Here is a 288358-nt window from a genome sequence, read left to right as displayed (position 1 = left end):
AACCAAGTCAGCACATCAATTCCAAAAGCCAGCAGCAATCCAGAAAACAACTCCAGTGAGAGTGAAGAAGAGCTAGAAGACAAAAGAACAATTAAAGATATGATAACACAATTGGCCAAAGAAATAAAAGGGAAGTTCTAAAAGCAATTTCAAGCACAAAGAAGCAATCTCAAGGGAATTTCAGGACTTCAAAAAAGAAATACAGACAAAAATAAACATGGCATATACCTCATACAGGATAAAATCAACACTTGGAAAATCGATATAGTTACCATAAGCAGTTCAATTTCAACAGTGCAAACCACAATAGAAGCCATAGGTAACAGAATAAGTGAGATGGAAAATAGAACATCAGGAGTTGAAGATAAAACAGAGGAGCTGGAGAAGAAAGTAATAGAAATGGAAAAATCACTCCAAATTTACCAAAGGGAAGTCCAAGAAATGACAGACAAAGCCAAGAAATCTAATTTTCATGTAATAGGTATGGAGGAGGGGGAGGAATTCCAGAGCAGAGGAATACAACACTTATTCAATGAAATTATTACAGAAAACTCCCCCAATCTTAAAAGAGGAAATCTTACCCACATAACAGAAGCATACAGAATACCTAGTAGACAGGATTCTAGAAGAGACACCTCTAGACACATCATAGTAAAAACATTAGACTTGAGTAGCAAAGAGCTGATAAAATGTCCCATTATTTTTAGATGACTCTATATTCCCTATATATTGTGTATAGGGTATACACAAGCACATTGGAGGGAAGCTGGGAGGAGGGCACAGAATGAGTGGAAAGTGGGTGGAAGATATATATATCAGAGAGGTCCATCAGCTGTGATGGGAAGAAGGGAATGAGAGAGAAAGAGGGAACAATACTAAACTTATAAAAGGAAAGAAATGTACATATCACCCAAATTGGGAGATATTGTTCTATTGTTAAAGTTCATAGAGTTTGTAAGCTTTGTAGAGTAGAATGATGATTTTCATCATTGCGAAGGTTAAAATGTCTACTGTGAAACATATGTAGTAACTTAAACTTTAAAAAGCTGATTGGTAAACTGAATATAAACAAAACCATTTTCTTCTCTATCAAGACATTGGAAAGAAAATTTCTGGGAAACAATATTAACGTGTGTGTGTGTGTGTGTGTGTGTGTGTGTGTGTTTAAAAAGACCAAGAGGTATGCAGAGCACATATATAACATTTAAATACTCATGATGCAAAGTAATCCATTTAAAGTGCACAAAAATTTTTAAAAATCCAGAATGTATACAAATGATTGGTAAACACATAAAATTTGGCCAACATCATCGGTCATTAGGAAAATGTGGGTTGGGGAGAAGGGAAGAATTCATTGTATATATCACAAAATTAGAATTGTAAGGGGTGGACCAAAGGAGGGTGAGAATGTTGAAAGGGGTGACACTGACCAAGATGTATTCATAAATTGTTTTCTTATATGGCACCTCCTTTGTACAACTACTTAAAGATTATATTTTTTAAATGCTAAAGAAAATGTAACCGGGTACTGGTGACTCAATCTGTAATCCTAGATACTCAGGTTGAGATTAGGAGGATTGAGGTTCAAAGGCATCCCAGGCAGGATGAGTCTGTGAGACTCTTATCTCCAGTTAACCACTAGAATAACCACAAGTGGTACTGTGGCTCAAAGTGGTAGAGCACCAGCCTTGAGCAAAAGGAGCTCAGGGATAGCGACCAGACCCTGCGTTCAAGCCTCACGACCGAAAAAAAGAAAAGCAAAGAAAAGAAAATGTGAGTTAAACAAGTACACAGATAGCATTTACAGGTCTACAAAAATTCAGAGTTCTGATATTTCCTTTTTTTTTTCAAATTTTTATTATCATACTGATGTACAGAGAGGTTACAGTTCCATACGTTAGGCATTGTATACATTTCTTATACTGTTTGTTACCTTGTCCCTCATACCCCCCTCCCTCTTCCCCCTTTCCCTTTCCCCCCCTGAGGTGTTCAGTTCACTTACACCAAACAGTTTTGCAAGTATTGCTTTTCTAGTTGTTTGTCTTTTTTTACCCTGTGTCTCCTTTTAAAATTAAAGATTATAGAACTTACATTTACTTCTTTGATTATTTTATAGCATTTTCTCAAACATTTCATCTCAAAAATGGCACTAAATAAACCTGTTTGTAAATGATTTTATCTCCAGGATTTCATTATAGCAATTATTCCATTAGCTCTCTAGGTTTAGTGAAAGAGTAGTTTCATTTATTTTTGGCATTTTTCATTTTAGTTTGGAATAATTGATACTTCAAGAACTAATTTAGTTGTAAGCCTGTTTCTCTTTTTATAAATCATTACACACTCCTAGATTGAAACAGTGTAATATTGTTGTTTAAATGAGCCTTGTATCTCAAATGCTTGACTCTTTTGTGTGTATGTCAATACTGTTGCTTGAACTCTGAGCCTGGGCACTGTCCCTGAGCAGACAAGTTAGACTTTTATCCCTAATTAAAATGTTGAATGTATTTTTTGAAAGTTGAATATATTAATTTTTCCAATACAGTTGAATATATTATTTTTAAGTTGAATTTTTTTTAGAAATACACAGTTTATTCCATTAGCTCTCTAGGTTTAGTGGAAGAGGAAACTATTATCAAGACTACAAAAGGAAAAAGCACTTGAAGATTATTAGTTGGAAAAGTGTAAACCAACCAATTAAATGCCCTACATGAAATAGACAAATTTTTTTAAAATCTGAAATGTATAAAATTTACTCATCAAATAATAGAATATCTACATATCCATTGGACAAGCGAATACATTGAATTGGCAATTAAAATGTACTAACAAAGAAAACCTTTGGAAATGATAACTTCATTTGGTGAACTTTACTAAATATTTAAAGAAGTATTGGCAATCCTGAAATTCTTCCAGAAATACAAAGTAGGGAACACCTAAATTCTGTTGAACCAACATTACTCTAATACCAAAGGCAAACTAAAACACTATACCAAAACACAACAATGGGTTGATATGCCTTACCAATACTGATGTAAAATTTCTCAACAATTACTACTAATGAAACAGAATTGAGCAACATGACCTTGAAAAAGGTTATGCAGCATGACCAAGTAGGATTTATACCAAGAATGTAAGGTTAGTTATGTCTAAAAGACATTTGTTGTTAACAATTTTTTTAAGTAATGTGATTTTTATTAAGGTTAAAAAAATTTCACAAAAATCTCAAACGTTTAACAAGTTAGGAAGAGAAAAGAATCTTTTCAATATAATAAAGGGCATATATATATATATATAAGCTCTGCTAATATCATAGAAAATGAAAAATGAATGAAAGGTTATCCTCTAAAACTAGGAACACAAATGCATGTTTTCATTATACTACTCACTAATTTACTTTAAGTTTTAGACATTAGAGAAAGAAAGAAAAAGAAAGGATCAGCATCCTAACTGGAAGGGAGCAAGTAAAATTCCTTTTTTTCCTAAGTGGCATGTGCTATGTAAGGACTATCATTTTAAAAAAAAGTCTTCAAGACCAAATTCTATATACACTAGTAATGAACCATCAGAAAAGGAAGAAAAGCCATTTTACCTGTATTAGCATAAAAAAGAATAAAATGGATAAAGCCACTCAAGAAGATAGAAAGTGAAAGCATAGGTCCCAGCCATCCCAGAGGACCATGCGGAGATAATCACAGGCAGAAGAAGGTTCATAAGGAGGTTTATTAGTGGGGCCACAGTTCCCACGGGAGAGGGAGCTACATGGCATCTGCACCTTATCCAGGTGGTAGCTTCTCTCTCTGGGGGTAAAGGGGAAGTAGGTAGTAGTGAGTAGGAGTGGCTTATTAGGTATGGGTGGATCTGGGGGCTAGTGGCAGGAGCTGAGGACCTGAGGCTAGGGAAATGCTAACATCCCCCCATTTGTTGTATATTAATAACAGAGGAGGGGTACCAGGCTGGGAGTATGGGCAGAGGTTGTTTCTTCTGGAGCTACTTCCTGCTGTAAAAGGGCGAAGTAGTCAGGGGTCCCTGATTTGTCATTTGGCCTGGTACCGTCCAGTTTGGTTAGTAAAAGTCCTCATCATTTCCACAAGAATGGTTATCAGGGCCAATGGGTGTCATGGTCTCCTCTGGCTACCTCCTGCAACTTGGGCACATCAAGGAGTCCCTGGGGCTGGGGTCTTCAGGGTCTAGATCTGTGCTGGGCAGAGAAGTGTAGTAAGAGGATGGCCTGAACTGCAAGTTCCCAGGTGGCAACCTCGGTGAGGGATGTTATCCTGTTAAAAGAGACTTTCGAAAAGGTCAGGCAAAAGGCTGACAAGTTCACAGGACCAGTTAACATGAACAACATGGGAGAACACACCCTGGGCACAAGCCAGAAAAGTTCCATTTGGAACATAAACCCAATTGTGGCCCATTACAAGGAAGGAGGAATAACTGGACTGGGGGCAGGAAGGAAGTGTTTAGGGATAGTGGACTGGTTGGGAGTAACCAGTCAGACACATAGCAAGTAACAAAGGCAAGAATGCAAGTTTCTGTCCAGATGGAAAATGGACAGGTATGGACATTAGGTGGGTAAACAACTATTCCTCTTTTTTTTTTTGGCCAGTCCTGGGGCTTGGACTCAGGGCCTGAGCCAGTCCCTGGCTTCTTTTTGCTCAAGGCTAGCACTCTGCCACTTGAGCCACAGCGCCACTTCTGGCCGTTTTCTGTATATGTGGTGCTGAGGAATCGAACCCAGGGCCTCATGTATATGAGGCAGGCACTCTTGCCACTAGGCCATATCCCCAGCTCCACAACTATTCCTCTTGATCTCCCGGCTCTGATTAATTTTGAAAGGGCAAGTTTAAATTGATTCCATTTAAGATGAGACTTCATCTCCTCTTACTCCTCTCCACAGTTCCTCGTTGTTAGGATAGACCTCGTCCTGAAGGTCTAGGTGCTCATTGCTTGGATAGCTTGTCCCAGTTGGCATTCACGGGGTTTGAACTCAAGGCCTGGGCGCTGTCCCTGAGCACTTCTGCTCAAGGCTAGTGCTCTACCACTTGAGCCACGGTGCCGCTTTCAGCATTTGGTTCATTCTCTTGAGCCAAACTTCCAGTCTGGCTCTTTGCTGGTTAGTTGGGAGATGGAATTTTAGAGGGATTTTTTTTCTGCCCGGGATGGCTTCAAACTGCAATCCAAGGAGTCTTAGCCATAAAAGCCCTTTTTATTTCCAATTAAAGCAACAGGAGAACAATAGGAGTAGAGCTTACCTGTAAATTGTTGAGAATTGACCAACAAATACTTGCCAGAGTTCTGCTGTAACACTTAGAGAACAGCAGACTGAAAGAGATCCATGTGCCATCAAATCAAATCATATCATTTAACCTTACTGGCAGGTAGAAGAGAGCACAAGTGAATAACAATAAAGGGTCAGGACAATGTAAACGTCTCAGCTTCAGCGGACCTGATGTGGCTGTGTCTTCCATCCTGAATCAGCAGGCTTTGTTAGTTATGTGTGATGGAGGCAGGCAGAAGAGATGGGTTGGATCTGGGCAAGGCTGTAGTGGCATCTCTCAGAGTCCCCTGGATAGATTGTCACACCTCCTTCTGGGTTGCCTGCAAATTTCTACACAGACTGGTTAAAGACATTTGAAATCTCCCAGTATTCCCTGGTTGCTTACTCTAAGTACTCTGGATTTTGTAGGCTGGTGCCCTACTGGTTTAAGCAGGGTGACAACTTTAATGGCAGCGGAGCTGGTCAGAGCCTTAGCAGGTTCACAGCAAGACATCTTCACCTCAGAGCATTTGAATTGTAAGGCCACAGTTACAGAGTTTAGGGTGGGGGTCAGGGTTACCAGGAGCTTGAGTCTCCACATCCCTGCCCAGCCTCGAGGAATTTGGCATGCCCATCACCTGGGGGATGGGTGGAACTCCACCTCCAAGAGTTTTTGGAACCTTGATGGAACCAAGATGGCGCGTGCTAAAACCAATTCTATTGTCCACCTTGTGGTCAATGCTAGAGAAAACAGGATTTAGCCAACAACAAGCAGAACTTAACCGAATCTCCAAGCTTAACAAACATCAATAACAAGACCAGAAAACCTCTCTTTGTGAAACAAATAGAGGCAGAGAGAGAGAGAGAGAAAGAGAGAGACAGAGAGAGACAGAAAGAGACAGAGAGAGAGAAAGGGAATTCCATCTGCCAGAGCACTCATAGAAGTTTTGTGAGTCCTGTAAAAGATTCCAAATTTGCAAGATTGGGCTCAAACTTGAGCAGCTTTAGACTGTTCCCCACTTGATGAGTGACCAGCGGAGCTGATCTAGAGAAAATCCAAGCTCCCAGCTAATGGTCACTCACCCTGGTTGGAGTTTCAAATCTGTTGTGGTGGATGATTGTGCCCCTCCCATGGTAAGTGATTAGCGGAGCTGAGGAGTTAATACCAAGCATCCTCAGTATTACTCTGGTCAGCTGAAATGTGAGAGACAATCAGCGATGGAATCGTCACCCCAATCACTGTGTCTCGGACCAAGCACGGAGTGTGGCCCTATGGCCGCGGCCCTGTGGCCCTACAGTAAATCGGAAAATCGGATCTGAGCCCTCGTTTAGATGATCACTTACCTTGGATGTGAAGGCGAATTTGTAGATTGTCGTGGTGGATGGAGAGCGCTTGGTCAGGAGAAGTTACCTCGGTGGTCCTCTGGTGGGCTTAGGACAGCAGAATAGGTCCCAGGGGCAGCTTGGACCCCCCCCCCCCAGAAATGGGGGAGCAAATCCACTGGGGAACCTATCCCGGGTTCAGCACCAATAAAAGCATAGGTATTGGCCATCCCAGAGGACCATGTGGAGATAATCACAGGCAGGAGAAGAAGGATCATAAGGAGGTTTATTAGTGGGGCCATAGTTCCCACTGAAGAGGGAGCTACATGGCCTCTGCACCTTATCCAGGTGGCAGCTTCTCTCTTTCGGGGTAGAGGGGAAGTAGTTAGTGAGTAGGAGTGGCTTATTAGATATGGGTGGATATGGGGGCTAGTGGGAGGAGCTGAGGACCTGAGGCTAGGGAAATGCTAACAGTAAGACTTGAACACTGGAAACTACAAATATTGCTCAAAGAACCCTTTAAATGGAAAGACATCTCATGATGATGTGTTGGAAATTATAACATTAAGATGAAAACCATCCTGAAAGCAATCTACAAATTCAATACAATCTCTCTTCAACTAAAAACAACATTTTGACAAAAGCACTGATGATCAATGTCCTACCAGGCACTGAAAGGAACAAGAAAATAAAAATCAATCAAGGAAAAGTAGGAAGGATTGGAGAACTTAGGGTTCTCATTTCAAAACTTACTGCAAAGATTCAGAGTCTGAACAAGCAAGATACTCACAGAAAGTAAGGACCAAAAAGTAGATTGGAACAGTTGGATATCTACTTGATTAGATAGATGATAGATAGACAGATAGCTAGCCAGATGATAGGTAGATATCAATAAATTGTATTGTTTAAGCATCATACATATTTGATTTGAAGTGTATCATACTAGTAAGCATAAAGTATAAAATTGCTATTAAAACTCACACAAGATTCTAGAATTAACCCCAAATATTTAGTGTCAGTTGCTTTAGGATAAGGGCACCAACACTATTCAACATGAAAAGACTAATCTTTTTAATAAGTGGTGCTGAAAAAACTGGACATCTACATAAAAAAGGATGGACTAGGAATTTCACTCCATACCACATGAAAAAAAATGAACTGAAAATGGATTAGAATTAAAGGTAGTAGCAAAGCTGTAACACTCTAAAGCCAAAATAAAAGAGCTAAGTTATAATGACTGTGGGCTTGTCAATGATTTCTCTAAATATAGCAACCAAGGTATAGAAAACAAAAAGGTACACCAGACAATAAAATTTTAAATATTTTATTAGTCTAAAGCATGGAAAGTGAAACTATAATATGCACAATGGCAGAAAATATTTGCACAGTGAATATTGTGAATCTACCATCTGGAGCATAGATAGATCAACAACAAAAAGAGAAACTCAAAAATTGGAAAAAAAAAAGTTTCTTGAATAGCCACTTTTCAAAAATGACAAAGTATGGGCTGGGGATATAGCCTAGTGGCAAGAGTGCCTGCCTCGGATACACGAGGCCCTAGGTTCGATTCCCCAGCACCACATATACAGAAAACGGCCAGAAGCGGCGCTGTGGCTCAAGTGGCAGAGTGCTAGCCTTGAGCGGGAAGAAGCCAGGGACAGTGCTCAGGCCCTGAGTCCAAGGCCCAGGACTGGCCAAAAAAAAAAAAAAAAAAAAAAAGACAAAGTATACAAAATGGCATTCATCATCATTAGCCACTGGGGAGATATAAATGAGAATCACAGTAAGACACCATTTCACACCAATAGATCTTCCACTCCCCTAAAACACATAACATCCAGCTGTGAGGAAAATGGAACTCTTGCACATTGCTGTGGAAATGTAACATGGTGCAGTCACTGTGGAATAGATTGATAAAAATGAGAAAGAATTTCTCAATGTATCAGTTTGACACAAAAGAACTAACAAAATCTTATAGCAGCCATTGCTACTGAAACAAAAGTGAAAAGATATAAAAACATGGAGACTGGTAGCAGAGCTCAAATGGTAGATGCTTGCCTGCAAGCACAAGCCTCAATACTGACTACTTCATCCCTAATAGTTTGTGTTTGTGTGGGGGTGGGGTAGGGGGAGTTATACAAAGAAAAAAATGCAAAAAAAAAAAATTGCCAGCATTCCAGGCATCAACTATGGACTCCTATTAGTTTGTCAAAAATAAGGGTCTGCATCACTTATTTTGCCAAGATATATTACATAGAGAATATTATTGGGCTAGGCAAAAATAATTTTATTGTGAGAACATTTTCCTTCTCTGTGTGCAATTCAAGTGCATATTTTGAGCGCTTAGGAATAAGTTTCTAAAGCTTTGTGAAGAATGTAGCAATAAAAATCTAATAAGAATTAAAAAAATAAGAGTCTGAAGTTAGACAAAGCACTGTTTTGGGGAAAAACATGCTTAAAACTTGGCAGTGGTAGTTGTTTGGAGATGGCATATCCATCTCAAAGGCTCGTGTGTTAAAGAATTTGTGAAGGTGACTGGATCATGAAGGTTCTAACATATTCAATGAGGTTAACCTACTAATGGATTCATAATTGAGTGGACCAGGGGGAGGTGATGGAAACTGTAAAAGGCAGGGGGTAATTGGAGTATGGAAGTCACTGGGAGCTTGCCTTTAAAATGGACAAATAACAAAAATCTAGTACATAGTTGGAAATATAACACTCTTAATGCAATGGAAACATGATGCAGAGTATCTAGAAAAGTTTATAGAGCTCACACTTTAAATATGTAAAGGCTCACTTACTAGTGAATCTACGAGTTCCTGTTTAATCTTCAAGAGAGATAAGAGAAATATGAGAAGAGTTTGGGCAATGCTCAGTGGTAGAGAAGTTGACTGTCAACAATGAGGCCTTAGGTTTACCTAAGATACAAAAAGAAGAGGAGGAAAGTGATAGAAGGGGAGGGGAGGGAAAACTCAGGGCAACACCATTCTGTTTCACAAAATCTTTGGTAATTTTCCTTCCTATGAAGACTTCCCAGCTTAATGTAGCCAGTATTGGTAAGTTTTTGACAATTTTTCTGCCAGTCCTGGAGCTTGAACTCAGGGGCTGAGCACTGTCCCTGGCTTCTTTTTGCACAAGGCTACACTCTACCACTTGAGTCATAGCACCACTTCTGGCTTTTTCTGTTTGTGTGGTGCCGAGGAATTGAACCTAGGGCTTCATGTATGTGAGGTAAGTACTGTAGCACTAGGCCACATTTCCAGTCCGAGTTTTTGACATTTCCATAACTGACTGCTTGGTCAGAATCAAAATCAGAATTTTACAAAAGAGTGTCAATAGGTAATACTTGGTGCTCTCCATTTAGACACCAAGGAGCACATGACAATTTAGGCAGGCTTTCTCTTTCCCACAATTCTCTCAGAAACTCCATTCATTTCTAGCATCCTGGGAAGCAATGAAGTGCCTCTCTTGTTAGCCCAAGTTTGCAAAGGGTGCCTTGGATAGAGCTCAGCTGAGATAGCTTAAAGAGTGTTTCTCAGCACATATGAGTAAACTGGAGTAAAAGAGAGGTGTTTCCTTCCCCTAATCCAGAGACAAAGGCAAGAGAAGGAGGGTGGCTAGAGGCTCTTCAAAATCCTAGATGGTTCAATGCTCCTGAAAGGGGACTTGGAGAGCCAGTGCCCAGAGAATCTGAGAGATTGTACTTGGCCAAAGCTACAGAGCAAGTTAGTAACAGAGGCTGTGACAAAACTCTGGTCTTCACTTGCCCTCACTCCATGTTTTGAGAACAGACTTAGATTAGGTCTGGCTGTGAAAGGCCACCTTCTGTGACCAGTACATAGAAGAAGAAAGAGTAAGCTTCCTTCTGAGTCCTTTTGCTGCTCTCTCTGAGCTAAAAGTAGTAGAGAACATTTCCTAGACTGAGGGGCTGGTAAGAATCCTAGATGCTGAGCATGCACACCTTCCTTTCCAAGCACTAAGACGTATCACTTATGTTCAGGGAAAGTACATATCACAAGTTGAAACCAGCCATCTTTCCTGCTTCACCACCAGTTGCAAAGCATCACTAGTGTGTGACAGAGTCCAGGGGGGATGTCCCCTTTACTTTCACTCACATTGCCAGGATTTAGCTGTGGGTGTGTGGACTGGCATGTGAAGCCTGAGAGTGAAGGGGTCCTAGCATGAGATCTAAGAGAAAAATGTAGTTGTGGGATGATTTCATTTGATTTTCTTGGTGTTCCTTCTGTAATTGAACACATTCTGTTTAGTTATTGAGATAGAACTAGATGGTGTTCCTTGTGTAAATGAACACATTTTGTATACTTATTGAGATAGAACTAGAGTGCTGAGCTTATTTAGGTCTCTCTTTCTATTCCATTTTGTGGTGAGTTTAATTTCCGATCAATGGTGAAAATGATTGATAGTTTCCTGCAACCAGAAAGGAGCCTTCAACCCCAATTCCACCACACCCAGCTTAGGGCATTACTAATCCCGTGATTTAATTCCACAGGATCACTTGCACTACCCAAGAACTTCCTCCAAATAGAATCATGTGTAAGGACTCCATTTGTCCTACAACAAGGTTTCTTTTTCATGCTGTCCAGTATTACATTCCATCAATAGCCTCAACCTTGGTTCCATTTCTATAAATAATATTTGTCCCCTAAACTTTCCTGAAAGGAAGAGCATCCACATGTCCATTGTTGTTCAAGGTTTGTCTTCCAACTCAAACTTTATTGAACTATAAAATAAACAATCACTTTCTCTTGTGGCTTTTTGAAAAGAATACCTCTCGCATGAAGTTTCACTGAACTCATATAAGTGCCCCTTCACTTGGTGACTTCCCTCAAGCCCTAAGATTTTCAGATTGAATCTATACCCCTTTCCAAATAGCTCCCTTGACTATTTTTCCCCCCAGGTCCTCCCCTGCACTCTACATCACTGAGGAGCCCAGCATTGTTATGTCATAAACTAACCCCAACCCCTTACACCTCAGGAGCTGCTGAAAGCCTTCAGCCTCAGTCTGCACTGCTCCTGGCCAGCCTGATGGGACTCTTAATGTCCTAGGGATAGTCTAGCCTGCCTGACATCTGACTGCACTTGCTTTGGCCCAGAACTCCCCTCCTCATGAGGTCATCCTGGGCCCAGGGCCTTCTGCCTGGAGCTCTCTGTCTGCCTGTTCTCTGGACTCTCCTGTCCCCTGCCTGCTGCTCCAATGACCCACCCAGGTGGCGCTTCACTTCCTCTGAGGTTGTCATCCTCAGGAAAGTGCCCAATAGCAAGGGTAGAAGCAAGACACCAGACCAGCTCTCCTACAGCATGTGCTTCCGGAGTCAAAGACATGTGCTGCATATGAACTGCAGTTATGTCAGTTACACATTTTACATAGATCATGGATTTGGAGATATTAGAGGAGACTACATATGTATTAAGAAATTCAACTAGATTTTGAGCTCAGGAAAGAACTGTATAAGACACAAGAAAAATATCACCTTGAGCATGGATAACTGCCACCTAGTAAATGAGCAGAGGTATAACCTCCAAGCTCTGGAAAATGGCAGGAAAGAAGATCAGGATTTTCATGTCTATTCAAGGAACTGAAGGTTCTGATACACGCTCTTCTTGGTCCAAAGCACAGCAAGCTTGGGAATTTGTCTAAATTTTCCCATGGGAGGGGTACACATTTTTTTTCTACCTATCATCTGTTGATGGGCTCCTAGTCTGGTTGTATAATTTGGCTATTTTGAATAGTGTCATGACAGTAATGACCTAGGAATGAATAAATGCATGGAGGCACAGTGAAGGGCGACAAAAGTTTTTATTTGTCTGCAACTGCCTCATGCTGGGCTACGTTAGAACTAGGAGCAGCTGCAACCTCCAAGGGCATGAGGATTTTCTTTTCCTCCTTCCTCCTTCCCTCTCCACAGGCCTCTCCACAGGCTGAACCCTCTGCAGGTGGACCCCATCATGGACACCTAAGTTCCTTCACCAGCCTCTAGGCCTCTCTACCGACCTGTGGCCCTGTTGCCTGGCTTCTAGTCCTCTCAGGAGGCATTTAATCCTCTCCACAGGCCTCTCTGTAGAGCTCTAGGCCTCACTGAAGAACTCTAGGCCTCTCCACAGGCCCCTCTGCAGAACTCTAGCCCTCTCCACAGGCCTCTCTGCAGAACTCTAGGCCTCTACACAGGCCTCTCCCCAGGTTCAGGCTCTGCTCTCCAACAGAGGGAGCCTCTTTTGGCCTCTTCTGGCATGGGTTTCTTTCTAACGCATTCTCCAGATCAAGCAGTGTCAATATATCTGGGTCCCTGTCCCCCCAGCCACTCATTCAACCGCCCTTTAACAACCCGCCTCCAAGGGGTCGTGGGTGACATCACTACAGGGCAGACTTCTGGCCACTCTTATTCTCACAATGACTGAGCTATATGCATGGGCTTTTGGGTAACACTACTACCAGTGATTCTTTGGGGATATATGACACTAGTGTCATCACAGGGAAGTCCCATTGTAATTCTGGAGGAAACTCCATGCTCATAGTGGATGGTCTACTTTACACTATTATCAGTAGTTAATAAAGGGTCCAGTTTTTGTTCGATAATTGCTTGGCATTTGTTATACTGTTCTTTTTGATAGGCATTCAGATAGAGGTGATATGGAGTCTCATTGCAGTTTTGATTTACACTTCCCTGAGAGGTAAGTATAATGAATATGTTTTTAGAAAAATTAATAAATATTTTCTTGAGCCAGAAAGTACTGGCCCACCAGGACTGCAGGTCAGGATCTCAAGATGCAGCTTAATGAATATTTTGAATTGTTGGTATTAGTACTTTGATAAGGAAGAATGTCTGTTCAGTACAATTACCCTTTTATTGATTGTGATATTGGCTTTCCATTGATAAATTTCTGAGTTTTAAACAATACATCTTAATATTAATTTCTAGTCAGATGTGTATCTCCCAAACATGTTCACCCATCCTATAGGATCTCTCCGTTGATAACATTGTTGGTTAATACATATTTTGTATTACATACATTCACTATACACACATATATGTATGTGTATATGTATGTACATGCATGTCTATGTATGTTAAGTTTCCAGCATAGAAAGTGAACTCTCTATGTTCAGTTCAAATGAACAATACACATTACCAATAACCCAGAGAATGAGTGATCACCTTAACTACAACTTTTAAAGTTACCACTGGCTTCCAGGTGAATCCCTTTTGATACATATGGAATTCATCTGGCTGCCACTTTGTGTATTCAGCCTTATATTGTAGCGCTCCTCAGAGACAATGCCCCAGCCAAAATGATATTTGCTTTTCTTCTCTCCTAGTCCACGGTCACAAGATAGTAAATGTTCCAATGGTAACAGGAGTTTTCAATTTCAGAGCAGTCGTTGTGTACTTTACTTTTTTGTAAATGGATACCCACAATCCTGAGAACAATCTCTTATAAGGACAGGAAGCAGAAAAACCAGGGGAAGGGGAGCCACACGACTTTCCCTCATTGTTTGTTGTTGCCATATATTCTTCCTATTGGATACTGAACAGAATCTATATAAACATGCTCACTGCATCCTGAAGGATGGCATACATATCTTTGAAAGTGTTGTTTCTAGATTGGTGCTGGTGGCTCAAGACTAATCCTACCTACTCAGGAGGGTGAGATATCATGATTGGAGTTCAAAGTCAGCCTGAGCAAAAAGTCCTTAAGACTCTTATCTCTAGGCAGCCACCAGAAAACCAGAGGTGGTATGGTGGCTTAAAGTGGTAGAACACTTGCTTTAAACCAAAAGAGGTCAGGAACAGCACCCAGACCCAGAGTTCAAGAACCCCCAACCCAAAATAGAACAAAACGGAACATATTGTTCCTCTGCTGGCATTCTGACACTGACGTATCAAGCATGTCAGACCCTATGATTTGAGAGGAAAATCGGCACCTAACATACACTAGACATTTTAGGATACTTGCTCCTTGGAATCATTTTACTCAAGGCATTTGTTCAAAAATGCATGTCATCTATTTACTTCAGAGTACCACAAGTCTGTACTAAAATTCAATGTTGCTTGTTTTCCTACTTTCAATACATCCATAGAAAGAAAGATAAAGATCAAAACTTTATGGGACAAATGATGGTTTATCTTAGCACCACAGCTTGGTCCCATAGCAAGGTTACTTACTTCTTTGGTCTCAACTCAGTGCAGACCATCTTCGTTATCAATCAACATATAGGTAGCATATTCTTTTATGATTATGGTATGTTTGCTTTAAGAGCTCATAGAGGTGAATAGAAAATATTGCCTCCATCTCTTGGGCAACACTTCCTATATACCTCTGTGGGCTCCAAATATCCCACAATGTCTGTGATCACTGAATGCCTAAAAATGCCAATAAAATGGCCTGTCTCTGAGTCATTTTCACCTCTGAATACATGTCATTTCATGATTTTCTCCATGAACTACCAAGTCACACTACTCCTGCCTCATCAGCATGGAAAACTATTAATAGAATCACTGTGACTTCAGTCTGTGGCTTTCTTTAGGGGACATCATATCATTTCTTTAGGGGACATCATATCATTTCTTTAGGGGACATCATACCAAAGACAGGTGAGTTATTCTAATGCTGGATGAAAACCTTTGAAGAAGAACGTGCCTGCTCCAGGAAATGGAAACAAGATTTGTTCCTTCTTTGCTGTTTTTCTTTCTTTTTCTTTTTGTCTAGATTGTTCATTTTTCTGTCTCTGGGAGGGCAATGGAGGCACCAAAATGGAGGGGCAAAGGGGGAATAAGTGCCACAGTGGTACTCACTAGATGCTATCCTTTAGGTTTAAACTTACCTGTACAACTTGGGCATGGGGATGGAAAAGAAAAACTGGGAGAGAACAAGGGAAGTGTTGACAGTGTCCAAAAAAGAAATCAACTCTTTACCTGACTTATACAACTAAGGACTCTGCACATCATCTTTTAATGACAATTTTTAAGCTGGACGTGGAGCTGTGGCTCAAGTAGTAGAGACCTAGCCTTAAGCAAAATAGTCAGGGGCAGTACCTAGTCACAGATTTCAAGCTCCAGGACCATTGGAAATAAATAGATAAATAAACAAGTAAAATGTGTGTCTGAAAAATGTGTGTGTCTCAGACTGATATAATAAAACTTGGGGCAGAAATCTATAACAAGATACCACAAAAAGTATGCAAGTGATCAATGAAAATGGCTCTGCAAAAAACTGCTAATTTCTAACCTAATTTAATTCCAAGAAAGGCAAGACCCAATTCAAACCAACAAAATTAGAGATGAAAAAGTAAATATAATTACCAATGAAAGCCAAAAGATCCTGAGCAAATATTTAAAGGAATTATTTTCAAATAAGCTAGAAAATCCTGAGAAATGAATCAATTCCTACATGCACATGAGTCGCCAAACTGACTAAGGTGATATAAAGCAATTCAACAGAGCTATAACCAGCAATGAGATAGAAGCAGTCTCTCAACCAAGAAAAGCCCAGGAAAGATGGATCCACAATCAAATTCTTTAGATGATCAAAGAGCAACTATTACCAATAATCCTGAAACGATTCCATGAAATAAAAAAGGCACACGATTGAATGCATCCTGTTTAGTAACTGAGAAACAACTAGAGTGGTGAGCCTATTTAGGTCTCTGTTTCTATTACACTTTATGATGAGTTTGCTGTTGAAATCACCATGTCAGTGAAAATGGTTGATTGTTTCCTGCATACAGAAGGGACCCTTCATGCCCTATTCCACCAAACCCACCTTAGGGCCCTACCAATCTTACAATTATTAATTCCATAGAATTGTTTGAAGTACCCTAGAACTTCCTCCAAATAAAATCATGCATAAATACTCACTTCATTTGGCCCGTGTACTTTCTCTACAAATAATATCTGTGAGAATCAGCCCTGCACTTTCCTTTATTAGGATGTTTTCATGTTAAAAGGGAAGAACATCTCAAGGACCTTGGCTATGTTTTCATGTTAAAAGAGAGGTACGATATCAGGGGTAAAACCATGGGGAAGAAAGACAAAATAAAAGACATAATTTCACATGGTAGGTTAAACATAACAACAGTGATTCACCACTTATTTCCATAACCTTGATCTGCTAGGTCTATCCTAGACATGTACTACTTACCACCAATGTGGGTCTGGCTCACTTCAGTTAGTATGATACTTTCCAAGTGTTTCCATTTCATTAGGAATGGGCAATGTCTTTCTGATAGAGACATGGTTTTACCTCTGATGTTACAATAACTCATTTTGGTAACATGGGCATTGTATATACATTTATGGGAAGTAGGGAAGGGAAGGAGAACATTAATATGGAGTGACAAGGGATCAAAGATGATCCATTGCAACAGCAACCCTTACAAAACTATTTGTGTAAACCAAGTGTACAACTGGGGGCGGGGGAATTGGGGAGGGGGCAGAGGGGAGGAAAATGAAGGAGGAGGTAACAAGTTTGATAAGAAATGTATTCACTGGCTTACATGTGAAACTGTAACCCCTCTGTACATCACTTTGACAATAAATTAATCAATGAGAGAGAGACAGAGAGAGACAGAGACAGAGAGAGAGAGAGGGAGGAACATCTCAGGGACCTTGGATGAATCAGTGTGTCTATCACCTGTTAAATGCTAGGTTCATAGGATGCAGTTGATACACATAGGAATAAAGGCAGGATTAAGCTCTTCTGCACATTTGCAGATGAGTGTGTGGGTATAAGTTCCTAGGACTGAAAATGAATGTCATGGGATAGGTCAGGCTGAACATGAAAATCAACTCTTGTTCTCCAGCAAGGTTTCTTTTTCGTGCTCTTTAGTATTCTATTCATCCAATAGTCTCAAACTTGGTTCAATTTCTGTGAATACCATTTGTCCCCTATACATTCCTGAAAGGAGGAACAGCCACATTGCTATTGTTTAGAGTTTCTGTCTTCAGTACTCAATCCTTAGTAAAGTATAAAATAATCTTTTTGTCATATGGCTTTTGGAAAAGAATTTCTGTCTGACATAAAGTTGAACTGAACCCACGTAAGTGTCCCCTAACTTGGTGACTTCCCTCAAGCCCTAGGATTTTCAGATTCAATCTATACCCCCTTTCCAAATAGCTGTTTTCTTCCCTAGGCTCTCCCCACCCCTCTACATCACTGTGGAGCCCAGCATTGTTATGTCATAGACTAACCCTCCCTTTATACCTCAGGAGCTGCTGAAAGCCTTCAGCCTCAGTCTGCACTGCTCCTGGCAAGCCTGATGGGGACTCTTGATGTCCTAGGGATAGTCTAGCCTGCCTGACATCTGACTGCACTTGCTTTGGCCCAGAACTCCCTTCCTCATGAGGTCATCCTGGGCCCAGGGCCTTCTGCCTGGAGCTCTCTGTCTGCCTGTTCTCTGGACTCTCCTGTCCCCTGCCTGCTGCTCCAATGACTCACCCAGCTGGCGCTTCACTTCCTCTGAGGTTGTCATCCCCAGGAAGGTGCCCCATAGCAAGGGTGGAAGCAAGACACCAGACCAGCTCTCCTACAGCATGCGCTTCCGGGGTCAAAGACATGTGCTGCATATGAAACGCAAGAAGAACTTGCTGCCCCAGACATTTACCTGTCATTACGGACAACACCCAAGGAGGCATGCAGGAGGACTATCCTTTTATCCCTGGAGACTGTTACTACTACAGCTACCTAGAAGGGGTTCCTGGATCGCTGGCCACACTGGACACCTGCCATGGAGGTCTGCGTGGAAGGATACAGGTGGATGACTTCACCTATGAAATCAAACCGTTGGAGACCTCTTCGAAATTTGAGCATGTGATTTCTATGCTCGTGGCAGAAGAGAGAGGAGAGGCCAGCCAAAGGTGTGTCGTTGGAGAGGAAGAAATAAAACCAGTAGTTGAAGATCTCGAACTGTCTGAAAGTCCTAGAGCAGGCACCTATTACTTGTGGCGGAGACATCCCAAAGACACGCGAATTGTGTACGTTGTAGCTTATTCCTACTTCAAGCACTTCCTAAATCAGACCCTTATACTGCAGCAAGTATTGATTATAAACAGCATTATTGACTCCATCTACAAACCAGCTAGTTTTAATATGAATGTGCGTTTAGTGGTGTTCTGGGAAAACGAGGATATTGTCTCTACCAATGTACCCAGAGCGTATGACTTCCTAAGGAACTTTTCGGGTTGGGTTGTTCGTACGTGGTTTGACAAAGTTACTCACAGCGCTGCAATGTTGTTAGTAGGAGAAAGGGTTAAAGGAACTCATTATTTAAGTTACCACGGAGGATTTTGCACCAGGTATAATACGGCATTTTACGTGGTTGCAAGAAATTTTCATGTATTTTTGGTTTCGACCCTGGCAGCACATGCATTAGGTCATTTATTTGGTTCACTTCATGACTCACCTCGTTGTGTGTGTTTTCGAAGACGCCAATGTGTCATGACGCCTTTAATCTACTTTCAAGATACATTTAGCAATTGTACCTTCCAGAAGTTACACGAATGGGGTCGTAAACAGAAAAAATGCACGTGGGAGCTGAATGTGCCCTATGAAAGTTACCATTATATAGCTCCTCGTTGTGGAGACAGGATCATAAGTCAAATGGAGGACTGTGACTGTGGTTCCCTCAAAGACTGTGCCAGTGATAAGTGTTGTGGGACGGACTGCTTCTTCACGAAGGGCACCCAGTGTGATTCGGGAGACTGCTGCCAGGACTGTAAATTCATTCCTGCTGGAACTGTTTGCAGAGACATAGTGGGTATTTGTGATCTGAGAGAATACTGTCCTGGAAATTCAGAGAAGTGCCCAAACGACACTTATATCCAGGATGGAACCCCATGTTCCCCAAAAGCTGTTTGTGTGGGAGGAAACTGCACTGACCGTGAGTTGCAGTGCCAAGCCCTTTTTGGACGCAACATAAAAGAGGCTTCAGCAGAATGCTATGAACAATTGAATACGATTGGGGACCGATTTGGAAACTGTGGGTTGATTCGTAGACTTGGGGGACCTGTGCCTTTGCCATGTTCGAAGAACAACGTCCTGTGTGGCATGCTGCACTGCAGTGGTGTTTCTGCTCTACCAGGAGGAGGGGAGCACACTACTTTTCATGATCTAACCGTGCGATATGAGAAAGAAGAGCACCATTGCTTCGGATATGATGTACACTTTGGCACAGAGCAGCCAGAAATGGGTTTGGTAGTGGATGGTGCAATGTGTGGTGCCGGAAAATACTGTTTGAAGAGAAATTGTACTTCTTTTGCAGATTTGGGTTTTGACTGTGATGTGAAAAGATGCAATTACAAAGGGGTGTGCAACAACAACCACAAATGTCACTGTATGCCTGGCTGGAGACCACCGACATGTGAAGAGAAAGGACAGGGAGGTAGTGAAGATAGTGGCATACCAGCTGGCAAACAACACCGTCTTCAAACCTACATACATGTGGGTATGCGCAGAATTGTCATTGTTGTATTAAGTCGCTTAGTTCTGTTTCTGCTTTCCATTATTGGTGGTGGAATCACAGCTGTAGTAGCAGGTAGCACACCCAGAAAATAAACGTGTGAATATTCTCAGAACCCATTCTGTGGATTTATGTACCCGTACTGTAACTTTCTGGACAGAATAGCCCCTGATTCCTGTGACAATTGCATCATCTTTATTCAATCTGAGGTGTCATCTTGAAATAAAATCACTGTGGGATTAAAAATGGAGCTTGTTTACATTCACTTCACCCTCCCTGCCTTTCTACCCCCCTCTGTCCTCACCTTACACTTTGACTATATTTTGGAGCTTTGATGTCCACTACATCTTGCCCAAGAGGATGATGAAGTCACAAAGTGAGTCTTGGGCTCTTTTCAAAGAGCAGGGTTTGCATTTGCATCTGACACTAACATAATCAAAAGCAGTCAGGAATACCATTTCCTGAACAACATTGTTTTCTGGCGAAAAGCCATTATTGAAACTACAAAGTTGCATTTCAGAAATGCCATCATTGTCGAACCTTGATGGCTCATGCTTGTAATCCTAGCTACTCAGGAGGCTGAGATGTGAGGATGCAGGTTAAAAGGACACCCAGGCAGGAAAGTCCATGAGACTTTTATCTCCAATTAACTACCAGATAACCAGAATTGGTGCTGTGGTTAAATTTGTGGAGTGGTAACCTTGAGCTGAAGAGCTCAGGGACACCTCACAGGACCAGGGTTCAAGACCCATGATGGACAAAAACAAAAAAGGAATAAGAAAAAAAGAGAAAGAGGGGCTGGGAATATGGCCTAGTGGCAAGAGTGCTTGCCTCATATACATGAAGCCCTAGGTTCGATTCCCCAGCACCACATATGTAGAAAATGGCCAGAAGTGGCGCTGTGGCTCAAGTGGCAGAGTGCTAGCCTTGAGCAAAAAGAATCCAGGGACAGTGTTCAGGCCCTGAGTCCAAGGCCCATGACTGGACAGAGAGAGAGAGAGAGAGAGAGAGAGAGAGAGAGAGAGAGAGAGAGAGAGAGAGAGAGAGAGAGAGAGAGAGAAGTGAGAGAAACAGAGTCATTTTGTGTCAAGTTTCACCAGCTTGATAACCAAAGCTTGGTATCTGGGGGCTCTGAAGATTCCCCTCTGTTTCATCCACTTTTTTTTTTCTTTTTTTTTTGGCCAGTCCTGGGCCTTGGACTCAGGGCCTGAGCACTGTCCCTGGCTTCTTCCCGCTCAAGGCTAGCACTCTGCCACTTGAGCCACAGCGCCGCTTCTGGCCGTTTTCTGTATATGTGGTGCTGGGGAATCGAACCTAGGGCCTCGTGTATCCGAGGCAGGCACTCTTGCCACTAGGCTATATCCCCAGCCCTGTTTCATCCACTTTTAAAGTATCACACATCAATTTTAAGGACGTATTCATTTATTTTAAATTTTGGACAAGTGTTTCCCTTGTACTCTTTATCTGAAGTATCAGTTTTGGTATGGGTTACTTGGTTCATTATGTTCTCTTCTCTTAAGTAGTACTGCTTGTAATTTGAGGCAAGGTAAGATTTCCATGCCTTTCTGGTGTATCTGACTAGCATGTATTTGTGGTTTCAAGTCAGGCTTCATAATCCTATCAGGCAATAAGGTCAATATCAAGGCATCAATTACCTGAATACTCTATAGAGCAGTGTCTAGTAGGTGCCCAAAGATTGAGGCACGATGTATCCTTTTTTAAAAATCATAATTTAAATGCCTCAGAAAGCACCACAAGGACAGGAGTGACGTTTAAAAAGATTTTCTTCTTGTTTTTAGCATTTTGTCATATCCATTGGAAGCTGATCCTGAAACTCAAGTGGTTACAGGCAGCAGGAGATGTGCAGGAGACAGAACAAGGAAACTGAAAAGAAGATAATGGTCTTGAAAGCAGGAAGATGGGAAAAGAAATAAGAGGCAGAAGGAAAGGAGAAAGTCATTGGATGGGGCCTTGAACTTAGGGCCTTGACCATCCTGAGCTTTCTTGCTCAAGGCTGCTCTTGAGCCACACATCAAGCCATGCCTTTTCCTTGATCATTGTAGGTACAGTTGCATGAGCATTTTGTCCCCCGGCTGGCTTGAAAATACAATCCTCAGATCTCAGTCTCCAAAGCAGCTAGGATTACAGTTCTGTGGTTGTTTTTTTCATCCCTATGGCAATAAGCTATCCATGTCTGAAAACTATCCTACTAGCCTTTCCTTCTAAGGACTTACCAAAATGCACAAGTTTGACCTTCAAGAAATCTAGAAATCCATTCTAGTTGCCTACTGTGAATTCTGACATCCTATCAGGAAGAGAGAAAGTGAACACGGGCTGGGAATATGGCCTAGTGGCAAGAGTGCTTGACTTGTACACATGAAGACCTGGGTTCGATTCCCCAGCACCACATATATAGAAAACGGACAGAAGTGGAGCTGTGGCTCAAGTGGCAGAGTGCTAGCCTTGAGCAAAAAGAAGCCAGGGACAGTGCTCAGGCCCTGAGTCCAAGGCTCAGGACTGTCAAAGAAAAAAAAGAAAGAAAGAAAGAAAGAGAAAAAGAAAGGAAGAAAGAAAGAAAGAGAAAAAGAAAGAAAGAAAGAAAGAAAGGAATGTACCCAAGGCCTAACATATGAAACTGTAACCTCTCTGTACATCACTTTGACAATAAATAAGAGAAAAATAAAATTAAATTTTAAAAAAAGAGAGAAAGTGAACACAAAGACAAATTTTGCCACACAACATTATCTAGGACAAATTTGGCCAGGTGATTATGTCAGTTACGCATTTTACATAGATCATGGATTTGGAGATATTAGAGGAGACTACATATGTATTAAGAAATTCAACTAGATTTTGAGCTCAGGAAAGAACTGTATAAGACACAAGAAAAATATCACCTTGAGCATGGATAACTGCCACCTAGTAAATGAGCAGAGGTATAACCTCCAAGCTCTGGAAAATGGCAGGAAAGAAGATCAGGATTTTCATGTCTATTCAAGGAACTGAAGGTTCTGATACACGCTCTTCTTGGTCCAAAGCACAGCAAGCTTGGGAATTTGTCTAAATTTTCCCATGGGAGGGGTACACATTTTTTTTCTACCTATCATCTGTTGATGGGCTCCTAGTCTGGTTGCATAATTTGGCTATTTTGAATAGTGTCATGACAGTAATGACCTAGGAATGAATAAATGCATGGAGGCACGGTGAAGGGCGACAAAAGTTTTTATTTGTCTGCAACTGCCTCATGCTGGGCTACGTTAGAACTAGGAGCAGCTGCAACCTCCAAGGGCATGAGGATTTTCTTTTCCTCCTTCCTCCTTCCCTCTCCACAGGCCTCTCCACAGGCTGAACCCTCCACAGGTGGACCCCATCATGGACACCTAAGTTCCTTCACCAGCCTCTAGGCCTCTCTACTGACCTGTGGCCCTGTTGCCTGGCTTCTAGTCCTCTCAGGAGGCATTTAATCCTCTCCACAGGCCTCTCTGTAGAGCTCTAGGCCTCACTGAAGAACTCTAGGCCTCTACACAAGCCTCTCCCCAGGTTCAGGCTCTGCTCTCCAACAGAGGGAGCCTCTTTTGGCCTCTTCTGGCATGGGTTTCTTTCTAACGCATTCTCCAGATCAAGCAGTGTCAATATATCTGGGTCCCTGTCCCCCCAGCCACTCATTCAACCGCCCTTTAACAACCGGCCTCCAAGGGGTAGTGGGTGACAACACTACAGGGCAGACTTCTGGCCACTCTTATTCTCACAATGACTGAGCTATATGCATGGGCTTTTGGGTAACACTACTACCAGTGATTCTTTGGGGATATATGACACTAGTGTCATCACAGGGAAGTCCCATTGTAATTCTGGAGGAAACTCCATGCTCATAGTGGATGGTCTACTTTACACTATTATCAGTAGTTAATAAAGGGTCCAGTTTTTGTTCGATAATTGCTTGGCATTTGTTATACTGTTCTTTTTGATAGGCATTCAGATAGAGGTGATAAGGAGTCTCATTGCAGTTTTGATTTACACTTCCCTGAGAGGTAAGTATAATGAATATGTTTTTAGAAAAATTAATAAATATTTTCTTGAGCCAGAAAGTACTGGCCCACCAGGACTGCAGGTCAGGATCTCAAGATGCAGCTTAATGAATATTTTGAATTGTTGGTATTTGTACTTTGATAAGGAAGAATGTCTGTTCAGTACAATTACCCTTTTATTGATTGTGATATTGGCTTTCCGTTGATAAATTTCTGAGTTTTAAACAATATATCCTAATATTAATTTCTAGTCAGATGTGTATCTCCCAAACATGTTCACCCATCCTATAGGATCTCTCCGTTGATAACATTGTTGGTTAATACATATTTTGTATTACATACATTCACTATACACACATATGTGTGTGTATATGTATGTACATACATGTCTATGTATGTTGAGTTTCCAGCATAGAAAGTGAACTCTCTATGTTCAGTTCAAATGAGCAATACACACTACCAATGACCCAGAGAATCAGTTATCACCTTAACTACAACTTTTAAAGTTACCACTGGCTTCCAGGTGAATCCCTTTTGATACATATGGAATTCATCTGGCTGCCACTTTGTGTATTCAGCCTTATATTGTAGCGCTCCTCAGAGACAATGCCCCAGCCAAAATGATATTTGCTTTTCTTCTCTCCTAGTCCACGGTCACAAGATGGTAAATGTTCCAATGGTAACAGTAGTTTTCAATTTCAGAGCAGTAGTTGTGTACTTTACTTTTTTGTAAATGGATACCCACAATCCTGAGAACAATCTTTTATAAGGACAGGAAGCAGAAAAACCAGGGGAAGGGAGCCACACGACTTTCCCTCATTGTTTGTTGTTGCCATATATTCTTCCTATTGGATACTCAACAGAATCTATATAAACATGCTCACTGCATCCTGAAGGATGGCATACATATCTTTGAAAGTGTTGTTTCTAGATTGGTGCTGGTGGCTCAAGACTAATCCTCCCTATTCAGGACGGTGAGGGGCTGGGAATATGGCCTAGTGGGAAGAGTGCTCACCTCCTATACATGAAGCTCACGGTTCGATTCCCCAGCACCACATATATGGACAACGGCCAGAAGGGGCCCTATGGCTCAGGTGGCAGAGTGCTAGCCTTGAGCGGGAAGAAGCCAGGGTCGGACAGTGCTCAGGCCCTGAGTCCAAGCCCCAGGACTGGCCAAAAAAAAAAAAAAAAAAAAGAAAAAAAGGAGGGTGAGATCTCATGATTGGGGTTCAAAGTCAGCTGAGCAAAAAGTCCTTGAGACTCTTAACTCTAGGCAGCCACCAGAAGGCAGGCATTTTTTTTTTTTTTTTGCCAGACCAGGGGCTTGGACTCGGGGCCTGAGCACTGTCCCTGGCTTCCTTTTGCTGAAGGCTAGCACTCTGCCACTTGAGCCACAGCGCCACTTCTAGCTATTTTCTGTATATGTGGTGCTGGCGAATTGAACCCAGGGCCTCATGTATACGAGGCAGGCACTCTTGCCACTAGGCCATATCCCCAGCCACGGCAGCCACCAGAAAACCAGAGGTAGTATGGTGGCTCAAAGTGATAGAACACTTGCCTTGAACCAAAAGAGGTCAGGAACAGCACCCAGACCCCAGAGTTCAAGAACCCCCAACCAAGGAGGAAAAGATGGCGCCAACACAGTAGGGAGGCACCCCGACTCGCTCCAACCGAATAGTGAGCTGGGAACTCCGACACCCAACACCCCATCAAGAACCCAGCAAGGGCTGGGGATATAGCCTAGTGGCAAGAGTGCCTGCCTCGGATACACGAGGCCCTAGGTTCGATTCCCCAGCACCACATATACAGAAAACGGCCAGAAGCGGCGCTGTGGCTCAAATGGCAGAGTGCTAGCCTTGAGCGGGAAGAAGCCAGGGACAGTGCTCAGGCCCTGAGTCCAAGGCCCAGGACTGGCCAAAAAAAAAAAAAAAAAAAAAAAAAGAACCCAGCAAAACCAGCAGCCAGAAGCAGTGGAGATACGTAGGAAAACACAAAGGAGTAAAAAAGAAGAGCTGAAAACCTACACGGAGCTGGAGAATCTCCGGTGCACCCTCTCCCAACCAGCCAACCCTGGCCCGAACAGGGCCAGGCTGGGAAAGGGGAACCCGGCAGACAGGCTGTGGGGAGCGCAGAATCCAGACAGCGGTTCCCCACAGTCACTAGGGAGGGTGCAGACCAAGACATACAATGGCGGCGACGAGAAGTTTGGGTCCACACTGGGTTCGTACAGACGGCGGTTGGGGAACCCAGAGCAGCAGAAGGGGGGAGCCGGGGATGCCACCACGACACTTCACCACCCCCTGAAGGACCAACGGCTGTGCGGGACACACACGGAATCCAGGATCAGTGAGCCCCCCATTACCCACCCTCCCACAACGGGAGACCAGCTATCAGAGACCCAAGCCCTACAAAGAAGCTAGGTCTACGTCCCTCCCCCTCCCCACCCCGAGGGAACAAAGAACCCACAAATCAGGCGGGAAGCTCCCATCAGGGGCAGGGATGTCAGTTTAGCAGGGGAAGGGCGGAGCAGCCCCAAGGCCATACAGGATCCTGAACTGGCGGAATCGCCCCTGCCCCCTTCCCAACAGGGGCCAGGGGATGGCCAGCAGTGCAAGCCCCACCCGAGGCGCCTGGACCTCGCGGACTTTTACAACTAAAACCACAGGCGCTGGTGGGCAATACCAGTACAGCAGGGACACCTGGGCCTGATCACGCCCCCTCCTCGCAGCGGAGGCGAGGTCTGAGGGCGCTAACCCAAACCCGGTCAGTCGATCCCACTGGGCCCCACACATACCGACCCCCCAACAGACTCACAGGAGGGCGCAAACACAACCCAACAACCAGGGGCTCGTTCTGGGAGGCGTACCCCGCTAAAGTGGACAGTGCCACAGTGCCAGCGCCTGTTGTAGCAGGTGCGCAGCGCACAGGTGGGCGGGGTCCCGGGTAACAGCGCCCGCTCTGGTACCCACACCCCGCACAGGTGGGCGGGGCCACAGCGACTGTACAGGAGGGAGGGCAGAGCTATAAACCAAACCTGAGAAGCTATCCACAGATCTCCAGATGCACAAATCGCAAAGAAACATAACACAGTTCATCAAAGAGCAAGCCAACTTGCCAGCTCCAAAAAGCAGCATGACTGAAGAGGAGATGGAGAATAAAAAAGCAAATGAGGCCATGTTAACGGGAATGATGGAAAGTGTCAGAAATGAAATCAGAAAACAATTCCAGGAGTTTAGAGTGGAAATGTTAAAGGACACCCAGGAAGCCAAGAAAGAAATGGAGGCAAAAATGGATACAATGCAAGCCTCCTTTAAAGAAATGGAAGCAAAAATGGATACAAGGCAAGCTTCCTTTAAAGAAGACCTTAACATCCTGAGAATTGAAATGCATGAAAAAATAGATTTAAAATACAACTCTTTAAAGGAAGAAATTTCCACGATCAGAGCTGATCTGACAACCATAAATAGCTCTCTGACAGCCATAAACTCCGCAATTGAATCCACAACACAAACAGTTGACCATATGGAATCCAGAATCTCTCGCCTGGAAGATGAAGCAGCCAACAACAACCAGAAAATGACCACACTCCAAGAAACGGTGAAGCTTCAGGGCAGACTAATCCAGGAACTAATGGACAAAGACAGGAGATATAATCTGCGCATAATTGGAATAGAAGAAGGAGCTGAATACCAGAGCAGAGGGCTTAAACATGTTCTCAATAAAGTTATTGCAGAAAACTTCCCCAATATCACAAGGGACCCCATCCAGGTAACCGAAGCCTATAGGACACCTGGCAGGCCAGACCCCAGAAAAGCCATCAAAAGGCACATAATATTCAAGACTTCAGATCTCAAGATTAAAGAGCAAATTCTGAATTGAGCCAAAGCGAAGAAAGACATTTTCTACAATGGGAAGAGGATTCGAATAACAGCTGACCCATCCACACAAACTTACCAAGCACGAAGTGAGTGGAAGAACACCATCCAAGTACTTCAGGCTAACAATATGCAACCTCGGATCAAATATCCAGTGAAATTGGAGTTCATTCAAAGGGAAAACACCGATCTTTCCACACCAAAGAGGAGCTAAAGGAGTATGTGAATAAAAAAACAGCCCTACAGCGAATTCTAAGAGGGGAGCCCCACCCAACAGAGATCGTACAAGACACACAGATAGAAACAGAAAGAAACTACAATAGCTGAAGTCCAACAGAAAGAACAGCTCACTAAAGACAAGAAAAAAAAAAAAAAAGAGGAAAAAACAGCCCAACAAGAAAACGGAAGGAGAAAAAACACCCTTATCCTGGATCTCTTTAAATATAAATGGTTTAAACTCTCCAATAAAGAGGAGCAGACTGGCAGGATGGATCCGCAAGCAAAAAGTTGACATCTGCTGCCTACAAGAGACCCACCTTACAGCAAGAGACAAAAACAGGCCCCAAATGAAAGGATGGAGCAAGATCTACCAAGCAAATGCACATACCAAAACGGCAGGTGTAGCCAACCTGATCTCAGACAAGCTGGACTTTTCATTAAAATCAACTCAAAAAGACAAAGAAGGACACTACATATTAATACAAGGAAAAAATCCAGAATCAAGACATCACGGTGATAAATGTATACTCACCGAACAAAAGAGGCCCTACATATGTCAAGCAAATTCTCACAGAATTACAGAACAAGACAGACGCAAACACAATCATAGTGGGTGACCTTAATACCCCACTCTCTCCAGGAGACAGATCCAACACCCAGAGGATTAGCAAGGGAGCTGAGGACCTAAGTAACACCATATCCCAAATGGATCTGACAGACCTATACAGAATCTTCCACCATACAGAGACCCAATACACCTTCTTCTCAGCAGCCCATGGATCATATTCCAAAATAGACCACCTCATAGCCCACACAAAGAACCTCAGCAAATACAAAAGTATTGACGTCATCCCATGTATTATATCTGACCACAGTGGATTAAAGGTAACCCTCAACAACAAAGGATACCGCAGAGGCTATACAGACTCTTGGAGGCTAAACACCACACTGCTATCCAACACTTGGGCCACAGACCAAATTAAAGATGAAATCAACGAATTCATAAGCCACAATGACAATGAAAGCACATCACAAAGAAACCTATGGGACACCGCTAAGGCAGTACTGAGGGGCAAGATCATTGCCCGCAACACTCACATTAAAAGAATGGAAGCAGAGCAGGTGAATAACCTCACGATGAAACTAAAACAACTGGAGAAACAAGAAATGACAGAATCTAAAACGACTAGGAGGGGAGAGATCACAAAGATTAAAGAAGAGATAAATCTGATTGAAAATAGAAAGACCATTCAACAAATAAATAAGATTAAAAGCTGGTTCTTTGAGAAAACACACAAAATTGACAGACCCCTCGCAAGACTTACAAAAAAAAGAAAAGACTCATATACGTAAAATCAAGGACTCCACCGGAAAAATTACAACAAGTACACACGATATTCAAACAATCATAAGGAGCTATTTCTAAAACCTCTACTCAACAAAAAACAATAATTTTACAGAAATGCATCAATTCTTAGAGAAGTACAAACTGCCCAAACTGAACCAAGAAGAAATAAATCAACTAAATAAACCAAAAACTTACAGTGAGATACAGGGGCTAATAAAGAACCTCCCAACAAAGAAAATCCCAGGCCCAGATGGATTCACCAACGAATTCTACAAAACCTTTAGTGATGAGCTAATACCAATACTCCTCAAACTCTTCTGCGAAATAGAAACAGAGGGAGAAATCCCAAACTCATTCTACAAAGCTAATATCATACTCATTCCCAAACCAGGCAAAGACCCAACAAAAAAAGAGAACTACAGACCAATATCACTAATGAACACAGACGCAAAGCTCATTAATAAAATATTAGCTAACAGGATCCAAAAACTGATCAAGAATATCATACATCATGACCAAGTAGGCTTCATCCCACAGTCACAAGGATGGTTCAACATCTGTAAATCAATCAACGTAATTCACCACATAAACAAATCTAAAATTAAGAATTACATTGTTATCTCAGTCGATGCCCAAAAAGCCTTTGACAAAATACAACATCCATACCTATTAAAAGCTTTGGAGAGAACAGGAATAGATGGAACATTCCTCAAAACAATAAAAGCCATATACAACAGACTAACTGCTAATATATTAAATGGAGAGAAACTTAAATCATTCCCCCTAAACTCAGGAACAAGACAAGGATGCCCACTCTCCCCACATCTTTTCAACATAGTGCTGAAATCCCTAGCCATAGCAATAAGGCAAGAGGAGGACATCAAAGGGATCCACATCGGAAAGGAAGAAATCAAGTTATCCCTATTCGCAGACGACATGATCTTATATCTGAAGGACCCAAAAAACTCAGTCCCCAAACTCCTACACCTAATAAACCAATTTGACAAAGTAGCAGGATACAAAATCAATCCAGAAAAGTCAGCAGCTTTTCTGTACACCAGCAATAGACAAACAGAAAAGGAAATTATGGAAACAATTCCATTTACAGTAGCCAAAAAAAGAATAAAGTACCTAGGGATCAACTTAACCAAGGATGTGACTGATCTATTTAATGAAAATTATAAAAATCTAATAAGGGAAATCAAAGAAGACACAAGGAGATGGAAAGACCTCCCATGCTCATGGGTAGGCAGAATCAATATAGTGAAAATGGCCATATTACCCAAATTGTTCTACAAATTCAATGCAATCCCTATCAAAATCCCAGCCACATTCTTCACTGAAACAGAGAAAACAATCCATAAATTCATATGGAACAGCAAAAGACCTAGAATAGCCAAAGCAATTCCAGGCAAAAAAAAAAAAAAAAAAAAAAAAAAAAAAAAAAAAAGCAGTGCAGGAGGTATCACAATACCAGACTTCAAGCTCTACTACAAGGCCATCATAACCAAAACAGCATGGTATTGGTATAAAAACAGATCGGAAGACCAATGGATTAGAATTGAAGATCCACAAATAAAACCGCACTCTTACAGCCAGCTGATATTCGACAAAGGAGCTAAAGACATACAATGGAATAAACATAGCTTCTTCAACTACTGGTGCTGGGAGAACTGGGCAGCCATATGCAGAAAACTCAAAGTAGACCCAAGCCTATCACCATGCACCAAGATGAACTCAAAATGGATCAAGGACCTCAGTATCAGACCTGAATCCGTGAAACTACTGAAGGACAGAGTAGGAAAGATAGTAGAACTTATAGGCACAGGAAGGAAATTCCTGAATGTAGTCCCAGGGGCACAACAAATAGGGGAAAGACTAGACAAATGGGACTACTATAAATTAAAAAGTTTCTGCACAGCTAAGGACATAGCCACCAAAATAGAAAGACAGCCAACGATATGGGAAAGGATATTTACCAGCACAGCAACAGACAAAGGCCTGATATCTGTCATCTACAGAGAATTCAAAAAACTAAGCCCCTCCAAGCCCAATAAACCTATTAGGAAATGGGCAAAGGAGCTAAAGATAGACTTCACAAGAGAAGATATAAAAATGGCAAAGAAACACATGAGGAAATGCTCAACATCCCTGGTAGTAAAGGAAATGCAAATAAAAACAACCCTGAGATACCACCTCACTCCAGTTAGAATGGCCTATACTCTGAACTCAGGCAACATCAAATGCTGGACAACAAATGTTGGTGGGAGTGCAAATTAGTACAACCACTTTGGAAAACAGTATGGAGGTTTCTCAAAAAGCTCAATATAGACCTACCCTATGACCCAGCCATACCACTCCTAGGCATCTATCCTAAACAGCAAACCCCAAGATATCAAAAAGACATTTGTACTTCCATGTTTATCACAGCACAATTCACAATAGCCAAAATATGGAAACAACCCAGATACCCCTCCACAGACGAATGGATCAAAAAAATATGGTACTTATACACAATGGAATACTACATAGCGATTAGGAATGGTGAAATATTGTTATTCCCAGGGAAATGGTAAGAACTTGAACAAATAATGTTGAGCGAGACAAGCCTAGAACATAGAAAACAAAGGGGCATGATCTCCCTGATATATGACTGTTAACAAAGGGAGACGGGGAGACAGTAGAGACCAAGTCTGTGAAACCAAAAACTGCTTGTCAAATAGGATTGGGGCAGCGACCCAACAGTATGTAACTAAAACCAAACAACTACTCAACATATAAAGGTCAAAAATTGACCTCTAAGGAGAATACAATAGCTCAAAAGCTATGTATGTACGTTCATATAAGACTACTGTCGACATATGGTCTAATATCGACATTACATTTAAAGCCCTAGGCGAACTTTCTTGGGCGTGGCCACGTGGCTACTGTATATGTTCTTTTTTTTTTTTTTGGCCAGTCCTGGGCCTTGGACTCAGGGCCTGAGCATGGTCCCTGGCTTCTTCCCGCTCAAGGCTAGCACTCTGCCACTTGAGCCGAGCCCCGCTTCTGGCCGTTTTCTGTATATGTGGTGCTGGGGAATCGAACCTAGGGCCCTCGGATACACGAGGCAGGCACTCTTGCCACTAGGCTATATCCCCAGCCCCTATATGTTCTTGATACATTGTATATTGTATATATCTCTACCTGACCTAGAGAAGGGATAGAAAAACAGGGCGTAAGATATCACAAGAAATGTACACACTGCCCTACTATGTAACTGTACCCTTTTTGCACAACACCTTGTCAAAAAATTTGTGTTCAATTAATAAATAAAATAAAAAAATAAAAAAAGAACCCCAACCCAAAAATAGAACAAAACCGAACATATTGTTCCTCTGCTGGCATTCTGACACTCTGACATATCAAGCATGTCAGATCCTATGATTTGAGAGGAAAATCGGCACCTAACATACACTAGACATTTTAGGATACTTGCTCCTTGGAATCATTTTACTCAAGGCATTTGTTCAAAAATGCATGTCATCTATTTACTTCAGAGTACCACAAGTCTGTACTAAAATTCAATGTTGCTTGTTTTCCTACTTTCAATACATCCATAGAAAGAAAGATAAAGATCAAAACTTTATGGGACAAATGATGGTTTATCTTAGCACCACAGCTTGATCCCATAGCAAGGTTACTTAATTATTTGGTCTCAACTCAGTGCAGACCATCTTCGTTATCAATCAACATATAGGTAGCATATTCTTTTATGATTATGGTATGTTTGCTTTAAGAGCTCATAGAGGTGAATAGAAAATATTGCCTCCATCTCTTGGGCAACACTTCCTATATACCTCTGTGGGCTCCAAATATCCCACAATGTCTGTGATCACTGAATGCCTAAAAATGCCAATAAAATGGCCTGTCTCTGAGTCATTTTCACCTCTGAATACATGTCATTTCATGATTTTCTCCATGAACTACCAAGTCACACTACTCCTGCCTCATCAGCATGGAAAACTATTAATAGAACCACTGTGACTTCAGTCTGTGGATTTCTTTAGGGGACATCATATCATTTCTTTAGGGGACATCATATCATTTCTTTAGGGGACATCATACCAAAGACAGGTGAGTTATTCTAATGCTGGATGAAAACCTTTGAAGAAGAATGTGCCTGCTCCAGGAAATGGAAACAAGATTTGTTCCTTCTTTGCTGTTTTTCTTTCTTTTTCTTTTTGTCTAGTTTGTTCATTTTTCTGTCTCTGGGAGGGCAATGGAGGCACCAAAATGGAGGGGCAAAGGGGGAATAAGTGCCACAGTGGTACTCACTAGATACTATCCTTTAGGTTTAAACTTACCTGTACAACTTGGGCATGGGGATGGAAAAGAAAAACTGGAAGAGAACAAGGGAAGTGTTGACAGTGTCCAAAAAAGAAATCAACTCTTTACCTGACTTATACAACTAAGGACTCTGCACATCACCTTTTAATGACATTTTTTTTTTTGGACAGTCCTGGGGCTTTGACTCAGGGCCTGAGCACTGTCCCTGGCTTCTTTTTTTTGCTCAAGGCTAGCACTCTGCCACTGCCACAGCGCAACTTCTGGCCGTTTTCTGTATATGTGGTGCTGGGGATTTGAACCCAGGGCCTCATGTATACAAGGCAAGCACTCTTGCCACTAGGCCATGTCCCCAGCCCCTTAATGACAATTTTTAAGCTGGACGTGGAGCTGTGGCTCAAGTAGTAGAGACCTAGCCTTAAGCAAAATAGTCAGGGGCAGTACCTAGTCACAGATTTCAAGCTCCAGGACCATTGGAAATAAATAGATAAATAAACAAATAAGTAAAATGTGTGTCTGAAAAATGTGTGTGTCTCAGACTGACATAATAAAACTTGGGGCAGAATCTATAACAAGATACCACAAAAAGTATACAAGTGATCAATGAAAATGGCTCTGCAAAAAACTGCTAATTTCTAACCTAATTTAATTCCAAGAAAGGCAAGACCCAATTCAAACCAACAAAATTAGAGATGAAAAAGTAAATATAATTACCAATGAAAGCCAAAAGATCCTGAGCAAATATTTAAAGGAATTATTTTCAAATAAGCTAGAAAATCCTGAGAAATGAATCAATTCCTACATGCACATGAGTTGCCAAACTGACTAAGGTGATATAAAGCAATTCAACAGAGCTATAACCAGCAATGAGATAGAAGCAGTCTCTCAACCAAGAAAAGCCCAGGAAAGATGGATCCACAATCAAATTCTTTAGATGATCAAAGAGCAACTATTACCAATAATCCTGAAACGATTCCATGAAATAAAAAAGGCACACGATTGAATGCATCCTGTTTAGTAACTGAGAAACAACTAGAGTGGTGAGCCTATTTAGGTCTCTGTTTCTATTACACTTTGTGATGAGTTTGCTGTTGAAATCACCATGTCAGTGAAAATGGTTGATTGTTTCCTGCATACAGAAGGGACCCTTCATGCCCTATTCCACCAAACCCACCTTAGGGCACTACCAATCTTACAATTATTAATTCCATAGAATTGTTTGAAGTACCCTAGAACTTCCTCCAAATAAAATCATGCATAAATACTCACTTCATTTGGCCCGTGTACTTTCTCTACAAATAATATCTGTGAGAATCAGCCCTGCACTTTCCTTTATTAGGAAGTTTTCATGTTAAAAGGGACGAACATCTCAAGGACCTTGGCTACGTTTTCATGTTAAAAGAGAGGTACGATATCAGGGGTAAAACCATGGGGAAGAAAGACAAAATAAAAGACATAATTTCACATGGTAGGTTAAACATAACAACAGTGATTCACCACTTATTTCCATAACCTTGATCTGCTAGGTCTATCCTAGACATGTACTACTTACCACCAATGTGGGTCTGGCTCACTTCAGTTAGTATGATACTTTCCAAGTGTTTCCATTTCATTAGGAATGGGCAATGTCTTTCTGATAGAGACATGGTTTTACCTCTGATGTTACAATAACTCATTTTGGTAACATGGGCATTGTATATACATTTATGGGAAGTAGGGAAGGGAAGAAGAACATTAATATGGAGTGACAAGGGATCAAAGATGAACCATTGCAACAGCAACCCTTACAAAACTATTTGTGTAAACCAAGTGTACAACTGGGGGCGGGGGAATTGGGGAGGGGGCAGAGGGGAGGAAAATGAAGGAGGAGGTAACAAGTTTGATAAGAAATGTATTCACTGGCTTACACGTGAAACTGTAACCCCTCTGTATATCACTTTGACAATAAATTAATCAATGAGAGAGAGACAGAGAGAGACAGAGACAGAGAGAGAGGGAGGGAGGAACATCTCAGGGACCTTGGATGAATCAGTGTGTCTATCACCTGTTAAATGCTAGGTTCATAGGATGCAGTTGATACACATAGGAATAAAGGCAGGATTAAGCTCTTCTGAACATTTGTAGATGAGTGTGTGGGTATAAGTTCCTAGGACTGAAAATGAATGTCATGGGATAGGTCAGGCTGAACATGAAAATCAACTCTTGTTCTCCAGCAAGGTTTCTTTTTCGTGCTCTTTAGTATTCTATTCATCCAATAGTCTCAAACTTGGTTCAATTTCTGTGAATACCATTTGTCCCCTATACATTCCTGAAAGGAGGAACAGCCACATTGCTATTGTTTAGAGTTTCTGTCTTCAGTACTCAATCCTTAGTAAAGTATAAAATAATCTTTTTGTCATATGGCTTTTGGAAAAGAATTTCTGTCTGACATAAAGTTGAACTGTCCCCTAACTTGGTGACTTCCCTCAAGCCCTAGGATTTTCAGATTCAATCTATACCCTTTTCCAAATAGCTGTTTTCTTCCCTAGGCTCTCCCCACCCCTCTACATCACTGTGGAGCCCAGCATTTTAATGTCATAGACTAACCCTCCCTTTATACCTCAGGAGCTGCTGAAAGCCTTCAGCCTCAGTCTGCGCTGCTCCTGGCCAGCCTGATGGGACTCTTGATGTCCTAGGGATAGTCTAGCCTGCCTGACATCTGACTGCACTTGCTTTGGCCCAGAACTCCCTTCCTCATGAGGTCATCCTGGGCCCAGGGCCTTCTGCCTGGAGCTCTCTGTCTGCCTGTTCTCTGGATTCACCTGTCCCCTGCTTCTGCTCCAATGACCCACCGGGTGGCGCCTCACTTCCTCTGAGGTTGTCATCCCCAGGAAGGTGCCCCATAGCAAAGGGTGGAAGCAAGACACCAGACCAGCTCTCCTACAGCATGCGCTTCCGGGGTCAAAGACATGTGCTGCATATGAAACGCAAGAAGAACTTGCTCCCCAGACATTTACCTGTCATTACTGACAACACCCAAGGAGGCATGCAGGAGGACTATCCCTTTATCCCTGGAGACTGTTACTACTACAGCTACCTAGAAGGGGTCCCTGGGGAGCTGGAGATATGGCCTAGTGGCGAGAGAGCTTGCCTCGTATACATGAGGCCCTGGGTTCGATTCCCCAACACCACATATACAGAAATGGCCAGAAGTGGCGCTGTGGCTCAAGTGGCAGAGTGCTAGCATTGAGCAAAAAGGAAGCCAGGGACAGTGCTCAGGCCCTGAGTCCAAGGCCCAGGACTGGCCAAAAAAAGAAAAAAAAAAAAGAAATAGAAGGGGTTCCTGGATCGCTGGCTACACTGGACACCTGCCATGGAGGTCTGCGTGGAAGGATACAGGTGGATGACTTCACCTATGAAATCAAACCGTTGGAGACCTCTTCGAAATTTGAGCATGTGATTTCTATGCTCGTGGCAGAAGAGAGAGGAGAGGCCAGCCAACGGTGTGACATTGGAGAGGAAGAAATAAAACCATAGTTGAAGATATCGAACTGTCTGAATGTCCTAGAGCAGGCACCTTTTATTTGTGGAGGATCCAAAATATACGAGAATACAGTACATCATTTCTTATTCCTACCTCAACTACTTCAAAAATCACACCCTTGTGCTGGAGCATGTACTGATTATAAATAGCATTATAAATACCATTTACAAACCAACTGCTTTTAATATTCGTGTACATCTGGTGTTACTATGGGATATTGTGGAACGTGTCAGTTTGGAAATGGCAATGCACTTAGCTTAAGAACCTTTGGGAGATGGGTGTATGATATATGGCAAAATAGAATTAATCATAGTAGTGCAGCGCTTTTAGCAGGACAACTGATCGCAGGAAAGAGTCATTATTCTCTTCAGGGAGCGATGTGCAATGGGAGGTAGTCGGTATTGTATGTGTCTGCAAGAAAATTTCATCTTTTTTGGCTGCTACTATGATAGCACACACATTAGGACATCGATTTAATATGCACCATGACTCACCTCATCATATGTGTTTTCGAAGAACCCATTGTGTCATGACACCTTTTCCAGATCTTCAAGATACATTTAGCAATTGTTCTTTCCTGGCAGTACAGGCATGGGTTCTTTTTTTAAATTTTATTTTAAGAATCAGGAGCAACCGGGGTGTTGAAAGTCCCAGACCTTACGGAGACCTTAATCACAAGTCATGCGAGCTCCAATCATCATATTCTATCTGCCCTCCCGAAGGAGTAACAGGTAAGGATTATCCTACCTGATGATCCAGGCATGGGTTCTTTTTTTTTTTTTGGCCAGTCCTGGGGCCTGGACTCAGGGCCTGAGCACTGTCCCTGGCTTCTTTTTTGCTCAAGGTTAGCACTCTGCCACTTGAGCCACAGCGCCACTTCTGGCCATTTTCTGTATATGTGGTGCTGGGGAATCGAACCCAGGACCTCATGTATATGAGGCAGGCACTCTTGCCACTAGGCCATATCCCCAGCCCCTGGGCATGGGTTCTTAAATGGGACATTTGTATGTGGGAGCTGAAAGTTTTCGTTATGTAGCTCCTTGTTGTGGAGACAAGATCTTAGGTCAAATGGAGGACTGTGACTGCGGTTCCTTCAAAGAATGCGCCAGTGATAAGTGTTGTGGGACGGACTGCTTCTTCACGAAGGGCACCCAGTGTGATTCGGGAGACTGCTGCCAGGACTGTAAATTCATTCCTGCTGGAACTGTTTGCAGAGACATAGTGGGTATTTGGGATCTGAAAGAATACTGTCCTGGAAATTCAGAGAAGTGCCCAAACGACACTTATATCTAGGATGGACCCCTGTGTTCCCCAAAAGCTGTTTGTGTGGGAGGAAACTGCACTGACCGTGAGTTGCAGTGCCAAGCCCTTTTTGGACGCAACATAAAAGAGGCTTCAGCAGAATGCTATAAACAATTGAATAAGATTGGGGACTGATTTGGAAACTGTGGGTTGATTTCTCAACGAGGGGGCCCTCTGCTTTTGCAATGTTCGGAGGAAAACTTCATGTGTGGCATGCTGCACTGCAGTGGTGTTTCTGCTCTTCCAGAAGGTGGGGAGCACACTACTTTCCACCATCTAACCATCCATTATCAGCAAATAGAGCACCATTGCTTTGGATATGATGTACACTTTGGCACAGAGCAGCCAGAAATGGGTATGGTAGTGGGTGGTTTGACCTGAGGTCCAGGTAGATTCTGTTTTAAGAATTGCACTTCTCTGGGCTGGGGATATAGCCTAGTGGCAAGAGTGCCTGCCTCGGATACACGAGGCCCTAGGTTCGATTCCCCAGCACCACATATACAGAAAACGGCCAGAAGCGGCGCTGTGGCTCAAGTGGCAGAGTGCTACTAGCCTTGAGCGGGAAGAAGCCAGGGACAGTGCTCAGGCCCTGAGTCCAAGGCCCAGGACTGGCCAAAAAAAAAAGAATTGCACTTCTCATCTTGATATGAAGTTTGACTGTGATGTGAGAAGATGCAATTACAAATGAGTGTGCAACAACAACCACAAATATCACTGTATGCCTGGCTGGAAACCACCCACCTGTAAAGAGAAAGGAGAGGGAGGTAGCGAAGATAGTGGTCTACCTGCTGGCAGGCAACAATATCTTCGAGCCAGCATATACTTGCATATGTCCAGAACAGTCCTTCTGATTTTAATTCGTCTCCTGCTTTTGCTGCTTTCCATCATAATTGGTGGACTCCAACTGGTAATAACATTTGTCGCAACACATATAGTTAAAATTGAAAATGAAGAAAATACCCCCCAGCCATTTCCGTAAATATTCTTAAAACTGTACTATGGACTCACACTGTCACTAGCTGGAAGGAATAATACATCCCACTATGACAACTACAGTGTTCTTATTCATTCTGAGGTCTCCTCTTGAAATAAAATCATGGGAGGTTAAAAATGGGGCTTTGGGTCTAAATTCACTCCACAGTTCCATTTTGGTTTCTTTAGCCTCACCTCACTTCTCTTTTCTCTCCTCTCAGCTTTGCTTTTCCTTCCCTTCCTTCTTTCCTTTCTTTTCTTTATCTTCACTTTTCTTCCCCCTCCATTTTTTTCCTTCCCCTCCCTCACCTCTAATGTCCCCCCGTTATTTTTTATCTTGTTCTTGACAGGCAACTGCTCTACCACTGAGCATTCCCCAAACTATCCTCATATTCCTTTCATCTCTCCTGTAGATGAAATAGGAACTGATAGATTGACTTGCAAATAGGCTTGTGCATATTTAAAGGGTTAGTTCTAAACTTTTCTAGATACCCTGTGCCATGTTTACATTGCATTCCATATTAATGTTAACAGGTTTATGACATGTTTTGAACTCGTGTGATGTATTTTTATTGCTCATTTGCTTGCTGGCGTAAAAGAAGCATAAAGAGTGGCATTTGCCAAAGATATGCATGGGAAACTTTCAGTAACTTTTGTGTTACAGCCATCTGGAGCTTCAGTAATGGTTCCGACACCTACTTACTATGTAGTTATAGAAAAGTCTTAATCTTCTAGAATTTCAAGGACTCTTTAATATTTGGAAATGATTAGACCTCACTGGACGTAATTAAAATTGATCACAGGACCCAAGGAAAGTGGGTCCTTTGGGTGTGTGCTCACTGCTGCTTTATAATTTGTGATATTTTTGGTTATCATAAATTTGGAATAGTGCCTCTATAATATCATTGACACTATATCTCTATTACACCATCACATAATGAACCTATTATATAACACTTCTTAATGCTTTGAATGTTTGAAATCATACAATTTAAGTGAAAGAAATAGGCAGTATAACTTTAGTAATAGTTCACTGTGGGGCAGAGAGAGATCGCAATAAGGATTGTATTCTTTTTGCTGAGTGTTGTGGTTTATGCCTTTAATCTCATCTGTGCAAAAGAAGTTTCTAGAAGGATCACAGTCTAAATTGGCCTAAGATAATAATAGGTGACACTACTTGAAAAACTACTGAAGGGAAAAGGACTGGGCCTGATTCAAGTGTCAGGTAACTGTCTTAGCAATTGTAAGGGCAAATTCATTTCCAGATCCTAAGTATGAAATGCTTTCTTTTCATTTTCATTTTTATTTGTTGCTGTGTTTGTTATTAAGTTGTTGTACAAAGGGTTTACAATTCCATAAGTCAGGTTATGAGTACAGTGCTTCTTGGTCAATGTCATCCCTCCCTTCATTCTCCCCCATTGAGAACTTTTCTCTTTAAATAACGAAGAGTTCCTATCAAATCTCTTTCTCCAAATAAGGCCTCTTGCTGGGGTTAGCCATCAAATCAGAGGATGAATACAAAAGCTGGGCAATGGGTGATTGCTACCTACATTACATTTTGTCTATATTTTTGACACCTGTTTCCTACCATTTCTTGCCCATGACCAAGAGGTATATGTAGGTTTTACTATTGGAAGCTGACAGTGATTCTTTGTGAATGAAGAAAGAAACTAAAGAAAACATCAAAAGATGAAAGGACATTCCATGCTCATGCACTGTCAGAGTCAATATCCGGAAAATGTCCATATTGCCAAAAGCAATTTTTAGAATCAATATCCTTTAAAAATTCCAATAACATTTTTCATGGAATTAACTAAGTCAATCCAAACTTCATATGGTTGCACTATAGACACTGGATAAGAAAAGTTGTAAATAAAAAGAATATATCTGAAAGTACCACAATAGCAGCCTTCAAAATGTATTATAGAGTGTTCGTAACAAAAACACTTTGGTAGTAGCACAAAAACAATCCCAAAGATCAGTGGAACAGTGTAGAAGTTCTGGAATAAAACCATACAGCTGCAGTCAGCTAATATTTGACTAAGGAAGCTGAAACACAATTCTTTGAAATACAAATATCAAGGAAGGATAGTGTCCCTTACCTCCTGTCATCAGTGGAGGTATCCTTAATACCTTCTTCCAAGATGTAAGAACATCCTTGTCAGAAACACATAAGTTTTGTTTTCCTTTTGTGTAAATGCAGTTAATCCAGATGGCCATCTCAAGTATCAAAGAACAGCACTACCCTCCCTGAGACTACCCCCCACCCCCATTCCCATCTGCTTTTGGTGGTAAGCTGGAAATGTTCCTGGCTCCCTCCAGTGGCTGTAGGTAAGAGAGGCCAGCAGCGCCAGTTGCGAACTACCACTCCCAGCATCCCTAGCGCGCCCGCGACTTCCTTTTCCGGTCCGCTGGCTGTGGAAACCGAAAGGGCTGAGCTCGGGACGGGTCTCGGCGCGGAGCTTGATTCACCTTCACCCCTGCGGCGCGTCCGCCGAGCCTCAGGCGAATCCCGGGGAGCAGTAAACCATGAACGGGAGAGTGGATTATTTGGTCACTGAGGAAGAAATTAATCTTACTAGAGGACCCTTAGGTAGGTGAGGGAATCGAGAGAGAGAGCGCAGGGCCGGATTGGGGAATTGCGGAGCGGACGTTTGCTCCGTCTCGGCTCGGGAGCGGGCAAGGCCCGGCACCGTCTCTGGCGGGCGAGGCCTCGGCCCAGCGCTTTACCGGATCGCTTTCCGCCACGTAGAAACCGCGTTTGGGGCATCCGTGGTTCGCCAGAAAGGTCGTCTTGAAGACGGTTTCATCTTCCTGTAGCAATACCACACACGCCTCTAGCCGTCAGGAAAGGTTTCTGCCATCGGGGCCTTTTGTTTTGTTTTGTTTTTTGGGTTTTTTTGGCCAGTCCTGGAGCTTGGACTCAGGGCCTGAGTCCCTGGCTTCTTTTTGCTCAGGGCTAGCACTCTGCCACTTGAGCCACAGCGCCACTTCTGGCCATTTTCTGTATATGTGGTGCTGGGGAATCGAACCCATGGCCTCATGTATATGAGACAGGCACTCTTGCCACTAGGCCATATCGCCAGCCTTTTTTTTTTTTTTAATAGCCAGAGTCTACTGGACATCACACCGTCCTTCCGTTGGCTGCTGTAGCCCTCTTCCTGTGAGGGATCGATTTGTGAAAACCGGAGCAAAAAACGGAACTCTGAAATGCCCAGCACAGCAAGTTGTCTGCCGCACTCTGTTCAGTTCTGGGAAATTCAGCAGTGTGTGTGTGTGTGTAGTAGAACAGACTATGCTTTACAAGTTTCCAAACCTGATACCATTCCAGAATTACTCAGGGTGGTGGTTTTGGTCTTTTTTTTGGGGGGGGGGAGGGGGAATTATAGGAAATAAACGCTAATTCCTAAGTCCCACCGTGAGGGATTCAGATTCAATAGGGATTTCTTTTTTCTTTTTCTAAACACCTCACGTGATTTTGACACACCGGTCCTCACCTCTGCTGCGGAGCTTCAAGGATTAGCCTCTTCACTTGACAGAGCTCTTAACATTACTGTATGTGCCTTCCTTGGGCTTTGTTGTTTCACTTTGCAGCTGGTTATAAAGAGTTTTTAGTTGGGGGGAGGGGGCTACACTATCTAAGGCCACATCTAACTTCTTATTAATTTTTTTCAAATATATCTACTGGCTGAGTAATTTAACTGATGCAAGTCTTAGTTTCTCACTGTAAAATTGAGATGGCTATGGAATACATTTCATAATGTTGTAAGAATGAAGTGAATTTATATCTGTACAATAGTTAGAATGGCTGGGCGCAGGTGGCTCACACCTGTAATCCTTGCTACTGAGGAGGCTGAGATCTAAGGATTACAGTTTGAAAACTATTCAGAAAAAGCAGGAAGTGGCACTGTGGCCCAAGTGGTAGGGCACTGTCTTTGAGCACAAAGAGGCTCAGGGACAGATCCCAGATCCCGAGTTCAAGCCCCAAGACTGGCAAAAAAGAAAACAATTTAGAATGTATTGTAAACAGTGTATATTCTCTGTTGCTTTTGTTCTCAAAATTTATTTTCAGTTATCTTTAGTTGTATAAAAGAGTTTCCAGGGGCTGGGAATATGGCCTAGTGGTAGAGTGCTCACCTTATGTACGTGAAGCCCTGAGTTCGATTCCTCAGCACCACATATGTAGAAAAGGCTGGAAGTGGTGCTGTGGCTTAAGTGGTAGAGTGCTACTAGCCTTGAGCAGAAAGAAGCCAGGGACAGTGCTTAGGCCCTGAGTTCAAGCCCCAGGATTGCAAAAAAAAAAAAAAACCCAAAACAAAAGAGAGTTTCCGTTCAGTTTATCAGTTTATAAGTACAGTGCATCACTCTTCTCCTCCCATCTATCCCAACCCCATCCATCCCTTCAAGTTACCTGGTTCCATTTTCCCACCATTGTTACTAATACATGCATGGCTAGAATGACACTGTAGGTTCTGTTAAATACTGTATTCAAAGAGTCTCGAATTATCAACTACTATGAGCTCTTTATCTCTGAAATATTTCTGAAATCTTGTCAGTCTTTTGTGTTCTCTTTGACACCACCTAGAACAGCCATCAGCTTTTCTCATCTGGAATTTGGCAGTAACTAATCACCACTGAGACATTCTGTTTTTCTTTCCTCTCTTTTTTTTTTTTGGTGGGGGGCCGCAGTACTAGATTCATGGCTGTGCTTGCTAGGCAGGTTTTCTACCACTTAATTTATTTTATTTTTTATTTATTTATTTATTTATTTATTTATTTTTTTTTTTTTGGCCAGTCCTGGGCCTTGGACTCAGGGCCTGAGCACTGTCCCTGGCTTCTTCCCGCTCAAGGCTAGCACTCTGCCACTTGAGCCACAGCACCGCTTCTGGCCGTTTTCTGTATATGTGGTGCTGGGGAATCGAACCTAGGGCCTCGTGTATATGAGGCAGGCACTCTTGCCACTAGGCTATATCCCCAGCCCGTTTTCTACCACTTAAATTGTATCTCCTGCCATTTTTTTTTTTTTTGCTTTATTTTTTGGATAGGGTCTTGAATTTTTGCCTCTTGCCAGGCTCAGACTGAGGTACTCCTACCTATACCTGCTTGTAGCTGGGGTCACAGCATGTACCACCACATCCAGCTTATTTGCTGCTATGTAGTCTCACTGATTTTTTGCCTGGGCTGCCCTCAAAATGCAAGCCTTCCAAGTAGCTGGGCTTGCAGGCTTGAATGTGCCACAGATTATTCTTTATAAAATATGGCTTTCAAAGTGGTGCTGTGGTCCAAGTGGTAGAGCACTAACCTTGAGCTGAAGAGTTCAGGGACAGTGCTTAGGCCCAGAGTTCAAGCCCCACAACAGACCAAAAAGAAAAAAAAGAAGAAAGAAAAAGAAAACAAAATGTGGCTTTTAGAGTTACACACTCTGCGTTTGTTCCTTCCTGTTGTAAAAAATAATTGGAAGTTGATCTTTATGGGAGTAAAATTCATTGCTAATCTTTGTGATTTAGTGTCATATTCTGTATGAGCTCCTAAACTTTTGTTCAAGGGTGAGACTTCGATCAAAGGTATATTTAGTATGTCTAATTTTCTTGCATTCATTTTTATTTTTGAAATTATTATAAAGGTCATTTATACAGGACTTAACAGTTATACAAGTCAGGTAAAATGTTCATTTCTTTTTGGACAATGTCACTCATTTTTCCTAATTTTAAATACATACCTATCTTAACATTGATTTTTTTTTTTGAGTAACATAGTAAAAACATTTTCACATCAAAATCTGTTGTTATTTGTCATACTTTGGTAGTTCTTAGGACTAGTTAAAGCAGTGCTTGGGCTGGGGAGTTAGCTCAGTGTAAGAGCGCCTGCCTGGAGAGCGCAAGGCCCTGAGTTCAGTCCTCAGCTCTGGAAAAAAAAAAAAAAAAAAGCAATGCTTGTACCTTTCTGGCTGTTCTGAAAGGCATCTAGTTGTTTTGGGGGTGGTGGGGGTGGAATTCTGCAGGGCTTAAACATCAAGGCTTGGGCACAGCCCCTAGTTTGTTTCTTTATGCTCAAGGCTAGCATTCTCTTAGGCCACAGCTCCACTCCTGGCTTTTTACCGATTTATTGGAGATAAAAATCACTGACTTTCCTATCTGGGGCTGCCTTTGAACCATGATCCTCAGATCTTAGCTTCCTGAAGTAGCTAGGATTATAGGTGTGCCACTGGTACCTGGCTAGCCCTTTTTTTTTCTTTAACCTAAAATGTACTATTATCCCATTGCCTCTAGTGCTTTTATTGGAGGATTGCTTTTTGCTTCATATTTAAGAAATTAATGTACTTTGACATAGTCTGAATTATTCACAGATCCTTTGGCATCTGGGATCTTCTGACTATGGCAGAGCAGAACCCTAATACTACCTTTCTTGTTCTAGGCACTAAATACTTTTAAAATTCAGCCTAATATTGCTTCACTTCTTTGGCATTGCATAGTCATTGTCTAGTGTTCAGTTCATCCTTTACTAAAGTTTCTGGGCCTGTTAATCTTGCAGGCCTAAAGTTCCTGGTGTGCACATTTCTCCAAAGTAATGGAGTTATATATAGCCAGCCTCAGCAGATAACTGAAAGTAGTTATATCTAGCTAATGCATTTTACTCAAGGTGGCTTAATTTCTGTGTTGTAGGTGTATTTGTACAAAACAAACGGATTTATTTACTGAGTAGCTTCTTAAATTTTCCTTCGCAATTTCATGTCTGTCTGAACTTTCTAAGAGATTATAGAGTCACAAGTTTAGGATTGAATTTGTATAAAACTAGTCATTTGAAGTTTTCTTGGTTCATTTAACAAGAAAAGATTTCAGGTTGCTGTTTATTATTCCCAGAGCTGGTTTCCACATGTGTTACCCTCCCAGCTTACGTGCAAAAGCTTGTTGTCCCATAAGAAATACCAAGTCTCTGATTCTAGTTAAGCATTTCTCTTCCGTATAACTTCTTACTCAGAGAATGCTGGTTTAATCATGTAACTGCAAGAATGTGTGCATGCTAGTATTCTTTCAGGGACAAGAATCTGTTTGCAATTCAAATGAACCTAGTCTGTCTAATAATGCCTGCTGAAAGGGAAAAACAAGATTATGTCAATGAAATAAATGTTTAAGGAGATCTCGCCTGTGCCTATTTCTCAACTGTGTAATGAGAGACCTGCTTTGGATCCCTTCAGAGGTCTCTTCTACTTCAATAGTTCGGTGTTCTTTGACCCATGCATGTGTTATTTTAAAGGATTCCTGCCATTTTGGACTAACTGGGGATCTGAAAAATTGTCAGAGGCAGCAGTTACAACTTCAAAAAGCTTCAAGGATTGAGCATTTATTTACCTTTTACCCTTTGGGAAACATTCTTTCTATGGGAGTCACTTGATTATAGTCTAACTTTCTCTTTATCAAATTTTAGTGTTTCTTTTTTTTCTTTTGCTGGCCACCAGCACCCAGCTTTGTATTTTGAATTTACACTTTGTGTTTGTCTAGGCTGAACCGGTGAGTGAGTGTATGTTTATGTCATTATATATACACCTATATAATTTACATATTTATGTTTTATAAATATATACATATACATTTGTTTGCATGTATATGCACCTGTGTATGCCATTGTATATACATATGTGTGTATATCCACATATGCACACATATATAACACATGTATATACACATAAACATACACACATACACACTTGTTTAATCTTTACAGCAACCCTGAGAGGTAAGTGTTTAATGCACACTATTAGGTATAGAAATCATCTGAGAGAGACTAAGAGCTTGCCCCAAATCTAAGACCAGTAAGTTTCAAAGGATTTTACGCTGGGTCTGTTGATTGTACTTCTTTAAGGAGTTGACTGCTAACCTTTCCCCTAACTTTATTTTGTTATATCATGTCTTATTCCTGGAGGGATTTGGGGTATCTTAAATGCTTCATATGAGCCACAAGGGAAAGCTTTTAGAATTTACTGTTGATAGAACTAAGGGCATATGAAGGTGAGAACCCCAAAATCAGAAAGCTTATTGAATCCAAGTATTTAAGTCTTTAGAGTCATGTGCCTTGGGTTTAGTCCTGAGACTGTTGACAGTTTTCCAATTAGTTGATTTCTCCCTTATCTTTTAAGTAGATCAGAGACTAAAGTGCTCTATCTTTGCCCTATTTTCTCTGGATATATAAAATCTAGCCCTTAGTGGAATTTACAGTATGAAAAAGACGTGATGCTCACATGCAAAAAAGTTAAATCTCAGTGTATAGGTCCAGATGGTTAAGGGCTATGTGGAATATCTATGTAGTGAGAGGGCTAAAGAAGTAGAAAAGGTGCTTTTGATCATATAGAATATTTGAAAGAATAGAGCTAAGGACCATGGTGGCTAATTTAAAAAAAAAGGTTAGACTTAAAGAATTGACAGTTTTTATAGCCTTTTGTCCAGAGTCAAGTCTTAGCAGTAATAGAAGAAAACACTGAGTGTTGTGGTTTACTCATGAAATCCCAGCTACTCAGGGAGTATAGGCAGGAAGATTGAGCATTAGAGGCCAGCACAGGCATGATTAGCAAGACCTTGTTTCAAAAACAAAGTATAGTGCAAAGTCCTGGAAGTGTGTCTAAAGGAGTAGCTGCCTATGGGCTGGGAATATGGCCTAGTGGCAAGAGTGCTTGCCTCGTATACATGAGGCCCTGGGTTCGATTCCCCAGCACCACATATACAGAAAATGGCCAGAAGTGGCACTGTGGCTCAAGTGGCAGAGTGCTAGCCTTGAGCAAAAAAGAAGCCAGGGACAGTGCTCAGGCCCTGAGTTCATGACCTAGGACTGGCAAAAAAAAAAAAAAAAGGAGTAGCTGCCTAGCATGCACAAGATCCTATGTACAATCTCCTTTACTGCAAGAAGAAAAGAAAAGAAGAAAACAAGCAAACATTCTAAAACAACAAATAAATCAGTCTGATGGAAAGAAGTTTCATTTAGGAGATTCAAGAAAGGAAAGGTTGCTAAGGGACTAGAGATTGAATTATATAGTCTTCAGTGTTATTATGGAAACAACCTTTCTCCATTCTTTCTATTCTATCACGACTTAATTTGGAAGTAATTTCCTCTAGGGAGCTTTCTTTACTCAGGTTAGAGGTTCTCTTATTTTTATTAATTTCATCCACACTTTATAGATTGCTTCTTACACATTGCCAAGCTTTTCCCTATTTTACAAATAAGTAAACCTTGATTTACATAGTTTTGCTTGTTCTTTTCCCCATTCTTGTGCTTGAACTCAGGTCCTGGGTGCCATCCCTGAGCTTACTTTTTTCAAGGCTAGTGCTCTACCACTTGAGCCACATCTCCACTTTGGGCTTTTTTGGTGGTTAATTGGAGCTAAGAGTCTCACAAACTTCCCTGCCTAGGTTGGATTTGAACCAAGATCCTCTGATCTCAGCCTCCTTGGCAGCTAGGATCACAGCCCCTTATTTCGTTATTTTTATTTTATTTTTAAAGGAGAGTGAGATTGCCATAAAGTATTGCCATCGGCAGGAAACACGTTATAAAATGAGCAAGGAAGGAATGTTGGGAAACCCCATGAGAGGAGTGTATTTGCTTTGTTTATTTGGTTTCTAGAGATTGTGTCAAGAGTTAAGTTTTGTTCAAAGTTTCCTTAAGAGTAACTGATGTAAAGCATCTAGGCATTATTTTGAGCAACTGGAAAAGCAAACTGAAACGTACTAATTAAGAAACATTTTGTTAAGCCAGGTGAGAGGGAGAAAAATGACCAATGATTATATTTGAGAGCAAAAATATTTACTGGTGAAGAGAAACAAAAATATTACATATTAAAATTACATGTTAAATATTACATTTAAAATATTAAAGTAATCTTACATATTATTTCTAGATCAGCAAGTTATATATAATTATTCTTTGTATTTCCCATAAGAATTAAGTATTTACTGAGGGAAAGATGTTCAACTTAGATGACAGAGTTGTTGGCTTCAGAAGACTCAAAATTAGAGTGCTTGAAACTGCTTGAAATTCCTTTAGTATTTATTACATGTCTCCATTGTGACTAGGAATTAAAGTTGTTGTTTTTTTTTTTTTCTCCAGTCCTGGGGCATGAATTTAGGGCCCGAACACTGTGCCTGGCTTCTTTTTGCTCAAGGCTAGCACTCAACCACTTAAGCCAAGGACCACTTCTGGCCTTTTCTATATATGTGGTGCTGAGGAATCGAACCTTGGGCTTCATGTATACGAGGCAAGCACTCTACCACTAGGCCATATTCCCAGCCCGGGATTATGGATTTTTAATCATAGGTTGGAGAACTGATTTCTGTTTTTAGTAATTTTACAGTACAATAGGAAGATGTGTTGATCAGTGTCAGTCACTGTCATGAAATATCTGTGATAAATTGTAAGGAGGAAAGGCATACATTGCCATGGTTTCAGAGGTTCATTCCATGATCTTTTGCTTCTGGTCTTATGAGGGAGTGCTTCCTGGTCTGGTGAGGGGAGTACTTCCTGGAAGGAGTGCATGGCAAAGAAAACTGTTGATCTCATGGTAGCTGGAGCTGGAAACAAAGAAGAGGGACAAGAGTACCAAAAGCTCCTGAAAAGTTATGCCCCTCTAGTGATCTAATTTGGGTCTACCTCTCAAAAAGGTTCTATAGTTTCTTAATAATGCCACAGGTTGGCAACCAAACCTTTAACATATGGGTCTTTGGGGGATATTTATCCAGACCATAGCAGAGGGTAATTAATGTAGCTATGGGCCAAATACCTTAAAGAAATAGCATAATCAAAGAGTTAATGGATCTTCATAAAATGTCTTCTATACTTTGTAGATTCAGATTCCAAGTGCCATTACAGATTAAAAGACCAAGAAACTGTTAAATGCTTTTAACAAGTGTTTTGGAAATAAATTAGTTATTCTCCCTTGTACAAAACTATAGTATATTAATGCTTCATATATACATATGTTTACATATTTACCATATGTTGGACAAGATGCACCAGAATAAGAAGTTGAAAAAGTAGCAATGAAAAGGATTCAGATTGTAATATGAGGCAAAATTGAAGAGATTGTATCAATTCATTGTGGACAGTAAGCGAGCCATTGGAGGCAGAATCTAGCAGAGAATAGCCATACAGCCATATACACACATATATATGTATATGTGTGTATGACACATTAAATCTGTAAATATGTATTTAACATGTATTATATATTCAGTGTCTGAACAATATCTTATTGAATATAACTTATAGAACAGTAGAGTAGATGTATATTGCTTCAGTGTTTGAAATCTTTCTAAAGTATTTTTATTATCTTTAAATATCTGTACAAAAGAGTTGCCTTTCAGCAAAGTAGTTTAAGTATACAAGGCATCTTGATCTGTGTCATCCCTTCAACATCATCTTCACTCCTGCATCTAGCCCTTCCCTCATTTAAAAAAAATTGTGGTACATACAATGAATTTTTGACTGCATTCTCTCCCCTTCTACCCTTCATTCATCTGACCCTCTTTCCTTGGTCCCTGCCTCCCTCCCGCGGCACCACCCCACCCCCACCCCCTGCCTTGCAAGTACCCATTTCCTGGTACTTATTTGGTTGGGCTCTGACTTGGTCTTTCTAAAGAATTATACTATTTGAACTCTCCATAGAGTCTATTATACTTCAGTGAATTCATTTGTATATCACCCACTGCATTTACTTATACTTTGAAAGGCCATATACTGCTTTATTCCCATCCAAACGATTATAGGGATGAAGAGAGAATCCTGTTTTGTTATTGTTGTTATGTCATATTTCCAGAAGTTCCATGGAGATTTATTGTCCCTTTTTCTTGTCTTATCAGCTTGTGTTTGTTACTGCCTTTCAGGATAGATAACAAGAGAGTTTTTGTTTTGTTTGTTTTGGTGCGGTCTTGGAGCTTGAACTCAGGGCCTAGGTGCTGTTCTTGAGCTTTTGTGCTCAAGGCTTGTACTCTACCACTTGAGCCATAGCTCCACTTCCAGTTTTTTTTTTGGTAGTTTTTGGAGATCAGCGTCTCACAGAATTGACTGCTTGGGCTGGCTTTGAATATTGGTCAGCGATTCTCAGACCTCAGCCTCCTAAGCCTCTAGATTACAGGCATGAGCCACCAGTGCTGTAACAAGGTATTTTATCTAGCAACTTTCTCCATAGAATGTAATTGTTTTGAATGAAAAAAGTGCTTACATTTAACTTCCTGAGTTGTTCATTTGAATCATTTATTATTTTGAAGTTCCATATGTTTATTGAGTACTATGCAGATAAGCTTCTGTGCTACTAGGCACAGAGATTTGGGTTTCCTTAAAAACATTGCAGTAAGCAATATAGCATGGTTTTTAAGATCTAGGAAACCTAAGTGCAAATCCTAACTATCATGTAATAGCTAATGTGGCTTTGTGCAAGTCATTTCATTTCAATATACCTTAGTTTTCTTACCTGTAAAAAGGAAATATTAGAACCTACTCTATAAAGTTGTGTAGGTTAAATACTTTGACATTACTGATTCTTTACTACACAGTTTGAAGCCCTTTATCAAAAGATACACTCATTTAGTTCATGTAAAGTGTTTTAAGTGGTGACTGTCATCATCGTCAGTAGGAGGAGGAGTAGAAGTATTGTGTCAGTCCTGGGACTTGAACTCGGGCCCTGGGTACTATCCCTGAGTTTCTTTTTGCTCAAGGCTAAGGCTAACACTCTACTATTTGAGCCACAGTTCTATTCTGGCTTTTTGCTAAGTGTCGATAAGAATCTTAAAGACTTTCCTGCCTGGGCTGGCTTCAAACCATGATCCTGAGATCGAAGCTTCCTGAGTAGTTAGGATTACATGCTTGAGCCACTGGTGCTTGGTATTGATTGCCATTATTGTTATTGTGGGGCTGAGGATATGGCCTAGTGGCAAGAGTGCCTGCTTCATATTGTTATTGTGTTGGGAATAGACTTCAGTGAGAATAGAGGTGAGGCATCCAGGAAAGGAAGGATGACTGTGCTACAGGTATTCTAGGGTTATTGACCTCCCTCATTTTTCTCTGTTTCTTTTGTGCCTTGTTAGGTTATAAAAAAGCATGTTAGAGGCTTAACAGGGACTTTTTTTTTTTTTTCTTTTTGGCCAGTCCTGGGGCTTGGACTCTTGGCCTGAGCACTGTCCCTGGCTTCTTTTTGCTCAAGGCTAGCACTCTGCCACTTGAGCCACAGCACCACTTCTGGCCATTTTCTGTATATGTGGTGCTGGGGAACCGAACCCAGGGCCTCATGTATATGAGGCAGGCACTCTTTGCCACTAGGCCATATCCCCAGCCCTTAACAGGGACATTTTTAACCTTGTTAACTTTCCCCAGAACTAGAAATGCTAAGAATCACTATCGTATGCGTTATTTCCAATGCTATGAAGAACAGTTGACACAGTTCAACCCTGTATATATGCTAGGTTGTTTATTGGCAGAGGACATAAGAAAAGAAATGCAAACATTATTTATTATTGCTATTATTATTACTAGTGTGCAAGTCCCAGTGCAACTCAGGACCTGGGTGCTGTCCCTGAGCTTCTTTTGCTGGGCTGGCTTCAAAATGGAAACCTCAGGGGCTGGGGATATAGCCTAGTGGCAAGAGTGCCTGCCTCGGATACACGAGGCCCTAGGTTCAATTCCCCAGCACCACATATACAGAAAACGGCCAGAAGCGGCGCTGTGGCTCAAGTGGCAGAGTGCTAGCCTTGAGCGGGAAGAAGCCAGGGACAGAGTGCTCAGGCCCTGAGTCCAAGGCCCAGGACTGGCCAAAAAAACAAAAAACAAAAAACAAAATGGAAACCTCAGATTTCAGTCTCCTGAGTAGCTAGGATTATATGTATGAGTCACTGGAGCCTGGCCATGCCAATTATTTTGTCTTCCAGGAACTGTATTGCAGTATGGTTCAATGATAAGTAATTGTAGTGAAATATGTTTCCAGATGAAGGGAAAGAGCGATCCAGCATCCTGGAGATAACAGCATAGTGCTCAGGAATCGAACCCAGGGCTTCATGTATACGAGGCGAGCACTTTACCACTAGGCCATATTCCCAGCCCCATGTTTAGAATTTTTTAAAAACAACATTTTATCCTATTTACATAGAGAGAAGTAGATAAGGTTCTCCTTAAGGAGAAGGCTATAACTGAATTAGTCAGTCTTGGTTGCTGTGAGAAATACTTGAGAGGAAATTTAAAGGAGGAAATATATTTAGACTCCATGGTCAGATGGTTTTGTTGTTTCTGGGCCTGTGTGTGGCACAGATCATGGCAGAAGGGTGTAGTAGTGCTTTCCTCCTGTCAGCCCGGAAGCAGAAAGACAGGAAGGGACTAGAGACAATAGAGATCTTTCAAATGCATGCTTCTAGTGACTTCCATACTCCAATTAACCCCTGCCCTTTATAGTTTCTATCACCTCCCACTAGTCGACTCAATTATGAATCCCATAATCTCATTGATTATGTTATTAGAGCTTTCATGAGCCAATCACCCTTACCATGTCTTTAACACATGAGCCTTTGAGGTAGACATGTCATCTCCAACTTACCATTACCAGAGTTTTGGGGATAGGGAAGGGTGGTGTAGGCTAGCCCTGGAGCTTGAACTCAGGGCCTGAGGTGCTGTCACTGAACTTTTTTTGCTCAAGGCTAGCACTCTGCCACTTGAGCCATAGTTCTACTTGTGGCTTTCTGGCTTAATTGAAGATCTAAGTCTCACAGTCTTTCCTGCCAGGGCTGGCTTTGGGCCGCAATCTTCAGATCTCAGCCTCCTGAATAAACCACTAGGTGTGCCTGGCAGGGTTTTTGTGTGTTTGGTTTTGAACACCAATTCATTAGAAAACTGGTTTGATAGCACACACCCAAATCCCTTGCACAGGCAGGAGAATTGTACATTTTAGTTCAGTCTAGGCAAAGGTAGCAGCAAGACCCTGTCTAAAATATAAGGAGTGAGAGCAAAGCACTTGATTAGTGCATTCAAGGTACTGGATTCAATCCTTAGCACTACAAAAAGAAAATCAATTCTTTTTTTTTTTTTTTTTTTGGCCAGTCCTGGGCCTTGGACTCAGGGCCTGAGCACTGTCCCTGGCTTCTTTTTTTTTTTGCTCAAGGCTAGCACTCTGCCACTTGAGCCACAGCGCCCCTTCTGGTCGTTTTCTATATATGTGGTGCTGGGGAATTGAACCCAGGGCCTCATGTATACGAGGCAAGCACTCTTTGCCACTAGGCCATATCCCCAGCCCTCAATTCTTCATAATAATATAAAAATTGTAAAGAGCGGCTAGGAATATGGCCTAGTGGTAGAGTGCTTGCCTTGTATACATGAAGCCCTGTGTTCGATTCCTCAGCACCACATATATAGAAAAAGCCAGAAGTGGCGCTGTGGCTCAAGTGGTAGAGTGCTATCCTTGAGCAGAAAGAAGCCAGGGACAGTGCTCAGGCCTGGAGTTCAGTCCCAGGACTGGCAAAAAAATAAAATAAAATAAATAAAAGTTGTAAACATAAATGCACCAAAAAAATAAGGACCCAAAATGCATTAAATAAATGTTGAAGAATTGAGAGGAAAAACAAATGACTTTACAATAATAGATTTTCAGTAATAGATAAGACAGACAACTGAAGATGCATAAATAGAAAACTTGAAGAACATTATAAACAAATTATACTTAACAGATTGATGTAGAACATTCTTTCAAATTACAGACTACTACTTGTTTATATGTAGTACTGGGATAACTAGGTATCCATTGGCAACAAAATGAAGTTTGAATCCTTATATACAAAAATCAACTAGACATTCATGAAGTATTTATATGTAAGAGCTAAAGCTATAAAACTTTTAGAAGACAGGAAAAGGTCTTCATGACATTGGACTTGGTTCTTATTTTGGCTATAACACCAAATACATAGAAAACAAAAGAAAAATAAATGAGATTTCATAAAAATTATATACTTTGTGCACCAAAGAACTCTATAGGAGTTTTGAAGGTAGTCCATGGAATGAGACAAGTATGTGCAAATTATCCTGTAGTGAATTGGCAGGAAAATAAAGAACTCTTTCAATTCCTCAACAAAACAAATTTTAAAAAATATCCTTAGGACTGAAGAGATCATTTTCCATAGGAAATAAACAAATGACTGATAAGCATATGAAAAAATTCAACATTACTAGTCATTTGGGAAATGCAGATTGAAGCCATATAAGACATATTTTACACCCATTGGAATGGGAATTATAAAATAAGTGTTAGGAAAGAGATGGCAAATGGGAGCCCTATGCATGACTGGTGGGAATGTAAAAAACTGTGAAAAAAGAATTTGGCAGTTCTTCACAGAGTTAAAACAATTTCAGTGTGATCCATCAGTTCCATCCCTATAAATATATACTCAAAGGAAACTACAGATTCAAACATATCCTAGCATACCAGTTGTCATAGAAATGTTATTCACAGTAGCCAGTACATGGACTTAACCCCCTAATGTTCAGTGACAGAATAATGGATAACAGAATGCCATGTATGTAAGCATTGGAATATTCAGCCTTAAAAGGATCTGATATGTGGGTTTGATATGTGCTACAACACAGATAAACTTTGAAGATACTATCCTAGGTGAAATAAAGCCAAAAACCTTATTGTATGATAATGTTTGTAAGGTATCTAGACAAAAAGTATATAAAAGTTCTGAAGGCAGGGGAAGGGAAGAAAGAGGAGTTGTTGTCTGATGGATATAGAAGTTTTTTTTGAAGGACAGAAGTGAAAAGTGCTGGATATGGATAGTGGTGATAAATGCACAACATTATGAATCTACTTACAGTGCCACTAGGTTATTCATTTAAATATTGTTTCATGGCTCAGTTTATGTTAAGTATGTTTTATCAAAGTAAATATAAATCTTTTCAACAGAGTTCATTTGATGTCTGGGGAAAATTAGTGGAATTGATCCTGTGATTGAAAAGTCTCTATGTAGAGAGGAAAATAGTGTTGATCTAGCACTCACAACTCATGATTTTTATAATCTGATGTTCACAGATTATTTTGGTTCATTTTACTTAATTTATTAGATTTAGTTCCGTAATAATGGCTTTAGCATTGCTCTTTTGCTTTATAATTTTTAGATTTTATACATAAGAATCTGAATAACATGAAGGGCTTTTCCATCTCTGGCCTGAAGGTAAGCAATAGGCTTGGGCCCTAGTGACACAACTCCAGAAAGTAAAAAATTCTTTCTCTGAAATATATTACTTATGGAGACTGTCCTACAACTATTATTCAATCTTGCTTATTCAGAGCTAGCCCCAAAATCAGCTGGCTTCCAGGATAGCCAGAGTGCTTAGATTTTTTTTCCCCCATGTATTAGAAGATAGTTGAAAATTAGAATCCAGCAGTCTAATTTAAGACTCTTGTCATCACCAGAGTTGGGCTGCCTTTGGTATTCTCCTTATGCCTTACTTAAAATTGTTTTGTTAAAATATTTTTGTTGTTAAAAAAAGAGTAGATTCCAGGCACTGGTGGCTCATGCCTGTGACCTAGCGGCTCAGAAGGCTGAGATCTAAGGATCAGGGTTCAAAGCCAGCCCAGGCAGGAAAATCTGTGAGACTCGTCTCTGGTTAACTACTCAAAAGCTGGAAATGATGCTATGGCTCAAAGTGGTAGAGTACTAGCCTTGAGCACAACAGCTCAAAGATAGTGCCTGAGTTCCCTGAGTTCAAGCCCCAGGAATGGGTGCGCACACATGCACGCACACAGAATAACAATTTGTTGAGAAGATTATGTAATATATGTAAAGTATATGTAATGTACACTTGGTGTGCATTAAGTACTCAGTGAATATTGACTGTTACCAGAGTCAATAAACAGGCTGGAATCAAGAAGAATCCAGAAAAAAGCAGTTCTCATTGAGCTTTCCAGGGCACTTCTATTAGACATCTTTTCTTTTTTCTTGTTGGTTGTGAAGCTTGAACTTAGGGCACTGTTCTTGAGGTCTTTTGCTCAAGACTATTGCTCTACTACTTTGAGCCACAATTCTACTTCTGGTTTTTAAGTAGTTAATTGGAGATAAGAGTCTCACTGGGACTTTCCTGCCTGGTTTGGCTTCTAACTGCAATCCTCAGATCTCAGCCTCCTGAGTAGCTAGGATTATAGGCATAAACCACCTGTGCCTGGCTTAGACATCTTTTCTTTCAATGCAGTGGTGTCATTCTTGTGCAACCCTGTCTCTTTTGCTTTTTATTTTGGACTGCTTGTTTACATTAGAGACCAAGCAACCCATTTTAATTTTGCCATGTTTTAAAGTTATTAGCACATTATAATGAGTTCACAAAGCAATATTTTGTTCACTGACCCTTTAAGAACATCTGTTGAGTCTCAATCTTTTATTCTTCTCTCTTTGTTCATAATTTGGACCTTAGTATCTGAGAGCACACTGTTGTATGTCCTTCTGTGGATACTTATATGGTACTGAATGTAGCTTTTACATGTCCTTAAATATTCATGCATTTTTATTAGTGCATGTTTTTATGTAGGAAAGTATTGTGCTATTAATACCAATTACTTTTCAAGACTGTTCATGTCACTGTAGTTATGAATATGAAATGTTTAGCTTTTTGGAGGTTAATTGGCGATAAGAGCCTTATGAATTTTCCTGCCTAAGCTGGCTTTGAATTGTGATTCTCAGATCTCAGCCTCCTGAATAGCTAGGATTACAGGCAAGAGCCATTGGTGGTTGGTACGTTTATATCTTAATTTATATTTTAATTTATTTCCCAAAAGATGGACACCATCAATTCCACACTATTACAACAAAATGTGCTGCCAAGAACATATTCTTACATTTTTTATGAGATACAGCTGATAATACTATTTTTTTTGTCATTTGTGAGGCTTGAATTCAAGGCCTGGGCACTGTCCCTGAGCTCTTTTACTCAAGGCTAGTGCTCTACCACTTTGAGCCACAGCTCTACTTTCAGTTTTTTGGTGGTTAGTTGGAGTTGAGACTCACAGGGACTTTTCTGCCCAGGCTGGCTTCTAACCTCAATCCTCAGATCTCAGCCTCCTGAGTAGCTAGGATTACAGATGTGAGCCACCCGCACCTGGCTCATGGAGCCAGTAATATTTTTTTCCACAGCTGATAATTAATAGGTATGGACTGGATAGCTTTTTTTCCTCTGATGGCTTTCAGCAAGCATCCATTCTTCTTGGTTGCTACTTGTGCTGGATGCTTGTTGGAGATTTTTTTATTATTTATTAATTAAACAATTTTTTGACAAGGTATTGAGCAAAAAGGGTACAGTTACATAGTAGGGCAATGTGTACATTTCTTGTGATATCTTACACCCTGTTTTTCTTTCCCTTCCCTAGGTTAGGTAGACATATATACAATACACAATGTACCAAGAACATATAGAGTAGCCACGTGGCCTACGCCCAAGAAAATTCGCCTAGGGCTTTAAATGTAATGTCGACATTAGACAATATGTCGACAGTAGTCTTATATGAACATACATACATAGCTTTTGAACTATTGTATTCCACTGAGAGGTCAATTTTTGACCTTTATATGTTGAGTAGTTGTTTGGTTTTAGTTACATAATGTTGGGTCGCTGACCCAATCCTATGGGAAATACCATTTGACAAGCAGTTTTTGGTTTCACAGACCTGGTCTCTACTGTTTCTCCATCACTCCATCGTAACAGTCATATATCAGGGAGATCATGCCCCTTTGTTTTCTGTGTTCTAGGCTTGTCTCGCTCAACATTATTTGTTCAAGTTCTGACCATTTCCCTGCGAATCTTGTTGGAGATTTTAATCATCACCTTGGCCAGAAACTACTCCTCAAGAGGATTTCTATGTCATAAGTTACAGACTCAATTTGACTAATTTTTCCATAGTCTTTTCCTATTTATAGATTGGTGAACATTTTAATGTTTTCCTATCTTCAGGAGTTTTCATATTTATTATGTATATTTATCCTTTCCCCATTAAATTCTCTAATTTAGGTATGGAGCAGTCACTAGTTGGTTGACAACTACTCTGAGTGTCTTGCCTTCAATATAGTAATTGCTATGTATTTTATAAAGAATTTTCTTCAGATCCAGGTGCTTAGTTGTTAATTCTTGTGATCCTGGCTACTCAAGAGGCTGAGATACACAGATGATTACCTGGGCAGAAAAGTCCAAGAAATTTCATCTCCAAAATAACCAGCAAAACAATGGTTCTGGGGGCTGGGGATATGGCCTAGTGGCAAGAGTGCTTGCCTCATATACATGAGGCCCTGGGTTCAAATCCCCAGCACCACATACACAAAACGGCCAGAAGTGGCGCTGTGGCTCAAGTGGCAGAGTGCTACCCTTGAGCAAAAAGAAGCCAGGGACAGTGCTCAGGCCCTGAGTCCAAGGCAAAAAAAAAAAAAAAAAAAAAATGGTTCTGGAGGCATAGCTGAAGTGGTAGAATGCCAACCAAACAAGTAGGAACCTGAGTTCAAACCCCAGTCCAGAAAGAGGGAGAGGGGTGTCTAAGACCTACATTTTATTGTACTTTATATCTTCTGTTCTCTTTATCTCGTTATTTTATTTTGCCACTGAACTACATCCCCAATTTTAGGTTTGAATCGTGATATTGCTACTCAGTGCTGTGGTGAATAATGATTTTGGTGGCTTTTGTGGCTGTGGTGACTCATGTAGGTGTGGAGTTATAAAAGAGCTCCATTCTGTAAATGTAGCTGTGGAAGGGCTTTCAGTAATCTAGGAGTATTTAAAGTGATTTGGTTTATTTGCAACAGAAGTAACAATGGCCCATTCTTGTACCTACATAATAATTTTTATAAGTAATAGACTGCAATTTGTTTGTAAGAAATCTCAGGGTTATTTCTCCTTTCTCTCTTTTTTAAAAAATTACTGTCCTGTAGCTTGAAATAACCTTAGCTAAGTTCTCTTTTCCTTTGCTAACTATTGTACTGCATCTGTATTTGTCTGCTTAACACTAACAATCTGTTCCCAAGACCCCTAGAGGCAGCGACCATGAGAGACTTCAACCCAACCATAGTAAGGATGTTAGAAAAATTTGTTTAAATACTTGTTCCAGAATTACTAGAGTGCCTCAGTCCCTTCCTCAAAAAACTACCACACTTTTTAAGTCATTATAAAATATTCCATAATCTAGATCCCTCTGCCATTTTGCCTTGTCTCAAATTCCCAGCTCTTCCTCAATATCTTCAATATTCTATGATACAAAGGGTATTCTAAGAAAATGGTCTAAGAACATATAGAATTTCTCTGGCTACAGAGATTATGCCTTCAAGATATGCTATTTATTTTTATTTTTTTAAGGTATGCTATTTAAATGGTAGGTTTTCTGCTGATTCTTTATGGTTTTCATTACATGGCAGCTTGACTTGCTAGTGCCGTGTTTAGTAGTCTGAACTTTAGGTGTAAACTTCATCCAATCAATGGGAAGAACTTTTTAGGAAGTCCACATATGTCTCTTTGGGTATTAATTTTTTTGTTGAGACCAGTAGTAGACTGGTCCTAGTATGTCGGGACCCCTTTCACCCTCACGCGTGTTCCACCCTGTCCTGCCGGGCGGAAAGCTGGAGTGTGGCCCAATGTGCAAACCTTGGCGGTGTGTAGACACAAGAATGCCCCTCTTCCCCCCTGAAATGAAGGACAGAAATACGAAGGCTTCTCGGGGTAAGCTTCTGGAACTCCCACCTTACTCAGGGGAGGGGTTTTTATGAAAGTAATGGCAGGAGGAAGGGGAGGAACTAGCTGGATACTAGCAATAGGCTGATGAGCTGTCCATCACAGTGATGTCATGGAACTTCCCCCAGAGGCGGAGATCACAGCCCACAGGACCACCCCCTTGGGCTCCGCTGGTTGCCATTATGAGACATTCCAACCCGGAAGTGGGTAGGAGTGGCTAATATCCACGCAGCCCCAGGGCTGGAGAAAGGGGCGGTCTCTCAGGACCTGCCAAGCCGATGCCCCAACACTATACTGATAAATTTTTGTCTTTTAGTTGGTCCCTAATTTTCTTCCTTTCCTTTGCAATGTGGTCCTGAATTATAGCAGTAACTAACAAAAGAAGGCCCTACAAATGTTCCCCTCTTCTTCTTTTTTTTTTTTAATGTATAGGTAACCAAACCTTCATGACAGCAGTTTCTGTTAAGTGAAATCCTTTTCTTTTCACAACTTAGTAGTTGAATCATGGAAATAACACTTTGGTAAGTTAGCTAACTAGCTTTTGGCTTTCTGTACTTGTTTTATTGCATTTTATTGTGATAAGAACACTTGGATCTATTAACAGATTTTAAAGTAAGCAATATAGTATTTTATCTCTAGGCATAGTGTGGTGCAGCAGATGTCTAGAACTAACTTATATTCCATAACTCAAAATTTACATGCATCTAAAATAGACTCATAGAAACAAAGTACAGGATGGTGGATACCAGAGACTGGGGATGGAAAGGGGATGTCAAGTTGTAGTGAGTAGTTATTTTCTTCTAGAGTGAGAAAAACTTGGCCATCATATGTGGTTAGTTATACTTGAGGTTGAAAATGAAGAGTAAAATTGGTGATTCAGTGCTACCCTGAAGCAGGAGTTTCTTCCAGTACTAGTGCCCAAGACCACTTCTTCCAATTTGTCTACACTCTACCATACACAAACTCTCCAGAATCTTTGAAGAAGAAAAGTATGGAGGTGAAGGTATTTGCATTAGGAAACCTTCTCCACTGAATTAGAAAACAGTTCAATTGATCGTTGGTTAAAAGCACAGCTACAACTGGGCTAAGTGGCTCACACATATAATCCTAGCTATTCAGGAGGTTGAGGTTTGAGGATTATGGTTCAAAGCTAGCCTGGGCAGGAAAATCCGTGAGACCCTTACCTCTAATTAATCACCAAAAAAGCCGAAGTGGAGCTGTGGCACAAGTGGTAGAGCACTAGCCTTGAGGAAAAAAATCCCAGGGACAGTGCCCAGGCCTTGAGTTCAAGCCCTAGCACTGGCCTGCATGCAAACATATGCCACACACACTAAAAATAAATCAATAAATGCACAGCTTCTTCTGAGCACAGCAGACTCTGTTATATTAGCACCAGAAATAGCCATAATTGAGTTCTCTGAATGCTATCAACAGCATTAAAATCAAATGTGATCAGAAGTTCTTTCATCTTACAAGAAACCACTACTATTCTTTAAGTTGTGTATAGATCTTTATAAGTTGAACATGTCATTTTCATCACTGTGTTATATGTTTAGTCCTACCTGATTTAAGTGGACATGGCCTTTATTGGTATTACTACTTATTGACCTTGCTTATAAGTGTTCACTAGCTACCTCAGTCCAGCTTGCCAGCCTCTCCCCCATTCCCCAAGTAGGCTTTTTGTCTTTCTTCCTTCTCTTCTTCTCTAATGCTTTTCTTTCTTCTTCACCCCATCTCCTTCACTTTTCCATGATTTTCTCAGGGCTGGGCTTCAACATCGTCGGTGGGACAGATCAACAGTATGTCTCCAATGACAGTGGCATCTACGTGAGCAGAATCAAAGAGAATGGGGCTGCAGCCCAGGATGGGCGGCTCCAGGAGGGTGATAAGATCCTCTCGGTGAGAACTGGCTTCGGCCTCCTTTGTTGTCCTTTCCTAGACCTTCCCCTGAGAAGATTCCTGCTTGCCAGTTTGGAACTAGAAATACAAGATTGTATTTTGAATGGACAGAAGGACCCTTGATCAGTCTTCCAGCCTTACCATCGGGCTTAGAGGAGAATACACTCATTTAATAGATAAGGGAAATCAAATGCAGAATGTGAAGTTACTTGCCCAAGGTAAACACAATGACAAAAACAAAATGGAGAAGTGAGGGATTGGTTTGGGGAAAAAGATCTATTTTAAACCCACAATTTCTATCTTCCTTCATTACTTCTCTTTTGTTGATTAAAACACTACTTTGTGTCTTTTTCTTGGGGAATAACACCCCTTACAAAAAGGTTTTAACTTCAAAGGAGAGTACAAATGAAATGTCCTCTTCAGATGTAGAGCCTTTTTTACTCATTAATTAAGATGAAAAAATGGAATGCAGTTTGACTTGGATATCCGTCAACTGTGCTCTCATTTTATCTTGCTAATGTCTCACTATTGAGTAATGATTAATTTTAATATTTTCTTGAATTTACCCAGGGGCAGAGAGAAAATCTTCTAGACCCTAGTACAGGACCCAATACAGGTTTCACAAATGAACAAAAGTTTGCAAATTCAAACAAATCTGGAAAGGTTTACTAATAAATATGGGTATACAGATCCCTAAAATAAACTAAAATAAATTTAGAATAAGCTTAAAATAAATTAGAATTCAAGCAAAATAAGAATTTTTAAAGTATTAAAATGTGTCCTATATCTCTGACCCTGCCTTTCATTTCTGTTTCTATGATTGACTTTAGTATCGCTATAGTACTATCAGTTATGGGGATTTCAGGAGGTTAGATCATTCTATAGATGAAAAAAAATCTTTAAAGATGGCTAAGTTATTACTTGTATGAAGACAGTACAGATAATTGGTACAAAAAAATGAAGAAGTTCTAAGGGATGAGTATTACCTAAGATATTCCTGAGAGTTAGAGCTGGCCTTAAGGGCTAGACTTTATTAAAGTCAATCTAGAATAGGAACTTTCATGGCAGAAGCTCCTACTTTCTCTCCAAATGGTCTTAAAATGAATTGAACAGGACAATAGGGATAAATTGGGGAATGACTGAAGGAATTCAATGGGTAAAATACAAACTGAAAGTCTTGATTAAGAGTCTCAGATTTGATTTTCTCTCTCTCCATAGGATAAATCTCTCTTTAAGGATTTTATTAGCATTTTGTTTAGAAGTTTCCCTATTAAATTGTATTTCTTGCAATTTAGTTGACTTATAGTGAAAGGTCAATGCATGTGTATACAGAATCTCCCTGTTATCTAAGTGTTAGCTAAGATGGACACATCTGTGCCACCCAGCCCATTTTATAGCAGTATGTGAAGACAGAGATAAGAAGGATAAAAAGAAAGACTTTGTTTCCTTTGTTTGAAACTTAAGAATCCTGTGTCCAAATTGATCCAGAACATACATACATACATATTGGGTAGTATTATTTCAGTCCATCTCACTGTCTTTGTTATGTTTCAGCTTCTCTATTAATCTGTGAGATGATAACAATGGTAAACTACTTTCATCTCAAAAAGATATTGAAGGGTTTAGAAACACATTATGTTTGCCTGTACTTCCCAGGCAAAAGTCTTTGTTAAAATATGAACCAAACTTGTCAATAAGTAGTACTTATAAGGAAACAGTGAGAATGGGTTAGAATAAACACAGGGCATGTAGTTAGTGTTATATACACAAATCACAATCTCTCTAAACCCTGGATGCTGCTAACTGCAACATGAGGCAGCACAATGAGATACCTGGACCAAAGAAAATTAGAAAATGAAGAGAGGTATAGATAAAATCAGCAGGGCACCAAGTCTTCCAAGGGGCTCTTGGGCCCCGAGTTCCCACAAGCAAGCATATTTGAGTTCACACAAGGAAGGTTATCATGGATACATGCAAAAAGCAAAGCATCTATATTAATATTACAATTAGAACCCAAACTGAGTTTGTGGGAGACATTGGTCCTCTTATTCTTTTGAGACAGAAGGCTGCAAGCCAGGGAAAGTTCAGACATGAAGTCCACCCTGTCTAGGCCCAAGGCTAAGCTGTCAAGGTCTCCAAGGCTCAAAGCTAGTTGCCAACCTTTCCAACACTAAGGAAGGGAGGCAGCATTCCAGACTCTTTTTTTTTTTTTTTTTTTTGGCCAGTCCTGGGCTTCAGACTCAGGGCCTGAGCACTGTCCCTGGCTTGTTTTTGCTCAAGGCTAGCATTCTGCCACTTGAGCCACAGCGCCACTTCTGGCCATTTTCTGTATATGTGGTGCTGAGGAATTGAACCTAGGACCTCCTGTATACGAGGCGAACACTCTTGCCACTAGGCCATATCCCCAGCCCCGCATTCCAGACTCTTGACCTTCTCCAGAGCTGTCAGTTTTAACCCCTTCCGTGGCCAGCTGTCAGCATTCTGAGTACTGTCGAGACAGCATTCCAGCCTCAAACCTTTCCAGGTCTCACAGCTCAGCTTCAGAGTTCTCTACACCTAGGGGAGAAAAATTTGGCCAGCATAGGCTTAAGACATTTTGCAAAGAATGAGATGTTTCTGTTCAAGCCACCTAAGTAAAAGACTTGGAAAAGAAGAGAAGGGGAAATGCCAGGGAAGGAAAAAGCAGAAATAGAAGCTAAATATGGGGGGCTAAAGAAGAACAAGATGAAACATATACAGGAAGAAAGGATAGTATAACCTCCCCGTTGTGTCGAGGCCTGCATCACTTTGACACTAATTTCTCTTTTTAAGGATTTGCTTTGGAATTATTCTTTCTGAATCCCTTTCCTTAACAAATGTTATGAAACAGTTTCTGTTGTCTCACTCATGATATCCTCTTCATTCTCTAAAGTAAAACCATCATTCTGTAATCATTAAATATTACCATCTAATTAACTTGCATCATCCTTTTAAATGTACTAAAGGATTTATTATTGGCTCTTATGTCTCTAAAATAATGTCAAAATATTAGCTTATTGCCATTTAGTTCTTAGTGAATTTTCCTATTACATATTGATCATTTTTCTATGTTGTAAATACACTCCATTTTTTTCAACTTTTGTCAGATAATCAAAATGTTTCCCCTCCTTAGCACACACACATCAATTTAGATTCATAGAAATGTTGTGGGGCTAGAGGCTTAGCTCAAGTAGTAGAGCATCTGTCTAGCAAGTGCAAGTCCCACTGTTCAAATCCCAGTACTACTACAAAGAACCCCCCCCCACCAACAATCTCAAGAAATGTTGTTAGTGATCTGTAAATTCCTTATGAATTATTAGACTTAATTTAATATTTCTATTGGGTGAGAAACCTTTTTCCTACCAAGGGTCATTTGGATATTTTTAACATAATTTATGGACCATATACAGTTATCAGTATAGGTAGACAGCTGAGGGTAACTATGGAGAAGCATACAAGAAGCAAATCCCTGACTTCAAGGGCCTTACACAACCCACACGCTGGAGGTTCTCTACCCCTGTGTCTATATAGTGTTTACATACCTTGAATTCAAGTTCTAAAGTGAAAATATTTCCCACCAAAAGTAAAATTTAATTTTTGTCATCTTAGTTTATGATGTACACTAAGAAAGAAAGAAAAATGAATTAATATAACATGCTTAAGATCTTGTTGTATCTGAGATATAAGTAGATATTAATAATGAAAATATGGGCCTGAGGTTAAGGTGTAAATTCCTCCCACATTGTTCATTTTGTGTGCATATATTGGTGGAGGATACTAGAATAGGTTGATACTAGCATTGATTGGTTTACCTTGGAAGGTGGAGGCTTGCTTTTTTGTCAAAAAGAAAATGTAAAACAGGTTTCTCATATTTCTTGTATGTCTAGCTAAAGAAAAGAATGTAGATGATCAGGAGTGGTCCTCACAAGTTATTTTTATGCAAGTCAGAGTGATACAACTTGTTATTCTACTCTTCAGGTGAATGTTTCATTTTAACTGACCCGTTATAAAACAAAGTGGCTTTAATTGGCCATTTCCTTAGAAGATTTAATTTTGTTATTGGCTTATATTATACAAGGGAGGGACTTCACTGTTACATCTCCATCCACACATGTTCATACTTCATTCCAATCAATTTCACCCCTCTATTATCTCTCCTTCCCCTAAAAAATAGCATCTCCAACAGAAAGTACAATTCCTAACTGGGTGAATGAGAGATTTAGTCATCCACACTAATCAGCTGTTGTAGTTGATGATCTTCTATAGCACTCCAGATGCTATGCAATGTTACAAGAAATCAGGGAAAAGTTCACCAGAAACTCCTATCTAGTCAACTGCATGATACTTGAAATATCCAGTGGGGTACTTTAATGTCTTGTTACATCTGAATCTCCAGCACCATAGCCTGTAACTAGCACAGGGTAAACATCTAATTTAGTTGTTCAGTGAATGACTCATCCTTTTCTCACACATTGACTTTTTTGGTTGGACTTGATGAAGTAGATTTAAATAGTTTATATATATATACATATATATGTATATGTGTGTATGTATGTGTGTGTGTATATATATATATATATATATATCCTTTGACTTTGGTGAAAAAGGAGACAAAAAGTATGGCTTAAAGATTTTGGTTTAAAAAAATATATATCCAGAGTATACTCTGAGACCAGTGCTCCTGAAATTGGACCCATGATTTCTCTATGACTCTGTATCTACATTTATATTCTTCAATACTCATATTTTTTGTTCCAAATTATCTTGAGGTTATTACATTTTTTAAGCATCAGAGAAAAGTAATTTAACTCGGCTTATTTTTTAAGGCAGGAATAGGAAACATGGCTAACAACCAGAGTTAAAAGTAAAAAGATTTGTTTCCCTATTAGTTAACTAGGGCACACTATCCTGATTCTTGAACACTGAGAGTCAGCAAACATTTCTCCACATTGTAAACCTGCCATATCTCAGGATAAATAAAATTTGCTAAACTAATGAAGCTGAAGTAGTAAGTTAACATTTCTAAGATGACTTAGCTCAGAGTAGCTTTTGCTACTAAAATGAGGTCCAAATACAGCAGTCTTGTCATAACCTGGGAACTCGTTAGACACTCCTCAGATCTACCAAATAATCATTGATTTCTAATTGCACGATCACTTCCCTGGTGAGCCAATATACAATCAAGTTTCAGAACTACTCTTTGTAAATATTTTTCAGACTTTTAAAATTTTGACCTACAATAGGAACCTTATGTTTCCTTTGCCCAAGGTAAACATTAAATAGGAATACATGTATTTATTAAATAGGAATTATGTATGTATACATTTCATACATGCATATTTCATATATACATATACATATGAAATTAAAAATTTAGCAAAACAGCTTTTCTGTATTTGGTGTATTCTAGTATTTTGTGGGTTTCCCCCCAATTTCACTTAAAATAAATAGATAATCTTGACTTACTAGATTGACTTCCCAGTCCTCTACAATGGGTCAGCAGACTCACATTTGAAAAGCCACTACTTCAGTAAATGAAAAATTACTAATGAAATCTGTAAATAGCAAGAATATGTATTGTAAATCTGTAAATAGCAAGAATATGTATTGAATAGGGTAAGTAGTCTGGGAGTGCAAGCCAATTGGAACATTGAAGCAGTTTGGAGCTCTTTTTTTTTTTTTTTTCCTTTTGGTCAGAGCCTAGGTACTGTCCCTGAGCTTCTTTTGCTCAAGGCTAGCACTCTACCACTTGAGCCATGGCACCACTTCTGGCCTTTTCTGTTTATGTGGTACTGAGGAATCAAACCCAGGGATTCATGTATGCTAGGCAAGCATTCTACCACTAAGCCACATTCCTAGCCCTAGAACTAACTCAATTTGAAAATCACCTGGAGGTTGAGAACTACTATCTAGATTAGTATGGATGGTGATAAAGAGTAGATTCCACAGATCTAAAGGATAAAATTAATTGAACTTGTTAGTTGGTCTCTAGACATCTGAAACCTGTAACATGCTTAGAGGAGACAAATTTATTAGAAAGCAAATTCAACTTTGAAGTAGAACTGACATTAAGGAAGAAAATCAGAAAGGTACAATCATGATTTGTTTTATGGGGCTGACTTACCTCGGGCAAAGGAGGAGAAACGTTCCTTTTGCAGTTCTGTATATTGCTTTTTTTATTTTTTTTTGAACAGTAGTAATTAGAAAAATCCTCTTATGTTAGAATTGATTTTGGCTTATCTGGAGGTGGAGGGGGTGAAAGGTCTAAAAGACCAATGCCCTTCGTAGAACCTTCTCTTACTCAATAACACCAGTGTCTTTCTTCTTGGTTGACAGGAGGCTCAAATGAAATCCAGATTGCACAGTCATTGGCCATAGAGCTCCTGCTCTGTCCAGTCAGCAGCTTATAGCTTATAGGCAGTACTGTAGAGCACTTCAGCTCTATAATACTAAGACTTTGTTAGTCAGGCTTTCTATAGTTACAACTTTTGCACTTCTGAGTTTGTAGCCACATTTCAGAGAAGCATGTGACACTTCTTATGCTCAAATGTTATGTATTCTTCAGGTAAGGGTTATAGTGAAGTAATGAGATATGTCTTCAACTTTATTATACTAGACTATAAAATGATATAAAGCAGAGTTCAGTTTGAGTTTTAAGAGCATTACATAGTATGGAAATTCAGAGAAGCAAAGCTATCACATTTAGTGAAGTTATCTAGAAAGGACTTGATTGAAGTGGCATTTATTTAAATTGCATTTTTGTTTTAATGCTAATTCAATATATACAAATGAATAAAAACAAATTTATAAACCTCTTGTGATTTTTATCAGTTCCTAAATTTTTAAATGGGTAATGTTAAAGGCCAGGTGTGTTGATTCACTTCTATAATCCCAGTTACTCAGAAGGCAGAGATCAAGAAGACCATGGTCTGTAGCAAGTCCAAGCAAAAAGTTCTGAAATCCCCATGTTATCCAGTAAACTAGGTGTGGTGGCACATGTCTATGTTTCCAGCTATACAGGAGGAGGCTAGTGAAAAATAAAGCTAGAAAGGGCTGGGGTGTGGCTCAAGTAGGAGGGTCCCTCTCTAGCAAGTTTGAAGCTGAGTTCAATCCTCATGAATGCAAAACAAACAAATACAACACTAAGTACAAACCAAATTGCAAAACCACAAAATTTAGTTTACAACATGAATATGATAGAAATATGTTGCTGAAGTTGAATCGTTGCTTACAGTGTACGTTTGTATAGATTAATCCTTTATAAAGAGCCAGGCTGCTTAGGTTTTAATCCTGGTTTTGTTCCTCCCATTCATTGTGGACAAATTACATAGTTTCTGTTGTTGTTACTTAGAAAATGTGAGGTCCTATCTTACAGCACTGTTGTGAAGACTAAATGAATTAGTATATACAGAATGAATGGACACCTCCAGAAAAAAAAAGTTAAATAATTGCTGGAATCATTACTAACTAATGTAGCAAAGATTAATTTAAGGTTATTAGTCTTACCACAAATGACATAGAATATCCCACTTAACATTCATATTACCGGGGCTGGGAATGTGGCCTAGTGGTAGAGTGCTCGCCTTGTATACATGAGGCCCTGGGTTCAATTCCCCAGCACCACATATATAGAAAACGGCCAGAAGTGGCGCCATGGCTCAAGTGGTAGAGTGCTAGCCTTGAGCAAAAAGAAGCCAGGGACAGTGCTCAGATCCTGAGTTCAAGGCCCAGGACTGACAAAAAAAAAAAATTCATATTACCATAAAACTTTGGTGGCTATGAATTGGTAGAGAGCTGTCACATTATTTGGCATTTGCTGACATGACTTCATCTTGATTTATTTGAATATCTCTCATGGAAAAGAATCTATTTCTTTGCAACAAGAAATATAATTAACACATGGGCTGGAATATGTAAGTGAGCATTCTTAATGTAATTCCACTAGGAGTCACTGAGAATTCATTGTGAAGTTCCTCCCTATCGCATATCTACCAAGAAAACCAAAGCATAAACAGAAGTGAAAAACTGCATGTGATATAAAAGTCTATCAGTTGAAAAAAACTGCATTTATTTCTGTACCATAGTAGGTAGTTGCATTTATCCTTTTAAAGATTAATATTGGAAGATAAGATAGCAATCTGAAAAAATGATATGGCTTTTAGGTGGAAGAGATAACTTGAGCCACGGGTATGAAGGTAATAATATGTTTTAGGTTATCAGTGTCATTGAGCTCTGTGACTGAGCTACAGCATGGGATATATGAAAGGGAATAAATTGAGGAGGTAAGTTAGGACTTTTCAGAAGAGACCAAGCATGTGAGATCATATTTCCTTGGTCCCCTGTATCACTTTTGTGTCTTGAGCAGTAAAATGGTGCTAATAGAATTGTACTGCAGGAAGATGGATCTGGAGGGTTGTTACAAGTGGAGACTTATAGGAAAGTGAGCCGGAGAGATGGCAATCTAATTCAATGAAGAGTATCCACAGTCTAGCATAGAGGCACAGGAAAGTAGCCTATGAAAAGTGTCATGTTAGATTTGACAAATATTATGTGTAAAGGTTAACCATACAGAGAGAGTGTTTAGAAATGTTACCAAGATTTTTGTCAGAAGGAATGGTAGTGGCAATAAGAAGGAAATCAGGATATTCTGGTTTTGTGGGAAGTTGTGAAGATGTTTTGGATATATTGAATTGGGGTCTAACAATATCCGAGTATGATCACCCAGCAGGAAATTGGTATATCTCTTTTTTTTTTTTTTTGGCCAGTCCTGGGCCTTGGACTCAGGGCCTGAGCACTGTCCCTGGCTTCTTCCCGCTCAAGGCTAGCACTCTGCCACTTGAGCCACAGCGCCGCTTCTGGCCGTTTTCTGTATATGTGGTGCTGGGGAATCGAACCTAGGGCCTCGTGTATCCGAGGCAGGCACTCTTGCCACTAGGCTATCTCCCCAGCCCCGGTATATCTCTTAAGTATTAGAATTAGGAGCTGTCTTACAGATTATTAAAGTTAAATTGCTGTGAGAGAGAAAGGAAGAAGATAGAGGCTGACAGTTAAGTATACTTATTTATCTTAGGAGGAAAGAGGAGAGGAATCTTCATTTCAGAAGTAAGAGTAAGAAGAGAAATGTTTATAATCCAAAACAGAAAATTGCAAAAGGGAGGAGCTAGTCTGAAGGCTAAGAAAGGGCTATGAGAGTTGGCAGTTAGAAGACACTAACCCCTAGGAGAGCTTGCTCTTCCCTCACACTTTATATACTATGAGGTTACCAGGGATTGAAGAGTGAATGGATGCTGCAGTAGTGGAGGCAGTGACCATCTTTTCAACAGTTTTGGGTGAAGGAAAGATGGAATGTGTATGGGTATTCCAGGAAATATTTGTGTTTTCTTTCTTTTTTATGCCAGTCTTGGGGCTTGAACTCAGGGTTTCAGCTCTCTTCCTGACCTTTTTCCTTAAGGCTAGCACTCTACCACTTGAGCCATGACTACATTTTTGGTAGTTTAATGGAGATAAGAATTTCACACTTTTGCCCAGGCCCAGGCCGGCTTCTTATCTCCATCCTCCGACCTCAGCCTCCTAAGTAGTTAGGATTACAGGTGTGAGTAACTGATGCTTGGCTCATGTTGTAGTGTTTTTTGTTTGTTTTGTTTTGTTTTAAATAAAAGAAAAATCCTCATGATTTTAGTTGAGGAACGGCAAAAAAATAAATAAATAACAAAGAATTAAGAGGAGTAAATGCCATGTGTGTTCTGTAAGGAGGCTAGAAGGATTACAACCAGGAACATAAGTACATTTAGCCATTATAAAGGAAACAGAGTAGTGAGAGACCAATAAACTTGGAGGGGAAAATGAAAAAAGGGAGAAAATGTTAGATAGTCTCAATACTTTTATAAACTAGACAAAAAATCTGGTGAGATAGAGGATTGGGATAGGGTTTGATGAAGCAGAGAGCATCAGCTATTTATTGGTGAGCTTGTTTGATGAGTAAGAGGGTTTTAAGGATAAGCTGGAGTCAGCTAACCTGGATCTATGGTGGAGAGTGTGACTGTGTCTTTCTCCAGGAATATCCAACTCATTGATGGCAAGAAAGGTAGATGCATTATATTGCCCAAGACTGGAAAAAGGACAGAAGATCACGGGGACAGGGGATTCTAATGATTTACCAAGTGCTTTGTTGAAATTACAACTGGAACTTCTAGATGGGTAAGGATGCCAGTAAAGTGAAAAAAGATGAAGGACTTTGATGAGGCTAAAGAGGAAATCCGTTAGAGGAATAGGAATAATGAGGAATAGGAGTAATAAGAGTATGAAAAGAATGGAAATATAGTCAGGCTTTTGAGATTTTGGAGCTAAAGCATGTCTAATGTTGAACTCTGAGTTTATGTCTGTCATTTGGTAACCTAAAGTGGAATGGAGCTGGAAACTTAACTTGGAAATAATGTGTAAGTCAAATCACTGACAGATCACTCACTAAGGACATTTGCAGGAGATAGAGTAGCAGGAACATTCTGAACCTCTTGGAGAAAGAAGATGACACAGGAAGACAAGAGGATTAGAAAAGTGAATGGCTTGAGCAGAGGAAAGATAATTGATGAGTTGAGGTGAAGGAGTAATATTGTAGAAGGAACAGTAAAAGGCAAGAGCTACTTCCATTGTATGAAAACTCTAACCCTAGCTTCTGTACTCACTAGTCTTACTAAACTTCAATTATTTTCATCAAGGGGCACATAAGGAATACTGTGTACCTCATAGGGTTATTGTGAAAATTAAATTGGATATTGTATGTAAAATAAAGTACCTATCAAGAGTAAATATAGCTGGGTGTCAGTGGCTCATGCCTGTAATCCTAGCAACTCATGAGGCTGAGATTTGAGGATGGTGGTGGTTGAAAGCCAGCCCAAGCAGGAAAAGCCATGAGACTCTTATCTTCAATTATCCACCAGAAAACCATATGTGGCACTGTGGCTCAAAGTGGTAGAGAGATAGGCTTTAGCAAAATTGCTCAGGGACAGATTCCAGGCCTTGAGTTCAAGCCCCATGACTGGCAAAAACCAAAAAAGTAAATAAATATATGAAATATTCTTGCTATTGATGATGACAGGAACATGTGTAAAAGATACGTAGTCTTGCACAAAGTGGGCTGTGTCGTGTGTCTGAGTGCAGCATAGGATAGATACCACCTGTGGCCATAGTCAGTGAGGAAGAATCCCAGTGTTCCTTCCCATCTGTCACCTTTAAGTGGAAGAAATAACTTTACAATGAAATGGTTTAGTTTATTTCATCACAGTATATGGGTTTTAGTCATTTGAAATGGATTGGAGTATCCATAGAATCAAGGGTAATGGTTTATAATCAAATAAGCCCAGTAAAATGCACTAATGGAATATAGATTTATACTCTTATCAAGATAAATTGGAGGAGAGTTTCATAGAATTGTTTCCAGGGTTGACCTTGGAAACTCCAAGGTTGGGAATATGAAAGATAGTATGATAATCTGGAAGATCATATTAGAAAACAGGACAAACCAAAACACTGTCTTTCAACCTAAATTCTCTTCAAATGGCCCATGGAACCTCAGTTGTAGAAAAGAAGCTGAAAATGAAAAGGTTACACTTAAGTTCTAGGAGACTGCCCAAACTTCTAGTCCTTGGAATTTTCCCTGAAAGATTTTTTCTTTTTAAGGCTTGGCCACATGACGGTAAATTATTGACTTATGGGAGGTGGCCTTTTGCCTCCCTTACTATTTTTTCTTGCTATTTTTGACAGGTAAATGGCCAAGATCTAAAGAACCTGCTGCACCAGGATGCCGTGAACCTCTTCCGTAATGCAGGCTATGCTGTGTCCCTGAGAGTGCAGCACCGGGTAAGAGCCGCTTGCATCCGATACCTGGCTCAAGGCGTTTGCACTGTTATGTGGATAATTGTGCTTATCATCAATACTTGAAGAAGCTAGTCTTGCACAGCAGGGATCCTTTGCTACTTTTGCTTATCACGAAAAAAATTCAAAACACTATGTATGTTATTCAGGTTCTGTCTTCAAGGTTATATTCTTTAAAGCTTCATAATCAAATTAAAGTAGATGAAGAAAAGTTAGAATCACCTTCACTTTTTGTGAGGGAAAGAACTGTACACCTGCCCTGGAAACTCACATATTAAATATATTTATAAGGGATGTCTATCTATCTAATCTGTATATTATAAGGATTTTTCCTATCACTGCTATGAACTCTTATCAACTTGATGATCTATTTGACCGAAAAGGAAATGGAATGGAGGAGAATTGAGCCACAACCACATTTATGCTTGCTTCTTGATTTTTAATTTCCTAGTGTTTTATAATTTGGATAATAGAAAGGAGGCCTGAGTAGTTAAGATTTATCTCATAACACTGAGGTTCAGTGTGCCTTTACAGTTGTTTCTTCTTACATCAGTATATTCTATCTTATTTGAGTATATTCTATCTTCTTTGATGGTTAGGTGAGGATTCAGAAGCTGAAGAGATTAAGAAGTCCTAGAAAAAAAACTATAAAAGGCCCAGGCTGGAATCCCATCTACTTGGGAGGTAGAGAAGAGGAAGATCATGTTTTGAAATCAGCCTGGGGCCAAAGAGTTCACATGATCCCTTCTGAGCCAATGAAAACTGGATGTGGTGGCAAGCAGCTGTCATACTCACTATGCCAGAAGCATATATAGGTAGAAAACAGTCTAGGTTAGTCAGGCATATATTTAAGAACCCACTCAGAAAAGTTATGGAAGCAAAAAGGGGAAGAAAATTATTTTGATGGTTGAAGCCTTTAACCTGGGGAAATGTAACTCTAGTGGTAGAGTACCTATCTAGGAAGCACAAGGTTCAAAACCTAGTATCACCAAGAGCCCTGGTTTTTCTCTGTGTCTAAAACATAGGAGGATGGGGCTGGGGATATAGCCTAGTGGCAAGAGCGCTTGCCTCATATGCATGAAGCCCTGGGTTCGATTCCCCAGCACCACATATACAGAAAATGGCCAGAAGTGGCACTGTGACTCAAGTGGCAGAGTGCTAGCCTTGAGCAAAAAGAAGCCAGGGACAGTGCTCAGGCCCTGAATCCAAGGCCCAGGACTGGCAAAAAAAAAAAAAAAACAAAAAACATAGGAGGATATATTTTGTAGATAAAGCAAGTAAATTATATATGATATGAATTCTGTTTTTCTTTTTTAGTATTGTTCCTGGGGCTTGAACTTAGGGCCTGGGCATTGTCCTGAGCTTCTGTGCTCAAGGCTAGTGCTCTACTACTTGAGCCACAGCTCCAATTTTGGCTTTTTTTTTTTTTTTTTTTTTTTGGTAGTTTAGTGGAGATGAGTCTCACAGACTTTCCTGATGGGCAGGCTTTGAACCACAATCCAATCCTCAGATCTTAGCCTATAGAGTAGCGAGGCTTACAGTTACAAGCCACCAGCACCTGGCTGATATTGGTTCTTTTTGAAGGTCTATGAGAAGTGACTTGTAACATTTACCTAGGAGAATGTGGATTTTAATAAAACAGATGTGATTGGTCATGAACATGCCATCTCATCAAGAAATTAAAATGAAGAGGTAGACTAGATGTTATAAAAGATAGTTTATGTAGTCTGACCTTTCAGATGGAACAGACAGGGTTTTATGGCTTATGATCAGGAGGTTAAATCTTACTGAAACCAGATGGCACCATAATAACTGCAAAATAGCCATTAGATATTGATATTAAGAAGAACATTATTTAAAAAGAAACCCTTACTACTGGTGGGAATGTAAATTAGTTCAGCTACTATGGAAATCAGTATGAAGATTTTTCAGGAAATTAAAAATGGAACTTCCAAATGAGCTAGCTGTACCCCTTCTAATTATATACCAAAAAGGATCTAAGTCAAATTACTACAAAGATACCTATATACTCATGTGTATTGCAGCATTATTTACAGTAGCCAAACTATGAAATTGCCCTAACAGCCCATCAACAGATGAGTGTATAAGTAAAATATGGTCTACTACACAGTGGCGTTTTCTTAGCCATTTAAGAAGAATAAAATTATGTTGTGTACTAGAAAATAGATGGAATTGGTCCTGAAAGACAAATACGAGTTTTCTCTTGTGGAAGCTAGAGAAAAAACGAAACAAAACAAAACCGAAACCCCTAAGGTCATGACTACTGAGAGAAACAGGAAGTGAAGTGAAATGGGGGGAGAAGAGAAGGGACAATAAGGAAGAGCAATGGGGGAGGGGTGGATATAATCGAAGTACAATATGTATGCATGTATGGAAATACCATGAGCTAAAGAGAGACTTCACAAGAGAAGATATAAAAATGGCAAAGAAACATATGAGGAAATGCTCAACATCCCTGCTAGTAAAGGAAATGCAAATAAAAACAACCCTGAGATACCACCTCACCCCAGTTAGAATGGCCTATACTCCGAACTCAGGAAACAACAAATGCTGGAGGGGCTGTGGGGAAAGAGGAACCCTTCTCCATTGTTGGTGGGAGTGCAAATTAGTACAACCACTTTGGAGAACAGTATGGAGGTTTCTCAAAAAGCTCAATATAGACCTACCCTATGACCCAGCCATACCACTCCTAGGCATCTATCCTAAACAGCAAAATCCAAGATATCAAAAAGGCATTTGTACTACCATGTTTATCGCGGCACAATTCACAATAGCTAAAATATGGAAACAACCCAGATGCCCCTCCACAGACGAATGGATCCAAAAAATATGGTACTTATACACAATGGAATACTACATAGCGATTAGGAATGGTGAAATATTGTTATTTGCAGGGAAATGGTCGGAACTCGAACAAATAATGTTGAGTGAGACAAGCCTAGAACACAGAAAACAAAGGGGCATGATCTCCCTGATATATGACTGTTAACAAAGGGAGACGGAGAGACAGTAGAGACCAAGTCTGTGAATACTGTATATGTTCTTGATACATTGTATATTGCATATATGTCAACCTGACCTAGACAAGGGATAGAAAAACAGGTTGTAAGATATCATAAGAAATGTACACACTGCCTTACTATGTAACTGCACCCTCTTTGCACAACACCTTGTAAAAAAATTTATGTCCAATTAATAAAAAAAAAAAACCTACCACAATTTTCTGTAAAAATAAAGCACTTACAATTATTGAATAAATGCCAATCAATTCATGAAAAAAAAAAAGGAAATACCATGATAAAGCTCTTTATACAATTTAATTCATGGTAATAAAATACAAAAAAGGAGCCAGTTTGAAAAAAAATGAGTAACATGAAGAAAGTCAATCTAACTTCAAAAGGAAGTACTTATGAGTAGAATTATAGAGTGTAGTTTATTTTTACTTATTTACTTCTGAGTCATCTACCTCTGTTCCATGTAGGTTCCACCTTTATTTTTCTCTAGTATTACGAATTAAAACATGGACAAGAACTTGTCTTAAGAAGGAGAGGTACCTTCATTGGTACCTTCACCTTTCATGATTGAAAGTGACCGATTCCTATCTAGAACCTTGCTGTTCAATATTCCCAAAGGTTTATATTCTGTGGGAGAGTAAAGATATTCTTTGAGGGAAAGCTGGAACTAAGCTGATACCTGCTTAGAAGAAATGAGGCATTACCTATTTTACTAGGACTGCCAAGCAGTGACAGAGCACCTGTTTTGACATTGCCTGGATCTGCTTACTGCATTGTAATGACTGACTGATCGCCTTTGCAAGTAAACATTCTAGAAAGATTTCCTGCTGTCCCTTTCCTTGATCCAGGTTTCTCACAGTTTCATATTTTCATTTTCTTGATAGGAAACACTTCTAGTGAGATGGAGGCAGTATAGAAATTGAAATAATCTCATGCACCTTCCAGGATACCATTAGGTCAGTAGCACAGCAAAGTTAAACGACCTCCTCATTAGACTTACTTTCTTCCCAAGAATCTGTGATAAGGATGTATCAGCTGAGAACAGAGAACTCCTGCTAGGAAATGCTTGGGGTTTAAACACAGCTCAGGTGGTCTCCAGCTTACTGCCCCAGGTGATATGTCAACATCCCACCGTCATTAGGGTTAACATTTGTCCTTCCTCATTTGTCCTTCCTTTCCAGTTACAGGTGCAGAATGGACCTATAGGACATCGAGGTGAAGGGGAGCCAAATAGTATTCCTGTAGCTGTGATGCTGTTGCCAGTGTTTGCTCTCACCATGGTAGCAGCCTGGGCCTTCATGAAGTACCGACAACAGCTTTGAAAAGCTTTCTGCCAGTGCTCCCAGTGAACTTATGTTTCTCTCACCCTCCATCCCTGCTATTTTTTTGTATCTTCCCCCCTCTGAATAACCAACACATGAGTGAAAGTGACTGATTCCGACCTAGCACCTTGCTCTTCAAAACCTCCAAATGTTTATATTCTAATGGGAGAGTAAAGATATTATTTGAAGGAAAGCTTGGCATAAGCTAAGACTTACTTAGAACAAATGGGGAATTACATATTTTACTAGGACTGCCAATAAAAATTCAGCTAGGACCCAAAGAGGGAAAGATCCAGTCTTCCTGCCACCATGAGTTACACCTTTTTTCTTAACTGGCATGGAAGGCCAGATGTATGACATGAGAGGAAGCAAGGATTTTCTTACTTAATGATCTTCCTTGGGAAGTGTTTGTGGCCTTTTACATACATTCTTGAGTGCCTGTAATGGACACAAGAGAATAAGAAGAGCTTTTTACTTTTTTTAAAAAGCAAATAACAAAAAAAAACACACACACACGCATCCTTATGTGACAGTATAATATTGATGCCTTATGGAGAATTAAAGAGGTGAAGAAACCACTTTGGTTTCTGATCTAAGAGATGATCCTAATTGAAGAACTTGGGAATATCTGCTTTGTAGAGCATACATAGTGGGAATGAGGAAGCTTTTAAAGAGGGTGCTCGGAGTCAGAAAAGTAATAGGTGAAGCAACTAATTGAAAATTGTGGAAGAACAACCTTTTCATAACGCCTATGGTGATATTGAGGTAAATTATAAAATAATTCAAGTTGATTATTCAAAAAAAAACCAAAACACCCTTGAGATATTCAGCTAAATTTTATCAAGCTCCGGGCTGCCTAATGGCTTTTGTGGAGCCTCATCGCACCAGGACGGCAGAGTGCGTGGATGTGGCCAGGGCTGGAGTCACCGGGCCAAACCAAACCAGCAAGACAACGGAAAAGATCGAGCCCCAGGTGGCCTCTGAACCCCTCTAGGCTGCTGACCATTCTCTGATTTCTAGCAGGACAGAGAAGAAATCAGCTCTGCTTCTGATTTAGTTAAGTTGAAAAGATCTGGATTACTATTTTTTTTCAAAGACACTAAATACTTGTTATGGTTTTTATTATAAGTGAATAAACTTGTTTTTTTTTTTTTTTTTTTTTTTGTTTTTCAGAGGAAGGAAGGAAATGAGTTTTGTTTTAGGGAGGAGGGGGATTTGTTGGGTGTTTTCCGGGGAAGTCTGGGAAGGAGAGTGCAAGTGAATGGACCTTAGGAGATAGGGGGGTGCTGGCAAGGTAGGAACACCATCCTGTTCTGTGGTACATAAGTTGGGTTTGAAGCACTGAGAATAGCTGAACCAAGTTCAATTTTCTGGGCTTAAGAAAAACTATTTCTATCCTCTGGATAACTTGGCCAGATTGTATGGCTTACGTATTTCAACCTAAGATTATCTAGACTCTGCCTGAGGCAATCAGATACCAATTTTAGCATAGACAATCTAGCTGTTATCTAATAAATACTGATTGGACATGGGATTTGTCAAGAAACTTTTGCAAACCTTCATCCTAAAAGGATGTTTTTATTCCTGTTGGGAGAACACTTAACATTGAATTGGCCAATAAGTAAGTAGGTAATTTGCTGTCAAGTTTATGTTACAGACAGCAAAAGGGAAATTATTGAAAATTGGGGCTCTTCTGTGGAGGGAGTGGATAGTGAAAAACACAGAGGAGGTTATAGTAAAGAGAATTCATAAAGTCGGTGAGAAGTTAAAAGCATATCATCAGGTTAATAGTAGGATAAATGGTACCGTGCAGAATACAATGCAGCGACAAGAAGATAAGTAGACCATCACCACAGTTGTTTTTTAATTTAGAAAAGAAAAACTATCACATATCAGTATTGTTATAAGAGAAAAAAGGTGACCTCTGAGTCAACTATTAGATAGGGAGAAACTTGTTTTAAGCAGCAGTGACACATTGCCTTATACGTTTCAACCTGAACTAGACAGTGCTATTTTTTGCGACTTGTTTAGATAACTCATTGTAAGACACACCAACAGTATTCAGTTCTCGTGTGAGCCAGCCCCATTGGAGCCTCAATCTTTGGTACGCTTGTATCTGATGGCATTTGCAGCAGCTTCTACCTTAAACCTACTTACCTTCCAGGGTTTGGATATTAAATTTTAAAAGATCTTGAGATATACAACGTGAAGCAAATGACAAGCAGTAGGGAAAGTGATTTCCTCTTTTGTTTATTAATATATGTAAGTTTGAAAATACCTGTCTCATCATTGGTAGAAGCTTAGCTTTGGTTGATAATCGGGATTCAGATGCACTTAAATAATTTGTTTTCTTGGAAATTAAACAGCATTTAAAGACCAATATGTTGTTTTAGGCAAGTGTACTATTTATGTACATTATTCTGATTCTGTGGAAAACTAAAATTATAAATGAGGTATCTGAATCCATTACAGGTTGTAAAAAAATTCCTGTTCTTTATAGTTCAAATCTAATATTTGTACTACTTTATAAATTATATATAATGTTCCTACCACCTAAATTATAATGTTGAGTTTTGAAAATTGAATGTAGGTATTTTAAGATCCTATACTTAATACATTTCTTATATTTATCATTATGTATTATATATAATTCTAATAAAATATTGTTTGCCTAAGTCATGTACCTTATTTTATTGCCAAGTCTTACTATTCAGTGAATGATTTAATATGATTACTTGGACTGTTTAGCCACTCATAATTGGAATAGCGAGTCAATATTTATTGTATTCTGTGCAAGACACTGTACCAAACTTGGATTGATGCACTAGTATGTGTTCATGTTGCACAGCTGTAAACATTGCTATAAGTCTAAGTATTGCTGTAGAAAAAGACTAAAGATGAGAGGATATTAGTGATCCATCACTTCCTTTCTTAGGAAAAAGCAATTCTCCAAATAGGTGTCTATTAAATTCCACGCCGTATATTAAATTAAGAAAGGAAGGTGACTAGGGCTTGCAAGTCAACAGTGATCTGAAGACCACAGCACACACTGAAGGATGCAAAAGCAAGTTTGTCGGGAGCTTATTGCCACTGTCCCATGAAGGGAGACATAACAGACAGGAGAGGCACTTCTGAGAACACAGTTGGGAAGGTCTCTGGTGAAACCTAGGCAGGAGAGAGCCAGTACAGGCTGAGAGACAGGAGTAGCAGGCCAGATGTACTGGCCTCAGGTGCCACCAACAGTTACAAGATATGCTTGCCACCAGAGCCACAACTATTAGTAGGGGCAGGCTTACCATCATAGATCCCACTGAGAGCCTTGGGCCACCTGATGGCCTCAGATCCCAATGCCTTCTTCCTGGAGCCACAGAAGTGAAACCCAACTAGGAAAGGTATTCTGTAAGCAATCCATGACCTCTGGTCACAAATGTCAGAACACAAACACTGCGCTACTCCCAGCATGTGATACCTTGAAACCACAAAATAGCAACCATTCCAGAATATTTTGTTTCTACCTGACAATTTTACGAAATAATTTAAACATGGTTGAAGAAAGGTAGAAAACTCCGTTAGCCCCAGCTGCAAGGACCGCTGCCCATCTGGCCGTCCGGTGAGGTGGCCCGAGCACACGAATCCCTCTGGCTTTTTCGTGCCCACCACCCACGGACGATCACACCCGTCAGCCACAGCACGCAGGACATGGATTCTAGCCCACGACGACGCGCCCACCTGACTGGGACCGGGGTCAACGGTAGCAGCCCCGGCCCCACCCCCATGGCGGCCACTATGGCTCGGGCCACGCTCCGGACCAGCCAGCCGTTGGGCAGGTCCCTCCCAGGGCTGAAGGTAGCGGTCCGGAGCGTGGCCCTGAGGACGCCCGGGCCACGGAACAGCAGGCAGGGGCACCCGGGTCTATTTGGTTTCAGTTAAAGCACAAGGTGTGCGCTGCTGTCCAGGTGTCTGCAAGGAGGGGAAAGGTTGCAGTGGTCGGTGTCGGGTGTGCAGGTTCGACCATCTGGGCAGATCCTGAAGGAGTCCCCTCTGCTCCACACGCGGGGATTGAACAGCCAGCTGCTGCGGGAGTAGGGAGGGACAGGTGCAGCCCAAAGTGTTGCTGTAGCACGTTGTTGCAGATGGATATGTTGCACTAGAACCACTTTGATGAGTGGCAGCCGTTGTCCTTCCAGCCATCCTTGCACGCAGGAAAAGCCGCGATTGTGGTCACGGGGCAGGGGGTGGGGGATAAGGCTGCCGACCCTGCAGTGACTGTGGTAGGGATTGTGGTAGGACAGCAAGAACACTGGTCAGGTCACCCGCAGAAACTCAGGAGCATCCACTTGGTCCTGGCCCACTCTTCAGCCACTGTGCACAGTTCTCCTGCTCAGCCCACTTGCATGCTGGCGGAGGGTGCAGCTAGGAGATGGTGGGGAGTGGGGGTGGAGCAGGTCTTCAAGGAGACCACAAATTCCTCGGGGAAGACTTGGGCTGCTTCCAAGGACAAGCCCTGTACCCTATACCTGACCAAACTGGAGTGAGCAATAGAGGCAATGCAAGAGAATCTTAAAACAATATCAAAAAGACAGTCTTCCTATTGTCGACATATTGTCTAATGTCGACATTACATTTAAAGCCCTAGGCAAATTTTCTTGGTTGTAGGCCACGTGGCTACTCTATATGTTCTTGGTACATTGTGTATTGTATAAATGTCTACCTGACCTAGGGAAGGGAAAGAAAAACAGGGTGTAAGATATCACAAGAAATGTACACACTGCCCTACTATGTCACTGTACCCTTTTTGCACAACACCTTGTCAAAAATTTTTTGTTTAATTAATAAATTACCAAAAAAAAAGATGTCCCTGAAAAGCTGAAAGAAGAAGAAAAAAGACAGTCTTCTGGCAGTAGAAGTCAATCTTCTGGAAAATTGACTTTGGAATCTTTATTGTTTTTGCATTTGCTTTAAATTTAAATTTACAGTTGTACAGACACGAGTGTCATTGGAACAGTTGCTAGATCTAGAGTTTTTTCCACTGGACACTATTTAGTAGCTTTTTTTTTTTTTTTCCTGCCAGTCCTGGGGCTTGAACTCAGGGCCTGGGCATTGCCCCTGAGCTTCTTTTGCTCAAAGCGAAGTGGTTTGTTTTAACAAGTGGAAAGATAATAACTAGAAACCTTTTAGGGGTACTGGAGAGGCAGGGCAGGTGGAAAAATTTAGGGATAGCATGGAAGATGTCACTGTCTGACACCCGCACACTACAAAAAGCTTTCTCTACCTCCTTCCAGCAAATGACATTTGAGAAGGCCTGTATCTCCAAACTATACAGTACTGCACACATGTTTTCTTGCGTTTTGACCAGTCTGTCAGTTTTGACCCTGCCAGGCAGGGTGTCATCTTTTTATCTCTGTGCTCTAGGCATTGCAGAAAGGTAGCCTGTGTGGTTGTTTATAAATGACAAGATTTCAAGATACTTCACAATAACGCACTGGTATTCGTGGTTCAGTGATAACTAGTAAGACACCACTGATTAAATTCAAACTACTTTCTAACGATTTACTTTTTAAAAGTTTTATTAAACGTACTCTAATTTCCCAATCCCCAAATGAGATAGGTAGAGAACTAGCCTCAAAATGCCATTTCTTCCCTTAGCGGAGTTTATCCAGTGGCTCTATGTCCGTGAGTGTTCTAAAGCAGACGTTAGTCAAGACTCAGAGCATGTGGAGTATTGGTTTCCAATGAACTGGGGATTTGAACCGGATTTTCCAAACCCTAAACCCCAATGTCACGCTCGACAGCCCGGAACTAACGCACAGACTCCTAATTTCCGGGGGGAACGCTGTAGTATGTTACGACGGATCGATTGCTTTTGTCTGGCGGAGGACATCAGGGAGGGACTCGGCCCCAATCCCATACGGAAAGGAGGTGAGCCAACAACTCTTGTATTTGAAGGGGAGCTTGGGCCGCGAAGGGCCGAGGCCGAGCCGGGGGACAGAAGGGGTCAGTCATGGTTGCAGCTTCGGTGATGCGTACTTTGCGCAAGAACAGGACCCTGCGCTACGGAGTCCCCATGCTGGTGAGTGGCGTGAGGCGACCGCCCGGCGGGGAGGAGAGGAGGCTCCTGCAGGCCCGGCCGCCACTGACTCCACCTGGCCCTAACTGCCCGGCCCCGACTCCCGGCGCCCTGCTGTGGCCTGGTCTTGACTGCCGGGTCTCTGGAGAAGACGTTGCTGACCTGCATCCTGGCCAGAAAGGGGCTGGGCTACCGAATGAGAGCTTTTAGGTAATCTATGTAACGCGGCCCACGCCAGGACCTTGAGTCACTTTACTCCACTTTCCTTTCCTTGACCTGTGCGGTTACCAGTAGTTTCACAACTAAGGAAACGCCATCCACAGAGAGCACTATCAACAAGAGTTTGACCCAGTCTGGCTTCCAGAATTTTATGATGAACTAAAACAAGACTTTATGAATGAGCCTACAGTTCTGCAAACCCAAACATGGCAGGGCTGGGAATGTGGCTCGGTGGTGGAATGCTTGCCCTAGCGTGCATGAAGTCCCTGGGTTCAATTCCTCAGTACTACCTAAACAGAAAAAGTCGGAGGTGGCGTTGTGGCTCAAGTGGTAGAGTGCTAGCCAGCGTTGAGCAAGAGACGCTCAGGACAGTGCTCGGGCCCTGAGTTCAAGCCCTAGGACTGGCAAAAACAAAACAGAGAAACATGGCCGAGTTTCTTGGTAGCCAGAACAAAAAGGAAACTAAACACTTCTGACTTATTGTTGGTTAACTGGAGATAAGACCCTCTCAGATTTGTCTGAGTGTCTGGGCTTGAACTACAATCCTCAGATCCCAGCCTCTACAGTAGGATTACAGCCACTGGTGTCCAGCCTAAGTTACCAGCTTTTGTATTTACACAGTACTAAAAATGACTTTAGAAAAGTAATAAGTTTTTAATTCTTCGATGAATCTGGAATTTTTCATCTTTAGAAAACTCTAAAATGTATTTTGTGAGTAACTCTTTGTCTTTATAAAATGTAGTACATATAAAATAAAATGCTGTAGCAATGTAGAAACTGTCTCCTGCAGATCCCTGTGCTGTTCAGAAACATTGTGATTTTAGTCACATACTTGTAATCACCAGTCCCTCTTTCTGAAAGCTAGTCTGGTTTTCTCACCTTTCAAAATGATCGAATCACTGTACATTGAAGTGCCTCATATAGTTTCCTTTATTTTGGTTTTTGAACTGGAAAGTACCCGAGGAACCTTGTTCCCTAGGATGTTACTTTACACTGCTACATATGTGTGTATTTTACCTAGTGGATTGTGTTTCTGTTTATTTTGCTGGTCCCAGGGCTTGAACTCAAGGCCTGGGAGCCGAACCTGAGCTTCTTTTTGCTCAAGGCCAGCACTCTACTTGAGCCACAGTGCCACTTCCCTCTTTTTCTGAATAGTTTGTTCTCAAATAAACTAAGAGTCTCACAGCCTTTCCTGGCCAGGCTGGCTTTGAACCACAGTACTCAGGTCTCAGTCCCCTGAATAGTAGTAGGATTACAGGTGTGAGCCACTGGCACCCACCTTGTTTCTGCGTTTTGACTGGAAGCATGTAATAAACCTGCAGAGGAAAGTGCTGTGTTCAGTACTCTAAAATCTAATACTGGAACAAAGTAAACAATTCTTTTAATAATGTCAGATGTCTGATAGGTTGTAATTACTGTACTTCATTAATGTTCAAGTTGATATTTTCTCTCACCTTTCCATTGAAATGTAGCCCCACAAACTCCTCTGCCCAGGCTGGCCTGGAACTGCAGGCCAGTCCTCCTAATCTCACTTTCTCACACATCTGGGATGAGAGGTGTATACCATCTCACCTACCTTTTGTTGATAATCTCGTATGTACTCCTGGACTGGCTTTGAGCCTTGATCCCCTAACTCAGCATAGAATAAAGCCTTAGATGGTAGGGGACTCAAAAACATCTTGTGACATCCCATGATGGGCTACTTTGATTTTGACACAGACTGGTTTAAGTTGAAAACTTTAATTATAGTGTTCCTCCATTTAAGTTTCCATTCTCCATCACTCTGCTATCAGGTGGAAGGTACAATGTCTTTAAAAGTAATCACCACTGTGTCTATCCTGAAAAGATAAATGATGACTCACTAGGAAAAATAACATACAGGATTTTTTAATTTCTATTTTTTATTGCCAAGACGATGTACAGAGGGGTTGCAGTTACATACTTAAGGTAGTGAGTGCATTTCTTGTCATACTTGTTACCCCCTTCCTTCCCTCCCCAACATACAGAATTTCTTTATAGGCTGTTTTGCTTGTTGGAGATAAGTTCTGACAGGCTGAATTCTACATATCTGTTTTCTTTGTTTCAGTTGCTGGTTATTGGTGGTTCCTTTGGTCTTCGTGAGTTTTCACAAATCCGCTATGATGCTGTGAAGATAAAAGTAAGAACTACAACTGGGAATTTGACTGTGTCTTTGTATTGTGTCTGTAGTTTGGTTTTGAAGTATATAGTCTCTGTTCTTAGCAATCTTCATTTGACCGTGGACAGTCTTTGTATTCTCTTAATCTTTAATATCATGAATGAGCATACTGTTGTCTATTTTTCCCCCTTTTCTATTTCTCCTTTATCTTGCTATGTTAAAATGAATCTTTGTTGAAGCTTCTACCTGTGATACTCTCCATACTGTGAGATCCATTGAAATGATTTCCAAATGTTGATCTCAAGGTCCTGTGATTGTGGGTCGAAACGGGAAAGCTGAGAGAAGCTCATGTCCCATCACCTGGAGACAGTTTCAGTTAACATCCGAATTTCTTTAGCATGCAATTTATGATAATATGATAACTAGAAGTGTATATATTCGAAAAATGTATACACTTTAAAAGTAATCCCCACTGTGTCTATCCTGAAAAGATAAATGATGACTCACCAGGAAAAATAACATACAGGATTTTTTATATAAAATCAGTGTATATATTTGAAAAATAACTGCATATTTGTCATGTTAATCATTTGTTAGCTCCTTCAGATAAAGTGTTAAGAAACTGGTCCTGTAAATTTTAAATTATAAGCAAGTAGAAGATACATTATATACATAAATGTACCCAGACATATACAGTAACAAAAACACCCAGGAAATGCTGTAGTAGAATTTTAAATAAAACATTGCAAGAATTTTAAGATGAGGCAAAAAGATGTCAACTGTTGAATCTGACTGTAAGACTAAATAGGAGTTAACTGTAGAAGCAACTTATGTTGTATGAGTTTGAGAGCATATAGTCAGATTTTCATTTTCATTTCCTCTTCAGTATACTATAGAATGGATGGGGATTGGAGGAGCAAGATAGAAGGGAAGAATCTGTTTAGACTGAGTAAGAAAAGAGCTATTAGAACTCTCTGCTTAGTCAGCTTTTTATTTCTGAAATAAACAAGAGGAAAGGTTTATCTTAACTCATAGTTTCAGAGATTTCAGGCCATGATCAGCGGGATCTTTTGCCTTTAGGTCTGTGGGAAGACAGAGTGGAGCTCATGATGGCCAGGATAGAGAGAGAGAGACTGAGAGAGGAGGAGCTGAAGGGTGGGGAAAATCCCCTTCAAGTCTACACCCCTCAGGACCTACTTTCTCCAACTAAGTCCCTCCTCATAAAGGTTCTATTGCCTCCCAATAGCCCATTACATGGATTATAAACACTCCATTGATCAGATCATAGCCTTTATCATCCAGTCACTTTCCAAAGGGTCCCACCTGAACACTGTTGCATTGGTGACCACCGGAGTACCTGAGTTCTAACGCTGCATTAGTGGAATAGCTGCACAATAATGGGCCCTGAAGGGAAGCATGTGTAATGGCAATGAAGAGAAATCCATGTGCTCCAGAAAACGATTTCAGTAGCAAATTGTCAGCCTTTGATGATCATTGTGCTGTATGTCATAGAAAATATGAGTAATCCTAGATTGCTTCAGTTTGGATTTTGAGAACTGGAACTCTTGTGGTGCTAATAATACCAGGTTAGGGAGGAGAGTGGAAAGGCTGAGCTACGGGGAGGGCTTCAATGGACAGAAAAGTTAAGTCAGGTCAAGAGAACAGGTTGATTTGAGTTGAGAAGACAAGGTCAGTTTGTTATGCCAAGTCTCGAGAAGACCACCAAGAAGGCCACCGAGACTCAGACATTCCGAAATGCAAAAGCAAGGCAAGGCTTTATTCAAACAGGGCCGCAGCTCGGGTCTCGTCCTACACTCTGACACAGCAGAGGTTAGGAGGAAGCCCCGAGCTGCGATTTCACAGAGCTTATAAAGGCAAAAAACAAAGTTACAGCAATCAGGTGTTCAAGCAAGATTAGGACACGGGTACAAATCTGATTGGCTCAGGGCTCGAGGCATTCTGGGGGTGGTTAAAGTTCATGACCAGCTGGGCCCTAATAAGCTTGCCCTGGGTTTGCTCATAGTTTAAACAGACAACAAAACGGGGGCTGCCTGAAAATGGGGTTTACTTTAACTCTTCATTCCCCCCTTCAAGTTGACTTCAAGGGAATAAGCATAAAAATGAGCTCAGATGTGTCTGTTGGAGGAGGGTGAAATGAGATGAGATTAAAAGAACTACTGAGATTCAGAGGGTGAGCTTGGTTGAGGTTGAGAAGTCAAACTGATGAAGTGAAGATTGAGATCCCATGGGTTGTTGAGGATGAGGGAGGGAGGAACTGAGGGTGAGCTTGGTCTTTAGGACTGTAGCATTAGTTGACGTTGTACCACTATTCAGCTCTTCCACTCAATTTAGCTTTCCCTCCTCTGTGGTACATCACAGTAGTGGTGGCACCACTGTTCAACCCCGATTTTTTTCATTGCTATCCCTTTATTGTTTATTTAGGATTTTGTTGTTCTTTGAATTTTAAATATTAGCATTTTCAAAAAATAGTATTTCTATGAAACCCAATTTGTCTTGGTGGTGAATGGTATGGCCTCTGGAGGTAGAGACCTACCATTAAAGGCCAAGGTACATCTCTGACAATGTATTCAGACTCCTGTGCCTTATTTTTCTTATATGTAGTAGTAGGGATAAAAAGAATGCTTAGAGACTTTGCTTTGTCCCAATGCCTGGCCAACTAGTTGTTGGTTGCTGTGGTGGATGTTATATAGTAGCTGCTGCTCTGTGATTGGTGAGGATGAGGGGATTAAATTGCCCATACCAATCTAGCAAGCCTATTTAGAAACTTAAAAAACTGATACTTGAAAGTAACAGAGGTAAATAACTTCTGGCTCCTCTTTCTTTTCTACAGATCGATCCTGAACTGGAAAAAAAACTGAAAATGAATAAAGTATCTTTAGAGTCAGAGTATGAGGTATAGTATGTTAAGAGTCTGTGTTATATAACAGTACTAGTCATGATGGGTCTGTCAGCCTTAAGATAAGTGAAAAAAAGTGCTTGTTTTAAATACATGCTATTTACAAAACTACATATTCAGTATTTTTTTTTTTTTGTCTAAAACCCTGGGAGCCATAAGCACTTTAGATTTTGGAGTTTTTAGATAAACATTACCGATAATGCATCTGAACAAAATGCTCAAAATGCTCTAGAATATACGGATATTTGTGTGTTTCTTTGTTGATGGTATTTTGCTTTTTTGTTTGCTTTTGTATGCTGGGGGTTGAACCCATGGTCTCATGGATGCTAGGCAAGGATTTGACCTCAGAACTATACACCCAGTTGAAGTTTAAAAAAAATTAGTATTTTATTAATGCTTCTGGTTTTTGAGCATTTCAGATTTCAGATTATGGATTTAAGGATACTGAGCCTGTATATAACCCTTTCAGGACAAAATAAAGATGGGCCTTTGGATCATAGACTACAGATAAATAGACATGTATCAAGAATTGAAAAGTAGGGCTGGGAATATGGCTTAGTGGTGGAGTGCTTGCCTTGCATGCATGAAGCCCTGGGTTCGATTCCTCAGCACCACATAAACAGAAAAAGCCAGAAGTGGCGCTGTGGCTCAAGTGGTAGAGTGCTAGCTTTGAGCAAAAAGGAAGCCAGGGACAGTGCTCAAGCCCTGAGTCCAAGCCCCACGACTGGCAAAAAAAAAAAAAAAAAAAAAAAAGAATTGAAAAGTAACAGTTGAACCTCAATTGTTCACCTGTAATCCTAGCTATTCAAGAGGCTGAGGATCATGGTTCAGAGCAAAACTAGGCAGGAAATTCCATGGAACTCTTTCTCTAATTAACCAGCAAGAAGCTGTAAGTGGAGGTGTGACTCAAGTGGTAGATCATAGCCTTAAGCAAAGAAGTTCAGGGACAGTACCCAGACCCTGATTTTAAGCCCCACAGTGGGGATGTGTGCTTGCACACATGCACTCACACACACACACACACATTTTTTAAAACTCAAAAATTCTAAAAGTACTAGGAGCAGAAAAAAATGCAGATTTTTTTTGTGTTTATGGCTTTGAGTAAGTTGGATAGAGAACCTAAAAACTATAAAAATGAAGATAGATTAGTTTATAAATAAAAATTCAAAAGTTCAGTCTCAAAGTTGTTTATAAAGTCACAAGTTACAGGAGAAATCTTTAAAATACTATTTTATGACTAATTTACTTAAGAATGAAACAACTTATGAGTGAAGGCCAAGTATGTAAAAAGTTCAAGGAGATGAAATAAGTATTCTTAAACATATGACCAAATTATAATAGAAATGTGAAAGTTATGTCATTTTCTACCTGTCTGATTAGTAAAAAATCAAAAGTTGAACAGCACAGATGGTATCTGACTTTGCTTTCCCTCAGCATTTCTTGGGTGTGTTTTTTCACAATACTATGGCAGTTGGCTGTTAAGTGGTAAGGTTTGAGTAGTCCTGCCTAGAAAATGTACAGTTAGTATTTGGCCACAGCATGTCTTGCAGAATTTCTACAGGGAATCTTTCCCTAAAAAGAGCTCCTAAGGGCTATACTTGTGTGTGTGTGTGTGTGTGTGTGTGTGTGTGTGTGTGTGTGTGTGTGTGTGCCAGTCCTGAGGTTTGAACTCAGGGCCTGAGTGTTGTTGAACTTTTGTGCTCAAGGCTAATGCTCTAGCACTTGAGACACAGCTGTACTTCTGGCTTTTTCTGGTGCTTAATTGGAGATGAAAGTCTCATTGACATTCCTGCTTGGGCTGGCTTTGAACCACAATTCTCAGAACTCAGCCTCCTGAGTACTAGGTTTACAGGTGTGAGCTCCCAGCAGCTGCCAAGTCTGGACATTTACATGAACTTTTCCTGCCACTTTTGCCTCTCTTCTAAAAATGACTAAATTGTCTTAAGCAGCTTATTTAATGTGCGTAGCAGTTGTTACTTTACTCAAATGTTTTCATACTTTTTGATTATTCCATACCATTATATCCCCTTCTTGCACTGAGTTAAAATTTTGTTCCTTCATCAGACTTACTACAGACTCAAAATTTTTTTTTCCCCAAGAGTGTTTTCAATTAGGTGCAGTGGCTTACAACTGTAATCCTAACTATTTGGGAGATTGCTATTGGGATGATATCACAATATTGAAGCCGGGCCAGGTAAAAAGTTCATGAACTACCATTTCAGCCAAAATAAAAACAAAAAGCTGGATGTGGTGTGGTATGTGCTTGACATCTCAGCTTCGTGAGAAGCCTGAATAGGAAATCACAGTTCATGCTGGCCTGGGCTGAAATGTAGAACTCCATTGGAAACATTACACAAGCAAGAAGGGGTAGGGATGTGGGCCAAGTGGTAGAGCACCTACCTAGCAAGAATAAGACTCTAGATTCAAACTTCATTACCTAATGCTTTTGTCATGCTCAACCACCCTTCACACTTAGACTTGTTTTTCTAGCTTCTCCCCCCTTTTTGTGCCCTCAAAAGCAAGGTTCATACACTTTTTCCTATATTAATAGTTTATTTACTATGGGGGAAAAGATTGGCCATTAACATAAATGGCAAGCAGGAAACATTCTAAATCCTGAGAAAGATTACATTATTTCCAGTTTATTTAGTTTGCAGTTGATTTATTTGCTAAAATTGTAATTGAGGGTCTATTAGATTTTTTCTTTTTCACTTGTCATTCATTCACTGCGGTTCCAATCAAAGCCACAGGGCACTAATATGTATACTTTAACATTTTATAGAAAATAAAGCACTCCACTTTCGAAGACTGGGAGAATATTCGAGGCCCTAGGCCTTGGGAAGATCCTGATCTCCTCCAAGGACGGAATCCGGAAGTTCTTAAGACCAAGACAAACTGACTATGATAATTAAAAACAACAACAACAACTTTGTCCACTGGACAGACTTCTAGTCCACTGGAAAAATATCACAGGTCTGCAACTGCACTTGGACATGAGTAATTTGATGGCAGATAATTATGATTAAAAAGTCAACAAGTCTTTTTACTTCCCAGCTGGTCCATTTGCAAACAAAGGCAGCACTGTTGACCACGAGAAGGTCACCGTCCACGGGAAGGCCATGAGCACTGCTACCAGAGTGTCTCCAGTTAGCCACTCAGCCCTCTTCCCCAGCCACTGTGCCATTTCATTCAAAGAGAATAGTAACCCTGTCTAAAACCTTACGGTAAAATTGAGCAATATATATTTATATTGAACCTATATAAGAAAATAACGGTGATCACAATTTTGGCTTTATTTATGATACCTGATATACTGTACAAAACCTGGTGATTGTCTTGATATTACCAAATGTGGAAAAGAAATTATATGATTCCAGTTTAGTCAGAAGTAATAAAGGATTTATTTGTAATTACATGATTATAAGAAGATAGGGAAAACTTGTTCATGTAAACCAGACATGACTGATTTGGGAAGTACTGTTTTAAGCTTTATGCTTTAGCATAATTTACATGTAAATTGATGATAGCTTTTCACTTATTCTTTTATCTTAGTAATTTTAGGTTTGGTATAATCTGATCAGTAAGCAAAAGCCTGGGAGAGTTAATTTTCCAAGTCTTTTACTTCCTTTTATTCCTGCCTTTTTCTTGGCCTTATGGTGTTTTCATGTTGAATTTTGAGTACACCCACTGTAATTGCCCCCCCCCAAATCATAGATTTATTCCACTTTTTCTTCAATCAAAATTTGTATTTGCCAGATTGGTTTTAGTATAGTGCAGGGTAGGCTTATAATCTGTCAGTGGCAATTTGTGATAATTTGTGTAATCCAAAAGTAGACTGTGGATTTAAATGTAAAGCATAAAACTAAAACCTTTAGGAAAAATCAGAAAGAAAGCCACTCATTTTAGTGAGTAGTTTGTGATGAATAGTTCTCACCTAAATAAAAAGAAAAAAACCCAAGCTGGACATGGTGGCTCACACTTGTAATCCATGTTACTTTAAAGACAAAAGACAGGGCTGGGAATATGGCCTAGTGGCAAGAGTGCTTGCCTCATATACATGAAGCCCTGGGTTCGATTCCTCAGTACCACATATATAGAAAAGGCCAGAAGTGGTGCTGTGGCTCAAGTGGCAAAGTGCTAGCCTTGAGCAAAAAGAATCCAGGGACAGTGCTCAGGCTCTGAGTCCAAGCCCCAGGACTGGCAAAAAAATAAAAATAAAATAAACAGTTGAAAAAAAATATTGTAGTTTAAGGATAGCATAGTGCCCCACTTCCCCAACCCCCCTCCCCCCCAAAAAAAGAAAAGACAAAAGGTAGCAAAACCACATCTCAAAGAACAAGCTGAATATGCTGGCGCAAAGCAGTAGTCCCACCTGTGCTGAAGGCTGAAAGTAGAAGGATCTTGGTCCAAGGTTGGCTTGAGAAAAAGCAAGAAACCTTATCTGAAAAATTAAAGCCAAAAATGGCTGGAAGCATGGCTCTGGTGGAACAGTGTTTACCTAGCAAGCATGAGGCCCTCAGTTCAAAACCACAGTACTGACAGAAAGGAGAAAAACCTTTACAAATTAACCTGATCAAAAATCATGAACTTTTTCTCCCTAAACACTGTTGGAAAGAAGAAGGAACCTTCAAACGGGTATGAACAAATGACAAAATCTAACAAAAGACTCATATCTAGTATATGTAAAGAACTCAGAAAGCACAGGTAAAAAAATTAGAAAACATAAAAAATCCTATTATTTCACTGAAAAGAATATAAGCACATGAAAATATGAAAAAATGACATCAAATTGAAGTATCACTACATCTGCGTTAGAACATCTAAAAACAAAATTAGTGACAATACCATCTGCTGGCAAGAAGGTACAGAAACTAGGTCTCACAGAGAAGTGATAGCTCCCCTCCTCACAAAGAAAAGCTGAAGATAAGATCAATTCTTTGTTCCATCAGAGAGTTGAAGTCACAGGACAAATCAGCCTTTACACTGGAGACATGCTGTCAAAGTCTATCCGGTACCATCAGGGATCCCATTAGGCAGAAATACTGTTATAGTTGACTAGTTGTTGGAAATCAAGCATAGACTACAAAGAGCCCCCACACCCCCCAAAGTCAGTATGCTTCCAGCAGGGCTATGAGGAATAAGTAACCATTTTGAAATCCACTTCTGCTGGATTTCCTCAGAGCTTAACCAGCCTGACAAACACTGATCACACTGGCCTTCCTGCTTCACATAAGAAAAGATGAGAGATGGGAGAAAGTCAGTCCAAGAGCTTAGTTTCACAAAAGACCTGCTATGGAATGTTCTTTACCTTCATTGCCACTGCATCATTGAAAGCCTAGTAACTGGATTTCCTTTTGCCTAGTATATCTTGTCAAACATGCAACAAACAAGAAAGACAAAAACAATAGCAATGAAAAGAAAAAAAACACACATGAGAACTAGATTGAGATACAGCAAGGATGTCAGAATGATCAGCCTGAGTCTTTAGCTATGATTACTATGCTAAAAGCTCTTAATAGTGAAGGCACTTAATGAAGAGTAGGCATGACTGAGGAAAGACAAAGGAGTAGGAGGGAGAGAGATGGAAATAGATAGACCATTCTAATATTAAAACAAAGTTGGAATGGCTTTTTAAATTCAGACAAAGCAGAGCAAGAAAAATGGTTACAGATGAAGAGGGGTATTGCATAATGATAAAGGAGTCTACTCCAAAAAGACATACATAATCCTTAAGATGGATATGCAATAATAATGAAGGGAAAAATTGAAAGAACTACAAAAAGAAGGAATAAGCTGTTATATTTGGAAACTTAAATGATCCTCCAATGGTAATTGACAAATCTAGCAGGCAGAGTCATTAAGGATTGAAGTGTACAAACCATCCATCAACTGGATCTAATGTGTGGAATACTTCATCCCCAACACAGAAGAATACACTCTCTCTTCAAACCCTCACTGAGCAATCTATCAAGATAGGCAGCCTCCTCCCCCTGGAAAAACGCCCTAACATTTAAAAGAAGCATTACCTCAAATTACTTTGAAACTACTTTAGAAACTAGTGTCAGAGAAAATCCGAGTACACTTTCATATTAAATAACATTTCTAAATAACGGGGGCCAAAGAAGCCTAAAGAAATACTTTGCACAAAAGGTGATTAAGAATACGATTTACCAAAGTCTAATGCAGTAAAAGAAATTCTTTAAGGGAAGCTTATAGAACTCAACATATATTAGATTTAAAAAATCTAAAATTATTAATCTAATTAGGTCTTCTACCTTAGGGAATTGGAAAAAGCAAGCTAAACCCCAAGGGCGGGGAGGTGGTGGATTAAGGGGCTGGGAATATGGCTTAGTGGTAGAGTGCTTGTCTAGCATGCATGAAGCCCTGGGTTTGATTCCTCAGTACCACATAAACAGCAAAAGCTAGAAGTGATACTGTGGCTCAAGCAGTGGGGAACTAGCTAGCCTTGAGCAAAAGCTCAGGGACAGTGCCCACGCCTTGAGTTCAAGCTCCAGGACTGGCCAAAAAAAAAAAAAAGCATCAGAGCAAGTGAAAACAGGAAATCAGTAGAGAAATTCAAGTAAACCAAAACAATTTGAAGATATTAAATAAAGCTGATAAGGCTTTAAGCCAGCCTAAGAAAAAGAACAATTACTAATATCACATAAAATGAACACTACTGATCCCACAGATATAAAAAAGGATAATAGATAAAGAACTATTTACATAAGTTTGATGACCTACACAAAGTGGAACATTTCTAAAAAGACAATATCAAAACGTATGCAAGGGCTGGGATATAGCTCAGTGGCAAAGAGCTTGCCTAGTGAGTGCAACATCCTGGGTTTGGTCCCCAGTACCAAAATAAAAAGAAAGAAAAACAAAACCCAACAAAAACGTATCCAAGAGGGCCAGTGGCCAGTGGCTCATACATGTAATCCTAGCTACTCAGGAGGCTGAGATCACTGTTCCAAGCCAGGCTGGGCAGGAAAGTCTTTGAGACTCTTACCTCCAATTAACTACCCAAGAACCAGAAGAGCTGTGGCTCACAGTGGTGGTAGAATACTATCCTTGAGTGAAAAGGCTCAGGGACAGTGCCCAGTTCCCTGAGTTCAAGCCCCATACACAGACCAAAAACAAAAATGGCCAACCAAAATTGTACACAAGAGGAACTAAATCATAGATATTGCCCTAGTTTATATTCCCACCAACAATATGGGGGAAGGTTCCTTTTACTCAGCATTCTTACCTATGTTTGTTTGTTTCTTTTTTTTCTTTCTGTTTATGTGGTACTGAGGAATCGAACCCAGAGCTTCATGCATGCTAGGCAAGCACTCTACCAGTAAGTCACATTCCCTGCCCTTGTTTATTTTCTTGTTTATATTCTGACTGGGGTGACATGAAATGTCAGTCTTCTTGCTCTTTCTTTATTTGACATGTACTTCTGAGTACTAAAAAAGAAAAAAACAAGAAACAATGTATACAAAAGGGACAGTGGCTGGTGGCTCATAAATATAATCCTAACTACTCAGGAGGCTAAGATCTGAGAATCACCATTCCAAGCCAGCCTGGGCAAGAAAGTCTTTGAGACTCTTATTAATATCTACCAATTTATATGCCCATATTAATTGGATTTTTATGTGCATATATATGTATTTATGTGTGTATATATATACACAAGTTTTATATATATATATATACAAGTTTTTACTTGAGCAGCTGGCAAATTTTTTCTCCCATTCTCTGAGTGTTAGCTTGATTCTTGATTCTGTTTCCTTCTGAATTGGCATCGAATTCCCTAGGAAATAGAAGCAAGTGCTTAGAAATGGGATTGTATCAAATTATCTTGGTGTGTAACCAAGATAAATTTGTTGGGGATTTTTTCCTGCTGCTTCCTTTGTCTTGCCTCTTCTTCAGCAATGTTATGATTCCAGTTCCAATGACTCATGAGTTAGTTCCTGGATCACATCTAGGCATTCCTAGAAATGTCATCCCAACCCACACGCAGTTTAAGCTGTGTGCCAACTCAACCACAGCCTTATTGATTTTTGCAACCATTTCATCTTTGGAAAATCCATTGCATTCTTCCAGGTACCTTTGGTTAACTCCTTGTTGATACACATCAAGCCCAAACAAGGTTCTCAATGTGGTCATAAGCGTAATCCTTCTAGAATGTATTAGCCTCTTCCTCCTCAGTTGCAGCTTTTGTCTGGGCAAGGTATTACTCAAGTAGTAAGCATTAAAACCTCTAACTCCATTGGTTGTACCAAATAAGTGCTTGGAGGGAGAAACAACATTTTGATTTTGGGATGAATATTACCACATAATGTTATACCAAGTTGTGAAACGACCACCAAGAAGACCACCGAGACTCAGACATTCCGAAATGCACAAACAAGGCAAGGCTTTATTCAAGTGGGCCGCAGCTCCGGCCTCGTCCTACCCACCGACACAGCGGAGGTTAGGAGGAAGCCCCGAGCTGTGATTACACAGGGCTTATAAAGGCAAAAAACAAAGTTACAGCAATCAGGTGTTCAAGCAAGACAAAAAACAAAGTTACAGCAATCAGGTGTTAAAGCAAGCAAGATTAGGACATGGGTACAAATCTGATTGGCTCAGGGCTCAAGACATTCTGGGGACGGTTAGAGTTAAGCATTCCCTGGTGGTTACAGTTCTTGACCGGCTGGGCCCTAATAAGCTTGCCCTGGGTTTGCTCATAATTTAAACAGACAACAAAGCGGGGGCTGCCTGAAAATGGGGTTTACTTTAACTCTTCATTTCCCCCTTCAATAAAAGGTACATGATCACTCGCAGCAATAAGCAATATCATGAAACTATTCTCCAGTTAGTACCTTTCCTTTTTAGTGGAACTCATCTTGGATGAGGTGTTGGTTTATCTCTGACTCCTTATTTGCCCTGTAATATATTGGCTGTGTATGCTTGATAGTTTTGAATACCCAGCTTGGCCAGACCACAAAGTGTTTCCATTTGTAACATGAAACATTCCCAAGAAAGACTGTCATCCTGAAACCTGACATTGATTTAGCTTCCTTGTGGATGACAGTCTTTTTGGCTATCTGTTTTTAGAATTGTGAGCCTTTTCCATATTGAAGATTTGCTCTGTGTTTGTCAGCTTTCCATTGTTGTGACAAAAGACTTGAGAAAAACGGTTTAAATGGAGGGAAGATTTATTTTAGCTCAAGGTTTCAAAGGTTTCAGTCCATAGGGGAGGTATGGCTCAAGGGGCAGGTAGCCTTGAGTGAAAAAGCCAAGTGAGAGCTTGAGGCCCTGAGTCCAAGCCTCACTACTCTCACAAAGACTTCAGTCCATGAGGATGGACCCATCACTTTAGGCCTTTGACAAAGCAAATTGTTACCACGGGTAGCAACCGATAGTGCAAAGCTGCTCACCCCATGGCAGCTGGGAAACAAAGAGAGGGTAGAAGAGTTCCTGTCCTCAGTATTCCCACCAGGGACACGCCTCCGGGGACGTAGCCTCCTTCCCCACCTAAAGGTTGCAGCAGCTCCCAGTAGAAACACAGGTTGTTAACTAAGCCTTTAGTACATGGCCTTTGCAGAACAGCTCAGCATCAAACTGTAGTTCTATGGCAAGTGATTTTTCTTCACACTCAACTTATGTAGTCTCCAAAAATCCTTCCATTGCCTGTACACTCAGCCCCCACTCTATATTCTGTGATGAACAATGATGCTTGAGCCATTTAAATAACCCGGAGCTGGCAGTATGATCAACATTGTGGTTGGGACCATCCTTTTCTCAGAACATTGTTGACAATCTTTGTTGCTTTGCTTGTGATTTTTATGGTGCAGGAGTTTTTAATGGTACATGGCCAGCCAACAAACAGTAGCCATCACTGATTTTCCTCCTTTATGACTTTGAGTTTTGTGTCTTCTTGCCAGCAACATTATGGCCATAATGAATACAACATTACATTAAAATCAAGAGATATGGTGAACACAGAGGTGTGAGATTTGTGAGGCTGCTGCCCGCAGAATGTTCTTTTACAGTGAAGTTTTTATAGTAAGCAGGAAACTTTCTAATGTAATGGTAGAAAGTATGGCATGGTGAACACAAACCACTAGCATACTTGTTATTGAGTATGATGTATTTAATGTGCTGTGCTTTTGACTAAGAGGATAGGAAGTTTATACCAGCATCACCATAAGCATAAATAAAGCAATCACAAGGATATTACAGTAGCTGTGCTGCTCCTGGGCAGAATGTTTCTGCTCCATTATAATATGTGACCCCTGTCATTTCTGCAGTTCACCATTAACCAAAATGTTCTCTTGTGGTACAAGACTGTATGTTCTATTGTCGTTATTTTCAAAAGATTTAAATTCAGTTAACATGTATACATGCACAGTTTTAAAAGAATTTGATTATATATTGATATCTTTATTTTTTTTGTTGTTGTTGTTTTGGTTCTGAGACCAGGACTTGAAGTTGGTACTTGGCGCTTTTGCTCATTGGTTACTGCTTTACCAACTGAGCCATGTTTCCAACTCCCTTAGCTTGCAATTTTTACTTTGCAAGAGACTTTCAATGATATCTTGGCTACAGGATAGCTCTGATCCCTACCTGAAAGTATCTGCAGAGTGCTTGATGTGTTTCTCGGCTGACGAATAGGTTTGTTTTTGCCTTCAAAGACTTCTATGAGTCAGTGGAGACTGGAATCTGCTCTGCAAATGGGGACATTTGGCCAGAGGGGGATCTGACTTCAGTCCTCAACTGTCAGGCGGAATCTTGGCCAGATCGTCAAGTGTGGATATGCACTGGGAATGTCTTTTTCTTTTTAATCTTCAGTGGACTGCCCCAGTCACTCCACAGCAGAGATAGAAGGAGAGATTGTGCTCCAACCTGACACACCCATCCATAGGAGGCACCAGACTAGGATTTAGTGTTTCATGGGGTGTGAAAAATAGGGCTGGGTGTGAGAACATCACTTGATAAAATAAGACCTAAAGAGCAGGGCACTTGGGGACTTGGGAGGTTACCTGGACATACCCAGTGTATTACCACCTCCTGTATATCTGTACCTGCACAAGGTGGGGCCATAGAAGCTTATACAGTGCATTAGGATCTGGTAGGGCTAAGCACCAAGGGCAAGAAATATTTCTTTGAGGTATCGCACCCCATTTCTTCCCCCATCCCTGCTCTATCTCTTTCTACCACGCCAGACACTGGTTCCTGAGCTACCTGGATGAAGAAGATATTTTCTCTTGTTTTCCTAAGATGCTGGTTAGGAATTAATTGATCAATTCAGAACATCAATACCTTTTGCCTTTGGGACTCCGTGGGAGCATTTCAATTTGCCGTGCAGTCAGTCTACTGGTTATGTTCTGCCATTGTCTTTTGAGCTTCCAGCCCTAAAAGGTCGTATTAATGCAAAGCATTAACAGTGAGTGTGATATTTTCCAAGGACTGCATAGGAAAGAAATGTAAACACAAGCCAACTTGAGAAACTATCTTCCCTACCAATTAATTAGATGCTATTCCACTGATGAGCAAACGCTTCCTCTTCTCTCTTGACTATTTCCCTGTGTAGGTCTCTTGCTGGATCCTGTCCTTTGTGTTTTTGTTAATAAGCAGTGCACTCACAATTCATCCCTTCCCCCAGCTCCTCCCCCAACCTCCTAACTCACCTATAGAGAAATACACCTTTCCCTCAGCTTCTGTAAACTACTATTCTTATTCCAGGAGTCTCTGAATACATGCTTGTTTCTATTGCCCTATGCTATAATGAAAAAAGTCATGTTTTATAAATTAAATCCAAGTGGAAATAATTCCCCTGGGAATTATTTAACTATTTTGGTGCCCCAGCTTCCTCAAGTGGAAATAAGAATGAAAATAACTGTATAAACTATAAGTTAATTACATAAAGCTCTTATAACTGTGACTGACAGAGGAGCCATTGGACAGTTGTTCACTATTAATACAAAACAGGGAGACATTATTTGTAACAACCAAAGTTCTTATCTAAAATGTCACTTTTAAAAATAGTATTTTAATATTTTGATTGAAATACCAATTAAAATAGTATTTTAATAGTTTAGTAAGTATTCAGCAAGCAAGTCAATTAGCAGTAAATAAGTCGCCGTAGAAAGATGTGTCTAAATGATCTTATGTTTTTCTTTTATACAAACAAAACTTCAGTGAAAAGCCAAGCAAACTGGGTAGACCTGAACTGGATTCCAGGCCCTGTCACTTACAAACTGCAATCTTGTGCAAATTGCCTAACCCTTGTGTTCACTTTGTGTGTATATGTATATGTGCACATGTGCATGTGTGTGCCAGTACTGGAGGGAGCCTGAACTCAGGCCTGGGTGCTGTCTCTTGTCTTCTTAAATCAAGGCTAGTGTTCTACCTATTGAGTCAGGCTTTACTTCCTCTGTAACCTTTATGAATCTTAAATTCTGTATCTGTAAGTTGGACTTTTGTGGTTGCATCAGTGAACCTCGGGGTGACGGTGTACATGAAATTCAGTGAAAAGGCAGGAAAGACAGAATAGGTGATAAAGTCATTATTGTTACTGATTGGTACAAAAATGATAGTCTGCTTACAGATATTGTATAGGCATCGTTTCAGGTAATCCAGTGTTTTTAAATTTAATTTGTGTCTGCCTTTTGAAATTTAAATAATGTTTAGACTGTTAAGAAGCAAGTAGAGTAATAGAAGGAGCGTGTATAGAAGGTTTCTGAAATCATTTGCATGACGTTTGTGTTATCCTTGGAAAGAGTGAGGGTCAGGTTGTGAGGCCTGACTTTGGCCAGTAATGCTTCCAATAGAAATTGTGTTCTTTCAAGCTTTGCAGAGGCACCATTCACACCACCAGAGGGCGTACTAAGACCATAGGTCGCCGTACCAAGGATGAATTCTTAGCCCACCCCAGTCTCAAAATCAAGAAAGATCAGATAGATGTGTGTGAACTGCCCTGGTTACTCAGCCACTGCATCCTCTATGGGCACGACTCATTTTCCATGCATTAGTACTTGCAACCCAGCAGCGCCCACACCGACCCTGGGCTGAAAAAAGAAACCTCAGAAGCCATGGATAAGAAAGTCTTCCTTATATGGTGCTTTGAGGAGCTACTAACCGTGTCTGAGCTGGAGTCTAGTCTTTCAGCTCTCTCCTTTTTCCTTCATGCTCCTGCCCAGCACTCTGCTGTTCCTTCTCAGCTCCCTTGTCCTTGCTCAGATGCACTGATCACAAGAAACAAAGGCTCTTTTGCATCAGTTACCTCTAGGCAGAGATACTCAGTCCTGCTAGTCCCTTGGCCATTTGCTCCAAAAATGCGCGCACACACACACACACACACACACACCAGCAGCCAGTCCCTCCATAACAGGCAGTGTGTGGGAAAGGGCCCTCTGGGACATCAGCCCTTGGCTCGGAGGCCTGACTCATCAGTCTTTTTTTTTTTTTTTTTTTGCCAGTCCTGGGCCTTAGACTCAGGGCCTGAGCACTGTCCCTGTCTTCTTTTTTCTCATGGCTAGCACTCTGCCACTTGAGCCACAGCGCCACTTCTGGCCATTCTCTGTATATGCGGTGTTGAGGAATCGAACCCAGGGCTTCATGTATAGGAGTCAAGCACTCTTGCCACTAGGCCATATTCTCAACCCACTGACTCACCAGTCTTATCAATTCTTCTTCTTCTTCTTCTTCTTCTTCTTCTTCTTCTTCTTCTTCTTCTTCTTCTTCTTCTTCTTCTTCTTCTTCTCCTTCTCCTTCTCCTTCTCCTTCTCCTTCTCCTTCTCCTTCTCCTTCTCCTTCTCCTTCTCCTTCTCCTTCTCCTTCTCCTTCTCCTTCTCCTTCTCCTTCTCCTCCTTCTCCTTCTCCTTCTCCTTCTCCTTCTTCTCCTTCTTTTGCAAGTCTTGGGGCTTAAACTCTGGGCCTGGGCACTGTCCCTGGGCTTCTTTTTGCTCAAGGCAGCACTCTCTACCTCTTGAGCTACAGCGCCACTTCTGGCTTTTTCCATATATGTGGTGCTGAGGAATTGAACCCAGGGCTTCATGTATACAAGGCGAGCACTCTACCACTAGGTCATGTTCCCAGCGCCCCCCTCCCCCCGGGCTTCTTTTACTCAGGGCTAGTGCTCTACCACTTGAGCCTCAGTGCTACCTCTGGGGGTTTCTTTGGTGAGAAATTGGAGATAAGAGTCTCACAGACTTTTCCTGACTGGGCTGGCTTCAAACCACAATTCTCAGATCTCAACCTCTTGAGTAGCTAGGATTGCAGGTATGAGTCACTGACACCCGTTCAGTCTTATCAATTCTTACAGGGGCCTATTTACTTCCTCACACTGAAGTTACCTCGTGTTCAAGTAGTATTTCCTTTTATATGGGGTGTCTTTCATGAAAATCAAATCCTCAGGGGTTGGGAGAACAGAGTAAGAAACTCCCGGGCCTGTTCTGGTCACTGTGTATGAGAAAGTCCCCAGTGTTCAGGAATTCCAGAGTTGTTCTGGCAAATGTTAAGCTCATGTGACAGTTTTTTAAGGGCCCTGAGCAAGATTAGTTAGATTGTAGCATTATCCTATTTAGACACAGAAAAAATCTTAATGAAACTTTCAAAGTGTGCATATCTCACTACTTCATCAGACTACAACACTCAGGGCCAAACTGTCCAATGGGCAGCCCTCTCTTGCCACTTGAAAGCTGCTCCTTTCCTTCCTTCCTTCCTTTCTCCCTCCCTCCCCTCATTCCACGCCTCCCTCCCTCTCTTTCATCTCTTTCCCTTGCTTCCTGTTGTGCTGTTAATTGACCTTGCTATGAAGTTTTGGTGTGTGAAGATCCAAGAGGAATGTGCAGATAGCCAAATTCTAGACAATTCCATGAGCTCCAGACTCAGTTTCTGATGCAGCCTAGAAAATACTGTTTCCTACAATTCACCAGAAAAAATCCCATTTTTCATTATCACATTCTCTCAACTAATGACCCTTGCTTCTCTTTCAACTGACATATCAGTCCTACATTTATTACGAGAAAGAAGCTTAGACTAAGGCTCTTATTTTATAGAGGGGAAGATGAAGCCAGAGAGGAGAGATGCCTTGACTAAGGCCTTACAAACCTGGTTAGTAGATTCTGGACTGAAATCCAGTTACTGTAACTACTGAGTGAAGACAATCCTATTCACCCTCAGTTCAAGGGATAATGTAAGAGCCAGTTAATGTCTTCCAAAGGTGCTAAAGTCTTTGTATCTCTATTGGTGAATGTGGATGAGAAAACATGAGAGCAACAATGTCCTTGACCTTATTACTACTTAGCAAGTATATACTAAACATGTTTATTTTTTTATTATCTTTAACTAGTTGTACAAAGTAGTTTCACTTCAACATATCAGTATATGAATACAATGGATACTAAACATTTTAACTCCACTTTCAAAACCCAGGTCTCATTTCTCTCTTCTGTTTATGAGGAATTCTTTGGGGTGAGAACTTGGGAGACAGATAAGACTCAGATTTGGACTGCTTGTAGCTAATGAAGGAATCTTGGTATAGAACCATTGGGCTATCCAACTTCTCAGCTCCTAGTTGGCCATGGATTTCATTTCATATACCAGTCCATATCCAGTTAAATCTAAATGCCATAATCATTGATTCTCTTCTAATTTGTTGTGGAAAATGTCTCCTCCAAAAAAGGAGCTGTTTCTTAAAGTACATTTCATACTGCCTTCCCCCAAACCATTACTTGTGAAAACATCTGCCTCAGAGTGTCAGTTTGGTGGCATCAGGTAGATATTGAAGCACTAGGGAAATAGAAGAGGAAAATCAGGGTAGAAGGGATCTTCTCATTGGGGTATTAGGTTCCTTGTACTTGAAAAATCTCCTGAGTTTTGCTGGTCAGATTCTGATGCTTGCCCTTAACATCTGGGAGCAAGCTGATCCCTGGGAAATTCAACTGTATCCATGTTGGTAGAGAGTATCTTTAGTGTCACATTACAAAAGGCCTCATGTAACTCAAGTGAACATGTTAGGCAAAAGCAGGAAAATCCCACCATTTTTATTTCAATTTTCAGCAGTCTTAAAAAAAAACTTGAAAATTACAATGGTGTTTTATTCTTCAGTGCATTTGCCCTATCATCATGCGTGTCAAGACCTGGATTTTCTCCTCTGGACACCCATGGGGGCTACTTAAATAGGTGGAAAGACAAAGGGTTAAAAAGGGAACCTCTCAGTGGCAATGGAGTCAGGGACAGACGAAGGATTTCAGGAATAAATCATGAGGTATGCTCTTCCATGTCATCTGCACTCTGTGTGACTAATCTCAGCCAGAAAATACATGCAGTGGCCATTTCCTAACCTAACCCTGTTATCCATGTGCTGATTAGATGCCAGCTTCGGACAGAGGTCACATTTTATGTCATTGGAAGGCTCTATGAATAAGGTGACTAAATAAACGTACGCATTTCTAAATGCAGGGAGTAAGCTATCCGTGTGTTTGTTCAAGGATCGCAAAGTGGTACACTGATTAACATTAGCCTAATCTTTCATACCATTAATTTTTAAAAAAAACTGATAAATTTCCTATCTCACAAGTAGACGGGCTAGAGTACTTGTTTCATATTTATTTATGAACTTAATTTAGTTGCTGTGTACTAGAGTGCTCTAAGAAAACTTAGATAAGCCTCAGAACGCGGGAGGTACTGCTTTCCACGTCAATTTGTTGGTGACTGGGAACCAGATTCAAATCTCTGAATCGCTACTCCAGGGGTCCTGTCCCGGAACCAATGTGCTGCTCCACGCGAGCTGCAGGAGGACGCGTGAATGTGTTACCACGAGTCGATTGCTTTGGCCTGGTGGAGGTTTGCTCTCCGGAGAGGACGGAAAGCCGATTGGCTGGGGAAGGGCAGGAGGTCTCCCCGGTTATCCTGGTCCGGAGCCAGCCAGGCCAAAGAAGCTCTACTAGTCCCGCGCGCTGGCTGATTGACAGAAGCGGGAGGCGGGAGGTTTAGTCACGTGTCTGCTACCGCCATAGTGTACGCAGGCGCACAGTGCGGGCCGGACAGAGCCTGCGAATCCCCGGAGCGCACGAGTTGCTCCGCAGTGGATGGACTGGGCCTGGGCCTGCGCGCTTTCAGTTAGGTTCACTCCTCGCTATCTTATCCGTATATACTGCACCACGTGTGATGTTTCTAAGTTACGCTTTGCAAGCAAAATTCGCGGCGGTTTTGATGGTGTCAGTGAAAGAACCTGACTTGACTATCGTGGCCTGGATCCCAGACAAGGCTGACTGAATCAGTCTCTCATCAGTTCCAGTACTTCACCAGTTACTTCGATTTTTCTGTCATCTCTTCTCCAGTCCTTGTGGTGTTTTTTTTTTTTTTTTTTTTTTTTTTTTTACCTTTTCTGAACTGGTAGAGCCTTCAGTACAAGGTTGCACAGAAACGTCTTGGTGCTGAGGGTGAAAGTGAAGACTTGACCATCAAGAGTGTGGGACCTTGCTTCACCCACCTGCGCTTAAGGAGGAAAGCCCTGGCCCAGCCGCAGTGAGGACCAGATGCTCTTCTTCCCACAGCCTGCTTGGACCCCTTCCCCAAGACCAGCAGTAACAGTGAAAACGGGAAGCGTTTTTCACAATAGTCAAAAAATGAAGACAATCCAAACATCCACCCACCGGCACACAGATAAACAACAGATGACTTATATGGAATATTATTGACATAAAAAGGGTGAAATATTGATATATGCTTCAGAATGGATGAACTTTAAAGCCATCATATTCAGTGAAAAAAACTGCAAAAACACTATTATTCAAGTTATACCAAGTATAAATTCAATTCACATTAAATATAGAGGCAGGAAGTAGATCAGTGGTTCTTTAGGCCTGGGAATGGAGATAGAGGATGACTGTAAATGAGAAAAGTGTTTCTTTGGGGGATGATAAAAAAAATATTCTAAAACTGGGTTGTAGAGAAGGTAAAATTAAGTTGCATATAATAGATTATTGTACAACTGGGAAAATAAACTACACTCAAAGGCATGCACTTTAAAATAGGTAAGCTTATAGAATAGAAATGAAGAGATAAATTAATGGAAATTAAATAAATCAATAGTTATTAACCAATCTATTTTAAAAAGCATGTCAATAAGAAACAGTCTATGTGCATATTTACCTGTTTAGCATCTAACCCTAGACTTGCCCATGTTTAGATCCTAACATTTGCTGGATGCAAGGCTGCTGCATAGAAAGGAGAACAGTGAAGGGACAAGAAGCCATTGCCAATCACTGAAAATCTGGCATTAACCCATTGCTTGCTTGCTTCCTAGGTGATAACTTTCCCACACTCAAAAAACAACCTCGGAGGCAAGGTTACAGAACACATGTCTCCCCTTAGAGCAGAGCCATACTCTCCACAGTTCTTGGGTTCCTGCTCACCTCTGCACTGGAGGATCAAAAAAAAAAATTAGCAAATTTGGGACTTGCTTTGCTGAATGTTTAAAATCTTCCTCATAAGTAATATAAAATCTGATCCATATGCCTGTGTCACCAGTTATGGTAAACACTGCAATATGGTTTCATCCACTTCTCATCCTAGCTTGCCAAGCGTTGTTGTTGTGATGCATGTTGAATAGTTAAATATTTTCCCATCTGTTGAAATGAGTATTCTGTTTTTCTTCTTTAAAAATGTCACATAAGCCAGGAGTTGGTGGCTCATGCCTGGAATCCTAGCTACACAGGAAGCTGAGATCTGAGGATTATGGTTCAAAGCCAGCCCAGGCAAGAAAGTCTGTAACTTTTTTGTTTGTTTGTTTGCTTGTTTTGCCAGTCCTGGGGCTTGGACTTAGGGCCTGAGCACTGTCCCTGGCTTCTTTTTGCTCAAGGCTAGCGCTCTACCTCTTTAGCCACAGCACCACTTCCAGATTTTTCTGTTTATGTGGTGTTGAGGAATCAAACCCAGGGTTTCATGCATGCTAGGCAAGTACTCTACTGCTAAGCCACATGCCCAGCTCAAGTCTGTGACTCTTATCTCCACTAAACAAAGAAGCCCAAAGTGGAGCTATGGCTTAAGTGATAGTACACTAGCCTTGAGCACCACAGCTCACAGACAATGCGAAAGCCCGGAGTTCAAGCTCCAGGACCAGAAAAAATAAAAGAAGACACATGGATTATGTAATAACTAAGTACATAAATTATGTAAATTATTGTTTAACATTAGTCCAATCTCCTATTCCCCAGAAAACCCCAGCTCGATCCACGTACAGGCACTGTTTGTGCCTTTTCCAGATGGCCTTGGATTCTTTCCACCACTCCCCAAATCCTGTGCTAGACAGTGCATTAGAAGTTAACATTTCAATCAGTCCTGTACTGAGCTATGGCAGAGGGGCCGTGGTAGGTGTCTGGTGAGCACCAACAAGAGAGTTACAGTGCAGATATCAACCAGTCAGTCTCTGCCACCACAGTCCTGATGTAATGAGATCATGAACAGAGTAGGCATGTGGCAGAGGGAAGCCAGTGCCTGGGTGTAAATGCAGATCTAGCGCCTGCTGCCACTCTACCTGTCAAGCACAGACCCATGCTGAACACTGACCACGTGTGAACCTTGAAGTGGGACCACCAGCTCCCTGGTGACACTGCTTACATAAGACTCCTTTTCAACCTGCAAAGGGCAGAAATGCATTCTGAACCAACGTTGGTATTTTTGAAGTGTGGTTCTACCTTTTCTACCTGCTCTGGCTCAGCATTGGATTCACTGACATACGAGCTCCCGTGTGCTATCACTTTAGATTAAGGGATCTTCTTTTTGCCAAGAGGTTCAGCAATGTGCACAAGCCTATACACCACTAATTTTATCTCGTGATGACCCATGTTGGAAGCTGATAGCCTAGTAATACAATAGGAAACAGCTGAGGGCACCAGGTTGGATATTCTACCTACAAAGCTGAAGTACTATCCTTCAATGCATTATATAAGTTTAAGCAGAGTGGTGATGTGTTCACAGGCCACATGATTCACTGCTGTTTCCAAGAATAGATGTTTTATTGTAACACTCATCATTTACAGAATGACCATGGCTCCTTTCATGCTAAATTTGCAGAGCTGAGCAACATGATAGAGACTGTATAGTCTGCCAAGCATAAAACATTGACCGTCTCACCCTTCATGCAAAAGGTTTTCTATTCCAGCATTGGTCATTGGGTGGTTATTAAAATATATGAGTCTCTGGGAGATAAGATTGCTGTAGTCCAGCAACCCACATGGGAAACTTTTGTTTCAGTTTTAAAACTTAAGCTGGGGGTGGGGGGCTTGAACTCTGGGCCTGGGCACTGTCTTTGAGCTCTTCAGCTCAAGGCTAGTGCCCTACCACTTTGAACCACAGCACCATTATGGGTTTCTGGTGGTTAATTGGAAATAAGAGTCTCATGGACTTTCCTGTCTGGGTGGCTTTGAACCACGATCCTCAGATTTCAGCCTCCTGAGTAGCTAGGATTGTAGGGGTGAGCTACCGGTGCCTGGGTAATTTTTTTTTTTTTAATTTTAAAGAACTAGAGGCGGGTAGTGGATGTGGTTCTGCTGAGAGCTGAAGATGACAGTGAACATTCAACATCAGTAACCAGTGATAACCTAAGTCAACATGACATGCTGGCCTGGGTCAATGAGTATCTACAGTTGAATCTGACAAAGATTGAACAGTTGTGCTCAGGTGCTGCTGCCTATTGTCAGCTTATGGACATGCTATTCCCTGGCTCTATTTCCTTTAAGAAAGTGGAATTCCAAGCTAAGCTAGAACATAAATATATCCATAACTTCAAAATACTACAAGCAGAGAGAGAATGGGTGTTGAGGGGCTGGGGATATGGCCTAGTGGCAAGAGTGCCTGCTTCATATACATGAGGCCCTGGGTTCGATTCCCCAGCACCACATATACAGAAAATGGCCAGAAATGGCGCTGTGGCTCAAGTGGAAGAGTGCTAGCTTTGAGCAAAAAGAAGCCAGGGACAGTGCTCAGGCCCTGAGTCCAAGCCCCAGGACTGGCCAAAAAAAAAAAAAAAAAAAAGAGAATGGGTGTTGACAAAATAACTCCTGTGGATAAATTAGTAAAAAGGAAGCTTTGAATTTGTTCAGTGGTTCAAGAAATGTTTTCATGCGAACTATGATGGAAAAGATGATGACCCTGTAGCTTCCAGACAAGGGCAAGGAACCTCAGTGGCTCCTACCTTTGTTGCTCCAGCTCCGAATAAACCCAGGAAACCTACTGGCTCTGTTGGTGCTGCTCCACCGAGGCCCATTTCAACATAGAACTACTGCCACTCCTAAGGCTGGCCCAGGGGTGGTGCGAAAAAATCCTGGTGTGGGCAAAGGGGATGAGGAGGCAGCTGAATGGATGCAGCAGCTCCAAGTATTGAAACTAACTGTGGAAGATTTGGAGAAAGAGAGAGATTTCTACTCCAGGAAGTTAAGGAACATTGAATTGATTTGCCAGGAGAATGAGGGGGAAAATGACCCTGTGTTGCAGAGGATTGTAGACATTCTCTAAGCCACAGATGGAGACTTTGTGATACCTGATGAAGGGGGCCCACAGGAAGAGCAAGAAGAGTACTAACAGCCTGGACCAGCACATCAACATTGAATTCTTCACTCCCAAATCATGTGCTTAACTGAAAAACACTCCCTTTTATTATTCCTAGAGGATTCACTGGTATCTTTTCATGAGCAAAAAGTACCACTTCGTAAAAGTGCACTTTGCAGAAGTTTCACTCCTTTTCCAATAAGTTTGAGTTAGGAACTGACAGCAGAAGCAGTATTAACATCTAGTTGGTTCACCTGGGAACAGAAAGGCTGACCATGGGACTCAGCGTGTAGATTCTGGTCACACTGATTGCTGCAGAAGGTGTTTGATGTAACACTGAGGTGGCAGCCTCAGTAAAGACATGTAAAGACTGAATTGAATTTTAAGCTAATGTGAAATTCTGGCAAAGAACGTTTTAATAAATAAATGCCTGAAGAGTATTTAAAATATGCTTCCATATTTCAAAATAGAAAATGAACATGTCAGGAGTTATCATGTGTCTGACTTTGTGTCTGGGATGGAGGGGCCAGACTTGGGGACCTTTGCAGCTTGCTGTCTCAGGCCTTACAGGGCTGCTTGAATCCTCACAGGCCACTTCTTTGGCTCCAAAGTGAAGTCTAAAAATTGTTCTGTAAGGCCATTTGGTGTCATCGGCCAGAGGCATCCCTGCTATAAGCAAGTGGCATGGTTGCCTGGGTGAAGAGTGTGTTTCAGCCCTGAGATGGTTTGAGGTGAAGACCTAGATTTTCATTGATCAGTCCTTTGATTTTTCCAGTTATCCTTGAAATTGCTTTGTATTATGTTTTTTGGGAAATGAGATATGCCCAGGATTTTTTTTTGTTTTGTTGTTGTTTTCCAGTCCTGGGGCTTGAACTCAGGGCCTGAGCACTCTCCCTGGCTTCTTTTTGCTCAAGGTTAGCACTCTACCTCTTGAGCCACAGCGCCACTTCTGGCCTTTTCTGTTTATGTGGCACTGAGGAATTGAACTCAGGGCTTCATGTATAGGAGGCAAGCACTCTACCACTAAGCCACATTCCCAGCCCCAGTTTGTTTGTTTGTTTTTAATCTAACAGCTACTTTTGGGAACTTGCCCACATCTCTGGGATTCAAATGGGAGTTGTGTCCCAGTTTACTGTTTTTTAAAGTGTACATTGAACATGTTTCTCTTCTTTGCTCCCTCTGTCCACTGGGGGCTGCTCTTTGGCTCCTTCAGCTTGCTGCTTAGTGTTGGAAGTACAGCAGGCAGGTGATAACGCTGCAGGTTCTGGCGGGACCTCTGGCACAGGGCGTGACCATTGACAGCCATCGTTACCTTGGGCTCTACAAGGCTGGGGTGTTTTCCACACCTGCTGTTCACAGCTCTCCACTGTTATCTGGATACTTTGCCAGGGCGCTAATCTCTTTGGAGATAAAATTCACTAGTGTGTTACTAAATGTCAGTTTTTTTTTTTTTGCAGAAAATACAGTACTATGTCTGAATTAGTTAGCAATATTGAAAAGATTTCATTCCTTCTCCCTCATTTGCTTTGCCCCTGGCCTAGTCAGTCCCTTTGTTTGGAAGAATTCTGCAAAATGTATTTCACCCACTACTGAGATTGTTCAGTCCCTGAAGTGTTTGTTTTGATTTGTTTCTGGTGGTAGCTTGTCCTAAAATATGAGTAGAAAGCAAGGTATTTTATGATAAAATTGTTGTGTAGTGCATGCTTCGTGTGGAATTCAGAGGAAAACCCAGAACCATTGATCAACAATACCCCAAATGCAAGTAACCAGCCATTGTTGAAAGGACAGTGGTGCTATTTCTCTTTTGTGGCCTTTTAGACTTTTGTTGTCAGAAAATTCCATTTTATTGGGAACCCATTTTCCATCTGGTCTTTCCTGACAGGGTTTTTGTTTCTACTTTTAACAGTTTCTAAATAAAATTCTGTATTTTTTAAAAAAAAGAACTAGAGGCATTGTTCCTAGAAAGGGACATTTCCTCCAAGGGAGATATTAATGGCCCCACCGGCCTTAGTGAAACTGTGGCTGCTCCTAATTATTCTAAGCACATTGTGCCAGTAGACCAGAAAGAATCACAGCAAGTCCTACACTCAAAGGAGTAATTAGTATGATATTATTGAGGACTCAAGCTAATTTTTGCTCCTACATAATGATGATGGGGAAGAATATATTTAGCACCCATGTGCTAATCTCTTTATAAACCCAACCCTAGTTTTGGCTGTAAACTGGCAAGTCAAACAACTGTGGCCAGGTAAGCATATAGAGACCTAAGCCTTATAGCCCTCAAAGTGATTCCACCAGGCAAGCGACCACCCCTAGATCACCAGAGTGCTGGCCAAGACTGAGGGAGATGAGAATGGGTATGAAGGAAGGAGTCACTATCAGGAATCAGTATCAGTCCTCATCGCAGAGCTAACTGCAACACTGGGAGCAATTATTTCATATTGTTAAGCTCCTCTATGTTTTTTTGATCATAGCCATGGACATATATCTCTCTATAAATGTATACACTATATATCTACGTTTTGTGCATTGTTTATACATGTGTCTACTTCACATTCTATTTTTTAAAACTAGCTTTAAAATATTTTGTTATTAATATTGAAATCAGTATGCTGAATCTAAATGGCACCATCTTGGCCACATGGTGGATGATAGGGTATTGGGTTTAACTGGCACCATCTTGTCTTCATGGGAGAGGCAGGGAAATCGCACCTCCCAGGTGATGGGATGCCTGACTTCCTAGAGGCAGGGATGGGGACTTGTACAGTAGGTGACTGGACCTGCCAGTCTTAGGTCATGAACTCTCAAGCTCCCTATGACCATGTCCCCTGACCTGACCCTATTTAGGTCCGGGCCAGCTCAGGCACCATTATGCCATGCCTGTGTCCTGTCTCTTCTCTGGTCAACATGGCATCTGACTTCAGCTCTCCATTGGGATTAATCTGGGTTATTGGTATCTTTTTTCTGTTCTTTCTTTCCTCTCCAGCTCTCATGGCTCAGTTTTCTGACAGTGTTAAGTGTATTTGCAGGGCTGCAGGTCTTTATGACAAGAGTCTGCCTGCACTTGCCAACTTTCTAATAAAGACTCCCAGTTTGACCTCTCAAAATGTGGCTCCTTTGTTGTCTCTGCATACAACAATATCTTCAGTAGTTTTTGCAGTGCTGACAATGGAACAAAGGAACTTGAGCATGCTAGGCAGGTTCTATAGCACGGAGCTACATCCCCAGTTCTATCTGATAATGTGAGGAACAGAATTCATTGTAGTTCTCATTTTGCACCAGTCTTGACTCTTGGCAAGGGGACTTTGTTTCTTTGTGTATTTTGTGATACTGATAACTCAAGTCTGGTGAGTTACATATGTAGGAATGTCATGAGCCATAGGTTGAAAAACATTTTTTCCTAGAGAGGGTTTGTACTCTTTACTACTATGTTTTAAAAATACCACTACTTAGTTCCCTTCAAACTAAGTTACATGTTGTTCAAGGTTTTTAGCGTTCCATAAGTAGTGTGAATTTATTGTTCAGACTGCACAAGAGTCAGCTGTGTATTGGAACACTTAGGAATTTGTGTCATCTTCTCCTCTCCCCTCACTCAAAGGGAAAAGGCAATTTGTCTCGTTCGCCCTTCTGTAGGGTGTGCTTTCTTTTTATTATCCTTGTTTGTATCTGTGTCAGTCGTAATAGCATCGCTTCCTTGGGAAAGCCCAGGTCTTGGCTCCTGTCCCTAACATTCCATCAGCCAGCACAATATCAGCTCAAGTTCACCAGGGGCAGGCAGTTAACCTCAGGAGCAAGCACCAACTTCAGTGTCATATTCTTCCTGGACTCCTGCTTTTATACTCTATATATTATAATATAATATATTATATACATTTTATATTATAGATCATATATATTATATAACAATTGTAATTATTATATATTATATACAGGAATATATAATATGTTGTATATGTTAGGCTTTGGTATTTCTTTTAATTCTTATAACATTTTATATATTGACACATGTAAAAGAAAATGAAACTTAAATGAGTGATTCTTTACAGGTCTACTGTAAATGTACACATCTATCTTATTCATGTCAGTGAAAAAAAATCCCCAACTATGATGAAAACTGGAGAAGTTATATCACAAAAGAGTCACAAAACAGAAACAAATTTCATAAAAAGTATGCCTGAGGGCTGGGAATATGGCCTAGTGGCAAGAGAGCTTGCCTCGTATACATGAGGCCCTGGGTTCAATTCCCCAGCACCACATATACAGAAAACAGCCAGAAGTGCACTGTGGCTCAAGTGGCAGAGTGTTAGCCTTGAGCAAAAGGAAGCCAGGGACAGTGCTCAGGCCCTGAGTCCAAGGCCCAGGACTGACCAAAAAAAAAAAAAGTATGCCTGAATATGAAATGAACTGCTTCCTGGGTGCTTTCACATTCTTCTCTTCTGGGTCGGATGCACAAGACATTGTTTCCGCAGATAAATGTATCCCTGTGCTTATTTTTCAGCTGTCTACTTACACATTCCTCTGCTCTAAGGCTGTGTTCATGCAGCCTTCCAGGCAAGCCAGGAGCCCTCAATAATCTGCTCCAGAATTTAATTTTACCCCAACTGGCCATCCGATGATTTGCATTAAGACTCACTCTAATAATCTTGGAAAGCAGGAAACCTGAGTTCAAATCCTAGCTCGGCTACTTATCTAGCTGTGTGTCTTGGGTAACTCATTTCCTCTTTCATGGCCCCAAGTTCATCTCACTGCCCATCCAAATCCTCGTCTCAGGTACCTGGGGTCTGAAGCTCCAAAAGCTGAAACCTTCTAGTCTATATTTGATTGTTGAGAATGCCCTTCACTTTCTTGCTGGCATATGGAAAAATTGAGAAAGGGATAAAACACCTGCCTCACCCAGAGTTTTACATTATTTTGTTCTGTAAACCTGCAGCTGCAATTGTAGTCTAGCATGGTGTCCCACAGGGAAATTTCCTTTTTCCTCCCTTTGAGCCTGTAAAATAGCTCTACTTTATGGTTTAGGCAGTCCCATCCTAGGTAGCTATTCCTGTAAACCTAGTGTAGTTTCTACCGTCCCCGGGCCCTGGGGGCACAGTTCTGTTCCTTAGAATCTCCCATTCATCCACTCACTACCAGGTATTGGAAGGCCCAATGGTGAGTGAAAAGGAGGCTAGCAGCTGAAGGTTAGGCCAAGCAGGCCTTGATGCAGTTTACTATTCTAACCACAAGGGGGCAGTAGGAAGCAAGAGAGAGAGCTAAACAGGCCGCTTTCAGTGTCCCAGAACCTGATAAAACTGTTAGCATTTTTTTTTCTAGAGAATGAGGAATGCAAGAAGGAAAAGTGAGAGAAAACAATGAAAGTCTTCTTCTTCTTCTTTTTTTTAAACTTTAAAATACATCTCTGATGTTGTTTTTCTAAGCACGGTGTCCTGAAAAAGCCTGTCCCACTCAAAAAAATAGAATTCAGAAAAATGATTCCATCATTTCTACCTGGAATGACTTTTCTGGCAGAGTTAATACATAGTATTTTCCCCCTAAGAGTGAGTTTTCCAGAACTTTAAATATTTCGTAGCATTTTATTTACTCACTTGTTGTTACTGATTTATCTATAGCAGTGCTGGGGATTGAACCTAGGTTCTCACAGATGTTAGGCAAATACTCTACCACAAAGCCATATCCCCATCCCAGTAATCATTTCTTAAGCATTGTAATTATTTCTAATCAGAACACTGTATCTAGACAGTTGAGATATTTCCAGATTCTTCGTTATAAATCATGCTGTAATTAACTTACATTTGTTTAACCCCAAACCATGATTATTTCTTCTAAGTGATCCACTTAGAAGTTCTGGGTCATCACAAATATAGAATTTTAAGAATAAACACTACTAAATTCTCTAAGAAGCATGTACCAATCTGTACTTCACAAAACAACATATTAATTGCTTATTTTTTTATCCTTACCATGCCCATTCTTTAAATGGTAATAAGGCTGAATGTTGTCTGCACATATTTCTTTCATGTTTTGATTACAACACTTTGCCTTTTGTGTTAGTAGCCTTGTTTCAGAAACACTTGAGTTTTTCTGAGTTTTTTTAAACTCTAGTTTTACTATACAGCACCCTTTCAACCTAGCATGAGAAAGCATTGGCCAAAGAATTAGTATCATTTCTTTTTGAAAAAGTGCTTTCATTTCTTATATATATATATATATATATATATATATATATATATATATATTTTTTTTTTTTTTTGGCCAGTCCTGGGGCTTGGACTCAGGGCCTGAGCACTGTCCCTGGCTTCTTTTTGCTCAAGGCTAGCACTCTGCCACTTGAGCCACAGCGCCACTTCTGGCCATTTTCTGTATATGTGGTGCTGGGGAATCGAACCCAGGGCCTCATGTATATGAGGCAGGCACTCTTGCCACTAGGCCATATCCCCAGCCCTCTTATATGTTTTATTTAATCCCCCCCCCCCAATGATTCCCCCTGACTCTCTTGCCATTTTCCTTTCCACTTTTCTGTCCCTGTGAAGAGTTGGTGGAAACATCTAGATCAGACACACCGAGTCCTCATAACAGGAAATAGCCCAGTCCTCTGCTGCCTCCTGACAAAGCATCCTTTCCTGACTTTTACCCTTTTACCCTTACCCTGGGTTTTCACGCATAGCCTTCAGTTCACTCGTAGTGTAGCGCATTCATCAGAATCACTTTTTACCATCATTGTATCCTATTAAAATAGCACTTAGCGACTGAGCAATGCAGAGGGAGTGAACCAGAAAAGTGAGCAGAAAGAAAAGAGGAGCAGGAGGCAGGAGCCCTGAAGCTCAGGGGGGAAATTAACTGGCCTGCCTCCAAGTAGACTCCATTATTTTGGAACCTTGTGTGTTAGTTAACGTGAGCAGATTATATTCGAACACATCCTCTCCTGTATGACAATGTTACTTTTAGAGATAATCATAAAGTAAAACAGATAATAATGAAAACCAGGAAAAATTCAGACAATGAACATTTTTTTTTCATCGAACCTCACAATATCAGTCAGTAAAAATGAACACATGAAAACAAATGTTCCATTTCAGAACTGGAAGAGAATGAAAGTTTTCTTTCATTGAATTTTTTCTAATCAGACCACTGGAAAAAATTAAAAATAAAAACTAAAGTAAGTCGTGTGCTGGTGGCTCATGTCTATAACTCTAGCTACTCAAGAGGATGAGATCTGAGGATCAAAGTTTGAAGCTATCCAGGGCAGACAAATCCAAGAGGTTCTTATCTACATTTAATCATCAAAAAATCCAAAAGTAGAGCTATGGCTCAAGTGGTAGGGTTCTGTCCTTGAGTAGAATAGTTCAAGGGCAATGTCCACAGCTGGTGGGTGCGTGTGCACGCGTGCGCACACACACACACACAAATAAATAAATAAGATGACATAGAAGAATAGAGTAATAAAGCAAATTACCACCTATTAAATATATTTAAATGAGTAGCAACATTATGGTCTCTATTTTTTGAGCCTTAATTTCCACAGATTTATCCATGGCTTGGGCAAAATATGCATAAACCCCATAGCAGAGCACCTAAAATCTATAAGGATAATTAATCCTAACAGAACCAAACAGAAAAATAGATAGCAATACAATAATCATAGGAGACAGTAATACTACAGTGGATAAATTTTCCAGACAGAAAATACTATGGAAAGAGAATACTTGAACACTATAGTCCAAATGAGCCTAAGAGACTGTATAAAATATTACATCCAACAGCAGCAGAATATACCTTTTTACCAAGTTCACACAAAATATTCTCCAGAAGAAATATTATGTTAAGCAAAGCCTTACAGAATTTAAGAAAATTGAGATCATATCAAATATATTTTCTGACTCCATGGCATGAAACTAAAAATCAGAAACAAAGCTAATAAAATACAGTGAAAGCAGTCCTAAGAAGGAAACTAAGAAAAGAGTTCTAATAAACAATCTATAGGGGGAAAAACTATGTTAAGTAAGCCAACTAAGCCCAGAGATGAGCAAACCAATCGCAAAGTTTGCAGAGGGAATGAAACACAGATTAGATGAGAAATAAATGTAGATACCAGAAAAACAATAGAAGAGATTGATGAAGCTCAGAGGTGGTTTTTGTATGAACAAGTATTAGCAATTTACCAAGACTAAGAAGACTTATATAAAATTGCAAATGAAAGAAGAGACATGACAACTGACCACAGAAATATAGATGATCATAAAAGACTTCACTGTGTTTTTAACAAAAAAACATATGATTATATGCTAACTATTGGGTAACCTAAATAAAATGAAAACATTTCTAGAAATATATAACTGAGCAACACTGAAACATGGAGAAATACAAAATCTGAATGGATCAGTAATGAGTAAGGAGTCTGGATAATAACAAAACATGAAAGAAAAGCCCTGGAACCAATAGCCTCACAGCTGAATTCTGCTGGCCATTTAAAGAACTACGACAAAATGTTCTCAAATTATTCCAAGAAGTTGAAGAGGAGGGAACAATTCTAAACTTATTTTACAAAGTCGCCTCTACCTTGATGATCAAGCAAGGACATGGAAAGATATAAACAAAAAAGTACAGGCAAACAACATTCCTTCTGAACACGGATGCAAAAAAATCCTCAATGAAATATTAAATTCAAGATCACATTAAAAGGATCAAATGAAATATCTTCCCAGGATGCCAGGGTAATTTAACATGTGCAAATCAGTAAATATGATACACCACTTAAACAAAATGAAGGATGAAAGCCACATAATCATTTTAATAGATGCAGAAGAAGCATTTGAAAAAAAAACCCTCATCATCTTTTATGAATCAGGCACAGGAAAACTTGCTGAATGTAAGTTAGAAAATTGAGAGAATAGTGAAGTAGAATAGAGGCTAGGAAGAAAGGAGAAATGGGAATAAAGAAAAAATAGTTGACAGGTAAAGGTATGTAGTCAGATATTTTATATAGCACACAAGAGTAACTGGTCAACAACAATCAATTGTATATATATATGTGTATATATGTATATATATACTTTAAACTTTATTGTAAAGGTGAAGTACAGAGGGGTTACAGTTACATGGGTAAGGTAATGAGTACATTTCTTTTTTAACAGTGTTACCCCCTCCCTCTTTTCTTTTACCTCTCTCTCCCTTCCAGCTCCTCCCCCCCCCAAGTTGTAATGTTCATTTTCAACATGATGTGTAGTGAGGATCACTGTTGAGCTGGTTCATCCTTTGTCCCACTGTTTCTGTTTCTCCTTCCCTTCCCCAAATCAAATAAACATGTACAAGACAAAGGGTTACAGAAATAAAAAATGTGTAAAGAAGACTTGGCTCCCATCATAAAGAAACAATGAGTGCTTGAAAGGATAAATATGCAAATTATCCTCACCCGATTATTGTTCATCATATGCCTGTATTTCCATTCATTGAAATGTATCTCATAAACATGTACAGTTATTTTGATTTTTTTTTGTTTCTATTTTGCCAGTTCTGGGGCTTGAACTCAGGGCCTGGGCACTGTCCCTGTGCTACTTTTGCTCCAGGCTAGCACTCTACCACCTGAAGCCACAGCGCCACTTCTGGCTTTTTCTATATATGTAGTGCTGAGGAATTGAACCCAGGGCTTCATGCACTCTAGGCAAGCACTCTACCACCAAGCCACATTCCCAGCCCTCACGTATAGTTATTCCCTAGCAGTGAAAATGGTTAGCCAATTAGGTACACAAAGAATGTAGTTCAACATTTCTAAAGGCCATATGTGACAAGCCAACAGCTAATGTCACAATCAGTGATGGAAAACTGGAAGTGTTTCTTCTGACATGAGGAAAAAGACAGAAATGTCTTACAAATGTCACTCTCCTTTAGCCAGAGAAATCAAACAGAAAAGCCACCCAGGCTGGAATGGGTGTGAGTATGTGTACTTACGCTTTCCGTATGTTGTGTATATGTCCCTTAGCCCATATTACGCAACCAAACTAGTCTGCCAAGTACATACCAAGTACAATAATTTGCTCTCAAAACTGATCCCAGGTGTCTGACTTCCCTCAGACGAAGCCTTATGAAATGGGCAGAGAGGGGCAAGAAACTGCCACCATGGTCATACGACAGTGTATACCCCAGAAAACAGCCACAGGGGACATAATGTCAGCCTTTGTCAACCCCAGTCTCTTCCTGCAACATTTCCCTTGGTGCCAGTGGAGTGCAGAGGGGCAGAGGGCGGCTTGTGGGATTAAAAGGTAGTGTGTATGGGGGAGTGATTACTAGGAGGATTAGTCAGCTAATCCATGCCCTCTAATGGAATGCCTGCCAGGGCCTTCTCATGAAGAGATCGGGGTTGACTTAACTCACTCACAGTTCTGTGGGGAGAAATCCAAAGGGTAGAGTACAGGCTTGGCAAAGTGGTGGGACCACATGTGGGAGAAAACAAGTGTTTACATGTTGGACCAGGTGAGAGAGAGGCGGGGAGGGGGAGGCGCGCTCTTGTCATAACAACCCAACCCCCGCAGGTCCCAGTGACCTGAGGCCCTCTCTCTAGGTCCCACTTCTTAACACTTCCACAGCACCTCCCAACCCCAAGGAACAAAGCCTCCAACACATGAACTGTACAGAGGCACCATTCGATCCTAACCAAACAGCAGCACTATATTAATGCTACTTAAAATGGTTGCTACCAGATGAGACCAAGTATACCAAATACATATGTGTAATTAAGTAAAATTAGAAACCTTGATAACAGTTATCTCCAGGTGGTGCTCTTTGGATGGTTTTTCCTTAAAATTTCCTACATCTCTGATTTCCCAGCAACAGACACACACTGCTTTCATAATTAGGTAAAAAAAAAAAATCATTAGTGACTTCTTTAAAAAAAAATCAGTGTCACAGAAGCAGATGCTGTTAACAACAGCTGGCCTGTACCCCATCTTGGGAAGGAGTAAACCTTTCCAGCGGCTGTTTTCTTTTCATCAAGTAGAACATTTCTCACTGGCAAAAGGGAGAAGAATCAATAGATCAACACCAGGAGTTTTGTGATGATTTCCTAGGGGAGACACTGCCTGAGAGCCCAAAGTCTGTTTGGTCTGGCCTGATGCTGTTTCCGGAGCTCTGGGGATTTTAGCACATTAATCACTGTGCTCCTCAGCCCTGTGTCCTCCAGACTCCTGGACAATGATTAGATGTCAATCAAATCTAAACTAAAATTCAAAAATCACCATGCTCCTTGAGAGACATTGCTGTAGTAGTTCTGTTGACTTCTAAACTGTAGGCAAACATGCAATAGATGGATTTCACGTGTTGACAACCATGATGGGAAGGAGGCTTGCATTGGAGAGAAGATTTGATGTTTTAGGTACAAAAGAGAGAGAAGACCGAATCAAGCTCATCACTCAAAGCTTTCGGTGTGCCTGTCATCATCCTCTCCTCCCATTCTCTCCATCATTCCCACAGCTCCAGCCAAGATGGCTTCTTATCCCTGGGACAGTGTCACTGCCCCTCTGTTCCAAACCCTCAGGGGACTTACTGCTTTATTTCATTCAAGTCACTGTCCAACTGTAACCTGCGCAGAGAGACCTTCTGTCTTAATCAGTAAAGAGTGCTGTAACACAAGGACCACTGCCTGGGGGCACCACCATAATACGGAATAATAATAAGGCTGTCTATGACAAGTCTACAGCTCAAAAGCAATCAACAGAGTCAGGGCAAGCCCTTCTAAAAATCCCAATGACATTCTTCACGGAAATAACCCTAAAATTCATGTGGAAGTACAAAAGACACAGAATAGCCAAAACAATCCTCAGCAAAAAGATCACAATTTTTGACTTCAAGTTACACTACAGAGCTGAAGTAACAAAAACAGCATGGTGCTTCTTGGCACACACACACACACACACACACACACACACACAATTGCTAGAGAAGATAGAGGAACAAGGAACTTTTACAGCTGATGGGAATGCAAATTAGTGCAGCCACTATGGAAATTGGTATGGAGGTTCCTCAAGAAACTAAATCGCAACTACTATATAATCCTGCTATGCCATTTCTGGGCAAATACGCAAATGAATGAAAGCCAGCATACAATAGAGATGAACACTCATGTTTATTACCACATTATTCACATTAACAAATTTTTAGAATCCGTCTAGGTGCTCATCCACAGATAAAGAAAATGTATCCAGGCGCTGATTGCTTACACCTGTAATCCTATCACTCAGGAGGCTGAGATTTAAGGATCCAGGTTCAAAGCCAGCTCAAGCATTTGAAAGTCTATGAGATCTTATTTCCAGTTAAACTACCAGAAAACTTGGGAGTGGAGCTGTGGCTTAAAGTGGTACAGTGCTAGCCTTGGGCAAAAACGCTCAGGGAGAACATATAGGCCCTCAGTTCAAACTCTATGACTGACAAGAAAAGAAAAAATGTGGTATTTTTACACAATAGATTATTATTGTATTGTTAGTAATATTATTTAGCCATAAAGAAAAATGAAATTATGTTATCTGATGGAACATGGTTGGAACTGGGGTCATCATGTTAAGTGAAGTAGGCCAGACTCAGAAAGACAATACCCATGTGGTTTCTCTTATTTGTGGAATCTAGATTTGTGTGTGTCTGTGTGTCTGTGTGTCTGTGCACGCGCACGCGCACGCGCACCAGATCTGGGACCTGAACTCAGGGCCTAGGAGATGTCCCTGAGCTTTTTTTGCTCAAGGATAGGGCTCTACCACTTGAGCCACGGCTCCATTTCTGGCTTTTTGTTGGAGATAAATACGTGTCTCACAGATTTTCCTGCCAGTGCTGGCTTCAAACTACAATCCTCAGATCTCAGCCTCCTGAGTAGCTAGGATCACAGGCATGAGCCACTGTGGCTAGCTTCTGTTAGGCTTTTGTTTCTCTACAATATAGATTTTTTTTCACATATAATACTATTTCTTAAATTAGATGATGGGACACAGTATTTATGTTCCTTTTTATATCTAAAGTAGATCACAATAGAAAGAAACAAAAAGAAAGAATTGGTTTTGTTTTTGAGACAGAATCTTACACTGTAATTCAGGCTGGCATCAAATTTCCCTTCTTCCTCTGTCTCTTGAGTGCTAGGATTCCAAGTGTATGCTTAGTGATATATGTATATATAAAAATATAATTAGCATACATTAGTTTTACAAGGGATTGAGGATTTCATAGGAACATTTCCTCACAAGCTACAACATAGCTTAACATTTGCTAAGATGTACAAATTGATAAAAATCCAGAGCCATAATCAAGACTAGGGCTCAAGCTATAGTAATACCAATGATCTCACCAAATTTAAACCCTATACCCCTATAATCTTGAGATATAATTTCTAACTAAATAAAAATTAGAGAAAAATATGTAGACCTCACTTTAGCTAGAGTCTTGCCTAAAATTTTCCATGATCAGAGTCCCACTATTGTAAAAGATTCTACACTATGCATAAGTGCTGTGACCTAATAATACCTTAAAATGAAATAATTCCTTTAGCACCTACAGTCTGGCTCGATAAACTGGGACCCCCATGAACTTTAGTTAAAATAGTTAAGATGGCCTAATAAAATAGGGTCTTTAAGGATGAAAAGTTATTATACAAAACCCAATTAATAAAAAGGCAATTACTCCTACTACTTCACTATTTCCAGCCCCATTTTTCCTATTCTCAATTCTAGGGAAAAGAGAAGGTGCTTCCTCATAGATGACTACAACCCTCATGCTGTGTTCCCATCCATCAAGGCTCCGCTGCTCAGTAACCTGTTACCCAGGTGACTGATTGCATCCAACCAATTGGCAATCTTTTGCTCTTACAGATTCAATTAACATGTTCTCTGCATGACTACATCAGCAGCCTCAGTTGCAGTTTGCTCACTTCTGATGGGCCACAATACCCCGTCAATCAGCGACTTCAAAAAAAAATTAAAATCCCTCTTTCCTAATGAAGGCATTGGAAATCTTTCCCCCATGCCTCCTGAAGTCTCTGGATGTCTTATGATGGCCATTAGTAGACCCAGAGCTTTGATGCAAGAAATTGACCCTTTTTGCCTCTTGCTGTAGACCATGAAAACAACAAATGTCTGGCTGCTTTCTGCATTCTCTTGGAAAGTGAGGTTCTTACAGTCCCTGAGCCTATCCTAGCTGCCATTACATGTTGGATCATGTGCTTGGACTTGACGTTGCTCCAACACAAGGTGTCCTTCTACTCCTTGTACTGAAACCTTCACTTAGTGAGGACCACAAGCTAGTGAAGCATCCCGGAGGCAGGATAAAGCCAACCTGGTCCTGCCTGCAGGAGGAGGCAACTTCCCCTGTCCTCAGTATCTTATCAGGTGTCAAGGAACAAATGAGTGAGCAAAAGAGAGAGTGAGAGTGCACTTGACTGCTGGGATTAACTAAGTGCATAGTACTAGGAGTTCATGGGGCAGTGAAATGGCACTGGTAACCATCATAAGACAAGGAGATTAATGGAATGTGGTTGTTTTCAATCCTTTAGCCAGAATGTCCCTAACAAAGGACAAGTGCAAAAAACAACCTATGTCACCAAACTTCAAATAATCATTTTGGCTCGTGGGTGCCTTGGTGTACAAGTGGTCCCATCTTCAAGCTTATTATAAATGATTGTCTAAAGCTTGTCCCCTTTAAGGCAAAAGTACCAGGGCTCATGTGTCGTAGGCATACCAAATGGAAATCAAAACCATATATAGGGGCTGCGGATATGGCCTAGTGGCAAGAGTGCTTGCCTTGTATACATGAGGCCCTAGGCTCGATTCCCCAGTACCACATATACAGAAAACGGCCAGAAGTGGCGCTGTGGCTCAAGTGGCAGAGTGCTAGCCTTGAGCAAAAAGAAGCCAGGGATAGTGCTCAGGCCCTGAGTTCAAGGCCCAGGACTGGCCAAAAAAAAAAAAAAAACCACCAAAAAAACCCCCAACCACATATATAGCTCTTACATGTATAAAGGTTACAATGCAAGACCATGCTAGGATACCCCTTACTCCTTTCAGAGTTTTAGGTATTACTAACAAGGACACACATTTTACATCCTGAGGGGCTGGGAAGATGGCCTAGTGGCAAGAGTGCTTGCCTCATATACATGAAGCCCTGGGTTCCATTCCCCAGCACCACATATATAGAAAATGACCAGAAGTGGTGCTGTGGCTCAAGTGGCAGAGTGCTAGCCTTGAGCAAAAAGAAGCCAAGGTCAGTGCTCAGGCCCTGAGTCCAAGGCCCAGGACAGGCAAAAAAACAAAACAAAACAAAAACAAAAAAACACACCATTTTACATCCTGAAATACACAATGCTGGATCTTTAAAAACAAACAAACAAAAGCATTCAATGTGACTTCCATGTCTCTTAGAGGTCCCAGCGGATTGGTTTAATTAAAAGACATAATGGTCTCCTCCAAGAACTCCTTTTCTAATTCCAGTCCAACCAAATAAACCCCTAAGTAAGTTTCTCTTTCAACCCAAGTGTTAACCTATTTTTATGCATTTTCAATCTTGTTTCTATTCCACAGGGCTGGATGCCAGATGGAAGGCCACCTACTCTTCTGAGACTCATTACACCATTGATGTTCCCCATAGGCCATGCAGCTGCTCAGCTGATAGAGGACTCACTTAAGAACAAGAGTTCTACCAGGAAAACAAACCAAACCCTGGCAGGTGAGGCTGCACACCATCCTGTTGGCTGCTGGCATGTGCACAGCAAATGCTCACAGGCCACAAGCTCACATGAAGTCCATGAAGTCAAGTGGATGCCCACTCAGAAAGGATATCTGAATGCCACATGCCAGACAACAGCCACTGGACATAAAACCTGACCGCTGGAGAGCATATTGCCTTGGGATATCTTCCCAATTCATATCTGGCTATGGGAGAGGATGGCACCTCCTATTCTGGAGAGAACTTTGCTGTTCCCAGGAAAACCTCTGTCCAGGGCCACACATGGGCTGCCTCTCCCAAGGCACAAATGGAAACGGGACACTCTGTGCTTTTCTTCCTGGGCTTGCTGTCTGCTTGGTCCCTGCTCCTCATGTGCTCTCCCTTTCTGCTCGACGCCTCTATTCTATACTTAAAGGTTAACTATAGTACACATGACTTAAATTAATGGGGATCACTGCTTTCCCCAGGAGATACCTCTTTTACATCTACCCATGGGGTGTGTGTGTGTGTGTGTGTGTGTGTGTGTGTGTGTGTGTGTGTGTGTTAGACAACAGTTTATTTTATTTTTTATTTTTTGCCAGTCCTGGGCCTTGGACTCAGGGCCTGAGCACTGTCCCTGGCTTCTCTTTGCTCAAGGCTAGCACTCTACCACTTGAGCCACAGCGTCACTTCTGGCCATTTTCTATATATGTGATACTGAGGGATCGAACCCAGGGCTTCATGTATACAAGGCAAGCACTCTTGCCACTAGGCCATATTCCCAGCAGTTTATTTTATACTTCTTCTTCGTGTCATTAAGCTTTGTTCATGCAGTACGTGTCCTCAGGCACAACCAGACACTCCTTGCTTGTGGCTAGTTCTTGGAAAGGTTTGTGGTTGACAAAAAACTTGGTTCTGAACTTTTCCTTCTCATTTCTGGAGTCTGGGAAGCCACCCCACAAGAAAACTTGATAATTGAGGACTATCCTAAATCCTGCCATTCACATCCATCAACCTTTTGGCCCTCTGGGAAGATAGTCACTCCCTCCCTGATGCTTTCTCCTACTACCTCTCCTGTGATTTCCTGCTTTACACCTCTGAACAAGACCACCTTAACCATACAAACCACGCACTTTGGTCCTAACTATAATGTCAAGGCACCAGCAACTGAATTGTGGTCAATTCTTATCATTGGACATTTTCATTCCAGAAGCAAGATTCACTCACTCTTGACACACAGTTTTTGTATCTATACCCAGGCAATATATATACATACATACATATGTGTATACATAACTATATATAATTGTATATAACTGTAATTATATATGTGTATATATATATATATATATATATATATATATATATATATACCTGTACCCAGTTCCTTGGCATTGTTGATATATTCATATCCCTTCAACAAGTGTCTCTTGGTGGCCTCCCTGTAGGACAGCTAAACAAAACCTAGATTTGTCCCATTAGAGCTCCACACAGTCATGAACTGTGCAGAGAGGCAGGGGAATCACCACTCAGTCATAGACCGACATCATGGAACTCAGGCCTGTTGGGTACCAGAGAGGACCTCTACTTGCACTGGACCCAATAAAAGCCTTGGTCCATAGGTTCACCTCCAGCTCTCTCTCTCTCTCTCTCTCTCTCTCTCTCTCTCTCTCTCTCTCATTCTCACACACATACAAACACACACACATGCACACACACATACAGAGCTCACAACCTGCTGGTTGAGCTATTACAGCTGTTATTTCCTGTTTGTCCTAGTAGGCACCTCCTTCTCTATGAGTAATAAATGCTTTCTGGTATTTCATATGTGTGATGTGCTGTCTCTTTAATATTTTATCTGTCTCTCACACCTGAACCAAACTCCTGCCATCCACATCTCACTGACATACCTGAATGGCACCTGATCTAGTTCCTACCATCTACATGGGACTGGAACACCTGAACCCAACTCTCACCATGTAGACTCGTCTAGAGAGTGACTAGCTGGCAGGTGACCACTCTCAAGAGAGAAGGACCTCAAGATCAATTTGAAAAATCCTAAGTAGAGGTGATAAAGGACCAGGAGATGGGAGATTATCTTGGATGATCTGGGAAGGTTCATTCTAAGCACATGGTTTCCTAAAAGTGGAAAGCCTCATCCACTCTGCAGTCATTGGAGATGGGGCTCCAGAAGAACTGGTAGAGAAACACAACTGCTGGCTTTGAAGATAAAGAAGGGTCTGTGAGCTAAATAGGCAGCCATTGGAAGATGGAAGGCAAAGAAAAAGATTCTTCCCTGTAATCTTTATGGTGTCTTGCTTTTAGTCCTCATGAAACTCGCTTTGGACTTCCAGTCTACTGAATAAAAAAATTTTTTTGAGACAGAGCCTCACTATGCATCCCAGGTTGGCTTGAAGTTCATGATCCTTCTGCCTCAACCTCCTAAATGCTGGGATTACAGCATCACCAGGTTCAGTGAATTTGCACTATTGTAAGCCATGAAAAGAGTGGTAATAATTTGTTATACCAGTTAGAATAGTAATAATCTCTAATTTAAAAAATCTTACCACACAAAGAAACTCCAGCTGTGTTACTCTAACAGAAAATAGAGAAGAGCAGACATGGCTCAGTTTGCTGTATGATGTCAGAAAATCCTGATGAAAAAAGTTTGACAAGGGGGCTGGGAATATGGCCTAGTGGCAAGAGTGCTTGTGTTGTATACATGAAGCCCTGGGTTTGATTCCCCATTACCACATATATAGAAAATGGCCAGAAGTGGTGCTGTGGCTCAAGTGGTAGAGTGCTAGCCTTGAGCGAAAAGAAGCCAGGGACAGTGCTCAGGCCCTGACTCCAAGCCCAGGACTGGCAAAAAAAAAAAAAAAAAAAAGTTTGACAAGGGCATTGTAAGTATAGAAATGCATGGGCCAATCTGTGTCATGAATGTAGACACAGAAATCCTTAACAAATTCTAAGGAAGCAAAATTCATTGATGCACATAAAAGAACAATAGGACACAAACATTATGACTTTATGCCAGGAATATAGAAAATTTTAACCTTATAAAACAAGACCTTGTAGTTTCCTTTATTAATACATGAAGGAGAAATTTCATAAGGTCATCTCAGTAGATGCAAAAAAGCATATGATAACCTTCATCTCATGTTTATGGTTTAAAAGAAAAAAATTTAAAAACTCTGAGAAGAGATAGGAACCACTTTAAAGAATTCTATAAGGAATGTATAGCTAGCATCATAATTAATGGGAAAATATGGAGGTCATTTCCACAGAGATCAAGAAAGAAAGAGATTTCGACTTGAACTCTGTAAAAATTAAGGACTTAAAAGGAAGAAATTTGTAAGCACAGTTACACCTGAGAGAAAAAAATACCATAAAACAAACAACTAGAATAAAGTCTTCTAGAGTGAAACTGAAATTAACAAGGTCACCATACACAAAAGCAGTATAAGAAGGTCAAGTTTATTTTTTACCATAAAATACAATATGAAATTTTGTTTAACCAGAACAAAAAAGAATTATTATTTTATATGGCACCACAAAACTAGGAATAAATCTAAGGAAATATGTGCAATCTGCATATTTAGATTTTTAAGACACCACTGGGGGGAATTGAAAGATATAAACAAACAGATATTCTATGTTCATAGATCAGAAGACTTACTGTTGTAAAGATGTCAATTCTCTCCAAATTGAACTATAAATCCAATGCAATCTTAATTAAATTCCCAGCAGGCAGCTTTCTGAAGTCTGACTAAATTCTAAAATCTATGTGTAATTGCAAAAGGCTAAAAATAACCAAGATTCTCATGAGAAGAAACAAGGAAAGATATACTATTAGATATGAAGATTTAAAAAATATGTTTTAATAATGAACCCATTATGATATGGATACAAAAGTAGAGAAATGAACCAATAAATCAGAGTAGAGAAACATCCACACACACAAAAAATACACATACATTGTATCTATCAAAGGCAACATTACAGGTGATACTTCTTTTCAATATATTTGATAATTTTTCAATTATTTGAATATTCATATGAAAAACAAGACAAAATTCTAATTCCATTTCACTTTAAACATAAAAAGTCACTGCAGGAGAATTTTAGATAAAAATTGTAGCCATTCTCAAAGCTAATAAGAAAAAATATCTTCATGACCTTGGATAGACAAAGGAATAGGAACTACAAAGTACTTAAGGTAAAAAATTATAATAAATGGACAATATTAAAAGAAAGAAAATTTGTTCATCAAAAGACACAATGTGGATGAAAAAGCAAGCTGAAGACTATGAGAAGTGGATTGAACAGGGAGAAGATATTAGCAATGCATCTCATGGCAGAAGACTCATGCAGAGGGCTGGAGATGTAGCTCAGTTGTAGAGTGCTTGCCTAGTGTGCACAAGGGCCTGAATTTGGTCCCCAGCATGGCAATCAAAACAAAAGAAGAAAGCTCATCCAGAATACATAAAGAACCCACACACACCAATAAGAGAAAGACAGATAACAATCACAGGAAATTAAGCCACAGATTTGAACAGACACTTAACAAAAGAGAATATTTAAAAGCCAATATATGTATGGAAAGCTTTCCACTTCAATAATCATTAAGAAAATACAAATTCAAACCACAAATTCAAGTTAAATACACACACACTAGGATGGCTACAAATTAAGTAGACAGATAATGACCAGAATGTGGTTAAAAAAAAAAAAAGAGAGAGATTGGAAAGAGGGAGTGTAGTACATAGGTACAAACAACTGAAAACTGTCATCATCAATTAATGATACATGCTCATATACACTGTAAGCCAGCAGTTCTATTTCTAGGTGTAACCCAAGGGAACTTGGTACATAAGTGCACTAAATGACGTGTACAAATGTGCACAGTGGTATGGTGGGAAATGATGTTTAAAAATGGAAACAATTTAGATATCAAGGAAGGGCAGAATGGAAAGTTACACAGTTTCAGTTAGATAGAAAGGTTATATTCTGGGTTTTATTGTACAATGTGGAGAGTATAGTAAATAATAATAACATATGGTGCTTATTAGCCTCTTATCTCCTCTAGAGAGCCTTTCTAGAACTTACTAGAAGTTTCAAGCTGATTTCTCTTGCCTCTCTTTAACTTCTGTCACACAGTCCAACTGCTGTGGAACACTGATTTTCAGGCTGCCTCTGAGGAGAGACAATGATAGTTGGAGCAAACAAGTTTTCTCCTTGGGCAGTGCCCAAGGCCCTACTTTTGGAGAAGCAGTAGGCTGGGGGCTCTGGGGGGTGATGATTAGCAATGGGACAATGGGATACTGTCAAAGAGCCCTGTGGCTCTTTCCTATTATTCATGCAATGTGTTGCATGGCAGGCTGATCAGCATCCAGAGAAGGGCATTCTACAAGGAAGTCTCACAAAATCAGCCAGAGGACTTGGATTCTGTGTTAGTCTGCTACAATGGCCTATGTCTTAAGGGCTTGGTGCTTGTGGCTACTGGGAGATGGTAGAACTGTTAAGAGATGGGGCCTAGTGGAAGGAAGTAAAGGGGCAGCGCCTAGTGGAGAAAGGTAGGTCACTGGAAGCATGTCCATGAAGGGGGATTTGGGCCCCAGCCCCTTGGACTCTCTCTCTCTCTCTTCCTCCCTCCCCCCTCTCCCTCTCTCTCTCCCTCCCTCCCTCTCTTTCCCTCTCCCTCTCCCTCCCTGTCCCTCTCCCTGACCCCCTCTCTCTCCCTCTCCCTCCCTCTCCCTCTCCCTCTCTCCCCCTCTCCCTCTCCTTCTCCCTCTCTCCCCCTCTCCCTCTTCCTCTCTGCTTCTCCCTCTCTTCTCCTCTTTTCATCTCCCTCTCTCCCTCTTTTTTCTGGCCACCATGAGGTAAACAGCTACCATATGCTTTTACTATGATTGTGTTACTGCAAGCCCAAAGCAACAGCGCCAACCAACCTTTCATTGAAGCCTCTGAAACTATTATAAAATAAAATTTTCTCTTTACTGAGTTGTCCCTGTTTTTTTTTTTGTTGTTGTTGTTAAAGCTGTCTAACACAGAGTGCTCTAACAAAATACCACCAAGTGGTCTTCACTTGTTTATTTTCTCACAGTCCTGGAGACTGGCAGTTCAGGATCAAGATGTCAGTATAGGTGTGGTGGTGCATACCTGTAATCCCAGGCATGTGGTAGGAGGATTGTGAATTTGAGGCCAGCTTAGGCTATGTAGAGACACTGTTGAGAAACAAACAACCAAAAAATGTTTTATAAAGAAAGTAAGGAAGTTAGGTCTCTGGTTTCTCTTTAGCTTGTAGATGGCCTGCCTTCTTGTGTGCATACAAAATCATTCCTTTATCTAAATCCCAACTCTTTTTATAGGCACCAGTCACACGGGTCTAGGTCTGCTTAACCACTCCATTTTATCTTGATATTACCCTATTTCCAAATTGAGTCAGATTCTAAGGTACTGGGGGTTATGGCTTCAACATGTGAATTTTGGAAACACAGTTCAGCCCCATAGCATATTCCCATCTTTCTTTTCTCTGCTAAGCTCTGTTACTAGGTTGCATCTCCTAGTTTCTCTAGCCCTCAGTTTCTTCTTAACTTGAACAGGAGGTTTGTGGCTCTTGCTCTCAATGCTGATGATAAAAAGCTGGCTTGCTTTCCTGTAAAAACCCCCTGGGTTCTATCTAGCACAGCTAAAAATAAATGAGCAAACAATGGCAGAAGTGGAAGGAAAATGGCCATCAAATACAAATTCCAACCCTGTTTCCATGTCACAATTAGAAGGTGGGAAAGTGAGATTGCCCAGAGTATGAAGAGTCTGCAACTTCATTGGCCACATGAAAGTTGCCGTAGGACTTGAGTGGGAGAGAAGCAAGGATTGTTATTATTATTATTTCAATTTAAACATTTGAAATGAAGGCATTGGGGCTGTGTGTGGAGCTGGGCTTTGTTATCTTAGCCTAACTAGAACTCAGAGTACTCACACAAGTCAGCTTTGCCTAGAACACACTTTGGCCTTCCCTTCCTCTTGTACCTTTCTACTCAGAAATGTCCTGTCACAGCTGATGAGACGAAGCTCTGGCTCTTGTCTGGTTTTGCCAAAACTGACCTGATTCATACTGTTTTGGCCATTGTGTCTGAGGACTGTCCATATATCATGTTTATCGGTATTTATAACTATCTTTCTATATCTATCTATCTATGTATCTATGCAATGGAAAGAAAACTCTGGAACAAACAAACCTAATTTATAGCGAGAAAAGGGTACAAAGGAACTAGAGGGAACTTCAGAGGAGATGAACATATCCTATATCTCCATTTTGCTTGCTCTACTTTTAAGTACTTTGGTCAAAATTCAGGCTGTAGACAAATATCCGAGACCAACAACTTAGCAAGAGAAAGGTTTATTTTGCTTCACAGTTTGGGAGTTTCCAGTCCATAGTTGGTTGTGATTGCTTTGGGTCTGTTTCAGGATCCATAGTGGCAAGAGCACATGGCAGAGAAAAACTAGTCTGCTCAGGGCCAGGAAGTGAGAGAGACAAAGAGAATTAATTCATGGTCTCTTTTGAGAACACTTCCTTAAGCACCAACACACACACACACACACACACACACACACACACACACACACACACATCCCGCTCCTACCTACGTTCTATGTCTGTCTGTTCCTTTCTCTTCTCTTTCTTAAAAAAATCAAATTATTATCAAAGAGGTGATGTACAGAGGGGTTACAGTTACAAAAATCAGGTAAAGAGTACATTTCTTTTTGTATAATGTCACCCCTTCCCTTGCTCTCTCCCAGTTTTTCCCTCCCATCCTCACTCACAAGTTGTATAATTTATTTACTTTCTCTCCCTCTTTGTCTCTCTATAATATATCATGAAAATCTTTCCATGTCAATACATAGAATGCTACATCCACATCTTATATAGCAGCAGAATAAATATACCATTGTGTCAATAGGGTACAATTTTTTCCACCAATGGTCTCTGATGAAAAATTCAAATGTTTCCATTTTTACCAGTATAAATATTGCCATGAATATCCTTGTAAGAAAATATCATGCATATAGCTGTATAACATATGGAACTAAATAGTTACACATTTAATTAGTGCCATAGAAAACATGTCTTCCAATAAAATTATGGAATCACAGGGACTGGCTTCCCCCTGCAAAAGGAATTTGATATAGTTTTCAAAACTTACTCTCCCAAAAATATACACCAACTTGTACACTCACCAATATTTCTTGGTCTTGACCATAGTCTAGTCAGCAGTACTGTGGTCTTCCATAAGAAGGATGCAAGGTAAATCCCAATGTTGATATGTGCTGAAATCCTACAGCCTCAGAAATTATGGAAACCTTACAAAGACAGAGTCTCAGGTCAAATTGAATTGAATCCAAGACCCATAGTGTATGAGGGGGTTGAAAGCACTCCTAACTGAGCACATCCAAGACCCAAACTCAGGGCCAAACCACCCCATGTCTTGTCAAAAGGACATTGAGAAAAAGGGTGAGACAAGAACTTACTTCATCCTGAGCTCGGATGCTCCCTAGCTCTGCACCTACTGCACCACTTTTGGGCCACCGCTTGTTGAAGAGTACACACTGCTGTGCTATTATACTTTTGTGTGACAACACAACTCAGGATGGTTCCATCTGCTGCATGTGGCCTGGACATGATCATTGAGCCTCTCTAAGGCTCCATTTCCTCAACCAATAGCAAATGGACATTTGTACCTAGGTCACACAGTTTTAGGAGGATAACACGCAATAACACAGCCAAGTTTGCCAGCACCAGTCTTGTCCTTTATTAAGGAGATGTGGATGGTTGCTAAGCATTGTGCTCCTGGGATAGCCCTTTTGCACTTGGCTCCAGAGAGCACAAGCTTGCAAGAGCGGACCTCGGCCCTCCCTTCTTCACCAGGCCCCAGGCCACCTAGAAACTCAGGACACCAAACCTCCTCAGAGGAGGCCTGCCCACCCTCCCAGCCTCCAGGACCACGCCTGACAAATATATCTAGAAATTACAGACATTTGATTTAAGACTATGTGTGCACAGTTTGCTTGAGCCAAGCCCCAAACCCTAGTTTTGCCCACCATCAAAGGACCATCTTTCCTCCAAGCCTCCAGGCCCAGAACAAGCAACAATTTGGGAGACAGCCCCTTTTTATTTTTAGCCTTAAAAAAAAAAAAAAAAACCAACCCCAAAGCCAACATACCAACATTCACCCAAGCGTCTCTCTCATAAGCTGTTGTTTGACTTGGTTGAGAAAATGACAGGCTAAGTTCTGCATCAAGAGAAGGGGGGAAAACTGGAGAGGAAAAAAAAAAAAGAGTTTTATTTTCCCTCCCCGATCAACCTCCATCTCCCCCTCAACTCCTCCCCTAGGCCTGGGTGGACCCCGCCTGGGTAGTCGTTTCCCTGCTATATTTAAAAAACCACAGATGTGTTTGGTGGAGACTTAATTTCGGAATTGCAGGCGGCGTCTCCCGAGGACAAGGGGAAAGCCGGTGCCGCGCGCCCGCCTGCTGCCTGGAGCTCCCAACTCCGGGGAATCCAGGTCAGAACGCGCCGCCGTCCCCGCATCGCTGCCCGCCGGGAGGCGCCATCGGCTGGGTAGGGGGACGGCGGGGTGGGGGTCCGGGCCGAATTGGGTGTTCCGGGGTTCTCGGGACGCGAGGTGCAGGCTTGACGTCCCCGCCGCTGGCCGGAAAGCTGGGCTGCCAAGTGTCCCCTTGGCGCGCCAGGCTGAATGTGCGCGGCTTGTCATTCGGTGCGGCTGCCTCTCCCCGCTGATAGGGTGACGCTGGGGTTGGAGGCTTGGAGATTGGCTTTTTGATTTGGCTTCTTGCGGCAGCTTAACCGGCAAAGCTCTCGGCTCGCCCAGAAACCAGCCCCTCCGCGCGTCCCCTCTGCGCGCGGCGAGGCCGAGACGTCTCCCGCGGTGACGGCGTGCGAGGCCCCGGGAAAGCCCGGGCGACACGACTGCGAGCCCCTGCCGGGGTCCCTGGGAGCTGCCAGGGCGCGCCGGGCGCTTTGCCTTCCAGCCCCTCCCGGCAGGGATCCCCCCCCCCCGCCCCCAGCCGGCGGCGCCCGGGACTCCGGGCCTCTCCGGGGGTACCTGGAGCCCGCGCTCCGGCTCGGGATTTCCCCGTCCCTGCCTCGGCGCGGCGGGCCCTCTCCCCGACCCTCCCCGGGCCCCTTCTCCTTTGCTCCCCCAAACCCCCTCCTGCCCAGATCGCGCTCCAGATGCGCCGCCCCGCAGCCCCCTGACCTCGGGGAGCCCACGGGCCGCGGCCGGCTGGCGGGAGGCAGCGGTGGCGGCGCACTGACATGCTCCGGACCCGGCTTCGGCCGGCCGGCAGCCCGCGGGGGCGATGAGCCGCTGCGGCCGCTGAGGCTCCTGGCGGCCGGGGCTTCGCACACAGTCCTCACTCACCCCCCGTCTCTTGCCCACTGGGGCTCGGGGAGGCCGAGAGGAATCGGTGAGTAGCTGGGGGAGCCTCGTGCCCTTCCCCCCTCGGCGGGCGGCTGGGGCTGGGGAAATAGAGATTGGGGGGCTTAGGATGCCCCCCCCCAACACCCCCCAGGAGGGTCCCTGGCGGTGAACAATTGTGGTAATAAGTTGCTTCTCGAGATCGTTCGCGTGCACCGCGTTCTTGAGGGTTTAGAGGCAGGAGAAGTGGGGGAGGGAGCCCCGGAAAAGTGTACGTCGTGTCTGCGGTGTTGGGGGAGAGGTCTGGCGGGATGTCCCCGGGGGATGCTGGGGGTGCTGGGGCAGCTGCCCGGGGATGTGAGCCCGGTCCTGCCCGGGCTCCTCCTCACTGTTTGTTAGTGGCGGTCGCTCTGCTCTTTGGGGGTGACGTGTGTGTGTGTGTGTGTGTGAGTGTGTGTGTGTGTGTGTGTGTGCGCGCGCGGTCCGTGCCGGGGCGTGCTATGTTTCTGGGAATGAGAACCACAATCGGGCTGGGGGCGAGGAGGGGAGCGCGGTGTGCTTGGGGCGCGCGCCCGCGTGCACACACACACACACACGCACGCACGCACGCGCGCGCCTCCACCTGGTAGACCCAACCCGAGCGGGACCCGGAGCTGCCGCCCCAGCGCCCGCTCCAGCCGCCCGCCGCCGCGGGGCGGACGGGAGGGAGGGCTTCTCCGGGCCAGGCGCTCCCCAGACCCGGGGCTGGGCGATCCCGGGGCCGGGTGGAGAAAAGCCAAGGGCGGAACGGAGCCCCTCTCCCATCCCGACGCGCGCGCCCGCACACGCGCGAGCACGCGCACAGCCTCCGGCCCTCATTTAGAGTCCAGAGCTGCTCCCGCAGGCCCTGGCTGACCTGCCCCGAGGACCGGAGCCGCGGGAGGAGATGATGAAAGCGATTTGCTCCGGGAAAGAAAGCAGTTTTGGGTCTTTATTCATTGTGTTTTATTTTTAACCGGGGAGGGAGACGGGGGGGGGCGTGAAGTGGTGTCAGTAGCACAGACGCCTTTAATGCAGTGCCATAAATTTACCCGCGTGCTACCCCCATCGCTCCCCCCCCCCCCTTCTCTCCTCTCTCCCTTTCTCTTCGGGCGATTAATAAAACACCTCCCCCTCCCCCCCCCCCGCAAACCTTTCCTGCACAAGCTTCCCATGCAGGAAGACTGGAACTGTGGGCAATCTATCAGGCACGCAGGCTGCAGCTGGGCGCCAGGTGCCGCGCTCCTGGGTGGTCAGGAACTCCCCGGGGACGGGGGTATGGGTACGCAAGAGCCGCACAGCCGGCCTTCTGGTGGTGGGGCACCGAAAGAGAAGCCTCAGGGGCCCCTGGCGACCTGGTGACTAGCAGCCGCGTGTGATTAATCTTCCACAGCTGTTGTGCTCCATCCACTTGAGCTGAGATCTTGTTTACCTCGGTTTTCAAATATAGCTGCTGCGCCATGCTCTTCCTGAAATAGGGGCATCAGTTCACTGTGCATGGGGCCGTGGCCTCCCGCCAGCCCGGCTTCCTCCTCCCTCCCTCCCTCCCTCCCTTCCGCCTCCTCCTCCTTTTTCTTTTTCTTCTTTTTTTTTGGGGGGGGGTAGGGGGGTGCTGCCTGGCTAACTGCATCCAAGTGGGAGGGAAAACTGTCCCAGAATCAGGCACTGCCATTCTGGAGAAGAGGATGGTGGATGGTTGGAACTTGGGGTAACTCTATCCTCTCATTGCAATCTACCCCCCACTTCTTCCTTACAAGTCCACTCTCTCCCTTTCCTTTGAGAACAGATAGGACTTATAGAACTGGACTCAGTTGCAGAGGTTATGGCTGTAACTTAATGTCCACTGAGAAGGCCATCCACGCAGATTCCTCTACATCCTTAACGTGCTCTGCTTCCCTCTTGTTCTGGAGACTAGACCCTCTTCTTTCATCTACTTGGCATCTGAACCTGTCATCTTGAATTTGAAGATGTGTGTTTTATTTATTTATTTCTGTGATTGAGTAGTGCTGGGCATAGGTCTAGATGATATGAAGAGAGGAAAGATGGCTGGTGTTTACTCACAGGGTCCAGCATAGTACAGGCAGTCAAGGAACGCTGGTTAACAAATGGAATTGGAGGAACACTGGTTAACAAATGGAATTGGAGGAACCACTTACATCTTCCTCAGTGTTCTGGGCTCCTCTGGGTCCTGGACAAGACCTGGTGGATGAATGAACAGGTCTATCAGGCTGACCCTGTTATTATATATGCCATCCAACTGACCCTGGTAGAAAATCATTGCCTTCCCCTGGGCCTCTCTGTGGGCTGGTACCCTGGCTCACTTTCTTCGTCTCTTCCCTGTTTGTGTGCAAGGCAGCTTCTCCCAGTCATGGGTATTGTTCATGGGCAGTGATTATGGCATAAAAACCATCTCTCCCCAGCACGGTTCACTTATTGCTCATAATTTGGTTTGGGGGAAAGCCATCAACTTGATGCCTTTCAAACTACCAAGGCTGATAAGAAAAGAGGAATAATTCCTCTTAAGCCTAGTTGTTTTATCTAGGGAATAAGTGTATTGGACTCCAGAAGAGAAAGAACTTCATTGATTTATTCATTAGCCAGCCATTTACTGATGAGCATTCATGAGCCACCTACTCTGACAGGCATAAGCCAGTTGTAGAGGCAAGCAAAATAGAATGATCCATTTTCTCATAGACATACTAACCCAGTGAATAGGCAATATTGGTGAATTTTTTTTTTTTTTTTTGTCATAGGGCTTGAACTCTGGGCCCGGGCGCTGTCCTTGAGCTCTTCAGCTCGAGGCTAGTGCTCTATCACTCTGAACCACAGCGCCACTTCCATTTTTCTGGTGGTTAATTGGAGATAAGAGTCTCACAGACTTTCCTGTCTGGGCTGGCTTTGAACCTTGATCCTCATATCTCAGCCTCCCTAGTAACTAGGATTACAGATGTGAGCCATCGGTGCCCGGCTTGGATTACGTGATTTCTGCCAGTAGCAGGTAAATGGCAGGTGAATGGAAGCATTTGGGAAGAGGATCTCCCTCCGTGGGGCCTTGCAGAGGACTTGTAGGGACAGCTAGGCCCAGGAAGGAAGGATGAGCCAGAGTCCACTTGGAGAAGGGTAGGAAGAAGAAGAGAAGGAAGGTAAGACAGTGTCAGGATTCATATGCAAAGATCTAGGGTGGAGAGGGACCTTTCCAAAGCTTTATAGAGAGTCAAAGGTAAAGGACTTCTGGAGAAGTCACAGAATCAAACTTTGAAGGGCTTGTATACCATCAAAATATTTCCCCTAGGTTTCAGTGAGGGGTTAGGAAGGCTTTAACTCCTGAGATGAAGAGTCAGATACACATTTTTAGATGGTACTCTGACACTGGAATATAGGGTGAGAGAGAGGAAGGCAAAGAGGGAGGAGGTTGTTGTAGAAAACCCGGTGTGTGGTCTTAGCAGTTGTTGTGTCCAAAGTTGAGATGCCCTTTCTAGGACAGAAGTTCCACTAATTTTCTTAATGAGATTGGTTTGTGTTTTCCCTTTGAATGGGCAGGGCAATACAGAGGAAAGGTGAAAAGGTTCCAGGAGGTATAAAACACTTTTTTCTGATCCACTGAGGAGCATAGCAAGGCCCAACTCCCAAAGCTTAGAGACAGACAGGTGTTTGAGGGCTAGGAACAGCTTCCAGAAGGAGCCTGAAAGAGGAAGAAGGGTGTCTTTATGTCTATAGGTAAATCTGCAGAGACTAAAAGACAAATCTAAATAGGAAGAATCACAAGTGCATATAGATAGACTTAAAAATTATATGGAGAATAACTTCCAGAATCCAGGGTATTTGGATATGATATATGGAGCTACAGCTAAGAAAACGGCTCTCTTTCATTTTAGATAACATTTGGAAGAAAGCAAGTGACATTTATGGTCTTGATGCTTAGATGCACAGGGAGGGCTTCCCTGGTTGTATGCAGGTCACGTGGGACTGGATCAGGAAGTGGGACTAGAAACGAATCCTGCCCTGAAGAGGAGCAAACCTGAAAGTCCTGGAGAAGGAAGCTGACAGTGTGAGTAGGTCCGCAAGCTCCCTTTGTACCTATTTCCCTCTCACTAATCTCAGAAAGAAAAAGAAATGGCCTAGACTCTGGTTCTTATCTGAGGTCTTGCTCTTTCATCCCAGAATCCTATCCCTTCACAAAGCCCAGCCTAAAAACACCATCACTCACTCAGTTTCCCCTTTCCATCATCCTTTCTCCCCACCTTACCTTCAATTTGAAATTTTAGAGTAATCATATGTTTATCATCATGAGGTCTTGAAGCTTTTCCAGTCTCTATTTCCTTATGACTCATTTAACCCTTTGCTTCTCGTTTTTCTTCACCTTCTACTCAAAGACTTACCATGCCCCAGTTTACAATGACATCTCTCCCTCCTCACCACACATCAGATGATACTCCCTTAGCTCTTTGGAGCTTTCCTCTTGTGGCTTCTTGGGCATCAAACTTATCAGTTCTCATAGACTCTTGTCATGGCTCCTCTTCCATTTCTACTCTAAGATTCTCCCCTTCCCAGTTTTCTCTCTCTCCATTGTCCTATGACAGTCTCCCTTAACGGTTGTGTCTTACTTTGGGGCAGAAATTTCTGAGTCTCCAGCTTTCCATGTTTGCTCTTCTTTCCAGCTACTTGTATGTTATTTCCAATGGGCTGCCCCATCAATTCCTCAAGGTAAATTTTTGTTAGCCCAATTTTACCTTCTTCCTCAAGAGCTGTTCCTTTTAACTCTCCATTTTTCACTGAGCAAGTATCCCTGGCTCAAACCAGTTAAAAGATAGCCACATTTGTCTTTTAATTCCTTCCCCTTGTCCCCAAATCTTGCCTAATGGCTTTTAAGCCCACTTCACTCTTCTCTCTCTCTCTCTCTAATATTACTTAAGTGTAGATTTTATAACCTCTTGAATAATAATAATACCAGTAATTACTTTGTCATTGTTATGCTGAGCAAAACAGCTTTTCAATTTCAACTTGTCCCTCCTTCAATTCATTTTGATCATAGTTACAAGATTCCCCATCTGAACCCCTTTCTTAGCTTGTCACTTTCCCACACAACAGTCTTTGAAGGACCTACCTTTTTTCAGCTACTCATACACTACCCCTTTGTAACCTTCAAGTCTGGTCACATGGTCACCTTAAGTGAACTTGCCCCTTCTGCCTCTGTGCCTTGGCTGGTGGTTTGCCTTTCCCTGAGAACCATATCTAGGCTGTAGTGTTCAATTAAAATAATTCTTCCTATTGAGGAATCTTCATGGGAAAAGTGGTCTCTTCCTTGCCTGACATATAGATAACGTTGCATCTGTTTTTCATGAGTTCTTTATGCTTTTAAAAAGTCGTTCTATTATTATTATTTTTTTTTATTTTGCCAGTCCTGGGCCTTGGACTCAGGGCCTGGGCACTGTCCCTGGCTTCTTTTTTCTCAAGGCCAGCACTCTGCCACTTGAGCCATAGCGCCACTTCTGGCTTTTTCTGTTTATGTGGTTCTGAGGAATCGAACCCAGGGCTTCGTGCATGCTAGGCAAGCACTCTACTGCTAAGCCACTTTCCCAGTCCCAAATTCATTCTATTTTAAAAATTAATTTTTAAAAATGCTTTTATGTAGTCGCACAAAGGGGTTTTAATTCAACATACCAATCTATGAGTATGTCCAGATCAATGTCACCCTCTTCTATAGATTCCCCTCCCCCATCTCTTCTAACCTTACCTAGCTCCTAAACTATCTAGTTTCTTGACATTATTATTATTATTATTATTTTTTTTGGCCAGTCCTGGGGCTTAGACTCAGGGCCTGAGCACTGTCCCTGGCTTCTTCTTGCTCAAGGCTAGCACTCTGCCACTTGAGCCACAGCGCCACTTCTGGCCATTTTCTGTATATGTGGTGCTGGGGAATCGAACCCAGGGCCTCATGTATACGAGGCAAGCACTCTTGCCACTAGGCCATATCTCCAGCCCCTTGACATTATTTATTTATTTTTTTTTGGCCAGTCCTGGGCCTTGGACTCAGGGCCTGAGCACTGTCCCTGGCTTCTTCCCGCTCAAGGCTAGCACTCTGCCACTTGAGCCACAGCGCCGCTTCTGGCCGTTTTCTGTATATGTGGTGCTGGGGAATCGAACCTAGGGCCTCGTGTATCCGAGGCAGGCACTCTTGCCACTAGGCTATATCCCCAGCCCCGACATTATTTTTTGAATGATGCCTGAAACAAGGTAGGTACCCAAAGAAAAGCAAAGTTGTAAACCAATGACCCACTTGCCTCACTTTTAACAAAGCAGGTGAAACAACCAGGTTAAGAAAGAAGACCTACACTATTTACCAGAAAAGAGGCAATTGGCAGAGGTAAAGATGAAGCCAGGAGCAGGCAACTGTGAGCAGTAGAAGCCGTTTGCATCTGTGGTAAGAAGCTTCTGCTCTAGTTCTTAGCCCTTTTCACAACCCACAGGCAAGACGCATTGCTGGTTGCGGAGCCTCGGACTCCATACATCAAAAGAGTTTGGCTTAGATGTGTTGACTTTTAAGATCTTCCCTGACCTGATAATTCAGTATTATGTGAGTTTTTCTCCCCAGAGCCTATAAGATTGCCTCTCGCTAAGAACACTTTAAATGCTGTAGAACCTTCCAGCTGCGACTTGAAGCCTCTACTGTGTCTATTTTCACATTGAGTCTCGAAAGGCCAACTGGTCAGGCAACTCAGGGTCTGAGCAGCCCCTGGGCTGCGCTGAGTGCCCCAGTGGCCTTCCTCAATGCTCCCTACAACATCCTGGGACATTCCTGGTTGAATAGTTGTGCTCTACGCCCCTCAATGCTCCAGTCCTGCTGTTGGCAACTCCATCATTCCTGCCAGAGCCCCCAGGAGAGGTGTATTTAGAGTCACATAGAGCATAGAAATTACAGTGCATTCACATTGCTCAAGGTCCTTCCAGAAGCTTTGTGCATCCCCAACCATGCCAACATCTCACTCTCTAGTGAGATGGGAACAATCACCTTGAGTTATGCCTTGAAGCCCCTCAGAGGGAGCTAGTGGGGGAGTCAGCTTCAAGGGGAATCATGAAGGGAGTGGAGAGAAAGCACAGCTGCAGAGAACTGGTTCATCTGCTGGGAGTTTGGGAAAATGCTTGTAGCTCCCTCTTGTGAAGGGGGCACCACCCTCCCCCCAGCCCCCCTCCCTCCCCTCCCCCCTCCCCCCCACCGTGCATGGCTGGCCTTGATTATATGAGGGAAGTTCCCCCAGTTGTGTCTCAGAAAGAAGACTCTGACTGCTTACCAGATTTCATTTGTTTGTTCTTCTTTCAAACAATGATCTGATTTAATTCCACATTTCAACATTAAAAAAATCAAGATAAATTAAATTGTATTAAAAATAAATCAGCTTCCTGGAGGATGGTCTGAAGGAAATCTACATAATAGAGGCTGATCACTAGCTTCTCCCTGTGGCTCAGCAGAGAGATGGTGAATAAGCTCAACATAGAACCCAGGATGTTGTCTCTGAGGGACAGGGATAATGTTGGCCCCAGGCTTCTCTGGGTCCCTGACTTCTTGGCTTCCATCCCTAACATCCTTGGAGGGGATGTTTTCTTTTGGTCCTTTCTTACCTGGCCCCTTCCTTCAGGCCTGGTGGAAGGAGATCTCTGGGAGCCAGAGGAGCAGCATTTGCTTCTGGCTCTGTATTTATTGGCATAGAAACTCGTGGCAATTAACTAATTAACTTGGCATTAATTATCTTCATCTGTATGATGATCCTTACAAGAAGGATTAACTGAGATCATGGGAGTCAGGAAGGCCTTTGTAAACTCTTGGCACCTAGTCTCGCTTCATCTTTGTTGGATGAATGATGCAATGTCAATGTTAGCTGTCACTATGGCATACTCTTGGAGGACAAAGAAGGTGCCCAGGAGAGGGGAAGGGCTGATAGAAGGACCTGGGCTGACAAATAGACTCACCACTTCTGCTCCAATGCTATGTGGTTTTACTGATTCTTCTGAATGAACAAACCCACTTGTTCCCTGAGGACCTTGGCTATAGCCACTTCTTGACTCCAAGGCTTTCAGGAAATTTGAAGTCTCCTCTCACATGTGCATCTTTCCAAAAATTAGTCCTGCAGTTAGTCATTCATTCAACAAATATCTACTGAACACCCACTATTCTTGTCGAGTCACTGAGAATACTGTGGTGACCCAGAAGGTCATGTTTCCTGCAGAAGGTCATGTTTCCTGCTACCATGGAATTTATATTCCTTGATAAATGAGAAAACAAACAAACAAAAGTGATAGTAATGTTAGTAAATGATGCATACTATAAGGACATTGAAAGGTGCCAGATATCATTGGCTGCCACCTGTAGTGCTAGCTACTCAGCATGCTGAGACCTGAGGATCTGGATTTGAAGCCAGCCCCGAGTAGAGAAGTCTGTGAAATTCTTATCTTCAATCAACCACCAAAAAAGAAAGTTGGAAATACAGCTGTAGCTCAAGAGATAGGTAGAGCACTAGCCTTGAGTGAAAAAGCTAAGGGACAATGCCCAGGCTCCGAGTTCAAGCCCCAGCACCATCTCTCACACAGAAGGATAATGAAAAGTGATGCAGCAGAGAATACTGAAGGATAGGGAGACAGGAAAAGCCCCTCCAGAAATGAAAATGTGACTTCTGTGGATTTGTGGGGGTGAGGATGGTCTAAGCAGAAGGACTAGGAATGCAAAAGCCCTAAGATAGATTTATGCTTGGTCTATTCCAGGAACCAGAGAACTTTATCATTGCTGGAATGCAGGATGGATGGAGCAAAAACAGAGTGAGAGGAGATATAGATCAGCGAGTGAGAAATTAGAAGGTAGTGTGTGTGGGGGTGTCTTTCAGGAAAAGAGGAGATGCAAAGCCTGGTGGCCAGTCTGATTTGTCTGGAGACTTCAGTAGGTGGAGAAAGACTGGTAGCTGTTGCAATAGTCCAGGCAGGAGATGGAATGTTGACTCCCCAGTTGCTGCAACCCAAGGTGACACATATTTAGCATTCAATAAATTGGAGCACACATCCATGCAGACACACAATCTTCAAAGAACTTACAACTCTATGGGCACATTGGAAGTGTCTGGCAAATATTTTATCCTCTCCTTCTCCCCCACCCTCATGAATCAATGAGCAGAATAAGGCTTTCTTATAGTCATCCTAGGTTTTGAGTTGACCTCAATATATTGGGGCTTTTCAAAAATTGAAGAAAAAAAATGCCATCCATCCTATCCTGCACCCTTTCTGAGGAGTCATGTGTTCTCAGGGTTCCATTGCTTCTGTGTGAGCTGCACTGTCATTTGAGACTGGCAGGCGACGTTCAGCTCCATCCCCAGATCCTCCCCTCCCCACCCCTCTTGTGTTGTTTCCCCTTTTCTGATGCTCTTAGTCAAGTGTTTATAAGTCCCCACACATTCAGATTTTGACCTTGGGCCCCTCTGTGTGTTTATCCAGGCTGGGGACAGGCTGCCACATCAGAGCCCCTCCAGAGCTTATCCCAGCCTGTGAAACCACAACTGTCTCTTACCTTGATTAGACTGAAGTCTCATCCTGGAGCCTTGGCTCCATTTCAGGGACCCATGTTGTCTTCCTAGAGAATTCACCTTTCTCTCTGCTCTCATTTGTCTCGCCATTGCAAGAAGTCTTACTACAGTCGGATGGTTTGGGGTTGATTCCTTCCACTTCCATTTCTTTGAGTGTGGATCTATCTGAATCAGGAAGACCTTTCTAGAACCAGTGTAGTGAAGAAGGTGCTTATGTGGTTTGGTTTTTGCCAAGCCTCTTCATTCCTCCTCCATTACCATCTTGTTTCCATTGTTCCCTATCTTCGATCAACTCTATTGTAGGTAGCTCTGAAATGCATGTTTTCCTCAGCAGTGCTGTCCACTCCATTCAGCTTCTCTTCCCCTCAGGCCCCACTGCTAGAAGAGCTGGAATTGGTCTTCCTGCTACCAGTTGGCCCCGATTTTCCAACTATTTCCAGTTCCTACACTGTCATCACTGCAGGTTGCCTATGCAGAAGAAAAACATTGATCGTATCCCTCCTCTGATGAAAAAACAACCGCCAGCTCTGTTGTTCCCTGTTGCCTCTAGGTCATGCCTGAGTTCCTTGGCCAGTCCTATAAGGCCTTCCACCAGCAATTTGTCATCTCTAGCGTTTCTCAGGTGCCCTGTCCTGCACCCAGTTTGCTTGCCCTGTTGTAAACACACACTGCTTATTCAGGCTCCTATGCTTCCTAGAAACAAGCCTCCTGTTGACTTTGTTGGAGATACATGAGCTTCCTCCCAACAAACTGCTATTCATTCTTTAAGTCCTACATCTAATGTTACCTCATTCACAGAGCTTCCCCAGTCATCCTGGGCCATGCTGAACCTTCCTTCCTCAAAGTCTCTTGGCACAGTGCAAGTGCTTCCAGCTTTCATACTTGTTTGGTTCTAATTACTCAGCTTTCTGTCACTGTTCTCTGGTGCAATGTGTGCTCCTCAAGGAGGATTATATTTTGTTCGGATTACTCACACTTGAAGATCCTTGCTCACAGCTTCCCTGACAGATGGTCGTCTCCGTTTGCATACTGCCAAGGGTGGGAGAAATCACTGGACACGATCCCTTTTATTTTTTTATATTCATTCAATGTATCCACTCATTCAATAACTGTAAGGAACATCTACTATATGCTAGACACTAACTTAGCCACTAATTTAGGATATTAAAAAAAATCAGAGAGAAGCCAGGTGTTGGTGGCTCACACCTGTAATCCTAGCTACTCAGGAGGCTGAGAACTGAGGACATGGTTTGAAACCAGCCCCGGCAGAAACATTCCCATAAGACTCTTATCTCCAACGAACCACTCAAAAACCAGAAATGGCATTGTGCCTCAAGGGTAACATGCTAGCCTTGAGCACAAAGAGGCTCAGGAACAGCACCCAGGCCCTGAGTTCAAGTCCCACAATGGATTAGTAAAAACAATAACAACAACAGAATTTTCTACCCTATTGAGCCAGGTGCCGGGGCTCATGTTTCTAATCCCAGTTACTCAGGAGGCAGAGATCCAGTGCATCACACTTTGAGGCTTAGTCTGGGCTAGAACTTGGTGAGACCCCTATCTCAATCAATAATTCAGGTAGAGTGGTGCACATCTGTAATCCAAGATATACAGGAGGCATAGGTAGGAAGATGATGGTCCAAAGTTGATCCTGGGCCAAAACATGAGATGCTATCTGAAAAATGATTAAAGCAAGAAAGGCGGGAGTCTGGCTCAAGTGATAGAGCACTTCTTTCACAAGTATGAGCTCCTGAGTTCAAACCCCAGTACCACCAAAAAATAATAATAAAAATCCTACCCTCTTGGAACCTGGAACTTTTTTTTGAGTATGCAAGGGAAAAATGAGTTTAGAATGACGATTTAGAATAAACTTCTCATGATAATTCAGTAAAAGTCAGCCTGTAACACATAGCTGGCTTCTGTACAAAAGCACGTGTGAACAAATGAATGGATGAATGAATGAATGAGCCAAGGAACAAAGAGGCCCCAGGAAAGGAAGAGAAGTTCACCTGGTTTCTTGTCACTGGAAGGGTAGAAATGTGCCTTGCTGAAAATGGATGAGTAGTATCATTTTCCTAAAATGCGACGAGAATGCTATATCTTTTTAAATGTCCCCAGTAAAAGCATAAGCCAAGTGGGAAGCAAGTTGAGGGAGAGACAGAGGGAAAGAACTGTGGGTTGGGAAATGGATGCCACTATCTTGGCACTGCATGAAAGCAAGTGAGAGTCCAGGAGTGTGGGATGTTTGTCTAGAAAGACCTGGTGATAGTCACAGCCGGTCAACTCACAATCCACTGAAAATCCTTCACCCAGCCCAAGAAAGTTCTCGATGGTTGGAATCTTTGAGAGACCCATGCCATCTCTTAGCATTCTACAACCTGGATGTTCCTTAAAATCAACCAAGGAACTTAAAAAACAAAACAAAACACCAGAGAGCCCCAAACTTCTATGTAAAGGACAATCCAGATGTCTGTATCTTGTAGGGTTCCAGAGTTATTCTGAAGCATAGCCATCTCTAGGCTGTACCTGATTTATTACTGTCGTTCTTCAAGTAGAGGGTGACTAGATGCAGGTGTAGATCTATAATCAGGAAAGCAGAATTTAAGCTGAGAAAAGACCTCTCTCCTCCTAGGTCCCTGCCCTACCCTGTGTGTTGGTGACTTCCCAGATCTGTCAATGTCTTTCGGAGGGCAACATTCATAGCATTTTACAGGGAGAAAGGATTCCAGGCATCAAGTCCAGCCTTTTAGCCCTACCAGTAAGAGTTTCACTATAACAACAGATCATTCATCACAAAACTTCCCTTCCCTCTTTGGAGTGGAACTTTCTCCTATATTTTCCTTGAAGTATAGAAAATGGCCACATAAATAAGCCCCGTGTTAGGGATAAATACCTTAGTAATCCTCACTATGTCACAGAAACTCAACAGAGCAAATGGCTTATTTGTGAAGTAGAGAAGACATAGTCGTCAGGGAAGGATTCCCAGAAGAGGTAGAAATTTCTAGGGCCTTGCCTTCCCACCTTATTCTTCTACCATCCCTTTCATCTCCTGATGCTTAAAAGCAAACTTTGACATCTGGCACAATGAGATTCAAAGCCATGCAGTACCTCTTGCTCAGCGAGAGGACCCTTGATGAATCATTGGTCCTTGAATCCCAGTCTCCTCATTTCTAGGATGGATAACAATGCCTGTCTCCCTGTGGCTCTGAGAGATGTTATACCGAAGCTCCTAGTGCAGTGCTGCCCATATGGGAGGTGCTTGATGCATGATGGGATTATTGTTTACTTTAATGATCATTGTCATATTTTAAGTTGATGTGAAGCTGGAGGAGAGCTGAGGCCTGTTTGTGCCCTGGTCTGTCTGGGGAGCTTGCTCTTCCTCTGAGACAGTGCCTGCAAGAATGTCAGCAGGGGTCCATGAAGTTATTAGATGGCTCAGATGCTGTCAAGCATTTGAAGGGGTTTCTGATTAGTGTGCAAGATGAGAGCAGCAAAAACACTATCTTCTCACTCCCTATGCCCTGAGAGACAGCCCACAGGACAAAGCCCCCATACACTGCAGGCATTCCACCATGTGGTTTTATGCAGCTTTAGCACACTCCCAACCTGAATGCGGAGAGCAGACCAAGAAAAGGGTATTTATAACATTCCAGGAAATGATTGCTATCAATTATTCCTATAATTACTTGTTTGCCTCCATCCCTTATTAGGAGATAAACTCTATAAGGATGAGGATGAAGTATATTTCATTCTTGGCTGCATCCCCAATCACTTACACAGTGTTCAGCCCCACGTGGGCAAATAGTTGCTTTAAGATGTTTTTGGTGATTTCAGCATGGAGGTTCCTCTGGACCTTTTGCTGGTCCCCTCCTCCCTTTCTGTCGTTCTGCCTTAGCTTATTCTCTTATCCTCTCAGTTTTCCCTGGGAATCTGAACTCCATGCATGGCTTCCACACTGCTTGGAGCCCACCTCAATTCTTTGTGGCTTTGCTTTCCTGTACTCCAAGCGTCTTTGAGGTGAAGAGCTATAGATGTTGTCTAACCCAACCTGAGTTTTATGGATGAGGTGGCTGTTGGCCCTGAGAGGGTTACCAGTGTTCCAGGATCTTACAGCTCACGGAAGCATAGCTGGGAAGAAAGTTCACAGTTGCATCTTACTTTCAAATCCAGGGTTCTCTGATTGCTTCATGCTGCTGGGGAGTAAGTCTTTGAGCTTGTGGGTAAGCTTCTACATCCAGAAAGACTACCTTGCTCTCCCAAACCCCTTGCTCCCAAGGGCTCCCAAACCCAGGGTCTGTGGCCAGCACCTTGGTCAATACCATGTGCTTCAGTGACAGGCTGCTAGGATTCAAGTTCTTAACTTTCTACTTAGTAACTGTGATCTTGGGCAAATTACTTAACCTGTCTGAGCTCTAATTTACCATCTGTAAAAATGGACATCCTGAGTTGGGTGCCCGTGGCTCACACCTGTAATCTTAGCTACTCACAAGGCTGAGATCTGAGGATCACAGTTCAAGCCCAGGCAGGAAAGGCCATGAGACTCTTATCTCCAATTAACCACCAGAAAACTGAAAGTAGAGCTGTGGCTCAAAGCCCAGGGACAGTGCCCAGGACCTGAGTTCAAGCCTTATGACTGATGACAAAGAAAAAAAAGGAACCTCATGATGATAACATCTCCTTCTCTGTAAAGATTCAGAAAGCTAATAATGTAGGAACCCCCCTCCCCCAATTTGTATCATTCGAGTTTTCTCCCTGGATCCTAGTTCCAGTTATAATTCCACTGACTGTCCCTGTTGCAGGCAGATGCGCAGGAGACACTGCAGTGTACTTGGGCACAGCTGACATGTTGGAGCCAGTACAGCCCAGCTGCACCTAAAACTTTAATGTAAATGTCTGTGATGCCTGTGCAGGCGCCCAGATTTAGCAGCAGAGGACAACGACTCTACCCAGGCTGGTGACAACCCGGAGCTGTGTTCCCATTGGAGACACTGGAGGGTGTAGCAGGAGGGGGAATTTCTCAGTCTGGCCTGATGGCATTGTTTTATTAATGATCTAGAAGAGCAGAGGAACAGTGACTTTAATTAAATTTGCCAGTGATATTAAAAGATGTCAGGAGCCACTGCTGAAGACACAGATACCTTGCGCATGCCCTGGGGGCGTTAGGAAGACAATCGGGGGAGAGGATGAGAGGTCACGGGCTCAGCCAGGACATCAGTTCGGCTGAGGCGGAGGAATGTGATGGGGGGACAGAGGGTCCTCAATGCAGAGCGAACCCTGGATACAATTATCTGCATCTGTTCTGTTAGAAAAAGATTTCGAACTCATCTTTCCACTCCAGTTTCGTCCTCCTGCCTTAAAGCGAATTGATTTTTTCTGAAATACAAATCGGACCATGTCAGCCTTCGGTTGAAAATTCCATCCCTGGCATCTCACTGCCCTTAGGATGAAATCCCATCTTCTTGAGCTGAGTGTGGGTAACAGCTCACACCTGTCATCCTAGCCACTCAGGAAGCTGAGATCTGAGGGTGGTAGTTTGAAACCAGCCGGGGTAAGAAAGTTATCACCAAGTAACTGCTAAAAATCCAGAAGTGGAGCTGTGCCAGTCCTGAGTGAAAAAGCTAAGAGACAATGCTCACTCCTTGAGCTCAAGCCCTATTACTGGGTACATGCACATATGTGTGCATGCATGCGTGCGCACACACACACACACACACACACTCACACACTCTTCTTAGCCTGGCCTTGCAGACTTGCCAGGAATTGAGTCTTCTCTCTGGTCCAGCCTCTTCTTCTAATTGCCCCTGCTCACCCTGATTCCTTGTAATCCCAGCCACACAGCAAGCTTTTTTTCCTGTTTCCAGGGTTTTGCTTGGGCTGTTCTCTTAGACTCCAATGCCCTTCCCACATTCTTATTTTATTTTTCTTTAAACTAAAGCTCACTCATGCTTGAAGACTCATTTCAGGGATCACCTCCTTCAGAACGCCTCCTTGAATCCTCAAGCTGGCTCAGCGCTCTCCTCGTGTGCCCACAGAATTCTGCTCTTACCTCCACTTTTTATAGTAAAAGCATCTATTTTTGTATCTCTCTACCCTGCTTAGTTGTACCAGTGTGGGCAAACACTGTATCTCACTTTTCATTTTACCCACCAGCCTCTAGTCCCACGTCTAGCAAATCCTAGGCTTTTGTCAATATTTATCAAACCAAACTGATGAAGAGTACTCAGAGTCGACTCCAGCAGGCAGCTAACATGGCCTAGCATGCAGCCTTGTGCGCATGCGCTTCTATCAAATGGCAAATGTCTTCTGCAGTGGGGTAGAGGAGTGCAGCTCCTAGGTCTTCAGCCACTGGAAGCTAACTGGGGCCATGGATGGTCTACAATAAAGTGAAACGTTTTAATAAAACTGAGTGGCCATCTGTATGTGAATGTTGGAATCAATGAATTGAAGCAGACTGACTTACTTTCCCAAAATGTAAAAATAGGGATAAAAATATTATTAATCTCACCTGGGAGCTGGTGGCTCATGACTGTAATCCTAACTACTCAGGAAACTGTGAGGATTGTGGTTAGAAGCCAGTCAGAGCAGACAAATTAAAGAGGCTCTTATCTCCAGATAATCACCAAAGAGTAGGGCTGTGGCTCAAGTGGTAGAGCACCAGCCTTGAGCAAAAAAAAGGGGGGGGGCTGGGAATATGGCCTAGTGGCAAGAGTGCTTGTGTTGTATACATGAAGCCCTAGGTTTGATTCCCCAGTACCACATATATAGAAAATGGCCAGAAGTGGCGCTGTGGCTCAAGTGACAGAGTGCTAGCTAGTCTTGAGCAAAAAGAAGCCAGGGACAGTGCTCAGGCCCTGAGTCTAAGGCCCAGGACTGGCAAAAAAAAAAAAAGCTAAGGGACATCACTAACAGGACTTGAGTTCAAGCCCCAGTATCATTTCTCTCTCTCTCACACACACAAAATACTATTAACTTCATAGAATTGTTATAGAAATTAAAATTAGCACTATGCACACAGTAAGTATATATTAATTACTATTGTAAAAATCTTAAAATTTGAGAGTCTCAAGACATATCTCTGGGTCTAGGTCTCTAAGAGGCCGAGTAGGCACCCTGGAGGTTGCATCTGTGTTGATTTTTGTATAGACCCGGAGCTATGGCATGAAAAAAAATGACCATTGGCTTGGCCACCTGTCTCCTCTTCCTCTAACATCTCAGCCTGAAATAATTTCCTAAGCAGAGATGGAAAAAGAGCAACTAGGAATCCATGAGCATTTCCTACCTTCCATTCCAAAGGCTAATATAGGTATTTCCTAGCCACCATGACTTCCTGCCTTTTGCTTTTAGTCTTTCCTTCAGCTCATTTGTTTTCTCAGAGAACTGATCTCTCATTCTGGCCCCATGTAGAGCATATTGTCCATGAAAAACCTGTCACCATGATGTGTCTGCAAAGCCAAGGGAGAACAAAGACTACAGTCCTCCTTTCTCCTGGTGTATAGATAAGTAGGAGTCTGCCATGCTAATCAGGGTTCATGTCTCTCATTTTCCTCACCTGTGCGTTCCTCACCCCCACGGTGTTGGCTCTTGATTAAAGAACTGCTCCAACTGTGCTCCCCTGGGACTCCTCTTGCATGGGGCTTATCAGAATCTACAAAGTGTCAGAGTTTTCAAAGGTCAAAGGAAGAAGTCAGGATCCTCCTTTGTCCATGTTTTGAGCAGAGAACTTGGTGAATGGGGTGCACATCACAGCTTGCAAGAGCGTCCTCAACCTTTGAATATGATTCTGAACATCTTGAAGCACCCTACCCTTCCAGTCAACCTCATGCTCCCTTTTCCTCTGAGTGAGGTCACAGGTAGATTCTTGCTATACTGACCCTCTCCCCCAGTACTGAATGCTGAGGCTCACCTTCTTCCCCACTGAGAATATAAAACCATCCTGTCATTCTGGCGGAATACAAAGCCAAGTTAATCCCCAGCTCTTTGGAAGGCAAAGCTTTGTAGTTATAGTATGCACTTTGACATACTGTGCCCTGAAAAGAATTTTTCTCTGAGTATGAGTGTTGGGAATTTAAAGAGGTACTTAAAAATCGACTCATGATTTGTCTATTGAGATGTATAGGTAGTTCCAAAGCAAATGGCAAAAACTTACATTGAAAATGGCTTTAAAGAAGCCTGTTGTCTCAGGAAACTTTCTTGGTGACTGCATTCGTTCATTCTAAAATTGTACATTGACTGAACACTTACTAGTGACTTAGGATTCCACAATATAGACAAATTTGTCCTAGTTTTTATGACTTATATAGTTGAATGGGTGAGTTAGACATTAATCACTTACTCCTGAAAATAAACATATAATTTCAAAGTTTTTTTTAAAAAAAGGCTGTGGCGAAAAAGAGTCCCAAGAGAGGAAATAATCGAGGCAGCTGGTCATTTTTAGGGGTGACATTTAATCTAAGAGCTATGGAATTATTAAGAGCCAGGTGCCTGGGTTGCCTAGATGAGAGTGGGCTTAGGAGTTTGCTTTGCCATCATTTCTTCTTCACTTTGCCTGAATACAAAAAAAAATCATAAATTGTTTATCGTGTCCTTTAATATTGAAAAGTAAAGTGCATGCAACTGTAAAACTGAAAGAAAAAAAAGAGTGGGGATGCAAAGAAAAAAGCACTCGTTTCAGGCATGGATAACAGCATGTGTGAAGGCCTGAGGTGGGTAGTCATTTAGTGTGATGGGGGAAGGAAGCATTCCTGAACTATGGAAAGAGCAGTAACAGAGATATGACGTGAGAAGAGAGGGAAGAAGGTGCTTCTAACCAGGCTTTGCAAGTCATAATAAGGAACCTAGTCTTCAGATCAAGAGCTAAAGAAAACCACTAAAGATCTTCAAATAGGTAATTGATATGCTGAAGCGTTTTGGTTTTTTTTTTTTCAAGATTACTATGGCTACAGGAGGAAAGGTGGAACTGACACTCCACTCTCTAGCGAGAGTTGGAGTGGTGAGTTCAGTTAGGAGATAAAGAGTGATGTTGGCTGGGGCTATGACAGGGAAGATGGAATGAACGTTGATAGGATTTAATGCTGGGTTTGATAAGGAGGGACAGTAGATAGAGAAAGACTGAAAACACCTACTTTCTAGCATGACTAGATAGGTAAATCAAAGTGCTATCTATAGATAGGAAATGGAGAAAGAGGCGCAGATATGGAAGACGAGGATTTTGAATCTTTTATGGTGCTGTACAAATGCAAATCAGCACCCCTTTATTACTAGAAGTACCCGCAGGTTATAGAAGAGGGGGAGAGTGGGCAGGTTAGATTTATTTGTTTATTGTGTGTATGCCAGTAGCATGTGTGTTTGAACACAGAGCATCCTGATGGGTTGGCCTTTTGGCTCAAGGCGAGTACTCTCTCTCACTTGAGCCACAGCTCCACTTCTGGCTTTTTACAGTTAATCAGAGATAAGAGTCTTACATACTTTTCTGCCTGGGCTGGCTTTGAACCATGATTCTTAGATCTCAATCTCCAGAGTAGCTAGGATTACAGCTTCTCATTATTTTTTTATGCTATGGCATGGTTATTACCAATTGCATTCTCTCTGGGCAATGAGTAGAAAGGTGAGTTCTAATTGGACTTCCTCCTGTTCTTCTGAACTCACAATCTCTTTTTAGTGGCCTGAGGCCAGCAGATTTACCTACAAGTCTGTTTTTAGTTTAAAAATTATTTGAGATCCATTTGCATTTTTGTTGATATTTTCTTTTTTAAATTTAATTTTATTGTCACGGTGATGTACAGAGGGGTTACAGTTACACATGTAAGGTAGTGAGTACATTTCTTGTCAAACTTGTTATTTTGTTAATATTTTTGACCACTAGGCCCTTTGCATATTTGGGTTTGGAATTTAAGAGGCACCTAATTTGTTCCTAACACATTTTATGGGCGGCCTCGCAGCTACTGTGGACTGAGTCTTGGGCCAGTGCTGAGGTAAAGCTGGGCTCTAGTGTACCTCAGTGTAAGCGGCATTTACTAGGAAGCAACTGTCTTGTTTCATAAGAAATCTCATTAGCTTGCCTCCCCAAAATTTTGCATCAGAAGAAAGAGTTTTTAACCACAAAACTCACAGTAAAGTATTCTATTTTGGGGGGGTATGATCCCATAAAACACTCAATTAAACATGTACTCCTGCAAGCCTGTGTTAAGCAAGATTCTTGAGTCTGATGACAGTCAAGTAAGGGAGCCTTAAAAACCTTAGAAACAGTGTTAAGTGGGGACCAGGATCCAGGCTGTAGGAATCCTAGTTTAGCTTGGTTCTAGGCAACTGTGGAGCTGGAAGAAATGTTTAGAAGCGAATCACTTGGGTTTCCATCCCCAATAGCCTCAGTGATTTCAAGCCATTCTTCAACTGGGTCTCCACCAGATGGCTGTAAGGACAGAGCCGCGATTAGTGCCTCCCATTGACATCTATTTTTCCAAGTGAGAGACAGCCCCATATGTCAGTGCAATATGTCGCTTGAGGTGAAACATCCGTTTGTGTTGGTGGGAACCTGTTATTTGATGCCCCTCTTTCCTCATGCCTTTTCCTGCCTCTCTCATTTGTTTTATTTCCCCCTAGGTCTCGGGCTTGTCCGGACCCTTGGTGCTGCGGTGGAAGTGAGCATCTAAGTCTTGTGTATGGCGTGGTTAAGGTTGCAGCCTCTCACCTCTGCCTTCCTCCATTTTGGGCTGGTTACTTTCGTGCTCTTTCTGAATGGTCTTCGGGCAGAGGCTGGTGGCTCTGGTGGAGATGTGGCCAGCACAGGCCCGAACAATGAGTCCTGTTCAGGGTCATCGGAGTGCAAAGAGGGAGTCATCCTACCCATCTGGTATCCAGAGAATCCTTCCCTGGGGGACAAGATTGCCAGGGTCATTGTCTATTTTGTGGCCCTGATATACATGTTCCTTGGGGTGTCCATCATTGCCGACCGCTTCATGGCATCTATTGAAGTTATCACCTCTCAAGAGCGGGAGGTGACGATCAAAAAGCCCAATGGAGAGACCACCACGACAACGATTCGGGTCTGGAATGAGACTGTTTCTAACCTGACCCTGATGGCCCTGGGTTCTTCTGCTCCAGAGATTCTGCTTTCTTTAATTGAGGTGTGCGGCCATGGGTTCATTGCTGGTGATCTGGGACCTTCTACCATCGTAGGCAGTGCAGCCTTCAACATGTTCATCATTATTGGTATCTGCGTCTATGTGATCCCTGACGGAGAGACTCGCAAAATCAAGCACCTGCGGGTCTTCTTCGTCACTGCTGCTTGGAGCATCTTTGCCTATATCTGGCTCTATATGATCCTGGCAGTCTTCTCTCCTGGTGTGGTCCAAGTTTGGGAAGGCCTCCTCACTCTCTTCTTCTTCCCAGTGTGTGTCCTGCTGGCCTGGGTGGCAGATAAACGACTGCTCTTCTACAAATACATGCACAAAAAATACCGCACAGATAAACACCGAGGGATTATCATAGAGACGGAGGGGGACCACCCGAAGGGTATTGAGATGGATGGGAAAATGCTAAACTCCCACTTCCTTGATGGGAACCTCGTGCCCTTGGAAGGGAAGGAGGTGGATGAATCTCGCAGGGAGATGATCCGGATTCTCAAGGATCTGAAACAAAAGCACCCAGAAAAGGACTTAGATCAATTGGTGGAGATGGCCAATTACTATGCTCTTTCCCACCAACAGAAGAGCAGAGCCTTTTACCGGATCCAAGCCACCCGAATGATGACTGGGGCAGGCAATATCTTGAAGAAGCATGCGGCAGAACAAGCCAAGAAGACTTCCAGTATGAGTGAGGTGCATGCCGATGAGCCCGAGGACTTTGTCTCCAAGATCTTCTTTGACCCATGTTCTTACCAGTGCCTGGAGAACTGTGGGGCTGTCCTCCTGACCGTGGTGAGGAAAGGGGGAGACATGTCCAAGACCATGTATGTGGACTACAAAACAGAAGATGGTTCTGCCAATGCGGGAGCTGACTATGAGTTCACAGAAGGCACCGTGGTTCTGAAGCCAGGAGAGACCCAGAAGGAGTTCTCCGTGGGCATCATCGATGATGACATCTTTGAAGAGGATGAACACTTTTTTGTGAGGCTGAGCAATGTCCGAATAGAAGAGGAGCCAGTGGAGGAGGGAATGCCTCCTGTCATGCTCAACAGTCTTCCCTTGCCTCGAGCTGTTCTCGCCTCCCCTTGTGTGGCCACCGTTACTATCTTGGATGATGACCATGCAGGCATCTTCACTTTTGAATGCGATACCATTCATGTCAGTGAAAGTATTGGTGTTATGGAGGTCAAAGTTCTGCGGACCTCTGGTGCTCGGGGCACAGTCATCATCCCTTTTAGGACAGTGGAAGGGACAGCCAAGGGTGGTGGTGAGGACTTTGAAGACGCCTATGGGGAGCTGGAATTCAAGAATGATGAAACAGTGTAAGTAACCTGGTCTCCCCGCCCTCCCCCCCCCCCCCCCGCCATTTCTTTCTGTTCTCCTATGCTCTTCTTCAAAGCTCTTTCTTGTGATTGTGTTAATGGCAAACTTTGGTTTCATCACAGGCATGCAGGATCAGCAGATGCTACGAACAAGTCCCGTTTCCAAACTCTCCTTCTGTTATTTTAAGTTTTTTTTGTGTGAGGAATCCTATGATAAGATTTCAGGACAGAGAATGTTTGTGTGCAATTGGGAATGGAAACAATGGCTGACAAACCTTTTGTTATATCTGACTTTGGAGATTGTTGTGAGCAAGCAAGAGCTAGCAAACTGCATGGGCTTCTCCTTCCTCCTTGTTTCCTGTCAAGGGCTATGAGCTTTGAAGCTGAACCCTTACTATTCTAGAATATCCATAGCCCAATCAGAAGAGTCTCAGGAAAATAAATTACATTGACTTTTTATCCAGCACCATATAGCAGTTGTGTTGTATACCTAGATTGCAGGCACCATTCTTTCAAGTTGGATATTGAGCAATTGATTGAAATTTGGCAATCTCTTTAAATGTCCATAGGCTATTTCACAGAGCAAGGTTCGATGAGTCAGGTGAGATGAGCCTAGCCTAGGTGAGATGAATCAGGATCTGGAGGTAAAAGCAGAGCTTCCCAAGGTCACAGCTTCCTGTCAAGTTTCAGGTCTAAGCTCAAAAACATTAGTATTTAGTTGTGGGGAAGCCAGGACTCTTCAGAAATGCTTCTGTGGTTACTACTCCATTCAGTCCTTCAGACAGTGGGGGTTTCGACAGGTCTACTGTAGCTATTGTTCTGAGGCCTCTCTCCATGGAGCCTTCTTGTAAACTGGACACTGTTGTTGGGTCAGGTGGGTAGCTGTGAAAAGGGAAAGCAGAAAGACTTGCCCCGGAATGAGCTGACTTCCTGCTCCTCTCCTCAAGCAATAAGCAGTAGCAGAAGATAATATGAAAAATAAAAGCAAGCATGTCAGACTGCACCAGGAACCTGCTAATTTTACTTTCCATGGCAACGGAAACCACAGGCCCCAGAGTGAGGTGTTCCAAAAGTGCTTCTTCTCAGGTCCAGCCATGGGGCACAGTTCCAAAAGGGCTGGATTCTCGCTCAGTCCCTTCCTAGTAGTGTGACAAGCAAGTCATTTGGTAACTTCTGAACTAAACTCTTTCATATGCCAAGTAGGAATAACGATACTTTCCTGTGCCTGGTGGTAAAGTCAGATCTTTCTGCTGTTACTTCCATCTCTAAGATTTTCTGAACCATGGAGGTGGGTACTCTATTAGAAGTCATATTTGTGCCAGCCGAAAAATGGTATAAGGAAAATTGTCTCCTGAAGGGAAATAGCTATTGACAAATTGAAGTGTTAGAGCTCTGTTTAGTCATTTTGCTGGGAAGGACAATCATTTGTTAGCGTAAGTAAAACCCTGATCCTTTTAGAGATGACCATCCATTTATATATATGCTTTGAAGCAAGAGTTCATGCATATAAATGAAGACCAGGCCCTGGCTGGGAAGGCTAACTGAAATTTCACACACTTATAGTGATATTAGTATCTGAGAGTAGATTTCCAGGTATTAAATGATATGAAGATCGCACATTTCCCATAATTCAACAACAGGCTCATGGGTTTGTGGGGAGATCAGAGGCTTGGTTTCCAATTTCCTCATTCTGTTAATAGTCAATTATGCAGTAGAATTTCTGAAACCTTCCTCAAACTCATTTGTGCATTGTTTGTATAATATCTTGGTGTAAATAAGCTTGTGAACTACCAGCTCTGGATGATATTTATTCCAAATGTATGCCAGCTTCCAGAAGTTGGAAATTCTCATCCAGATAGTTTAGAGTTTGGTTAAAAACAAATGTGTTCCCATCTACTCCTTTCTATTATTTTGTTAACTTAAATATAGTTGCTCCATTCAGTCATCTTTTTTATTATTAGTGTATAAGGAAGGTTTAACTGTGACATTTCCACACATGTGTACAATGTCTACTATTATTCTCCCATCCCCTTTCCTCATTTTTGATATATTTTTTTAAATTGAAGAATAAGTCCAAAATGTGCTAGTCTATCCTTTCCTGACAGCCCTACCTATGGTGCCTTAAACTGCAATTTTTACAACCAGAAGCAGTGCTATGATGGAGCACAAGAATCATGAGTTCTAAGTACTCTGCGTTAGAATTCCAGCTCTTCCACTGTTTGGGTACTAACCTATGAGGTTATTTCCTTATGGGGATAGTATCTTTCCTGAATGGCTACTGTGATGATTGAAAGGTCTGTATGCATCATACCTAATGCGTATCATGTGTGTCATAGTAGTATTGGTGACTTAGCAATATTCTCAGAACACGTTGTCCAGGCAATCAGATCACTAGGATCTGTCTGTGACCTTAATTAATAATGTTAGTTATTTCCTCAGGATGAGGAAATAACTCACCTCACCTCACCTCACCTAAACTCATGAAATAATAGAACCCCAAAAATCCTTTGATTACACTTCTTCAATGTTAATGTGCTTATCAATTGCTAAAGTACAGATCATGATTCCGAAGTTTAGGTTAGCTCTTAAGATGTACATTTCTAAAAAGCTCCTGCTGCTACTGGTTCCAGCTTAAAATTGGCTTTTCAAGTGACATGCCTAGCTGAATCATGAATGCTTACTTTTCAGTTCCAACTCTCTATCCCAAGTTAGAAAGAACCCAAGTCTTACGGAGGCCCTGCTAATTGCAAGACATTCTGGAACTGAAATGGAAACCTTCAGGGCACTTGGAAAGATCATTGTGATACTTGGACCAATCCCTCTTTCTAGCTCCAACCCTTTGAGAAGCTTTATTTGCTTGCCTTGCCTGGCAGTATGGAACTCTTGCCATGACCATGGTCCCTTAAATATAATCAACTTGTAGGCAGCTCTGGATCCCTGTATTCAATGGTGCCTCTCAGCAGTGTGGTGGGATGAAAGGCATGGACTTTGGAACCTAAGCAAAGCCATCACTTGCCATCTTCATAAAGCTGAAGTAGTCTCCTGTCTGAATTCTGGATTTTTTTTCTTTGTTGGAATGATAGAAGTAATAAGATCTACATGTTTGCAAGGGAGTGATAAGTACTAAATACAAATATAACAAAAATGAATCTTTAGCACAGTGCCTTCTCATAGAAGGTGCCCAGTCATTTAACAGACATTGTTGAATACTTGCTATGTATTCATTTCCCAGTCAGGGAAACAAAAACAAAAACCAAAAACCAAAAAAAAAAAAACTTGCTATGTACTAGGAACATTTTTAAGCAATATGATAAATAAATGAGTAAGGCATTGTGGCATTTCATTACTAAAGATCTTACTCTCAAGTGAATAGGGTCAAGATTATCTATCTCTCTAGCCATTTACATACAAATCCAACATATTGGGGAAGGGTATGGTTGTTGTAGATTCAATAAAAGAAGAATGAGCCAGGTGTGATGGCTGTCTTGTAATGCTAGCTACTCAGAAGGCTGAGAGTTGAGGATCATGGTTTGAGGCCAGCTTAGGCAGAAAAGTCCATGAGACTCTTTTCTCCAGTTAATCAGTAACATGCTGGAAGTTGAAGGGTGGCTCAAGTGGTAGAGTGCCAGCCTTTGAGGGATAAAAAGCTAAGTGAGAGGAGGACAAGACTCTGAATTCAAGCCCTAGTATGGGCACAAAATTCCTACATGAATAAAAGAAGAATGAGAGCTTTCTGTTGTGTATATGATACTGTTGAAATGTATAAAGTACCCTTTATAGAGGACATGGTAGTGATGGAGGTGGTGTAAGGTCACATGATAAACTTGTATCTATATTACAATAAACCCTTGAAATTTGCAAGCCTCAATATTGACGTCTTCATATCTAGAAGAATCCCCACTTGTGTGACTATCACTATGGTACTTTGGGAGAATTACAGCCTGGGCATAGGAGTAACAAAATCTCATGGAGATAGGATTTTTTTCCTGCATGCTAATTTCTCTCATTAAACAAGTGAGTGGTTCCTACCTCCCAGGCTCACACAGCATGCTTCTGCAAAATAACAGATTATTGCAGCTCAAAGACCTCTGGAGTCTCTGGGAATAGTCAAAGCCACAGATGTCAAATATGCAAATGCCATGATCTACAATAATTAAATAGCAGCGCTTCCTTCAAAGAAGAGTAGAGCAGCAGCTCTGCTTCACATCTCCTAACCAAATCAGAATGTTAAAGCCGAAGGTATCTGACTTTCCATGTTACACATTGTGAAGCTCACATTCAGAGGGAAGGTGGCTTGTCCAATATTACACAACTAGATGATAGGTCATGGGCGGAAAGAACTTGAGAAACTACTGGTCGAATGCCTCCTCTCTCTCATTTGGACTTCTCTCTTACTTGTACTCGTTGGTAACTTTAGAAAGACTAGTAGTTTTTGCTCTAGAGGTACAATATAGGAAGATTGTGGGACTATAATAATATAGATTATTTTCAATCTCTTGGTTCAACTTGAAACTGACCAAGAAGGGAGATAATAACATCAGAGAGGTTTTCTTTTGGATGATGATGATGATGATGATAATGATGATGATGATGATGATGATGATGATGATGATGATGATGATCGTTTTCTGGTTGCTAAGGTCAGTTTCCTTGTTCACTCACAGGAATGAGTGGGGAACCAAACAAAGTAAGGCCAGGTGAGTGAGGAAGCTCTTTTCTGCCATCCAGCTTCCTGGATGTAAATGGATGAGAGATGAGCTCATTTCCTCTGACCTTTGGCCATGTGCCCATCAACTCTGTGAGGAAGGTAGTGGGGCTGTGGTCCTTAACTTATTCAAGACATTGTCTCCAAGGTACTTTAAAAATTATTCTAAAAGTGATGTACAGAAGGGTTACATAAGGCAGGTATTGAGTATATTTCTTTTTGAACAGTGTCACCTCCTCCCTCCTTTTTCAAAATACTTTTTAAAAGAGATACTAAACTGTACTTCCAGAATCTCATCTGAAGTCCTGACATAAAGCTGGTAGCATATAACTGGGAATTAAAGAGAAAGAACTCCTTGATCTTCAAATACAGCAAGGCCCCCGCTGTATACATTCTGTCCCCATAGAAGCCGTCTGCAAACATCAAATGCTTCAAAGATTTTACTAAATAATTATGAAGGAAAACACCTGGTAACTTAGTCTCAGATGCCATGACAGTTCTCATTCATAGGAATTACATTCTTACCCCTTCCCTTATTCTTTTTTTTTTTTTTTGGCCAGTCCTGGGGCTTGGACTCAGGGCCTGAGCACTGTCCCTGGCTTCCTTTTTGCTCAAGGCTAGCACTCTGCCACTTGAGCCACAGCACCACTTCTGGCTGTTTTCTGTATATGTGGTGCTGGGGAATCGAACCCAGGGCCTCATGTATACGAGGCAAGCTCTCTCACCACTAGGCCATATCCCCAGCCCCCCCCCTTATTCGTCTTAATTCTGCAGAATATGCATTGAATGATTGACATGTCTTCATATTTGTTTTTTTGTATTCCCCTGCTTGTCCCTTCCTTTCCATTTGCAGGCCATTTTCTTGCTTGCTCACTTTTTTAAGTGCTCCCACTGCAGCCTTTCCTTCTTCACCCAGACACTCCAGGCACTAGAGCATCTGCTGTGGCTTCCACTCCTCCTCACATTCAGCACCTACCCCTCAATGCCTTTAGCCACTCTGTTGTTCTCATCTGATCCAATTCCAAGTACTCTCCTCCTTCTCACTATTGGTATCTGCACTTGGGTTTCTTTCTGTCCCCTTTCTGATCTATGACTTCTTTGAGTGAAGAAGAAGGAGCTGGGGAAGTGTCCTTTAAGAAAGCCTGTCATTTTGATAGCAAGAACCAGCTTTGAGGCAGCACCTGGAAGATGGGTGTATCTCAGGAAACAAAGCACTCATAATGGCACTCCTTTTCCTTTTACTATAAAGCATTTGCCCAACTCTGAGGAGACAGGAAAATGGCATCACAAGGATCAATTAGAGACCAAGCCCTGTGTACCAGGAAGCCATCAGGTACTGAGACAGCTCTGAAGACTGCCTTCTCTTTCTGATATGTTCCCTTCTGGGCCATGTGGTCTCCTAACAATGTTCTCTATGGCCTTCTCCCTTATTACTTCTAGCTCCTGGTGGTACCTCATAGGCCAACAATTCTCCTTCAGTCCTCATCTGGAAAGCTCTCTTCAGTTTTCTAGATCAGATTCTCAAGAGAAGGAATCTGATTTTGTTTTTGTTATGTCCAGTGAGAAGCCATTGGCCATGTACTTGTTGCCAAGTATTTCCTCCTTCCTCCTCACCCATAGCTAGATAGTGGGGTAGAAAATGAAATTACCAGGAGAATTTCATGATAAGCTGTCCAAACGATTGTATCAATAGGTGGTAGGCAATGTCCCTTAGAAAGAAGTCTCAGGAGAGGTAGGTACCTGCCACCTCTAAACTGACGTAGCAAACATATTCAGTTTGTAGAACACTGATTTTCTGGTGGTCTGTGCTGGGGCAGTGGGTTGGAAAAAGTGGGATTTCCCCAAATGTATTAGATGCATCAAGATGGCCAGTCTCCAGAGACAGGATTAAACTAGCCTCTTCCCAGATCAACAGAACATTCTCAGTAGGTGATGTTGAGTGGCACAAATCTCAGGACTGCTGCACTTCTTTTTCTCCCTTTACCCTTTGCTGGCTCTCTCCAGGAGACTAGTGTCAGCAGATAAGCTGTTGTTTTTAGGTGTGCTATTTGGGTACTGAGTTACTCTTAAAGCTGCTTCCTGGGCTTGGATGTTCATAGTAGCCTGTGCTCCAGACCAAGACAGAGATCTTCCCTGCCTGCCAAGGGTAGAGTGACAGCTCTCCTTAAGCTCCTCTCTCTCTACCTCCCTTCTTTGCTGAACAGCTGGCCAGCTAAATTCATCTGGAGCCAGCAGGCACCCCCTCTTTATCCTAGGAGCTGTAGTGTAGGGCCTTTCCAGGAACTCCCAGAAGCCCCGAGTATTCTCATTTGCAGGTGTCAATGTTTGGTCCTATCAGATGCCTGTATCCCAGGGCTCATGGCTACAGGGGAGAATAAGACTCTCCTTTTGTGTCAGCTCTAGTCAATTACTAGTGACTGTCAGGGGTCCATGTTGGAAAGGATTTATGGGGCCATATCAGCTCGGCTGTAGATAGCATAAGAGAAGACCAAATATCTGCCAGTTTGAGTATAGAATGTCACATGCAGACTCATGTGTTGAATTGGGGCAGCAGGTGGAAACTTCAGGAAGTAGGGCCTAGTTGAAGGAAGTAGGTCCATGGGTGCAGGTGTCTTTGAAGGTGAGACTAAGGCCTCCAGTCTCTTCCTTGCAGTTTCTTCTTGGCCTCATGCTCCCACCACCATGGTATTTTGCCCAAATCTATGGGGCCAAATAATAATAGTCGGAACCCTTAGAAGCCATGAACAAAAAGGAGTCTTTCCTCCTTGAAGATGTTTCAGTTAGGTCCTTGTCACCGTGACAAGAAAAGTTCCTAATATACCTAGTGAGGGGATTGAAGGTAGAAAGAACTTCATGGAATAGAGAAACAAGTAGTCATTGAGGTTGTGTTAGTATAAAATTGCCACTCTGTCTCTTCAATACTGGGAGAATCCCAATGAAAAAAAAACACACCTTAAATTATTCTGTTCTTTATCCTACAAAACACAGAATCCTCTGTTCCTGAATGAATTCTCATCCGAAACATAAAGCCTAGAATTTTCATTTCAGACTAGAGTTTTCTAGAGTCCTTCCTAATGTACTGCTCTTCATAAACTAGCCGAATTGTTGCCAAACCATTTCCATGACAGGTCATTCTTTTCCCTCTATCTGCCCTTCCACCATGAATCCTGTGTTGTAAAAGATTATTAGCTGACAACTAATGATGTCCATATAGCAGAAGTTAACTAATGTTACCATGGTGAGTTAACACAGTTCTAATCACAGCAGAAAAAAAATAGTATCTTAATTAACCTTTGTTTGGGGATTGGGAAGAGAGTAGAATGAACACTGCCAAAAGCTATCAAAGGAAAATGCTTTGCAAATACTAAGTACTCATTGTTTAGAGTTGCTTTGATGAGGGTAGCCCCAATGGGAGAGGAGAATGTTCTGGAGAGAATGAGTGTGCCATTGGCTACCTGGGCTTTACCATTGGTCTTCAGACCTCAGGGGAGACTTATTATTGTTGCTGTAGTTTTTCTTGCATAATGAAACTAACATTTGTACATAAACATCATTTTAGAAGTTAACACAAACATACATTTAGAAGTTCCACTTCTAAAATTATCAGGAACTTGTTCTTCCATTGGGGTTACTATTACCACCCTGTTCAGATTAGGTAATTCACCCCAGAGCCCACAGTTTTTAAGGGTAAGCATTGTGTGTGCTTCACACTTTGCAAGGACACCATTAGAATGTTCAGATTCTATTTATATGTTCAAATTCTTTTTACTATGTTGCATATTTTAGCATAGGAATAAGGTCATGAAGTTGAAAGCAGCAGGGTCCTTTTTCCTCTGATGGAGGAATCAAAGAGTGTACCCCACATTTCTTAATAGCAAAGGTTGGCTTCTTTGCTTTGAATTCAAGAGCAACTGGGCTACAGGAATCTGGCAAGGACCAAATCATCTCTGAAGCACATAGCCAAGAAATCTGGCCTCATCACCCTTGATGGCTGGCTTACCTATCCTGGTCCAACCCAGTCCACAGAGGACTCTTGCTACCTCATTTTAGTATCCAGACCTAGCAGCCAGTGGGTAATGCTTTGGCCTGAAGCTGGAAAAGTGTGAGGATGGCTCCATAGAGTCACCACAGAGGTGCTTCTTTGATATTGTCTCCAAAGTGTCTGAAGGCAGCCAGAATCCAGGGGGTAGAGGCAGGTGCTGATAAAGGAGGAGGATCTGGTGGAACTCGGTTGCCCCCCACATGGAGAGGGCCCATGACAGCCTTCCACATCCGCGAAGGTAGAAGTACAAAGGATCAACAGACATTTGGGGAGCTCATACTGTGGGCTGAGCACAGTCCCTACTGTCAGGGGAAAGTGACAATGAGTGATCATTGCCGAAGATGTGGGAACCTCTAAGAGCTGTCGCCACACAGACAAACCTCCCTCCCCCTTTTTCGGCGGGGATTCAGTTTGGTGCCCTTAGACTTCCATGCATCTCCTCTAGTAGATTCAAAAGGCCTTGTTAGGAGGGAGTGAGTGGCTAATGTCCACTTGTGGAGCACACAAAGACATCAGCAGACATTGGCCTTGGAGTAAATGATCTCCATGCAGGCCACATGCTTGATCAGGACAGTACTTGCTTCTTTCTCTATGTCTAAAAAGATGTTTCATACACTATTTGGACACAATTAGCGTCTTCTGAATGACTGACTGACTGACTGAATGAGTGGTTAGTTAGCAAGTGAATTTCTGGCCTAGCCTCCACCAGTGTACCATCAAGCCCAGGGATTGAAGCCTGCCTTTCAGGCATGAGAACCAGGCAGCATCCACCATTCCCCATTCTCTGCCTTTTCCTTCTCCCCTCTCTCAGTTTCAGCAAGACACACAGAACCTTCAGAGTTCCCCGAGCCCCTGCACAGCCTGACCCCTGCCTGGCCCTGGCTCTTTAGAGGGCTGTTCCCATACTGCTTGGCTCTGTGCATGGGCTGCTTTTGATGCTCAGGAGACACCGTGGAATTCAATTAAGCATTTCCTCTAGGGAGCATGTAATTATGTCCTCTCTGGGCCTTGTAATGACAGCCCCCTGCCACTGCACAGGGAGCTGCCCTGCTCAGCTGCCCAGAACTTTTCCCTGGGAGGGAACTAATCTGCTTAGCCCAGATTGTACAGAGTTCTGTGCAGCACTGCCCTGGAAAGCCTCTGAAATGAGTCTTGTCTAGCACACTGGGTCTGTCTTGGGGGACTCAGTCCTGCTCTGCACTTGGCCATGAGCCATTCTGCCCATGGTTGAGCTTGACGTGTGAGAGACCAACACAGCCTCTGATGAGCATTGGAAGGAAAAAGAAAGAAAAACACTGATGGCTTTGGTCTATTTCCATGTGAGCATGAGGGGAAAGGATAGAAGATTAAGTCATAGCAGCCTTTGACTCAAATGCTAGGATTTGGGGGTAATGCCTGACTTGCCTTAGTTCTCTGTGTGATTTTCTTTGTTTCTTTAGGCTGGATTTTTTTTTCTTGCAGCTGTTTAAGTCTATGGGTGGTCTTTCAGTCTGCTGTGGATGGATCCTGCTCAGGTGGTCCTCTTGTTCCTGCCCCATTCTGGAATAGTGGAGCAGATTTACTTAATCCCTTCATCTTGAGAAGCCCTAACCCCTAAGCTTTTCCTTTTCTATTTTCCTATTCTATGGGATCTGCCCACAATGGCAGTGACAAGCTGTACTGGGTTGAATAGTGTCTGTCCCTCTCAAATGTATCCTCACCCAGGGCCACAGAATGTGGCCCAATGTAGAAGTAGGATCCTTGTGGATATAAGTGGTTAGGATGAGAGTATACTGGATGGGGGCAGGTCCAGATCTTATGACTGGCATCATTATAAGCCAGACACAGGCCCAAGGGCCTCCAAGGCCTGCCAGAACTGTTAGAAGCCAGGACAGAAATGGTGTGGCTTCTCCCTCAAAGCCTCTACAAAGAAATCACCATTCTGTGTTAGGCTTTTGTTGTTGTTGTTGTTGCTGTGACAAATTCTTGAGAAAAACAAAGGAGAAAAATAATTTTGATTCACTGTTCAGTGGTTTCAGTCCAGGGTCAGCTGTCTCTGTTGTTTGTAGGCCAGGATGAGCCAGTAAATCATAGCACACAGAGAACACATCACCTCATGATGTCCAGGAAGCAGAGAGAGAGAGAGAGAGAGAGAGAGAGAGAGAGAGAGAGAGAGAGAGAGACAGAGAGACAGAGAGACAGAGAGAGAGAGAGACAGAGAGAGAGAGCTCGCCAGGAGAGGTCAGGAAAAAATGTCCCTTTCAGAGACATAACCCCGGTGAGCTACTTCCTCTAACCAGGCCCTACCTCCTAATAACCCATTCAGTATGAATTGATGAATCCATTGATGAAGTTAGTGCCCTCATGAGTCAGTCAATCTCTCAGTGACGGGATCCACCAGCTGGAAGCCAACACTTCCTCATATGAGCTATTTGGGGGACCCTTTATGTGCAAACCCTACCATCCTACCAACACCTTTCTTTTGGATTTCTAGCTCCCTGACCTGGGAGAGTTTGTAGTAATTTGCTACAGCAGCTGCTGCATGAAGGATGTAACTCCTGCCCAATGCCTCTGGAGACCTTACTAGGTGACGTAGGAGCTGGGGAGAGGAGAGCTGCTTGCGATGGATGATGCTGTCCCTCCCAACACTGACTCTCAGTCCCTGGGGCAGGAGGAGACCACAGCTCATGTACTAGCTTCCTTACAGAGAGTCCCAAACATTCAAAGGCCACTTTGCCTCATTTCATATATCCCAGTCCTCAGTGGTACTTGGTTACAGCTGTTAATATTGACCTCACTGTTCAATTTCTTTTCTTTTCTTTCTAATTCTAGCTACTCAGAAGGCTGAGATCTGACTGAGGATCATGGTTCAAAGCCAGCCCAGGTTAATCTTCAATTAGCCATGAAAAAGCCAGTAATGCTGGGGCTCAACTGGTAGAGCACTAGCCTTGAGAAAAAAAGCTAAGGGACAGTGCCAAGGTCCTGAATTCAAGCCTCAGAATCAGAAGCCACACACGAAAGAAAGGAAGGAAGGAAAGAAGGAAGGAAGAAAGAAAGGTAGAAAGAAAGAAAGAGAGAAAAAGGAAGAAAGAGAAAGAGGAAGAAAAGAGTGAGAAAAAGAAAGAAAGAGAGAGAGAAAAAAGAAAAAGAACAAAGAAAACACTTAGTTTACTGCCTAGTATCAGTTTCTTACCAGGGTATCATGTGCTTGGGATTAATTAAGTGACTAGGAAAATCTTGACCATGTCCCAGCCATTCTGCCTACCTGGGTCAGTGTATTGCTCCAGTTTTTCCCCATCAGTAATTGAATTCCTTCTCTGTGCCCAAGGTTAGCTTTTAGAAAGAGATGGTTGATCTAAAGATAGAAAGTCAAAGAGTATTGTCTGGAGGAAGATGGAGGGAAATGTCATTATCTGGGCTTTCTTTGACTGTGTCAGGGAACATGACAGGCTGTTCCCCAAGGAGATAGCAGCCCCAGGTCAGGGCAGAAGGTGACCTTGAGGCGAACTCCTGAATCCTGATGTGGACTTTATCTGGCTTTCTTGGAAGATGAAGCAAAAGAGGGGAAAAAAGAAAAAGAAAGAACATAGAGAAATGAAAGAGAATAAAACAAGAAGGAGGAAGAAGTGCTAGGAGGAGGATGGGCCGCACACTCTTGTCTCAAGATAATTAAAGGTGAAATCAGCTTGCCAGTGAGACTCTGGGGCTGGGACAACTAGAATAATTACAGTACAGGCTCCCGAAGGTTCTCGTGCATGTCTCTGAGCAGTATGTAGGCAGTAGGGAGGACTCTCCTCTTGCTAGTCAAGAGGCTTTAGCAGAACAAATATGGTGTCAGACTGAGGGGCTTGTATGCTAAAAGCCTATAGATGGAAGGGCTGCCTGTGAAGGCTACGGTGTCTGCAGCAAAACCCTCAGTCTTTCTGTCCTGCTGCCGTCACATTGCTTTTTCCTCACAGAGCCCATGAGAGGAAGTTCCACCATGAGAGAATAAACTGGTTTCCCGCTTGATCCTGGCTTTCCCAGTCAGGCCGGGCTGGCAGTGTGCCTTTCCCTTTTGTCTTTACATTTAAAGATGACTCACCTTTGCTTTCATCTCCCCTAAGCTAAGCAATTTCTGCCATCGAACTGTCCAATAATAATGTTGCCATTCCTTTCACACTTACAGTGTGCCTGTGTGCCAGCTGCCTTAGCATAGGTATGACATAGTAGTCAGCATGTGACACGAAGGCTCTGGTGGTATACCCACTTCTTAGCCTTAACCAAAGGTAGAAATTTCAAGGCTAGGTATGTGTTTGATGGGTGTTCTTACAACAGTTGGGCAAAGCCCTTCCCTACAGTTTCCCATGGTTGGGGCATGAATGTCACTACTGATACAGCTCCTCCTGGCTCTGAATACCTAATTTTTGGATTCCTGCCTTGATAACCCCCACCCCATCTCCTCCCATGTAATAAGCCCTTTCCTGCATAACACCTATCTGGCTTCTGCTCTGATTCTGACCACTGTTCTGGTTCTGGAGTGACTGCTGGTTAAAGTCTAGTGCTGCACATAGTAGTTGAATCCTATGTAATTGCTCTTTGTTTATATAAAAATATAATTATATTGGTGCTTCTGTGTGGTTATCCATCACTAGGACCTTGTATTCTATAAATTTTGCTGCCCCTATACCCCTGCTAGCTATTTCCTGTGCAAGATTATTATCTCCTTCTGTCCACACAAGCCCTCATCTCTCCAAAACCCTGTCCCCCTTTCTACCTGAGCCTGGAAAGCTATTGTATCTAAATATCTTCATGTCTTCCTCCATTAATTCCCCCCTCCCCCTCCACACCCATGCCAACCAAGGAACAAGGAAGGAAACAGTAAACAAAATGGGCTCCTACATGGGATAAAGGGAGGGAATATCAACTTTGGAGTCAGGTAGACTTGTGTTTGTACCCTCACTCTTCCACCCCTTGGCTGTGTGTATGATTCCTTTTCTGTTGTATAGCTGATGAACAGAAACAATGTTTAGTTATGATTCATCAGTTTCTATGAGTCCGTTTCTGGGCTTAACTTAGCTGCAGGTGAAGGCACCAGCCAGCCACCACTGGTCTTAGAGTCTAGAAGGGTCTTTTCTTAATTTCAAGTGGCTGCTGGCAGAAGTAATTTCCTCACAGCTGTAAAACTCATGGCCTGCTTTTTCATGGCTAGCAGCAAAGAGATCCTTTCACCTCTTTTAAATCATTTTTTAAAAATTCTAGGCCCTTAAAGTCAAGGCTTAAATGTCAACTAATTAGAGAATCTTAATCTCTTCATTTTTGCCATGCAACACAATCATGGCATATAATCATTACCATGTTACAGGTCTCACACTTGAAGGAGAAGATTGACTCTCCCTTCTTCCCATTTGTCCCAAGGCTTGAACTCCCTGGTCTTGGGGCTTGAACTCACTGGTCCTGGGGCTTAAACTCACTGGTCCTTCGGCTTGAACTTAGGGGCTGGGTGCTGTCCCTAAGCTTGTTCACTTAAGGCTAGCACTCTACCACTTGAGCCACAGCTTCACTTCTGGGTTTTTAGTGGTTAGTTGTAGATAAGAGTCTCACAGACTTTCCTACCCAGACTGGCTTTGAACCATGATCCTCGGAACTCAGCCTCTCGAGTAGAGAGGATTACAGGTCTTATTGATTTTATAGAAGGCAGGTTTGGAAAAATGTGAAGAACTCTCAAGGTCTCTCATGCTTTCTGACATGGAGATAATTGACTAGTATCTCTGTAGTTCAATTTCTTTACCTTAATAAAGGAGTAGAAAAAACAAGACTAGTCACAGTGGTTATTATAAAAATGCAAAGATAGTAAATTGGAAAAATATAGCAGTAGTATACCCAAGTTTTATGAGTTCGTTTTTTGCTATTATTTCAAAATGCCTGAGGTAGCCTAAATTAATTTTTTTTTTTTTTTTTTGGCCAGTCCTGGGCCTTGGACTCAGGGCCTGAGCACTGTCCCTGGCTTCTTCCCGCTCAAGGCTAGCACTCTGCCACTTGAGCCACAGTGCCACTTCTGGCCGTTTTCTGTATATGTGGTGCTGGGGAATCGAACCCAGGGCCTCATGTATACGAGGCAAGCTCTCTTGCCACTAGGCCATATCCCCAGCCCCCTAAATTAATTTTTTAAAGTATTTATTTAGCTCATAGTTTGAAAGCTGGAAATCTAAGATCAAGTAGCAAATTTGGTTTGGCCCTTGCTGAAGGCCCAGCAATGGAGGTCATCATGACAGAAATATGTGTCAGAGGGAAAGCTCATATTGTAAGGCAGGAATCCAGAGACTGATCATGGGTTAGGCTCAGGTTTTTTTTTTTTAGCAATTCATGCTCAAGAGAACTTACAGTTCCCAGGAGATGTATCTAAATCTCTTCTGAAGACAAATCCTGCAGTGACCTAGGCACCTGCCCCTAAGCCTTACCTCTTAAAGGTCTCACCACCACTCATCATGCTGTACAAGAGAATAAGCGTTCAACACAGGAGCCCTCAGTCATACCAGAACCATTATAGTAACAATTTTCCATGTCCTTCTGTTGGTTGTTTAACTATTCTACAGTCTGTGTAATTTGAAATACCACAGAAAACCACTCCAAGTAGCAAATGTTATGTAAAAAAATATAGTCAGTCCCATTAATCATAGTGGTTATGTTCTATAAGGCTATGCACACACTGAATTAGTACATAATGAAGCATTGCTCTCATAGAAGCCTATATAGGGATAGCTTCTTTTTTTTAACTTGTTTAGTATTTCCAATGTTTTATTTTGCTTTATTTTTATTTATTTTATTTATTTTTATTGTCAAAGTGAAGTACAGAGGAGTTACAGTTTCATACATAAGGCAATGAGTACCTTTCTTGTTTAACTTGTTACCTCCTCCCTCATTTTCCTCCTGCCTCCCATCTCCCTGCCATAAGTTGTTCAGTTGGTTTATACCAAATGGTTTTTTGTAAGCATTGCTTTTGGAATCATTTGTCTTTTTTATCCTTTGTCTCTCAATTTTGATATTCCCTTTCCCTTCCCTAGTTCTAATACACGTAAATACAGTATCCAGGCTACTCAGATGAGATGCAGTGAGAGCGGGGGTACAACCATAGGAAGGGAATATGACAGAAACAAAAAAAAGGTACAGTTTAACATGGCATGTTGAAAATAATTACAACAATGATCTAACACTTGTTTCCATAACGTGGAGTTCATTTCACTTAGCATTACCTTATGTGTTCATAAGGGCATAGCTATTGGGCTCTTGTGATCTTCTGCTGTGACTAGCCTAAACATGTACTAATTATTCCCTATGAAGGAAACCATAAAGTCCATGTTTCTTTTCATCTGGCTCACTTCCTTAGTATAAGCTTTTCCAAGTCCTTCCATTTCCTTACAAATGGGGCAATGTCATTTTTTCTGATAGAAGCATAGAATCCCATTATGCAAATGTACCCCTTTTCCTGATCCATTTGCCTACTGAGGGGCATCTGGGTTGGTTCCATATTTTAGCAATGACAAATTGTGCTGCGATGAACATTGTTGTGCTGGTGGCTTTAGTGTGTTCTTGTTTGTAATCTTTTGGGTAGATGCCCAAAAGTGGGGCTGCTGGGTTGTAGGGGAGCTCTATGTTTAGCCTTCTGAGGAATCTCCATATCACTTTCCAGAGTGGTTGAACAACTTTACAATCCCACCAACAATGTAGTATGGTTCCCTTTTGGCCATATCCTGTCTGGCATCTGTTATTATTAGTTTGCTTGATAGAGGACATTCTTACTGGGGTGAGGTGGAATCTCAATATTGTTTTGATTTGCATTTCTTTTATGGCCAGTGATGTCCAGCACTTCTTCATGAGTCCCTTGGCTATTCTCATTTCCTCTTCAAAGAAGTCTCTTTTTAGGTCTTTAGTGCACTTGTTGAGGGGGCTGTTGGTTCTTTGTGGTTTTGTTTTCGAGGAATTTAATTTTTTGAGTTATGCATATATTTTAGATATGAGGCCTTTGTCCATTGTATGGCTGGTAAAGATCTTCTCCCAATCTGTGGGCTTTCTGTTTATCTTGCAAGCTATAACCTTTGCCCTGCAGAAGCTCTGCAGTTTGATGTAGTCCTATTTGTCCAACCTTTCTTTGATTTGTTGCATTCCTGGGCCTTTATTAAGGAGGTTTCCTCTTGTTAGGGCTAGCTTCTTATGAGTGTGGGTTCACAGCATTTCCATTAGCTGACCAGGACATAACCCTCCCATGTGTTTCTGCTTAAAGACACCTTATTTAATGCATATTGTTGATTCATTAACATGGAACTTGTGGCTCGCAATGCTCTTTTATGCCTGAGTCAAGCTATCTAACATTCTTGAGCATACATACTTTCTTCTATGGCACAATGTAGCCTTTTTCCACTTAGGAACATGAGGTAGTATTTCAGCACAATGTTTGGGGAGCCATTTTAAAGTGGAAACTCAACCAACAAAACTCACAAAAAAATATGAAAGTCATGACACTTAGCAGATACAAAAAGGAAAGCCAGAAAGCAGACCTTCACCTGGTCTACCCTCAGGTGAAAACTCTTAATCAAGTTATCCAAATGTTAAAAATATGTAAAAGACTATGAAATGTAGCAGGTTATATTTTTAAAAACCTTTTTCTAGTATTTTTAGTTGTTCACTGAGTACATAGAAGAGCTCCAGCCAGAGTAAGAAGCAAGGTTCCTTCTTTCTGGGCCTCTCTGAAGAGCAATTATTTCCACATTACATTTTACCTGCTATTCTTTCAGGCAGCATTAAAAGAAGTGAAACTCAGTCAGCACTGATAAAAAAAATTGAAGTTTGCCAGACCCTTGGTATTAAGAGATGAAATGGGGCCAGGTATGGTAAAGCATGCCGGTAAGCCCAGCTAGCCAGGAGGCAGAGATAGGGAGGATCTCAGTTTGAGGGCAAGCCTGGGTAAAAAATTAATGAGACACCCCCCCTCCCCAGCCACTCACCCATCCCAACCAGTAGATTGGCATGATGGCATATGCCGGTCATCTCAGCTACATGAGAAGTGTGAATAGGAAGATTAATATCTAGTCTCCCCTGGAACAAATGCAAAACCCTCCTATCCTCCAAATAACTAAAGTGAAGTGGGCTGGATGTTTGGAGAACTCACTAGAGTCAGGAATATTACACCAACATCCAATATGGTCAGGTATGCACGCATGTATTTCCTTATTCATACTGTATTTCCTCTCTCCCTATCTTTTGTTTCCTCCCTCCTTCCCTTTTCCTTCTTCCTTCCTTTTCCTCTCTCTATCTCCCTTCTTCTCTCCCTCTCTTCCTTCTTTCCCCTCCACCTCCTCACTCTCTCCCTTCTTCCCTCTCTCCCTTATTCTTCCCCTCCCTCCCGTCCTCTCTCTATTTCCTTCCTTTCCTTCCTCCTTTTCTCTATTTCCTCCTCCCTTCCTTCTTCTTCCCTCCCTCCCTTCTTCCCTCCTTTCCCCCTTCCTTTCCCCCTTCCTTTCCTTCTTCCTTTCCTACCTCCCTTTCTTCCTCCTCTCCCCTCTTCCTTTTCTCTTTCCCTTTCTTTGCTTTCTTCCCTTTTCTTCTCCTCCCTTCCTTTCTTTTTCCTTTCCCTCTTTGCCTCCTTTTGCAGCCAACTTCCCAGAACCCCCCTTTCTGAGCCTTCCCTATGGAATGGTCCCTCCCGCTCCTCCTACTCTACTGCCTCAGTTGCTTGGAGCAGAGCCACAAAGGCTGTGGTACAGCAGGGAGCCAGCAGCCTCAGGGCCCCAAATGGGGCAGGGGGCTTCAGTGTTAGGAGTGGAGTGCTGGAATAGTTTCCTATCTAGCCATTTTCTTTGTGTGCCCTTCTCCCTCTCCCCCCCCCGCCCCCCCTGCCCCCAACACTTCTACTACACTAAAGCAAACAGAAAACAATGATGTGTTTGACAGTGTGACTATCTTTGGGTAGCAAGCCTGCTATCTGTGGGGAGCCTTCCTATATAATCAGTTAGCAAAACACAATGGAACCCTGTGTTTTGTAGCTGATACAGCAAAGTGACATCTCCAGTGAGGGGGTTGGGACATCTATTTCCTTCACTAAAAAAAAAAAAATTAAATAGCAAAGCGGATTCCATATTTAGGTGTTACGCTTTGGTGCAGGTGTGGGCGTGCAGCCACCAAGCCAACCCAGCTGGCACCACTGTCTGTTCTCTGTGTGATCTATTGAGTTTAATAATGGAGGTATAGGAAATTCAGTGTGATTTAGGGGCTTTCAGTAAAATTGACATGTTAAGGGCTTGTGAGTGGATGAGGGACACTTTCCTTGTATTTCTCCTTCAAGTTTCAAGCCAAATAAGCATTTACAAAAAAAAAAAATGAGGGCTGGGGATATAGCCTAGTGGCAAGAGTGCCTGCCTCGGATACACGAGACCCTAGGTTCGATTCCCCAGCACCACATATACAGAAAAATGGCCAGAAGCAGCGCTGTGGCTCAAGTGGTGGAGTGCTAGCCTTGAGCGGGAAGAAGCCAGGGACAGTGCTCAGGCCCTGAGTCCAAGGCCCAGGACTGGCCAAAAAAAAAAAATAAATAATAATGAAAGAGAGTTTAATCCAAGAATTGCTGTGCCTTTTATAAACCACATCTTATATTAAGTATTATGCTTCAAGCCAGGACCAGTGCCTCATACCTGTAATCCTGGCTACTAAGAAGGCTGAGATCTGAAAATCATAGTTCGAAGCCAGCCAGGGCAGAAAAGTCTGTGAGACTCTGGTTTCCAATTAACCAGTAAAAAGCTAGAAGTGGAGGGATGGTAGAGTGGGACCAGCCTTGAGTGAAAAAGCTAAGGGAGAACATCCAGGCCCTGAATTCAAGCCTTAGTACTGACACAAAGAAAACAAAAGAATTATGCTTTTACATTTCATAGCCAGTCAGCAAATATGATCTGTGAGTAGCCAGTCTGTTCAGGGCACAGGGCTGAGAGGGGTTGCCAAATGTCTTCATTTAACCAACTCCAGCTGAGCATCTGTCTGTGCCCGCCTGCACTGAGCCTGCGCCTCCCAGGAAGATTAATGTGAGAAAGAGTCAGGCCTGAACGAGCTCGCTGCTTGTCAGGAGACAGCTGAGGACTGAGCTAGTGAAACCATGCTGCCATCTTAGAAACAGTCCTGTTCCCCATGTTTATATACACAGGAGGAACATAAAGGCCAAACCTCTGAGTGTTGCCATCTTAGAAACAGTCCTGTTTCCCATGCTTACATGCACAGGAGGAACATAAAGGCAAGCCTCTGAGTGTTAAACGTTAACTTTCTTTTTCCGGTCCTAGGTCTTGAACTCAGGGCCTGAGCACTGTTCCTGAGCTTCTTTGCTCAAGGCTAGCACTCTACCATTTGAGCCACAGCGCCACTTTTGTCCTTTTCTGTTTATGTGGTGCTAAGGAATCGAACCCAGGGCTTCATGCATGCTAGGCAAGCACTCTACCGCTGAGCCACATTCTCAGCCAAAACTAACTTTAGAAGGCAGAAAGGGGCGAGTGCCATTGATAACCAAAATATATAGAGTATAATGACTTAAAGATTCATTTGAAAAAGATTATTCTGAAACTGGGAGCCATCCAGGAGACTTTCTTTTAGAGGTAAGTTGGGAGTCAAATGTTGAAAGGTAAGTTACTTTTGTTTCTTATTTCTTATGAAAAGTCTTTGAGTCAGCCAGGTGCTGGTAACTTATGCCTGTAATCTGAGCTACTCAGGAGATTGAGATCTGACAACTGTGGTTCAAAGCCAGCCCAAGGCAAGAAAGTCCATGATGAGACTCTTATTTCCAATCAACCACCCAAAACTGGAAGTGGAACTGTGGTAGAGTGCTAGCCTTTAGCACAATAGTTCAGGCTCTGAGTTCAAGCCCAGGACCAACACACACACACACACACACACACACACACACACACACACACACACACACACACACCAAGTGGAAGCCAATGGAAAGAGGCAGTGACAATAAATAAAGAAAGGTGTTTCTGCTGCCAGAATGCACTCTTTAGGTCTGAACGAATCCTTTTAGCCCATCTGGTTTGAATTCCTCCTATGTGCCAAGCCCCACATGCTCTGCCACAGGATGGGGTTAATACAGAGGAACCAGCCCCAGCCCCTGCCCCAGGTCCTGTGTGTGAGGGAGGCAGACTGATAGACATGCAGAGATGAATGAGATGAGATCTGGGGGGTGATCATGGCATTGGGGAGCTCACAGGAGGGAGGGATTGGTTAAAGCAAGAGGAGGTTCACAGGGCACCAGTGAAGACCACAACTATTATTACTAACAGGAAGGCCAGTGGGGCCGGTGAGATGGCCCAGTGGGACAGACTCCAGCACGCAGCTAGGTGGGCATCTTTTCAGAGAGAACAGATGCCTGTGTGGAAGGGGACCACAGGTTGAGGTTAGCCAAGGAGAGCTGATTAAGAAAGGGACTGGGTCCCTGGGGATGTGAGTCCCTGGGGAAAGCTCCCTGGGTGAATAAATCCTGATAGTGGGCATCCATTGACCTTTTACATTAAAAAAAAAAATCTCCATTGTGAAACAATTTCAAATACTCAAAGCAAAGGAAAAAGAATAGAAAGCTGACATCATCCTGCCCGGACAGCACAATTTCCAGTGCTCATAATTACCTGCATTTTGACAATCTCATTTCATATGTCTTTCCCAAATAACTCTATACCCCCTTTATATTTCCCTCCCTCCCTCTCTCCCTCTCTCCCTTCCTCCCTCCCTCCCTCCCTCCCTTTCTCCCTCCCTCCCTCCCTCCCTCTGTCCCTCCCTCCCTCTGCCTGTCCTCCTCCTCCTTCTTCCTCCTCCTCTGTGTGTGTGTGTGTGTGTGTGTGTGTGTGTGTGTGTGTGTGTGTGTGTCTTCCAGTCCTGGGACTTGAATTCAGGGCCTAAGTACTGTACCTGAGCTTCTTTTGCTCAAAACTAGCACTTTACCACTTGAACTACAGTGCCACTTCCAGCTATTTCTATTTATGTGGTACTGAGGAATCAAACCCAGGGCTTCATGCATGCTAGGCAAGCACTCTACCACTAAGCCACATTCCCAGCCTTCTTTTCTTTTTTTTAAACTGTTATTATAAAGGTGATGAAAAGAGGGGTTACTGTTAGATAAGGCAGGTAAAGAGTACATTTCTTTATGGACAATGTCATCCCTTCCCTTTGCTCTCTCCCAGCTTTGCCCCTCCTGTTCCCACCCACACATTGTATAGTTCAGCATAGCGCCCAGTGAGTACCACTGCTGTATCCATTGACTTTTGATATTCATGGAAACCAGGGAGTAGTTCTTTGATGTCTCACCCACAGCTTCCCCATTCTTCTAAGACCTCGAAGGATAGCTTGCTTTGTTGACAAGTGGACCCAGAAACACTTTGTTTCTATGATAGAAGTCCACAGATTGAAACAAGTATTCATATTCCACTTATGAACTGCTGTTCACAGGAGCCCTACTCCTGCTACTGGATACTGGACCTGACTAAGCACTAACGCCAGCATTTAAATCTCCATCATGTCATTTATGAACTGCATAACACACTGCCAAGTCCCCTAGCCCATTAGCCCTGGAGCACAGGGGTGTTAGACTATGCTTTAGAGACACGTTTCAAAGGCCTGAATTTTGGTTCTTTCACTTGCTTGGCGATGCCACCTTTGAACCATGTGTTTAACCTGGTTCTGTCTCTTCTTCTACCCATATGATCACTGCACTAGTGTCTGTGCATAGCTCTGCAGTAAGTTCTAAGTGGACTAAACATGTTTAACCTAATGCTGTAGTAGTCACTTTTCCATAATGAAAATACCTTTTAAAAGTCAGCAACTAAAAGGAAGAAAGACTTGCTTTGGCTCATAGCTTTGGAGGCTTCGGTCCACGGTCACTTGGCTCCCTGGGATTTCTGTGGGGAGACAGATCATCCTGAATCGATGCTTATCTCATGGTGGAAAGGAAGCAGATTCAGCGAAAGAGAGGCAGGGATAGGTGCTGGTGGCTCACAGCTGAAATCCTAGCTACCCAGGAAGCTGAGATCTGAGAATCATGGTTTGAAGCCAGTCCTGGCAGGAAAGTCCATGAGACTCTCATCTCCAATTAACTACTAGAAAACCGGAAGTAGAGCTGTGTGGCTCAAAGTGGCAGAGCACTAGCCTTGAGCAGAAAAGCTCAGGGACAGGGCCCAGGCCCAGAGTTCAAGCCCCATGACCGTCTAAAATAAAAGTAAGTAAATCAGTAAATAAATAAACTGGGCAAGAAAGTCCATGAGACTCTTATCTTCAATAAATTACTCAGAAAAAGCTGGAAGTGGCACTGTGAGTCAAGTGGTAGAGTCCTAGCCCTGAGCACAAAGAGGCCCTAAGTTCAAGACCCGGGACTGGCAAAAAATTAAAAAATAAAATAAGGGGCTGGGAATATGGCCTAGTGGCAAGAGTGCTTGCCTCCTATACATGAGGCCCTGGGTTCGATTCCTCAGCAGCACATACACAGAAAATGGCCAGAAGTGGCGCTGTGGCTCAAGTGGCAGAGTGCTAGCCTTGAGCAAAAAAGAAGCCAGGTATAGTGCTCAGGCCCTGAGTTCAAGGCCCAGGACTGGCAAAAATAAATAAATAAAAACAAACAAAACAAATAAAATAAAAGTGTGAGTTAAAGCCAGTCATGTAATCTACCAACACGCAAACCTCCTAGCCAAGACTAATAGAAAGGAGTCCAGGAGAAAATTCATTTAATGTATCTGACACTATGCCTAATACAGAGTAAGTATTCAAGAAATGAGTTGTAGATAACAGTAGGTTTCAGCGTTAGCAGAGTCTTCTTCTCCACACATTTCAAGTTTTTCTATCTGTTTAGTAGCAGTATTACAGCAGAAGGCAGATTTACCTGAGCCACTACTATGTGTATGGCTAGCGACTATAAAACAACCAGACAGGTCTGGATTTTTTTTCTAACTTTACATAGAGCATATAGTTTAATTAGGGAAATATGATCAGTTGGAAAGAGAGCTTCCAGCTTGTGGTAAACACTAAGTGGTACAGATAAGGGGTTTATCAAAAAGATCTCTCTGATGCTGTAGGAAGTCCAGGAAGTCCAGGGGGTACCTTGAGCTAAAGGTTTTGGAAATGGTGAAAGAATTAGTCATTGGGGCTGGGCATGGCACTACATGCCTATAATACCAGCTACTCTAGAGGCGAGGTAGGAGGATCTCAGTCCAAGGTCAGCCCTTGGCAAAATGCAGGAGACTCTGACAAAGGAAAGCAAAAAGAGACAAGGGTGTGGCTCAAATGGCAGAACACTTGCCTGGCAAGTATGAGGCCTTGAGTTCAAACTCCAGTACTGCTAAAATAAAAAGTAACAAAAAGGACTTAGTAATTCTTTTTTTTTTTTTGCCTTGGACTCAGGGCCTGAGCACTGTCCCTGGCTTCTTTTTGCTCAAGGCTATAGCACTCTGCCACTTGAGCCACAGCGCCACTTCTGGCCATTTTCTATATATGTGGTGCTGAGGAATCGAACCCAGGGCTTCATGTATACGAGGCAAACGCTCTTGCCACTAGGCCATATTCCCAGCCCCCAGGACTTAGTAATTCTTGCACAGCAATATCATTTACTAGACCATATACTAAAGTATTCTTATCAGCTTCTCATAGAGGAGGATGTTAGAGCTGAGACATACTGAGTCATTTGGTCAGTATGCCAAGATGTGTGGTGCTGCCTCATTCCTAACCCAGGCCCTCTGTCCCCCATGACATCTGCCCACAAATGCAGAGGGGAGTGGGCAGGCAATGTTCTGGAGGAAGTTAGTTTACCTCCTTAACCCTCAGTTTCCTCGACCGTTCAGTGCAGACCAGGTCTACATATCTTGTGGGGCTTTATAGGTGTGCAGTAATATGCGCACCTGCAGAGTTTGTTATGTAGTCTGAACTCAGGTTTAACAATGGCTCTATTATATTTCTGTCTATTCATTGCCTCCCAAACTCTTATGTTAAAATTACTGATTTTTTTTCTGACAGCTTTGGTTATTTAAAAAAATCATTGTTTCACTGGGCACTGGTGGCTCATGCCTGTAATCCTAGCCACTCAGGAGGCTGAGATCTGAGGGTTTGGTTAGAAGCCAACCTGGGCAGCCAAACCTATGAGACTCTTATCTCCAATTAACTACCAGAAAAGCCAGAAGTGAGACTGTGGCTCAAGTGGGAGAATTCTACCCTTGAGCAAAAAAAGAAGCTCAGGGACAGCACCTAGGCCCTGATTTCAAGCCACACACACACACACACACACACACACACACACACACACACACACACACACTTATTCTCTACATATAGTTTAAAATGCCAATCTCAAAGTGAAGTTGAAGCTCCCTCCTCTGATGTTAACTGGTTCATGACTTCAGGGATGGTACAGATGGTGGATCAACTGATTAATAGTTATTCTTCCTCCTCCCTCCCTGTCTTGTCATTGTGGACCCTCTCACCATACTTCCTAAAGGAAGGCCATTCCTTTGCCTCCTCTCCCATGGACAATACCTTTCTTGGTCCAGCAGCTGTCTGGGCATCCTCTTGGCTCCTTCCCTTTATGTTGTGCTTTTCGAAGCTATAGGAACCTCTCTGGCTCCTCCTTCACCTTCTGAGATTCAGAGCTAACTGGGGGCAGGGCAGGGTCTCCATCTCTACTCTGCAAACACTCTGTTCTTCTCCCCTGGCTGAAGCCATCACTCCAGCGGGCCTCCAGCAGGTAGAAGGCTGAAAGCCGGAACCCTCATGTTCTGGTATGTCCCCAGTACTTTGGGATCCCACCAACTCCCTTAAGAACTCTGATTTTCAGGGAGGTTCTTTTGGTGGCAGCAGGAAATGGGGCATGTAAATTACCAGCTGGGAGAGAAGAACAGGGAGGAAATGTCTCCCTTCTTGGATGTGGCTTTAATCTAAATGTAGGTGCCCCTTCCCTCAGTTTGTTGGGAGGGAAGGAGGAAGATGAAGCCCAACATTCCCCTCGCCCCCCACTCTAAGTCCTAAGGGAGGTGTCTGTTCTCATCTATTGGCTGTTGTCTTTAAGTCTAGGGAGAGTGAAGGCCTCTTTGCCTCAGCTGGGCATGCATATTAGCCCAGTGCCTGAGGTTTCTAAGTGGTAGCCAGCGGGAGGCCTGGTGTATTATTTTCCTCTTTGCTTTCCCTCCAAGATGGCTAAGGGCATTTGTTTATGTCCACATGACTGGATGGAGTACTGAGACTGTGATCCTCTTTGGTGTGTGTCCTTAACCCATCCAGGAGTCTGGAAAACAAGCTCATGACACTATGTTTGTCGAAGCTGCTCTGTGCCAAACACTATAGCTAGAGACCATCTCTTCTGAATTCCGCATGGAGGCCTGTGGTTAGACTTTAAGAAGACCAAGAAATGAGATGGTCATGGTACACAGATGTCCAAGCACTACTTCCAGAAGTTTATAGTTGGTGCAATAGAGGGAAATAAAGGATGGATCCACGTATGTTTATCCAAATGAAAGGCATGGAAGGCTGAGTTTTGAGTTCAGCTCAAAGCACTGGCTCAAAGAAGGATCCATCACATCTAAGCTACTTCAGAGGCTGGTGGGAAGTACAGATAACTATTCATTCGCTCTTTCTTCCTTTCTTCCTTTCTTTTTTTTTCTTTCTTTCTTTCTTTCTTTCTTTCAACAAAGGGGTCTTGCATTTCTACTATGTGTAAGGTACTCTTCTAGATACTGAAGGCATGGCAGAGAACGAAGCAGGTGAAATCTGCCCTGCGGAGTTTGTATTCTAGGGACTGATGGCTGTTTCTCAGTGGCCCTTCACTTTCTTTGAGAGACAGTTCTCCTGCAGTCTTGAGGCTAAAGGCTCCATAGAGTCACAGGATGCCCTGCTTTGCTAGTTCCCCTTTCATGCAGTCAGCACCTGTAATCACTGGCTGCTTGAGGTGGGTCACCCCTTCCTTGTTGCCTCTTCTCTCTTGAAAACAAGAGCTCAGGGACTATCTACCATCCATTTCCCCTTCCTGAGGAGTGACAGGGGAGGCACCTGAGAGGACTGATAGATGGAAATACCTTGAAAGTGAATCATTGCCTGTCACAGAGCAGGAGCTTTGCATAAGGACAGACCAAGCGCTGTCATCCTTGTTTTCCCCTAAGGAGATGAATTGACTATCCCATTTTTGTTCCCAGGCGGGGGTCATAATAACAAGGGTCTGGGAGATTTCTAAATTAGCTAAGAAATTGTTACCACCAGCGTTCAAATCTGCCAGGCTGGTTGATTGGTTGTTTGGTGTGGATCATTCATCATATTTAGCATTTAACCCTGAATAAGGACTGGTGACACAGAGTTTATATAGAAAAATTCATCTGGGTTTTCAGAACAGAAGTCACAGTTACGACTTGAAGCCAACTGTGTCAGTCATATGACACCAAATTTTCATAAAATCTGAAATAGGACACTACTGCTCATCTTACATATTATCTCAGGATTCTTTTTTTTTTTTTTGGTGCTGGTTCTGGGACTCAAACTCAGGGCTTGGGTACTATTTGAGCTTTTGTTTGTTCGTTTTTTCTCATGGCTAGTGCTTTGCTACTTGAACCATAGCTCCACTTTCAGTTTCTTGCTAGTTAATTGGAGACAAGTCTTACAGACTTTCCTTCTTGGGCTGGCTTTGAGCCATGATCCTAAGATCTCAACCTCCTGAGTAACTAGGATTATAGATGTGAGCCACCTGCACCTGGCTTTCAGGATTCTTTTTAGATGGCCAGTTTCTTGTACTTTTAAAATATGTCTAGCTTTATGAAAACTTGACATATAGACAAATGTTCTTGATCTTCTCCACATGGGCTAGTAGAGAAAGCATGCATTGTAAGTTTTAAAGGCCTGGTTTCCAATGCTATTTCTGATTCCCACAAGGTATGTTTGCACCACAATTCTTAGTCTTTCAATGCTTCATAGCAGGTATTCCAAGACTATCCATTAGCATCTGCCCTTCAATAGAGATTCAGCATGGTATGCCTTAAATATAACGTTTGTTCCTTTATTGATTCATCACCTATTCAGTGAGTTACATCTATACACCTAACACTGTAAAATGCCAAAGACATATAGACAGTGACCTTGAGTTGATCTTTGAACAATAATTCCACTGTAATGAGCCTTACCCTCATGTAGCTTGCATTAGTAGAAGAATAAACAAGTAGCTAAAAATCTTTAAGCAATGTTCGGTTGAGATAGACATTGTAAAGGAGCTAGGTAGGATGCTTTGAACCTGTGAGGATGATGGGAGATGAGACCAAGTAACACATGGGACATCAGAGAGAATGTGCTCAGGAGAGGCAGAGCAATTGGTCCATGTCAGAAGGTCCTGGTTTTCCTTAGGCTGGCTGAAAATGAGAGCTGGAGCCGGATCAGAGTTCAAGAGTAAGTTGCCAATATTGTTGTACAGTAAATCCAGTTGGGGAGATACAGAGAAGCCACATTTTGAGAGGTTGCATTGGGAGTCTTTATTAGGAAGCTGGTGAGTGCAGATGGACTCTTGTCACAAAGACCTGAAGCATTAAGTGAATACACTTAACACTGTCAGAAAACTGGGCCATGAGAGCAGGAGAGGAAAGATAAGAACAAAACAATACCAGTAAACCAGACAAACCCCAATGGAGAGCTGAAGTCAGATGCCATGCTGACCAGAGAAGAGCCAGGAGACAGGACATGAACAGACAGGAGACACATGGCATGACATACTTGCACCTGAGCTGGTCCAGGACTAAAGAATCAAGAACACAGGAAACTTGAATGTCCTGTGAGTTCAAAGCACAGGACTGGCAGGACCATTATTAACCTGTTGTCCAAGTCCCTGCTCTGTCTCTAGGAATTCAGGCATGCCCATCACCTAGGAGGTGAGACTTCCCCTTCCTCCACCTTGAAGACAGGATGGCACCAGTTAAACTCAATTCCCGACAGCGAGTCCCAGTTTCCTCACTTCAATATAATGGGTTAGTCCATGGCAAGTTCTCACCACAGAGATCAGCCAGAAATGGGCCAGAGAAGAATTTGAGGAGTAACGGGTTGCTGAAGGGTATATTAGAAGCTGAGGAAGAAGCTTAGAGTACATCAAGGCTGAAAGATGGTGTTCGAGGCCTATTCTCTGAGTTTGACTCACCCATCACTCTGGCTTCTTCTTGACCTGATTAATTGTGACGCCTGATCATCTTCTGAATTTTTGGCAGGACTTTGACTTTGCTGGAGCTACACTGTTGTTTCAGCATTTCTTTAGCCTGCATCTTTATCGCCTTTTCTTTATTTGAATTCCTGTCATGTCAGCTGGTTTTGGTGTTTGGGAGAATAATCATCGAGACTGGCATTCTGGCTTTGGTGACCTGCATAATGTGATGCCACTGGTCCTGCACACCATTCAATGTGGTTCAGGCATGTACTTTGCCAAAGACATGCTCAGTATCAATTCCCCTATAGCCCCATACACCTCATTCCGAGTATGGTGTAATCACCCCGTAGTATGTTCCCGCACTTGCTTATGCCAGAAGGGATTTCCCTAGCCCTCTTGTATTTTTCTTTTTCTAAGTGGCAGTAAAGGAATAGTTGGTTGTAGGCTTACCATCTTTGGATGCTCTACCTCAGAGCCTGGCACCAAGACCACTTGTCTAGTCCACTGAGCGGAGACTATTCTGCCTACACTGAGAGTACAGTAGCATCATTTGCATTCTGTTTTGTTGTCTTCTTTTCTCTTTTCACTTAAGACCTCATTTGGGGGTGGAGAGGGGGAGAGGGAACAAATGGTAATGGCCATTCTGTTCACTGTACAGAGCCAAGCTGGCCATGGTTTTATGGTCACACCAGTAAAGAAGGAAGCTAGCTCCCTTTTCCTTTGTGTAAGTTAAAAAAAAATCTATTGACTTTGGAAGATTGAAATTGGGGCTGTAGCTGGAGAAAGGAAAGGTTTCCTGACTAAATGTTGCCTTGGCATTTTTACTGAGTGTTAAACTTGGCAGTAAATTAGAATTAGAAGACAAGTCAGTGATAAGCAGGGAAGCCAAGCATGTTGCACAGACAGGCATCAGAGGCAAGTCCTTGCCACCAGTGAAGGTGAAGTATGAAGGCCTCCTTCTGCCCTGCAGTGCATCCTCAGATGCCTGAGGGTGGGCTGCAGTCTAAATTCCCCATTTCTAGTTTCAGCTCACTGCCCTGGAGGCAGACAACACACATTTACTCACAGAAGTCAGACATTCTGGGGCAGAGTAAAGAATTGAATTTATCTGGTTCATCCAGATACCCAGCCTCTTTTTGTACCCAATTTCCAAGATCATCACCTCAAAAGGCTGCCCTGAAATGCAATTGGAGGATGAAACAAAGGGTTTTCTGTATCCTCTATATTTTCCTTCCAAGCTACTTAGAGCAGCAGGTCCAAGCAGTCAGAGCCTGGCTTGCTTGCCCATATTGCACACATACAATGATTTTCCTGTGCTGGAAATCTGAACGCCTAAATTCTATTCCCAGCTTGGCCAGGGATTCCCTGTGTGCTTGGCAAATAGGTTTATTTATTTATATTGGCTGTTCTATGTATGAATTTCAGTAATAAACCCAAGTACTATATATAGTAGAGGGAGCAACTACAGAGGGCAGGCCCCAAATATCACAGTGAGACCTGTAGCATTTCCTGACTGCGCTACTTTCTCTGATGGATGGCTTCTATTTCTTAGTTTAGTTTCTTCTTTCTCATTCCAAATGAGTGCAAAGTGACTTTTAAAAAGGCGGTGGAGGGGGCTGGGGATATAGCCTAGTGGCAAGAGTGCCTGCCTCGGATACATGAGGCCCTAGGTTCGGTTCCCCAGCACCACATATACAGAAAACGGCCAGAAGCGGCGCTGTGGCTCAAGTGGCAGAGTGCTAGCCTTGAGCGGGAAGAAGCCAGGGACAGTGCTCAGGCCCTGAGTCCAAGGCCCAGGACTGGCCAAAAAAAAAAAAAAAAAAAAAAAAAAAGGCGGTGGAGGGGAAGCTGGGTACCATGAGCTTCTTATCTCCAATAAACTACTCAGAAAAGGCTGGAAGTGGCATTGTGGCTCAAGTGGCACAATGCTAGCCTTGAGCAAAAGAAGCTCAGGGACAGTACCCACAAGCCCCCAAGCCAGCAAAAAAAGAAAAAAAAAGATGACGAAGAAGAAAAAGTAAAAAAGAAGTAGGAGGGAATTCACTAAGATCTGAGGATCACAGTTTGAAGCCAGCCTGGGGAGGAAAGTCTGTGAGACTCCTATTTTCAATTAAATACACACACACACACACACACACACACACACACACACACGTGTGCCAGAACTGGAGCACTGGCTCAATTGGTTGAGCACTAGTCTTGAGTAAAAAAAGCTCAGGGGCAGTGCCCAGACCCTGAGTTCAGGCCCTAGGACCTGCACAAAAAAAGGATGGAGGGTACTCACTAAACCAAGACAATCTCTTTCTTTCTTTCCTTTCTTTTTCTCTTGTCAGTTGTGGGGCTTGAACTCAGGTCTTGGGCGCTGTCCCTGAGCTCTTTTGCTCAAGGCTAGTGCTTTAGCACTTTGAATAGCACCACTTCTGAGGGTGTGCTAATTGGAGACAAGAGTCACACAGCCTTTCCTGCCTGGGCTGGCTTTGAACTGCGATCCTCAGATCTCAACTTCCTGAATAGCTAGGATTATAGGTGTGAGCTACCAGTGCCCAACAACAGTCTGTTTCTTTAATTTTTTTCTTTTGAGTTAATTTTTCTTATAATTAAAAATTATCTTTAAGTCGTTATATAAAGGGGTTTCAATTCAACATGTCAGTTTGTGAGCGTAGTGCATCTTGATAAATGTCACCCTGTCTGTCATTCTCCCCCCCCCCCCATCTAATTCTTCCATTTAAATTCATTTCAACTAAATTGGATGCCATAGAAAGAGCCAAGGGACTTAGACACTAGCTTTAGCTCTCCCCTGCCCCCCGCCAAAAAAAAAAGATTATATGTGTAATTTCTTAAGTCAGCCATTCTGGTCTTCCGTGTCTTATTTTATACGATGAAGTAGCAACCTGGATATTCTCTAATTACTCCTTCTTCCGACATGAGAATTTGCTCACTTGGGAACTTTCCCATGAGGCTACATACCTGAAGATGTCTCTTCTCTATTTAAAGGACAACCAGAACTTCCTTCCCTTGATCTTGCCCTAACTGTTCTCTGGTTCCCGTCTCTTTAATTGTTCACATACTGTACTTATTAATTCTAAATTAACCCTGTACATCCCAGGCTGACCTAATGGTCCAAAAAGTCGACCCAATTGTCACACATACACTGTGTCTTCCTAAACAATAATAAACTCAATCACATGCTGTAGCTAACACTTCCTTTCTCCAAATGCAATCTAGGCAAACACAATTTCACAACATAAATTTTACAACTTGACATTACTAAGACTATTATCTGAGTTTGTCCTGTCTCTTGTCATGTATGTTCTACCCGCCTTTCAGGAAACTTTTGACTTAGTTCCTGTGCAGCTTCATCTATTAGGCACCTGCTGTAAACCTCCGCTGCCAGGTTTTATTAATATTAACCTCACTGCTGAATAACTAGACTTGGAGGTTAAGTGATCTGTCCTAGAGTCACATAATTCTATGCAAGCTGGGATTCTAACCAAACCCTCTTGAACTCCAAAGTAAGTATGGTATGAGCACCACTCTTTGCCTCTACTTCCCTCATTGCAGGGTCTATACTTTCCCACCTCCAATTTCCATCCAACTTCCCCATACAGTCTCCTTGGTCAGTATCATCCACTCAAGTTTGGTCCACAATTTCTTTATTGACAGGACTCAAATCTCCATCTTTTTGCTCTTTGCCCCTAAGTCTCCCAGACACTTCTCCCCGAGTGTTTCACAGGCCTCTCAAGTTTAGCAAGTGTAGTTGTCTTTTCCATTAGCACTGCCTCTTCCTCATAATCTTTTGCATAGTTACCTACCTTTGCTCTTCATTCAGTGTAACCCCATGTCCTTTCACCTAAACAAGTTTTTCAAGCATGTCCCTAATCTGGCACTTTTATTCTATCTGCCCATAACCATTCTTTTCCAAGCCTTCATTATGTCTATTCTTTTCCATTGCAATACCTCTCTAAATCGTCTCTGTGTCTTTAGCTTGTCCCTTTTAGACCCATCTTCATTTGCCACCGAAGTAAGCTTGGCTCCCAGATGTTTTCAGTGGCGCATCCATCACTGGCACAGGACACAAGCTCTTCATCCTGAAGAACAATGTCTTTAGTACTAGGCCATTCATCTTGCCAGTGTCCTTGCTCTTCAATCTCTGCATCATGCTTTCTGCTTTAGTGTTGCCCACAGCCTCTGGTTCCTTGACTGTATCATCTCACTTACTACATGCCATTCCTCTTTTAATTGCTTTGAATGCCTTCTCTCTTTCCTTACTTGAAAGGTTCTTACCCAGAGAAAACTCATCAGCAGGTCATCTCCTCTAGGACACACACACACACACACACACACACACACACACACACACACACACACACACACACACACACCCCAAGAGGCTTTGGGTATTGTTTTTCCATCTTCCCTAAAGTGTTTTATTTACACCTTTGTCCCCCCATTGCCATTACTTCATACTTCATCTTTCTGTGTCTGCTGTCCCTGTCCAAGGGTGAGGACAGGGACCTGCTCAGCCTCCACACTTGATCCAATCCCTGAACGCAGCAGGCCCTACATAGATGCTTAGAGGAAGATTTTAGTAAATCTGCCACCTACATATTCTGAGCTCGTTTCCTTTTCTTCCCTCCTCTCCTAACCTATATTGTCTTATAATTCATCCAAACACTTGAGAAAACGCCACCATGCTCAAGGACCAGCCTAGAGAAGAAATCCAGCCGTGAAACACACTTTGTTTACCTCCAAGAAAAGAAGGAGCAAAGCTACAAAGCCCACTTAGCCATGGCCTCATTGCCCCAAGACTGGAAGGAGCGGGCCTAGAGAAGGGTGTGGGAAGCACTGGATGGCGGGGGTAGGGGGGGTGGGGGGGTGGGGGGGGAGAGGTGGAAATGGGGGAGGCCAGGGGCTGCCACTCTATGACTTCACCCAAACAGCAATGCTCTTTCTATGAAGGCATAGAGCCTCTTTCAAAATAATTTATAGCACACACCAAGCCTGCTGTGCAGCATTACAATTTGTCATTAAAACTCCATTTCTCTTGCCAGAGTAAATGAGCCATTTACAGCCAGGGCGCCAAGATGGACTGTTGTTATTTTTTTGCCTTTGTATTATGAGTGTTCATGGCTCTCCCCAGACAAGACCCTGGGGATTCCCTGAAGAGCTTTCTTGCCATTCAGGTCAATTAGCCAGGCTTGAGGGGAGTTTCCTATATACCTACGTCTTCCCCATACAGGACTGCTGAAAAGCTGACCTGAGGAGTGTCACACCATATGTGAGTTCACACACACACACACACACACACACACACACACATATCACATCACAGGACAAATCCAGCATCTCCTCCTCCTTCAAGCTCTTAGCTTTGTTGCACCTTCCCCAAGGGGTAGTAATATGTGAATCCACAGGTGAATTTCAGGTGAGTTGCATATTATTAAATCTCTTCTGAAGATGATTCAATCTCCTCTACAACACATACACAGACAGGCTCAGGGAGTAACAAACAAATGGTTCAGAGTGTGAAGTTATTTCCCACAATCTTTCAAACCTCAGGATTTTAGCCAGATGCTGTTCTGGGGCATATGGCCCAGAGGAAGCAAAGGAGAATAAACTAAGCGAGTCCGATATTCCTTGATGGGAGAGAATCCTGAGTACAACACGTAAACAGAAGAGTGCTGGGGAAGCAGAAGGGAAACACTGTTGGGTAACTAAGGAAAATGTTTGCCCTGAGTTCTGGTGACCATAGCTCTATCCTGTCTCTGTACCCTGTTTTCTCCCTACCATACCACCCTTGCAGGGATAGAGAAGGTGCTTGATAAATATCTTTTGAAATTCACTATGCCCTCAATGAGTTTACAGTTTGGTTTTAGTGAAAGCACATGGCTTCCTATCTCCCTCTCTCTCTTTCAAGACCACTGGCCCAAATTCATTTTTCTAAGACTCTGAATCTGTGTTAGCATCTCTTTCATCTAAGAGTTTCTGATTTGTTTGAATGGAGAACTATCTCTCTCACCAGCCTGTGAGCTTCTTGGGTTAGGTGGCAGATCAGATCTGCCATAAGAAGTTTAATAAACACATTAAAATATTAATGAAAGCTGGGTGCTGGTGGCTCATACCTATCATCCTAGCTACTTAGCAGGCTGATATCTGAGCATTGTGGTTTGAAGTCAGCCCAGGCAGCAAAGTCTGTGAGACTCTTATCTTCAATTAACCACCAAAAGCCAGAAGTGCAGCTGTGGCTCAAAGTAGTAGAGTACTAGCTTTGAGCACAAAAGCATCCAGGCCCTGAGCTCAAGCCCCAGGATCAGTGCGCGCGCGCGCGCACACACACACACACACACACAAAATATTAATGAGGCTCACTAAATGTTCTATTTTGTGAATCATGAGGCCCAAAGTTCTCTAAACTATAAAAGAAAGACAAAATAATAACATTCACATAGGAGTGCTAGAAAATTATGTGAGTTAATGCACTTTAAACTCTTAGTGAAGATAGCTGGCTTATGGGGATAGTAACTATTACTCTTACTGTGCCTTCTAGGTCAAGTTTTCTCAGCATTATTTATCCTCCATTCCTGTACATCCAGGAGTCCAGATCAGAATGGACAGATTTCAGGAAACCATGCTTTGTATGGGAGCTTAAACGAGGAGGATGAACAAGGCTCTTCTGGTTCACTCAAAGCCTTGATACACTCTCTTCCTTTGCTCAGGTACTGTGTGGCCTTTTCAAGCTTAAGAAGGACATGGCCTGAGATGGGATGGAGTGTAGTGGAGGATTTCTTCTTCAGTTATGTTCCTCAGGTCAAAAAATTGAGTCCCTTGGAATTCTTCTCCATAGTTCTTTGCAGGTTCTAAGCAATAATAGAAATTCACTAAGGCTTGATTGGAAACAGACTGAGTTTTGACACAGAAAGAGACTTAAAGGCAACCATCTGGTTGTGAGTGAAGTTTTGGGGCTTTTCTAAGAACACATTTCATAAATGTAAGAAAATGTCAATGGTGCATATTTAAGAAAGGTGTGGTTAAGGCTTTATGATGGTACTCCAACTTATTTCCATCATCATTGGATTGATTTATTGACTGAAGAAGCAACATTTACTGGCTGAAGTGTTTACTGAATTGATTTACTAGCTGAAGAGCCTTCTAGAGCAGGCTGGAGAAGAAAAAACAGAAATGAAATGGCGTACTTATACTTTTCATTTCTTCTAATTCTGAGAGCATCTTATAAAAGTCTTTCAATCCCTCACAGTAAAGGTAAGACTCTCCTGGTGGTAATATTTCATAAAAAGAAACATGAATGCATAAAGAAATAATACTAGAGAGTCATGTTACTTTCTAACAGGTACAATGGGATTATATTCATGATCATATGAGATATTCAGTAAAACCATAATTTCTGGGATCCACTGTCCTTTCCTTAACCTGCTGGCTCTCAATTTCTGTTAGTACTGGACATACCACTGACTAATTAAATAGAACCTATGAGGATGAGGTCTAGACATCAGTGGATTTGTGTGTGTGTGTTTGTGTGTGTGTATGTATGTTAGAAAACAGAATCTTATTGTTACTATTAAGGTGTCGTTCAGATGGGGTTACCATTTTGGAATTCAGGTAATGCTGAATTTCTATGTGTGTAGTAAAGGCTATTTCTCTTTTGGACAGTATCACCTATTTGTTTTCTGTGTGTTTTGTTTTTGTTTGTTTTTTAACTCCCAAATGTTAGGAATTATTGTCCCATCTTAGAATATCTACTTGATGGTAGTCCAAAATAGGTTTAGAGCAATAGGTTATCGAGTAACTTAAAAATATTTACTAGGAATTTAGTATGTGTAAGGCTCTGAGAAGAAGGCAAGGCCTGGCCTGGGTTCCAACTATTAGAAAGAACACAAGGCAGGAGAAAGGATTGCTGCCTTCTTCCTATCTCCTGAGAGATAATGCTCATTGATTGATTTTTGTTGCCTTTTTCCTCTGACCCAAATATGATCTTATAAAACCTTGTCAACCCTTGGCTTCTGACAGCTGTCACCTTTTGATTTCTTGGCACCTGAGAAGAAGCCCATCTGCTGTTCTTGGACAGGTCATGCTCATATGGCTGGAGTTGAAATGACTAAGTAGGAGAATGGCATAGTTTGGATCTGGAATGTTTCCCAAAGTGCGAGTGTTCCCAAAAGTAGTGCTATTGAGAGGAGGTGGGAACTTTAAGAGATGGGGGCCTAATGAAATGTTTCTGGCTATTGGAGGTACATGACCTTGAAGGAGATGGTGAGACCCACTCTTCTTTCTCTTTTCCCCAAAACAGCCATGAGGTGATCAGTTTTGCTCAAACGCAGGCTCCCTCCATGATGCCCCTGCCCCAAAGGAAAAGAGCCAATTGATCATGGACTAAAACTTTGAAAAGTGTGATCTATGGGGCTGGGAATATGGCCTAGTGGTAAAGTGCTCGCCTCATATACATGAAGCCCTGGGTTCAATTCCGCAGCACCACATATATAGAAAAAGCCGGAAGTGGCGCTGTGGCTCAAGTGGTAGAGTGCTAGCCTTGAGCAAAAAGAAGCCAGGGACAGTGGTCAGGCCCTGAGTTCAAGCCCCAGGACTGGAAAAAAAAAAGAAAGAAAAGGGTGATCTAAAATAAAAAATTTCTCTTTGTTAGTTGACGATCTCAAGTATTAGCACCAGTAGTGGACAGCTGAAAGATGTAAAATAACTCAGTGGAAGGGCATGTTGGGGCTGAGAGTGATATCACATGCCTGTAATCCCAGCTACATGGGAGGAGGAGGATGGCCATCCAGGCCAGCCCCAAGCAAAAAGCACAAGAAAGAAAGCCCTCCCCTCCCCACTCTCAAGGAAAGAGCTAAAGCAAAAAAGACTGAGGCTGTGGCTCAACTAGGAGAGCTTTCCTATCAAGCATGAGATCCTGAGTTCAAAAGAAAGACAGACTTACAGGAAATCAAGGAAGGTCTTGTCTGTCAGACTACATTGGCAATCACAAATTCTTGCTGTTTTTGCATGGAATTATAAAGGTGTCCTGGCTACTGGAAAAGGTGCCAGGAATGATTGCAGTTAGTGAGACCAGCTGCATAATTGAACCAGCCAGAAGCAAGGTGGCAAGGGCTGAATGTGAGCCACTGGAATCATAGAAATGGAGAAAGCAACAATCTGAAAAGACAATGGAGAGAGGAAGTGACAGGTGTTCGTGATTGATGGAAGCAAAGCTAGAGGCAAGATAGGAAAGCCAGAAGTGAGAAAGAGAAGTCCGATGATTACTGGTTTGGAGACTGGATAGGAGAGGAAGGCTTTTGGACTTAGTAAGTTTAATCAATTTGAAGTGCTTCCCTTGGGAATCACCTGTTCTGAAGGGCCATCAGCACACCCGGCCTCAAATTCCAACCTCTGTCATTTACCTATGGATGGAAAGGGAGTACACAAGCCTTTTGATCTGTTGGTTGTCTCTCCTCCAAAAATTGGGAGGGTGAAATCAAGAATCCTGTCTCAGTGTTTCGTGGAGGATGAAGTAAGATGAGCATGACAAGTTTTGGTAAACAGTAGTCCACCATGTGCTGCGGTGAGCCGTGGATTTCTGCATGCATTTCATGAATGTATGCAGGCTCTGGGGGACCAGGGCCTGGAAAGGAGGCCGGGCCTGCCTGAGTGGGAGGCTTGAAAATGTTTTCTCTGGAGAAGATAAAGTGTGAGAAATGTTAAGACTTCTTAAGTAGATGTCAAAAGGAAAATGGAGATAACATAGAATGTTGGATAGCATTTCTTCTCAAAAGCATTTTATTTTCATTATGAAAGAAAAATATTTCACAGTTTCCTTCCTACCACAGTCTCCAAACATGCTATTAACTTTTCATTGTATATCTCTGTTCTATCTTCTTTGGTTTTTTTTTTTAAGACATAAACAATTGTGTTTAAGGAAGAGTAAAAAAAGGAAATAGTGAATAAGGTATTTTTTTTAAAGGAAATAATCCTAGCCGTGGAGGATGAACATACATATTTTTAAAGAGAAATGAGGATAGCAATCAGTCTCCTATGGAGGAAAATTCTAAAGATCTTCTCAAGTAAACTTAAAATGATGTTTTGTTAGATCTACATTTATTTGATAATTACGTCCCACACCTTCGGCTGTTACTCACTCAGTAGGTCATCTAACAACCCCAGCAATCCTATGACATAGGTATCATTGCTGTCCATTTTACATATGAAGAAACTGGCCAGGCATTTGGAATCACACTCATACTCCTACCTACTCAGGAGGCCAAGATGTGAGGACTGACGTTCAAAGCCAGCCTGGGCAGAAAAGTCTGTGAGACTCTTCTTGCCAACTAGCCAGCAAAAAGCTGATGGCTCAAGTGGTAGAGCACCAGACTTGAGTGAAAAAGCCAATCAAGAGCCAGAGGCCCTGTGTTCAAGCTCCAATACCAGCATCAAAAAAGAAAAAAAGAAATGGATACTCAGACTTCAGTGCCCTGGTCCAGGTGACAGAGAAAAAAAGTGTCAGAACCTGACAATACCAAGTCTGTCTGAGATCAGAACACATGCTGTGAACCCTATACCATCAGAGCCTAGCACTTCAAAAGGGATGGTTAGAGGACAAGGCCCCCTGAGGATAGGCCTGAGTCAGAAACAGCTGGGAGTGGGCTAAGAAATGAGTCATCTATAAAATAGAGCAAACGAGAAAGAATGGCTTAGGAGACAATAATCACTGCCAACCTTTATTTGAATATGTGGTATAGAAGTAGAGGCAAGAAGGGATTGCAAAGTTAGATCAAAGGGACTATGGCAGTCTACCCTCTCCAGCTACCCCATGCCTCCAAACCTTCTCCGACACAGCAAATCCCTTTCTGGTTCTATCTCTGTCTCCTTGAGGAAAGGGATGCCAGTCCTCTGGTCCTGATGGGACAGGGATAGGCCTAGAGCAGTGGAAACTAAAATGCTTTCCTCTCCTGTGAGTTTGAGTACCTACATGGGGAGCCAAGTCCCCTTTCCTTGCCAGCTGGGTAACTGCCCCATGGTCAGGGTTGGAGAGTCAGAAGGGCGAGAGGATTGCCTTTTCACAGCTCTTCTACCTCATTGAAAAGAACACCCTCTCCCCAGCTTTGTTCCCAGGCAGCCTCCCTCCCGCAGAGCATCTCAGCATTGCTCGGCTGTTCCCATGGCAACAGAGTAAGGGGCTTTTTGTTTTTTCTCAGAAGGTTGGATTCTTTCAAACAGAAGGTAGCTGATGGCTCTTCCCCACAATCCACACTCCACTCCCTACCTTTGTTTGGCTCTGTGACTAATGTTTTCAGTTACTCATTTAAAAACATAATTGGAAAAGGTTGAACTAATGAAAGCTTAAGAAGGCACCAGGTCCAGAATGTTTCTCAGCTAACATGTATCTGGGCTGTGGATATTAGACTTGATTAGAGCAAACTTGTCAGAATCTGTACAGGGAATTTTAAAAGTATCCCTGTTCAAAAGCTTCCACTGTAATGAAATAGAGAGGTTTTCACAGCATTACTTTTAGGAAATCTTCACCTGGCCCTTCCATAGGGCAAGAAGTGGAGATCCTTTTCCAAGTTTCTACTCCTTTCCAAAGCTTGACTCACATGATGGTCTAAGGGACTTAGACCTGATCTACTCTCCAGGGTCAGTGGCTTCAAGTGAGTAGTTTCGTGTCTGGTCCTTAATTTTACTCGTAAGATGAAAGAGTATGGAAGCTGGGCCTTAATTGCTCATGCCTCTCATCCTAGCTACTCAAGAGGCTGAGATCTGCAAGATCATGGTGCAAGCCTAGCCCAGGCAAGAGTCTTTGAGATTTCTTCTCTAATTAACCAGCAAAAAACTAGACTTGGAGGTGTGGCTCATGTGGTAGAGCTCTTGAGATAATAGAGGGTTTTTTTTTAAGAGTCAAACGTACGATGTTTTTGAGTTGCAAAGAGAAAGAAAGGAACTTTTCAGAATTGTTCCCATGCTGCAGCTTCTACACTCACAATTCCCGAATGTACAATTTTCTTAGAGTGCTGGGCCTCGTGACGTGGACCTTATCACGTTCCCTCTCTATTTTATATGAGGATAAGTGGTGTGTAAGCAGAGAACACCACGCAAAGGTGACCTCTATGATGCCTGACTGCAGGCCAGCCAAATCCCCTCTAGACCGTGAGCATCTTCATCAGACAGCATCTCCTGAGGATCTTTGTATCCCTAGCTCCCAGAACAACATTCCCTAAATGTTGGTTGAGGGGACAGGCTTGTAAGAAATCTCAAGTCATTAGGGCTGAAAAATCCTTTCAGAGCCTCGAGACCACCAATTTGCAGATAGGGAAACCAAGGCTCAACGTTGTGTGGCTTGCCCAAAGGCCTACTGCTACAAGCAGGACCCAGGTCTCCAGGTCAGTTCCTAATCTCCCTGCATAAGTCTAATTTTTGTACTATTCTTTTGCAAGGTATTTTACACCAGCTTACTGTCAGGGCCAAAATCATTTTGGATCCTCTTGACACTCATCAAGCTATGTCAGCATCTAAAGAAGACAAATCTAGCCTGGACTCTGCCTCCTTGTCTTCTGCTATGGAATAGCAGGTGAGGATTAGCTAAGTATAGATAATGCAGTTGTACATCTTTCCCTTCTTTCAGACCCAGCAGCTGCAGCCAACAGTCATATGGGCTAAACCTGCTATTTTCCCTTGTGGTTTTCTTTAAAAGTTCTGTTTTAGTAATATTTGCAATAGCATAGGCAGGGTATTTCATGTTAGCTGCTGTGTCATATCTCATTGGCTTTCATAGTAAAACTTGACTTCTTACTCATACAAAGTCGAATGTACTGGTGAAGAAGTTCTCTGAGACCATAACTTAGGAATACAAGCTCCTTCCATCTTGGGGCTCCATCATTTGGGGCTGCTGAGTTGCTCTGGCATGACCAATAGAAAGAAAACGTTGAACCCATGACTTAACTACCTGGCCTGGTAGTGACTCACATCACTTCTGTTTATACTTTTTCTGATCATCATTCAGTCACATGACCCTGCCTCCATGCAAAGGGGACTGAGAGCTGTCACCCCCTAGCTGGCTATCGGTGGCCCAGGAACAACTCTGCATTGGAAGGGAATCTTGAACCTGTATTTGTCTCTGACTCATGTAGCAAACATTTACATGACACATTAGTTTTGCCAAGAAAAACCCCAAATATTATTTTACTTCATCTGTATAACAACTTTAAGAGCTTAACTTCCATCTCAGGGGAAAAAAAACCTACAGATGAAAAAGAAACTAATTGCAGAGATTTAACTTAAGTAATATAAAACCACATGAATAGTTGGTGGCAAGCCTAAAATTCAGATGCAGGTTCCAGAGCCCAGGTTTGTAACTGCTATCTATATTCTACTGCTTGGGGCTTGTAGCCTGAGGATCTGTGCTGACCACTAAGTACCCTGTGTATTCTTCAATGACTTACATTTCCCCTATGGACCTTGGTTTGATGCTCTGCCATATGAAGATACTACCCTGGATGAGATCTGGGGTAGCCTGCCAACTCGGACATCATATGATAAATACACATTGGGGTAAACACATTGGGGTTTCTGATGATGTTAGCCAATGAAGATCCTTCCAAAGGTTTCTTCATGTACCATGGAAACATGACGCCTCACAGTGTGTTCATGTAGGGAAAGCAGGTCTGTCTTAGGTCTTTACCTAGTAAAGAAATAAACATATAGGGAAATGGTAGTGCTCCAGCCCCATGGCTTCAGACTGATTTCAGGTAGGCTTGAAGATGAGACTTCTGGCTGACATTCTTGACACTTTAATGAGGAAAAAATAGCTTTTGCATTCAAAATGCTGATTTCTGGAAACTAAGCAATGTCACATGGGAACATACCATTCCTAGCCAAAACCAAAATAAAATCCTCACATTTACATGGAATAATGAAGCTGTGAGATCTCAAGAACTAGTGCCTTACAGGATTCTTGCTTTGGCATGCTTTTGAATGGCTCAATTACACAGGGAATTACCAGTGTCACAACCCATCAGGTACTTAAGATAGTAGTAGAGCTGAGCACTGGTCGCTTATGCCTGTAATCCTAGTTACTCAGGAGATTGAGATCTGAGGATCATGGTTCAAAGCCAGCTGGAGCAGGGAAGTCTGTGAGACTCTTATCTCTAATCAACCACCTAAAACCCAGAAGTGAAACTGTGGCTCAAAGTGGTAGAACACTAACCTTAGAGCACAAAAGCTCAGGGACAGTGACCAGGATCTGAGTTCAAACCCCATGATGGACAAATTAAAAAAAAAAAAAGGATAGTAGTACAGTGACTTTCAAAAGCATGCTAGATTGAACTATTAGGAAAAAAAAAACCAGAGGCTAGGAATATGGCCTAGTGGCAAGAGTGCTTGCCTTGTGTACATGAAGCCCTAGGTTCAATTCTTCAGCACCACATATATAGAAAAGGTCAGAAGTGGCGCTGTGGCTCAAGTTGGCAGAGTGCTGGCTTTGAGCAAATAGAAGCCAGGGACAGTGCTCAGGCCCTGAGTCCAAAGCCTGGGTCTGGCAAAACAAAAACAAAAACCAATGACAATCCTTGAATGTCTGGATACAGCAAACCTATCTTTCATTGTGTCAAGAGAAAACCAGGTGTGTGTGTGTGTGTGTGTGTGTGTGTGTGTGTGTGTGTGTGCGTGCATGCACACACATGCTCACATGCATCTTTGTACACCTGCATATACCTTTTCTACTTGTACCCTCTTGATGTCTCCACAGTATTCCAAGCTCCAATTCAGACTTCTTTGGAGATTCCCAAATTTGGGCATAAGGGATGCTCCAAAGGACTTATAATCTGTTTTGGAGGTGTGACCACAAAGATTCCCCATTTTTTATGAAAATGTGTGTGCCATAAGAATGCCCCCCCCCCCGCCCCACTTCCACTAGAAGCAGGCCCATCCCCAAACAAGCTAGGGGGCAGAAGTCAAACCTTGGGCTTAGGTCTTTCCGTATGATCTGAGCCATGCAAACCAAGTTCAAGGGCAGTCGTGATTCAAGCACAAGACCCTAGAGAGTATTTGAGCAAATTCTAAGAGCTTATTTAGGTAGGAAAGCTTGTTCATGGCTATTTCAGAATATGACACACATATGAAGAGTCAGAGGGTGATAGGGTAGGAAGGATGGAAAATTTGGAATCTGCCTGCTGTAACCTGGCCTAGGGAGTGTTGGGCAGCTTGCTGGGAAGTGACTAACACTGACATCTTCCCTGGGGCTCCTCCATCTTAAAGTGCAGTGTAGATGCAAGGATTCCTATTGTTTATTTGAAGAAACTCTCTTTTAGATACTGTGTTTTAAATTGTACCTGGAATTTATTTTATATTTTTAATAGGATTTGTTTGTGTGCACATGCATGTGTGTGTGTGTGTGTGTGTGCTAGTACTGGGGCTTGAATTCAGAGCTTTACACTCAAACTTGGCTTTTCTGCTCAAGGCTAGTGCTCTACCACTTGAGCCATATCTCCACTTCTGGCTCTTTTTGCTGGTTAATTGAAATAAGAATCTCCCAGACTTTTCAACCTGGATTAGTTTCAAACTTCGATGTTTAGGTTGGAGATAAGCATCTTTTTGGATTTTCTACTCAGATTGGCTTTGAACCCAGATCTTCAGATTCTAGCCTCCTGAGTAGCTAGGATTACCGGTTTGAGCCACTAGCATTGGACTAGAAAAATGCATTAGAAAAGAATATATTAGTTCTTGCAGGAGATCTAGTTTATTTGTAGTTTTGAGCAACAGTAGGGAGTTGATAGCATTGGTCTGGTTTCCAGAAATCAAATCCTGAGATGGAGATTTTCATGGAGGGAGATGAAACTCTAACTGAGCTCCATCCCTGTGAAGAAAGCATGGCTGGGCCCAGGTCAATGGGAATGTTATGTCAATCATACAAAGACCTCAGCAGATCTTGGGTCATGTAGAGCTTCAGGGCCCAGAGGGCCCTTCAGAAATGACTTGAATGGAGGTGGAGTCGGATGGAGCATTGGCTATAAGTTCACCACCTGACCCCAAGGGGGTCTGAGCTGTCTGTATTACATAATGGATACTCAGAGGGGCCTTGGCTACACAGGACACCCTAAGAGAGGGACTCATTTGGTCATCTGCACTCGAGGTAGCCAGAGGAAGGAATGCTTTAGTCCTAAAGAAAAATGTTGGCATCCCTTGAGTTGAGCATTAGTTTCACAAATAGGCTGAGTCCCAGGCAGGCATTCTCTGGTGGGAAAGACCATTAACAACAACAAAAATCAAACGTGTGTCTGAAACTATTCATAAGACAGCCCAATTTCCTGCTAAGGTGAAATCACCAAGGCGGAATGTGAGAATCACATTCAGATTTTATCAATAATTCTGCTCAGATAATATTTATTTATTGGGATGCTTATGGCATAGCAATGCCATTACTAAAAATTCCATGAGTAAAATCAAATGCATGCCATTTTCTTTGTTATCGGTTTGTTTTCAAAGGCAGAACTCCATCTGTGCTCCTCTAGACGGCATATGGAAAACCCAGATTCTACTTTAAAATGGAGCAGCCATGTTGCTAGACAGAGTGACTAGAGTCAGGTGCCAGTGGCTCATGCCTGTAATCCTAGCTAATTAGCAGGCTGAGATCTGAGGATCTTGTTCAAAGTTTCAAAGCCAGCCCAGGGAAGAAAGTCCATGAAACTCTTCTCTCCAATTAACCACCAGAAAAGCTGGAAGTGGGAGCTGTGCCTCACGTGGTTGAGCTCTAGCATTGAACAAAAAGGCTCAGGGGTAGAGTGTAGGCCCTGAGTTCAAGCCCCAGACCCCCTTTCTCACACACACACACACACACACACACACACACACACACACACACACACGCACACGTTAAAAAAAAGAAAGAAAAAGAAAGAGTGTTGGGGTTTCCCTTTGTGAGAAGAGGAAGACAGTGTAAATGACTTCCACAAATAGAATGGAACGCAGCTGCCTACTTTCTTTCACCTGCCAGCCCCTGTAAATCACAGAGTTAGCATGTCCTGAGCAGCAGTGGTGAGTGAGTGATGTGTCTGTCATCTGGAAAGGCCTGGGTCAGCTGATTCTCATGGGAAGATAGCCTGTTATGTGGCATTAGCCACTTTCTATCCAGGGAGCTCTATCTCCTAGAGTCAAAGTCCTCAATCTCTTTTTCCTGCTGGGTTCCACAAATACTTTTCATTGCACTCTATGGACACATGTGCACATACATGCACACGCACACACATGTACACACACACACACGCACCGAGGAATCTCTGTGGCTGAGCTGTCTTCAGAGCATCTGCAGATTGCCAGCAGGCACTTGGCTTTCTTCTCAGCCAGCCCCACCATAAGCGCATCTGGGTTTTGCTGAGTATGAGAACATGGTCTGTTGAGGGGTTATATAATTGCAGAGTCAATGATGGTCCCCAGGCCAATTTTAAGTCAAAGCTATTTTTAATGGAATTGCCAGAGGATGATAGGGATGGGAGCAGGGAGAAGAGATGTTTAGAGGGTATTTTTATAAGAACTAATAAATATCCAACCATTTTAGCCTTTTACATTTGCAAACCTGCATTTTCGGGGAGGGAATTAGAGAGTGCCAATTAAATCATAGCAGGTGTAGGTAAGAGCTGTATTTATTTCCTGCACCATTTTTTTTAGAAGCTTTTGCATATAAAGAAAGGATGGCTGGATGAAGAGGCAAGAAACTCAAGTCTATCCCCAACTCAGCCAAAGCCCTCAGCATGTCCTTGAGCAAGTTCCTTTCCCTATCTGTTTCTTCATCTGTAAACGAGAAGCTTGAACTAAATGAACCTCATGTCCCTTCCAACTCTAAAATCCAAGATGATCCTCTGATGTCAGCAGTACTAAACCCCAGAACTGGGAGATGTCATGTGGTCCATAAAGGTTTAGGTTCCTCCTGCTTAGATTCTTTCTTCCATACAAGACTCCTGATTTATCTTTATTGATACAACCACACAGTCTTCACAAGTATCCAGGAACCCAGGGATTTATTTTACAAACTTTCCTGGAGAAAAACATAAAAGGCACTACCTTTCTGGGTGATAAATGCCATATTGGAAGGGCATAGTTTGATTGATTCACAGTGCTGGACTTTGATGAAACTCAGTCTCCAATTTTCAGAGGAGAAAATCACATCAACACTTAGGAACGTGGAGGGGCAGGAGGGAGGCCCAGAAACCACTGGGCCTGCCTATCTGGTATGACTTTGAATTTGCTATAACTCAACAATATCAGCAAGGGGCTTCAGAAATGCTTTAAAGCTCGTTGCTTCTTTTAGCCCAGATGTGGATCTGTGAAACAATTTTAAACAAGCCTGGCTTTATCTGGCATGTTGGTCTGCCCCATGGTTACAGTGTTAACAATGTAGTAGCTTGCCTCCTTTTTAATCTCCCTTTGCCGTTGGCAGAATCCTTTTCTCTATGGTAAGAGATCAACCTTGAGGTAAGAATGACTAAATAATATCCTCTTCTGGAATACAAATGACTTTATGAATAAAGGAAGATAAGAGGGGAAAAACAGGAACAGTCCTTGACTTTATTACAGTTGCTAAATGCCAGACATTACGAGTCTAGTTCTAGATACCACGCATCATGACCACCCTCACAAGCTGACTCAATGGCATACAAACAGAAGTATTTGATTGAAGAATGTCCCCCAAGAATTCACATCTACCCAATGCTTTAGAATATATCCTTATTTAAAAACAAGGTCTTTATAGTTGTAATAAGTTGAGATCAGTGTGTGGTGGGCTCTAATTCCAATATGGCATGTACTCAGAAGAAGAGGGAAATTGACACAGACAAGAGAGGTAGTCATGGGAGGACAAAGACAAAGACTGGAGTGATGCATTGCATGCTGGGGAATACCAATATGTCAGTAGCCACTGAAAGCTAAGAAGAGACCAGGAGACCTCCCCCAAGGGAGACCTAAAAGGGAACATAGCCCTTCTGGCACCATAATTTTGAGCCTCTTGCCTCCTTGTTTGTGCTACTCTGTTACAGCAACTCTAGGAAACTCATACAATTAGCATGAGGAAACCTCTAGGGACCACATGGAATAAATGGGAACGAAACAGGACAAACAGGAACAGCTACAAACCCCAGCTCTGCCTGGTCCATGTTTTTTCTTCATTTCCACATCCAGCCTTTGAGATGACAGGAAGTTGTGACGCTAACTGACTCTATCTCAGGTTCTGTTCTCTAGTCCCCATCCACCTTGTCATGGCTGAGTGGTGATCCTTACTCTCCTTCCTTATGGATGGGGGGCGGGGGTTCCACCCTCTCAGGGACTCTTCCAAATCCTTCTTAATCTTTGTTGGGGTTCCACATTCATCACCACCTGCCTCACATCGATAAAGGGTTTATTATTTGACAGGATTGAACTTACACTTCTCTCCCTACCCTAGAACTCCTCCATGCTTCCTATGGCTGAACGAAGGCCCATGGCTTTTCCTGTCATCAGCACACGGCCTAGATGCTAACCATCTCTGCAAACCTCTCTCTACCTGCTCTTTTCTTCCAGTAGCTGGTCTCTGTCGCCTCATCCCTCCTGCCTCCCTTCCTCTCCATTCTTGAGAATATTCTAACAAGCAGATTCTAAATCAAGCCACAGACAAATAAATGCACTCTTTGCCTTGCTCCTCGGCCATTCCCTTTCATAACTCCTTCCGCTTCCGTGAACTCTTACAGACTTCTGACCTCAACCTCACTGTCACGCTATCTTGAAAGCTATACATGTTTTTCCAAATCAACAAGCCCCAAATGATCTTCTCTCTACTCACATGAAAGAGATCTTATTCATTTTCAGACATTTTGTGATCTATAAGTACCACATTTCATCTCATACCTGAGCATAAAACTTTTGAGTTTTTTCATTTTTTGTATGTATGCGTCATCCTCATGCACGCATTTATGTATTTCCTGTAGTATTTCTCAAGGCTCACCACGCTTCTCCTGAAGCTGCTTATCCCTGGTTCACCTCTCACCTCTCCATTCCTTCTCAATCATGTTCTGCCTCTTCTTCCTCTGTTCTTTCATTTTCCAACACATGGATCATCTGGTTGTACTGTACTTCCTGTGAACACCTCCATGCCCAGGGCTCAGTTTCTCCTTCTGAGTCTAGACTGCCCTGCAGATCTCCAGACTCACCTTGCTAACCAACTACCAGGCATCTCTGTCTTGATGGCCAGCATATGCAAGCATGCACATGCACATGCGCGCATGTGCGCGTGCACCCCCCCCATGCTTACCTCCCCTAAAGTTGGACTTACTATCTTTTTCTCAAGCTTTTCCTCTTCTAATATGTACTGTGTCATCCACTCTGCCACCTTCCTGGGAGCTACACTTTCTGTGCTGTCTTGGGGCTTGAACTGAGGACCCTGTCTCCCTTCTCAGCCTCTTATTTTTATTCTTTCTCATGGCTGGCACTCTACCCCTTGAGCTATACCTCTAGCTCTGGCTTTTTGCTGGTTAATTGAAGATAAGAAGAATCATGGATTTGTCTGCCTAGGCTGGCAAGCAACACTTTCTTGACCACACTGAAACCAATTTTGATTCTTTCATCTCCACCACTCCTCACATGTAATAGGTGATCTAATTTCCTAGGTCTAGTCCCATATTATTCCACAAAACTAGGTTTGAGGAGATTTTTTTTTTTAAAGTTCCTAATACCACCAAAGAGGCCTCAATTACATTTTATCTCAGCCATTTCAGGGAATTACTAACTAGACCTTAGGACCTGAGTTTCCCTCTGAGCCAGTATCAACTTAAATGCTGATAGAAAAAAAAAAATCCAAAGTACTGCTTGAGGTCTGAATTGGAGGAAGCAAGAACTCCATCCCACTTAAAACAGAATAACACTAAACACTTCAAGGTGGGATGCAAGTGTACACAAATTTATTAACTGAAATATGGTAGATTCAAAGGAGAACCCAAATGATGTATTTCCTTAGAAAGGCTAACTCTCAGTACAACTAAATAAATACTAGGAAATGGATACTGGAAAGTGGGGAGTGGAGTCAGGGAAGGTGGGGTAGGACCAATGAAAAGAGGAAACTGGAAGAATGCCATCATGAAATTCAATGCATATCCTACAAAAGTAAGAAAATCCAGGGAAGGGGTAGAGTTGGGAGAGATGAGGGAGGAATGATGAAAACAGTGCCATTGATCATGCTGGATTGTATTCATAAACGGCTTTGTTGAATAGTAACTCCTTAAGATAATAGAATGGTGATTCCTTGAGATAATAAAAATGTTAATTTAAAAAACTCAAAGTTTCCACAATGGCACACCCAAGCTGGCCTATGTACCTTTCTCCAATGGTGCAGGTGAACCTCTCATTCTTCAGCTGCACCTGCCCCCTGCTCACCTTCCTTGGTAGTCCTGATGCTTTCTACCTCCACACCATAGCCTGAACACCATTCCTCCCCCGTGTAGCACTCTCCTGAAGTCCAGACGAGCTTTAAAACTTATCCCACGTCACCATTGCCATCCTTACCAGGTCACCTTATGTTGAAATGTTTCCATAGCTTCCATAATGTGAGTGAGGACTAATTTGGTCTTTTGACAATGTGGAGACTGAGACCAGAAAAGGTAAGTGGGGTGGAGGTGTGGCTCAAATGGTAGAGCACCAACCTTGAGTGAAAAAGCTAAGCAAAAGGCCCTGAGTTTAAGCCCTCATATCAGCACAAAAATATCAAATTAAATTAAGGCAAAGATAAATGGCTAGCCATTCAGTCACTGTCCTTGGACTCCTCTGTATTTCTCTTGTCTTATTACATTCTTTTCCCTATTGTAATTGTTTCTATTGGCTATACTTCCTTCTATATTGAGCCTTACTTATTATAATAGATATAAGAATAGTTTGCTTTTATATCATACTTGATGGTTTACAAGATTAAGACATTCATCACTTGAGAATGATGATCCCTTCTTAGCATATGCATGTGTGTTATTTGGCTTAAAAATTTCCTTGTTGCAGTCAGTGGAGGTTAGAGAAAGGGCATTGCAGACTTGACAAAAAAAAAACTTGATAATACTCAGAGCATCTTACCTTATCACTGTCCCAAGATGCAGTGAGCTGTTTATTTCTATGTCAGGAATATTATTGATGTTAAGGAAACATTTCCTTAAGAAGGCCAGATACTGGTGGCTCATGCTACCAGTGGATTCAAGCTACTCAAGAGGCTGAGTTCAAACCCAACCTTAGGCAGAAATGTCTGGGTGACTTTTATCTCCAATTAGCCAGCAAAGTGGAAGTATAGATGTAGTTCAACTGGTAGAGTGCCAGCCTGAATGGAAAAGCCAAGCAAGAGTGAGGCTCTAAATTCAAGACCCAGTACCACAAAAAAAAAAAAAGGAAAGACAATGGCTACATAAGATATAGTCCTTAATAACTCCTTTGTTTTAAAAATCATAATTAGGATACAGTGGTAATAAAAACAAAATCTATCTCTTGAGAAATTTTCAGCCTAGTGAGGAATACTGGCTTAACACATGTGCATGCACACACACACACACACACACACACACACAGAGTAAAAAGTGCTATAATAACATAAAAAAGGGTGCTGAAATGGAGTATAATGGATGAACCTTAGTTGAGAGGCCTCTTGACAAAGCAGCATTTAGGGTTAAAGCTGGAAAAACAGTAGAAACAAAACAGGCAGTTATGGAGGAAAGAGCAATCTAAGAAGAGAGACCATCAAAGGCCCAAGGCAGAGCAAAGCCCCAGGAAGAGCTGACAGTGGAATGGAAGCAGGCTAGTATGGCAGGACAGGGGGAGGGTAGGGGGGGTAGAGAGAAGCTGCTGGGGCACAGTGAGTAATTCATCCTTCTCAATGCCATTGGAAACATGGGAGATGGAAGGGAGCTCTGCATTCTACCATAATATTATTGCTATTTTTACAAAAGCTAATTTATCTAAGGATGGAGGGTTCTTAAATAAGCTGTGTACACTTGGACCACACCGCTGTGAGCAGCAGCTGTTCTAATTCAGAGCGAGTCCTCCAGCCAAGCACTGTGTGGACAGAGCTGTGATTCATAACGGGGACATTTTTCTCTAGGAGGAACCTAGGGACAATCCATCTGGAGAAGTACCCGAGTGTAGGAGACAAGGCAGACACAGAAGCATCCTGTTTGGGTAGGGAAATTGTAGGGATGACAAGAGGAAAGGAGATACTGAGTCCTCTTCTTTGATCATTCATTGATTGTGCTGGGGTGGAGGTGGGGAGTTTTACCAGGGAACTAGAGTTCACGGTTTCCATTCAATGGCTGGAGAGAACTTAGAAGAAAACCTCAGATATAACTTTGGCCGTCCATCTAGTTGATCAGTAAGTTTTTATTGACCCTCTATGAGGTTTTGAGCTCCACAGGAATTTGACAGCAAACAAGATAGGTAAACGCTGGCCATGATTGCAGTGAACACAAGAGAGTTGAAAGCAACACTTACAGGAAGTCATTGTGAACACATCCAAGAGAGGAAAGATGAAGGACAAACACATTTATTAATGCCAAACATCTATCAGAGGCAGGAAAAAGAATTTCAGGACCTGCCTGGAATAATAAGAGGTTTTTCTTTTTCGAAAAGGGACAAGGGAAAAGGAAAGTATGTAAGTAGTAAAATTTGTCTGCTAGAGTTTTTCTTCTCTTCTCTTCTCTTCTCTTCTCTTCTCTTCTCTTCTCTTCTCTTCTCTTCTCTTCTCTTCTCTCTCTCTCTCCCCCTCTCCCTCTCCCTCTCCCTCTCTCTCTCTCCCTCTCCGTCCCTCTCTCTCTCCCTCTCTCGCTGAATCATCATCATTACCATCATCATCATTTCTACCCCAGACCCAAATTTGAAAAGCTGACAGTTTCTGGGATAATGTGCAGAAAGGAAGACCTGATCTGCATCTGCAGACTCTCCCAGGTTTTTCTCTCCATTGTGAAAAGCAGCTTAAATTTAAAAGTGTGTGTGTGTGTGTGTGTGTGTGTGTGTGTGTGTGTGTGTTCTTGTAGTCACTTGGGCTGCTGAGATTTTATCAGGACCCCACTGGCCAGAATTGGCATGAATTACCTACTGCAGCCACTATACAAATCCAAATACTGGCGTCTCTTGGAAAAGTCCCAAGGCTGTGTGCACAGGGCCAGCCAAATATCTCTTCACAATGAGACTGAAAATGCCTCGGGTGCCCTTGCCGATAGGATCTAATGTATAGATTTGTGTCTACAAGTGCATAGCGACTACTGCCAACATTTATTACAACCCGAATGTGAAATGTGCTGTTTTATTCAGGGATTCTGAAAAAAAAAATATCAGCCACGGTAGAACCTGGTTGTGCTGTGAGTGACTAGTCTTATCTTGTTTTCCCATTTCTATTCCACTGTTGGTCTGGGGAGCAAGCAGGGAGTTCTTTCTCCAACGTGGTCCCTTCTCAGACCTCAGGTGTGACTGAGTTGGTTTTCTATAGAGAAACCCACCCGTTTGAACCTTAGGGTCCCACAATCTGGCCTCTGCCTGCGTGTTCAGGCCCCACTCCTACCTGTTCTCTGTTCCCTCCCTCCTCCATGCTACACGTCGGATCCTGAACTTGTCACCTCTGCTCAGGCTGGTCCTCCTACTCTTCCCCACCAGCAGAGTGTTCTCTCCGCTTCTGTGACCCAACTGACATATGAACACCTCTGCACATTCTTCCTGCCCCCACTAGAGAGCTTCGCCTTGCTTCTGGCTTCTCATAGGTTACATCCTATGCTTAGCACTGGGGATACAAAGTCAAGCAATAATAGTGAATCTGTGCTCTCAAGCTCTCAAAATCTGGTAGGGAGGCAGGCACAGGTAAACACATAGGTGCAACTTCCTGCAACAAAGGTATAAAATAAAATCAAGTTGAACCTAGGCCCTAACTCTGAGCTATTCTACCGTGTTAGGTCCTGGTTGCTATAGTGCTAATATTGCTGGATCCTGACATCATCTAGACACACTAGCCCCTGCTTTTCTTCTTTTTGCCCTGGTACTGGGGCTTGAACTCAGGGCTTGGGCTATCAGTTATTTTGCTCAGAGCTGGTACTCTATCACTTGAACCACAGTTCTGCTTTTAGAGTTAGAACCACAGCTCTAACTTTTGGGTGGTTAATTGGAGATAAGAGTCTCACAGACTTTTCTGCCCGGGCTGGCTTGGGACTTGGATCCTTAGATCTCAGCCTCCTGAGTAGCTGGGATTGTAGGCATCACTCACTGGCAGCTGGCCCGGCCCAGTCGATTTTTAACTAAAGGCCATCACCTTCTCATTACCATAATCATCAACCCAGCTGCCACCATCACCACAAAAAATAGCGAAACAGAGTTAGTCATACGTGAACTTTCCAAACCAACTTTGCACAAGATGACTCTCAATATTAGAAAAAATGATTTTATTGGAACTAATGAAACTTGGGGTCCAATTATGAATGTTGAATATTAAATTTCTTTCAAGAATATTTCCCCTTTTAAAATAAAACAAAAGGTACATGTGAGATTGTTAAGTGCAAATGTATTTTCAAAATGAATTGCATTTTATCTGATGCAAAAGAAGGTTCACAGTAGTTGAGAATGAGAAAGTGATGGTGACTTGCTCCTACCTATAACACTAATACAATTATAATAATGAGTTTTCCTATTCTTAGTAGTTTTAAAGGTCACAATTGTTGCGTAGAGTACCAGCTGTTCTCAGGGTATTGGAGAATGGTCTCCTTGTATTCCAGGTAACCTATTTTTCTTAGAAAAACATATGCAATCCGTTTTATTGCATCATGCCTCACTGGGGACTAGAAACTCAGCCTTCTGCTACGTTGATCTGTCCATTCTGTTGTGAATACTGTACTGACTTGGTTAATGTGGCATTTCAATAAGTAGTGTGAGTTCTTCAATTTTATTGTTCTTGTTCAAAGATTATTCTAGATCCTTTACATCTCCTTATACATTCTACATTCTAAAAATCAGCTCATCAATTTTCATTTTGTAAAAAACTGGGCATAATTATAATTAGGAACATGTCAACCTATCAATCACTTTGACTAGAATTAAAATTTTAATGATGCTGAGGCTTTTAATCTATGAACATGATCTATTTCTTCATTTGCTTAGATCTTTAATTTCTCTTAGACATGTTTTGTAGCTTTTAGTGTGGATAACTTGTACATATTTTGTTAAAATTATTTCAAAATAATGTGTTTTTTATGTTTGCTGTTAGTATATAAAACACAGTTACTATTTTTTCCATAGACCTGTATGCTGTGACCTTCCTAGATTCACTTAGAAAGTAATAGTTGATATATATATATATATTAGTATTTTTACACAGCTGATCACACTGTGAGCAAAGAGCTAACTTTTTATGCCTTTCATTTCTGTTTTCTTGTTTTATTGCATTGTTTGGATTGAATTTTTATATGTATATTTCTATTTCCATATATATATATATATATATTTTTTTTTTTTTGCCAGTCCTGGGCCTTGGACTCAGGGCCTGAGCACTGTCCCTGGCTTCTTCCTGCTCAAGGCTAGCACTCTGCCACCTGAGCCACAAGCGCCCCTTCTGGCCGTTTTCCATATATGTAGTGCTGGGGAATCGAACCAAGAGCTTCATGTGTAGGGGGCAAGCACTCTTGCCACTAGGCCATATTCCCAGCCCTTCCATATATATATATACACACACACACATATATATTCCATATATATATATATATATATATATATATATATATATATATACATTTTTTTTTTTTTTTGCCAGTCCTGGGGCTTGGACTCAGGGCCTGAGCACTGTCCCTGGCTTCTTTTTGCTCAAGGCTAGCACTCTGCCACTTGAGCCACAGCGCCACTTCTGGCCATTTTCTGTATACGTGGTGCTAGGGAATTGAACCCAGGGCCTCATGTATAGGAGGCAAGCACTCTTGCCACTAGGCTATATCCCCCTCCTTATATATTTTTAACAATGACTAGGACTGAATTTTGTCAATACTTTCCTGTGTTTATTGAGGTTTATTGGTGTAATTTAGCTACCTTTATTGCCTCACATATTTCTATTAGTGGTGTAAAGCAACCCTCCTTGGTAATTTATGTATTATCATTTCTATATGCTGTTGGAATTAATCTGATATTGTTTTGTTAGGAAATTTTGTGGCTATTTTCATGAGTGATAGTGGCCTGCAGTTTTCTTTCCTTGTAATGTTTCTGTGAGGGTTCAAAGTAGCAAAATTAGGCTGCAGACTTCACAATTTAAGTCAAGAAGTCTGTCCTAAAGGATTTTGTGTTATGTTACAGTGATTTCTTTTTTAGATGGTCAATGGGTTATGGTAGTGAAATAATTTGAACTTTGTTTATGGGAAAGTTTTTGGTAAAGAATCTATTTTCTGTATCATGCCAATTTCGGTAAATTAGTTTTGAAGAAATTTATCTATGTTATCTAAACTACTAAATTTATTAGCATAAAATCTTCCATAATGTTTCTTTATTATCCTTTGATTCTCTTTAGGATCCATAGTAATATTCCTTCAGTTTTAATTAAATTTCTTTGTAAAAATGTGGGAGTTTGTTACTATGTTTGAACTCTCTCTCTCCCTCCCTCCCTCCTCCCTTCCTCTCTTGTCAGTACTGTGGTTTGAACTCAGGGCTTCATGCTCTCATTTGTCTTTTTCATTCAAGTCTGGCTCTCTATCACTAGAGCTATACCTGCACTTCTGGGTTTTTGCTGGTTAATTGAAGATAAAAGAGTCTCATGGACTTTTCTGCCCTGGCTGGCTTCAAGCTGTGAGCCTCTTATCTCAATCTCTCTTGTAGCTAGGATTATAGATATGAGCCTCAGTGCCCGGTTTACTTATCTATTTTACATTTTATTGAATTCTGTTCTTTTTTCCTTTCTTCCTCTCATTTTTACTTTAGGTTTAACTTGTTTGTCTTTTCTCTGTCTCCTGGGATGGAGGATCAGATCACTGATTTTAAAACTTATTTCTGAAGCGTGTATTGGAATTCATATAAAAAATTCTCTAAGCATTTTATGAGCTGTATTTCATAAATCTTGGTTCTACTTTCCTTATCATTAAATACAAAATATTCTGGTTTTCCTCATAATTTCTTCTTTGACCCACAGGCTACTTAGTAGGTAATTTTCCAAATGCATACTTGGGACTTTCACAGATATCTTATTATTGATTTTCAAATTTAATTCTGTTACAGTCAGAGTATGTACTCTATAAAAATGTAGCATTTAAAAATGTATTAAGATTATTTTCCAATCTGAGGTGGTTTAGCTCAGTGAACCACTATTGTACTCTTTAAAGAAAGTGTTTCATAACTATTGGAAATATAATTATGTAGATGATAATGAGGTGGTTGATAATGTCAATTAGATTATCTATATCCTTTTAAGAATTACTAAGACAAAGATGTTTAAAATCTACATTTATAATTAGGAACTTGGTCATCTCTTTTTACTTCTGTCAATTTTGCCCCATGTAATTTGAAACTCTGCTACTTGTTACATAGACATGTATGATATGATCATTGTTATCTTCCAGATGAATTTTCTATCATTTTTTTTTTTTTTTGGCCAGTCCTGGGCCTTGGACTCAGGGCCTGAGCACTGTCCCTGGCTTCTTCCCGCTCAAGGCTAGCACTCTGCCACTTGAGCCACAGCGCCGCTTCTGGCCGTTTTCTGTATATGTGGTGCTGGGGAATCGAACCTAGGGCCTCGTGTATCCGAGGCAGGCACTCTTGCCACTAGGCTATATCCCCAGCCCGAATTTTCTATCATTGATGAAATGTCCCTCTTTATTTCTGGGAGTAGGCCTTGTTTGGATGTAGTTTCTGACTGACATTAATATAATGATTTCATCATTTTTATGCTTACTGTTTCATAGTCTACATTTTATTATTTTACTTTCAACTTATTTGTACTTTTATATCTAAAGTGGATATTTTGTAAACAATGCAGTTTATTGTATCTTGATTATTTTTACTCCTATCTGACATTTTCTGCCTTTTCCTTTAAAATGTGTTAATATATTTTTTCTTTGCTATATTTTATTGTTGTTGCTTTGTTATATTTATTGTTGTTATTCCTCACTTCCTTATTTTTTATTTATTTATTTATTTTTTTTTTTGGCCAGTCCTGGGCCTTGGACTCAGGGCCTGAGCACTGTCCCTGGCTTCTTCCCGCTCAAGGCTAGCACTCTGCCACTTGAGCCACAGCGCCACTTCTGGCCGTTTTCTGTATATGTGGTGCTGGGGAATCGAACCTAGGGCCTCGTGTATCCCAGGCAGGCACTCTTGCCACTAGGCTATATCCCCAGCCCCTTATTTTTTATTTTTAATTAATTTTAGTACCTCATTTTGATTCCACATTGACTTTTTAGCCTTTCCTCTTTGAATTATTGTTGTTATTATTGTTATTGGTGGTAATGGGATTTTGAACTCAAAGTTTTGTGGGTCATCAGCCTGCTAACCTTGGCTGGTGCTCTACCACTTGAACCATGCCAGCCTAGCTTTTTGCTGTTATTTTTGGAGATGACTGACTTAAAACTGCAATCCTTCCAAGTCATCCCAATATCAGCCTCTTGAGAAAGTGGGTATGAGCCACTAGTTATCAGTTTGAATTATTTTGTATTGGATGGGCTGTAGATAAAAATACATCCCTTTAACTTATCACTATCAACTTAGATATAGTATAAGAATAGATAAAATATAAGAATTTTGCAGCAGTCTATGCCCTTTTATATTACCATCACATATGCCAGCTCACAACAGAGTAATAACTTTAGTCTCAAACTCCCATGTGAACTTTAACATTTTATGAATAAAAAATAGAATTTAAAAATTCTTAACTGAATATTTATCATTTCTGCTTTGTTTTCATTCTCTGTCTCTCTGTCTCTCTGTCTCTCTGTCTCTCTGTCTCTCTCTCTCTCTCTCTGTGTGTGTGTGTGTGTGTGTGTGTGTGTGTGTGTGTGTGTGTAGTACTGGGGCTTGAATTCAGGGCCTCACACTTTACTTGGCTTTTTTGCTCAAAGCTGGCACTCAACCACTTGAGCCATACTTCCACTTCCAGCTTTTTGCTCATTAAATTGAGATAAAAGTCTCTTGGATTTATTTTCCTAGGCTACCTTTAAACTTGGATCCTCAGATTTCAGCCTTCTGAGTAGCTAGGATTATAAGCAAGAGCCACTGGCTCATTCTTAATCTGTTGTCCTGTTCCCATTTGATGTCATTTCTATTACTATTTCTAATGCAGGACTGCTGATAAACACATTCTCTATTCTTATTTATCTTAAAATATCTGTTTTGTCTTCCTTGTCCCTTGTATTAGCGTTGTACATAGATGTCTTGGCTGGCCACTTTTTCCCTTCTTAGGTTCCATTGTCTTTTGGGTCTATTGTTTTTGAAGAAAATTCATTCATTGATCTTTCCCCAAATATAATATGCTCTTTTTCTTTGGCTAGTTTCAAGATTTTTCTTTTTATTTGTGATTATCAACTCTTTGCACCTGATAATCAAAATCTAGGAATTTTAGACCATAACTTTATGTGTTTGCTCTCCTTTCCCTGGAATTCCAACTTTGGTTAAACTGCTTGGTGTTTAACAGACCATGGAGGCTTTTGTTCATTTTTGATTACTTTAAATTATTTTTTCTTTAAATTGGATCATTTCTTTCTCTTTTCTTTTTCCTTCCTTCCTTCCTTCTTTCCTTTTTTTTTTTTTGGTGCCAATCCTGGTACTTGAATTCAGGGCTTGGGTGCTATCACTGAGCTTCTTTTTGCTCAAGGCTAGTGCTCTGCACTTGAGTCACAGCTCCTCTTCTGGCTTTTTGGTAGTTTATTAGAGATAAGAGTCTCATGGACTTTCCTGACTGAACTGGCTTTGAACTGTGATCCTTATAGCTCAGCCTCCTGAGTAGCTAGGATTGTAGACATGAGCCACAGGCACCCAGCTGGATTATTTCTTTTTATCTATATTGAAGTTCACTTATCTTTTGTTTTGCCATTCCAATCTGATATAAAGCTCGTCAAGACCTAGAATTTCTTTGTTGTTTGTTTATTTTGTTTTTGTTCTCATGCTAAAGATTGAATCAAAGGCCTTGTACATCTAAGCCCATGCTCTACCACTGAAGTAACCTCCAGCCCCCAACCCCTACCCCAGCCTCCAGGTTCTTTGTCATAGTTTTTATTTCTTGGCCACAGTACTTCATCTGTTCAGTTTTAAGAATATATATATATATATATATATATACATATATATACATATACATACATACACATATATACATATACATACATACACACACACACACACACACACACACATATATATATATATATATATATATACACATACATGGAGAGAGATAGGCAGCTTTCAAATTCTTTCCAGTTAATTCCAACATCTGCAACATCTTAGGATCATTTGCACTGTGATTTTTGGCCATATTTTCCTATTGTTCCTAATAATTATCATTCACTAGATGTGGAGATGAAATTTTATAAGCAATGTCTATTATATTATCTTCTTTTAAAGAGCATTGATTTCTGTTATCCTGTCCCATAAAATTGGGTTATTCTTTGTTAGAATAAGTTTTAGTTTTAAGCTTAGTCCTGTGGTATGGGTCTTACTTGGTGGTACAATCCACTTCTACATTTATTCCTACGGGCTGAGATACTCAGTGAGAGTTCATCAGTTTTGTTTATGTTGGAACCACAATGTCATCTACATGGCCTGGCCACTGTGTTCATTAGTCTGCTCTCAGGCTTTCAGGAATAGATCACTGGTGGATCGGAGTGGATCTTGGGGGATCTTGCCTATATCTGTGCAGCCCAGCCCTCAGTCAAAGACCTGCACTGAGCCTCCAGCAAGCCTCTGGACTCCTAGCTTCTTGTATAGCTTCCTCTTTTCAGGGATCCAACCTTGCAAATTTCATCCACCTCGAGGAACCAGAGCTCTTATCCCTGCCTCCTCACTGGAGCCCGACTGCTGCTCTATTTAGGCTCCCAAACAGGAAGTTTTCTCTAGGAAGAAAGGCTGGACAATTAGTAAATGATTTTATATATTTATTTTTTCACTTTATGTATTTCCTTTCTTGCAAGGATCCCAAATTTGTGCTGTTTGTTGTTCAATGCTTGAAAAAGATTTCTTAAAAAAATAATTTTTTTTTCAGTTCTGTTCAGTGGGGTGCCAATTCTAGTATCAGCTACACAGAGGTAAGGACCAAAAGTCAGAGGTCAGAACCAAAGGCACAAGTTCAACTTGAATTATTTTAATAATGCAAATTAGGTCATGTCCTGTCCTGCCTCCAAACCTTTGGTTTTTGTACCTGTGTTGTACTTACTTTTTCATCACATACCATTTTGTATTATTCTCTCTTTCCTTTAACTTCTATTACAAAGGTCATTTTTACTTTTGTTTTGCCTTACAAATTTCCTGTTCTGTCTTTCTTCCTTCACTGCTACTCATCCTTGAATTTCAAGTAAACTGTCATTTTCCAGATATGACTGTTCCTAGCCCAGCCATTCTAGGTCCTTCATGTGTTCATTCATTATGACTACATTTTTCTTGAAGATCTTAAACATTATATATATAACATATATAAAAGTATATAAATAAATAAATAATGGCTGCTTTCAAATTCTTGTCAATTTATTACAACATCTGTAATATCTGTAATGTCTTAGGATTATTTTTACTAAATGATTACCTTTTACCTGTTGGGTCATATTTTCCTATTGCTCATCTGTCTAATAATTGTCATTCACTAGATGTGGAGGTGAAATATTATATACTCTTGTTATATACTCTTATTTCATCCTATATTTGTCCAAAGCACCTATATAATTTGTAATTATGTGGTTTTCATCTGATGTCTTCTCTTCTAGGATATACACTTCACAACAGAGATTTGGCTTCTTAACTGTACCGCATCTCAAATATTTATTAGTGTCTGGTCCCTCATAGCCACTTAAGACATGTTTTATCTTTTTTTCCCCAGTCCTAGGACTTGAACTCTGAGCCTGGGTGCTATCCTTGAGCTTTTGTGCTCCACTAGTTTTCTACCATTTGAGCAACAGCTCTACTTCTAGCTTTTTCTAGTTAATTGAAGATAAGAGTCTCATGGACTTTCCGGTATGGGCTTGCTGTAAACTGTGATCCTCAGTTTTCAGCCTCCTGAGTAGCTAATATTACAGTGTGAGTCACTGGCATCTAGCTCAATGTTTTTTGAATAAATAAATACACCTCAGTCTTTTGGAACTTTGACTGATTTCATTGATAATAAATATAATACTTTAAATTTGTAGAAACTTCTTTCGCATAGCTCCTTTGAGCTTCACAAAACTCTGTTTAAAAAAAAAAGATTGTAGCCAGGCACTGATGGCTCATGCCTATGATCCTAGCTACTCAGGAGGCTGAGATCTGAGGATTGTGGCTCAAAACCAGCCCAGGGAGGAAAGTCCATGAGACTTTTATCTCCAATTAACCATCAGAAAAGCGGAAGTGGTGCTATGGCTCAAGGGGTTAGAGCACTAGCCTTGAGCTGAAGAGCTCAGGGGCAGTGCCCAGGCCCAGAGTTCAAGCCATACAACACACACACACACACACACACACACACACACACACACAGTGGATATTATCAGATAAAGATTTTGAGACACAGACTAAGAACGTAATTTGCCAAGCTCATACTACCAGAGGCAGAAACATGGCTAGAATTGTCTCCTTGTGTTTAATAAGAAGTTCTTTTTGGAAGACTCCTTAGTCTCTTTTTCCCATGGGTATTTTTCTGCCATTATTTTGTAGAGCAAAGTGTGTGTAAAGCAGAATCCTTGTTTGAAGCAAATGTTCAGTATTTCAGATTGGAGGCATGTTGGGTTCTCAGACTCTCAAAGAAATACCAGTGAGCACAGAAGAAACTATGAACTGACAATCATGTCTCTCCTGTCAATCCCCACACTGTGTAGGGGAACCCCATTTCCATCCATGCCTTGGGAGAGAGAAGTCCTTTGACATTTCTATTAAAATTTAGAGTTTCTTTAGTTTTTAAAATTTTAATTATTGTTGCAAAAATACATCTCAAACATTCTGAGACTCTGTGTGTGTGTGTGTGTGTGTGTGTGTATGTATGTGTGTGTGCGTGCGACAGCCAGTACTAGGGCTTATACTTGGGACCTCACACTCTTGATTGGCTTTTTCCCCTCAAAGCTGGTTCTTTACCACTTGAGCCACACCTTGATTTCTATCTTTATTTGCTGGTCAATTAGAGATAAGCATCTCATGGACTTCTGCCTGAGCTTTAAACAGTGATCCTCAGATCTCAGCCTCCTTCTGAGTCACTAGGATTAAAGACAATTAAGACTATGCCCACATACATCTATTAGTCTAGAAACGCTGCAGTGATTTTTGTGCTGTTGTCCCTGGAGAAACAGGAATGTGCTGAGTTTGACAACCTCTGTATTTTTTTACCTCATAGCTGAGTGGCTGATCCCAATTTAACCCTGGCTTCATCAGCGCTACCTTCCTAGCATCCTTTTGGCTTAGCAGCTTAGTTATTTATTCCACAGGATGATTAAATGTCATGTTACTGTGTCTTTGGATCATTTGAACTCATTGACTTACCTAGCCATTTATAAAACGTAGAGATGTCTTTGTGGTCAGCATGTGGTCTCTGTCATTCTCTTTTCTTTTACAATGTCTAAACACTATGAAAACACTTTAGATTCACAAACTTCATAAGAACAGCTTGTTGGGCCCAAATGGGCCTGAGTGGGACAAATTAGTATAGTTTTCTGACCCCCTACCTTTAACTGAGTATACACATACCCCTCAGGATATGAAAATTTGTGAGTACAGTAGAAAATTGCAAGAAAATGGTAAGGGTCTGAGAGAGAATGTGAGATGACAGTAGGCACAATGAAAACAAGTGTCATTCATCCACCTGGAAGTTGGGCCAAGAAAGGTTTCAGCTTTCCTTTTGACATTCTTTCAGGAACCAGAGACTACCAGCAGCCCATAGACACATATTGGAGGGAAATGACTCCTCAAGTGAGTAGAAAACCTGCAGCGAAGAAAGTGTCTTTGCATCTGGCTGCCCTTCCCCAGTCGTTTTTCTCTGTATTTTCTTGAGCATAATCAAAGTAAGAACCTTGGAGTCAGCAGCTTTTTTATTTTTACACTTTACTAATTTTTTCCCACAAGTGCAAGGTATTTGTTTAAGGCACTCCAGTGGTAAATATTCATCTTTAGTCTGGAAGAAGCTGTGTTTCCCCTTTGCTGGGTTCACACAGTGTATCTCTTAGAATGTTGCTGACCGTGACAGCTGACTGTCCCCAGAGGGTGAATGAAGCCCCTGGCTATTGGCTGAACCCCTTCCAGAAATAGTTGCTGGGCCAAGAGGCTTCCTGAGACTCCCCACTGCCCCCATCTAACCAACACCTCCATCTCCTCTCCACATGTTCCTGTGACCCTTCCTTTCCTGGCACAGACAAGTTCTTCTGCCTGGCAAAAGGAATCTTGTTTCCATGGAAGCCTCATTAAATCTGCATCTTGCTCAGTTTGGGTTTGATCACGGCTGCCAGAAGTATTTTTAGCCCATGCAGTTTTGTAATGAGATAGAAACTGGAGAGGGTACGGGGGGACCATATAGACACAGAGGAGAAAAAGAGAGAGAGAGAGAGAGAGAGAGAGAGAGAGAGAGAGAGAGGAATAAAATCTCAGGAGAGAGTTTCATGAAGGGTGGAGCATTTCTCTTTGGCAGCTGAGGCTGCTGCTGCCTTGCTGGCTCCTACTCACTGGAAGCCAAGCCATAGATGCCCAGGGTGACAACTGGTCTGGTCACATGTCAGGGGAACCTCTGATCTTCTTTTCTGTGAGTTCAGTTGGCTCCAGCCAGGGTGACACTTAAGCCAGGGAATGTGACTAATGCTGCTGCTCATGGGTTTTCCCTCCTGGGCCACAGGGCAGGCAGGATTAGCAGCTGAGTGGAAGGCTGTTACTCTGCAGACTCTTCCTTGTGTGAGGACAGCAGATCACAGCAGGGAGGAGATGGGAGTGGTGAGACATTGGAAGCTTATGCTTGAAGATGGGATTTGGGGGTCAGAGAGGGCAGATAGTGTGACTGGCATTGGAAGGAGATATAAGTGCAGATCTTGGCTGCTTAGATTCTGAGGATGCTCATCTCTGCTCTTCAACCAGACTCTGGTCTCTCCTGTCCCTATACTGCAGAGAGCATAAGAAGCTGGGCTGCCTGTTTGTGTAGAAGTTTCTGGACCATATGCGGGTTTGTTACATATATATAAACAACCCATAAAGAGGCAAAAATCACAGACAGAAATGACAGACAATGCTCACGGAGTCTTTGCTCTGCTTCCAGTGTCTTAGGCCTTCTAGACTATTTCATTAATTTTTTTCCCCTTTGCTCCAGTTCCACGGACTAGATACTTTTCCATTTCCATTAGACCACAGGGAATCTGAGGCACAGAGAAGTAGAGAAGCTTACTTTAAAACTCATATATCTAATTGGTGGTAGAGCCAGGTTTGGTACCCAAGCCACCTGATTTGAGAAGGTGCAGAATAAAATTAATATTGTACACACTGGACTGTCATACATCTTAAACACCTTGCTGTACACAGAACCATTTTTAGTAACTTTGCATAGATGAGCTGAAAATAGTTGCAGATGTGCTGCAGGGATTTCATTCATCCTTAAAGAGGTGGGGCTTTTAATTTTTTTTTTTTTTTGGTTTTCTGAGGGTGGCATCTAAATTTATAAAAGTCTTTCTGATCAAGCTTCATTCTGGTTCTCTAACATTGCCATTCCTCCACACTTCCCATTGTGTTTTACTGCCTTCTTTTCCCTGAGGCCTCTATGAATCCCCTCCATTGCTTCCTGGACTGCAGGAGTCTCTCTCTTTCTCAGCTCCATCGTATTTCTTACTGCACCTCACTGCCCCACCTCGCCTCAGGACAGCATTTAATATCTCACACTTTTCCAAATTACTTCCCCAAAGAACACTTTGGCAGGCTGTTACCCTTCTTTGTCTTCTGGTTTCTTTCGTTATCGCTTTGTTGACCCACCTCTCTTCAAGCTCTTAGTTTTTCTTCCACATTCCTAAACCAGACAGACAAACAAGAACAGAGCAGATCCATTCACAGCCCCACCAGCCACAACCTCTCTAAATGCACACAAGGTTCTGTTCATGACATGAAAATAGTGGGGGTTGTGTACTGAGGGGCTACTCTACTATCCACCTCCATCTCTATGAGGCCTCTATCAACGTCATATCATAAATACCCTCCTTGGGAAGGTGAATAAACCAAAGCACCTAAGATGGAGTAACTTGTTCCACCTAGTGAGTTGTTGAAAATGTGATACAAATCTAGGCATGCTCTTGGATGTGTCCCACTTGAAAATAACCAAGGAAGTTTGAGATAATGCAGTTGAAACCTTTGCAGGCCAACTCTGCTAGGGTTACATGAGCCTTCTTGCTAATGGCTAATGACTTGTGTTTAATGATTTTTCTGGGTACAGTGACAATTGAACCAAACTAGGAACACCTGTGACCAATAATTTCATTGGTGATAAAGCCCATCCAACAGCAAGGTGGGAAGAACATCTGTATATTTTCCTGCCCATTCTCCTGGTTACAGGAGGCAGGAACCCACTAAAGGTGGCTGAGGGGTGAAGAAGATGGAAGCACATCTTATAGAACTGGAAGAAAGACAAACTAGAACTTTTACAAGATGTTAAAAACAGAAATGGCACCAGGTACCAGTGGCTCATGCCTGTAATCCTAGTTACTCAGAAGGCTGAGACCTGAGGATTGCGGTTTGAAGCCAGACCAGGTAGAAAAATCCACAAGATTCTTATCTCTGATTAACCAGCAAGAATATTGAAGTGGAGATATGATTTCAGTGGTTAAGCAGCAGCCTTGAGTGAAAAAGGTAAGCAAGAGCACGAGGCCATGAGTTTAAGCCTCAGTACTGGTGCTTACACACACACATCCTTCATGGGAATGGGAAGTTATGCAGCCTCTCTGTCTTTTCCCTGGATTTTCCTGGAGTCAAATGAGTCTTTATCTGCTTTTCTCTGCATGTCTCCTCCCCCCTTCTGTCTTCAGACTATCTCTCCTTGCTTCATCCTGCACATGGAAAAATGTGCACCACCATTCCCAAGTTTATATATCCTCATTTCAGGTAGCCTGGTATTCTTAACACTCCACATGGTGGGGAAAATAGGAAAGTGAAGACACAAGTGTCAGATGCATGTGTGGCCAGAAAGATGAAAGGAAACCATTGATGTGGCCAGTGTAAAAGATCAAGGCCAAAGAAAGTCATGTCCTCTTCATAGATGGAGAGACTGAGACACAAAGGAAGCTAATGGGATGCAGATCCCTGGCCTTGGTGCCATAACAAGGTCCATTTGGCAGGTGTCTGATGTCTCTGGCAAGTGAGGTCTACTTTTATGTGTCCAGAGAATCCTGGGACCCCCTTAGAATAGACTCAGGTCAACGTCCACAGGACAAAACATCCAAAGAAAAGCTCTGGAAGTTGTGAACTAGAACACTGTCAACTCTTTGCTCATCTGTTGTGCACTGTTTGCTAATCCTTCATGGCACTAAATCCAATGCACTGGATATGAATTTGAGGCTCCAAAGCCTTTGTTCTTACTACTATGTGACAAGCAGCCCTCTAGAGATGGGTGCTTTCAGAGCAGATTACAGATGGGAAAATTGGGGCCCAGCGGGTGAGCAGCTGGCTCAAGGTCACCCCGCTGAGTCAGGATGCGGACACAGCTCTGTGTCTGATTCCTAAAAGCCTGTGCTTTTGCCACTTGCAATATGCAGGCTCTTGCTTCATTTCCTTGTCTGTCAGATGGGAGTGATAACACCCATCTCACATGGACATTGTAAGGGAAAATCAGATAAAAGAAGGGAAAGTGCTTTGAAAATGTACACAGTCCCTGTAGATGGGAGTTATTTTTCTTGCTGTCACATACTACCAGCCCCCGTGGGACTTTGCTCAGTGATACCCAGCCAGGCCCTCAGGAGGCAGCGGAGGAGGGGAGGACAGTCTGTCCTCTCCTTGAGTGAGGCTGACAAACTGAGCCCCGCACCTCCCCCGTATCTTCATGCTGAGAAGGAGCATACAGTAGCTCATATTTACATCCTCCTTTGTTGCTGAGGGAATACAGAACCCAGAATATGGATCTTAGCAAGGTTGGAAAGCGAAGGCAATGCCTCGTTTCCCCCAAGGTTTCTTTTTGAAATACTTTCATTTGTGGGTTCCCATTGTGCTTGCAATGTCCTTTCCTGAAATATGAGCTTTCTCAATGGTGAGGACTGTTTTATAATGGAGGGATGGAAATAGGAACTCACACTAACCCCTACTGTATACTGGTAAGCCAGTTGCATGTTAAGCACTCTTACCGATTCCCATTTCATGGACTCGGAATTTTCCCCAGCCAAGCTGTATTCCACGTACTTCCCGCAGGGAAATGGCAGTGAGGCTGGAATTGGAGCCCAAATCCCCAAATATTCCATCTTTTCTCCATTGGAGACAAGGCTGTGGACTGCATGTCAGAGATGTGTCTTTCCAGTCTAACAAACTGGGAGCAGCTGGAAAAACTTTTGCCAAGGTTAATAAGGAAGGAAGTAGAGTGGAGCTAGATGCCCTCCCCCCCTCCCGCCCCAGGCAACTTGCCTGTGGCAGGTCATACCAGCCAGCCAGCTGTCCTCACTCAGCCTTACACAGGATGGACTGTGTCTTACAAAAGCATCTGGGACATTGAAGTCATTCATGGGGGATCTGTAAAGGTTTCACTGAGGTTCAGCCCAGCTTACCAGTTAGGGCAGGTACTAGGGGTAAGTTTATTGGGATGGGAAAGGTGAAGGGTCTCACCATTTTTTTTGAAAAGGAAGGGGTACCAGGTTTGTTATCAAACAATGATTCTCCCAATCTCTGCCTCCTGAGTAGGTGGGATTACAAGCATGAGACATCTGTGATCGCCTTTGGCGATGACAGAGTGACATGCATTCACCCATCTTAATCTCTGATTCTTTATCACAACACACTTTAGCTTAAGCTTTACACTAATGATGGCTGTGTTATGGAGCCCATATTGAGTTACTAAATCTTAAGTCTGTCACTGGAGGTAGAGATATAAATAAACTGGTCAGTATTACTCAAGAGGATTCTTTGGTTGCACATAGCTAATTGCCCATCTTGATTTCACGTTAGATAATGAGGATTCATTGGCTTACAAAAGCAAATTAAGAGAAGGAAGGAAAGACCAAAGGATGACCAGGACCAGGACTTTCAGATATCTGTCTTCAGGATTCTTCCTTCTCCTTCCATGCCAGCTTTTTTGCCCTCTCAGATTGGCTTCTTTCACTAGGCTAGAGACACAGTGCTAAGCAACCAGTAGGTCTACATCCCCTGCTTACTCAGGAATGGGCCTTCTGTGTCAGAGATGGCTTAGTTCATGTGCTTTGGAGGAAAAATTGGGCTAAGTACAATGATGCAGCTCCCATTTGAGCCACATAGGGTGACAGGAATAACATCGCAAGCCAGGGGAAGTGGAGGAAGGCATTTGTGGCTCTGAGTAATAAACAATACCCAGTGACCAGCATGAAGGAACTTTCAGTCCAGTGGGGGGTATAGGCAAGGAAAAGTCAGCAACTCTAATACAAAGACATGGACGGTAGCACAAGGCCCTGCGAGTCTGGAAGAGTGCTGTTCGTGCTGGTGGGGTGAGGGTGAGAAGTAGCACCAGGAGAACATTCCAGTGGAACTGAGAGACATGTGGGCACAGTCTCAAAGGATGCCTCGAAGCCCCTGATGGTATAAGGGAAGAAGAGAATTCCAAAGAGCAGCAATAATGACCAAAAAAATGGGAGAAAAGTTTGAGCACCCAAGAAAAGCAAGTACTCAGAATTGTTGGACGTCAGTTGCAGAAGGGAGAGTGGTAAGAACATGCTGTCAATCACAGAAAAATGCAAGTCCTTGAAAATACGTGTGTACTATAAAGGGATTTATTTAGGTTAGGGTCAAAGAACCACCATGCCAGGAAGCAGTGGCTTATACCTGTAATGTTGGCTAGTCAAGAGGCTGAGATCTGAGGATCTCAGTTTGAATCTAGCCTGGGGAGGCAAATGGGAGAAACTTATCTCTAATTAACCAGCAAAAAGCTGGACGTGAAGGCATATGACTCAAGTTGTACAGCACCAGCTTTGAGTGGAAAAAACCAAGAGGGAAAGGCAAGGAGAAGTAAGTCTGGGAGCAGCCATAAAAACTGTGTCTAGGTCAACAAAGAAGGAAGTAAGAGTCGGAGCTGAGTTCAATTCCCAGTACTGATGCACACGCTCTCTCCAGAACACAGGGTAGAGGTTATGGGTGTTAGAGAGAAAGTAACATTCAGGAAATGTTAATTTGGAAACTATCCATAACTTGGAATAGTTTAGAGAATTTTTCTTTTGGAATGGAGGAAAAACATCTCAAGTGCCTCCATAACTAATGTACTTTCTGGTACATATGACATGTTAAATACTGTTAGAAGGGTGATGGAGAGCTAAGCAAAAGCCAGTGGTTTGTCATTAGTGGTTATTAGATGGGCACTTCCTTCAGGTCAAGCTTCTAACATGACTTGGAAAAAAATCAGATGTCAGGTAAGTTTGAAAAAAATTATTAAAAGAGGGAGGATTTGGTTGCCTCAAGTTAAAGATAAAATGAGCCTAGGAAGGAGAGGGTGATTCAAATGATCAAAAGCTTCAAGCTGCTCATTGGGACGCAAGGGAACAAGCGGTGACTTGAAAGCAAAGACATGCAAAGTAGCATGGGAGCAGATAAATACTAGATGTTGAAGAGACTAGAAATAATAGAGGACCTTTAGATGCCAGCTTCAAGAAAAGGAAAAGAGACTTAATAAAGGCGAGTAGTAGACCAGAGAGTATAAATTATTTGAGAAAGCAAAGAGGTGGGATTTGTGGGAAGGGAGAGAGGGGAAGAGGTAGGAATGAAGGGAAGAAAGAAAGATGGAAGGAAGGAAAGAAGGGACACAAAGGAGATCTTTCAACACAGGGGCTTCTTTTCTGTTCCTCCCTCCTGCTAAAATACTGGTTTGTTTTAACTGGAATGATTATAAAACGAACTTTTTTGGGTTTATTCTTTTCTAAAATAAGAGCTATTTAGTGCTGCTGACTTCCATCATAAAATCAGAGCTCTGTTGCTATAAAATAAAAATGTCATAATAGAATGAGTAGCAAAGTTGATATCCTGCAGAAGGCAAGATGGCAGCGCACTCAGTGCCATGCTGGGCTTGATTGTATACAAGCCATGCGTCTCCTGCTGGGAGCTGGAGCTACTGCCCAGCCATTCACATTTCCCTTGCAGCTGTTTTCTGCATGTCCTGAGGTCTGTAAAATCTCTCTCCTATAGTTGATCTTTAGCCCTTAGGCTAAGGGTTATTAAACTGGAATCCAGGAATATTTAAGGAATCAATAGCTGGGTTTTTATCGTCTGTGACCCCCTCCCCAACTTCATGCAAAATTGTATGTGTGAATGTATGCATTTGGTGGGGGGGGTGGTAATAGGCAGCTCATGACCCTCAAAAAGTCTGAGACTGCTTCCAGAGCAAAAGTCACATGAAATTCAACTGGGTATTCAGTTTCATATTTGAATAGCAAGTCTGCTTCTAGCAGGTATGTATTACAATAATTCTATAAGAAATAGAAATTTAAAAAAACACAAAAAAACAAACAAACAAAAATAATTAGAAATTCAACATATTGAGTTTGTCTGGCATAAAAACAACTATGTTCATGTTCCTCCAAATGACCAAGTTCCACCTTTGGCAAGAAAGAACACAATGAGATTCATGAAGTGGGTTGATTGTCTTTTTGTTGTTGTTGTTGGTGGTGGTGGTGGTTGTGGGGCTTAAACTCAGGCCTCATCACTGTCCCTGAGCCTTTCTGCTCAAGGCTAGTGCTCTACCACTTTGAGCCACAGCACCACTTCCAGTTTTCTGGTAGTTACTTGGAGTTAAGAGTCTCATGGACTTTCCTGCCTGGGCTGGCATTGAACCGCAATCCTCAGTTCTCAGCTTCCTGAGATTACAGGTGTGGATTACAGGCATAAGTCACCAGCACTTAGCTCATGAAGTGTTTTTGTGTTTATATTTCAGCCCTAGAAGATAATTATGATTCCACCAAATCAAAACCTTTAAACCTTCGTTAAATAAATGTTGGTCAGTCTGGACTTCAAGGAGGTGAAATGAAATCCTTACAAAATACCAAGGCAGTGTAGTTTTATCTACTAAGAGGATGAGCTTTTGAAATTCACAAGTAAGCCACAGAAACAATATACTTGCACATATTGTACAATGTGTTTAAGGGATTGCAAAATCAGTTGCTATGGAGGAAAAGATAATTCAGAACAGAGAAATTTTTTAAAATGGAAAATCAACTTAGAGGATGCACTGGGAGCGTGAACAGAAATATCTCTGGCAGAAAACCTTGATGAATCAATAGCCAGCCAATGTGTTGATCAAAGCAATTATCTTTTGGGGGAAAACAATAGAAGCCAATGGATAAACAAGCATTGAGTTGCACAAAAACAGCAAGTGGATTATAACAGCTTGATTATGTGATGAGGGAATTAACAGCAGGAGTTAGCAAAATACATTGAGAGAGAGAGAGAGAGAGAGAGAGAGAGAGAGAGAGAAGATAGGATAGAAACAAAATCCTGGATGATCTTCAATGGCAGCCAGAGTTAACAGTAATGTATCATGTACTTCAAACTAGCTAGAAGAGAAGATTGAATGTGGAATGTCCCCAACACCAAGAAATGATAAATTTTGAGGAGCTGGATATGCCAATTAGTTTCATTTTGTCTTTGCATATTGTATATATGTGTCAAAATATTTTTTGCTCTATGAATGTGTGCAATTACTATGTGTAAAACACCAAAAAAGGCAACCAATTATTTATAAAGCTAAGGGAGAAAGATTGTTTAGATCTAAATTATCTGGATTAAAAGGTAAGACTTCCTTTTCCTCTGTTAAAGATTTCATCTTTTTCTAGGGATTGCAAGGTGTCTTCTTGGTGTTTAAGTCCTGACTCTGTGTCCCTGGTATTCTGTTTCCTTGTGTCTAGCCATTCTCCATGTTAAGATGCAAATAAGGGTCATTTTCATACCTAGCTCCTTCTCTTCTAGAAGTCCTTGCCATCCTTGCTGCATGATACCCACCTCTTTAGCTTTCCTATGTTTATCTTTTACTTTGTGTCACCCAGCACTTCTGCATTCATTCATTTCTGCATTTGTACGCACATCGCTATTCATTCATCCCACAGAGCTCCTGCTCTGCTCTAGAAAATGGTCATGGTGCCAGTGATTGGTCCTGTCTTGTGATTTTTGTTGTGCGTAGTAAGCTCACCTCACAGAGAGACCAGCACAGGTGCTGGGGACCCACCATACCTGTCTGAGAGAAATTGGGAAACACTTCTTAGTGAGTTACTGAGAGCTGGAGGAGGCACAGGAACACCATTCCAGAAGTAGGGCTCTTGCAACTGGCTAAGACACCTGGAGGACAATGGAGAACAATTAAATAGTTAGGAGGGAAGGAAGGGAATTAGCAGCTTTGCAGCCTGAACAAATTGATAGCACGCATGAAGTTGAGCGGCAGGAATTTGCTCAAGGGAGTAAGGAGATTGTGACAAGTGTCTCTGGTCAAGACCAGAGACATTGGTAACCAGTGCAAGAGAGGCTTAAAGGGATATGTGAGCTGTAAGTAGGCAAAATCTTATTTAATAAAGATTTCATCCAGAAAGGGGCTAGGAGGCAGAAATGAATAGAGAGCGATATTATCCACTGATGCAGGGCTTGAAGAAGACATATCTCTACTAAAAATGGTCACTTGGACTATAGGATGCTTGATTCTGGTAGCCTGAAGATGAAGCAGTTCTAGGTAATAAGGCTCAGGGCATAGACGAGAGTGGACGGCTGAAGCGAAGGTGAGGGTCACTAAAAATGGAAACATTGTTGGTTGCCAGTTTGAAGCCAACACAGCCTAAAAAGTCCTTTAGACTCCATATCCAAAATAACCAACACAAAAGAAGGGTTGGAGGTGCAGCTCAAATGGTAGAGCACCAACCAAGCAAGTAAGCTAAGCAAGCGTGACACCCTGAGTTCAAAAACCAGCACTGATAAAAGAGAAAGAGGGACTGAGGCTAAGGATTTTTAATTAGTCATCTTGGGCACTAACATCACTCAGGATGCTGGCAGGAAGCCTGCCCGCCAGGTACCAAAGTCATCTCTGGTCAGGTACGTGATGCAGATGTCAGAAGACAGGAAGCAGCAGGGGAGGGTTTATAGCCTGATGGAGAAAAAAGTCATTACTTGAGGATAGCAGGGACAGCAGAACCATACCCAGCTGACACAGCACGGAGGGATATGCTTCCAAAGCAATCCTTGTTTTGGGGTGGGGGGGCGAGAAGCAGTATCCACAGAGTTGAGTAGGCCCCAGTTTTCCCAGAAATCCCACCTAGAGGAATTCTGTTCCCTAGGGACTTTGATCTAGGGAAGAGGTTTGTTACTTCTCTGACCATCACCAACAAGATGTACATCTCTACCCATTGTCTGCTGAATGCTCTTCTCATTTTCCTCTTTCAATAACTCACTGTTCATAACCTTCTTCTCACCTCTGCATTAACTATCTGAACCTCCTATATGATGGATCAGCTCTGTCCTGCTGATACAGAATTTTCTTCTGATGTTGCTCATGGTGTTTGCTCTATAGTCCTCTGGTTCCATGGCTGGCAGTAACCATTAGGATTGCCATTTCAGCAGCAGACAGTGCCTGCCAGTTTGGGTTCCACTGCCAGTGCTGCTGCTGTAGCTTTCTCCAGTTCTTGTGTCAGGAACTTAATGAATGAAGTCCAGGAACAATGGAGGATCATTGTGAAGAGCTTTATTCAGAGAAATATTATCTTGGTCAAGACCTCTGCCGCTCTTGTCTGTGTGACTGTTCTCCCAGTCCATTGTGTGATCCATTCTTTGTCTCTCTCCCTTCCTTCCTTCTCTTTCCCTTTCTTTTTATGTGTCTAGGGGTTTTTATACTCTGGGATATGCTCTTATTGGTCACGCCTAGGGAAATGAAACATGAAACACCCAATCAGAGAAGATGTGCAGATCTGAACCTGTGGTTCTCAAGTTGGTCTTTCCCCTGCATGTCCCCATCCCCACTAGGATTATGAGGAATGAGAAAGGACAGTGTTCAGATATTCCCCATAACCATTGTCTGGTTTCAGATTGCCAAGCCAGCAATGCCTTCCATTGCAAGTGTTCTCCAGGGGTCCTGGACATTTAACTAAGTTAGCCCACCAAGTCTTTTAGCTTTTTAACTAGAATTATTCTTTCACTGCCTCTTCAGGAACTCTTAAGTAAGAACCAAGTGATCATTCGTTCCACTATGTACTTCCTCGCTCTCACCTGCTCTGTAGCTATCAAATACTATTTATTATGCACCTAAGTAGCAAGCTTTTGACAGCCAGAGAATCTTATTTGTACGTTGTCAGTTTCTCTCCGATTTCCTTGCATATGTAGGTATACCAGGAATATTGAGAAGATTGGTTGGTTGATTTCCTAATTGACATGGCCTCAAAGCTCTGGAACCATGTGTGTCTTTTTATAAAATGGAAATGACAGATGGTACATGGAGATCAAATTCCACAGAGCAAAAAGCATATGAGGGAAGGTGCTGAATTTTTCCTTTTTCCTTTTTGGCTCATGAAGCAACTGTTTTGAATTTGTGTGATTTGCCTGAGAACTGAAATTGTGAATGGCAGTTCAAGTGATTTCCCTGTACATCCAGAAAGTAGAATTGAATATTTGATAGAGAGTAACTGCTTAAGACAGGAGGAAGGGAAGAGAATAGCTCTCAAGACATTTTTTACAGCAGAGCAATTTTTTCTTAAAGTGAAGATAAATGAGATCAGATGGCAAGTATGTGAACCTATTGGACACAAGCCCCTGCAGTCATTGATAAACAGTGTTTATATACTGCTGGGCCATCACTAGATAGATAATGGCATCAATGGCTCATGTTCTGGAAATCTGAGAGATGGATGGGAGGTGCCTGGCACCCTGAGAGCCTTGTTGGGAAGGCAGTATACCTTCAGAGCACCATCTGCCTGTCTGTCCCCTTTTTACTCATCACACTAAATGATCTTTCTTTTCTCACTTTTATGATGGCTATTTTTAATAACTGAAGCCTGGACTTTGGCCAAGACATCTGGAGTTAAGAATGATCTTGAATTATTTTTTTTCCTCTTTGAGCATTTGTAGCAATTAAAAAAAACAAGTTAGGTGACTAGAGATGCTTGAAGAACTTCTGATTCTTGTGAATATTCATCAAAGAGAAGGAAGCCTATGTTTTGGGTGCTGGTGCCTGTGTCAGGACTATGGCTCCAGTCAGTCATAGCCTGTGGAGTTGAGAAGGGCTCATCTCTTGGTTCTTCTCCCCTCTTTCTTCCAGCCTCCTCACTCAGCACTGGCTGTGTATGACTACACACAGGGTTTGGCCTATGGAATTTGATCTGCCTCAGCAGGACGAGGATGTAAAGGAATTCCCAGGACAGAGAACTCTGTGGGCAGGCCTGGCGTTGGGCTTAAAGGAAGAACTAGCAATACTAATCCTACTATTCTTGATAGTCTAGCAAAAATAGCTCGTTACACAGGAAGGAAAAAAGAAGTGCAGATTAGGTTTGGAATAAGACTAAGCTGGGCTGGAATCCTGGCTTCATCTCACTTCCCTGTGCCACCATGGACAGTTTACTAAATCTCTCCAATTCTCAATTTCCTTCCCTGTAAAATGAAGGTAATCACAGTACCTGACTAATGCAGTTGTAATGGGAATTAAGTGAGATATGTCAAAAGTGCGTAGCACAGTGTCTGGCACGTGAAGAACACTTAAGGGATAATTATTGTAATGAAGCCAGAGAGTGAGTGTGGGAGCTCCGAGTATACAAGCTGCTCAGGAGGAAGGGAAGTCGGAGGATCTCAATCTGAAGCTAGCGCTGGGCAAAAGAGGAGGCTGTGTCTGAAAAAAAAATGAACTAGAACCAGCAAGGCTGTGGCTTTGGCTCTATTGTAGTAGAGCATTTGCCTAGCAAGATCAAAGCCCTCCTGGGTAAAAGGAGGAGGAGGCGGAGGAGGAGAAATAAGAGAGACCCATAGGTTATAGTCTCTCCAGAGATTATAGCAGAGACCATAACCTCCTTTTTTTCTCATTGACTATGGAGTTAGATCTCCTTAGTCCCATCTTTTTCTCTGTATGACCTTCATATGTGATTTAACCTTCCCATGTATTGGCTTTATCAACTGTCAAAGAAGAATAAAAACAGGTTTTCTTCTATTGGGTTATAAAAGTTTGATGAATTAGTACCTATAAAGAAAACATTTAGAACAGTGTCTGGACCCTAGGAAAGCACATGCAAGTATTAGCTGTTGTTAGGATTAAATGGTATGTAGTGTAGGGCATTTAGGAATTTCAGTCTTTGAGGTTTTTCCCAGTTTCATAAATCATAGCATTTCCAGGATAAATATTTGCTTCCCTGTCTGCTTTCCTTTTTGGACTGTGAATTCTTAAAGGGGAGGGGAGCTTGTGTTCCCCTCTGCATAGAGTAACACCTTAGTAGGATGCCTGGTATCTTTTTAGAAGCCAAACACAACACAGAGTATATGGTAGGGATGTAGTCAGTGTGGGTCAGTGCAGGTAGGGAGAGGAGTCAGGTTAAAGGTGAGAGGAGGGTCTGGGTGAGTCACGTGATGAGTCATGTGACAATGCAGACATTGCAATCTCTGAAGAAGGAGCTCATAGTTAGCCTTCATGTAAACACTACTTGAATCTAAGGGAAATATGAAGAAAAAAGGAAGAAATTGTGGTCCATCTGTATGTGCATGATTATTTTATATGGTTTTACATGTTCTCCTTTACTCAAGACTAGAGCTTTGGGAAAGCTGCCACAAACAGGGATCTTTAAACTATGAATGACAATAAGATCACTACTTTTCAATATTTGTAATCCAGATCATAGCAAGCTATTATTATTTGTTGTTGTTGCTGTTGTTGCCAGCACCAGGTTTTAAACTCAGGGCCTCATGCTTGCTTGGCTTGCTTGCTCAGCTGGTGCTCCACCACTTGAACCACCTATATAGCCCTTGCTTGAGATAGAATCTAAGTGGACTTAGACTTCTGCCTGGGCGGGGTTTGAACTATGATCCTCTGGAGCTCAGCCTCCTGAAAAGCTGGTATTACATGTGTGAGGACATATTTTAAGTACCTGACTTAATACCAGGCTCTTTAAGGTGAACAACAATGTCTTACTCATCTTTGTGTGTGTGTGTGTGTGTGTGTGTGTATGTGTGTGTGTGTGTATGTGTGTGTGTGTGTGTGTGTGTTGGTCCTGGGGTTTGACTGCAGGGTCTAGGTGCTGTCCCTGAGCTTATTTTGCTCAAGGCTAGTGCTCTACAGTTTGATCCATGGCTCTGTTTATTGGAGATAAGAGTCTCATGGACATTCCTATCCAAGCTGGTTTCAAACCATGATCCTCAGATCTCAGCCTCCTGAGTAGCTAGGAATATAGGCATGAGCCACTGGCATCTGGCTTGTCTTACTCATCACTTTAACTCCTTCAATTCATAATAGCTATCACATACCTTGCTATGGAAAACCAATAAGCATTTATAAATGGAATGGAATTTCCAGAAGTCCAGAAAATCACTTTTACTATCCTTATTCTATTATGCTATTTATCTAGCCATGTCTTCTTTTCCATCATCTATCTCTATGAATGTCACCAATATTCTCCCAGGTATCTTTGTTCTCCATCATTTTTCTTTACACTTCCATATCAAAAATTGTAAGTACCATTTGGGAAATGGAATTCTAGGACTCTGAAGACCTACAATCCAGTTTTCTGAGCCAAGAGAGGTCTCTAATTTCTCTGTAAATTCTTCTGTCTCATCTTCCTCCATGAATATGTTCTGATTCTCCACAAATACATAGAAATTCTAGAAAATATTCCATTTCTCCCTAGAGATTGAATGTTAGAGGGAGATGGAAAAGTCCTTTGAAAACATGCACATGTGCATGTGAGAAAAATGCCAAGTGATTTGTCTTATCACTTCAACAACAAGTTTGCTTCTTTAGAAACTTGTCTGATGTCAGGAAAGAATGAAAAGACAAATATGGTAAGCTTGGCTGAAAAACTGACCAGCAGGGTGAAGAGATAAGATAACCACCCACTCTATGTTCTTCTCTTCAAGCCCAAGAAGATTGAACAAACATTGAGACTACTTTGACTGGGATATGCTTAAAAAAAAAAAGCAATGTTATGACCACTTTCAGGAAACTGGGCAGGGAAGTTTATTTTTTAAAAAAACAATGAAACAAAAAGCAAAAAACAAGATGTCTAAACCGGTAGGGAAAACCTTAATTTTGAAAAATGACCAAGAAGATACTATCTCACTTGGCATGTTTTCACTAAAGTAGATTCAGTGATTAATGCCAGCATTGTCAACAACATAGCAATGAGTATATATTGAACAATTTATTCTAAGTGGTTTACAAGAGGATATCTAAGTCCTTATATCATCTTCTCATAGATGATGGTGAAAATGGTTATTTTTCCCCATTATTGTTCAGCTTGAAGTGACAGAGGCATGCCTCAAACATAGATCAGCATGTCACAAGATCTTTACTGATAACATCTCCCTACCCACATCACACTGCACCGTTTACACTGCTTCCTTTTAACTTCTTTCAGTACCTTCAGATATGCATTGGATAAAGCTTGTATAGGCAGGGAGGCAAAATTATTGAAAAGATCCCTGAGCCATTAGATGAAGATAGATATATACTGTACCATTTACCAACTGTGGGAGCCTAGGAAGGTCCTGACCCCTCTGGATCTTAATTGTCACACTCCTCCAGTGAGTGCCAGTATAACTCCATGGATGCTTGGGCTTTTGTGAAGATAAAATTAAGCATGTCTGTAAACAGAAGAGCGCATTACAAATGCAAAGAATTATTAGCACACTTTGCCCTTCAGGGATTACTGGTTGGTAGTAGGCAACTGGGAAATGGAAATACAGTCAATTGTCTGCTGACTGGTGCTATATTTAATTTTGGCTCTGTAGAAAAGGGACTACTGGCCTCTTTTTCTTTCTCATCCAAACCTGAAGGCATTTGCAGATGGCTCTTCAACATCATGTTGTTTTTCCATCAAGAGAGAGGGACCATGATGCCCCCAAACTAACTCTACAATTCTATTTTCATCCGTCAATAAAGATGTCTTTCCCACTATAAGCAGAGTTGGGAAACTCTTGAATGGCCATGCAAGAGGAAGCAGTTTTCATAAACTATAAAAAGCTATACAGAGAGAAGAAATCTCAATCTGAGGGGTCCACGCTTCAGGCATGCGGTCTTGGAAAATTAATCACTCTATCTTTGTTGCAGACTGAAGATAAGTCTCCAATATGGAACAGTAGAGACGAATCCTGTGGAATCTGAGCTTACGTAACCCTTAAAGCCATGAACAGACACTTTCCTTTTAGACCATGAGGTTGTCTCTTGGGTGATAGCTAGGTTTCCCTCCTCCCTGCCTTGTTCCTCTCTGCCTCCTTACTTACTTTTCCCTGGGCCCAGAACAAAGTGCTATAATATTAAAGTAGATTATAACCCAAGAGGATCATGCCATGGAGGAAGAAAGCAATGTAGTCAAGAGCATTTCCACAATGCTGAAATTGCATGGGAGACTAGTGAATTCAGGTTGCCCATTATCACCTCCCACTGTGCCTACAATTCTTCGACTTCTCTCAATTTCATTTTCTCTTCATTTCTAGTTCTTGCTCCTGTGTGGAATGCTTGATGGCTTAGATAAACCACACTCTGCCAAATAGTAGGAGAGACAGAGAAATATGTGACATAGCCATGCCAGTATGGGCTCACAGAACCACGAGCCTGAGAGAGGAAAGAAATAGATGCTGGGTGCAAATGGTAGCTAGGGACCACAAATGCGACTGTCCATGGTCAGAGGTGATTGGTCTTCAGGCAGTCACAGGCAAAGATTTCCAAGGACATGGGATCTTGGCTCTGCTTCAAAGGCAGGGCATAATAAATGAGTTGTAGTCCTTTGTTGTCTTAATAAAATGTAGTAAGGCTGGACAGTAGTCTGTCATCCTAAATTCTGAGGGGGCTGAGATGTGAAGATCACAGTTTAAAGCCAGTCTGCCAAGACAAATTGGAAATATTCTTTAACCAGCCAAAAAGCCAGAAGTGGAGGTGTAATTCAAGTGATAGAGTGCTCGCCTTGAGTTGAAGAAAAACATGTGAGAGATGAGGCCCTGAGTTCAAGCTTCAGTACTGGTGTGTGATGCACAAGCACACGTGTGCACATGTGTGCACACACACAACTATAGTGAAAATGACTCTTAAAAATAGAATCTGCTGAAATATCAGAAAGCAGCAGAGGAGAAAATTATAAAATTAACTCTCGTGGAGACATTTCTTCAGCTACCTGCTGTTGGTTTACCCCCAGAGCATCCATTAGGTAGGGTCATCCCCAAAGTTAAAAAGAAAAAAAGGAAATCATTCAATATTAAAAAAAAAATTCTTACCATGAGATTGCAACTGGATTTTGTACAGTTGTTTTTATGGGGTATTTTGGAGTAAAATTATACATAGGGACCAAACCCTGATTCTGTTGGATCTTAGCTGGGTGATGCCAGGTAAAATTACTCAACTTCTAATAGCTCATTTCCTCATCTGCAAAACGGAAGTGCTAATAATACTTATAAGGTTCCAGAAAGGAATAAATGAGTTATTTGTGTACATCACAGGGTCTGAGCTGGGGGAAACTATTCTCTATATAGAGGGGATTATCCTGAGGTTGGGGGACCCAATCTGCCCTCTCTTTCTTCTTCCCCCCTTCTTACTATGTCCCCTGGGTCATTCAACCTTTCAATGAATGCGAAAGAAGCATTCAGTATCTTGCATATTTTTTCAGATTCTGTGTTTGGCTGTGAAATTATTTTCACTTGGCAAATGTCCCTGTGGTATTCTTGAATATGGCCCTTGGGCTTCCCTACGTTCCACTCAACCTCCTTCCAAGGGCTCCTGCTCATTTCGGCTCCATGAAGCCCCCACTACTGTCAGATCATGGTGGCGCTTCCTCTGGACCTTCATGATGCCATTGATTAGAGCCCAGGGCTCACCAACTGGCTCAGGCCCACAGGAAGGTTGGAAAAGTGCAGAAGCATCCATCCTGATTGTTTCGTGATGCCTGACCTGAGGCTGCTGCCAAGGAGCTTGTGGAATCAGGTGGGGAAAGAGAGATGGGTGATGCAGTTTGGGTTCATCTCCCAGTTCTCTGATTTCAGAGCCCCCAGATTGGGCCTGGGAGTGTGGCTTAGCAGTAGAGGGCTTGCCTAGCATGTATGAAGCTCAGGGTTCTATTCTTCAGCACCACATACACAGAAAAAGTGGCGCTGTGGTTCAAGTGGTAGAGTGCTAGCCTTAAGCAAAAGAAGCTCAGGCCTGAGTTCAAGCCCCAGGACTGGCAAAAAAACAAACAAACAAGAGTTGCCATGTTGCCTCCTGATGAGAATCTCCTGCTTACTTGTCCAAATGTGAGCAAACCTAGAACTGTTGAGTTAGAATCGGAGACTGGTCGACACCGTCACAGTTAATCCAGGTGCTTCAGTTGCCACATTTTGAGGGGCACTGCTTACACTGTCTATTCCTACAGGAGAGGTGTTCGGGGGGCACAAGGGCTCTCTACCACAGACTCTCCAGGTCAATTGCAGCTGCTACAGTTTAGCTGCTTTGTTGCTTATGTTTCACCTGACCTGCTCCATAGAAACCACTTTCTGTTTGAACACATTGCCTTTGGTAGACATTGGTATATTGGAAAGAACATTAGATTTGGATTCCAGGTGGCTTGGGTTCAATTTCCAACCTTGCCATTTACCAGCTGTGTGACTTTGGGCGCATTGCCAACCTGTGTCATTTCCTTGTGAAAAACTAATCTGATTAAGCCAGGACACTTTAAGGACTCAATGAAATGAATCCTTAAGAACACTGGATCATGCTGCAAGTGTTTATCATCAACTAAGAGCCTACCTGTCCACATTCAAATCCAGCAAGTATGTAAGAGGTCTATACACATATGAAAGGACTTTTTCACTTCTGCCGTTGTGTGACTGAACCCAGGCCACGCGTGGACCATGGCTATAGAGACCAGGCTTTCTTTCTGAGGAAAAGAATGGTTTGAACTTCTCAACTGCATTGTAATTGATGTCATTCCTCAGACTGGCAGCATTTGCTGTCACCTGACTTAAAGGATAGGAGAAGCCATCTGAGAAAGGTTCCAGAGGTTAGGACTGTGTGTCCAGATCAGTGGAATGAGTTTTCAGCACAATCCTTTTTGCCTTCCTATTCCTTGGAGCCTTTACCAGGCAGCCCCTCTGCCTGTCTCCTTATGGCATCTCCAGGTTCATTGGAGAGCACTAGCTCACTAGAACAATCCACAGCCGCAGCCACTGATCTTCATGGCTGAACTCCCTCCTTCCCTTCAAGCTGTCCTCCTCCCCTCCCCACCATCACTATAGCAACACAGTAGTGTAAAAAGAAAAAAAGAAAAGAGGGGAGGCATCTAAATATAGGCTGAGTCTCAACACTTCTCAACACGGAGCCTACAACCTAGGGGGTGACAACTAGAAGCATCCAAAAGATATCCAGCCACCAGAAAAGAGAATGAGTTAAAGGAAGGGGTCAGGGCCAGAAGGAAGGAGTGAAACCATCAACTGCATCTGCCACCTATACTTTCTCATGTAGCACCCATAGTCATCCTATCTGGATGCTATTCTTTTGCTCAGAAAGGTTAGGAACATGGCCAATATCATACAGCTGTAAGCAATAGAGTGAAGTTTTTTTTTTTTTTTTCTCAAATTTTTATTTTCAAACTGACGTACAGAGAGGTTACAGTTTCTTGGGCATTGGATACATTTCTTGTACTGTTTGTTTAGAGTGAAGTTTTTTTAACTCAAGTTTTTCAGACTTTACGAGTCTCCCTTCACACATATATTATAGACAGATACAGGTGGAAGATATTACTGGAGGCCCTGGGCTTTTGGAGCAGGTCATATAAACAATCTGAATCCAAAGGCAACTAAATTATTGGATTATTAAAATGAAATATGCAACATGTGTCCTGAAAAGCTAAGGGGAGTGACAGGGAAGCCCAGTGAAACTGCAATTCATGGGCACATAAGGACAAGGAGTGGAGTCTGCGGCTCTTAGAATGCCCTAAGGTAGAATGTGTACCTGTGCAAAAGGATATGTTTGGAAGTCCTAACCCAGAGAATGCTCACTATGATTCCTGCCATCACTCATTCCCCCATTCCTTCCTCCTTTCAACACATATTTTAACTGAGCATCTAGCATGTGCTCAACAATAGTAATATAGGCATGATGAAAACAAATATAGTCACTGTCTCTCCAAAGCTTAGGACACTGGAAGAGACAAAAATAATTATACAATGGGTCAAGTCCTTCCAGCTGGGGCATGTGCCATAAGTATGTACCAAGAGACTATCACCTGCCTAGTTCTATCAGCGGGAAGGAAATATATCAAGCAAATAAAAGAAATCCCCTAGGTCCATTGTACAGGTGATGTCCATTTTTTATATGAACACAGACTGTACAAGGAGCTTAGCCTCCGCAGTGGGCTTGGATCATCTGTGTACACTGTCAATCCGATCCCTACCCGGTATCTTCATAAAAATTATGAGTTTATCTAATAGCCATACTCACAAGCCTTTTAAACACAATAAACTAGCCTGCCTGAAAGTTGGCAGTCAGGTAATGCATTATGTCTTTTTATTTTCCCTCTAGTCCTTGGTATCACGGACATAAAACTGAGTATGTGTGTAAGGGCGTTTGTGTCGCCATGGTATGTAGATGAGATGATCAAGCTATGCTATTTAGCTACTTAAAGACAGAAAGTGCAGCCTTGAGAAATGCCTGAGAATTATGCAGGAGTGGGAGAGAGGAGAGGAAGAATGAAGTTGTGAATTTCTGTGGAGCTAAACCTTCCCAAACTCGTTGTTAGGCAGCAAATCTGGGGGATGCCATATGAATGAGTTAGAATTGGATAATATAATGTGTGTGGAGCTCTTGAGCTCCTCAGAGAAAATGCTGTCTAAATACACAGTGCTCACATCAAAGATAATGATACAGTGCTCTATTTATAGCACTCTGCTACCTACCTGCCTGCCATTTCCCAGGGATGTGGCAAAGATGAATGGGCAAGATTTGGGGAAAGTGCTTTGAAATCCTGATTAAGGGCCCTCCAGGCAGATGTAGAGTTTAAAATGTATTATATTATTGTCCATATGGTTATGTTTTCTTTTATCATGCTGGCATCATGCCCTCCCTTTTTTTTTTTTTTTTTTGGATAGATGATTAGCTGACTGCTCTGTGCCCCAGGTGTCATCCGGAGGCCAGTGGCCCCCACATGTGAAGTGTGCACAAATAGGTAACTGGGCTGCCTCCTGTCAGCCACCTCTCTGTCAACTTAGGCTTTCCCAAGATCATTTCATTTCCTTCAATAGGAAAGACTGTAGAAATGTCCATGGGAAATAAATATTGACTGTAAACCTCTTGCCCCTGGACAGACCTAGGAGATGGAAACTGGAAGAAGGACAGCTGCATTAAAAGTAGAACAGATTCTCCTACCTGATAGAATGAGGGAGCAGAGCTTAGGAGGACTTACTGTAGTTGTGAGCAGACTGAGAACTTGAGAACAAAACACTCACACTACAAAGTTAGATTGTGACATCTTTGGGGAAGGAAGAGATCACATGCTTGTAATCCTAACACTTGGGAGAAAGAGGCAAGAGGACCAGAAGTTAGAGGTCAGCCTGGGCTATATCACAAGATCCTATCTCAAAAAAATTAATTAATTAAAAATATTTTTAAAGAACAAAAAGCATTGGCTGTTCATGGAAAACTCGTTATCCAAGGTTGAGAAGCCCTCAAAAAATACTAATTGAAGCCAGATGCTGGTGGCTCAGGCCTGTAATCCTAGAGACTCAGGAGGCTGAGATCTGAGGATAGCTGTTCAAAGCCAGCTCAGGCAGGAAAGTCTGTGAGACTCATTTCCAATTAGCCACCCAAAACAACAACAACAAACTAGAAGTGTTGCTGTGGCTCAAAGTGGTAGAGTACTTGTCTTGAGCCAAAAGAGCTCAGGGACAGCACCCAGGCCTCAAGTTCAAGGCCCATGACTAAAAAAAAACAAAAATCAAAAAAACAAAACTAATTGAATCATTGGTTATCACATACTATACTTCCATTAATATAAAAAGCGTCCTCCAATGTCTATTTCTAATGTGGATATACAAATGAAATGCCTTTTCACTTAGCATCAGCTTATGTGTTCATAAGTGTATAGCTATTGGATTCTTGTGATCCTCTGCTGTGACTAGCCTAAACCTGTGCTAATTATTCCCTATGAGGGAGACCATAGAGTCCATGTTTCTTTGGGTCTGGCTTACTTCACTTAGTATAATTTTTTCCAAGTCCTTCCATTTCCTTACGAATGGGGCAATGTCATTATTTCTGATAGAGGCATAAAATTCCATTGTGTATATGTACCACATTTTCCTGATCCATTCGTCTACTGAGGGGCCTCTGGGTTGGTTCCATATTCTAGCTATGACAAATTGTGCTGTGATGAACATTGTTGTGCTGGTGGCTTTAGTGTGTTCTTGTTTGTAGTCTTTTGGGTAGATGCCCAACAGTGGGGCTGCTGGGTCATAGGGGAGCTCTATGTTTAGCCTTCTGAGGAATCTCCATACCACTTTCTAGAGTGGCTGAACCAGTTTACATTCCCACCAACAATGAAGTAGGGTTCCCTTTTGGCCACATCCCCTCCAACATTTGTAATTGTTAGTTTTCTTGATATAGGACATTTTTACTGGGGTGAGATGGAATGACTGTTATATCACTGTTGTAATTACTTTTAACATGTGATGTGAAACCGTAGCTTCTATTATTGATGACCCTCTTGTATCCCCTTCCTGTGGTTGTACCTTCACTATCTCTGTATCTTATCTGAGTACATTGGAAATGGTGTATTAGAACTAGGAAACTAGGAAACTGAAAGGGAATACCAAAATCCAGAGACACAGGGTATAAAGACAAACGACTACAAAAGCAATACTTGCAAAACTGTTTGGTGTAAATCAACTGAACAACTCATGGGAGGAAAGGGAACGGGGGAGGAGAAGGGGGTAATGAGGGAGGAGTTAACTAACAGTACAAGAAATGTATCCAATGCCTAACGTATGAAACTGTAACCTCTCTGTACATCAGTTTGACAATAAATTTTTTTTAAAAAAACAATACAAATGAAATGCCTTTGCAATGGCCCTAGAAGATAACATAGGGCAGGCTAGATGATGGGGAAGGTATTTCTATAATGTCTTAGAAATAAATGTATTCCACTAATACTGAGGGTACAGATATAGGAAACCATAGACCCCATTTCCGAACTAACTTCATAAGAAAGGTAAGGCCAGTAAGAAACAATATGATAATGAAAAATGATGTTGAAGGCCTTTTGGAGCATATTCCTTTATCTATAATTCTGTTTTTTTACTTTTATTTTAATTTATTTTTATACAGAATTGATAGAGGAGTTATAGTTACATGAATCAGGTAATGAGTAATGAGTATAATTCTTTTTGAACCATTTCTCCCCTTCCATCGCTCTCTCCTAGTTTTTCCCTCCTATCCCCACCCACAAGATATACAGTTCATTTCCCACATAGTGTTTAGTGAGTATCACTGTTGTATGATGTTGAAGACCTCTCAGGGCATATTCTTTATCTATAATTCTTCAGATCAGAATTCAGAAAATACCCTTTCTGGTCCCAAACCAGCACTTGTAAAAAACTACCAGTTTTCCCACCTCTTTTAACACTGGGAACTAGAGAAAGAATAAGCCTCTATTAAAGAAAGCATCATCAGACTAGGAATGTGGCCTAGTGGTAGAGTGCTTGCCTAGCATGCATGAAGTCCTAGGTTTGATTCCTCAGCACCACATATACAAAAAAAGCCGGAAGTGGTGCTGTGGCTCAAGTGGTAGAGTGCTAGCCTTGAACAAAAATAAGCCAGGGACAGTGCTCAAGCCCTGAGTCCAAGCCCCAAGGCTGGCAAAAAAAAGTATCATCAAGTTTTATTATGACATTTATGACTGCTTATTCTTTGGCAGTTACTATGTTGTGAGTGGTCCTTACATTACCTCATCCGATCTTTTCAAAAATCCCATGAAGCAGGTTTTATTACCTTCATCTTCAGATAAGGAAACCTGGGCCAGTAGACAACCTTATTGAATACTTTGCTCAAAGTCCTAAAGCTTTAAGATCTGCACACAGAGATCTCTTAACCTAAGGTTCATGCTCTTAAACATCAAACAATGGAGTAGATATTTACTTTCATGGTTATCAGTCATAGGAAAGAACAGTAGAGGGAATGCTGAACTAAAGTCATTATTGAGTAACTGAGAGGACAGCAGAGCCAGGATTCCAGCCAAGGTGACTCTTTTTGTGTATGTTTTGAAGGCCAGGAAGAGGAGTTTCGACTTGCTGCAGAAAGGAAAGGGAAAAAGAATCTTTTTATAAGAGTATCTTAATATCAGTGCTCTCAGTGCAATAGTATGTACAAGAATGGAGTCAGAGAGACAGCTGAGTGCCTCCACTTATCTTCTCATCACCACATGATAACTGTTAAGCATGGCTCTTAAGCAGTCCTGGGCTCAAATTCTGTCTCCACTACTTACTAATATTCACAGATCATTTGTTCATTCATTCAATAAATATATGGGTGGCTACTGTCTATATGCTAGGAGATGGCAAATGAAACAGCCAAGGTTTCTGCTCTTTGTAGAACTTTTATTCTGGTAGAAGAAACAGCATACATAAGATAAACAGATAAAGGGAAAAGACAACAAAAACAAAACAACAAAATCTCATTTCCATTTCTTGGAGTTCATTTCATAAAACATTATTTTATATGATATTATACACAGAGCTATTGACCCTTTGTGTTCCATTCCTATGAATATCCTCCTTTGGTCTCACTATGTGATTGTCTAGAGACCTGTATAATTTTATCATGTCCCTGTATATTTGGAGGATGGGCTCAGAAAAGGTAGGACAAATGGTGAACAAATACAGCAGTGGTACTCACTAAACACTATGTGGAAAATGAACTGTACAACTTGTGGTTGGGGACAGGAGGGAAAAGTTGGGTGAGAGCAAGAGAAGGGGTGAGATGGTCCAAAAAGAAATGTACTCATTACCTGACTTATTTAACTGTAAAACCTCTGTAAATCACCTCTACAAAAACAATTAAATATGTTTTTTAAAAGGATAAATGAGACTGAAAATGGAACTGGGTGATGGGATGTAGAATTGCTGGAGAGCCATTCTGATTGTGTATACAAGGAAGTCACATGGAAATTGAGACATTTCCAAAGCAACTGGTTGTAAAGATGGCTGGAGGAGACAAGTTCCAGGTAAAAGAGACAGGTAGTACAAAGGCCCTGAAACAGGAAGGAAGTCTATGCACTTAGGCAAAGAGGAAGAAGGCAAATCTAGCTAGGGTAGAGTGGATGGATTAAGAGTGGTAGAAGATGCTTTGGGAGACAAACAAGGTTGAATTTTGCAGGTATGATCAGCAGTAATTGTCAGTGTGGGTCTGCAGCCTACAGCAGCACCCAGAGACTTGTTAGAAATGCACATTCTCAGGTCTCAGGGAGATCTGCTGAGTTGGGAGCTTGGTATTCTGGGTTTATTAAGCCTTCGACTCCCTGACAAGTACAAGGAGCCACAGAGAACTGGCCACTATCCGTCTAAATCACATTCAAAAACTGTTCTACCCTTCAACCATTTCCTCCCTAATGTCTAAAAATAGAGAACCCACTGGAAATCTAGACACATCATGGGCAGACATGGGAGCTAGACTCTTTGCAGAAAGCAGGTACTTCCTCTAGTGAGGAAGAGAAACAAGTGGAAAATGGAGGCAGCCATGGAGAGATAGGCTGTAAGGCTGGGATAGAGGTCTGATTCTGAAAGACTTAGGGATTAGCACTGGAGGGAGAATCAGGGGCCCTGTTTCCTGATTTTTTTTTAAACCTGCCATTAAGATACCCCTTAGCATGAGTGCTGAGTTCTCTGGTGTTCCCTTGTATTTTACGCTTGAGCCTCACTGTCCCAACCTCATCCTGGTCCTGGGTCTATTCCTCTCTAGTCTTGACACACTAGCTTCTGTGTGAGCCACCAGAGAACTTCCAACCTTTAAATATAGAGGAAATAAGATTTTCAGTCTTCACCCTTGTGAAAATCTTGGCTTCTTCTTTTATACTCCATGTCCCCAGAACTTTCCCTCTGGCACTCCGTCCATAATCAGTAGACTCTGTAAAACTAGCACTTCCTCAATTGTCTCCAGAGAACAACAGCTATATCGGCTTCTTTAGCTGAGATGGGACTAGGAGTAGGCCCTCAGGCTGCAACCCTGTGACAGTTTGGGCCCCATTTCATCCTTAGGTGGAGCTAAACTAAATCCACCATTTGACTAGGAGAAAAAGAAAAAAAATCCTGAACTAGAAAAACAGATCAGGTGGAAATTTCTGACAACTCCTTGGGGACCCACAATTCAATACAACCACAGTGGCAGACAGGCAATCTTTATGCCACGCTGTCACCTAGAGTCACTACTGGCCACTGTCCATCACACCCCTGCACTCTCACGGACCTTTGTTTACATGGAGCCTAGAGACACTGTGCAATGCTATAGCTCTGCTTTGTTTGATCCTGACTATGTTCAGTCAAGAAAATTTCTATTGAATCACCTAATATTCCATACAGTCACATCTTTAGTTGGATGATTTTCTCTGCCCAATGCAGGCACAGCAGTCTTTCCTGGATCTGCAATTTACTGGAGTCTCTGGAAATTACCCAGAAGAAATATGTGTTTTGTAAATACTCAAATGGACAGGTATTTAAGGTGAAAGACATAGGGTTTTTTATTCACTTTGACTTAGGTTCTGTGGAGATAGCCCTTCTGTTTTCCTAATTATTAGAAGCTTTATTTTGAATCTAAAATTTCCTGTCTATACAATGCACGGCTCTCTTTTCTGTATGAATAAAAATTCGCTTTTAAAAATGAGATCCCCAGCAGAGAAAAGAAAGCCAGAAAGAGAAATTCAACATCTCCAAAGCCATGAATCAGATAACCAGCCACTTGTTCCTTTCACTGCTGGGAGCAGACACACTGTTAAATAAATTATTTTATAGATTATTCCCACTGCCTTTCTAGGAAGCAGATTTATCAATTTCAGAGCACAGTGGTCATTTATTCCAGGACCATGGATTTTTTTTCTTCCTTCTTGACTTAAAAGAGAGAGAACGGGAGCTGTGAATATTCTTGTCTTTCTCCCACCCCACTTGCTTGGTTGAATCAGGGCAAATCTGAGCATGTGTAGGCTCACTGCTAAGGAGACTGGACATTTTATTCCAGCTTATGCCTTCAAGAATGCCTAATTCTCCTTCCAATCATAGTAGAATGCTTCTAATTCCCGCCCCGCAACCCTATTCACATGCACGTACAGAATCAGGACTATGAGGCCCTTCCCACCATGGAAGAGCAAAGAGGGAGAGGAATCTTATCATTTCCCCATGTATGTGTTCATACACACTTAAAAAATTTTTTTTTGCTTGGTAGCCATAACAAATACACAAGCTCAGGGGCCATCTTTAGGTTGGTTATATAGTCAAGACTTATTTGAACTGCCTAAGAACTGCCCTCCATAGAGACACTCAGTTTCTTAAAAGTTAACATTGCCCCCTGCCTCATGGAAACGTCACATAAGCAAGCAAAGGGGAGCAATAAAAAAGAGTGGCCTGAGGATCAAACTCAGGGCCCAACATACACTAACTATAACTGAGTTGTACCCCAAGTCTCCAAAGGAATATTTTCTGTGTGTATAATACCCTTCCCTCACCACAGGACTGTAAGCTCTGTGAGAGCAAGAAACAGTAAAACAAACAATGAATGGATTAGAGGTAGATGAAGGAAAGAATCAGAGGCTATGTAGGCATTTCTGAGCTCCATGCCCAGAGCTAAGATAAGCACTGAAAAGAAAACAAAGAAGATGGAGGAAAGACATTCTGAGCTCCTGAATTACTTAGCTCAAAAGGCAAGATCATTACACAGCCAGGAAATGCATCAGGCAGTACATGTGAGAGGTTGAGCCTGGACTTTGTGTGCAGAAGCACTCCCCTTGTCCCCTACTCTTACCCATGACCTGCATGATATCTTGGCTGTGTCTTAATGGTGCAAAGGGATCTGGCAAGGAGGAGAGCAGGCATCCCAAACTCCCCAGGATGGCTTATACCCATGATGTTGTAGCCAGATTAAACCCATCACCCCCTTGAAACCACCATGTTTGTGCTCCCAAGCAAGCACATGATGTCTCTCTCTCTGCAGGATTCCCTTCCTTATGGCCAGACCAGTTGAACTCATCATTCAGGAACCTGATTAAATATTCTTTCCTCTGGAAAAGCATTATGGATCTCATTATTTTAGGCCATGTACTTCCTCAGCCCCGCTTTTGTTCCATCATCATACTTATCAGACTTCACAATAATTACTTGATTAATTATCTGCCTTCCCATAACACAGAAGACTCTTTAAGGTCAGGAACTGTGTCTTTTTTGTTTGATAATTATCCCTGGCACATATTAGGTGCTTAATAAGTATTCATTGATTGAAAGAAATGGATGAATAGGTACATGGATTGATGGATGGCTAGAGGAAGAACAAAAAGGAAGGAAGGAAGGAAAGAGGAAAGGAAGAAAGCAAGGCTTCTAAGTTAAGGAGAGAAATAATGCATTTGGATTATAACAAGGATAACTGGAATATAGTTTGTTGGACAATTTGTAGAGATAGATGGATGGATAGATGGATGGAAGTTACAGAGAGTTTCTGATTCCTGGATGAAAGACTAAATATTTACCTTCTAAGAAAGGAAAGAAGGGATAAAAATGTATGATTGAAAATCTGTTCTACCCAATATAGCTTTCCTGCATCTCATGGAAACCTTAAAAAAAAAGAGGGACCTACTTTCAAAGATGACTTTTCTAAGTTAGAAATTTCCTCATTTCACCTTGACATTTGAGGAATAGAATGAGTGGCCCCTTTGGGGTGGAGGTACCACTTTGTATCTGACCATACCTGAAGCCTAAGCCTATAATCACACAGTTATATCACATACCTGTTTCCCTGCAGCCAAAGGAAATACACACACACACACACACACACACACACACACACACACACACACACACACACACAGAGAGAGAGAGAGAGAGAGAGAGAGAGAGAGAGAGAGAGTTAACTGCTACTTTTGGGTGATGGGAATCAAACACAGGGTCTTGAGAATGCTAAGCATATGTTGTAGCACTGAGCTACACCTCCATCCCAGAAAGCAGGCGTTTAGGAGAGCAGAGCTGTCAGACATGAGCTCTGGTGCCCAGCATGAATGCAGACATCCTGGAGCAGAACAGTATCAAGTCTCCAGCACTGTGGACGTGCACTTCTGGCCTTGTCTCACAGTTAAGTCCTAATTGTCAGTAGAGACAAAGTGTTCTTACAGTTTGCCTAGGGGAAAGTCACATCCTCCTGGGTTTTCTCTGATCAGCTCAGCTAGTCATAGGTACAAGGAAGCTGCAGGCAGCAGCAGAAGACTCAAGGGAATCCAGAATAAACAAGACAACAATGGAAGTCCTGTCATTCTCCCCTACATCTGGACACCCTTCCCTCCCATCCTCCACACTGAAGAACATTATTCAATAAAAGCCATCAATCTGCTTCAGCCCATCAGTTCAGGCGTGTGTTTAGACCAATGAAGCTGTCAACAGTCTGCCTATCAGAGCTGATGCATACAGTGGTGAAAATTGTGCATTGCGTAAGCTCCTCGAGGGATGGCTAAAATCCAGCCCATGCTCTTGACACCAAACCCTGCACCAAGGCACAGTGCCATGGACAAGCCAGAAGACAGAACACTATTCTTGCCAGGCTATGTATCTTCAGGACTAAATCCTTGCTCTACTTCTCACGAAGAGCTTTCTGTCAGGACAAAATATTCTGATTACAAAATAGATGCAGCAAGGTGGTTCCAAGAGATCATCTGGCTCAGTTCTTGTATCTATAAAATAATTAATCTTGTCCTATTGGTTGTCTGTGGCTGAGTAACAAATCCCCAGGAAGCTACAAGCTTAGAGCAATACCCAATGCTGCTTCACAGTTCTGAACAGAGAAGTCCAGATAGGCTTGACTAGGTCTCAACTCAAACTCTCCCAGGATTAAAATCACAGCATCATCCAGGCTGGAATCGTAATCTGGAGATTCATGGAACTGATCTGCTTCCAAGTTCACTTGGTGTTGGTGGAATCCAGTTGCTGGTGGTTGTAGGTCTGATCCTGTTTCTTTGATGGCGATCATCAGGGACCACTCTTGGTACCAGGAGGCTGCCTGCTTAGCAGGATGCCTTCCCATCTTCAAACTAAAAGCAGCATGTTGAATCTGCCCCCCACCCCTGCAACCCCATATGCTTTACCTCCTTTTGGCTTCCCCATTTTCTTTAGCTTATGTAATTAGATCACAGCCACCTGGATAATGTCCCTATTTTCAGTTGTCTGAGCCATGTCACTTGCCCGTCTGTGTAACCCTATGGCATTTATATCAGCATGTTCACAGATACCAAGGATTTATTTATTTTTAACTTTTATTTTTGGCCAGTCCTGGGGCTTGGACTCAGGGCCTGAGCACTGTCCCTGGCTTCTTTTTGCTCAAGGCTAGCACTCTGACACTTGAGCCACAGCGCCACTTCTGGCCATTTTCTATATATGTGGTGCTGGGAAATGGAACCCAGGGCCTCAGGTATACGAGGCAAGCACTCTTGCCACTAGGCCATATCCCCAGCCCCGATACCAAGGATTTAGACAGCATCTCTGGTGAAGCATTTTAGAAATTCTTCCTGCCACACCCTTCCTATAGTCTTTTAAAAGATGATAGCTCTTTCTCACTCACCTATAGTCTTTTTTTTGTTTTGTTTTTGACCAGTCCTAGGGCTTGAACTCAGGGCCTGAGCACTGTCCCCTGGCTTCTTTTTGCTCAAGGCTAGCACTCTACCACTTGAGCCACAGCGCCACTTCTGGCCTTTTTGTATATATGTGTTGCGGAGGAATCAAACCCAGGGTTTCATGTATATGAGGCAAGCACTCTTGCCACTAGGCCATATTCCCAGCCCTCTTTTTTTTTTTTCTCAAATTTTTATTATCAAACTGATGTACAGAGAGGTTACAGTTTCATACGTTGGGCATTGGATACATTTCTTGTACTGTTTGTTACCTTGTCCCTCATGCCCCCCTCCCTCCCCCCCTTTCCCTCCCCCCCCTGTTCAGTTCACTTACACCAAACAGTTTTGCAAGTATTGCTTTTGTAGTTATTTCTCTTTTTTTACCCTGTGTCTCTCAAATTTGGTATTCCCTTTGAATTTCCTATTTCCAATACCAGTAAACATGGTTTCCAATATACTCAGATAAGATTACAGAGATAGTTCTTTTTTTTTTTAAACCAACTCTCTAAACCTTTTTTCCAAAGGCAGTTTGAATAAGTAAGTTCATGCCTCAAGTCATCAAGTACTTACCCACTCTGAGGAAACTTCCACATATGTCAATAATTCATAAAGCCATCTACCGTTCCCATTGTAACCTCTTTCAAACATTTGAACCAAGTCTGACCCTGTCAATGGTGTGCTGCAAGAGGCTCCTACAGCTAGCAGCTCCTGAGAGCTGAGTTTTCTATATGTAGAAACTTTGTAAATTGTTTCTTATTGAATGCAGTGTGAGTCTTTTCACTGTTGCAAGCAAATGCTTTAAAACAGGACTTGTGTCGTGTCCCCCTCCCACCAAGCCCCAGATTGCTGGTTATCAGCATACCACCAGATGAAATCTTTAGAGGTCATTTGCTTGACTTCCTGCAGCATGAGGAGACTTTGGCCATACTTCTCCAGGTGAGGTCATCATCTTGTTTAATGCCACCATAAATAGGGGGGCCACTCCCTTGTTAGACATCACTCAAGCCCACCTCCCTGAGGCTTCTCACCAATGGGAAGTTGTCATGTCAAAGCTCCAATGCCCTTTAGAGTAGGTGCTGTCTCCTTGGGGGCTATCTCCCCACTACATCTACATTTGAGACCCAAGACATACTATTAGAGTCCAAAGCTTGTCACTTCTCTAAGTATGGCCTTGAACAACTCTGAACTTCTTTGATCCCATTGAACTGCATCTCTAGGGATGGAGGTGAAAATAGCACCTACCTCACAGATGATAGTGAAAATTAAATAAGAAAGCATATGCAGAGAGAATAGCATCTTATCAGGCCTGTGCCTACCTCATGGGTTTGTTGGGAGGAATAAATTACTTAATCTTTCATTATAGTGATTAACTTCATTTTAAGTAAACTATTTAGAACTATGCCAAAAAACAAGGTAAGCACTATAGAGATATAGTGCTCTCCTCACCCTACTCGTACTATGCCGGGGTACTACAATACTTCTTCCAAAGTGTAATGTCAGAAGTGGCCCAATCTCTCAGCCTTCAGCTGAAATGCTAGGCCTTGACTCCAACCTCTAGCCCCTGACTGACAGCAGCAGCTGATTCTCTTCCCCTAAGGTTTTTGTTGTTCTTGTTCGTTTTATGAGACAGAATTTGACTGTGTAGCCCAGGCTGGCCCTGGAATTCACAGAGACCCACCTGAGCCTCCAGAATGCTGAGATGGCAAGTGTATAACACAATGCCTGACTCCTCTGTGAGCTTTTTAATATACTCAGAAAAACAAGGTCCCTGGTTCCCTGTTCCATGGACCTTACACATCATTGGAGACAGACAGACAGTAAACAAGTAACCAATGGACTCATTTCAGGCTGTGACTCGTGCATTGAAGGGAACAGAGAGATATGCTGGACTATGGGGAGAGGACATCCTTAATCTCAGGTAGCCATGGAAAGTCTCCCCTGAGAGAAGATGGGGAGGAGACCCAAAGGATGAAGCCTGAGTGAAGAACATTGCAGGCAGAGGGAACAGTAAGGCGGGGGGTGAGTGGAAAGGAACCTGACTTGAGTAGCAGGAAGACCAGTGGGTCTGGAAGACAGAGTAAGAGGAGTATGTGATGTCTAAGGTCTGAAGTCAATGCACATGGCTCCTGCAAACTCCTCTAGGCCATGGTAAGGGCTTCTCGTTTATTCCAACTGCAAGGGTATGACAGACCTGGACTGCATTTTTTGAGGGGCAGAGCATCTCTCTATACAGCTAAGGCTGGCCTCAAACGTTCCTTCCATAGCCTCCTGAGTACCAAGATTACAGGCAAGCCCTGCCATGCCTGACTGGACTGAATTTTTAATCCATACCACTGACTGTAATGTGGAGAAGGGGCTGAAAGAAGGGAGTAAAGGCAGACACAGGGAAGTCCAAGGGAGAGGTGTTACTTTGATCTTGAGGAAAAAGTGATGGTCAAGGTGTTAGTGGCAGGGCAGAGGCTGAGGTGGAGGGATGAAGAAATGAGGGAATCTAGGGTGATCTCAGGTTAGAGGCTGGGGTCATTTGGTAGCCATTGACTAAAATGAGGAACCTGTTTGGGAATAGATTTGGAAAGAGAACTCAAGACCAGACTTGTGGTTCTTCTAAATTTACATGTTCTTGTGACCTTGTTTGTGAGTTGAGAAGTGAGAAATTTCTCAGTTTGCAAGAGCTGGGAGGGAATTCTCTAGCCTCCAGACATGGTAGCCACTTAAGCCTTCTTCATAAATGATCTCAGCTAGGGAGCCCCATGCTTCTCTTCCTCTCACCCCACCCCCCAGCAGTTGCTTTCCAACCAGCCAACCTGAATTCCTTTTGCTGTTACTTACTGCCAGTCTTTGCTTGTCTTCAGTTCATCAAAGATGCCAATGGCATCTCTGTTCACTAAACATCATAGCAAACACAAGTACGAGTGCATTGTACCACACATGGTCTGTCCTGTCCCCAGCTTATTACTGACAGATGCAGAGGCTGAATTCTGAGACAATGTCAAAGGTGCTCCTTGTTGCACTCAAAGACCCTCTAATAACTCCCTTAGGAATCAAGCATACCCTTTTATCCAGCCCTCTCTCGACCTGACTTCTATTTCCCTGTACTATTTATTGATTTCCCCTTATTTTCTGATTTAATGGCTAGAGATGATAAGAGTCTCTTCCATGTTACTCTAAAACAACCACGCTGGGGTCATTATTCCTCTCAGTAATAATGGTTGCTATTTAGTCAACACTCAGTAGAGAAAGCATATATCCTCCCAAGTGCTTCCCATGTGTGGTCTCATTTAAGAACACTGTAAAGTTGTTGTGATTGTCCCATTTTATACGTGAGACTGAAAGAACTTCAGCGAATCCCAAGGCCACCCAGACAGCGAAGAACCAAGGGGAGAGTTCAACACAACTCACCAGACTCCCCCATCCTCTCCAGGAAGAAAGGCTGCAGTGGCCTGGCTTTCATAACTTGCCCAGACCTGCTTTCAGTGGGAGCTAGCCAGGTTTTCCAGTGAGTGGGCTGGGTATAGAGGGATGATGATTTAGAGTCTTGGTCCTTATAGGCAGTCAGTGCAGGGAGAGGAGCATATTAGTAACTGCCATTACATTTGTTTTAGGAGCCATGAAACCGGGGCTGGTTCTGTGAGATCATCAGGGTAGACTACAGAGGCGCTGTAACCACCCAACCTTAGTGCTGAGGTGACTTGCAGAAGTCTGGGAGAGCAGAGAGGTTGTCCCAAATTAGAGTGTAAATATATTCCTTCAAAAAAAAAAAAAAAAGAGCTAAGCCAGACACCGATGGCTCACACTTAGAATCCTAGCTACTCAGGAGGCTGAGGTCTGAGGACTGCGGTTTGAAGCCAGCCCAGGCAGGAAAGTCCCCGAGACTCTTATCTCCAATTAATCACAGAAAAAAGCTCGAAGTGGCGCTGTGGCTCAAGGGGTTGAGCACTAGCCTTGAGCAAAAAGGAGCTCAGGGACAGTGCCCAAGCCCAGAGTTCAAGCTCCAGGACGGGCAAAAAAGAGCTGAAGATGAAGGCATGTGTATAGGCGAAGATCAGGCCTGGGGTGGCAGTCTGGAAGTAGAGATGTGTGTGGACACAGACCAGGGATCCTGGGGGACCTCTTACTCCCCCATTGCTCCATGCCACTCCATCAGCAACAAGCTCTCATCTGCAGCATCCGGGGAGTGGCCCAACGCTAGCTGGATTCAAAGCATCTAGCAATGGAGAAAGGGAAAAGAAGAAGAACTAGAAGACAAAGAAAAAGAAGAAGAAGGAGAACAGGGAGAAGGGTTTATATTCACATTTTAAAAAAAGAATTTTTTTAATATACAAAGCAGTCTAATTGTAGGGATTATTGTAGGACTTAGAAGAGGGAGGATATGTTCTCACCAATGCGGCCCTACGGCAGACAACCCTACCAGACAACTGTTTAGAGACAGTATCTTTGAGGCTTCTTGTGACTTATGTGAGTTGGATTTTTTTTCCTCCTCCTGTTTATTCTCCAGGAGCTGAACTCCCTTGGTTGTGGAGATTGTCCCTGGCATACAGAAAAGAAGAAATGTTATTTCTGGGAGAGATTCCCACAGCCTATTTGTCCCTCCATTCCTGCTTGTACAGATGCATAAGCATCTGTGTCAACATGAACTGATTTTGAAAATTAAAAACAACAAAAAAGGGATAAGGAAGCAAAGCTCATTGCCTAAACCTTTATCTGTATATAATAGTACTCCCCATGAACCATTTTGGAGATGACTATAGGGTGAGGAGGGAGGAGAAGGTAAAAAGAATTGCCTGGGAAGTGCAGATACTGCCAAATCACAAGATATGGAAATGTCACAGTAAAACCCATTAATGTGTACAATTAATATGCACTAGTATTTGTAATCTTTAAATGGGGAAAACACTTTCAGTTAACTACGGTCAGCCATAATCAGGAAATATTAAATGGAAAACTCCAGAAATAAAATATGTGTAAGTTGTAAATGTCTTTTATTACAGAAAATTGTTGTGATTATTCTATATTGTGTTTTTAATCTCTTCTTGTGCCTAACTTTATCATAGCTATGTGTGGGGAGGGGGGGAAATCATAGCATATTCCAGGCTCAATGCTGTCTATGGTTTTAGTATCCACGGAGCTCTTGGAACATATCTCCAGAGAACAGAAGGATGGTGTTTTATTTATTTGATTGCTCTCACAACTGTGCTGGGATGGTGTAAGCATTATTCATTCTGTTTATAATTGGCTGAATTATATGTCGAAGATCATGAAGCATATATGGAATTAGGACCTCGACCCTTTAGCTTTATAGTCCCATTTCTCTCCAGCTTTCAGGTGTAGTCATCCCATCACGCCACATAAAGTCCTAGAAGAGGAGCTCATGGAGGCTGAAGAGGGGTCTGGGCAGCCACTCTCCTCTGGACTCCTGGGATTTGAGGGTAGACGTGGGTCTTTATGGATCTCTCTCTGTTTTTTTTTTTTTTAGTCCTTCTGTTTCTTCTCCTGACTGACTCACCCCCACTCTGCTCTTTGTTTATGATACTTATTTTTTCCATCCACAGCAAAACAATTCCCATCAAGGTAATTGGTGATGTGGCGTATGAGAAAAACAAGAATTACTTCATTGAGATGATGGGCCCCCGCATGGTGGATATGAGTTTTCAGAAAGGTGTAGTACCCTGTCCTCCACACTAACATTAACATTCTTCCTTTCTCTTCTATTTCTTCCTTTCTCTCAGTCTCTTCCTCTTGCCTTCCACCTTTCTGATGGACTCCCTTGTTTCTTCTTCTCACTGTTTTTCACTTCTCCCTCTCCTCTCTCCTCTCTGTGCTCCATGATCTGTCCTAACACCAGCTAACCTGTCACATGGTAAATATAAGAGGAATGCTCAAGAACCAATTAAAAATGATAAATGGAGAGAAAAATGAGAATGGGAAGAGAGAGAGAGAGAGAGCACCCTGAAAATAAGGTACATCAGACTCTCAGCTTCTCCTGAGTGACTTAGCCCATAGGAAAGAGAACAGCCAGATACCACCAGGCAAGAGATAGCACTAGAAGGAAACAGATTCCCACAGAGCAGCTATTCTTAAGGCTGAACTTATTGCTCCAGGAAGTTGGAGAATCAATGTATGTGGATTGTGGTTCATCCTGGTTCCCAAAATAGCCCTCTGGAGCTATCTTATCTGTCACAATCCTAATATCAAAGCTTATTTCTTTCCCTGACCTTCACTGAGCTGAAAGTATAGGCTTACATTCCAGACATTAGTCAAAGACCTGCCTGCCTTACTCTACTTTCCCATTGAAGAGCAGCAAGGAGTAGAGACAGAGAGTTAGAAAAAGCTACAATAATGAGAGAAAGAACTCTGGTCTGAGAGGAGGCTTCCCTGGCAAGTCCATGGCACTTTGCAGAGTGAAAAGTCACTTCAGAATTAAGTGATTTTGCATATCCCAAAGTCTGCACTACACAAGTTGGGGGATTTGTTCCTAGATAGCCTGTTGTGTGGCGAGGGAGCTGCCAGTTCATTGGCCCAGCTGTCATGACATCCCTCTAGGCAGAGCCTCATCCCCATCCCTCACTGGAGTCCCAGCTGCAGAAACCACACTCACATCTTATACACAGCCCATGATCCCAAATCTAGGACCAAAAGAGAAATACCCTCACAAATGCTTCAACTATCAGTGTTCTGTCTTCTCCACTGAGAAGGATATGAAAAAATATTCCACAAAGGATGCAAAAAATGACCAAAATATATTTACAAACACACACACACACACACACACACACACACACACAGTGGATAGCAAGTCCTGTGTGCAACAAACGAGGTCAGATAAATTTGCTACTTTGCTGGCAGCAAAGCAAAGCATAGCTTCCTAATGTCATAAGAATCTCAGAGGATCTGAAGATACATAGGCCCTCTCATTCATTCATTCACTCTTTGCCTTTTGACAGCATTTAGAGCCCAGACCCTCCTCCTTTTCCTCTACTGCCACCGTCCAAATAGACAGAATGCCAATTCCAGCTGGCTCATTAATGGGACCCACTTGTGACCACTGTAGCTCCATGAAGAACCAGCGGAAGCCACACAAAAGAATCTGGCTCACATCCCAATCCCAAACCAGTTCTTGAAGGGGAGTAACTTAAAAAAAATGTTGTTTCCTGGTGGCTTATTTACAAAACACTGTATTCTACATTAAGATACCCAGAGATGAGAAGAAACTTCCAACCTCTTAAGCACCAATCCCAGATTAATCAGCCTATAGGAGGTCAGCCTAGCGATATAGCATCCCTTTCTAACAGGGATGGGCAGGGTAAAGGATTCTTATATCCTACTTAGTTATTTTGGTCCCACTAGGAGATAAAAAATGAGAAAGGCAATAGAACTTGCCCCTCTTTCTCTCCCCCTTTCTCTCTCGCTCTCCTCCCTCTCTAATTCCCCTTCATCATACATACTTTCCTTCAAAAACTTCACAAGGCTCACGTGAGAAGTGGGCATAGACACAAAGAAAAGGCACAGTCCTGGATTCCACGGATCTTTTGCCTGTTGTCGAAGGGCTCTCAGTCATTTCTAGTGGGCAGGTGGTTTACCTGTTGGCCAAAGAAATTCCAGTTACCATGTGACACCCAAAGGAATGTGCTGCCCAACTCATTTCCTACTAACCTTGGCAGGATCTGAAACCACTCCTCCCCACCATCACCCAGTCACCCAGATCTTCCTTTATTCCCTTCCTGTCCTCCTTTCCTTTGCCCACCTGTCCTTGGCTCCTGGTTCCCTTTCCCTCTCACCCCTAAGAACAATTGTGACCAAGGAGACAAGAAAAGCTAAGGCCATTTTTAAAAAATATGAGAACAACATAATCCACCATAGTCCTGTCAAAGAGTACGGAGGCGGGACGGGGCTGCATGTGCCGAGTGATGGGGGGTGATTGTAAAGACTGTGCTCCAGGTGATCCGTCAACCTACCCACCCACTCGACACATTCTCTCTCTCTCTTGTTGTCCCTACAGGAAAACCATAAGGGTTAAAATAGTAGATGAGGAGGAATACGAAAGGCAAGAGAATTTCTTCATTGCCCTTGGTGAACCGAAATGGATGGAACGTGGAATATCAGGTGTGAGATTCTTTAAAAACAAAACAAGAAAAAAAGAAAAAAAATTCAGCAAACTGGAAAAGGAATTTTACAAAAGCAAAGACAACCCTATTTTTTTTCTCTCCCCCCACCCCCTTCCCTTTTCCATCTCTTCTCCTTTCAACCAGTAGACTTAAAAAAAACAAAAAACTTTTCCCTCCTGTATTCTCGCTCTCACCCTGTTTCGGTGTCATCTCTGCCTTCTTAGTCATAATTTATTTCCAAATTCCTCCTTTCCCACCTTCTGGGCAGCACTGCAGCCTCAACTTTTCATCTCCCTAATGAGTTACTTCCTGTCGGACGCTACAATTACCCAGTTACCCAATTGCCACTGTTTTCCCTACCCTCCACCCCCACACTGTAGCCTGTACATTGAAATGTCCTTGGTGGTTTGGGGAGGAGACAATAAAAGAAAGAAAAGTGACATCTTGCATGCCTGTGCCTCTACTTTGCCCTTATCCTGCTGCCCCTCACTCTTTTAGCCAGATTCAATATGGGAAGGGAGGGCCAGGGGTGGGGGTTGGGGCCCATTGTGTCATGATGCTCTGACCATTTTCTGCTGCATTCCTCAACCTGAATGCTTGGCAGGCTATTGGCTTGCAGAGTGGCCCATAAGCCCTCTGCCCTTCGTGGAGGTAAGTGCATTATGTAGTTATTTCCCAATTGAGTGTTGAGTAGACTATGGCATGAGGTGTTAACGCCAAGAGTCAGAGGCCATAGCTTCTGAGAGCAAGAGAGCTGGCTCTTGAGGTAGTCCTGAAGCCAGAAATTCTCAGCCATTCTTACTCTGCCTGGCTTCTTGTCCACCCTCTCTACCATTCTTTTGGTAGTCCTTATTCAGGCCACTTTAAGATAATGCAACTTCAACACCCATAAGTCTGCAAGAGGAAGGAAATTTCCAATGGAACGGACTCTGAAATAGTGTGGTGCTGGTGCTGATCCTTGAGAGATGGCTATTGAAGATGACTGATAGATGGTTCATGGACCACTGCCTTTGTTTGGCATCTGAAAATGAGGATATTGCTCAGATCCCAGATACTAGAGCATCTCACATGAGAGCAATGGCCTCTCCTCTTCTTTCCTCAATACTTACCATGGGTTCATTCCATTGGATTCATCTCAATACCTGCCATAGGTTCATACCTAAAAAGCTGATGGCGTTGCAGCCAGGGAGGATGTAAGGATATAAGGAAAGATTGCCTTTTTTTCATCTCAAAGAAAATGATTGACAGCCACCAGCGTGAATGTGTTGAGAAATAGATGTGGGGGTGAGCAAGAACACCTTTATAGAAAACCAAGGAAAGGACCATCAGGCTTTCCTGCAAGAGAGATACACTTACAAAGAATGGAGCACTGAAATCCACTTGTTTATCCAAAAGGAGTGATAAGCCTGCAACTGCTTCATAGTCACATGACAGGGAGTACAAAATAGCCAACAAGCTAAGAGATTTTGCAACAACACTTCCAAAGTTCTTTTACAGGTCTCTCAGATTTGATTAGCCATCATCCTCATTTGCTGGGTGCTGTCTATGAGTACTTTCTGCATCACTGGTTTGGATACATGCGCACATGTAGGGCTGTAGTGGAAGAATTCCTCTCCATCTGCATTGCCCGCCTTCTTCTTCACCGAATACAATGCTGCCATCAACCTGACTCCTGGAGATTGCAGAAGGGGGTCTCTCCTGTTGTTGCTTCTCACATTGTATTCTAGACAGCAATCCAGTTCTTGTCACCAACAATATTCTCAGAAGTTTCCTCCACACCTGCCCTACCTCATTCCCATCTCTGTGGTGCATGTACTCCACATCTTCAGGATTGGTTAGAAACATAAGCTATCCAAGGCTATTGAAAATTACAGTCACCCATTTCTACAATTCCCTGCAACTTAGGTGCAGTTGAAAGTATTATAAAGGGTAGTATAAGGCACTGGAAGGAAGGAAGAGACTCCAAGCAGGAGGAAGGAATTAGAGGCCCATTTATGGCTTTATTCTACCAACAAAGATGTTTTTCTGCCTCCCCTAAAACCTCCTACCAATAGCAAGACATAAAGTGGACTAAAATAAGCCCTGTGCTCTTTAAGAAACTTGCCAGGTGCCAGTGGCTCATACTTGCAACCCTTACTACTCAGGAGGCTGAAATCTGAGGATCACAGTTTGAAGCTAGCCTGGGCAGGAATGTCCATGAGACTTATCTCCAATTAACTATCAAAAAGCCAGAAGTGTAGCTGTGGTTCAACTGGTAGAGTGCTAATCTTGAGCAAAAAAAAAAGCTGAAGGATAGGCTCAGGCCCGAGTTCAAGCCCTGGGAAAAAAATTAAAAAAATAAGTAACAGAGGAAGGAAACCTGACTAAATGCAAATGCTCATGGCTACTCCCCATTTGAGGACATCTTCCTGTTTGCACTGGATTCTCTGTCCAAGGAGAGTGCAGGAAACTCCTAGTAGAATTTAGACCCAGGGAATAGAGTAGGTGAGAAGACAAAGATTTCAGCAAGCCCACATGGAAGATGCCCAGATGGAAGCTGCCAGTAAGAAAACGTTCACTTGCCCAACCTCCTGCTTTATAGTCTAAGGGGTAATTTTCAGTTTCTTCAGTTCTTCTCAGATACTGGCATTGGATCGTAGGGTGAAAGGTCATAAACCCTGATTGTCTAGACTCAGAATCAAGTGAAAATCATTATTGATTTGCAGAATTCCCTGCTGTTCTCAGAGTGAGAGACAGTGCAGTGGAAATTGCTTTTCATTATCACTGCTATATAGGAGCATCTTAGGCATTCAGAATGATGTAGTCTCTGCCTGGTCAAAATGACAATTGCATTCTTTAAGACAAAAAAGGCTCTGGATTTGAAATAGGAGACTCTATTCTGGGTAAACAAAACAGATTTCAGATGTGTTATTAAAAGCTCTAGACAATCTGGGGAGAGGTATAAACAGAAGAATAAGTAGGAGACACCATATCCTTGAAGTGGCGTGGGTCTACAGTCTAAATGTAAACTTCTGAGAATGCCAAGAACCATCAAGGCTCTTGGCCCTGAGCTTCATCACTGGAAGGATCAGACGGGAAAGGAAAACACTGCCCTCCAATCATGGAACCTGTTTTTTCCTCTTCTTTCCATATCCAGGGACTCACCTTGAGAAGTGCCCCCAAAGGCTTCTAGTGATTCAGAGCTCTATTCTTTTCTACTTGTCCCTGGAGTGTCTAGACAGAAATAAATGACTCTCATTCAACCCTGGGGATCAGTACAGGGGAAAGTTCAGCTCCAGTTTCTCTCAGCAGCAGCAGCAGTAAGAAAAAACACCCTGGAGGCATTGTGTCACTCAAAGTTGGCCTACCTGGATCTCACAGACACATCTGTGAGCACTCAATGGGAAGTCTCAGATTCATGGAGACACGACCTACCCGAGTGCAATAATGTGTGAAGCCTTCAGTGCAACTTGAGGGCCAGGAGCGGTTTCTTCCATACAGAACCATGGAAGAAGCAGAATAATTCATCTCCCTTGGAAAATCATCTCAACATAATGAGGAGATCCACTTGCCTATTGCTTCCTTGTGTAGATGAGAAAAGTCAATTACCATTCACCTGATGATAGTCTTCGATGACTGGAATGCTGGATCCCAGGTCTGAGTTGCATTCATAGAGATGACTAGAAGTAACAATTGACAGACCTCCCACACACATAAACATCGATTTCTTTCTCACCAATCTCCATTAGTCGCCAAGTGCACCAAGAGTATGTGACAGAATGTTTCCTAACTTCTCTTTCACAAGTGCCAAGGAACAAGGGATGTGCCACAACACCATCAAGATGAAGCATGAGGTGTCACAAGATTGTTGTTGGGATTGTTTTCATTTTGGAGCCTTGAAATCTAAGAAAGTTTAGCATAAGTACAAATTAAATGTCTAATGGCAGCCTAGATATGTCTTTGATTCCGTTTCTCAATCCATATGGGAATCTTGCATTTGCCATCTCCCATGTACATATAGTTCTTGATATGATAGCCTCTCTGTCTTGGAATATCTGCCTTCCCTTTCTGAAACAAAACCCACATAGCGATATAGAATCATAGATAAGATCTATGGAAAAGGTAATTGCCCAAATAGATGGCAAACAAACAACCTTGATAGAACACTACAAGGTGCAGGGATTTTGCTAGTTGTAAGTAATACAAAATGAGAGAAGTCCATGGCACTGACCTCTAGGATATAGCTTTTTGTTTAAAAAAAAGACAAACCATTTCTAGGAATGCATTTGATAGGACTTACTTTTCACTATGTCATTCTTTCAGGATGAATCAAAATTTTGGCCAACATGGCAGCTAAGATGCCATTTGTAACCATGAAAACCTTAGTGGGTGCTGGGGAATGTAGCATGATCCAATTGTGAAGTTAGAGAAAGGCAAGGTATCACTCTGGTACCCTGAACTCCCACTCAAACTCATTCAAACATCTAGAGCCCCAAGCTCCCATTCGAACCCCGTGGTCATACTTAACCACTGATGAGCCAGTTTCTCTATCAGGGTTGTGATCTAGATAGTTTTCATGGTAACTGGATTCTCACTCCTTTTTTCAGTGGATCACAACTCAGTCTATGTCCCACTCATCTGGTCTCCTTGTCCTCATTCCTCTATTTCCTAGCTTTCAGGTTGCAGGAATACATGGGAATAACTCTCTTGTAACTGCTCTGCAGCCTTTCCAGCTGCCCACACCTCTTGCTGCTGCTACTGCTGCGCATGCTCCAAATGCTGCCTTGTGCATGTCCTCCTGAGCCCTCACCTACTAAGCTCACTGCTTTCCTTACTTGATCAGAACGAAGTTTGAGAATACGTTCAAGATGGAACCTTAATACTCTTTCCTTTTCTTTCTTCCCCTTGTCTGGTATCCACTTACAAACAGCGCTCCTGTTATCTCCAGGTAAGAGGTATCTTCCTCCTCTTTTCTACTTCTTGCCAAGGCTATTATTTAGCTTCAGATCAATGGCCATTGATTTGCCTAATAAGAATGGCAGGCTCTAGTTAACCTGACAAGTTCTCCTAAGGACTAGGAGACTTACCTCCCCATATGAAGCAATTGTAAGGAAGTCCACAATTTCTTGAGCATCTTTTCTATCAGTGGATGTGGATATGTGCATAGCTCATTTGCTCTGAGACTAGGAAGAAAAATGAAACTTACCATGAAGATGGTGGGATATCTCTTATGTCTTGATTCATCTGTACCTCACGTTACTGGGAAAGAGATGGAGAAAATCTAACCATCAATCTTCCAATAGAATTGTAATTATATATTATGAAAGAACACACTTGATCCCAGGTGACCTAAGGGAAATGATCAACAGCTGCTATAAGAACATGAAAGGCAAAAAAATTAATAATTTGGAATATTACTGATCCTGGAGAGCTTCTAACTCATCATAGCTGAGACCTAAATGGCTAGGATTTGGGTTCATTTTTTAATTGTACATTATAACCAACAAGAAGAGGGATGGGGTCAAAAATACAGATTTGGAGTCTTTATTTTGGAGAGATTCTTGTATAGAACTAGGTTCTACATAGGATGCTCAACTACTTTGTTGGTATGTTTGCAAGAATAGAAACTAGACAGGCACATCCAACTTTGTGAGCAGAAATGAAAGCATGTTTCCAGAACTGGCAAATAATAACTCTTGATGTAGGCAAAGTGGGCTCTGAGGCATCACTCCAGTGTGTTCAAAAGAACATCTTACATTCCATCAGTTCTTTGAACTTAGCAAAAGTGTAAGGTCATTTCAAAGGCAAAACATTTACAGAGATTATTGGTATTCATCTGTAGGCTCTACCCTAGAATGAGGAAGAGGCAATGTAAACAGGAAGGTCATTGGCCTTCTTATAGCCTTAAACAAAAAAAAAGTAGGAAATCTCTGCATTTTTCTTTTGTGAAGAAAATGACTCCAGTTTCCTTGACTTGTTGACTCCTTTGTATACCAACAAATTAAGATCTACCCCCAACCCCTGTTCTTCATTCTTCCCCCAAGGTTTTGATCTTAGAGCATCAGCTTTTTTCCCACTCTACTTCTCTACTTATCCTCCGGTATGTGGACATAATTAGGTTTCTTTGTTTCAGTTCATACACACACACACACACACACACACACACACACACACAATCATTGTGACTTAAGTTAAATTTCATTATATCTTTCAAATACCAATGGAAGCTAAAATGAGATAAAATCTGTATGTATTTAGTATAGGAACCTTTAATTAGGCTTTAAACCAACTGGAAATTTCAAGCCTTTGTTTTGATTTTCTGGGGAACCAGGACAACATGATTAGCAACACTTGGTAGTAAAAGGCAGAAAGAATGTTCATCCTGACCCACTCTAGCAGTACAGGGGACTTGGAATGAGAGGCTTAGCCACATCCTCCCACTTCTTTCTGAGGATGCCTGCTAAGTATTCACAGCCCATTCACTGTCTGACCTAGGAAGTGCTTGTTCTTCTTAAATTTGCACAATCTTCCACTGTAATCATATTCTACCTGGCCTTCCTTCTCCCACCTTTCTCCCTAAACCCTAGAACTGAGAGTTTGGATTACTTAGTGTCCAAATCAACATCATTTGTTCTTTCTATTAAGATTACAAGTTCTAGGCACTTGAAATCCTATGAAGCTATATAAATAAGTTATAAGAATCATTAAAGTTTTCTTGTTTCATTAAAGGTTTCTATATCATTTGATCTGGAAGCCTTTAATTTAGAAGCCCTTAATTAGGCTTTATGTTTGAGACTTAACATTCTGTCAAGAAATTTAACAGTTTGAATTTAAAGCAATGATCATGACAAAAGTAGGAAAAGACAGGAATTACTTTCAAGACACTGAAACAGTATGTAAACCAAATTAGTTAACAGATATATTCAGAGTACCTGTGGGGCTGTGGAGATCCAAAGATAGAGGGGTAGTTATTTGCCAATGAGATTTTTGCAGAAAGGTAGATGGAAAAACTGTCACTTACAGGGGTGGACAGGTCAATAGGTTGATCAATAATCTGCCAGGTGGATATAGTACTAGATTGATAGCTAGACAAGAGGTTAGACAGATACATTTATATGTCACTGGAGAGCTCATTATATTGGTATAAAATTCCTGTGGCACATGTAAAAGATGACATGGGGGATCTACAGAGGGAGGTGTAGAATAACACTGTCACTTCTGTGATAGGCAGTACGAGTCAGTGCCCAAAGCTATAGGCAGAGGAAAAGAGTACCTATTTTTACAAAGGGGATCTATGTAGCTCTTTCTAAGGGCTTTATCCCACTGTGGCTTGCAGTCTTGTTTCTAGGATTGTTGGTCTCAAAGACAGCCAAACACCTAGATGCACATAAATTTGCTTTTAGATTTAAGTAATAAGACTCAGGTTCAATAACATCACTGAAGTCAGGCTACCAGAGGGTATCTGCTGACTTGGAAACATACAGGACATTGGCCCTCAAGAAATAATTGTTAATACAAGATGCAGCACCATGGATAGCTCCCATTTTTTGAAAGTACTAGAAACACTGATTAAAGTATTTCACCAGACTCAGGAATCAGAGCCAGAACACTCTCACATTATCTTCATCATCCAGGTCAACTAAGAAAATCTTTGCATAAAATATCTACTTGGTAACTTATACTTTTGACTTATAGACTTTCCAGTGAATTCTTTTTCATTGGAATCTCAAGAACTGTCTCTCTCTCTTTCTCTCTCTCTCTCTCTCTCTCTCTCTCACACACACACACACACATTTCATCTCCATAAATTCCCCAGATAAAGAGAAAGGAGAACATTTTTTGGCCTCTGACCCATTTTTGTCCTTGAGATTATACAAGAACTGGAGGATCCCCCTGGAAGGTTTACTGTGTGGGATGAAAGCAATTACAGAGCCGAATAAAAGAATTAATTGCATGTGAGAATGTAGCCTAGGATGGGAGGGTGCTTAAATGAGCTCTGAAAGAAACAGGCTACCAAGAGTGATTTTCTAATCAAAGGGGAATAAAAAAGATTCAATCTCTATTTCACTCTAATCCAGAAAACATGTCTTCATGGTGAAGTAGTCTTAAAATGGACTCACCAGCTGAAGCAGAAAGTGTCTTAACTATTTAACTTGAGAAAGGATCACTGGTAAATGAGTCAAGATGCTGAGAGACACAGAGACGGACTCAGAAGAAAACAGAGGAAGAATTCTCTTCTATTTTTGTTTTTGAGCAAAGTGTTTGTGTTCCTGAAGAAATGTACTTGAATTGTAACAAAATCCTGGGGATCTTTTAGTGGAACACCAGGGAGTTGGGGGGGAGGGGTTCAAAGTTTCCCATAATAGCCACTTGGATAATAGCCACTTGTATGCAATGTAGATATCCCTGGAAATATACCTCCTTTCTCTTTCATGGGAAGAATAGTGTCAACAACATTGGAAACAGGTGTCAACTGCTAGAATTTCCTATTGGATGAATTTGGGAAGGCCCTAGAACTCTTCCATGAAGTAGCTGGACAAAGAATCAGACTCAACAGTTAGACCAAGTCAAGAGATTGGGCTTCTTTCCTACTCCTCTTTAACTCAGATGGTCCACCCAGGTATAAAATAGAAGGAGAAATGCTTATTCAAGGCCTACAACTCACCCTTTTGTGGTCTGATCGTCATGAAGTGTTCAGTATCTCACAGAGGATTCTTTGAAAAGTACACAAAGCCCGCATTCCTGAAAGATATTTGCTTTGTTTTCAATGACCATGTCTAAGTCTGAGCTTTAGAATTCCAGAGAATCCTAGTCTGATTATTATTTTCTTTTTGCAGAGGTGACAGATAGAAAGCTGACTGTGGAGGAAGAGGAGGCCAAGAGGATAGCAGAGATGGGAAAGCCAGTCTTGGGTGAACATCCCAAACTAGAGGTCATCATTGAAGAATCCTATGAGTTCAAGGTCAGGCCATCAGTAAGATCTAGTTGAATAATAGAGTGGAGGGCAGAAAACACATGCTATTGTTTCATTTTTTAATCACTGAATATGTGAACTTGAAACCAAACAAGTTCTCCATGGCCAGGGCTCAGTTTCCCCATTTCTTACACTTAACAAATAGTGCTAGCTATTTGTAAGCTAGAATACTATAAGGACACATAATGTAGAATATGGAATATATGGGCTAGAAAGCCCCTAGATATGCCATCACAATTGTTTAACTGTATTTTTAAGTAAAGACACTAAAACTCATTCCTGCAGGGCAAGGTTTATTGACATCATGTTCTTATTCTTTATCGTATTGCTGAAGATTCAACGTGAGAAGTTACAACCCTAGGAAAAGGAAATAAGAGAGTTATCCCTGAGGATATTACCCAAGGCCATTCCAGACAGAACTTTCTGAACCCCTGGAGTGCAAGGCGCCTTTCATTCTTAAAGTGCCAGACTCCTCATTGGTTCTGAGCATTCTAACCTCATGATTCCAAGTCTTTCTCTCTCTAACAGACTACAGTGGACAAACTGGTAAAGAAGACAAACCTGGCCTTGGTTGTGGGAACTCATTCCTGGAGAGACCAGTTCATGGAGGCAATCACAGTCAGTGCAGGTAAGCGGGCCCTCAAGATGGCCTTACTGAAAGAATTACACAACCCCCTAAGAAGGAAGGCTATAACCCCATCAGCTGTCCACCAGTTCCACGAAGAGCCCTACATCCAGTCTTCACGGCTCTGGTCCTAGATGTTCACATGCTTCACTGTGTCCTATTGGAAGAATCATAGAGTAACCTAAAGAATGTGGCTATGTCTGCCTTCAAATCTTGATTCTTCAGTGGGAACAAGAGTAAGTATCCTCACCATCCTCAGTGTCTTCATCCCGAAAGAGAGCTATTGCTGCCTTCCTCAGAAAGGTGGAGGAGTATGGAGTTAGGAACATGTAAACACCCAATAATCTGTGTGCTAGTGGTCCATGCTTGTAATCCTAGATACCCAGAAGATAGAGACCTGAGGAAGCCAACCCAGGCAAGAAAGTCCGTGAGGCTGTTCTTTTTTTTTTTTTTTTTTTTTTAGTTCTGAGGCTGAGACTTGAACTCAATATCTGATGATTTCACTCATTGGCTGATCCTCTACTAACTGAATCATGCCTCCAACTTCCATGTGATTCTATTAACCACCAAAAATGTGGAAGAGGAGCTATAGCTCAAGTGGTAGTAAAGCACCAGCTATTAACAGAAAAGCTAAGGGACAATGCCCAAGCCCTAAATTCAAGCCCCAGTATCATCACAAAATACTACTACTATTATTAGTAATAATAATAAGCATCCAATTGATTCTGATTTCCATCATTCCTTTCTTTTTTTCTTGTTTGGTCTCTCTTCTATAAAATGGTGAACAACTCCAATATAGAAATGTAGGAACAGGAGTTTGAGAAAAATGCTTTGCATTGACTGATAAATCTCCACTCTGGGTGAGTGCAACTTCTCCTTTGGATTTATTGGTAGGCCCCAGCACAATGAGCTACAGCACAGCTAGGAGTCCCAGAGGCCTGCAAAATTGTTGGAATGAGGGTGGACAGTGTCTCCAAACCACCCCCTCTATTGCCTGTCAACACCACTGAGCCCTCCTTGTACTGCTGAGAACTACTGGCCTTGTCAGGGTTTTTTTGTTTTTTTGTTTTTTTTTCATGAGGCTTTGTTGTCATAGCAACAGAAGAGTCCCCAAGGTCCTAGAGCCAGAGCAAAAAAGTACGGCCAGGAAGGAGGATTGCTGCTGCCACTGTTGCCCTACTTTCACACTGCTCCTTCCAGTGCTCGCTCACTGGTACCAGCTCTCTGTTGTACCTGCAGGATCTGGGATGACATCCCATCCCTCTGAGGATAGAAAATAACCAGAGTCAGGATGGTCCTTATGGAAGTCCGGTTGGCAAATTCAAGAGGAGCTCTGCTGGCATCCAGTGAAGAGAGAAAGCCTGGGGCCAATTTCTTTCCTTTCCTTTCCTAGGCAGTTACTGCAGCCAGTTCCAGCCTCCTTTCTTTCTCCTCTACTCTCTCCCTCTGTGTTTCCCGCTGTATATCTTTAGAGCTTATTCTTCCCTCTTTCTTATTTCACCACTCTACCACACTACTGAATTCAAGTTGACCAATGAACAAATGACTGTAGATATTTGGAATGTGGGTTAGACTTGATTTTCTCATAAATGAATGACCTGGATGACCTTTCCTGAGTCTCTTTACCTTGACTCCAGCAGGGGAAGAGGATGAAGATGAATCAGGGGAGGAGAGACTGCCATCCTGCTTTGACTATGTCATGCACTTCCTGACGGTCTTCTGGAAGGTGCTATTTGCCTGTGTGCCCCCCACCGAGTACTGCCATGGCTGGGCCTGCTTCGTCGTCTCCATCCTCATCATCGGCATGCTCACCGCCATCATTGGGGACCTGGCCTCTCACTTTGGCTGCACTATTGGTCTCAAGGATTCGGTCACCGCTGTGGTTTTTGTGGCATTTGGCACCTCTGTACCAGGTGAGAGTGAGAGGTATTTGTTTGTAAAGAAGGTATAGTACCTGCTTCTAATGATCCCTGCATTCTGCTTCCTTCTCTTTTGGCAATTCAGATCTGAGCTTAACACAGACTCTGCTCTTGAAGTACACAAAAGTTAATCCAAGAGACTAATGACAATATTAATGGTGCTATCCAACATACCTGAACACTTCTGATGTTCACAATTCATACATTCAATCCTTGTAATACTCACCCAAACCCTACTAATTAGGGAAGCTTATCCCCACATGACAGATGAGGAAACTGAGGTTTCTTTCCACTAGGGTTAAGCTACCTGCTCAAATATGTAGCCCTACTTTCTTAACCTCTACATTATATTATTAGGACACTAAAATGGAAGGCAAAGAATATAGAAAATGCCCTTCTACTTACCTCTGTTAGTCTCTGAGACACTAGAGTTTAATCTGCTTGAAGAAGCTTATGCCTTTGCCTGCAGGAATTCTTGGCCTTCTCTGCTTGTATGGACCTGTGAGTGCGAAGTGTCTCCTAGCAGGAGGAGAGAGGGAAGCCTGCTGAGATTTGTCCTTTCAAAGGATGAATGGAATAGTCTTATTTTATTTTAAACAAACAGGAGTAGGCACCCCTTAGTTCATTCCTTGGATAGCTGTTTACTGAGCTCCTATTTGGCCTGATACAATATTGTGTCCATTGTCAGGGAAATGGGCGAGATGGGTGTATTTCCTTCTCCACCCTGAGTTTGTAGTCTAGTAAAGGGTTCTATGCTTAATACTCTATTATACTTGCAATCAGTTCTGTGAAGGAAAAGTGTAAAGCAGGGAGACTTAGGCTAGGCTGGAATCAGGAAAGGATGGATCCCAAGGGATGTTGTCATGAAAGCTGAGCCTGAATGGCAAGTAGGAGTTATCTGGTATAGAGGGGCTACATTAGACCACATTCTTTACTTAATTCAGTTGAGGTCCTCAGCCCATCCGAACTCTGAATTCTGGCCAGCTCCAAGTACCTTAGGGAGAAACAGCTCTCTTACAAGAGGTGGAGATGAACCATATCAGGTCCCAGTCTACTGACTGGACCAGAAAAACCCTTTCTGTACTCAGGAAACACCCTCCGTGTGTTTAATACTAGAACAAGTGAGCCTACACCACACTCTAAGAAGACCCCTTTCCCCAACCAAATGCAGATCCGTGGAATGATTTGTACATTAGTGATGAAGATGTCTGGCTAACATGAAACACAGGTGACAAAAAATGGAGTGCTGCAGGAAAGGTATTGTGGATGAGATTCCCTATAACCACTATTATTCAAGCCTGCAGAGACCTGAATCATGATAGGGAAGGGGGCAGATGTGGGAAAAGGAATAGATGGGAGAAGAAATAGCAGAGGATCGGTGGCAAAAGAGATAAGGTCATAGGCAAGGAAAAGCAAGAAATTTACTCCAGCAGATCTGAGAAAATTGACAATGATGAGATGAGTCAGGACTTAGGCAGGAAGATAGCTTGGGGCACTTCCATGTCCTGGCATTTGCTCCAGAAAAACAAAACATAGCTGATAGCATTGGGGGCTTTAGGAAGGTTACTCTATGGCCCACACAATTGATTTCATGGCTTTGGCTGAAGCTTTTTGGACGTAGGTAGTATGGAAAAGACCCTAACGTGAACCTTTTAGAATCGAGTTTTGGTCACCTTACTATGTAAACTTGCATAAATTCTTTGGGTCCTGGTCTGCTGGCTGGGCCAAGGGGAACCCTTTTTGCACTCAGGAAACACACCCTTTGGGAGAGGATGTGAGCATGCATCATACTGTAGGAAAATGATTAGTGGGATGATTTGTACATTAGAGATGGAGAGGTCTGGCTAACATGAAAATAAATCAGGCAATGATATGGGGAAGGTTTTCTGGATGAGATTCCTAGAATCACTAGGATGTAGGTCTTAGGAGACCTAAACCATCTGCAGGAAAGGAGAAGAATAGATTGGAGAAGAAATAACAGAAGATCAGAGTCCTAAGCCCAGCCCTAAATCCATAGGCATTCTCAGAGTCGAGTCAATACCCATATGAAAGTTACAGTCAGGTTCTAACCAGCTTCCCAGACTGTCAAAGTTTCCTGGGAAGACATAAAATGACAACACACACACACACACACACACACACACACACACACACACCCCGCTCCCCCCCCCCCAAAAAAAAAGTTTAAAGAGAAAAATAAGGCCACTTGGCAAATATCAGGACTGTGATCGCTCAGGGGAACCCTCCAGGCTCCTGCAGACTAGAAACAAGAAAACCAAATCCATGATGTGACTTGCCCAAGACCATTAGCCCCTGCATGGCAGAGTTGGTAGTGATCTCTTACTATTAGCTCTTGCTACCCAGTCATCTGTGAGATAGATTCAAAGACAGGCCTTGGTCTTCTCAGGCTCCCACCACTCCCGTTTGTCTCTGTCTTTTTCCAGATACCTTTGCCAGCAAAGCCGCTGCCCTGCAGGATGTGTACGCCGACGCCTCCATTGGCAACGTTACAGGCAGCAATGCCGTCAATGTCTTCCTGGGGATTGGCCTGGCTTGGTCCGTGGCCGCCATCTACTGGGCCCTGCAGGGACAGGAATTCCACGTGTCAGCGGGCACACTGGCCTTCTCTGTCACTCTCTTCACCATCTTTGCGTTTGTGTGCGTCAGTGTGCTCTTGTACCGAAGGCGACCCCACTTGGGCGGGGAGCTCGGAGGCCCTCGTGGCTGTAAGCTTGCCACGACGTGGCTCTTTGTGAGCCTGTGGCTCCTCTACATACTCTTTGCCACACTGGAAGCCTATTGCTACATCAAAGGGTTCTGAGCCAGCAAAACAAGGCCTCGGACAGGGCAGGCCCAGGACTTCTCCTAAGAGAAGGGCATTGCCGTACCAGTCCCTGGGCCAGGATGAGCAGCCCCGGAGAGGCAGCAATCGGGACTCAAGCCCCAGGAACTTCACCTGACCCAGGCCCTGGCAGTCACGGAAAGGGCAAAAGTCTTAAATCAATCAAGCAGAATGGAGGAAACGCCCACTTTCCAAAGTATTAATTAACTACAAACCAACCACAGCAACAAATCCACCTCTACTCCATCCATCCTTCCCCTCATGTCCTTGACCCATAGCCAAGGTCAAGCTCTCTCCTTCTGTTCCACCTTCCAACTATTCCTTTGCTTCTAGTTTCTCTGAGGGCAGAATGCCTCCTCCTGTCTATCCAATGCAACACATTGTGATTCTCTCATTCAGCTGAGAATGAATCATAACCACGTGGCTGGGCCGGATGTTCTTTTTGTTGTAATCATTCTTGTGCTTGCCTTGGTTTTTCCATCAGGTTTTGCTTATTGCCTTGTCTTTTCTTTCTGATGTCAGCAACAAAGATGCCACTGAAGGAGCTTCAGAAATGAGCCAACAGATAGAGGCATGAACTTTCACACACATACACACACACACACACACACACACACACACCCCTTCCCATTCACTTGGGTCACAGCCATCCCTTAGCCCCCATGAGGTCTTCCTGTCCCCCTTCTCCTTTTTTCTCTGAGTTCTTTGGAGGACTGAGGGAAGCTGAGTGGAAGCATGCTTACATATCAACTTGGGAAGCTGGAGGAGTTTTGGTACTTGTATCAAAATGAAATCAAAACCACAAAGTGCTGGGTGCCAGTGGCTCACACCTGTAACCTTTGCTACTCAGGAAACTGAGACCTAGTATCACAGATCCAAGTCAGCCCAGGCAGAACACTCTGTGAGACTCTTACCTACAGTTAACCCACAAAAAGCTAGCATTAGAGCTGTGGCTCGAGTGGTAGAGTACCAGCCTTGAGAGAAAATGCCAAACGAGAGCAGGAGGTCCTGAGTTCAAGCCCCAGTACTGGCACAAATAAAAACACACAACAACAACCAAACAAAGCAATTGTCGCCTTCCCTGCCCAAGCCTTTACACATCTTGTAGTGCCCACATGTGTACTGTACATGTGACTGCCAACAGGAAGACCTATCGAGTGGGGGCTGTGGGACAAAAATAGGAATGGGACACAAAAGGGATTCATGACTCTCAAATATCTTTGGTTTTAGATCTGAAGCCGAAGAGAAGAGGTGTTCAACCAGTGAGTTCTTGAAGGGAAAAGATTGTTATTAAACATGTCTGTGTTCCTAAGAAATCTCAGTATCACCACCACATCAATAAGGTACCACACCAACAGGGCTGACTTACCTTTCCTGAAGCAATGGGAGAATTTGTAGGTTTATAAAAGAACAGGGTAGTGGGGTCCCTTCCTTGTCTCCTGGCCCTCAAGCCACATTTGAAAAACATTTTCATAAGATAGGGACTGAAATTCCTTACATCCCCGCCCTCCTCCCCCCCCCCCCCCCCGCCGTGTCCTTGCTTGTTTTTAAATTTCATGAAGCTCTTTTTCCAGCCTGTGGGGTATTTCTTGACTCCTAAGTGGAATCCTAGTCAGCATAACCCCATGGAACCTGGGTTTATTTTTTTTTTTATGGATTGACATATCCTATGAACCTTTCCCCAACAAATTTCAAAAGAACTTGGCTTTAAAATCCACATAGAATCACAGATGAATACACACAACATCGCCACAAACTGCCCACAGGTCTTTAGGCTTTCTGCATTGACATAAATACATTTTCTAAGGGGGAAGAATTAAAAAATAATACTAACAGCTGTTTAATTTTAAACACATTTTTTAAGAAAAAATAACTAAAAAAGAAATAGTGCTTGTGTCATAAGCTATGTTGACAGTTGCCGGTGGAAATGTTGGGTTGGTTTAAAAAAAAAATAAAAGCTCAACTTATATCTCTCTGTTTGCTTCTCCATGTGTTTCTCCAGTAAACAACACAGAGGCCATCTCAGGTCTCTTCTATAGCAAATGCAATGCAGGGGAAAGTGTCAGTTCCCATCATGTTCAGGTGCCAATGTGCCAGCCATTTGTTTTTTAGCAAAAATATTTCGAGGAAAAAAAAATATTTTAAGGAAATGCTACCTGTCAAACCTTGGAATTTCAGAAGCTGAGGGACATTTGTGGTTTAATAAAAAAAGAAAAAAACCTGTGATAATAAAGAGGAAGGAGCTTTTTGAATTAGAAAGACACGACAGGGTAGGGTTCCAGCAAGGAAACATGTTACCCTTGTTTCCAATAGATGTGTAGCCAACATTCACTTATGGATGGATCATTCATTCAGTGAAGGTATTTGAACACTTTCCATGCATTGAGCTGTAATCTGGTAATAGAAGAGTATAGTTCCTGACTGCAAGAAATTACTAGTTTAGCGAGAGAAAGCCAAATTTAATCAAGGCCCCTTGGGTTACAAGAAACAGAAACCATGAAAATAGTCAAAGAGCAACAGGTGAGGAGGGCAATACCATGAAGGCTTGGTTGAGGAGGCAGGGAGAGGTCTTGTGAAACTCAAAGCAAGAAGCACAGCTCTGTCATTGGAGCCTAGGAGCCCTTAGGACCCAAGCCTACTCACCCCACCTCCCCCGACTGCCACATGATCCCTCCCATCCTTGCTTCTCTCTGCCAATAGAGCCCAGCCTCTTTGTCTCCCAAGGGGTTGCATGTCTGACAACCCTGCAGTCTTCAGCCCAGAGGCTACTCCATGACCTCACAGCTCCTCCTCACAACTAACACTTACTTTCAGTGTCTGGGTACAAACATTTTCAATTGAGAGAATACAATCAATTTCCCATTCCCCAACTCCCCATTCCTGGAGAGGGCCATTTCCAAGATGCAGAAACCCCTGTAGCCCCTCATGAAACCTATAAAAACCAAGGTGCAAACAAATATGACAGTTCTATGCCCAGGGCGCCCCTCCCTCTGCAAGTGACATAAACAGAATATCATGGGAGCACAGTAAACAACATTAACTCAACCAGGAGGAACTGGGAAAGACTTCATCGAGATTATAACATTTAAGTAGACTACACGATGGTTTACATTGGTGAGAAGTCTTGGTTTTTAAAGGAACCTCATCCCTAAGGCACAGGGTGTTCACAGAATGACAACAGCTGTTGACATGGGCAGAGTATAGCATGCAAGGGGAATGGCGGAAGTAGCTGGATTCTAACTGTGGCCAACTTATGCTTCTGACAAAGGAGTGGTCATCAGTTTATGATAAAGGCTCTCTCACCTCCCTTCTCTGAACTATGGGCTTTTAGCCCTTGCCTTTAAAAAGGAGGCTGAGAGGGGCTGGGAATATGGCCTTGTGGTAAAGTGCTCACCTCGTATACATGAAGCCTTGGGTTCGATTCCTCAGCACCACATATATGGAAAAAAGCCGGAAGTAGCATTGTGGTTCAAGTGGTAGAATGCTGGCCTTGAGCAAAAAGAAGCCGGGATCAGTGCTCAGGCCCTGAGTCCATGCCCCAGGATTGGCAACAAAAACAAAACAAATTTAAAAAGGCGTCTGAGAGCTAGATGCCCATGCTCATGTCTGTAATCCTAACTACTCACGAGGCTGAGATCTGAGGATCATTGTTGAAAGCCAGCCTTGGCAGAAAATTCTGTGAGACTCTTATCTCCAATTAAACACATAAAAGCCAGAAGTAGAGCTGTGGATCAAGTGGTAGAGCACTAACCTTGAGCAAAAAAATCTCAAGCCCAGCAATCAGACCCTGAGGTCAAGCCCCAGGACTAGCGCACACGCGCCTGCGTGCACACACATACATACAATCACACACACAGAGGTTGCAAAATCAGCATTAGTAACTCAAAGTCAACCACAGAGGTAGTAACTACAGAACAATGAACTCTATAAGCAAAGCAAAACAAAATGTAAAAGCCAGCAGGGGCTGAGGGAAGGACTTGATTCAAAGGTTCATTCTGTTTTTCACTGCATACCAAGTTGAAAATGAAAAAGTATCTTTTAGATGATTAGATGGTAGATGGAAAGGAAATCATAAAATCCATTTGCAGAGTCATCTCTATTTTTTGAGTCATTTCTGAATTACCCAGATGTTAGACTTTATCAAGAGAGGCTGGGCTAAGCCCTAGAGAAGGGAAAAGAAAGCTGAGGAACTGGAAGACCCAGGGAGTCCAGATGCCACAGAACTAGTTCTGTACAGAGTCTTGAGCCACAGATCCTCTTGAATCACAGTAACAAAACTAATCACTCCTAGCTTCAATACTGCAGTTCTACAATATGTTCAAAAAGTGATGTGTCCAAACACACATCAAACAGCCTGACAATCCTGTTTTACATAGCATGAAGACATCCTTTTGTGCTGAGTGCTAGTGGCCTACACCTATAATCCTAGCTATTCAGGAGGCTGAGATCTGAGGATCAAGGCTCAAAGCCAGACTGGGCAAGAAAGTCCATAAGTCTGTTATCTCCAATAAGACACTCAAAAAAAGCTGGAACTGGCTCCATGGATCAAGAGGTAGAGCACAAGACTTGAGCAAAAGAAATTCAGGGACAGACTGGGAATGTGGCTTAGTGGTAGAATGCTTGCTTAGCATGCATGAAGCTTGGGTTCAATTCCTCAGCAGCACCACATAAACAGAAAAAGCCAGAAGTAGCGCTGTGGCTCAAGAGGTAGAGTGCTAGCCTTGAGAGAAAAAAAAAAAAAGCCAGGGACGGTGCTTAGGCCCTGAGTTCAAGTCCCAGCCCAGGACTGGCAAAAAAATAAAATGAAATAAAAACGCATGAATTAAAAAAAAATTAAAAAAGAAGTTCAAAAAAAATTTAAAAAAAGAAGTTCAAAAAAATAAAAAAGAAGAAGTTCAGGGACAATGTCCAGGCCCTGAATTCAAGCCCCAGGATCAGAAAAAAGAAAGGAAGGAAGGAAGGAAGGAAGGAAGGAAGGAAGGAAGGAAGAAGGGAAAGGAAAAGGAAAAAAAGAAAAAAAAGGAAAGAAAGAAAAAAAGACATACTTTTCAATGTCTTGGCCCAATGGCCATTGTATTAGTCACAGATGAATATGAATGGCCTAGATCTTGCTAGCAATTCATGCCATGTGCTCACTTTCCACACTTTTTACTGACTGAGCTCTACAACTCTCCTACCCCTTTGTCTCTCATAAGTTTAGGACAATACTAGCCGCTGTAATAAATGAACCCTAATACTTAGATGGCTCAGTAAGATAAAAATTTCTCACTCATATAATAATCCAATGAGGATTTTCTTGACTAGTAGGTAGCTGTTTTCCACATAGTGATTCAGGAGCTCAGCTTCCTTCCGTTTTATACTCTGCAACCTCTGGGCCTTAGAATTTTCTCATTCAGCAGCAGATAGGAAAACAGAGAATACGCTTCTAACTGCCTTGGCTCCAAAGCCACACTCTTCACTTCAGCTTACATCCTATTATTGAAAGCAAGTCACCTTCACCCCCCCACCCCCCAATTCAAAGGAGACTAAGAAACACAGTCTTTAGCTTCACAGCCACTCTCCAATGACCATCCTATATTACCAAGGACATTTTAAAAAGAGATATTTGGTGGCTCGTGCCTATAATCCTAGCTACTCAGGAGGCTAAAATCTGAGGATCACAGCCCAGCAGGAAAGTCCATGAGACTCTTATCTCCAATTAAGCACCAAAAAAAGTGGAAGTGGAGCTGTGGCTCAAGTAGCAGAGCAGTTGCCTTGAGCAAAACAAAACAAAACAAAAAAAAGACCAGTGCCCAGGCCCTGAGTTCAATCCCCAGGACTGGCACATACAAATATAATGAATAAGGGCTGGGAATATGGCCTAGTGGTAGAGTGCTTGTCTTGCATACATGAAGCCCTGGGTTCGATTCCTCAGCACCATATATATAAAAAAGGCCAGAAGTGGCGCTGTGGCTCAAGTGGTAGAGTGCTAGCCCTGAGCAAAAAGAAGCCAGGGACAGTGCTCAGGACCTGAGTTCAAGTCCCAGGACTGCCCCCCCCCCCCCGCCAAATAAATATAGTTTGTTCCTGCCAACAATCCCTTTGTGATTCAGATATTTTAATATCAATGGCAAAGAGCAATTTGACCTATGTCTATGTAGTTTTCAAAAACCTTTCATAGGGCTGGGGATATGGCCTAGTGGCAAGAGTGCTTGCCTCATATACATGAGGCCCTGGGTTCAATTCCCCAGCACCACATATACAGAAAATGGCCAGAAGGGGCACTGTGGCTCAAGTGGCAGAGTGCTAGCCTTGAGCAAAAAGAAGCCAGGGACAGTGCTCAGGCCCTGAGTCCAAGCCCCAGGACTGCCCCCCCCCCCCCCAAAAAAAAAAACCTTTCATAGTCATGGTTTGGAGCCTGATAGGAGCCATAAAAGGTGGGCATTATATTCATTTTATCGACCAAGTTATAAGATAATACGTGAGGGCTGGGGATATGGCCTAGTGGCAAGAGTGCCTGCCTCATATACATGAGGCCCTGGGTTCGATTCCCCAGCACCACATATCCAGAAAATGGCCAGAAGTGGCGTTGTGGCTCAAGTGGCAGAGTGCTAGCCTTGAGCAAAAAAGAAGCCAGGGACAGTGCTCAGGCCCTGAGTCCAAGCCCCAGGACTGGCCAAAACAAAAATTAAAAAAAAAAAAGATAATACGTGATTGATTATCCAGGAACAAGCAGATAGTAAATGCCAGGCACAAACACAGGTCTTTTGGTTCCAAATTTTGCTTGACCTCTTGTGACAAACACCAGTAAAGGCAGGGGGGGGGGGGGGTCGGGGGGGAGGTAGCAGAGGGCCTGGAGTGAATGAGGCTGGATTTAATCAATGAAACAGTTCCACAGAGAGGGAGACATTGTCTCGGGACACCAGCTGGCAGCTGGGTCTCTCACACTCCTACAGGTCCACTCTCTGCCTTGCCTCCAGCCTGGCTGAGTGACAAACTTCCTCTTAGGGGCACCTGAATGGGCTGAGGTAATAGTAAAAAATAATGGCAGGGATGGGGGGTGGGGGTGGGGGCTGAAAATTGGTGTGAACAAAATTATTTGGATTGAGGAAACTACAGATCGTGATGACTGGTCCAATCTGAAGCATGGATGATGCTAAAGACATCTTCTTAGATGAGGATATTTAGAAAAACACCACTGGAAAACTCTCCTGGGCAGTTTGGTGAATGGAACCAGGAAAGGGCTATTCTTAGTCTGTTTTGTGTTGCTTGGACAAAATACCTGAAGCTAAGGGCTTTATATTCAAAAGAGGCATATTGAGCTCACAGTTCTGCAGGTCAAAGATCATGGGGCTCACATTTGTTCAACCTCCCTTCAGTGATGGATTTCTGTTGTGTGACAACACGGCTGGGAAGTAGAAACCGGAGTGGGTATGTACAAAGAAGCATGCATTGAACACAGGGGGAAAAGGACCAGTCCCACAGTGTGGCATCCCACCCTCAGGAAAGCTAACTGGCCTTCACAGAGCTACCCTGACCCCTCATGATAATCTAATTCCTGTTAAAGGGCCCACCAACTCTCCACATTGCCACCCATCCCACTGGGGCCCAAGCTGCACAATGAGCCTTGACAGGAACAAACCACATCCAAACATTAGCCAGGGAAGAATCAAACTGACTTTGAAAAAAATTCATTTTTCCTATAAATTTAAAGATAATCCTCTTTTCTTGCTCTCCTGTTTACTTGCATATTTTGAAATTTCATAGATGAACAAGTTTGTGCATATTCAAAGTCTGCAATGCGGTGTTTGGGTAGATCTATGTATGCACTGTAATGAGATATCTCCTCGTGTAATTGCCTTTTCTGTGTGACAATCTATTCCCAGGAAATTTCAAGCATATAGACTGTAAGTTATTATTCACATTACCACCATGCTCTCTGTTGTCTCCAAACTTGTACTTGCAGGGTTTTTTTTTTCCTTTTGAATATTATCCTCCCCTTTCTCTCCCCCAGCCCCTGATACTCACCCTTCTACTCTGTTCCATGAATCCAACTTTTGTAGAGCCTATGTGTCAGGGAGATCATACAGCATTCGTCTTTCTGCCCCTGGCTGATTTCTTAGCACGACATCTTTTAGATTATTCATGTTACCCAAATGGCAAAATTTCTTTTTTTTTAAAGATGAGTAACATTCCATTTAATCATTCACTTCTCTGCTGATAGACCATGTTTGGGCTGTTATAAATAACGTTGGAATGAACACGAATATACAGATATTGCTTCACAACTGACTTCATTTCCATTCTCTGTGTGTGTGTGTGTGTGTGTGTGTGTGTGTGTGTGTGTGCGTGTGCGCGGTGCCTGGACATGAAATTGAATCATTAAAATCTTGAAAGGAAAGGAAGGCTGAGCACAGTGTTTCACACCTGTAAACCCAGCACTTGGGAAGTGGATATAGGAGGTTCCGAAGTTCAAGGCCAGTATGGGCTATAAAACAAGATCCTCTTTTTAAGAAAACAATTTTGGAAAGAAGTTGACTCAAAGAAAACTTTCCTAGTGCCTCACAATGTTTAGATCCTGTCAAGCCACCTTTGAGTAATAGAAAATAGAACTGGGGCTAGTGCCCCCAGTTAGTGATAATGTAAAAGTGCCTTTGGCAATGGGCAAAGCATTCTGAACCCTTAAATTAAGCTTAACAGAAACACATTGCATGAGACATACTAATCCACACCTAGAACACAGGCTTAACCTCTGCAAAGACTAACTTCTAACTCTTTCATGATGGGATTGGTCTGATGTAATCTACTCGACAACAAGGAACTGACCTTCTTGAGAGATTTTGACAGATCGGTGGTTCGTCTGCTGTTCCTGTTGTTAGCACATCACATACTCATTAGTGGCAGTCGCCAGAGGAGCTTTGAGGAAGGCACATCCATGTTGTTGAGCTCAAGGGCAGACTCCATTCATGACGCCTTCTTATACATGGATTTGTTGCACAAGGACCAGGGTGGCTAGAGGGAGCCAGATAATTATCATGCATCTTGTAGTTCACATGATTTTTGACCACCATGGTTGCTGTCTGGTGGACATTTGTGTGGGACACTAATATTCTCACACTATGGACCTTATTCTTTGCCTTTGACATTTTGTGTCTTTTTGTTGTTTTAACTGAATAGCACAGATTGGGTTTCTTTTGGTATATGGATAAAGAAAAGACATTTCTTCCAGTTCTAGAACTCAGGAAGATCAAGGTTAAGAGGCCATGGTTAGTGAGAGCCTTGTTGCGGGTGGGGGCACTCTCAAACAGAGCTCTAAGTTGGCACAGGTCATCATGTGGTAAAATAGCCCAAGCCTACTAACTTGGCCTTCTCTTTCCTGTCTTATAAGGCCATTCATGCAATCATGGGACTCCAGTATTGCAGTCTCATTAGCATTTGACTTCTGTGTGGGTTTTGGGAAAGACAAATGCCCAGGCCACAATTCTTTGTCACCAAGTTAGCTTTCTTTGAAATCTTCAGTATGAGGTAGTGTAGTTCTGTAATTCAGGCCAAAGTAGACATGCAGAGGTAGTGCCTGGAGTTCTGCCCACCCACAACATGTCTATTCACCACAGTCTTAAGAGACGACCTAGAATCAGGCTATCACATGGCACTACCCACTTCTAAATGGTTCTGGCCACTCTGCCAGATGCATTCTTGAGTTAATGTTGGTCTGTTTTCCTATTGTTTGTAAACTGGTCAGACGGAATTCCCTCTGAAGCCAAAGTGTGACTGAGGGAAAGACAGTAAAGCTGTAGATCCCTTACCACAGGCATCTACATTACTTGTTTATGCAGCCTACGTGTTTATGACCTATGAGGTCATGTGTTTTCATGTTTCATGACCTCATTGGGCTAGGCTCTCTATACTGCTTCCATTTTGTAATAAACTGCTGCTGTGCACATCCAGGTTTTGTTGTTGTTGTTGTTGTTGTTTTTGCCAGTCCTGGGCCTTGGACTCAGGGCCTGAGCACTGTCCCTGGCTTCTTCCCGCTCAAGGCTAGCACTCTGCCACTTGAGCCACAGCGCCACCTCTGGCCGCTTTCTGTATATGTGGTGCTGGGGAATTGAACCCAGGGCCTCATGTATATGAGGCAAGCACTCTTGCCACTAGGCCATATCCCCAGCCCTGTTGTTTGTTTTTACTTTGGGGATAAAATACCTGGTTGTGTATGGGTAGTTCAGGTCACCTGGTTGCATTGCTTCCCCGCCAATGACCTAAAGACTTACAAGAGGGTGAGTGCTTTA

General features: G+C 42.2%; 4 protein-coding genes, 2 long non-coding RNA genes, 1 other non-coding gene and 2 pseudogenes across 10 annotated transcripts; 7 read left to right on the top strand and 2 right to left on the bottom strand.

Moving 5' to 3' along the window:
* The first annotated feature begins 17940 nt into the window (after positions 1–17940).
* Positions 17941–36528, top strand: LOC125363022 (disintegrin and metalloproteinase domain-containing protein 20-like). Its single transcript, XM_048362002.1, is given in 4 exon segments — positions 17941–18201; positions 18203–20132; positions 35193–35273; positions 36458–36528. Coding segments are annotated over 4 exon segments (2343 nt in total).
* Positions 36529–36688: 160 nt separating this feature from the next.
* On the top strand, positions 36689–39657 carry LOC125363021 (annotated as a pseudogene).
* Positions 37999–38130, bottom strand: LOC125363690. Its single transcript, XR_007213283.1, has one exon. It is a non-coding gene; the product is annotated as a U8 small nucleolar RNA (small nucleolar RNA).
* A 2406-nt stretch (positions 39658–42063) lies between the features above and the next one.
* Positions 42064–81035, top strand: LOC125363273 (synaptojanin 2 binding protein). Its single transcript, XM_048362379.1, has 4 exons — positions 42064–42243; positions 63121–63257; positions 75036–75131; positions 79363–81035. Exons 1-4 carry the CDS (start codon positions 42180–42182, stop codon positions 79501–79503), a joined length of 438 nt encoding a protein of 145 aa, XP_048218336.1. The 5' UTR covers positions 42064–42179; the 3' UTR covers positions 79504–81035.
* Positions 52996–53645, bottom strand: LOC125363278. The gene is made up of 2 exons (XR_007213202.1): positions 53470–53645; positions 52996–53237 (listed from the first exon to the last, which is right to left on the bottom strand). It is a non-coding gene; the product is annotated as an uncharacterized LOC125363278 (long non-coding RNA).
* Positions 81036–85420: 4385 nt separating the features above from the next.
* Positions 85421–128575, top strand: LOC125363270 (cytochrome c oxidase assembly protein COX16 homolog, mitochondrial). 2 transcript variants are annotated; one of them, XM_048362377.1, is made up of 4 exons: positions 85421–85573; positions 87876–87947; positions 90778–90840; positions 127917–128575. In XM_048362377.1, exons 1-4 carry the CDS (start codon positions 85505–85507, stop codon positions 128217–128219), a joined length of 507 nt encoding a protein of 168 aa, XP_048218334.1. In that variant the 5' UTR covers positions 85421–85504; the 3' UTR covers positions 128220–128575. The 2 variants fall into 2 exon arrangements, with proteins under 2 accessions (XP_048218334.1, XP_048218335.1); XM_048362378.1 differs by lacking the exon at positions 127917–128575 and adding an exon at positions 93626–94538 and having other exon boundaries at positions 85425–85573.
* LOC125363576 lies at positions 107593–112407 on the top strand (annotated as a pseudogene).
* On the top strand, positions 113034–118662 carry LOC125363277. The gene is made up of 3 exons (XR_007213201.1): positions 113034–113213; positions 113415–113419; positions 118631–118662. It is a non-coding gene; the product is annotated as an uncharacterized LOC125363277 (long non-coding RNA).
* A 9689-nt stretch (positions 128576–138264) lies between the features above and the next one.
* On the top strand, positions 138265–278911 carry Slc8a3 (solute carrier family 8 member A3). Of its 3 annotated transcripts, none has more exons than XM_048362367.1 (8): positions 138265–138531; positions 158663–160508; positions 261202–261308; positions 268664–268681; positions 272571–272695; positions 273236–273335; positions 274973–275245; positions 277696–278911. In XM_048362367.1, the coding sequence occupies exons 2-8, from the start codon at positions 158722–158724 to the stop codon at positions 278070–278072; spliced, it is 2787 nt and encodes a 928-aa protein (XP_048218324.1). In that variant the 5' UTR covers positions 138265–138531; positions 158663–158721; the 3' UTR covers positions 278073–278911. The 3 variants fall into 3 exon arrangements, with proteins under 3 accessions (XP_048218324.1, XP_048218323.1, XP_048218325.1); XM_048362366.1 differs by having other exon boundaries at positions 274970–275245; XM_048362368.1 differs by lacking the exons at positions 261202–261308; positions 268664–268681 and adding an exon at positions 263649–263752 and having other exon boundaries at positions 274970–275245.
* The last annotated feature ends 9447 nt before the right edge of the window (positions 278912–288358 follow it).

This window comes from Perognathus longimembris, chromosome 14, assembly GCF_023159225.1.
Source record: "Perognathus longimembris pacificus isolate PPM17 chromosome 14, ASM2315922v1, whole genome shotgun sequence".
In the NCBI taxonomy this organism is placed as follows: Eukaryota; Metazoa; Chordata; class Mammalia; order Rodentia; family Heteromyidae; genus Perognathus; species Perognathus longimembris.
The sequence above is the reverse complement of the archived record's forward strand: the minus strand, read 5'-3'. Positions and strand labels throughout refer to the sequence as shown.

Bases quoted from the DNA above. Each gene is read 5' to 3' on its own strand.
- LOC125363270 (XM_048362377.1), top strand. From the start codon at position 85,505: ATGGTTGCAGCTTCGGTGATGCGTACTTTGCGCAAGAACAGGACCCTG. The intron at 87,948-90,777 runs GTAAGAACTACA...TCTTTTCTACAG, and splicing joins ATGATGCTGTGAAGATAAAA to ATCGATCCTGAACTGGAAAA. The intron at 90,841-127,916 runs GTATAGTATGTT...TCTATTCCACAG, and splicing joins CTTTAGAGTCAGAGTATGAG to GGCTGGATGCCAGATGGAAG.
- LOC125363273 (XM_048362379.1), top strand. From the start codon at position 42,180: ATGAACGGGAGAGTGGATTATTTGGTCACTGAGGAAGAAATTAATCTT. The intron at 42,244-63,120 runs GTAGGTGAGGGA...TGATTTTCTCAG, and splicing joins TCTTACTAGAGGACCCTTAG to GGCTGGGCTTCAACATCGTC. The intron at 75,132-79,362 runs GTAAGAGCCGCT...CTTCCTTTCCAG, and splicing joins CCCTGAGAGTGCAGCACCGG to TTACAGGTGCAGAATGGACC.
- Slc8a3 (XM_048362366.1), top strand. From the start codon at position 158,722: ATGGCGTGGTTAAGGTTGCAGCCTCTCACCTCTGCCTTCCTCCATTTT. The intron at 272,696-273,235 runs GTCAGGCCATCA...TCTCTCTAACAG, and splicing joins AAGAATCCTATGAGTTCAAG to ACTACAGTGGACAAACTGGT. The intron at 275,246-277,695 runs GTGAGAGTGAGA...GTCTTTTTCCAG, and splicing joins ATTTGGCACCTCTGTACCAG to ATACCTTTGCCAGCAAAGCC.